Below are 281,775 nucleotides of genomic sequence, written 5' to 3' on the forward strand. Positions count from 1 at the left end.
CAACACAACCATCATCTCTGCTGAACTCAGCAGCTGGTCCCAGGCCAAATTATTATAACAAGTTATTATTAGAAAAGGGTCTAAAGAAGCTTTTCAGGTGGTCTTTGGGACCCCAGCAGTCCAAGAAGTATCTTTCTTGCAGGCAGAAATTGTTCCGTCCCTGGAGACTCTGTGCTGAAAGCCAGCGCATGTTTGTAATTGCACGAAGGTGAAAGCGAGTTTTCTCCAGCCTGTGTACAGGCTTTCCTGTTTCCCCAGCGTAGGAGTGTCAGAGCTGAAGCCTTCACCTGACGAACTTCCCATCTGGGGATCTCACAGTCTTAGGACCTGATGTCTGACCAGACAGTATTGTACCAGCAAATCACCGCTGGCAAGGGGACATAGCTGCAGCAGCCTGGGGCCCAGCAGCTCTGCCGCAATGTTACAGCTGCACGTTTATCCCATAGGAGCACTCGCCTGCCCCACCAAAGCCTCTGCTCTGCCAGATGCTGTGCAAAAAAAAAAGTTACAGGGGTGTCCTTACTAAAAGGACATGGGAGCTTAGTTTTCCTGCAGCTCCTGTCTCTTCAGAAGGGGTGGTGCTCTGTCATTCACAAATCATTGATGCTGGCACACAGGCAAATACATGTGTCTTTCTTATATATTTTTGCATCTAGGAAATAGATTGCAGCATCCAAAAAGACTTCAGAGATGCCAACTTTTAGAGACAATCAGCAATATGAGAACATGGAGAAAACTAGAGCCTCGTATGGGGACCCAGCAGCCCAAAGAAAAGTAGGGAGCAGCATTGAGGAGCAGCAGGGAATCCTTCCTGTAGTCCTGCTTCCTTGACTACAGCAACCAGCTAAACACAGTCTTTTCTTCCCCCAGTGGTACTTAACCATCTGCAGTTAGCAAGTCATCTCCCATGCAAGCAGCGTTCAATCCCTTTGCTGTGACTCCTCTGTAAGGCAGGATGTTGCATTCAACAGGACATAGCACGGCCTCATCCAAGAAAGCTCCAGGCTGGGACTCCAGAGACATGCACTTAATTTCTCAACTTTGCCACCACTATGCTTGCTGGGGACTGTGGCATTTTGTGGCTCAGCTTCCCTCCCAAAGGCAGTAACAACCTCTCTTCACACTGCTTTCCTAACCTTTTATCAGTAACAAGTTTTTAAGTATCTAGGGGAGCCTGACTGCTAAAGGAAGCACCTAGCTGAAAGTTGCTAATCTGCACGTCTCCTGTGCTGTATCTCAAACAAAGCACACTTCTGGTCAAGATCCCAGACGCAGGAGATGCCAGGAGCTCTCAACAGGTACATGCCAGCATTCAGAGAGGCACATATCATACACACAAGGCCCTGTTCCATTTACTGTAGTTTGGCTCCATCTGAGCTGTATTCTCCGGCTGATGTTGAAGGACCAGATGCCTCCCCTCCAGCCAGCATGCTGGAAACCACCTTTGTAAAGGAGCTAGTGTTAGAAACTGAAACTCTCTGCTTTCTAGCCAACAGTACAAAGAGCTTTCAAACATGAACAAATTATATTTCGATCTTCCTTGCAAAGAAAGCATTTGCTCCATTTGGCATGGTTTCTCACCAGCTTTGTCAGCAATAGGATCATATAACAGAGTTAGAAGATCCTGAGCTCTTCCTTCCATCTAGAGGTAAGAGAACCACACAGCCCGAATAAAGCACCCATCACTTTAAAGAGTTCTGCATTTACTAACCAGATTCTTACTGATCTCATCTACCCATCACTCCACCTTTGCTGTCTTGTTTCACTTTTGAAGACACCATTTTTCATTTCGGACTAGGTCTGACATCTTACCTAGAGTGCATAGCACCTACTTCCATGAGTATGCCCTAACACTATGAGCAAAGAGGCTCTAAGACAACCTTTTGTGTCCACACTGCCCTGTTCTGGGGTCATCCAGCCTTTCTGTTCGGGAAGACACGTAGTCTACTTACAGAAAGAAACCATCGTGAAAGCCAGGCACTTCCCAGCAAGCTAACTATGCTCCAGCCACTTGAGACCAATGGTGGTCTGGGCAGGGTTTCATTCCCTACACACTGCTGTAATTAAACAGAGGAGCTGCTCCCTCCCCAAGAATATCAGTCAAGTCCTACAGAATTATATAGCAACCTTTGTAATCTATAATTAAATATTAATAAATATTATAAGATATTTTAATTATAGCATCTATACATACTTAAATCCACTATTATTTATATCTACTTGTAATTGCTCATTAATCACACACCAAGTCAACCTAAAATCACCTGAAAAATTCCACTTAAGCTTTGTAAATTATCATCGGTCAAAGGAATGTAACCATCCAAAAGTGTGCCTTCAAGAAAAACACGCCACAGCATTTCTTAAGTTATTACCTAACACTATATACTTGCAAGAGCTGGAGAATCCATTTCCCTCCCACCAAACTAATCTGCCCCATGTTGCCAGGGAGGCTGGAGGGAAGGTCATTGGAGGCTGATTTTCTAGCTTGTGAAATTGCTCCCCGTGCTGTGGTATACAAGCTCTCTGGAATAAAGCAGTCAAAGCAAGAGAAGTTGTGCAAGAGGAGAACTGCGTACTCCACAGCTGCATGAACAATGCCTTTTCCACTTTGCCCTACAGCTGCTGCAAATGGTCCTTATCATGTTCTTAAAATTCAGTCTAATTGGGGCTTTAATACTCTGGTAGGTTTAGGAAAACATATTCCCAGTTGCGCTACTGAAAGACAAAACCACGACAACCTGTCTTTGGGGCTGGATGAGTTTTAATCCGCTCTCTCCCCTGCAAGGGTATAAATAGTACCTGAAAAGGTTCCATGATTTTCCACACGGTTTATAGGACTCTCTTCAAGGCTCCCTAGGATTTATTCTCCCCACTCTCCAACCTGTATGGCTTGTACTTTTGACTCCATTAGTGAGGGGTACGAATTTATGAAACTGATTTTGAAGGAACTTCTCATAATAGTTAAAAGTGCAAAGGACAGAAGGGAAGAACAGAAACCAACCAAACTAAAATTGGTATGAATTGAGCAAATAATTACCATCAAGAGAGATGCATCTAGCTGGTACCAAAAAGTATCAGCAAGTGAACACCTTTTTTAAAAATGATTTCTACTTTCACAGTTCTGAGGCAGGGCCATCCCAGAACTGTTAGCCCCACAAAGACACAGAACTAGGGCACAGTTGTCTGAGCTCACTCTCTGAGGCCAAAGACTGCAGTTGGGGACAGACAACGAGACTGGCCAAAGAACGAGGAGCCCTGCTGGTTAGCACAAAAACACTGGACAGGTTTTCTGACCTTATGGCATAGGGGAGTTTGGAGGACAGAAGGGGAGGTGAGTGATGCACTGAAGTGACTTTGTAGAGGACTTTCTGGGGAGTCCATTGGAGCTGCAATGATCAGGAAGGCAGAAATGTCTCAGGTCGTTCTTCACAAGGAGGAATGCCATTGCCACTGTATATCCAGACAGATGGGAGATGATGGTGTGGACTTACACTTACCACCAGTATCACAGGAGGAAAGCTGTATCTTAAACTCTAGACCTGAGTGAGTTTAGTGCCTTTAATAACAAGCCAGGCGCTCGTACCTAGCCACCAACACAAACTTAATGCACACCAGTGAAATACGGTTTCAAGAACTGTCCAGAGCCGGCTCTTCCTCTCTCACTATAACTCTTTCCAGTCTTGTCTACCTGGACTTTTAAACAAATAAAAAAACCCAAACTAATGCAAATCACCCTTCAAAACAATGTGGAGCTCTCCTGCACACAACAGCTTTAAATATTCTCCATCAAGCTAACTACCTCAGTGGTTATAAACCTCAGGAGAGACAAGCACTTGGAAACAGGCTCACTCAGTGGGGAGTTGCAAAGCATGAGGGGCCAATGGGGGGTATTTTTTTTTTGGCTTCAGCTCCAAGGGCATAAAGATAGATTTCACTTGGCTAAGTTGCAGAATGCAATTAAGGACCATGCTGCCTTCCCTTACTAGTGGAAGAGAAAAGTTTCTTACTGGAGCCAAATAACTTCGACAAACTAAATAACTTGCACAGTGAAGATCTTCAAGCTTCTTGTTAGTGAACAAGAAAGGCAACAGCAAGCGCATGGAAAGGCAGGGCAGCAAATGTAATTCCTCTCTTAAAAAAATGCTTGGGGATTATAGGAAGTTGCAGTAATAAGGAAATTAGTGTCACGATAATTGAAAATAAAGAGAGAGGTCTGCTAGACCAAGGACTTGCAGTGACAAAGCTCCAGCTAATGTTACACACAAGCTATATCCAAGTGGTGCACACACAAAAAATCCATTAAGACAGGTTTGGCCAACCTTGTCTATCAGGACTCCCAAAAAAACTATTGCTAGAGAGCATCCTTGTTACCTTTACACTGCAAGTAAGTAATGCAAGTGTGGACTGTCCTCACCAGAGCCCAACTTAGCATGGTTACAGTACACATGCAAAGGACTTGATGGCATAGAAAAATGCAGCCAGAACTGACCCTGCCAGTGCATGCACTGAGCTGGCTATTCCAGAATTGTCCTAACCACTCTGTCTCAGCAAACTACAAGTGCAACACTTCGCTAACTTGATAGATGATTTCTGTATGGGAGCTGGCTTACATGCCAACTGCCAGACACATGGTGTCAGAGTGGAAATCTGTCTGCACTGGTCTGTTCAGACATGGTCAAAGGAATTTTTCTTAATTTGGGAGTTTTTCTTCATTTTAGGCTCCCCTTCTATACCAGGAAGACTCATGGTTATCTGCAAGTCTGAAGACTCCTTCCCTTTCTGTAGGAAAGCGTTAACACACAAACAGCTTTAATAAATGTAATTTAGAAGCATGTGTGCCCAGGTGTTTTGAGGAGGAATGCCCCAGTATCCTGCTAAGAACAGGTCAGTGTGGGAGAATTATGGATCTGTGGCACAGAGAGTTAGGTTGAGATTTAATCACCATATGCAAGTTGTACATCCTTTCAATGCCATGTATCCTTCCATCTAGTAAATAAAAAATCATGCTAAGACTACAGATCGAAACCATGCTATAATTCTTAGGGCAAGAGGGAGATGGAAGAGGAGTGTCAGCTTGATTTCTGTCAGTCTAAGGTGGAACTATCTGCATAACTCTTACCTTGTCTGAACTGAACCCAGCAAAAGGCCAGAGGGAAAAGCCACCCACGCTCCAGCATCACTGAACTGAAAGACAGAGGAGATAGGGCTTTCCTGATCCCCCTGACACAGGCTGACCACTCCTTCTTACCAGGGTGATAGTATCTCACTTTTTATTATGCGTTCAGTCATTGTTTCAGGGTGCTGCCTTGGAGGTGCAGGGGAACACTAGGGCTGCAGCCTCAGGATGCAGTGATACAGCACAGAAAGGCAGACAGGAAATTGGGGAGGTGGGAATTGCCAAAAACAGACCTGGGATGCCTTTGTCCTGATAACAGAGGATGCAGATAAACTCCACTGAAGTCAACAGGAGTTTTCTCATGGATTTTAGTGGAAGCAAGATTTCACTTTGGGATTCAATAAATGATCCTGTGGCTTACTCTTCCAAACTCCAGTCTTTCTTGAAGCAGATGGGCTGAAACACACTCCACACTCAGTACAGAAAATGAAAACATGACCTGGCAATCACTGGAAGGCTCCCACAACCTTGTCTTTTATGAACACCCACATGTCATTGCTGCACAAACAAGAGCTGCCAGTGTGGGAGACTTTGGGGCAATATTCCAGCAAGACAGCAGAAACAAATACCAAAACAAGAGAGCAACAGCATTTTAACAGCTTGCCTAGAAGAGTAAATATTGACTGGTTAACTGAAAAAAGCCAGCTCATCCTCCTTTTTGGAGAGGGCAGTTCTGGCACAGAGGAGGAGCCCGCACAAGTTAGCAAGCACACTAGGCTTACAAAACTCTACAAGGAAGTTTCTTAGCAAATAATTCTGGAAGGTGGTACTGGAAGGCTAATCTGCACAATGGCTCTGTTCGTGAACAAAGGAATCCCAGAGCCTGTCTGCAGCCTCTAGAGAGTAAGCTAAAAACATACAAGGAATTCACATGACACTAAGGGTAAGCAGGGCTGGGTTCTCTGCACACCTCTCAGTCCCAGCTGAGGAGGATGGCCACGGAGTTAGAACAGATTGCCAGAAACAGCAAGCGCTCCTGCAAAGCAGGAAACTAAACCCAGCTCCTCTTGGGGAGATGCTGGACACTGGTCTGCCCTCTTTTGTCAAGGAGTCCTTTCAAGAGGTTGAAAGACTCAGCCTTTGCCTGCAACAGCTTTCCAAGCACCATCAGCATTTCAGTCAGCTGTTGGAGAACTGGCCAAAGCTGTTTAGGGCATGAAGACCAAGCACGAAAGCACATCAACAATTTTCATCACCCCACTGTCAGGTACAAAGTCCACAGAAATGCATCTGTGAACTCACCAGCAAAAACCACTAAAATTCACAGTCCTCCTCACGCACAGTCCTTTACTAGTGTAATTGGAGTGCCCTATGTGGTGACTGCCAGACTCCGAAGTAAAAAGGCGGCTTTTGGGGGTTGTAACACAGCTCTAGAGTCATCTGACTCTCACAGACATCACAGCCACTCTCACAATGAAAGCTCAGACACACACACACTGCTATTCCTGTAAATCATTAATAGAGCGGGCATGTTAGACCATAACTGACATTTAAGAGGCAGTCCCATTAACCCTGAGTCTGTTAGTGAGCACCCTGTAATCTTTTCTTTCCCTGTGTTTAGGAGAAAATACCTCTTTGCCTGAATACCATGGAATATATGCTGTGGCCAAAATTCCAGGGAGTTTTTATGATGTCAAAAACAAAGAAAGGGTCCTACAGTTCACAATTCTGCCTCGTTCTCCACATTCTCATAAAATGTAGAAATCAAACCACCCATTTCTTCCCTGCCTAAGTGACTACTATGCCCTCTCACCTGTCTGTGGCCAAAAAAGTAAATGAGGATTGCATCTATTCCTTCACAATGACTCCCATCTCCAGGCCTGCTATTGCTGGGAAAGGCAAGTACAGCCTTGGATTCTGCACCAGCTCCCACATGAGCACAACGATTTGTTTTGGACTGCCAGAAGGATAATATATTTGTTAGCAAATTCTGCAATGTAGAGGACAGGGAGCCTAACTGAAAGGAAGCAATTAATTGTTAGTTTTCCTCACAGACATGGATTATTGGTCAATAAGTGTCAACTCTCTAGAGAAAATGAGATCCAGAAATAATCTGAATTAGGCAGGAAAGTGTTCTGGGTTGCTTTAAGAATGGGAGGGGACTTGCTTTGCCAGAAGGTCCTGGTTCAGCTTCTCATTTCTTGTGCACAGTAACAAAGGGACCATCAGCAATCCCTGACCAAGGGAGAAGGGAAACTCTTAGCATGGTAGGGTGGCATCAAGTTTTCTCACTCCCTGCCTGTTCAGAATCTCCATCTCCCACCCTGTCTGGTTGTACTATCAATAGTGTGTAGCTTTAAATGTCTGTAGAAATCTGGAAAGCACGCTACCTGCTCCACAGGCACTGCAGGGGGCTCTCCCCTAGCCAGGCAGCAGTCCAACTTGCACAGGGATTCAACACGCGCACACACATACACTCAAAACTTTTCCACCGACAGCCGGATTTCAGGCAGGGCTCTCTGCGCTCACTCAGTCCAGCACCCAGGATTTGAAGGTGAGAAGTCTGCAGCCCTCTAGCCTCCTGCACGCCAAGTGCTAACTTACCTAGAGAGACAGACACACACACAGACACACACACACAGACACACACTGTGTATTACAACCTGAGGGCCTGAAAGACAGGACCATGTCAAGGAAAGGACTTTACAGAAGCTACTGAAACAATGAGGAGGAACAGCATGTTCTGGAAAGCTGAAGCACTGTCCATAGTGCAGGAGACTACCCCGGTGTCACTTGCTGAGCATCCTGTCCCTTTAAAGACACTTAGCCATTGCCCTCTGCATCTGTTCCTGTGAAGCCTGTGAGTTGTTTGAACACTCCCCTGAGGAAGAAATATCTGCAGGCAAAGAAGCTACGTGGAAAGGGGGCGCAAGCAAACAGATGCGCAGGAGGCCAACTGGAGACGTGCAATATTGTCTCCTCGCTCTCACCTCCTCACTGCACTAGGGATGCAGCACCAGACCCTGATTCCAGCTGTTTGCACAGCAAGCCAGGGTGCGGAGAACATGGCAACATGGCAGGCACTGTGCTTGCACTGCAGAGCCTACTGCCGGAGCTGGTAGACATACCTGTTTTGCCAGGCTTAGCTAGAAGAAACAGAGGTAATGCAGGGTTGCAAGGCAGTCACCTAGAGAAAGAATGAGAAATGTTTTTGAGATTTTTAGCTCCCGCACCAGCCCTCCCCACACCCTTAACAACAACATCAACTGGAGGGGAGCTGGCCATTTCTTTAATCGTTTTAAAAATACCTCCTTTATCCCTTCTCCAAGCCTACAGCATGTCCTGGCTATTCTATGCCTGCCCCAGTTTATACAGAGAATGACACAGGGTGCGGTCTGAGCAGCTTTGGGGCTTTTATGTAGAGCAGAGCATTGTCTAACAGGTGTAGGTAAGAACAGGAGCCCCGGGTTCTGACAGAAAGCTGAACCCAGTTCCCTGGAGCAAATACTGAGTACACAAAATACAAAATCAGCTTTGCAAGGGAAGATAAAGCACCCTACGGCTAAAAGTACTCATGCCAAACAACCAAGAGAGGCAGAGAAAGAAGGAGCACAGGCAGGCAGGAAGGTCAGGAGAATCTGTGCTGGGTAGATTTGGCATGGGGAGAAGATTGTTATTTCATTTGGATGGGAAAGCTAACAGCCTTGAATGAGACAGCAGTCCTGTTAGGCCAGATGTATTCGCATGTTACGAGACAGCCTGTTGCAGTCCAGAGGCCTGCTGCAAAGCTCGTTGAAGTCAGCGTTTCCACTGACTTCTGGCGAGCCTTAGATCTGTCCCTTCTCAAACAAGGCAGAGAAAGGAGCGCTGTCATCCCTGTTTCATGACATATTAGGGCTTTCTCACAGTCATGCTGGGTGTTGTTGGAGCTGAGTAGGGAACTGGACGCAGTACTTCTGCTTCAGCCACCAAAGCAGCTGGTTTGCCTACCTACACACTGCGGTGACCGCAGCAAATGCTTTGCCCAGTTGCTTATTACTTGTGTTTTCCCGTCCCTTTCCAAAATAGCTAGCATTTGCCAGCCTGCTGACATTGGAGCGGATGTCTCCTTAGCACAGCTAGAACTTGAGAGGCTGGAAGAGCGAGGAGGATGAGCTCAGGTGGGAAGAAGCAACAACAACAGCAGGGGCAGGCAGATTCTGGAGAAGCAGAGATCCCTTTTTCTTGCCAGCTTCCCTAATGAAAAGCCAGAGAGAAAATAATGGATATTTATAAGCAAACCTGTCTCTAAGGCAGCAGTTTCCAAAGTCTAATAATAGGGTCTGGACTTGTTTATTGCATGATTCAGACGGCATTGCATAAAGCTGCTGAAAAGCTCCTGCCTGTCCCCAGAGCATATTCCCGAGAAGCTGTGAGTTAGAGAGGGGCCTGCGTCCAGCTGCAGTGGGTTCAAGCAGCAGGGTACCATCACGTTCTGTCTCTTCAGAGGTGCAGTCAGAGCCAGCAGAGATGCTGGAGCAAATAGGGCTCTGCAGAAGATGTATAAAAGCCTTCTCCCAGGGAAAGGAAACCACCCACTCCCTGTCTTGAAACGGCAAGGTAAGAAGCCAAGGAGCCTGATAATTGCACCTCTTGCTTTGACCCTGTTGTTTCTCACACCTGCAGCAGCACTGAGCAGAGTCCAGGAACTCATGGTGCAATGCACTGTGAAATGCAGGCAAGGACTGCACCTGCCTCAAGGATTCTGCAGCAGTGGAAAGAATGTCAGGGATATGGAAAGCTACCTGTCCCCTAAAGCAAGGTGAAAACCCAAGTCTGCAGACTGCTGCTACTATGCCTTGACCACTGGGCTGGTCTCAAACCAGACCTGGTAGCATGGGCAACTAACTGCTTATCAGTTCACCACAAAAACCACATCCAGTGGCCCTGTTGTTGTTTCTTGCTGACTCAGACATAATGTGTTGAAAGTGCAGCTTCCCCAGCCAAGCAGGAGGGGAGGATTAAAAACAGGAAAGGTCAAAGCAGCCTCCTTTTTGTATGAGGGAGAAAACAGGGCTGGGCTCTGCAGCATGGGGCAGCACCTGGACAGCATGTTCTGAGGCAGAATAATTGCAGCGATCAGCTCTCCACCCTGCTCTTCACTATAGGGTCTTTCCGACCAGCCCATTTCAACACAGAACTGAGGAAACTTCCCAGAGAATGCCTCTTTGCTCACTCCAGGCAGGACAAGTGCTACAACAATGTCATGCGGACTATTAGAAACCAGAGAAGGCCGGAGCAGCCTTCTCTGTGCTGGGTAGAACACAGAGAAGCTTGCCCTTTTCTAGAAAAAGTTGTTTGAAGGCTCTTTTGTCAATCACGTTTAAACGCTTACCCAGTAATTCACCTCCCAAACAGGATTCATGCAGTTACAAGAGAAGTGAGTGACAGTATTGCCTGAGAACCCAGGCTCCTGGCTTCCAGTCAGGCATCCAGCCACATGCACTTGTTTGGAGGAGACCAGGGAGTCTCTGCCTCTGCATCCAGCCTCAGACCCTGCCTCTTCACTGATCCTACAACAAAACACACCTCTGTCCAGTCCTGGTTGTGGTTCTCCAGTCTTGCACAGCAGTTGTTACCCTCTGGATGAAGAACTGGGCAGGAAGGCAGCAGAGGACTGCACTAATCAAGAGTCCTGCTAGGCTATGATGTGCTCTCACCCTGCACATCCATCCTGACCTTTTTTTGCTGCTCAGCAGACGCAGCTGGAGTTTGCAAAGCAGACAGATGGGGCCTCATTAGTACCTCTCCAGGCAAGCGGATAGAGACATGGGGACATGCGCTGAATCTCAGCAGGGCTGAGATAATGCTCAGGTTCTGACAGATGCTGGATGAGAAAGAATTCACAGCTCTTTCCTCCAGCAGTGCCTGGAGAGCTAGGAACTCAAAACCACAGAATTGCATTAGCAGGGCTTCTCTCCACTGCTACTTGGAGCCCTTCTTATGGCAACAAAATAAACACACAACCTTCTAACTCCATACCTTTTGTGGGATGTGAGGTGGACTGAAATACTAAGACAGTCCCTGCTTCTGAGGTTAGTACAAATAGCAAGGAAAGAGCTGTTACCAGCAAGGCCACAACTAAGAACAGTCTAAGAATTAGGCTCACTAGAGACAAGGCAGGGAAATAGGGGAGAGGAAACAGCAGCCGTTATTTGACACTGACCATCAATGTCCCAGGTACCAAACTTTGGTCCAGTCCCTTAAGTATTACTCAGAGGATGCACAGTCTGCTTTGGAAATAACGTCCCCCCACCAAGCTTTACAGAAATCTCCTGTATGTTGGCAATGCAACATGGCAAGTGAAAGTGCTTCCCCATTCCTATGGAGAGAAGAGTTGTCAAACAGCAGCTGCGCTCTGATATGACAGATCAGCTGCCAACACACCATAAATCTGTCCTAGAACAACCAGCTCCCGTGCAGAGCTGCCAGTCACACCTGAAAGCTGGCCTGTGGCATTCCCAGCTAAGCCAGCCTGAAGCCTTCCCAGCCTACATGCAGCCCTCAACATTTTATTCGCTGTTATTCATGTCCAAGGTATCTGCTCCACACACCTCAACTCCTTTGCCCCTACTTCACACACACACTCAGCTCCTGGCTTCTAAGAGAGTACATTATTTCAGATAAGTTTCCTACAGAAAGAACACAAAAAAACTTTGAACAGGAAAAAAACCTTGAGTCAAGGAAAGCTTAAGTATCACCTCTGTGGAGATGCAGTGTCCTTTTTATTTTCCTTTCAAAAAAGAGCAAATTTGCATTGAAGATCCTTGGAAACATACTCAAGTCCAGGAGCACCCTAGGTGGAGACAACCAGCTTACATATACGCCTGCCTTTGGAGCAGGTTGCAGCTGAACCCCAGGAACAGGCAGAAAAAGCAGGAGCAAAACTGAAATGGACCTTAAATCCTGCTGCAGCAGACAAGCAGGAGAAAATAGTTCTGTGCAAATCATGACTTCCCTCAGCCTATTTCTGAGAATGTCAATCTGTCTCATTGCTGGCACTTCCTCAGGGACTGTCCACCTTAGTGCTCCTTGTTGCAAAGCCTTGATGAGCTTCAGACAAGATGAAATTTACTGGGTCCCAGTATTTCACAGCAGCACTTGACCAACCTGCATTGTTCTCAGCCTCAGTTTAAAGGTGGAGAAAAGCTGCCAGCAAAGAGGAGGTTAGGAATACTGTAACCTCTGTGCATTCTCCAACCAACTGCGAGCGTCTCACGCCATCTCTCAGCTTCATGCGAGACACCTGATCTAGCCACAGTCATGACCACAAGGTTGTGCCCATCTACGGTTCTGTCAAGAAACCAGCTTCTGTCAGTGTGTCAGGTCAGACACTAGCTGCACTGTAGAAAGCCACCTAGATACCTTCTTTTCCAGAACCAGGCAGAATAATACGAAGAGCCCTTTCTCCAAAGACAGAAAGGAGACAAAGGTGGATTGCCTACACAATCCTGATGTGCTACCCAACAGGTTTGGTCATAACACCCCTCTCTGCTGGAGGCAACTCAAGGCAGGGAATCCAGCTGAGGCAGATTAATTTGTGGTTTGACCCTTTACCCACGAGCTCGCAAACCACAAGCCTTTATTTATTTTTTAATAGAGATCATAAATTAGCTGTCCCAAACCTGTCTCCTCTCAATGAGATCATACATTTGCTTTAATTAGGGTCAAAGCAAAAAGAAAAGAAAAAAAAAATCAGAAGCCCCTCCCTCAAGCTTGCTAACAAAACCAGAAAAGCAAACTACAAAATGCCTTTAAAAATATTTTGGTTCGGATGCAGCTCCACCTTTTGGTGCAAACATCTTTGCATCCACATCTGCATTCAAAAAGCAAGATCCTTCATCCAGCTAAACGTGAGCCAGGTAGGCAATTCTTGCATTCTCTTCCTCAGGCCCCAGTGCACATACTCCTTGGACTCGTACTGCTCACTCCATCAAGTCTGTTTATTTACTAGTAATCTTCTCGTTATTGATGGCTTTTTGCTTAATCGCAGTACTGCACAGAGTGCAACAGTCCTGACTTGTGAATTATGAAAAGATGAGGGGTCCCTTAGCATTTCTTATCAAAAATCTCACTTATGTCTCAGTCTTTATGATAGAAACACTGTTAGCAGCAACCCCACCTTCTCATTCTCAGTGGTCTCAGATGGGGTCGGTAGATTGCCTGTACGCTACATTCCGGCTGCCCGGTAGCATTACCCATGACAAAAATTATGCATTAACAGGGACTAAAGGAAGAGAGACTCTGGCTCCTTTACCTGCTGCCAGGAAGGCTGGTTCTGTGCCAAAGACACTAGATGAAACACAACTTGTAGGCAGACTCCATGTGTGACGACCTTAAAGAAGTAGTTGGGTCAAGACCTTTGCAGCAATAAGACTCCAAACTTCTCCCTGAAATCAGCATTAAAATGTGATCTACTCGTGTCATCGATGAAAGTAACAACCCTCCCTTTCTCTGCCTCAACTCTTTAGCCAGCAAATTCTCCAGGTGGCAGGACTGACTCCACCTGTTTGCATGGTAAGCAGCAAAATGGAGCCCCTGCCTTGATTTGAAACTCTGGAATGCAAAGCTGTCCAGCTGTCCACTACCTGTAGCAACACCCGCATTTACTACCAGGAACCAAACATTTCCTGCATTCCTCTAGAAAACATTGATAACTCCTACTTATTGTGAAGTTATCAGTCTCCCACCACGATGCCACCCCCCCAAAACAAGAATTGGAGAGGAAGGTGGAGCAGCCACAGTTACTTAAAATGGATATTGACTGTATTGTGTTTTCACGTTAAACATGAGGTTATGGGCTACGACAACACGGAACAGTCGCACAAACAGCACCAGAGAGAGGTGCAATTGGTTCTTTAACTCATTTGTTTCTTTATTTGATTTAAGGTCAGGGATTAGCAAAGGGAGAGGCAACAAGCAGGGCAAGAGTTTTGGTTTAGATTTACTGGCACAGTAGAGCCCTGTTCAACACATGTAAACTTTTATGAGGGACAGAGCTGGCTGGAGGTAGGTGGGGGAATACTATGAACACAGACGCTACAATGTTCATCTGCAATGTGACTCTGAACTTCCAGACCAACTCACCCAAGATATCAGTTGCTTGGCTGAAAACCTTGAAGCTACGTATTTGACTCTTACGAAGGGTGATATTTGCACAGGGTGAAATCCATCTCTCTGAAGAGAGCCAAGACTCAGACACCACAGATGGTTCCCTAAGCCTTCAAAGTTTGAATTTAGAGTCTCAGCTTCAAACTGCTCCTCCATGCAGTGGGGGTGCAATGGAAGAGAACTGCATTCTCCATGCTGTAACCATCCAGACAACGAAGCAGCACACTGTTTGCTCTTACCATGTTTTGCACTTTATAAGCTGTGTTTCCAATAGAGCACAATGCCGTTAAAAAATCTCTTCCTTAATGAATTGCAGGGGATACAGAGCACCTCTCCCTATGTTTCTAAAGTTGCTCTTATGATTCAGCCCATGCCTTGCTCCTCATCCAGCTCCTCCTGCTTTGTCCCAGTAGTATCATGTTAGATCACAGACCCATTGGTACAGCCTGCCCTTCCCATCCTGCTCAGCTGTTAACCTGCAGACTGGCCAAGAGACCTACGTAGCACTGCATTCTGCACCCGGACCAACACATGTATCTTCAGAGGCATGTACTTTTCTGTTTGGATCCCAACAGCTTCCAAACATACAAATCTGCTTCCTGATCCACCTGCTCTGGCACTCCATCACTGCACACACAGACCAATCTAATCACAGCCACAGTGGGGGACAGAGTTTGTGCAACCTTTTTGCAAAAGGAACTTCTTCTCTGCTCTATCTCATGCCATGCCATCCCATCCCCACAGAGTTCCAAGGATGTGAGTGAAAATAACTCCCTTCATCTAGCTTGTGATACTGCATGTTTTAAAAATGGAGATGTAATAAATACAGCATTGCTCTGAAGCATATCGGACAAATGTAACACATACTGTCTCTTCTGGGAAACAGAACTGCAAAAAAATAATTATTTCTTCTCCTCTCTAGGTGTTTCCAGAAATTTTAAGATGCTGTAGTCTAGAATTCAAAGGATGTTATAGGTATCTTTAAAAAATTATAAATATCAAACAAACCCTTGGTTTCATAGATAACAAAAACACTCTGATCCAAATAAAGCAGATAATTGGCTCAACTCATAAGTTTGGGGTTTTTTCTCCCCAAAGCACAGGTTTATCCTTGAAAGTGTCTCCTGGACAGAGCAACTTTAGGTTGTTTCTCTGTGCTGCGAGCAACTTCATTCCTTGAGATTCAGTGCATTTCAGTTAATTGTCTCTCAAGTGTTTTCCTCTTTTCCCCTTCCTTCTTCTTTAAAACAAACATTTTCTAAACATTGTTACCTGAAAAAATTTCCTAGAAGGCGGCGAGCACTACTTAAGCAGATGAGGACAGTGGAGAGGGGAGGGGGGGACAGAGAAAGAGAGAGGCTGAGCTGGATTTTCCTAGTGCCAGATTGCAACCTGGAGCAGAACCTCATACTGTCATTCTTTTTTATTTTCCATTTTTCTCTTTGCTGGTGTAATAGATAATAACACAGGGAACAGCAGGGATAATACGTTCGTAGGTGGATGCTGGATTTTCAAATGGTTTCTTACCAATATGTTCTGTGTAGGCAGAGTAGAGACCTGACACTGAGAACTGAAAGCAGATGAGGCACCCTTTTTACAGCTGGAAGCCTGCAGAGCGAAATCACTTCATGGGAAATCTTTATTAGTGAATCTTACAAGCGCAATCTTTCAAAAAGGGAACTGAAGATGGCTTAGGCAGCTGTCCAAGAGTGTCAGCAGATGCTTTTGGTTTTGTTGCCCAGGTGTGTTGCTAGGCTCCCATTTTTTTCCTGGTTTGCTTCAACCTCCGGGATTTCAGAATAGTATAGTTTGCATACCACGTGTACTGTTCTGAGAGGAGAGGGACGTAGAATGCACGCAGCAGCTTTGAGGACCTGAAACCAGAAAGGAAAAACAAATCATCCTTAAAGCACTCATTAGCCAGTATGCTCAAAATGACACAAATGAGGCTTCACAAAAGATTTGGGCTGGTGAGTCAGTGACATGAGGAATGCCAGTGGTTCAGGCATATGAAGTCCAGTCCAATTTTCTCCTTGTCAGTGGGACCAAAGCTGGTTTGTGCCAGCATCATCAGTTTAAGGGCAGCAGCCTGCTCAGTTCTTCAGCATGCCCACTATACATTCAAGTAGGATTAAGGGGGAGAGAGGGCAGGAAGGTGGTGTAATTATTGGAAGAAACTTAGATCCTGGCTGTTACTGCCCAAAAAGCAGACAGTACAGTCCTGTGGGCCTTTGGTATCATACAGACAGGCAGGCCTCCCGTTCCTTAGGGCATGCTATGAAGGTGAAAGATAGCAAGGCTGTATTTACCTCCTGGCATCTCTTTTTAATCCAATCTTTGTGGCTGCCTGTTCCTCCACACGTCTGAAGGGCAGACAAAAGCTTTGATGGGCACTGGCATTTTGAAATTTTCCTCTTGTACTGATCTTCTGTTGAGGGTATCGAATTAAAGAGGGATGGACTGTTCTACAGCCTGCAAGGCAGGTTGCTGCGGGCTGCCAGCATTCACTCCATGCCCTGCTAGTGCTGGGAGCTGGCATTTCACAGCACTTTGCAACGTTTGGACCAATGGAGTACTCAAGCATGGAGGGTTTAATGGATGCATCAAATTAGGACCTTTTGTGGGTTGCTAATTGCTGGAGCTGTGCCAGCTGAGTACATTTTAAATGCATGTATTCTCTTACTGAGCGCACTAATATTAAAATCCAGGTTTAAATGTGAAGCGGACAAATATAATGTCTTTCAGCAGCAGCACTGAACCTTGCCAGCAGCTTCAAAAATTTGAGCAACTTACTGAAATCAGGGCTGGGGCAGTCTTGCTTCCTCAGTGTTGAAGCTTATCTCTTTATCTCTTTAAGATCAACTTGTTGGTAAACTACGAACCCTTGACAGACATAAGTCTAACTCCATCCACATAAAGCTTGAAAAAGCAGCAGCAGCACTCAAATTTGATTGGCAGCATGCTAAGTGGTCAGGTATGGTACACAGATACAGCATGTACTTGCTGGTCGTCGCAATTCACACAGCTTTGCTGGTAATACAGTCAAGGTTCTGGACATCCAATTCAAGTCACTTTTTCAGAAGAAAGATGAATTGTGTTTTGTTTGCTTATTGTAAAGCAGCACTGGATATCTTTCAAAAATGCAGTCTGAAAAACAATGGCAGGAACTGCCACTGTGAACTACCTCTCCCTGGAGGCTCCCAGGGTTCTTAGACAGCCTTACAGTAATTCATCTGAGAACAAGCAGCTCCTGATCTCCTGCAACTTGGAGTAAAAGACTGTCCGGGGAAAAGACTGGTGATATCTACTTGCATTGGCATAGCACCACTCAGCAGCAGGGTCCTGTTAGATAAGAGGCCATACAAGCACAAAGCAAGACATTTTTCACTTGAAATGTTCCCTCTTAAGACAAAGTGACAGACAAAGCAGTATTCTTCCCACACTAGAGAGAGGAAACTGAGGCACAAATTATTGTCTACCCTCAGAGAGACTAAGCAAGTCTAAAATTTACAAGTCCCACTTGCAAATGTGAGACTCTACCTCCTTTCAACATCCAGCATCTTGTAAGCTTGCTTTTTGCCAACCGCTCAGCTTGTGTTTTAGGATGTAAAAATGCTGATTGCTTTCCTTCGAAGAACAAAAAGCTCAGTGATAATACTTAGGCCCTTTACAAATTGTAAAGCACCCAGCAAAGTTCCTAAATAAAAGCATCACTGGAAATGGTTGCTCTTTGTGAATTCCTGAGGTGCTGGAACAGGGCAGATGTTCAAAGCAGAATCTCTTAGTAGCAAATAACTAGGCAAAATAGGGTAATTTTGGTGTATTCTGAACAAGTAACATTTTTTGCAGCTGTCATTTCCTTGTGCCTGGAAATTGGAGGTCAGCCCTCCCTCTAGTCACTGGAAGCAAAAGCATCCCTTTGAAGACAAGCGCTTGATTTTCCTCCTCGATCTCTTGTGGCTAATGAACATCATGTCATTGCTGAACTTACTCTGGCATCTACTCCTCTGAGCCTGACAACCCACCATTGCTACCATGGCTACTCTCTGTGAACGGTGTGGTTTCACTTCAGTTCCCTTTATCAAAGACAAAGAAAGAAAAATAAGAAAAAGCAACTGTGTTCAAGCTGCTCGGGATGCTGTTTAAAACAAAGAAAATGAAATAAAGGTGGAGTACCAGCTTGCTGCTACATTGTAAGAAAGGGACAGAAACTAGCATGATGCCCCAGAGCTCAGGGTGTGTGCTCAGGTGAAGATGAAGTAATTTGTTGAATTAGCCTTGTGCGGTTTAGCTCAGGGACAGAGAGGAAGGCAGCACCTTCGGCTGATGGCTGAGGTCCTGAGTATACAGTCTATAGCACTGAAAATGCTTTCAGTCGCTCAGTCCAGACGTAGAGCTGACAACAGTCAGACAACAGCATCCACTTCACATCCTCCCCTTGACCTGGATGCATCTGCATGCTGACAGCCTGCCCAGGCCAGCACCGTTTGACACAGAGGGCACCCAGTAGTGGTGGGTCTGAGTGCTGGAGCAACAGAACCAAGCGCCTGTTTACCCTCACTGCTGGTGCCTCTCACAGCTCTGCAGAAACACTACTATCCTGTCTGTACTTCCTCTTCTTTATAGCTTTTGCGAGAAACATTCCCCATACCTTTTACCTGTTGGTATTCTGAAATATAGGCCCAATGCAGCTCACATGGGAGTGCTCACGTGGTCTATATAGCATACGTTCAGAATGTGCAGGATTCAGCTTTGCTTTCTAGAACAAAAGGATATTCCAGGGGCTGGTCATAGCAAAACTCTCCTCCCAGATAAGCCAGCTCAGTGTAACCATCCTGAGTTTGCAGACAGCCTGAAGCAACAACTCTGAGCAACGAAAGCTCTCCACGTGCTCTTAACTTTGCGGGCAACTCAGCCCTTATTAGCAGCAGTTTAAATGTCAGTGTTCACTGTTTCACAGTTTATATCAGCACTGAAACAGGAGAAAATACTGTTGGTAAAAAAGAAGATCAAAAAAGGAGAAGCAGGAATGACTGATGGAAAAAATACTGAGGGTGGAAAATGATGAGAAATGCAGAGCAGAAAGATAGCTACTCTTCCCACCAGTAGATGTCATACATAATGCCAAGGCACTCATGACAACAATACAGTGAATTGGTGTATAAAGGCCACAGCTGATCTACATTCCTGTACTCCTCCCCTAAAACAAGACGTACGTCCTCCGAGAATAGAGAGCTGTAAATCTCATTTAGCCAGAGGAGACCCTCAAAAGTGAAATTCACCCTGTTCTTCAGGGTGAAATGATGTATTATTCAAACTGTCAAGTCCATAAGGAGTCCTTGGTTTCCACCATATGTTAGCTAGTCAGGCTGCTGGTGCCATAGCAAAATGACTCTTCACTAACAAGACTTACAAAGGTGAAAAGGGAACAGTTTACATTGGTTCCAATTACCCAGTCTAAGGACACAGGTTAAAAAAAGGCAACAGAAAATAAAAGAGGCATCTTAAAAATAATAATGTTTATGTGCTCAGAGCATCACATGTCAGATAGAAAAACATCAACCCCTGAATATGGCATGGTAAATGGCAGCACCAACATATCTGCTCCAAAGCTATAAGATCAGCCTTTGTATTTGTTCAGCAGCAACTTTCTCACTGAAGAGAGACTCAGACTGGACACGAGGACAAGGCTGCTCTCTCTGCTGCTGGTAACTACACAGCAGCAAATCCCTGGATGTCTGCTCTCAGCAGCAGCCATAAGAGAACCATGGAAGCTCTCCTATCAGGAAGTCAGGACAGCACTTTAAATTCAAACAGGGATCCTTTACCTCCTGTCACCTCGCTTCGTCAGGCTCAGCAACCTCAGACAACAGATGGCACATGGAAGGGGTTGGGATGGCAGATGACAGCAAATATATATAATGTTCTATTTGCATTTGCTTCTAAAATTGTCCCCAGAGACTGTGAGTGTGTATAGCCTCAATCAGCATAGAGCTCCCAAGCAGCATGTTGGTAACAAGATCAAGGCCACAATCACTTCAAGCTGGGTAGCCAAGAGTCCAGTGCAATGCTACTGAAACACTGAGCCAGGCAACAGGCAAATTCTGACCAGCTCTTGCTGTGCTCCAGACATGGGAGGTATTCCACCATGCTAGTTTTGGCTGGGGAAGAGTTAATTTTCTTCATAGTAGCTAGTATGGGGCTATGTTTTGGATTTGTGCTGAGAACAGTGTTGATAACACAGGGGTGTTTTAGTTACTGCTGAGCAGTGCTTACACAGAGCCAAGGCCTTTTCTGCCTCTCACCCCACCAGCGAGGAGGCTGGGGGTGCACAAGGAGTTGGGAGGGGACACAACCGGGACAGCTGACCCCGACTGACCAAAGGGATATCCCATACCACCATATGATGTCATGCTCAGCATATAAGGGGCTTGGGGAAAGAAGAAGGAAGAGGGGGACATTTGGAGTGATGAAGTTTGTCTTCCCAAGTAACCGTTACTCGTGATGGAGCCCTGCTTTCCTGGAGATGGCTGAACACCTGCCCGCAATGGGAAGCGGTGAATGAATTCCTTGGTTTCCTCTGCTTGCGTGCGCAGCTTTTGCTTTATTTATTAAACTGGTTTATCTCAACCCACGACTTTTTTCATTTTTACTCTTCTGATTCTCTCCCCCATCCCACTGGGGGGAGTGAGCGAGTGGCTGTGTGGGGCTTAGTTGTTGGCTGGGGTTAAACCGTGACACCCACATTGCAGGGAGGGGTCTGAATTCCTTCTCCAGTTTTTTTGTTTTCTAGGGGTGTGACTGCTGCAGCACCCAGAGCAGCTCCCAGTTTGCACAGAGGTACACAGTTACCAGTAGGCCCAGCAAAGTTGGAACTACAGTGCTGTTTGGTGCTAAGCATATTTCTGTAAATTACCTACTGGACTTCAGGAGAAAGCAACTCAACAGTCCTGTTCTACTAATGCCAGTGGAGGCTCTTCTGAAATGGAAGCAAGGACTGCTAAGTGAAGATGTTCAAGTCCCCCCTCCCAGTCTCATAGACTGACATGGAATGGAAGCAGTTAGATACATGTTGTGGTGGGTGACTCTTCCTAACTGCATCATGTAACCTGACTTTCCTACCCCAGTGACAGAAGAATTCAGAAAGAAGCATGAGAAGGAAGAAGAGAAGGAGGAAGGAAAGAAAGAGGCAGGAGGAAGTTGAATCTCTGCCACATGGGCAGAACCTAGTACCTTCTAGCTACGGGCATACACAGGAGCTCATGATCAAAGCTCTCTGAAAACCCATTAACATTTGCACTTCCTCTAGGTGTTAAATTTTGTACCAAGCGTTCACCTAAGTAGTAATTTAGCCACTTGTAAAACAAAAGCACAGAAAACATTTCATGTAACACAGAGGAAAGCACCATTAAAGAGAATGAGACAGAGTCTCTTATCAAACCAGGGTAATGATATGCTAGAATAAGGTGACCAAATCATTAATTTTGCCCTAAGAATTTTTTTTTTTAACAGAAAACCCAAGCATTGGCAGCAAGCAGACAGCTCAGCCTAAAGAGCTGGAAAATATGTGCTCCTCAGTGGGGAGCTGTAATATATTTCCCCTTTTCTGTGCCAGATTCGGAATGCTCAGCCAATATAGAATTAAATGGACCTGGACAAAGCAGCTTCATGAGGAGCATAATTAGCTGGTGGCTTGGAGTACTCTCTAATTCAATTAGCAGAACCATTTATCAGAGCCAGCTGAGATTTACATTTGCACTTGCTGACGTCAATGTGAGACTCGCAGTGAGTCCCAGAAGCCTCCAGTTCAGCAGGAGTGAATTGAACTGCTGGGGTCATTTATTTTCAAAGAACAAGAGCTGGAGTTTGGTTTTAGGTGGGGAGGTGTTTCATGTTTTTTTTCCTCAAATGCTCCTTGCTCTGCAGCCAGAGCTGCAGACCTGAAATCTACACTGGCAGCTTCCCTCACAGCTCAGTTCAAAGTGAGACTTCTTCTGTTCCTCCTCCCCTTTTATAAAAAAAGCTGCATTTTCACACTGTTTTTACACTTACTTCATAGGTAGCGGGGGACATTTCCAAATCATTGTGTGGAAGTAGGTGCCAGATTTGAGAGATGCGCCATTGTGATGAACTGGGAAGGGGGGAAGGTACATGCTCAGGAATACGAGCAGCCTGGATCATTATAGGAATTCTTAATGCATCTTCACTGACTCTACCCAAAGACCTGTGTGTCTGACCCTGGAAAGAACTCTCCCCATAGATCTACTAACTCTGGGATCCTTTCAGCTTACCAATTTCTAGCACCTAACATGTTACAGCTGTGTTACTGCTGCTCCCCTGCAGCTAAACTCCCCAGAATGATAAATTTCTCAACTCTAAGAGAGACAGCACTGCCTGGATTGTTGTCTCAAATTAAAATGAAACAAAAACACAGAAGTGTTTTCACTGGGATTTCCATACCTTCTCTGCTATCAGGCCAGCCAACAATGTTCTGGACTACAGAAATACGTGTTGCATCCCTGGAACAGTCTGAGGGCATCACTGATGCCCTCAGAGAACCTTCCAGCTGGATGGAGTGGCAACTCTCAGTGTCCTGAGAGCCTCTGAGGCTCTGCAGTGCCCACTCTAGGAGGCTTGGTACTCTACAGACTGGGATAAGGACAGAAGCAAGCAAAGCAACGACTGACTAGCAGCAAGAGAGACTGCTGCAGCCACAGACAGAAAGATGTAGTGCTTGCCTTGCAAATGAGGTTTTCCAATCTCAACAGAAGGACAGTAGCTAATGCCTGAGTCTGCAGGGTGAGACAGACCCTCACATCTCATTCCATTGCTAGGCAGATCTGCAATTGCCACTAGCTAACTCATCTGCCAATCTACTGCAGAATTTGTGTCATGTCCCCTTTTGAGAATTGCTTGAGCCCCATTATTTTATGTAAGTTACAACTCAATCACACTCAGGGAAAAAAACCAAGGCAAACAATGCTGTCTTATTTTAGAAATGCTATGACGCATTCAGAGCAAGGAGCTCAACAGACCAATTAGGAACATTTGCCATGGGAAACCTTTATATGGACGTTGCAGCAAAATTCCAATACTCAGATTCAAAACAATGCAACCTCTATTATGAAGTTGAAGCTCCTCACTCTTTCATTCATTGCCAACAAACTCCTGGAGATAAGTGAGGAGCTAACAAACTTTTGGTCCAAATTGGAAACTGCAACACAGGGAGGGTTTAAGAGACCTGAACAGAGTCATGGGGGTACCAGGTTCCAGCTGAGTCCCTTAATCACTTATCCACCCTGCCTTTTCTTCAAGAGGCAAATTACAGAAAGAAATTTAAAATATATGACAAAAAATTATGAAGCAGGCAATCAAAAAAGAGCCTTTCTGAAATTTCTGTTGCTTATGCTCTTGTGGATGGGCTGGCAAAAGGGGCCTTGATCTTGCCTGTAGTATCCAATTTTAAATGTGATACCTTTAAATGAGACACTGGCTATCAACAGGGCAGGTCAGACCTTTCTTTCTGCTTTTCACTGTACCATGAGTTGTCTTGGGAAGCTGTGCCCACTGCTACACATTTGCCCTCCTAGGCAGGCTGTGGTTCCTGGCTTATTGCTCTTAGGGGGAACAGAGAATCTGTCAGACAAGCAGGACTGCTGGTTCTCTCTCATCCCTCAGCATCAGTGATACCCCCCAAGTCAGCACATGCCCTCCTAGTCCTTCACCAGCACTGTGCACTCGAGCTGCCCCACCTGCTGATTGCTGAAGGTCTGCTGAAGGGACAGAATCCTGCGCTCCAAGCTGCGGGAGCTCTGGAGATACTAACAGCAGGGATGGAAATCAGACCTGCTGCTATGGCAACCTGGCCTCCTCCACTGGTGAAGGCACCACACCTCCCCGCTGCTCCAGCTGTGAGGCGCTTATAAGGAACGGCACGGAGAATTTCCGTGCAGCACGAGAACAGGAGCGGAGGAGGCTGACAGGCGACACCAGCAGGGCTAAGGATCTGACTGCCTAATCTCCTCTTGGGACATGCTCTGCAAACCCTCTTCTATTCCAGTCTCCCACTAATGCAACAGCATCTTTTGTTAAGGAGGACACAGCAGCCAGAAAGATCCTCTTCCCTCCCCGCTACCTTTAGATGATCTGTTCTAAGGTCTTAGTGACTGCTTAGCCACAGAGTATGCTCCCCTTTCCCCACCTGCAGTATTCTGCCTTTACATCTCATCATTACCAGGGTTAGTAAGCTCTGAAGGATCTCTCTGTGACTCCCAGCTTCTCACAACAAGCTGCTGCTCCATGGAAAGATGCTACCTTTGCTACAACAAGCCCAGCCATTACTTCCAGTGCTAACAGCCACATGCACTTCCCTTCCCAAGCCAGACATGAAGGACCACACACAGAAATCAACATCCCTGTACCGAGTGGGTTACTGGAGTTTGGCTGCAGGCTTGCAGAGATGTGCTGCCAACAAGAATCATACAGCTTGGGAATCTAGCTGGAGCTGATATGACCTAAATGCAACACACAGTATCATATATCAAATCAAAATAATTGCACAGGTTTTCACTGCCAAACTTGGGAATAAGTTACCAGCCTCAGTCTGGCAGGAAGTACTTTGACAGCATTTCCCCTAGAAGCACAGAGCTGCAACACCACATCTACCTATGTATTCAGCCAAATTCCTGAGATGCCAGCCGGATATTTATGCTTGGCAAGGGTTTAGCTGTAAATAGGGAAATTCCTTAATGCTATCAATTTCCCCTAATAAGGAGGAGAGGAAAAAAGAAAGAAAGAAAAATGTCATAGAGTGACTCATACGTAAACAGCATTAAAGCAGTGAAGAGAGTGACAAGGACTCAACTCAGTTATGCATTTGGCTCTAGCTTAACTCCTTGCACTGATTCCAGTCAGCATCACAAGCCGCAGTAGCGTCAGGATTGAGATGGTATCAGATGTACATGCACCTTGCAGGAAAAATCCCCAGCCAAGTTAGGAATGAACAAAAAAGCCTGAGTGAAAGCAGAGGTTTTGAAACACTTGTGTCCATCCTGTGGTAAGGCCTACAGTTGCAGACTCAACTCTCTCCCCACAGAAGGAGCAGATACACTGTGCTGCTGCTTTCAGACAGATGCTGGTTTACATTCAAGGGGATATGAAATGGGTTCAGAAGAGAGAGCAGTAGTATGTCTCATGAGCTTTAATCAGAAGCTCAGAGGCTATGGGTGGGGGCTGAAAGTACAATAATCCAAAAAAACCCATGAGACAGACCAACTCCTTCTCTACCAAACATCAGCTAGGTACAGAGCAAATGAGCCAAAGTGGAAAGAAACCACAAAGAATCCAGGACTTTCTGGAGAAGTCTGTGAGATGTACAGCCATACCAGAATTACTTTACTTTGCTTTCATTAGGCAGGCTAGCATCTCTGTGGCAGACAGCCACTACCTCTGAAAGCACCCCCAGCAAATTACATCCCCATGGTTAACCCAAGGTGTCTTAAAGGCTCACTTGGACCTGACTCAGTGCCTCTGATTGACTTCAAAGGACTTTAGATCAGGTCCAAATAGTCAAAGCTTGGCTGTTCAGCAGAGGATATCAAGATAAACCAGCTTTAAAAATACATGAATGTGTCTTCAAAGCAGAAATGCACATTTAGGGGTATATGCTCTGCACAAGGAGTTCTTTTCAAAACTGTTATGCAGATGCTTCTATTGTCTCATTAATAAGACTCACTGGCCATCTCATTCTCCCTTCCTAAAGTCCTCCCTGAATGTAACAGCAGGTCTCTCAGAAAACAGTTCATGAAGAATCTTGTCCAGAAAACTTGTCTGTGTCAGCAAGCTGGGAACATTAGAGCACCCCTGTGAGTTGCTCTAACATTATCACTCTTTCTCACTGTTCAACTGCTTTTATCAGTCCCCCTCCCTGGAGGGTCCTATTACTAGGAAGTAATAAGGTCTCACACAGAAAATAGGAGGGCACTGAACTCTGTTAGTGTTTTAGAGAGATTTTTCTAGTCAGCCTCTCTGTCCTGTTATGACAGCTACATGACCAGAGCTTTAAATGCCTAAATAACCATTCCCTTACAGCTGAGGGTTTCTGTATTTGCAGGAATGTATTAACAACATTCCAAGTTTGACAACCCTGATTCCACCCCCTGTTAGCCTAGAGGACAGCAATTTCAATATCTGCATTTCACAGAAATTCCTGTTCAGACACACAAGTTGTTCAGTGAGCAGTAGAACTAATGAAGAATGGATTGTAACAGAGGTCTCTTCCATGGATCCTCTGATGCCTAATAAAGGTGTGACCTTGCTGACTTTTCACTTGATGAGACTGCCTCTTCTCTCTGTCTGCCAGCTTTCATAAAATTTCTAGGAGCTCATGCTCTTTGAGACTGACTTACACCTGTCTTGAATTTGGCTGAAACAAGACAGCAGATTTGAAAGTCTGTTGGGAGGAGATGACATACACCTCATTTCTTTAGAAAGCAAAACAAAAAACATTACTTCAGCAAGAAGTGCACAGGGAAGATTCTTTTTTAAAATAATCCTTCTTACCACCCTTCTCAGCTAGCTTCACCCTCTAAAGCAACCTAGGTCATAAATATTGCAAGTTGGACAAAGGTTCCACCATAGCCAGCAAGCTGCCTTCACTGGAAACTGGATTTCAAGCTGGCATCTGCCAATCTATTTTTCCTCCCAGTATAGAGCTACTTTTGCAAGTGGAACAGAATTAGTTCACAGGCCTGCCAGCCTTTCTCCCTCCCTCTCAAATGTGTAAAGCATACCTGGAAGCATCTAGGAATGGCTTGTAGGCAATGGTCACCCACTCTTCTTTGTTGGAGGAATACCTTGGCTCCCTTGGGGTTTCAGCTGCTGTATCCAAGTCCACCAGATAGTGGCATTTGGAAATGTCAATCTGCAGAAAGACAGACATTCTCGTGGTTTATTTCCTGTAGGCTTCTGGTTGTATGTGTTCATTTATATAGGCTGTTACTTATCAATGAGAAGAGGGTTAAATTTCTAGCAACAGGTAAAATGCTGCATGCAGGATAGATGGTAAAATAATTTGAATGTTTTCAGGTAAAACCTTGATGGGGGAATACAAGCTACCACTACTGGTAGCTCTGGTCATAGGAGGAGAGTCCTAGGGTCTCTCTCTGAGGAATTGTCAGGTCTCTTACTGAGGAATTGTCAAGCCACCGATAGGAAACTGAGGTGGCAGAACGAATTCTGTTGGTGTTTTTCGTGGTGGCTGTCTAACTAGCTATTAAAGACTTCTTACAATGCTGACTCCACGAGCTCCCCAGGAAAAAGACTTCGCTATCTTTATTGTTTGAAAAGTTTCCTGATGTCTACACTGAATCTTTATCTGTCTCAGTTCATGCCTGTTCCTACTTGTTTTACATCATGAACAAAGAAAGCATCATTTTCTTTGTGATAGTTTTTACATACTACAGTTCTGTTATCTGAAGATGGCTTTTGTCTTCTCTACAACCCTATTTTACTCTATACTCAGATAGACCTTTGCAGTTTCCAGTACATTCTCTCATTTTGAGTGATCTATGGATAACTACTCCTACCACTACTGTAACAGCAATTCATGAATTCAGCTCCAAAATGCATGCACAACAGTAAGCAGGGCACCTTATGTCAAGACACATCCAGAGGAATATTTCTGTAGACCAGAGGAATGCTAAACACGGATGCTGGGAAGTGTACCCACTCAGAACTCATTTGTCACAACCATGACCTGTTTGTAATGTATAAACATCTAAAGACACTGCCAATTATCACCTTGTGTAGGTCCTGGCCTGGCCCTAAAGAAGGTACAGTCAAGTTCACACAATAAACGCTTGACCCACTGCCCAAGAAAGTCAATGAAGGACATGCTAAGTCAGGCTGAGGGGAGCCAATGCCTCACGCTTCCCTCTTTATCCTCCTGTAGGAAACAGTGTATCTGCCAGCTTTCTGCAAAAGAAATCCCCTCACTCACCTAATTGTTCATGCCTTCTTTGGAAGTGCTTTTACAATCAGATGCACATAATTCCAGCACATTTGGCTCGCAACACATACAGACCAATAGGGGTTACCCACAACAATCACACAAGCTCCACAACCTGTTAACTCTGTGTGTTGGGTTTGCGTGGCAAGGTTTTGGTAGCGGGGGGGCTACAGGGGTGGCTTCTGTGAGAAGCTCCCCCTGTGTCTGACAGAGCCAATGCCAGCTGGCTCTAAGATGGGCCCGCCGCTGGCCAAGGCCAAGCCAATCAGCGCCTCTGTGATAACATATTTAAGAAGAAGAAAAAACAAGTTAGAGCGAGCTTTTGCAGCCGGAGAGAGGAGTGAGAAGATGTAAGAAACTCTGCAGACACCCAGGTCAGTGCAGATGGAGGGGCAGGAGGTGCTCCAGGCGCCGGAGCAGAGATCCCCCTGCAGCCCGTGGTGAAGGCCATGGTGAAGCAGGCTGTCCCCCTGCAGCCCATGGAGGAAGGATGAGGGGGTGTAGAGATTCCACCTGCAGCCCGTGGAGGACCCCACGCCGGAGCAGGTGGAGACACCTGAAGGAGGCTGCGGCCCGTGGGAAGCCCACGCTGGAGCAAGTTCCTGGCCGGACCGGTGGACCCGTGAAGAGGGGAGCCCACGCCAGGGCAGGTTTGCTGGCAGGACTTGTGACCCCGTGGGGGACCCCACGCTGGAGCAGTTTGCTCCTGAAGGTCTGCACCCCGTGAGAGGGACTCCATGCTGGAGCAGGGGAACAATGAGAGGAGTCCTCCCCCTGAGGATGAAGAAGCGGCAGAAACACCGTGAGATGAACTGACCGTAACCCCCATTCCCCGTCCCCCTGTGCCGCTGAGGGGGGGAAGGTTGAAGCCGGGAGTGAAGTTGAGCCCAGGAAGATGGGAGAGGTGGGGGGAGGTGTTTTAAGAGTTGATTTTATTTCTCCTTCCTCTGCTCTGTTTTGCCTAGTAATAAACTAGATGAATTTCCTCTCTAAGTTCAGTCTGTTTTGCTCGTGACAACAATTAGAGAGTGATCTCTCCCTGTCCTTATCTCGACCTACAAGCATTTCGTTACGCCTTTTCTCCCCTGTCTAGTGAATGAGGGGAGTGAGAGAGGGGCTCTGGTGGGCACCTGGCCTCTAGCCAGGGTCAACCCACCACACTCTGCAAGCCTCCTGGCACTGGTCTTGTCATCTTATGGCAGGGCTTAAGCAGAATAATGGAAAACCGTTAGTAGTTCCGGTAGAGTAAGCTTGTTTTCTGGCACAAATTATGGTGGGTTTGTGCATGAATATCCTGTCCCGTAGCACGGATGACCCTCACTGCCTCACCTGCAGCAGATGGACATCACATTGCACCTCTCAGACCATGTGGACTTGGTATCAGCAGAGTCATGCCTTTATCAGCTGCCTGTGACGCAAATAACTGCTCTGCCCTGACCAAAATGTTTGGCGACACCCTGCCAAATTATGAAAATGTATTCGAGGAAGCAACATCACAGAAATGAATTATGTGTGTGACCTCCCAGTTAAGCGAGCTGCAGGCAATGTCCTCAGGAGACTCATATTACACAACCTTCTCCTTCCTGCTGGGGAGAGTACTCTTGGTTACGAACAGGCTGTTCTATTCATTTATACAAATACCCTGTGTCCTTTCTGATTAACAGCCCCCACCTCCTGCCCTCTTCTCCCCGCTCCTCACAGGTACCCCTACAGACGTGCACTTGAGCTGCTAAGGAATAAAACCTCTGCCAAGACAAATGTGAACTGTCAGCTACAAAGATAACTTGAGTTCCTACCAGGACAAATTTCCTTTTAATAATAACCATCAGATGTGAGATAAGCTTCACAGAAGGTAGCCCAACAAGATGCTACATTTTGTAGAAACCTCTGCATTGAGCATAAGAGATCTAGAGGAGAGGACAGGTTCCAAATAAGGTCTGATGTCCTCCAGCTGAAGATCTAATTGGCTTGTGATCTGTCACATTTTCAAAAGTGCAATAATCCCAAGCCTAAGGCCATGTTTCAATTGTACTAGGGTAGCCATATCATTACAATACACCAGAAAAATAAGCCCCTCACAGATGCAGTGTACAGCACCAAGGCTGAGCTTTCGGTGGCATAATGATTTTCACCCACTGGAGCCAAGCAAATTCTACCAGTTATTGCCTCTGTACTTGGGTATTTTGCTGACAGTAGGTTTTGTCAGCCAGGGGTCACACTTTCTCGCATCTGGCATTGGCTGAGTTTTCTGGCAAAAGCTTGCAGTAGTGACCTGAGAGGCACTAGAAGTCAGCAGGACTGATGCTTGCCACAATCTTATGCTCTTGTGCCACTTCCAATCAGATTAATCTGAAAGTTCTGTCCCCAGTATTTCTTTCTGTGAACTCAGAATGCACAGAATTCTTGGATGCTTTCTCTGGCTCTGTTGGTCCACAAGCCTTCCTTGTGGCACTCCAGTACTTCCAGCTGCCGAAGGGGACTAACGATTTCCACTTCTGCCTCTGATATGTTATTAAGCATTGTACATTAAAATGTAGTACAGTATTTTGAAATTTCTGAGAAAAGACACCAGTGAAGTACAGCACAACCTAGTAATTATCAGTGGTTTCCTTCAATAATCTAGATATTTTGATTTGGGAGACATAAGGGAACTAGAATACCTGTATTTAGACATAAAAAAATTACATCACCAGAGTCTTTCCTTGGGTTAAGTGGAACAGAAGACAGGGCATAACTTCTGATCGATAAATATTTTTGCAAATTGTAATGAGTCTCATTAGTTGTGCAGATGTTTCACACAAGTGAAAGTGAGAAAGAGACTTAACACGGAAATTTAGGAAAAAAAACAAGTTTTCAACTGTGATATCTCAGTTTACAGCTGCCACCAATCCCTGCATCCTGCAGGACAGGGTTATCAAAGTGCGGGCCGCTTTGTGTCATCTAATCCCAGCCCTGTTAGATCAGTAAACACCAAGGAAACTGGCAAGGAAATAAAAGGTCCAGCAAACGTCCTGTCACTGCCAAGCCTGTGTTTGAACTCGCAACTGCGTGAACAGGAGGACAGATGCATGCTTCTAACATGCTTCCCTCCCACTCTCAGGTATAAACAAGGACACCTTCCACTGCACTTTCAGGAAAGAAATTCATGAGGAGGCTAAGTGACCTGGAAGGAAATTTTTGTGCTAGGCTAAGAATTTCCATCATGCGCCTCGGTGTAAACTGGTTACAAGTATTTTTCTGAAGACAGTAACAAAAACCAATCATTGTACTAAATTATTGTCTGGACACAGGCTCCACGGCCACAGCAACCATAATCAGATCCTGTCAACAGTACACATACAAAAAAATGGTCTCTCAGCTGGTGACAAACTCTTGGTCCTTGTTCATCCCTCAGGGGCTCTGAACAGAATGTAGATTGCAATCTCATCTTTTTCATGCATAAGTTTGTCAATGCACGGGCTACTGGGGAGATCTTGCAAGGTCAGATCATCACTGACCTTTGTAAAATGACAGATCCTCTGAGGTTTATTTCTTTTTTTTTCTTTTTTTTTTTCTTTTTTTTGCAATCAGGGCAACAGGGGCTGGAAGGGAAAGACTAAGGACCCTATCAGGAGGAGGACTCACATTATTAAGTTATGTGCCTGGTGGAAGAAACATGATCAAGTTTGAGGAGCAACAAGTCCTGGTCCACTTGGTTTCACTGACTTTTACACAGAGGGCCTGTGACCTTCATGAGAGATCTATATGCGCTGCTTAGGAGGCCAGCTCTCCCACATGGTAGTTTTCCCTTTAATTAACAATAGCAGAACACAACATACACAGCCATGTCTTGTTGATTGCAGAACAATGTGTACTTATCAAGTCAGAAAAAAAAAGGTAATGTGTGATGACTGGATGTTTCAATGAAGAAAAAAATTTCCTTAGAGTCAATGCCTAAGTTTGCCACATTGAAAAGGTGAAGAAAAAGGCAGGGCAGCTATAGCTGGATTAGTCAAATGAAAAGCCCCTTAAGCCAGGTTTGCAAAGGCCTCTACCCATGTTATCTTAAATGCAGGCAGATGAGATTCTCCAGGATGACTGTGTTTTTTTCTTACTCCCTCAAACTTCCTTGAGGTATCCCACATTTCAGTTTGCTCTCCCACAAAACTGTATCGCAAACTTCCCTGGATGTGCTTGAATTCACTTTTCTGAAGCACCTTTGGGGTTTATTGTAACAATTTAGGCTGAAAACAATTTAATTAGGGGGATGCCAGATGGCTCCGTGGCATCACAACTGAGTGGCAAATGAAATTACACCATGGGAAACTCAGCTGAGGAGAATGTTGAATCTACTTCTTGCACTGTATGAGAAGAACATTCCAGGCCCTGAGAAAGGTTCTGGTTCATTAGCAAAAAGACTCCCAAACCACTAACCAAGTTTTTCTGTAAGTGATGTAGAATCATTCACAGAAAGACAAGTTACTGCCTCAAGCACTAAGACTGATCTCACTTCTCTCATTCTAAATGCTCCCCTAAAAGGGCTAGCACTTCCAATGCACATGAATTATCTGCCAGATGAAAGACAGATTTCCCTTCTACCATTCCAAGTAGAGCACAGTGCATTCTTTCAAGTTACACTGAAGCCAAGGATAATATTTATCCTGGTCAGAGGGCTAACGCGGCACCTATGCATTTGGGGATTTACACAAGACTTTGCTTGTGTACAGATCTTGAAATGTTTCTTTGTAGAAAGAAGTGGGTCTTTGTGAACAGAGCTGCAAGGAATTTCTAAATTACATCCTATCCTGTTCTGTTCTCCTTTCTTTTTCCTCCTCCCACTCTTTTTCATTTGGTGCAACTGTTATGCTAAGTAGTGGAGAACTACATTTGATCATGTCCTGAATAACAGGAGTGGGCATGGTATAGTACAGGGATGGAGCTAAGGGCACAACCTCCTGCTGTACTGCTGCAGCCACATGTCTCTCCCTAGTGCCTGGATGGATGTTAGCCTGGCCACACAGAGCACAACTGGGGCTTGTCTGGTTTACCACAGATAAAGTTCAACTGTTTTGAGCAAAACCAGAGATGTCTTACTGATCACTCAAACACATATTTCAAAAATGAGACCAAGCTTCAGGTGGTTCCTATGGTTCAAAACAGAGCTAAAGGGAACTGGAAAAGTGGTGAAAATAAAGTGGTTAAAAAAACCTTCCTCTGAAGTCAGTAGTTTCAGCTTTTAGGCCTAATCTACTATTCCTGCTCGGATACATCTTTGTAAGAGATAATATTCCTTATCTCTTTCTTAACAGTTTCAGAGACAAATGCATCTCCCCAGTAGGGTAAGTACAAGTTAAGTGCTGTTCAACATGATTAAGGAAGGAAGAATTGCAAAACAAGAAGATCAAATCACTCTTTTCCCCAGTGTCTCATGGCAACAGAAACACTGAGATTTACTCTTCAATTTTCAAGCACAGCAGTAATAGATACTTACATTAGAAACAGAGAGATCAGTCCTATTTCTGCAGCCATTAATTGGTTTTAAGCTGTCCATGGCTTAGATAATCCTTTTGAACCATTTGCTTTCTCCCCTTTAAATGACCAACAGACTCATGCTATTTAGATTTCTTTGCTATGATGGTCCTTTACAGTGCTTGCTAACTTTTTTTTTTTTAATCTGGATATGCTTGCACTCGTAAGCTCTTCTCAAATTTGAGAAAAGATCTTGTTCTCTTGGTGTTATTAGCAGGTCAGAAGTTTTAAAACCCCATTTAAAATTCACATTTAGTAGCTAATTTCTAATGTCCTAGGTCCTTTTGCTTGCATGAGAAATAAAAAATTGTAGGGTGACATTAAGAAACAACCATGAATCAGAAGTGTGTTTTGCTCCATTAGTCACAGGCTGTGCACCAGCCAGCTGTCTATGCTAAAAATATGCCACAGTTAAAGATTTCGTAAATTAAATGCACTGCAGCAGACAGCTTCTCTCAGGTGGGAACACGCCTCCTTCCCATTTCCAGTAACTACATAATGAGGCTCAAAATAAGAAAGCTTTAACCCAGAAGACTGATCCCTGCTTTTTTCCACACAGTTGGCTCCTGTGTTGTAGTATGGCCTTCCATCCACTTCTGTGAGCAGAACGCAAGTGCTTGTACAATGTCTAATGGGCCTAATGCATGAGCCACATAAACGAGCATATGTCTACTGCCTTCAGCCAGGATAGACCCACGCATGTAAACCAAAGACCTGGTGCATTACACGTGAGTGCTTCCTATATACTGATGGACATACCAAAGTATCCTCCAAGGTGCTAAGAGAGAATGAAGAAAAGACTCTGCATTTCTTGGCAGTTCCTCTCATTCAACCCTTAGGACAAAAAAGAAAGGATGACTAAATATCTAGTGCACTGCAAAGAATATTTAGTGCACTGCTAAGATTTAACCTGCTAAATAATTTTTTAAAATAATTTAAAAATTTATATTTAAAAATTTTAAATAATTTTGGATGGAGCACCTCTCCTATGAGGACAGGCTGAGAGAGTTGGGGCTGTTCAGCGTGGAGAAAAGGCGGCTCCGGGGAGATCTAATTGCGGCCTTCCAGTACCTGAAGGGGCCTACAGGGAAGATGGTGAGGGACTGTTTATCAGGGAGTGGAGTGACAGGACAAGGGGGAATGGGTTTAAGCTGAAGGAGGGTCGATTTAGATTAGATGTTAGAAAGAAATTCTTCCCTGTGAGGGTGGTGAGGCCCTGGCACAGGTTGCCCAGAGAGGCTGTGGAGGCCCCATCCCTGGCAGTGTTCCAGGCCAGGCTGGATGAGGCTTTGGGCAACCTGGGCTAGTGGAGGGTGTCCCTGCCCGCAGCAGGGGGTTGGAACTAGATGATCTTTAAGGTCCCTTCCAACCCAAACCATTCTATGATTCTATGAAAAGTTAGCTGACAATAATTTTAAATATTCATATGCGTGCACTGTTTTTGCTTAGCTAACACAATGCAACCAGGAAAAGTAACAAATTAATAATACCAGTATACATTATCTTCACAGATTCCCACTGAAATCACTGATGCAATTGTTTCAGTGAAGTTCCAAATTAAGTTCCTCCTTCTCAGTTGCAAATATGATGAATACATTTATATTTAAAAATAAAAGGAAGTACAAAGGAAAATTTAAATCTCTGCTCAGTGACAAACATTTTCTATGGGGGATTTCAAACTACTCATTCAGTTCACTTTCCTGTGATCACAGTAACACATTATACTAAACCCAAAATTGCAATAACTAGGAATTATTACTTCTTCTGTTTCATTATTATTATTACTGTGCCTTTAAACAAAAAATAGGCAGATGAAATGCAAACAGAAACCACTCACATAAATGGTGAAATTTCCAAGTGCTGCAGAGATCCCATTTTTGTTCTGCAACTTGTGTGGTCCCCAGGGAACAAAATGGTGAGACCCAATCATAAGCATTATATTAATACAAATTATACAGTAAGGTAAGGAAAAGAAAGCAGGAATATAATCCTTACATATCGAGATGGCTCTTCCTTGTTTTGGTCGTTCATGTCAGTGGGAATGATCCGTGTGGCCATTGGTCCCTTGGCAAATGGTTTTGGTAACTGGCCCCTGAATTCTGACAGGATGAACTGGAGCTGCCAGCTGCAGAGAACAGTGTCAGAAAGCCCAGCAGGAAAATGCACGACCTAGTAACATTTTGTGTGGAGAAAACCAAAAGCATAACCAAGGACATTTCATTCCTGAGGGTAGATAGCCCTGCTAGAGAAGCAGTCACACTACAAATTTTCAGTAGCTTGTGGCCAACGTAATCCGCTAACAACAAACTTCAGAATCCTTTGTTTTGGATATGCTGGTGTCAACAGAGATACAAGGTTTTGAAGGTTACTCTCGTAAATACTTCTTATGAGAAGTGCCCCTCCTTATGAATCTCACCAAATTATACCTTTTACATTAAACAACTTACTTATCTGGCAGGAGAAAGCTGCTTGGAAATCTGTGCCACTCCTTTCCCACACAGACATTAACTGGTCTCCCCTCTGGCACAGTATGAATACTTGGGTCAGTAGCAATCCTGTGAAATTCTGGGTACAGGTCCAGGGGCCCATGGTAGCCTATGGAAGGCAGAAAGTTGTAAGTAAGGCTAAAGAAATAGGTGATATTTACATGGCTACTTTTGAAAGACTATGAAATTGTTCATACATAAGTTTTTAACTGATAACTTCTTGAATAAATGAATTGCTAAAGTGGCTGGATTCCAAAGCTCCTCCTCCTTTTAGAAGTGCTTGTACCCTACGTACCACCTTCATTCACAGTCTCTTGTCCTGACTGTCAATGGCCACCATCAGGCAAAAAAAATATAGATGAGGTGGGAAGGTCCACTACATGGCTTGGATTCAAGAAAGTCCTTAAGGACTGTATCTAATCCATCTCCATTAAGGACATGTGCACCTAATTACAAGTTTTACATGGGAAAATGCTTTTTCAAGTGGGATCATATGTTTGAAAAGTATCTGCTTAATACTAGTCTGGGTACAGGTTTTATATCAGTGTAGTTGTACTGGCTGAAGGTGAAGGGCAGCAGATTTTTAACTGATAATAGTTCTAGTGATACATTTATACATACATATGTTCATACATACATATATGAATGTGCATATACATACACACACATATACACATATAATCTTTCATTAATGGTGACCATTAGAATTTATTCCTTTCCCTGCAACAATGACATCCAATATTCTGAGGTTCTTTATTCCTACTGTGCTGCTATAGTCAAAGCAGCACAACTTCAACAGGCCTTAAGACTTGCCAAGATCAATACCCAGGAAAGAACAGAACAAGTCCAAAATACCAACCTCTGAATAAGGCAACAGAGCGTGACAATGACAAAAGGCCAAAGAGAAAGACAGTCCCCAGCGCCAGCCAGTTGGAGGAGACTGTGTAGTGTTCGAGGCGGTAGCGCTGGAATATGAAGTGGTAACATTTCTAAGGAAAGATTAAAAAATATATATATATAAAATTAGTCAAGTTCTGATATGTTTACCAAAATTCTATTTTTCATAAGGACCTTACAGCAGTGCCTGCATCTCCCACTAGATCTTTTGTCTTCATTTTTTCATTCAGACCCATAAAAAATGCACAGAAACTCACACGGTTCAGTCACATTTCTTAATTGATCATCTAGGGTATTTGAAGACGTTTTCAGCTCTTTTGCCTAGGAAGGCCTCTAGTCAAGCTGTGAAGTGCTCTCTGCCAGGTCTCCAGCTTGGTTGTTCCCCGGTGAACCAGCAGCAAGTGGCCCTTTCAGACACTTCTGTAGAACTTCCCTACACAGACAGACCTCATCGATGCTGGACTGACTTCCTCTCTAACAGAAGTTCCACACCCCAAATTTACTGAGTGACCTGTGGTTGTTTACCTGGTCTGCACAAACTACAGCTTTGAAGTGGATAAAAGAACACGCAGCACATTCTGCATCCACTTTTAAACAAAAGCCACTCTGAAATTGTTAAAAGAAAAGCCCTTTATGTTTTTCTAGTTTAAAAGTTTTTCTAGGAATACCCAGGAGGAACGACATCCAGTACTTGGTTCAGTCCCTCCCTCCTGCTTTGCCTTTCTGCAGGAGTCATTATTCACTTCCTATCCTAATCTGGTTTCTGTTCCTCTTGTCTTGTTTGCATTTTTCTTGTAACAGCCGGATCCACGTGGTTTGGAGGAGTAGACTCTGACAAGCTTGTACTACTAGTGGGCAATCAGTTCTAAATTCTCAGCTGGATACTGAATACTGGACAAAATGTCATCAAACAGTGTTTAAAATATGCAGGACAGAAATATACACTAGATTTTCCTAAAGCTGTATTTGGCAAAGGTCCTAAACCATTGCCCTCTGATGAATGTTCTGACAGCACGTAGCAATTCTCAGTCAGAGCCATAAGACTGCTGACGTTACAGAGCTTGATCCTGTATGAATGCAAGGGCTTAGCACTGCAAAGCATCAGCAGTGATGGGAGATCAACAGTCAGAATAGCAACTGACCAGGGGACGAGTGAGAGCGATTTGGGGGTGCAGGCAATGCTGGTGGGGAGCCCAGGACAGGAACAGCCAGCAGTGGTGCATAGAGGACAGAGGAGTAATAGCAGAACGAGGCTAAACAGCTGGAACAGGCTCCAACAGGGACTAGTGACTGCATTCCTGCGCCTCTTTAACAGGAAAGATGAATCATTCTGAGCTTTGGGAAGGTTTATATCAACCTATATTAGTGCTTTAAGAAATATTTCAAGTGATATTTACTAAACATCCAATTTTTGGCTCTTCCAGATGTCCAATGCAATTTCCCAATGCCTAACCAAGATCACTTTTCCTGTTTCAAATAGTGAAGGATTCCTACTAGGATACAACAAAATGCATTTCCTACACACACACATTCCTGTCCCTTAAAGATTGCTTAACAGCAGACAAAGGAGGCACAATGCTATGAGCACATTACTAATCCTCATGACATCTCTTGGATGTTGCGTTGTATTGGCACTACAACATCACCACTGCTCCTCACCAGAAATTCCCACTTGGGATGGGAGAACAACTCAAAGTCATCATGAAATAATTAGTGGCAAGGAAATATTCTCAACCATTTATCACTTCACACAATCCCAGACAAGCTCCTAATGTTATAAAGCCATGAAATTTGATCTTTTTTTGCTGGGCTGTTAAGTAGTCTGCACTGAAGTCCAAGATTGTTAGATGAGCTCATTCTGTATGACACTCAGGAGGGAGATCCCAAATATTTTTGCTTTTACATCACATCCCAATCACAAATACAGGCTGGGCAGAGAATGGATTGAGAGCAGCCCTGAGGAGAAGGACTTGGGGGTCTTGGTGGACAAGAAGCTCAACATGACCCAGCAATGTGCACTTGCAGCCCAGAAAGCCAACCGTATCCTGGGCTGCAACAAAAGAAGCATGACCAGAAAGTCAAGGGAGGTGATTCTCCCCCTCTACTCCACTCTGGTGAGACCCCACCTGCAGTACTGCATCCAGCTCTGGGGTCCCCAGTACAGGAGAGACATGGACCTATTGGAGCAATTCCAGAGGAGGCCACAAAGACAATCCGAGGGCTGGAGCACCTCTGCTATGAAGACAGGCTGAGAGAGTTGGGGTTGTTCTGCTTGGAGAAGGCTCCGGGGAGACCTCATAGCAGCCTTCCAGACCTAAAGGGGGCCTACAGAAAAGCTGGAGAGAGACTGTTTACAAGGGCAGGGAGTGATAGGACAAGGGGGAATGGCCTTAAGCTGAAGGAGGGGAAATTTAGATTAGATATTTATTAGGAGATTCTTCCCTGTGAGGGTGCTGAGGCCCTGGCACAGGTTGCCCAGAGAAGCTGTGGCTGCCCCTGGCTCCCTGGCAGGGTTCAAGGCCAGGTTGGATGGGGCTTTGGGCAACCTGGGCTACTGGAGGGTGTCCCTGCCCATGGCAGGGGGTTGGAACTAGATGGTCTTTAAGGTCCCTTCCAACCCAAACCAGTCTATGATTCTATGATTTTCTGATCTTACAGAGGGCTAATAGTTTTCCACATACTCTCAATCAACCTGTACAGGAAGATTATGGTTTAACTTATAAAATTAACAACAGACACACACTTCAGTATTAGAATGGCTGTGCATTTTGCTTCCAGAGTCTCAACACCTATCCATGAAACATGGTTCAAAAATTAAAACCACACCAGCTGAGATTAAAGATGATGAACAAAAGTTATGCGTAGGACAGTCCTGAACTGTGTAATCACTGTATATTGTGTCACAGACACACATATTCTACAAATGTTCCCAAAATTTGGGAAGCAATGTAAAAGAAGTCAGCTAGCAGTTATGCTTCCTAAAGATACGAGCTCATTGTCAAACCATGTTTCACTAAAACTTACCTGAAGAGCAGACAGAGCCACAGCACTGCAGAGGCAGATGAGGGGATAAATGGGAAAGAGAAACCTCTCTTCTTTGTGGGGCTGACTGAAGAAAATCATGATCCAAATGTACATGGGAGCTAGCGTCAGCCAGTAGGGACGGCCTAGATTCTGAACTGAAAGAAACAAACATTCAGCAAAGCAGTAATGTAAGAATGAGGGGTTTATCTGTTCCCCCTCTTGCATAATCATGTCTCACATTCAAAAGCCCATTCTTCAGACCTAAACCATTGCCTGCAGACACAAACACACCATGTTCTGAGCAGCCGTGTTGCTAAAATCCAGGTAACGTGTCCAAACAGTCACTATAGAATTTTGATCAGAGAATTTTTGTAGGTTCCTACAATACTAACAATTTCAACAGACTTTAGAAGACCAAAACTAGAAAAAAAAGGGACTGCATTACTGAATCCAAGCAAGAGACAAAACCCATCAAGAATTGACATGTCTAAACAGGTAGTCATAAGTACTAGATTTCCTGCTGTGTATTATGCTATACATACAAAGATCAGAAAGGATCTCCTCTGGGCCTACCCTTCCACTTACAAATGGTTGTTTAGTGACTGAAGTTTCCACAACCTTCATTGCTTAATTACAGAAATAACAGCGTGAGAGGTCTCTCAGGCACCTTTTGCTTAACGGAGGAAATAACTGATTCAAAAATAACAACAATTACCCTGAATTTTAGTCACACTGAGGAGGGTTCTACAGTGCCTGACAATTTTCAGTCCCTTTTCTGCCCCTGTGCCACTCCCAACAGCAGAGTTAAGCAATTAAGCTAACGGCATTTCACAGACAATAAGAACAAAGCACTTGGCAGAATTGGTCCTGCTGTTAAGTACAAGAACACCAAGTGAACAGCAGGAAATCTTGCATTTACAGGATCTCCTACTGAGCTTTTACTGGTTTCTGACAGTATGTCAGTCATATCCAAGGAACAGATATAAGCAAATACCCATTAACACACATTTTCAGCAAGGATTATGATGTTATTCTTTCTTGTATTCAGTAAAAAAATCAGAAAGCGAAGCACTAACTGGACTGATGAATCTGGAAACTGCTGCTGACACTTAATGAATCTTCTTTAGGAAAATGGCAGAGAAGAATTCTCACTTCCTCAACACCTTTTGCCTCTGTAGAGTCACTTGCCAAATGTCATTTTTAAACTGGTGTCATTTTATTTAAGAGAAAGTCCAACATGAAGTAGGGAATATTCTGGTTCCTCCTTTCTTTACTCTCAGTATATCCACACCTATGGAGACTTCCCAAAGCATGGGGTAGCAAGACTGTCCTGCCAGGGCTCAGTCTTGCAAGGTGAAGAGTGCCTTTCACAGCGCACAGAAGAGTCCAGGTTCAATCCCAACACGGGCGGCAGCAGCAGAGACTGGAGGATGCCTATTTGTAGGCTCATCCCCAACAATCAAAAAGGAAATAATAACTCTGCTTTCTCAAGCTGCTACAGAACACATTCTGGCAGTGGTATAACAAAGTAACAATGGAAGAGCCAGCGAAAGGTTCCCCAAGTAACTCTAAAGGTTACCACTTCCAGCTGCAGATAAGATGGAAACAACAATGGGTACATATTTTATTTTCCCCTTAAGATTTCTGACAGGGCTATTTCTAATGCATTTGCATATCTGGCTGAAAGTTATGTACCATACAACTTGTTAAGCTTATTCTGGGTATGGATAGCTCAGCCTTGACAACGCATTGCTCTTCTTGAGGTGGAGGCAGGGAACACAGGAATCATCCTTAAAGAGAAAAACATGGTTCTGCCCTTTTGCAGAAAGCACGTAAGCAGATGCATCTCACTACATGTTCTTTCTACACAGCAACTCCATTGTGGGGTCACTACTGAACTGAGTAATGAGCTCTAGGAACTCTCCTATTATTCCAAAGACTTTCTCTGAACCTAATTTCATTTCCAATAAAGGAAAACTGTTCTTTACCAGGCAAGCTCTCCCTTTAGTAACAAGCTTGAGATCCTGGCTGTCTGTGCTTGCCTCTCACAGCTGCCTTGCACTCACCATGAAATTTCTGAAGCAGACGCTCCATGAGATAAGTCAGTGGCAGCACAAGCAGCGCCAAAATAAATGCCACATTGAAATTCAGAAAGCCATTGATGAAATAGAAGGACCAGGGTTCTGTACCTAGAGGATAAGAAAAGGAAACAAAAGTTTTAAAATACAAGCATGTGTAAGATCTAGATGTAACAGCAGCTTCAATCCTTCTCTGCCTGACACAGAGTGAGACAATCAGCAGCAGACAGCAATTCTCCCCATTGAAAGTATACTGGGACCAAAGAATGGAAAGGATGTGGACAGAAAATCTTGCAGCTGGACAGAGGATGCAGCCCCATGGAATGAGCCTGAGCCATCTCAAAGCAGTTTCATGGTTCTGCCCCTTACCCATAAAACTGCCATAAGAGTGGCATGAGAGTTAGTCAATAGCCATACAAAGGCACCAGAGTATCTCACAATCATGTCTGCCCAAGAAACTTCATTGTCTTCCTTTTCAGAAATTATTTTTCTTCTTCCTTTCTCTCTGCATCATAGTCAATACCACATCTGCTGCTCATGAATCACAGGCCACTCTCACTGTCAGCTTTGCCCAGCAGAGTTCTGTGACACAGAAGTAACCCTTACATTAAGAAGGCAAGAAAGTAGAGACGGAGACTTGTAAAACTATTTTACTCCAAATTCATTCTTTCTAATTGCAGAGAAGTAACAGAGGAATAACACAATGTTACTCCTCTTATTAATCTCTTCTTAACACACAATGTTAAGAAGAGATCATTATAATTCTGGAGTGATGACGTATACTTCATGTCGACAGAAACAGAAAATGTACTAAAAAGGAACAAGAAAAAGAGTTCACATTCATACTTCACCCCACCAAAGACTCTGACACTGAAGTTCATCCAGATGCTAGTTTTGGTACCTCCTTAGAGTCAACACTATTTAAAATGTCCCTACTGCTCTTACAGTGTAGCTTCAAACAGCAGCAAGCCAACTCTGCCTTCTGACATGACGTACTTGGGTACTGGTTGCAAGCTTCGAAGGATGTAAATTGAAAGAAATTCCAGTCCAACTGTCATTTATTTGGACTCCTAATTCAGGATGCTTAAAATTCTGAACAATAAGGAATGCCAGTTCCTCTCCACACATTTGCCACTCTCTCGGTGTGATTAGCTCAATCAGTCAGTAAATGACACGCGGGGGCTTTAATCACTGCACTGTTGTGACATGTGTCACATGCCGCAGCAATTTCCTGCAATCAGAGCCACTTAAATAGGGTCCATGTTGAAATTAATCAGACAACTGAAAAGCAGCAAGGAAAACCCGAAACTGCTGCAGCTTCTACAGCTAAATATGATTAGGAGCTGCACTAGTAATGTCAGAAACATGTTGCTGGAGTTACTAAGGCCAAGTCCAAGCAACAGAGGTTAATTTAGGAAACCTTTAGCTATTAGCACTGAAAGCAAATAGCAATTACAGATTTGGATTTGAGGGAGTAGGGGGCTTTAAGGGATGAATTATTAGAAATTGACCCTCTCTCTCCCTTCAACTACCTCATAATTCTTGCAAGTCCCATATGAACACAATCCTCAACCTGTGAAAGGCTGAATTTGGGATATGGTAGATTGAAAGATCATGTCAACTGATGGACATTGCAGAGTTATCTGTATGGCAACATTGCAATAATGCCAATGTCCCTTTCTCCTCCTCTAGACTTGGCTGGTGACTCTCCATATTTAAGGAATGTAATTCTAAATAATCACTGTGACAGATCTTGAACACGTGCAGAAAGCAGATCATTTGGCGACTGAAGCATACTATCCTTCCTAGAAATCAGGGTTGCTGACTGGGATATGTCTGTGAGGGAAAACCTGTGGCAGTCTGGGGTATCACACTGTAAATCTTCCAGTGGACATGTAGAAAAAGTGTGTGTAAAGTGGGCTCTAGTTTCTTCCCAGCCCTGCTGCCTCTAGATTCTCTTCTGTGGCAATAGTACAGGTTTCTAAAGACTTACAGCAGGGTTAACGCTGGTTAGGCCATTCTAGTAACTACTTCTGTGGCCCCTCCTTATATAAAAAGGGACTGGAACTGGGTTCTGTAGCCTGCTTCCCCACTCCCACTGCTATAAACAACAGACATTTTATCATAGAAGGTGGCAGGATGAGATATAAAGCGTCTTAAACTGATATAAACTGTTACTTTGCAGTGTTTTCTGGCTACAATTAAGCTGCATGGCACAGCCAAGTCCCAAATTTTTAAAGGATAGTACCAGGGACCATACTGTCACTCTTCTACCTGCCCTGACTGTTATGAAAAGTAAAGGAAATTAACTATGGTGCTCTCTACTCTGGTCTCTGATTTTTTAGCCCGGGACTCAGGAACGAAGAACTCCTCATGAAGCACACCTCCTTCACAATCCAGATACAGCCTTAAAGGCCCAAAGGTGTCCTGAGGGACTCTGCTGATAAAGAGGTCAGCTGGTCTGAAGCACAGCTTTAACAAAAGGCTACTTTCTCCGATTTTTCTGCAGTCTGACTGAATTGCCCTTAAGAACTAAGCACTGGAGCCTCCCCTCCTTCTCCAGTGAGGGCTTTTCTTCTCTGGGTAAGGAGAAAAAGAAAAAAAAAGGAAAAAAATATGAGAGGAGAATAGTGCATTACACAGGCAAGTTAAATAATTCACAGACACCAGGCAAAAAGCAAAAAGGCTTGGTCACTGTGATGACTCACCCATTCAGAGGCATTCAGTCTCAATGCCTCCCAGGGCAAAATGCTTTTTGTTATCCATTATGACTGAAGGTGATCTGAGAAAGAACTGCAATATAAAAAAAAAGAACAACTCCATTGCATACAAGAAGTCTTAGACCAGAACAATGTCTTTCAAGCAGGGAGGGACACTAAAGAACTCTCCATGCAGAGTACTAATGGGAACATGCTTCCATAGCATTACCTTCAGACCATGACAGAAGATTTAACTTCCTGGAAATATCCCACATGCTAGAGCTGAGCAGATGTGGGCTATAGGAGAGAGACTGATGAAAACAGTGGGAAGCACACTGTGGTCCAGGTAGTTCATGGCACTATGGTTCCATGGGGATAAGCAACTGGAAGCACTGTCAGACAATGAGTCAGAAACTGAACTTTTGAACTTGACAGGCTTAGGGAGAAATTCTAGAAATCAAACTCACACACCAGTTAATAGAACTTAACACGCTACCATGCTGCAGCTTGACCACAGCAATGGTGAGGGCAGCTCAGGACAAAGCAGAGGAGTTGTAAAATAGGCTTAAGCTAAGGTGCCCAACCCTATGTTTGTTAAAAGCTGAAAGCCTGCATGCAGGCAGGAACTGTAGCTCAGCTGCTAAGCAGTAACTAAGCCACAATAATTTGATCGTGAGTCACAGCCCTCATTCTAAGCAAGTCTGATTCAGTGCTAGTATAATAAACAGTCTGCTTTCTGCATTTAATTTATTTTCACTCTATTTGAGAACCAGGACTCAACAGAGCAAGGTGTCATATAAACAGCTCCAGCACATTCCGCCCAAGTGAAGAAAGCTGAACAAAGTGCCATCGCACTGCAAGTCACAGCCAAGGCTCTGATCACAGGAAGCGGGAGAAAACTTTTGCCACAAATTGTGCATTCTTAGAATGTATGTACACAAAAACATCCCAAAGCCTCAGAATCAGGCTTAGAGATATATGCTTAGAAGCTACTTTCCCTTGGCTGTAGAAACCTAATCACCCCAGGGAAATATTCATTGCACAGACTGTATTTATCCAGAAGGAGTGTATTGCTAAAGAGGAAAAAAAAAAAAAAAATTCAAACCTCATCTCCAAAACTCCAGTCTGCAGGCCAAAAGGCAAAAGGAAAAATACTGTGGTCCTTATATTGAAGATGATACGTGTTAATGACTGCAACCTCCAGCAGTTTCTGTTCCCATCATGTGAAAGTTGGAAAATCCCAGCTCCAAAGCCAAAAGGGACTGGCCAGCCTTTCATCTCCCCTGGTAGTGCTATTTTTCCCAAGTGTTTTGAAGCTCTCTAAACACACAGCATTGTCCTGGCCACACTGCATTAAAGAGCAATTTCAAGCAGGCTCTTTTACTAGCCTGAGGATGTTACATGAATGTCACTGTGAATAAACCACTTCAGAATAGATTGGTCCCTGGAGACTTCTGGAAACAACTCATGCACCAGTATGGAAAAGGTAAGGCACAAGCCCATGCCAAAACCTGTCAGAGACAGAGCCTGGAGTTTCCTTACAGAAAATTCACAGCAACAGACTTCAAAGCCTTCCTGCAGAGATGAAGAACTGTGGCAAAGCAGCCATTGCCTTGCTGTGCCACAGCACAAGTAACAAATCATCACTCAGCACCACCCAAACCAGGCCTTCAAATGAACCAACAAATATGGCCTGCTGGGCACTTCCAGAGAAAGCCTTGCTGCTAACCACTGCTGAATCCCTCCTAGAATATCTAGACTGGGCTTAAACAGATGACAGAGGAGACGCAGGGACCCTGCACCCTAAGCTCCCTGAAGTCTCTGCCAGCCTCTCTGAAGCCCCACTAGAAATCCAGTATTTTTCTACTCTTCAGCTCTAGAAGTACACGACATGAACAACTTAGTACAGTGGCAGCTCCCAAACAAGCAACACAGCATTGCCATCAAGGTTCAGACCTGAGATTTGGGTCACACAGTATCCTAAACGGCCAGTACAGGGAACCCCTCGTGGGCAGATGATTAGCCTGCAGATTTGATGCTTTTATGGTAACCTCAGATTCTGCTTGCCAGCAAAGCCCAGGTCATACACTGCCAATAAACAAGGAGATTCCCAAGGCACAGCATAGACTGAGAAACTCTGCAGAGACCCAATGTGAACTGAAAGAACTATGGATTTTGCACTGTTACCAACTTTCCCAAGGTTCTGCACTCCGACTGTGAGGAACAACAGCCAAGAACTCTATTAAAACAGACAACGTATCACTTGTGTGTACACATGATCACTTGTGCCCACTGCACTCGCATAGCATCCAGACACGTTTGCTACTAGCAGTTCTCTTCTGTGACGCTGAGACATCTCACGACGGTTTACAGAACTTCAAAGTGAACAACAGCAGCTTAACTAACAGCACGGGGAAATCCAACGATGGCTTGCACATTCCCAGCTCGAGAGAGACATCATGTGGCAAAAAGCAGGAACTGCAGCCTTTTGGAGCTTGCAGACTGCTTTTGCTTTAGAGTACGTCAGAAAAAGGATTGGCAATCAAGATCTGCTGGGTCACGGTAGCAAGCCAGCAGAAGAAAACCGCTGACTCCCTCCTTGTCTTGTTATCTTAAACTCACCATAGAGATCAGGTCCATGAGAGGTGAAGACATTGTATAAAACAATGTTGAGAGGTGCAACTACCAGCTTCCCATAGTAATAGCTGTCCACAACTACCAAGGGCACCTGGAAGAAAGCATCTATTATTTAAAGTGCCAGAAGCTTTTGGCTAGACTGCCCAAATGCTCCATGTGATGTTCTTAATGGAACCCGCCCCTTCTATTGCAAGCCCCTCTGTGTGTTCTTACAGGCACTTACCAAAAACAGGACCAATGACACCACACACCAGTTTAGGAAACTCTTCCACCTCTGCTTCAGTATCAACAAGTCAAAGGCAATAGGAAGCCTGAAAGATGGACCAGGTATCAATTAGAGACTTTGTCTTTCCCCACTGCAGGTTTTCCTGCCCCTCCAAAGCAAGCGGGGCAGTAGCTGGCAGAGAACCATCACTTCCCTGAGCTCTGCTTCTACTCTGTATTCCAGTCATCCAACTCAGGTCTTACTCTCAGTGTATTAGGGTCAGGAAATCTTCCCAACCAAAGTTCTTCAAAAGCAAAGAAATCAGGCTATGGAAGCCTGTAGCAATGATCCTGGACTAGGCTGGCAGCTCAGTTCCTGCTAGTTTCTTCCTGTAGTTCTCCAGCCCCTACATTCTCCCCAACCAGGCAAGAAACATTTGACAAAGTGCAAAACTCCTGAGCCCTCCTCTCCTTACCCAAGGGCTGCACTGAAGGGCCAGCCCAGAAGGGCTCCAGCGGCCACCCCCAGCACTGCAACAGAGGTCTTGTCCATATACCAGCCAGTCACGGCAATCACCGTGGTGTACATGCAGAAACTGCTTGGGAGGAAAGCTGCAACACAAAGAAAGAAAGGGGTGAGCAGAGCTTTCCCACAGTGGAAAAACTGCATGAGGCCAAGATAAGGCTAATCATCTCTCATTCATTCCATTGGAGCTGGGATGCTATACTGGACACTCTCATTTCAGCAAAAGCACAAAAAAAGAAGAAAAAAAAAGAAGAAAAAAAAAAAAAAGAAGAGGATTCTTTTTCTTGTTCTGCCAAGACCAGAAATACTTAAGTATGAAGACCTCTTTCCTCAGTGGCACTCAGCAGTGGTAATCAGTTGACACATCCACAGTTACCACTTGTAATACTTGCTGCACCCTCTATATTCTGCTAGGTTGAAAAAAAATGAAACAAACCTCCTCAAGTGGCACCAGAAAACGGGAGCTGACTAGGTACAGTCTCTGAATCAATTGGGCAGGGACTGGTGGGAATTAAGTGAAGAATGAGGAGATCTATGACACTGCAAAAACAATGAAAGGAAAGTCCTTTCTTCACTCACCATAAACAAAAAAAAAAGGGTGAAATAGGAAATCTCAGTATTCGTAAGTTGTGGTATTTCCCTTTAAGTTTCTGTATGCATACAATACTGAAAACCTTTGCTCAAAGTCTCTCTTTGCACTTTACTCAATACCTACAGCAGGTGTTTTGTAAGTCTTACAGTAGTTGACTAGGCAAGAGGGGACAGGACACAAAGGCAAATGACAATGCCAAAATATGGCCCTCCTTCCTTGGATTAAAATATGTTCAAGGAAGGTAGGTCAAGACCTTGTTTAAAAGGCATGGCCCATTGCAGAGAGACTGGAGGCAGCAACAGAAACAAACATGCCCTGGAAATGGAAAGATACAAGAGAGTGATGCAGGGAACACAATTTAAATCAACACATTCTGTCATCACACCTACCATGAGAAATACCTGCAACAGAATACAACAAATGATTGCTAGAGAGATATTTTAGTGCTGTGGATTTTCTTCTCTCTGGACCTGTCTTTGGTTTCTATGGACAAAGTAATTGTTAGTGTCATTGCTAAACAAACTTACCTGCAGATGAGCAAAACATCCCAGTGCTGAGTACTAAGAAGGCCAACATCAGCCGGCTCACATGTAGCCCAAACTTCTTGCATACGGCCCTAAGGAAGCAAAAGAGAATTAAGAGACCACAAAAATATCCTCAGTACATAAAGGAACAGTACCCAACGCATGAAGAACTGCAAACAATCCATGAAGCATCATGAGAGCTTTAAGGTGGGTGATTCTCATTACTCAGTCACTGAAGGCAACCTGAAGAGCAGCATGACTGCCTCTGGCCTGGGATTTCAGATCCACGTTAAGTTACACTACAGCAAAACTCTAGAAGAGACTTGGCTTCTACCAGTGTCAATTGCGCTTGTGCAAATCTCAGGAACTTAGGGAGTCTGCACTGCTGTAGCAACATCAATCTAGATTTTCACCCCTCACAAAATCCCATCATGCAAAAAGCCACAGCTCACATTCTTAAAACCAGACTATTGCCAATAGAAAAGTCATGCAAGGGAATAGTTTGAAAGCCACAAATGAAGAGGCAGCAGGTAAAAACAAAAATCCAGCTTCAACAAGATAATTGTATGTCCAGGCTACTGCTTTTAGTGTATGTAAACACCATTGGAAGATACATTACAGACAGCAATAATCAATGTATTCCACTAAAATTCACTATGATAAGCAAACACATCACCAGTCTCTCCTCCAGCAGAGCTCATTTTACAACACTCCCACCTTGCTTGCTGGTATCAGTGAAAAAAATAAGTGTAGTCAACAAAATGCTGGAGTGGAGGTGTGGGTGGCAGATCTGAGAATACAATTTTGTCCTAACAGTGGAACTCTGAACAATATTTCATTAAGTTATCATGAGAATACATATTTTCAAGGTTCACTGTGAAGTAGCCCAATTTACCAGACACATCTACACATGAGCTTCAGATTGTGTTTCCTGTGGCAATAACTGAATATGTTACTCACATTGCCCCAAACCATTCACTGCAGGCAGCTTCTAATACTCACTTGTAGAAGTAGAGTTCACAAATGCAGCTCAGGAAGGCCAGGCAGCATCGGAGGAAATAGAAGATAAGAACCTAGGAGACATACTTAGAATCTGAACAAGGTTTGCAATGAAGCTTATGCACCTGTTACAAACAAGTCGGTCCCAAGAATAAAAGTTCTGAACAGGATGGAGCAAGTTTGGCAGTGGTGAATGAGCCTATTCTTGTAGGCCCAGATCCCACACCAAGGGATGCTGAAGATCCCAGCAGCTCAAGGCCTAGCCCTCTAACACTGAAGTCCTTTACAACACAGAAAGTTTTGTTTTCTGTTGTGCAGAAACATGCCAAGTATGGCAATGGATACCCAAGCAGAATGCACATTCAGTGCTTTCTTTTATGTTTCTGTGAGTTCAGTTTGCAATATCCCTTGCAAAATACTAATTTATTTTTTATAGTTTATTGAAAAAACCCACCAAAACATTCATTAATAGCTGGCATAGAAAACAATACAGGCTTCTAAAGCACCAGGGTGAAACTCACAGGGGTGAATGAGAGCCCGTGGTTGCGAGGTAACTATCCCCAGGCCTGCACACACTTACAAGGCCAAGGAGCTACCAGCTGCTCTGGGACAGCTTCTCAATCGAACTGGAACCTGACCGCATTTCCCTGCAACTTCCCAATCACTTTTCTTCTGATGCCCTAGAGCCAGCTCACAAACCCTTGCAAATCCTTACAGGGAGGTTAGTGTTTGTAAACAAACTATTTGTAAACACTAATTCTCTCACCTCTGACAACAAACAAAGCAGCTGTTTAACACAGACTAAAGGCATGTTTATTCATCACAAAAGAAGCTTTCACACATCTGATTTACCTTGTTAGTTTGTAGAACTCTAGCATGGAACAAGGCTGGTAAGGCATGAAGCCACAGGTAAGCATAGGAGCGGATGGCATAGGCTGGAGAGTATTCCCATGTCTGAAATCCCTTTCCATAAACGAGGTAGTGTGTCTACAATGGAGATTGAATAAATAAATAAATAAGCACGCATCACACAGAGTAGACAGTTTTACATTTCCCACGTCTGAAATCTTGCATAATAAAAATTCTCTTTGAAACACAGAGATTAGCACAACGTTCTAGATAAATCTGCATCTGCACAAGCCAACTACAAATTCCCAAGTTATCTCCAAGGAGAAAAAGCCACTTACCGGTTCCCAATAGTTAAATGTCTCATCACAATCAGAGATGTTGCTTAAGAGAGCTGCACAGAACCTGGCTGAGATGAGACACTTGAAAGCCGTTGATCCTTCAGGGGCCCAAACTTGTCCTGCTTTGCTCCCAGATGACCTAGTGCAAACACAAATATGCATCAAGAAGACTCAGCAACAAGATCAAGACTAGCAATGTGACACTAGGCAAGGAATCGACACGCAAATTTGCATCTCTGTCATTTAAGCACTGCATACATACAGATGAATCTTTCATTCACTGCCTTCTTTGGGGGACGCCGGTCCCCCGCCAAGGCAGCACCATCTTCCCCCCCTCACCATACCGGAGCGAAGGCCCTGAGTGCTTAATCTACCGCTGCAAGACAGCCCCCCCCGGCCCCGCCCCTCCTCCCCCCCAAACAGCAGAGAGCAAGGCCATGCAGCGGCTACCGCAGGTCCAGGAGGAACTCCGCCGAAGGGAGACCGGGCAAACCCGTTTCCACAATACGCGCCAACCCGGCTGGGCACCCACCACGGCCACCCGATGCGGGCCTCACTCGGGACTGTCGGCGCGTTTGAGACGTAAACCCCAGCACCGAGGAAATACCTGGGCGGGTGCTCGCAACTGGCGCCGTCCCGTCGGCCTTGCGGCTGCTGGGCCCCGAAACGCTGCTGCGACCCCGCCCGAGTGACGGCTGCAGAACCCGCCCCCGCGAGAGGGCCGCGCGCCGCCCGGGGAAAGGGGCACGCGCCTGGCACCCACTGCAGCCCGGGCCCGGCTGCCCGCGACCCCGCCGCCCGCTCCGACACCTACTCCAGGCGGGCCTCCTCCGCGCCCGCCGTCTCCGACCGCGGCCGGGCCGACTCTCCGCCACCTCCAGCCCGCGGCCGCTGCCGGGCTCCCTTGGCGGCCATGCCGAGTACGGGAAGCCGAGCGTCCGCTCGCTGCTGCCAGCGGACGAAACAAGAGGGCTGCCGAAGCCGCCGGCCGCCATGCCGGGTGTGGGCACGGGTGCGCGCCTCGGCGCCGCGTGCGCGTGCGGCCGTAAACGCGCTCTTCTCGAGGAAAGCGCGCGTCCCGCGCCGCCGACAACGGCGCGCCGGCCGCGGCCCCGGGCAGGCGCTGTGCAGTGACACTGCTGCATAGGACACCAGGCCCAGAACAAAGTTCCCTCGCCCACCCGCGACCGCAGGACTTCTCGCGAGGCGAACGCTCTCCCCTTCACACTCGTGCGTGACCGTTGCAGCCCCACGGCGGCTGTTGCTCCTTCCCCCGCCCGCGCCCCCTTCCCTGCCCCTGCCCAGGCAGACCTGGGCAGGAAAGTAGCTAATGGGGAACACGCAGTAGGAGAAAGCATTTTATTGAGTATCCCCAGCAGTGAATAGCTGGGGAAAGGGCAGCAACAGAAGCTGTTTCAGGACAGAGAGGAGAAACATGTTCTTCCAGAGGCTGAGGCCCACCGGCTTCCTCCCCTGTGCAAGTGCTGAAAGAGAAACGTTCAGACCGGGAGCTTCAAAAAGTCTTGGGAACTGCAATGAGCCAAGTAGCTGCTCCAGAGGCACAGAAAACACCCCCAAGGGGCACAGACGCCTTAGGCGACCGCAGCTCCGAAGACAGGGAGATCCCCTTCCCAGGAGGGCCTGTCTCTTGCCCCTTCTTCAGCCCGTTGCCGCTCCTCCTCTCGCTCGCTCTTGTCCACACACGACAGATGCCTCTTCTTCCTTCTCCACCAGCAGCTGCTGCAAAGGCAGGAGGACGCGGTCCGGACCGAGAAGCCCCCTCTCCTCCTCCGCCTGGAGGACAGACGGACGCCGGGCGGGCCCCCGGAGGGAGCTCTCCGCAGCATCACCCGACTCCCGGCCGTCTTCCCACACGTAGCCCCTCCCACACCTACCTCTACACACACACCACCACCCCCCCCCCCCCCCCGGAAAAACCTCGCAGATCGGCTTTTCTCACCGAATTGGCGCTCCGGTGCTCCCTCGGGCGCCACCGCTGCCGCCTGCGGAGTTCCAGCCGGTGCTGGAGCCGGGCTCGGAGGCGGGCACCCTGGGCAAACGAAGCTGGGCATGCAAAGCAGCGGCCAACGAGGCTCCGCGTCCCTGCTTACAGGGGGCTCGAGCCGCTGCCTGGACCGCAAAGCGCCCGGGACTGCAGGGCACTGGCCGGGCCCTGACTTACAGGGCAGCCCTGGTCCCAAAGGCCCACGGAGGCTCCTTCTCTCCGATTCAGGGGCACCCCGACCCGCACCCCGCTAACGGGGTAGTCACCCCACACATGCTGCCAGCTAAGCACTATCAAGAGTGCTGAGCACTTTCTGCCCTGGAGGCAGGTGAGTCGGCAGCGGTGGCAGGTGACTTTGGCAAGGGCTTTTCCCAGGAGGTTTTGGGGGCTTGGGCAGAAGAACTTCCTGAGGTGGGTTCCTCATCACTTGGGAGAAGCTGCCGCTTCAATGCGGAGCAGGTGGTTGGGAGTGGCTGTTATTTGGGGCCTGCAAGTGCTGTTTGCCCCTTTAAATCTGCTGCCCTGCCCTGCCCTGCCCTGGTCCTGTTTCCCTCTGGGAAACGCGGGAGGCTGGGAGGAAGGGGCCCATTCTGGGCATCGAGGGCATGCCAGGATGTGCAAGCAGGGCCCAGGTCCTGCCTGGGCAGCCCTGGCACTGGGAAGCCCTTTTATTGCCTTGACCTAGGCCACCGCCCTGGAAGCAGAGCTGGGGCCTCCGCTCTTTAAGCCTCCAGGCTGCTGGGCACCATGGCAGTGAGAAAAGTGCGTCTAAGATGTCTGAGCCTGGGGGGGTGGGGGGTGGAGGGGGGAAGGATAGCCAAGGACCAGGGTGCGCTGCGGGGAGGTCCCTCCAGGGGCTGGCACCCCTTTCTCCTCCAAGCGGAGGAGTTGGTGCTTGACCACGCCCTCCTTCCTTGGCAGCAGCTCCCGGAGAAGAAAGCAAGCAAGCAAGAAGAGGCATCTGTCATGTGTGGAACTGAGAGGCAGGAGCAAGCGAGAGGAGGAGTGGCAGGCTGAGGAAGGGGAAAGAGAAAGGCTCTCTGGGCAAAGGGACCTCCCTGTCACCAGGTCTGTAGTCACAGAAGAGCATCCTTGGGGCTTTTTGGATGGTTTTTATGTCTCTAGGGGAGGTACTTGGCTCAGCGCTGTTCCCTAGATTTTTAGAAGCCATTCCAATTCTGTTTTAAGAAGACACAACTTCCAAATTTTTGCCCCTGAAAGGCCGGGGCCAGGAGATACCCACCTGATTACAGGGGGTCCCTCCAAGCACCTCCCGCCGAGCGCGGGGGACACGCACAGCCCTGCTTACAGGGCGGCCCCCCTCGGCTCGGCTCTCCCAACAAGCCCCGCGGAGCCCGAGGCTCCCACCTGCGCCCGACTTACGGGCCGGCCGGCCTGGCTGCAGCACAACGCCACGTCTTCAGGAGCCCAGGGAGCGACCTCGACCCCAACCGCGGGGAGGTCGCCCCAGCCAAAAGCAGCGCCAAAGGCGGGACTGCGCCCTCCGGCGCAGCGCTTCCTCAACCTGCGCCCGCTAAAGGGCGAGGGAGGGCTCGTTCCTGTGGGCTGGCTAGAGCGGCCCCCCCAGCCCCGCTTAAGGGGAGGTCGGGCTGCTCCTGGGGACAAGAGGGCTCCACGGCTCGTGACACACGCCCCGAGTACAGGGCTGTCACGCCGAGCAGGCCACCAGCAGGACAGGCGGCCACGCAGGCAGAGAGACCCAGGCCCTGACTACAGGCAGGTCGCGTTGCCCGCTCTACCGCTAAGCGGCTTCGCTCCGTCCTTATAGAAAGGAGGGGCAAGCCCGGACTCTCCCTCCGCTCGCGGGCTCAGAGGGGACCCCCCTGTTGCTGCACAGAGCCCCTCTTTCCCTCCTGGGAAGCTTAAGCTAAGTACGCTGCAGCAATATTAACAGGGGCCTAAACAAGAAGCTCATTCGCTCGCTCGCTCACGCGGACACGGACACAGACACAGGCACAGACATGGACACACACAAACAGGGAAAAACAGAACTTCCCAGAAGGGTGAGCAAGCCCTGTGCAGCCAATGTCTGGGGCGCCATCCCTACCGCCGAGCAGGAGAGGAGAGCCTCAGACCCGCCCCCCGGGCTGCATGGAGGCCAGAGGGGCCTCAACATGCCAAGGGGCTTCCACAGGTGGCCAAGGGGCAAAGACTGTGACGCGCCCTGACTCCAGGGGGTCACGCTGGGCAGGCCGCCGGCAGGCAGAAAGCCACCGGGGCCAGAGGAGGGGGCCAGGGAAACGGCCCTCCCCTGCTTACAGGGTGGGCTCGGGGTCCAGAGAGCTCCCTTTCCCCCATCGGGTGCGGAGATGGCGGCTCTCACCCTCCTTACAGGGTTGCCACTCTCTCGAGCCCTGGTTACAGGGAGGTCACCCAGAGCAATGCTGGCAATGCTGTTGTGTGACCACAGCCCCAGTGACAGGGATGCCCCTTTGCCCAGAACATCTCCCTCTCCTCAGCCCGCCACTCCTCCTCTCCCTCGCTCCTGCCTCGCAGTTCCATATGATGCCTTGTATTTATTCTCCGGGAGCTGCTGCCAAGGAAGGAAGGCGCAGTCAGGCAGAGGCAGGGATGCCAGCCCCTGGAGGGAGGTCCCCACAGCGCTCCCCGACCCCTGGCCACCCTTCCCCCCTCCTACCCTCTACCCCCCCGGGCTCAGCTCGCCACTGAGATGGTGCCCAGCGACCCGGAGGGAAGCAAAAAAGCAGAGGCCTCAGCCCTGCTTCCAGGGCAGAGGCCCAGGTCAAGAACTTTCATTAAAGGGCTTCCCAATGCCAGGGCTGCCCAGGCAGGACCTGGGCCCCGCTTGCAGGCACGACCCAATACCCGGAGAGGGTCCCTTCTTCCCAGCCTCCCACCTTCCCCCACAGTTCTCTTTCTGGCTGGGGCCAGGGACACCCACTTGCTTACAGGGGGTCCCTCCAAGCACCTCCCACTGAGTGCAGGGGACACACACTGCCCTACTTACAGGGCGGCCCCCCTCGACTCAGCACTCCCAACAAGCCCCACTGAGCCTGAAGCTCTGACCCACACCCAATTTATGGGCTGGCCGGCCTGGCTAGCGGCTCTCACCCTCCTTACAAGGTTGTCCCTCTCTCTGGGCAGCCTAACCATGGGGCAACGTGGCAAAAGGCCAACAAAAGCAAAGACCCGAGCCCTGGTTACAGGGAGGTCGCCCAGGGCAAAGCCAGCCAGGGCACCAAAGGTGCTGGCGACGCCCTTGTGTGACCCCAGCCCGGTGACATGGAGGTCCCTTTGCCCAGAGTGCCTTTCTCTTTCCTCCACTTCAGTCTCCCGGGCTTCCTCCGCTCCTCTTCTCGCTCACTCTTGCCTCGCAGTGCCACACGATGGATGCCTCCTCTGCCTGCTCCACCAGCTGCTGCAAAGGCAGGAGGACGCGGTCGGGACCGAGAGGGACGCCGGCCCCCGGAAGGAGCTCTCCACAGCACCACCCGACCCCCGGAGGGAGCTCTCCACAGCACCACCCGACGCCCCTACCCCCTATGCCCTACCCCCTACCCCCCGGAAATAAAAATTGGAAATAGGCTTTTCTCACCAACTTGATGCTCCGGTGCTCCCTGCAGGGACGAGTGCGTAGGTCCCTCTGCCGCTCCGGGCTCCTGGCCGCTCCCGGCGGGGGCTGGACCTTCCGCACCCCCTGCGGCCACGGCTGACCGCACCTCTCCGGGACGGCGCCTGAGCCCCAGCCCTCCCCACGGCGCTCGCAGACCCCCCCCCGAAGGCGATCGCGGACCCTCCCCACGAAGGCGACGGCCGACCCCCGCCCGCCCCGAAGGCGATCGCGGACCCTCCCCACGAAGGCGACGGCCGACCCCCGCCCGCCCCGAGACGATCGCGGACCCTCCCCACGAAGGCGACGGCCGACCCCCGCCCGCCCCGAGGCGATCGCGGACCCTCCCCAGGCGGCGCCGACCCCCGCCCGCCCACCCGCCCCTTCCCCAGGCGGGTCCCGCTCCCCTTCCCCTCAGGCGGCCGCTCTCCCCCTCACACACGCGCACGACCGTTGGTCGCCCCAGCGCGCGACGGCTGCTCCCGCCCGCCCCCCGCCCGCGCCCCGGGCCCCGCGCGCCGCCCGCGCGCCGCCCGGGGGACGGAGCACGCGCCCCGCGCCCGCCGCAGCCCCCGCGCCTCGTTGCCCGCCCCGCAGCGGGGACCGTCTGCACGGCGCCGGCCCGCGGCGGAGCTCCGGTGGCTCCCGCCGGCGTCGGACCCGCTCCCCGCGATGCGGCGGGCTCCGACGGCGGCGGCGGCCACGGCCACCCGGCTCCGCTGGGACGCAGCGCTCGGCGGCAGAGGCGACAGAGTCTGTCGGCAACTGACGGCATGGGTCCGTATCTGACAGACCCCCCCTTCGGCTCCACCAGACTCTTGCACTTACTGCTAGGAGGTTTTCATTTCATTCCCGAAGATTCGGGGGGGGGTGTGTGTGTGTGTGTGTGTCCATTGTGAGAATTCAGGAGCAGATTTTCCAGCTGCAGAATTACTTACAAGAGTCTAACAGAACTATCTGGCAGTACTCCTTAGTGTCCGCGGCAGCCGTGAATTACCTAGGGCCATCTGGGAGTCGCTACAGCGTCAGCAATGACCTCAGGTCTTAGAGTCTTTAACATTTGTTAAAAGAAAGACCTATTGCTATCCACCATGCTACTGATGCCTTTCCAGAGCATAATCCTACAAATTCCAGTAACTCGGTCTGTTTCCGGAGTTCTCCGTCAGCAGTTACATCTGCTGAAGCTATTAACGCACTACCGGTGGCACAGCTAGCTTTTAGGACCAGTTAGTGGCCTTTGGAATCTAGTAATGGAAGTACCACTTGTGATTACTGTCTGTATTAGCTACTCAGGAAAGAGTCTGCTGGCACACGCGGCCGGGGCCCCACCGGGTGCACCCCTGGCACTGGCAGCCCGACACACACCACCCTCCCATAGCGACTGAGCACCTGCGCAGAGGGTTTTCAGTGCTCAAACTGTACACGACCCTTTGGAAACAGTTCAGTTCCTCCCTCTTCCAGTGTACTTGATACAGTCGGCACCGGTACCAGGTGCTGGGCAAAGACAAGCAAGAGTAGGAAAATTGAATCGGCATCAGTAAGGAGATCAAGTCCGGTCTCACAGGACCCTAGCAAAGAAAGGCTCCAGTTTTTAAAATGAGGTTTCATTACCCAGGCGCAGAACAGGAAGGTGCTTGGTCTTCATTAACAGGGATTTCTGCATTTAGAATGTGTGCAGGTACTTGAAGTCCACACCACGTTTGTAAGAGGCACTGCGGTAATACACGGTGTTAGGTCCAACGAGAGGTAGGCCACATTTTCCAGATTGGCAACAAGTGCAGACGCTGCTCGAGCACCTCAGAACAACATACAATGCTCTACCGAAGAGTTACATGCAAGCGTTGTTTTATTTCCTTACGAAAGAGCAGCTGCATCTCTGCCACATCCTGGCGGCTCAGTGCCTTGTCACAGGACTGAAAGGTCAGCCTGTAGCAGAGGCTCATCCGTCCAGTCTCTGACTGCTGAAAACTGTCGATTAACTGGATGGATATGACCATTTCACCTGACACCCACCTAGCAATGGTGTGAAAAGCAAGTTCATCAAATTGTTCCCCATCAGGAACCCAAAAGCTGACATCATGCACATAGGAAGGTGGATAGAGAGAAAAACTCTTGAAAAGCCTTAACTCTCCTCTAGGAAATTGACAGAGGAATCGTGTGTCTGATGTCCAGAGCATTCGCCAGTCAGGTATTCCACAGATCAGCATGGCTAGGAGGTCAAGATTCAATGAAGCAAAGACAAAAACCAACTCACTGCTTACTAGTTCATAATGAGCTGTCCTTACAATTCCCACACAGGCGCCTTTCTCACAGAAGCCTGAAGCATCTATCTCCATACAGATGAAGTATTGAATTTTACTAAGCTGAGATTCAAAAGCAGCAAAGTCATTTAACTCAGTTGTTTCAAAGCTCGTTGCTTCCTGCAGATTGATATTCAGTTTAAAGCCAGAAACAGTCTGGTGAAGAGAATGTATGCTGTTTTCAATGTTATTCACCATCCTCTGGATACAGCTGTTTTCTGTACCTCTGTTAACTGCACATACAAAAACCATCTCATGAAAAACAGGCATGCAATAAGGAGCGATAAGACACTTCCTGAAAACTGGGCCAGAAAGAATATGAAGTGTCCCCGGGACAAAAGTTCCTCTTTGTATTATTGCCTGAGCATAAGGTAGAAGGGAAGGTCTAAGATAATACTCTTTTGACATGTGGCATCCCTCTTGCACATTCGGGCAGCCATTCCTATCTATGTCCCTGCAAAAATCAACATGGGAAAATAAAACTGCATTTGCTAGTCCATTAGACATTTCTTCAGTGCTTGGAGCATCCTCTGGGCTCAGAATGGTCCAAAAGATATTTGAGTGACAAATCCCATTGAGGTGACCTCGGTGGAGCAGAGAAAGGCAGTAGTCAATGTTTTGTAACGGAAAGGCTTGGCTGAGCTCTGCAGTGAGCGTCTTCTTTACTGTCCGTACTGGGTGATTTGAATTTAGTTCTAGGAAACCCCTGTGAAAAATAAAAATGAAAATTACAGACACCACTAAACAGATTTCCTCAAAATGCCTTCCTGTGATCATAATTTGAGTGCAGCAATTACCCAAAACAATCTCAGATATTATGCTGGTTTCCAGTAACTACCTGAACAAGCCGTCTTTCACCAAAGGTGCTGTAATGACTAACATGTTTTCAGGACAGTGGTGTTTATCTCCAGGTTGCAATCAAGAATTAATGCACTTTTGCTGGTAAAAAAGGAATGAGAGTTAACAGTCAGCATCACCATTTCCGCTCAGCACAGGTGGAAATGAATCAAATTATGCTAGCCTGGGATAGTCTTTGAAGTACGTAGCAGTTCGCCTAAGAGGTTAGCATTTTTTATCCTAGCTAGCCTTAGTATTGTGGTATTAGCAGACACCAAGTCAGGTCCTGAATTTCTTCCACAGTAAAGTAAAACGGATTAAAGTTTTCATCTTTATTTGTGCATTCAAGTATACAGCAGCTTGGCCTCAGCCATAAAGGTTCTTTTTGTTCCGTAGACTTGCTTTTAAGTAGGCCATAAACACAAGCCAACATGAAGCAGACTTGAAGAAGAAATTCAACAGGAAATTCTGTAAAGGAGGGAAAGTGAAGCAATTCCATTTTATATGACACCGATGCTGGTCACTCCCACTAAAACCAGGAGTATATGTTATTGCCAAACAGAAACTAATTATAAAACTTACCTATTAATTTTATCCACAAGTACTTCTGGTACTTGAAAATAAACTTTTTGGCTTTCCAGTTCTATCTTGCAGATCATGGGTTTGAAATACAGAAGTGGCATGCTTCGTGTGAAAATGTGGTTTAAAGCACCCTCTACACAGAAAGATTTATCTTGACTCCTGACAATATACAAAAGTAGAGCAAAGTTATCAGTTCCTATATTTAATCTTTCACAAGTAAGCATAACAGATAATTTTGTGGAACACTAACACAGTTCTTGTTGAATCCCAGCTCTTGTTACAAGGTGACAAAAAATGCAACACTACCGTATTTTCACTGGGCAGGTGGTCCAACATTGGAACAAGTTGCAAGAAAGGTTGTGCAGTCTCCATCCCCGGAGACTGAATGTGGCTCTGGGTGACTTGCTCTAGCTGGCTCTGCTTTGAGCTGTGGGGTAGGGATAGATGATTGCTGGAGGTCCCTGCCAAAGTCAACCATGCTGTGATTCTGTGGTTGCTGAACAGATACACATACCACAGTCCTCCTGCTGTCTTTAGGCTGAGATTGATATTTGTTCTGAAATAGACCATTTTAACCTTTAAAATCCTAAGATAATCTTATTTTTTTAGAGGGTAGTTTGGCAAGAAGCTTGCATTTTTATCTTGGCTATTCCGCTCAGAGGCAAAAAAGAACCGTAGCTATTTTAGGGAAAATTAAAGGGAGTTCCTCTCTCCAGCAAACAAGACACTAAAAGAACATCTAGTGCTAGGCATTATTAGAGCACAAATATCATCTTTTCAGTTTTGCCACGTGATGGTTACCTGTAGCCTGTACACTTATATCCATGGATAGTCTCTGCTTTAAAAGGATGAACATCACTCAAGATAAACCCAGCTCCTGCTGCCACAGCCACTATTTGCCAGCTGTTGTGCCATTCTCTCCTCGGTTGATCAGCAGGTGTCCCACCCTGTCCGTTGCAAAGAGCCACATGGACCTCTCCCTTCTCTGTCAGCACTTCTGCAGAGCTGAAAGAAAAGCCAGGCAACATCAAAAATCCTGCTAGCACACCCAGAAAGTTTATAGTGCCAGAAAAAAGACCCATAACACAGCTAGAAATCTGTATCACACCAGTCAATTAGCATAGAACTACTTCTGGTTTACTCACCTACGGAAAAAGTGGGCAAGAAGCTCTCTGTTCTTCACTACCCCAGCCTTTCTCCCGCAGTGAGGGAAGTTGAAATAAATACAATCAAATTCTCTTTTTTCTGGGAAAAAATAGTCCTTCAGCTTGGTGCAGTCCACGGAAAACATAACTTCAGCTCCTTCAAAAGTAAATAAAAAACAAGACTCTGATGTTTATTATTAGAGAAAATTTTAAAGAAAGGTAGCAGTTAAAGTTCTCCAGTCCATTTTTAAGCATACCAGAGTAGCAGCTGCCCGGTATCTTGTCACTCACGTGCATTAGTAAAACCAGAAAGCCTGGGCTTCCTTTGCTCTCTTGCAGAGACTTCCGCTAAGTGGCTACTCGTTTCAGCACTATTTCAATCGGATTAGATTTTAGGATATTCGATTTAGCCTCTTGGACAATTCCAATTCCTCGTGGCAAAAGTGGGCTTCTGAGATGCCTGGCGTGGCGAAGGGCTATGGAGTGACCGGACAGCTCCTACGCGGGCACCGCAGCGCGAGGTCCCTGATGTAAGGCGGGCAAGCCTTGCTTCGACCGCTACGCGAAGAGCGGTTGCAGCTAACGGCCGAGTACTAGCAACGCCGTTTCTCTCCCCGTCCCGGCCTCCTACGTCGCTTTGCCCGAGGGCCCCCACTACCATCCTCCCTCCTCACCGGACGGCCGAGCCCCGCCGGCGCCGACCCACCTCTCTCCCGCAGCCGCCGGATGCTCTCCGCGGCTCGCCCCCGCCCGGACACCTCCTCTTCGCTCTCGTAGCAAGTGGCCACGACGTAGGTCCCCGCGGCCCCGCACAGGGAGGCCGCGAAGGAGAAGTTGCCCTCCCCCAGCAGCAGGACGCGGCGCACCGCCTCCATCTCCGCAGCCAGCCCGGAGGCCGGCGCTCGCGGGCTGCCGGCGCTCCCTCATGACGTTTCTGCCGGCCAGCGGGCCGCTGGTGCGCTCATCGCCTGTTGGTGGCGCCAGGCCACGCTGCTCCCGCCTCCTGTGAGGCCCCGGGCGGACGGCCGTGGGGCGGCGAGCTGCGCCTCGCCGCGGCCTTGGGCCTCCGCGCCTCCCCGGGGCCTGCTGTGGAAGCGGCTTCTCCCCTCGGGCGCGCCCTGGGTCCCTGCGGGCTTCCCCGGTGCTTTGTCGGCAGCCGCTCCCCTTCACGGACCCTCTGCGCAGGGCCCAAATAGCTGCCGGCGGCAGTAGTTGGCAGGTCGCTGCAGTCCCAGTACTGCAAGTTATGGCTTGAGAGAGAATAGCCATTCTTTAGTGTCACCTGTTCTATTTGTCAACTCTCAGCTGCTGCACAGGACAAGGACAGTGTTTCAGGAGTCACATGCGTAATGACAGCGGAAGGCTTAACATTGGCAAAGGCAAGCTCCAACAGAGACCTACCACTTGCAGTTTATGAGCTCCGGTCCTGGTTCAGGACTCTGTGGCCTTCGGTAAGTTCGTCATCTGTTTCAAAGGGTGGGTAAGTTCAGTAACATCGAGCTGAGAAATGCAGTATCATAGTTTAGGAAAATACCATACCCCCCCCCAAAAAAAAAAAAACCCCAAACCACAAACAAACCCACCCCCCAAAAAAACCCAAAGCTTTTTGGCATCAGGAAGGAACACAGTTCTTCTGTGATGCCCTCTGTCACACGTGGAAAGTATAGGAGGCCCCTCTCCAGTCACCAAGATCCAAGCTGATCCTAGGGAGTTGTTGATTTCTATTGGCAGATCATGTTCAAGATGTTTATACAACTCCCTCCGTGGCTCCTTAATGCATGCTACTGACCATGGGGAACTGCGGATGGACTGGAACAGCACTTCTGAGTTTTCTCAGTATGGCTGGAGGTGCACCACCAATGAAAATGATTACTCATTGAAAACCCTTATGGGGAACTGGAATGAAGAACGATACGATATCCAGACAATTGTGCAGCCCAAGCCATTTCCCTCCCAGCTGTGTCCTTGTGCTTTTCCTTATTGTGGATATAGCAAATCTCAGTTGAGATGATCACTGGTCACTTAATTTGTCATGGACACAGGGCATTATCCTTTCCATCCCTAGCTATGAATACATCAGAGGTAAGCCTCCCATGAGTAGCTTCCCTTTCTGCAGCCCTGCTCATAGTCTTTTCTATTGTTTTTTTAAAAATGCAGAAAGGCAACAGCACCCTTTTCTCTGATGAGTGCCCTACAACAGTCCCACTACAGGAGTAAAGATGAGAGGAATGTTTTTCTGTTTAAACTCAGTCTTACTCACTGTAACAGTGGCCCCAGCCCAGCTCTCTTTCCTTTGCTATTCAGATGGTGAATCAAAAGTCATCACCAAAGCTTTGTGATCTTAGGTTAGATTGATTTGAAAGTAGTAGTGCAATTGCAGATACTTTGGTATTCCTGTAAGATATAAAATATTAAAGTTTTTTACTTATGTTTAGCCATGCTAAATGTGAGTTTTTCTTTTCAGTATACTCACTGCTCTGAAACAACATATTCTTCAGATTACAAGGGAATAAAAAATACATCAGAGAATAAAAGTATGTGCACAGAACTGAAATATAGTCTGTGGGATCTGTAGAGTAGCTAAAGAGGAGCTTCTGAATTACATTTGTGCTTAGAGATGACAGAATGTTGAGTTGTGCTCCTGTGCCACCACAGAACAGGTATTTCGAGTCATTCAGGAAGTGGTATTTGCATTTCAAGTGTTCTTGTCTAGCTAACCTCATCACATTTATCCCCAAGGAGCTTTCACTCAAAATTCCCATTTCTTGCTCCTGAGTTTGAGCCTAACAAAACTCTGCTCTATAGAAAAAATTTCCCTCAGTTGCACTTTCTGAATATATTCTTACTATTTTGCACTTACTTCCTCAAGTTTTTTTGTGTTTATTCTTTTAGGATTTAAATGAAAACCTCATTGGTTTCTGGGCCACTACTCTGAATTGGAAGCTCCTTCATTCAACCCAACTGCTCAGCTCTGCTCCACATTAGACTACAGGCCTCCATATGGCAGCATTTTCTTTGCTTGTGTCCAACACTCAGAGAAGGAACAAGAAGGATGCAGGAAAAGCAACAGAGATGGAGAGAATCTGCAGGCTATGTCTTCAGAAAAACAGGAGGCCTGTCCGCTAGCAGTGCTACAAGGATATCCTTCAAGCAAAAAGACCTGTCGTGCATTAAAGCTACATGTAGCATCATGTGAAAACCGTTCTTCCTACTTTCTAAGCTGTATTGTTTGTAACCTACGTGTGTTTCTGTTGTTTATTTTGTGTGCAGAGGTGACTGCAAGTCACCAGTCACCCTGCACCTTGTCAGTCAAGCCCAACTAACACCTTAACTCAAAGAGCTTGTTAGAACCAGCTGATAGGAAACACTAGACCTTGGCAATTAGGTGGGATTTGGGCCATTTGACAATGACCCCACATCACTGAGTGCTCATTTTATTTTTCTCACTTAAAGCCATGGAAGAAGGATCCCCTCTCAGTTCATCTGAGATTTAAACTGATTCCTTCTAATATAACTGTTATCTTAGCAAGTATAAGGAACATAGAAAATAGCTCAGGTCATAACTAAGTCTGTGTGACAGATCTATGGCATTCTGTCCTTTTTTGAGATGTATTTTAGAAATTCAATTACAGTAATACAGACTTTCCTTTAAGCTCATATCCCTTTGAAGAGAGGTGCTAAGCAGATGATGATACCTGAAAAGGACTTAGTAGTGTTTTGTACCACTCAACAATGTTAGCATAAATCAGATTAGTACTGTAGACAACAGATCCTGGTCATTGTTTGAAGGGCACTGACAACATAGTTTCAAAGTGATGTGATTTGCACCATGGAAGCGGGACGTTTTTCTCCTCTCTGGATATATCTGTGTTTACTGCAGCTATGCAATTTTCATCTGCAGCTTCTCTGAATTGGTTGCAGCACTTGAATGCTTCCCCATAACATGAGTCATTCTAGAGATTTAAGATACAGTTGTCTTCCATTCAGTTGTTATCTAACACCCACACTTTGAATGGGTTTCGATTGTCATGAAGTTGTTTTACCAGTCTAATCTCCACTGGAGAAACTTTTCTGTTGCTTGTGAAACACTCGGAAATTCTCTGGCAACATTGAAGGAAAAGGCTCATGCAATTAGATGTTTGCAAAACATTAGAGTACACAAAGTGAAACTAGCAGAGTGTTTCTGAACACCAAGACAAGCTCTCCTGGACACACCTGCCTCTCAGGCTGTAAGGAAGAATGATGTTAGGTATGTTTCCCTGCACAGCAACCTTACACGGCTTTCTTGACCCAACACTTCCCTTGTCCTCGGTACTCAAAACAAAATAATACAAACTGCTTATTCATGTTTTATTTGTTAGTAAACTTATTCAGCATAAATAATAAGAGTAGTTGGCATCTGATGAAAAGTGGTCTTGAATGGCCCCCCGGGGTGACTTGAAATAGCAGCCTACTTCCTTTGGGCTCCTGCAATGGCAGGCTTCTCTTCACGGGTGATAGGGATAGTGCGCTCAGGGACATCACTTTGTTTCCTCGGTGCGCTCACAGTCAGGACACCATCCAGAGAGAGTGACGAGGTTATGGTCAGAGGGTCCACATCATCTGGAATCCTGTATTTCCTGTTGAACTCCCTGGCAATAAAGCCATGCTCATCCTTCAAAAGGAGAAGAGAAGGAACAGCCCTCATTAGAAATGTTCACTCAGTTCCACCTAAACCATGGGCCCTTTGCATAAAGTCTGAGATCAGGAAGCTCCAGCTCTCAAAGGAAAACTTTTCAGAAAGTTAAAAGAGTCTTTATTATGAGATGCCCTTTTTAAAGAGCCACGACTGGGCAAAGTGAGACACTGCCCTGCCTAGGCTGCAGGTGCCTGCAGGTATACTGTTTACAAGAGGAGGTTTTATGTTCCAGTTTTGTGCCAAAGACTGGCTTCATTTCACAGTGGTGTGCTGCGATTCCTAAGATGCAGCAGCTAGACCTACATGCAGTGCCAACTACGCCTGTTCCTGAGGGTCTCCAGAGCTCTTGTAATACACAGCTTTCTAGTGAGCTGATCTCTGCTATAGTGCTTATTTTCTTAGCCAAAAAAATTTGCAGAAGCTGTGTCAGGATTACAGGCTTTCACCAGCTACAAGTAATGCTGTATTTCCTGACTGACAGATCTGTGCTTCCAGAAGCTCTTAGAGCTGACAATTCCAGTGACATAGCTACTTTATCACGTGTACTCATTTCCTTCTGGCAAGCAGGTGGGGATGGGGGGTGGGAGGGAGACAGAGACTGGCAAACCCTGTTACATACAGCTTTGGACATGGTGTTTGACTTCTATCTGCCCAGTTGCCACACAAGTCTCCAGAGCAAGCAGTGGGATGACTGACAGCAGAACACAACCTTTAAGGATTACAAACTGACAGATGAGCCTTTTTCAGGAAGAGGTAGCCTTGTGGTAACAGAACAGGGCAATGCACTGATTAGTTATGTGGTTTAATTATTGCAGTTCGTTGTTAGCTTATTGAATGCTTCCCTGTGTTCCTGGCCATTTCAAAGATGATTTTCCACTTCAGTTTGCAGTTCATGTAACATCAGCAATAAATCTCCACCCTGTTGCTGCCCAGTCTGGGATTAGTGGGGGGGGGGGGGGGCAGGCACGGGGAGGATTGCACGGAGCATCTTCTATTAGGATTTGTTGATCAAAACATTAGAAGTATTTGAGATGAGCACAGGAGAGGATTGTTTTGGAGTCTCCTTGTTTAACCATAGATGAGGAAGTTCACACTGACTCTATCAGTTGCACAGTTAAAGTAGAAGTACCTGGCGCTCCTCATGTTTCCCATGAATTTCTATCATGTCACCAAGCACCTTCACTTTTAGCTCCTCAGGGGAGAAATGCTTCACATCAAGATTTACAGAAAATTTGTCCTTCTCCAGTCGCATCTGCAAAACAAGGAGGTGACTTCAGAAAAGAGCAGGTGAGGATTTCTGCTTAAAAAGGCTCTCAGAATATAGAATATCCCTGCATCGTCACTCTTTCCCTGCATCCTCACTGTCAAGCAGTACTCCCTCACTGCTCACGTCTGTTATCTGAGCAGCAGAGCTTCTGCTGAAACACTGAGTCACCTGCTGCTAATCTCACCTTCTTCCCTTCCCTTTTGCACTTTATCGCCTCTAACAAATAATGCTTTTTGCTGCTTCCTGAGCTTGAATTTGCATTTTCTGCCTGTCTTGGACACATTTGTGGGACTTTGCTGTATCAGCTGGCTGTTTCTGCCTTCCTGCTGCAGTCCTGGTCAGGGAGCGTGCAAGCCTCCTGGAGCTCTGCTCTGGGATGTGGAGGCAGCCTCTGTGCCAGCTCTAGGCTTACTGGACTCCACAGTTTGACCTGGGAGCCTAAGTGCTTCCTCCTCCTTCTAGATTATTTGTGGAGATTTCTCCACTGAGATAGTCAGACATTGTTATCTGTGGTGCCTATTATGGCTGCGTCAGCGGACAGCCAGATCCAGGTCACTAAATCAAGGGAAACATTATGCAAAGAATAAAAAAATACTTTCCTCTCACTCCTTTGACTTAGAATAGCTCTACAAGTTACTCATAAATAAGACAGTGGACTCACAGAACAGGCAAGGTTGTTTGAACTGCGTGCCTCTTGGCTCAGCCCCTGAAGCAAGCAGATGGTTGCTTCACGATCCTTTGGGTCCTGTATCTTACTTAAAATGCTGCTCTTCTCAGCAGTGATTCTTTAAAATAGACCCCTTTTTCCTCAGCAACCATGAGCTCCCACACTGCCTGGGCATGAGGATCCCACTACCCCTGCCCACTACCCCTGTGCTGTTTGCTTTTCAGGAGGGAGTGAGATTTAATGTTTTGCACAGCAGACAGGGAAATTGGGCTTCCTCCTTTCTTCCATCAGCTCTTACAGTCATTTGCCGCACACACTCAGCTCAGTTTGCTTCTATTCCCAATACTATGGCAATACTTAATCTCAGTCACAAATTATTAGCAGAGCATGCAGAGGTTCTTGCCTAATGCAGAGAAGCACAAACACAGCACCCTTTTCCCCAGCCTTTTCCTAATAACCACCTACAAGCAGCTTCCAAGCTCTCAGCTCTCATGGGTCTTCAGCTCCAGACACATCAGGATGTGCACACAGCAATAACAAAGAGCATTAAGAAGGGAAGATTACCTCAGAGAGTCCTGTCTCTAGCCAACTGGGCATCCGAAGAATGGGGGATCTCATCAGGAAGGGACTGAGGCTGGGGGAAGCAGGGAGCAGCTCTGACTCCTGCAAGTGCTCTCCGAAAATCTGGTCAAAGATACGACTCGGTGCCAACCAAGATAACAGGGGTCTGCGGATCAGGGGGTTATGAATGGTGATATCCATTGCAGTATGCTGGAGGAGCCTGGCAAACAACTGTGCTGCAGTGCTGTGCCAGGAGCATGGGACAGCTTTATACCCGTGCAGCTGGCCTGGCCTTCCCCCCCTCCCCGAGGCCTCTTGAACAGTGGTGTCAGGGATTTTATTGTCCCATTCCTGGGCTGGTCCCTTCAGCAGTGCCCAGTAGCTGTCTGGGGGATTTGAACACACTGCTGAGGAGGAGGGGGAAGGGGAGAAGAAAAGGAGCTTAATGGGGCAGCAAGAAGCCAAACTGCCAAGCCGCCTGCCCTGCTCCCCACGTGCTGTTTATCTGCAGAGTCCCAGGCAGGCTTGGCGGATGTTCCCAGCTGCTTTGGATGCCAGCAGGATCAATGCAGCTCCTATCTTTGGCTCACAGGGAAAATGACAAGGGGCCGTTGTTCCCATTGCCAGCACTGAGACTTCAGCTCCCCACATCCTCCACCAGTCTAGGAAGAGCTCTGCCTCTCCTTAAGACAGAGGAAGCTGCAGGCCTGCTTTAGCCAGAGGGCAGGAAAGATCTCAGGAGGTCTTTGCTGAGATACCCCTGGCAGCGTGGCTCTCTGCAGCCCAGTAAGCCCTGCTGCCTTAGTGCACGCCCATCGGTGTGAGTGCAAATGAAGGATGGCTTTCTCCGCAGTGCTTCAGCCCAACACCTCATTTTTTGCCCACTGCAGAAAACACTTTGCTGGAGAGAGCAGAAGACCCTGACACTCTGTGACCTCAGAGCACTCTGGAGGGCTGTGAGCAGAGATAAACAGGGCATGCCAACGGCCTCCATGGTGCTGCACGGTGACATGCCTTCTCAGGGATGCAAGCTACCTCTGTCTGCCTGTGTCCCTGCAGTAAGGTGATTTCCTGTAATTATGCTCATAATACATCTCAATTCACACATTTATTTTAATTCCTGCCTTGTCTGTGAACCTAAATCATGGCAATGGGTTCAGCCTAGCAACTGTCCTTAAAGGGCAAGAGCTATTCTCTGCCTCTGAGAGCTCGCAACTTAAATACAATTACTGGCTCAGAGGCACATCATTCTTACTGCTAGCACCACCAGTCCTTTGCAAAAGGGTCTGACCTTCTTCCTCTCAGCTTGCCTGCAGGAACAGGGGGCAGAATTTGCTCTGTGCAACAGCTCAGGCCATAAATACCTTCTCCAATTCCCCATTACATCAACAGCAGTGCACCTGCTCTCTCATACTGCAGGGACATGGACTCAAGAAAATCTCTGGTTTCAGGGTACAAGGAGCTTAACTGGGCCCTACTCCCCCCTGTGCCCCCCTCTCCCCCCAGTTCAATAAAACTGAATCTATGCCAGCTTCAGATCCCTGGTTAACTCGTGATCTCTGGCACAAGCATTTCTCTGGGTCTCAGTACACTGTGCCAAAGCCCTGGCCAGAGAACAGCCTGGACAGCCATCTTGCAGTCGCACAGTTCAGGATGTGGAGGTGTCAGTAGTGGGTCTGGATCCTGTCTAGCCCTGTTTAACCACCTGCAGCATTTCACCACTTACAGGAACAAAAGGCTTGAGCTGTCCGCTCACCTTCTGCAAAAATCAGACAGGAGGGTCTGATTTGGGCTCTAAGCTCACAGTGGGGTGATGGGTGTGATAGCGACTTCACGTAACCTTGCATGACCTGATCAAGCACCAGCCAGCATTAGCTACTGCCTCGTCCCCACAGGGTGCTTCAGGGCCGTGAGGACCAGTGTCAAGGACTTCTTGAATCTGCTTACAATGAGCTTTCTTGCTGGCCCTCACCTTTGGGAGCACCACAGGCAGCAGAGCCTGGGGTCTGTCCTGCTTTCTCCCACTTCAGCCTCCCTCAGCTCACCTCTGTGCCTCCCTGCTGTACTTGGCTGCCCATTTGCCTCCTGCACCTCCTGCTCGAGGAAGGGATCTCAGAGGCTGTGAGGAGGTGTGGGATTTTCCCGAGGCGTCCCCGGCTGCAGGCAGCGCCTGCACTCCCTGCTGGAATGCAGTGAGAAGCTTCCCTCGTCACCCTGGCGAGGCATCCTGGGGCCTGTGCGCGTGGCTATTTTGGTCCATCTTTTTATCACACACTCCTCCCTGTGGAATTCGCCCAATTAAAACCTTGCAATCTGCAGCCTTCACTCTCAGAGGCAGTGAGTGCTTGGAAGGTCCCCTTCCCAGACACGCCATGGCTGCACGGACTGTCCCCCATGCCTACCCCATGAGTTCGGAGTACGAGTTTGCCAACCCTAGCAAGATCTACGACCAGAACTTTGGAGAAGGTAAGACAGGAGATGAGATTCCCCTGGCACCTTTCTCTCCTTTGGTGCAGGAGAGCTGGTGGAGTCCCCCTGGGGAGACTGAGCTCCAGAGCAGGCTAGGGAAGTTGGAGCCAAGGAATTCTGAGCATAAGAACCCAGGTCAAATCAGGGGGGGATATCCAGGGAATAGCTAGGGTCTCTCTCTACAGGTCCACTTCCTCCATCCATGCCTACTGCTGTCTCTCCTGTCCCTGCCTTATGCTCCCAGTGGTCTGGGATTCATGCATATGCTGTGCAAGCATGGAGCAAAATGCTCGGTGGGGGGGCATGGTGTAGTTTTTGCAGCCGGGGGCTGTGGAGAAAAGCTGAGCTGGGGTGTTCAGCACAAAGCCAGGCAGTGGCTGGCGGAGGGGAAGGAATGTGGGCAGCAGCAGAACCATTCAGCACCAGCACAACAGCATGAAAAGGCAAAAAGCTCCAAGGAAAGCCCCCTGGACTATGACATACAAAAGGCCTTCAGTTCTTCAGGGCAGTTTCTTCACCATCAGCATTTTCAATGCCCATCCCTGCCTGTGGGCTTTGCACTACAGAGCACTCAGTGCACCTACCAGTCCCTCCGGGTCCACCCAGCAGACATGCAAAAGCTGGATGCCAGCCCTTGGCTTGCTGGCAGCTGCCAGCTGTGTGGTGGGAGGCAGTGGCTGCCAAGCGTCTGGCTCTGTGTGTGTTTTAGAGACAGAAGGGTAGGAACCGCAGGAGACTCCATCCCTATTGTGCTGATGTGGTGGTAAAACCAAGGTGTTTGCCAGGTCCCAGCCTCCTCCTGTCAACTTCCCCTATCTGCTGCTAACCATCCTTCTCCAACCCCTTCCCCTAGAAACCCCACACTCCTCACTGAGTCTCATTTTCAGGTGTGTCCTCATGTGAGATTTTAGCCCCTGCCCTGTACCATGGCTACTACATCAGGCCTCGGATCAATAAGCAGCTGGATCGAGGCACCTCTGAGATCAGCCTCAATGAGCACAAATTCCAGGTGTTCCTGGATGTCTGTCACTTCCTGCCAGATGAGCTCACTGTCCGCACCGTAGACAACCTGCTGGAGGTGATGGGGCAACACCCACAGAAGGCTGACCGCCATGGCTTCATCTCCCGAGAGTTCACCAGGACCTACATCCTTCCTCTGGATGTTGACCCCTTGCTGGTGAGAGCCACGTTGTCCCATGATGGCATCTTAAGCATTGTGGCTCCCCGGACAGGGAAGGAGGTGAAGGCCAGAGTCAACGAGGTGAAGATAACCCAACAGGAGCAGCCAGTGGGGAAAGAAGAACAGTCTGAGGAAGGAAAAGGGAAGGAAGAATCCTAAAGGCTCCAGATCTGGGCTTACACGGGGGGGGGGGGGGGGGCGGGGGGGGCGGGGGGGGAACGACACGACAGGGATGGGGAATCCACAGTGCCAGACCTCTATTTCTCACCATCAGTGTTTAGCAGGGCTGTGAGGCAGCCATATATATGCCAGACTTCTGCTTCTTCAGGCTGATGGCTGGAAAAAGGGACTTGGAACTGAAAAAAGAGGGGGGCTAAAGTGTCAGTATGTGGGACTGTAATGCAAGTTTTCTCCGAGGTCGAGTGTTCATCTTCTCTCAACCCAGATGGCAAGGGCCACTCTTACCCTAAACTGTGAGGCTGTGTTCTAGCCCAGAAGGGTACTGGGAAGAGGGAAGAGATGATCCCAGTGCCTCGCTTCTGAGCTGATGTCTGACCTTTGTGGAGATGGAAGGTGTTTGTTGGTCTGTAAAAGTGCCTGCAGCTCTCAGGAGGAAAGAGGAATAAATCTGCCTCTGATCTTCTCTTGTTTGCCTTGGATTCGTGTTGGCTTCTGGCCAAGCTACTCTGTAGCAGGAAGGATGGACAGTGCCTTAGTTGCTCCAGATGCAGGCAGCAGAGAAGCAGAGAGTTCACCTGAGCTCATCTGTGGAAATGGCATCAGTGGGGACTTGGAGAGACTCTGTCCATGGAGCAGCCAGAGGGACCTCTGTGACTGGTTGTCCTGGCTCAGGTGCAGCTGGACTTTCTTGCTGTTGCAGGGAGCCCACAGCGGGCAGTAGCCTCGAGGAGAAAAGATGTAGAGTGGTGGGCTCTTGGAGGCTCACTGTGCATTTCCAGACCTGCAGCTGGAGTTTGCCCAAGTAAACAAATGCCAAGCTACAGTCTGCTTGCTTCAGCTCTCTAGGGGATATAAGGCTTGTTCACACATAGACCTTTTCAGCCCTTGTGAGGGGAGTGAACCCCAAAACGCTGAAGGGAAAGGCTCTGCTCAGCGCCTTGCTGGCACCTCAGCACCCTCTGTAGAGTCACACAGGGGATGAATTTGGCCCCTTTTGCAGACACTGTGATGCTACCAGCTACATGAGAAATGTCTCCGTAGTCTTGTGATGTTGGGCCAGGGATCGTGTGCGCTGCTGTTGGTGGCAGCTGCTGCCTCGGATGGCCCTGAGGGCTCAGCAGGTGCAAGTTGCAATCCTTGTCTTGTCAGAGCCAGTTAAAGCAGCCAAAATGCTGTGTCACTGGCCAAATATGGGGCACCCTGGCATTACCTAGTGCAGCCCTCCCATAGAGGAGAGAGGAGGTTCCAAGGTCCCTTGCAGACAGAGCTTCTCACTCTTCCTGCTGGGATGTGACCTGCAGGCTCCTGCACTCTGCCTCCATGAATACAAAGGGCCAGAAATGCCCTGCTCAGGGGTCTGTCCCATGCAGCATACCTCCTCGGTTGCTGAAACAGTTATAAGGCTGCTCTTTCACCTCTGCCAGGCAAAGTGGGATCCAGGCCAGAGTGAATCACTGTGCAGCTATTTTCTACTTTTCAGGGCCCTTGCCAGCAATGAGGATCAGAGTCAAATTAAGGGCAGCCATACCTGTCAGCCTCATGAGAGCAAGTGGGAGGATGGCTAAGCCTCCATCCCCCCTTGGTGCAGATCAGATACCCACACTCAGAAAGTCTGTACTGCTGAGGGATGCCCTTACTCATGAAGTAGGACCAGATAAACTGCTGCCAGTAAGTATTTCAGACACTGTCAAAATAAAAATCACCTTTACAAACAGGCTTTGTCCAAGTCATTAATAATACTTGCAGAGATAATTCTGGGCTAGTGACTTTCAATCACCTGAAGCAGCTGCTTGTAAGGGCAGGAACAGCCCAGTCCTTAACTGCTCCCCTGCCTACAAGCCTCTCTCTGCTCCTCAGTGCATGCCCCACCAGCCTCATGCACTGCACCAGATACATACAGCACCTATTTGCAGCAGCATCCACCCGAGTCCTGAGTCCCAGGAGGGCTGAGCTCTGGAGCCCGTATCCCTGTGTCTGTGTGTGGGCTCAGGCATGGCCATAATTTCCTTAGTCCCTTGCCACAAAAGGATTCCTGAAACTCACAGCCACTTCAGAGCAGCAGCTATAAAAGGCTTTTCTTTGTCTCTGATTTGGCATCTTCTGTGCTGGTAAGAAGGACTGATGGTCCCCTTGCTCACTGCAGGCCTCCTGTCACTAGGATAAACATCTTCACTGGATAGGGAGGATAGACAACCTGTAAGATGGGCAAAGGGTGCCTGGTTGAAGGAGCGCACGTACACGCAATGCAGATATGGCACACGCTAGAGCATGAAATGCCAACTGGCCCTGCTCTGACTCTGCAGCACAAGGGCTGTGGGATGCTGAACGACTCGGGGCTGAAAACAGCATGTGGCCAGAGACGGGGCTGCACAGGGAGTGGATGCTAAAACAAAAGTGACCAAAACAGTTCAGAGCTCTCTCTCTCCATTTTTTATAGACAATGCCTGCTTTTTGTGTGCCTGTACCACACCTATCACAGTGTGGTCCCAGTGCCTCAGTGTCTGAGGTACCTTAACACTATTGCAATAGAAATGCACAGCATTAGTAGTCATGACACAGTTCTGTTCCCCCTCTGGCTTTTATTAGTCCTCTTTTTGATCTCCAGCAAGTTCATTCCCTATTGCTGGGCGCTTGCAGGCTCGTCCTGTGCCAGTTGCACAGCTTGTTACCCAGGCGATGTCCCTGAGTGCATGAAGACAGCTGCCCAAAGCAGTGATGCCGTGAGAGGGGCTGGCACTGCCTGGTGTCAGCCACTGGGCTGCTCCCCTGCTCCCTGGCAGGCTTTGCACAAAATAGCCTGGTTGGTTTGCTGGGCAGGAGTGCTAGAAGCCATGCTCTCTTTCATCCCTGCAGACACAGACTGAGGAGGGAATGCAGAGTGGCAGCCAAATGCTCTCCAGCTCTGCCAATGTTTTTGATGCCTTTCTGTTTCTCTGGTGGAGCTCAAACCAGCAGCTCCAGTACTTGTGAAAGGGGCTGATGGGAACAAGCTCCCAGCCTTTTTTTTGTTTTCTTCTCCACAAAGCAACAAAGCCCAAGTTATCCTAGAAATCAAAACAGACACTGGCTTACTAAATCAACAGTGTCTGTGGCAAACCCAGAGACACATAGTCTGCATCTTCCCAAGCAGGGACAGACTCCTGAGACCACCCGGTCTTTGCAGGACCCTGAGGACATGGTCCTGTTGGGACCAGGACTGAATCTCATCTGTCTGCATAAATCCAATCCTAAATTCTCCCCAGGGTGCTGTGGTGCAGGCTGAGCTGTGCAATTCCTCCAGCCACATGCTGAGGAGCAGTTTCAGAGCAAGACTCAGACTCTGGAGGTCACGATGCAGCTCATCCAGGATTCAGCTAAGAGAGCAGCTGTGCCCTGTGGTCCTTCCAAAGCAGAACCCTTCTCCTCCTGCCACTTCTGGACAGGTACAAGCTTTGCTCTGCACTTGGGCAGATGATAAATGATGCTGTCAGCCTGGCTGGGAGCATGGGTCCAGCTGGAGTAGGGGACTAGGGCCAGTTCCTGAGATAGCCCACCAGAAGGGTGAATTAAAACTTACTCACTTGTCAGCATATCCCATGAGGCATTCAGGCCTGCACAGAACTGGGGCTGACTGCCAAATCAAAGCTGTGAAGCACAGTTTCTGCTCAAGGACTACATTAACATGGCATCTTTCAGTATTGAGTACCAGCTCTCTTAGAGTTGGCAGAGAGCAGCTACCTGTTGTTCAGTCCAGGAATGACCAGCCATGGTCTGAAGGGCTCTCAACAGGGATAGAGAGGTAAAATGCATGTTAGTGTTCCTATTTGATATGCTGAGGGGTGAGCCTAAGAGCTGTATTGCAGGTTCCTAATGATGCAAGGTCCCTCATGGGATTCTGTGATTCTCAAAAGCACAAATCCGTACACTTTCACCTAGGTAGCTTTAAAAAAAAAAAGGATTCCTAGTAATGTCCCCGAGGTTGCATATGGCTTTCTGCCTGCAGCAGAAGCAGCAACAGTACAGCTCAGATGAGACTAGACCTGCAAGACTGCTCTCACCTTTGCTGGGGCATCACCTCCCTCCCAAGAAGATACTCTCTCTTTCCCAGATGATGCCAGTCCGTGCCACACATTTTTCTGACATCCTACTTGAGATGCAATGATGAACAGCAGGAACAGCACTGAGAGCTCCCACCCTGGTGTTTCTCCTTTTGTTCAGGAACATTTGAAGTCCCTCCTCCATCCTCTTTTGCATCACTGCTGGCATCAGCAGGATGGCACTGGTGGGAGAGAGGGAGAGCAGAGGGACATCCACTGTACGAATCATAAAGCAGAATTTTAGCCCCAGGCCTGAGATCTGGAGACATGCTGCTACCTTGCCCTCTCCTCCCTGGGTAGCAAGAGGTGAGCGCAGGCCCTGGGGGCACGGCAGCCCAGGGCAAGCCCTCCGGTAGATGGCACGCACGGGCCTAGCAAAGCATCACTGCAGCGATGGAGAGAAATCTGACACTGCCAGACACTCCCTTGGAATAGCCAGGGGCCGAGCAGGAACCAGGAAATACAAGCTCTCCCTGTCCAGAAAACACTTCTGCTTCATGGAGGAAGGAGCAACATGGGCAATCTCTGCAGCTGCGGGCAACCATGGTGAGTACGGCATCCGCCAGCTATGGGGATGGCAGACAAAGCTCTGGGCAGCCTGAGCACAAGTTTGGGTGGACTTTGCAAGCTTTGCTTCCCTGGGATGAGTTTGCCAGGGCTCCTGCCTGGCTCTCAGCCCTGCACCTTGCCAGCTCACACAGAAATTGAGAGCAAGTGAGCAGGGGCATTGGGTCACTGCTGTGCAGGTGCCAGGGCAGGGCCCGGAGGCTGGGGCAGCCCCTGTCTGCCAAAGGCAGGATAGGGGGAGGCGAAGGGGCTTTGTTGCTCGCATCTCTCAGCCCAGACAGTCTGTGGCACCTCCTGGGACTCGCAGCTTGGGTTCCTGCAGCCATGCCAGCTGCTGAGAATAGCGCAGTTCTAGGAAGGATCTAGTTAAAATCCCTGTCCTTGCCCCAGTGGTCTCCAGCCAGGTAGACACTGTAAGGTGTCCCCTTGGCACACTGCAGGGAGGGGCCCCCAGCGCAGTGCTGGCGCTAAGGTCTTGTGGGTCAGCTACCCCATTCTGCTCTCGGCTCCTCCAGCCGCTCTCCCTGCCTGCGTCTGTCTGGGCTTTATTTGCGCTTGGGAAATCCTGGCCACGTTTTTCAGAAGATGTTGCTCTTTCTCCCTGGGAGGAAGGATGACAGTTTAATCCCTCCTGGCTCATGTTGTGCCCTGGACCTCCTGCTTACAGAAAAAGGGCACAGTGGACCATCATTTGGTGCCAAGTGGAAATATTTTCAGCTCTGAGAGTAGCACAAGGGGGAGAGCCATGAATGTCATCCTCTCCAACATTGCATTTGTTAAAAGTATTAGAAATTCATCAGTGCTTTTTAATAATTACAAGAGGCACAGCATCACCTAGTGGCTGGAGCAGAGGAGGAGGTTCAGAACACCGAGGTCCTTCCAACCTGAGCCCTGAGCTGAAGGACAGAGGAGTTTGGGATTTAGGAATAGGAACTACAGGTGGGAGGTGGAAGGCTAGTTCTTGACATGTCCCCCACCAAAAATCCCATTTTCTACTTCCTCTACCCGTGGCAGAGGGTAAATGAGGCACCCAGGGCATTGGCTTCATTACTGCAGGGGACAAGGGCCTGATCAGGGAACGCTTGGGGCACAGGCTGGTTGCCCCGAGCAGAGCTGCAGTTGCCAGGCACACTGTTAATGCTGTGTGGCGGGAGAGCCATGCCACAGCACCGACTGGCAAAGCCAGAGACTCCTGGGGAGTACAAATAACGCTGTTACAGTGTATGCTGCGGTGACACTTTAACGTCCAGGCAGTGCCAGGCCATGCACAAACACTTCTGCCTCCAAAAGGGTGTATAAGCCACGATCTGAAGGTCACTCATCACCTACTCCAGACAGGACAGCAGCCTTCTGTTCCATTTGGGGAGCAGCATGGTGGCAGGCTGGGTCTTCTGGGGCAACGCCAAATTCTGCTCCCCCAAGGCTACTGGACCAGAACTCCTGTGTCCTACTTGATTTTTTCCCAGAGACTGCATGGCAAGTAAGAATCTGGGATGGTATTTCTGCTGGTGGTGTTGCTACTACCTTCTGGCAGATTCCTGCAGCAGAGGGCAAAGCTCTGGCCAAAGACCCTTTTGACCCCAGCACCCCTGTAGGACTCAAGTGCTTAGCATCTGCCTTATAGACTCTGCAGCAAGGAGAAAGCAGAACTCTCTCCCCAGGAGCAGCATGGAAACACATAGGTGAAGAAGTGCCTCAGGCTCCCAGGTTGCCCTTGTGCTGCACAGGCTATTCAAATGGGCTCCAAGCAAGGAGAGAGGAAGGCAAATGGGAACGTGCTGTTGGTAACGTGGGCTTGGGAGACACCTACAGAGGACCACAATCGAGAGTGGACTGGTGCACTGAAGCCCCTCTGCAGAAGTTTGCATGATTCATAGCTTGGCCTTCATGACAGAGTGAAAATAAATGGTATTTAATTTTAGTTCAGGTGTTCCCAGGCATCTATACTGCTTTTATGTTTGGATATTTGTTCAGCACCACAGCTGTGTCAGCAAAGAGCTGGGCTTCCTAAATAAAGCTGATACTTACAAAAGAGCTCAGGGGAAGTAGGTACCCACCTTCTCCCGGATGGAAGATCCTTGTCACGATCACTACCAAAGCATGGGCCCTAGGGGAGACAGAGCAAGGAGCAAGAGACTGAGGAGGTTCCTGAAGTCTTAAAGAAAAGCCATTACAGCAAATTTATTCACAGAAGAAAGTTACTGATGAAGGAAAGTGTGCCCTCAGGTCTGGGTACCTCTGCAAATACGGCTTTGTGGAAGGCAAGCCCCAGGTATTCTCAGCACCTGATTTAGTACTCAGGGCCTCCGGCATGCATAGACAGTAAAGATGCTAAAATTCAGGACCTGCTGTGAAGCAGGCTTGTGTAGGGCAGAAATCAGGTTGGCATTGACATGGGGAAAGGGGAAGAAGCAATATAGGAGCAGGGACACGTGTGCTGTCATGCAGACTACAATGTGCTTCTAGGAGGCTGTGCATTAGTTACAGTATGTTTGACCTGGTTTTGAGAAGAGGGGAGAGATTTGCCCTGCTCGTTTCCCTTGCCACATCCGTTCTAATTACCGCAGATCTGGGGCTGGGATGTGCTGTCTCGTGCCTGGCTGTGATTAGCCAGCAGACAGCCTCAGAATAGCTTCAGCCTACACACTGGCTGCTAATGCTCTCCCTGCAAAGGAAGGCAACCAAACCAAGCAAGAGCAGCTTGGAAAGCTGATACTGCAAATTACTCCCAGAAAAGGGATAGGGACCCTGCTTATTTTGCTTCAGATGGTGCAATTTTAATTACATTGCATAACATGCCAGAATGCTGTAAAGAAGCAAAGTGCTTTAGCACACAAGCGTTGGCAAGGAGGGCCCTGGAGACCCCGCAAGCTCATAGAGACAGTGGAGGTGGGAGCTGCAAGAGCCAAGTGAGAAACACAGCAAGATAAAGCAATGCTGCCTTGAGCTAGACCCCTAACTCCTGGAGGCAGCCCCCCAGATTTTGTATGCCAAGGACTGGAGGGCCGTTGGTGCCTCTGTGGGGCAGCACACAGTAGAGACATGAGAAGCAGTGTTAGATCCTTTTGCGCAGGTGCATGGCCACCCTGCCTGCCCTAAAGCTGCCTTTGACTTCCCAGATCTAGCAAGTCTGGTTAATCATTACTGACCATTTCGAAGGTCTCCAAGTTCTTTGCCTGCATTCATGCTTTTTTTTGTTTTGCCATTAGAGTGCCAAAGGCATTACTACACACACTGTCCTACTCACCCAGCCACTGAAACTGCCTCTAAAACCCGGCAAAGGCAGAGCTCTGCCTCAGGCACTGCATTGTTTCCGCCTGTGGCAGGACTGTCTGGCAAATGCACATGCTGTGGGACATATAATGCGTCTTGGTAACCATCTGATAACTCTGTAGCCCATTAAAAGCGCTAGCTGCCCACTTTCAGCTGCCGCCCGTGCTGCAGCGGAGATGCAGACCCATGTGCGACCCTCAGCTGCACGCTATGTTGGTAGTCGGCCAGCACCAGATGGACATGCATACACAGGAGAGTCATACAAGGGCTGGCACGGGCTCTCCTCCGGCCCTCCGAGTGTGATGCAACGATAACATTTCCTTCATGCATCTGGCCTAGAATGTGACACATCTCTGCTCTGCCAGACAGCCTGCACTTCCCTGCCAGCACCAGCCTGCAGGAGCTCAGCTCCTGGCTCTGTTGTTACAGCTGCAATGAATTTGGCTCCTGTTCATACCATGGCTGGAACATAGCTTTATTTGGCTTGTCTCTTTCTGGTCACACAGGTACAGCTGAGATTAGGGTTTGGTTTGGCTTATATTAAGTGCATAGCTTGTTTGGTTTGGTTGTGTTTTAAGTGGAAAAACTGAGAACAGGAAAACTCTCTGAAACATTAAATTAGCGCAAGGTCTGTGCACAGCTGCTCCTTGGGAAAGGGAGCCAAAGCGCAGGGTATGGGGCTGTCAGAGCATCTGGCCCCAAGAGTGGGGTTTTGTGCCAATTGAGAACATGCTCTGTACCCTGCGTCTTTGATCATACAGCTGTGGAAATGTAGGTGCAAAACTACAGTGAAATCTGTTCTCATTCACTCTGATGCACATGCATATTGAACAGCCAGGCAGGGCTGAAAGGCAAGGAGACTTGGGGGTGTCTGTGGGGTATGGTAGATGTGTCACAGAAGCAGGAAACACATTGCTACATCTCCCCTTTGGACCTTCTCCCTGCAAGAGTCACTCAGGTTCTGGCTTGGCTCAATCGCTCTTCTCTGAGACACTTCTTGTGCCTTTCTTGATACCCACAAATGTGGTACCCTGGGGTGGCGCATTTGGGTTTGCATGCTGTGAGAGCAAAGGCTGGGGCTTCTCAGGGCTGACATCTCTCTCTGATTTCAGGAACTGTCCTTCGCCTTTTAAAAGAAAGAAAGAAAAGCAAGGTAAGGATTTGTGAAAATGCTTTAGAGGACAAGAAGAGATGGAGTGATTTAGCCCCTGGTTAGCTGACATTAGTGCTGACTGTGAATTGGATCCCTGAGGCTGAGGTCCCCTCTCGTACTCTTTTGTACTTAACCTTCTTCAAGAGAAGTTTGGTAGAAGCAAGAGGCAAGATTTCTTTCAAACTTAAAGCAAGGGATGTGATGTGCCATGGGACTTGGCAAGGGGGAGGGAAGGGACTTCAGCAGTATCCTTAAAATACCAGAGTCTCACATTAAAACACACGTGAGTATTCTCAACTGGCAGCATAGCAGAGGCTGCATCAAACTCCTGTAAAAGCTGCAAACATCCGTCCGACATCAGTCCCCCAGAATAAAACACATTCACTGAGTAGCCCAGTTCTGTCCTGTGGCCTTTGGACCATGCTGGGCAAAATATGTTTGCCAGGCAGCAAAGGAAATAACAAAGTTAAAACTGGCTCTGACTTCTCAAAGGGCCTGACAAGGAAGCTCTCTGTGCTGTGTCTGTCCTCCTAGGTTCTGCCAAGAACATTGCGGTCCACAGCATGTTGTCATCCTGGGAAACCTTATTTTTTCCAAAGAAACAAGCCCAGCTTTCTTCTTGGACGCGGGCCTCAGAGACAGCGTTAGGGCTGAGGGTGTCAGATGAGGTGGAAATTTGATTTGTGTCCAGTGGGGAGAGCCCACAGGCCAGATGCTACATTTCTGCATTCAAAGATGGAACAATAAACAACCTGATCTGCTGGTATTTCTTTTTCAGGAACTAATGCGAGACATGAGACCCAACAGCATCAGCCTGGCAGGAAGGTAAACAAATTATTTTTCCTGAAATTATTTTCCTAACTGTATATTGAGAAGACAGAGCTGACCACCGCTTCCTAGACTAGATGGGTTGGGAGGACATGGGGCAGCTTATTCAGAGATGTGAGTTGTCTCATCCTGTATAGGCTGAAATGGCTGTGGGAACAATGTGCATTGCTGCACAGTGATGAGGGCCCATTTTTTTCCACCTAAAGTGCAGTGGAAACAGTAGGATGGAATGTCTCTCTGAGCCTGAGGTGTCAGAGGGCTGGATGGTGCTGGGGGCAGTGTGCAGGGTGTCTCTGCCTGATCTGGGGAAGGCAGGTGTAGCAGCAGTCCAGGGAGCTGACCTTCCAGAGCTTTTTCTCCCCAAAGGCTCCGACCTATGAAGATGTCCCAGAGTATCCTGTCTATGCCACTGTGAGTAAACCCAAGAGTATGAAGCAGGATGACAGCATTCATTACGCAGACATCCAAGTGTTCACTAAGGTCCGGGAACGCTCTGCAGCAGAGGTGAAGAACTTACAAATGCAGAATGCCACAGAGTATGCCACCCTCAACTTCCCCCGCCCCAGGCTGAAATATGACAGTAAGAATGGGACCCTGGTATAAAAGGCTTGATGGCCCCCTCCTCCTTCAGCAGCAAAAGGATTTCACAGACTTAGAGATACTGTAGATGCAAGCTAACCTCATGGACACATCAAGTCTCCCTGAGAAAATGCAGAGAGGTTGTGTCTTCTACCTGCATTTCTCTTCAGAGGACACAGCCATATTTATTCTTACATGATGAGTAGTTTCCTATCTGATTCTGCTGACAAAAAACACCTCTTTCCCTTGGAAGAGTGCCTCTGAAGCTGGCAACTCATCTTCTGTCAGCACTGTGAGAAGACAGAGCTGCTCCTTGGCTGATGAAGGCTAAAACCACAGCCCAGAGCTCCAGTGAGAAAGTTCCTGCTATGGCACAGGACCAGTTAGCTGAGTGCTGCTCTGCAGATGGATTTGGGAACATGGCACACAAGATTCAATACTGGGACAAGGCAGATGTTGCCATAGGATTTTATGTCAATGTTAAGAAAATTCTGCAATGTGCAGAATGACATGTGGATGATACTGTGAAGAAATGGCATGAAACCTTTAACAGTATCTACTGCAATGTTTTCCTCCAACACCTGCCTCTGTAACCACAGTCATGCATTATGTGCATCCCCTTTTCTCAAAAAGCAGTGTTTAACCGTGCATAGCACAGTAAAACCAAGGCCAGAAATGCAGAATTAACGGAGAGGTATAGAACAATTTATTTCGCTGAAGGGCTGTACAGATAGGCATCCTTACCCCAATGTGCACAAAACTGAGTAGTGAGCTCTTAGCTCTGACTGAAGTTTCCTTGAAATGAAACAAGGAAAATTCACAATTTAACTGTGAGGCAGCCATTTAAAAGCCACTGCCTATATTTAGGGCAGTTATCCAGTCCTTAGAGTACAGCAGCTGTCTGCATGCATGAGATACTGGGAATGAATCCAAGTCAACTTTAGAGAGGGCTTTGGACTTTCCCCCCATTTTTTTTTTATTTCGTACTGTCAGCCTTAGTTATAAAACCCAGTACCACAGAGCACACACCATGTGGTGTTTTCTGCTAACCCTCACAGATACACCTTTGAGAATGTGTTTATGGATTTAAAATAGTCTTAGTAATGCAGTATAGCAATCATCCAAAAGGCTTCTGCCACTGGACTGAATCTGGCAGTTGCAGCATTGGCAGTTGAACAGGGCTCCCAAGCAGTTATCTTCAGGCACTAAATCAATATTTGGCACATTCTGTTCCTAAATAATGGTCTGCATAGCTAAATACAGACTGTGGAACAACCTGTTTGTTGCCAGTGTTCAAAAATGGACATCCTGGTATGTTTTATAAACATATATAATTGTGTATATTATGGCTCAGCTAAATGTAAAAAGCATGAAGGAGTTCCTGCTCATTACAAACAATAAAGCTGGCATGGGCAGTGTTTGCTAAGACAGAAGTGTGAGGACCAGTCCTACAATTTTTCTACCTTTTTGCCCATGCTATCCAGTAGACCTCAGCAGGGCTATTGTAAGGGCAGAGTAATGTTTCCAGGAGAAGGCCCCTTTTTTATAATGGACACAGTATATTTTTCTACCTGAAAAGGTTTTTTTTGCCCATGCTATCCAGCTGACCCCAGTGGGGCTATTGTAAGGTGTGCAGTAGAAGGCCCTTCATTTAAAATGGATACAGGATTATGTTACTGGAAGGGATAGTTCTTCTGAACGCCAAGGATTCCTCTTTCTGCTCCTCCAAGTTCCTTTGTATACTCCATGCCCAGCGTGAAAACCTGTCCTTTGGACTGAGGAAGGCTGAATGGGCACAGGATTTAGTTACGAGAGTGTATCAGGGAAGCATGGGACGCTCTAGCACTCAGTCCTGCTAGCCCAGCTGTCAGAGGGGCAGCCAGGGACACAGATCCAGATCTGGTTCATGCTGGGCATGGAGCTGCTGGGCACTGAATTGCTGGTGCAAGTGCTAGAAAGGGACACTGGCTTCAGTTCTAGTCAAGCCCTCCGCATCATAGGAAGAAACTGGATTTTTCAGAAACATTATTAAGTATGGACTGTAGTTCAGGAGACAGGAGGTTTTCTAGAAGGTGCAGACTCCAACAAGTCATTTTTAAAAACAATTTAAGTGAAACAGCCCGTTATTGCCGTGGCGCACACAGCATGTGGTACTGAAGTTTTTCCTCACCCAGCAGGAGAGCTGGGGCCAGGGACAGCAAGCTGCACAGACACTGAGGTCGAGCTCCTGGGTCCAGAGTGGTGTACATTTGCACATCCATCAAGTTAAACCAGTTTTGCCATGCACATAAGTAGGACTCAGAGGAACTTGCTTTCACATAGTCACATCACTTAGTTGTGTTGATCTGTGGATCAGCCCTGTTGTATTCTTAAAGAATGGGAGCAACAGTAGAAACTATCTTTTAAGGAGTGCCTCAAAGCCTGGAATGGTAGTTTATCTCCTGCTCCCTATGGAGCTCTAGTTCCCATACGTAGCTAGTACTTGGTGGTGTTCCTGGAAGCACAGTGTATCTTAGAGCGATAATCAAATGCTCTGCATAGGAACAGGAGTAGTACGGTAATTTTGCCTGTTTACCAGGCCTTGAATAGACAAAATGTGAAAGCCACATGTTCTGCAATAAGAATTTTTCCTTAAGATTTGCACTGAATATTAAAAGCTTCCAACAGCACATCTCCTGTGTTTCCCAAGGTTGTTATGTTTAGGTGTTAAATGAGTGTTAACGTATCAAATGCTCCTTGAACATTAAAGATGTAATTTTTAGTTTTAACTAACAAATTTGCACTTTTTGGCGAGACCGTTGCCCGCTTGCTGCACCGGGGCTCTGGGGGCGCACACGCGGCCCCGGGTGAGCGCCTGCAGAGCGGGGGCCTGGGGCCCACCCAACCGGAGGGTTCCTCGCAGTTCTCCCGCCCGCTGCGGAGGGACGGAGGGACGTGCCGCCGCTGCCGACAAACGCGTTGGAGCAGAGCGGCACCGCAGGTGCTGAGCACCGCCTCCCTCCGCACGCTCCCGGGCCCTGAGCCCCGGCGCCCCCGCCCCGGCTGCAGGCGGGCCCGATCCGGCCGGGCGGGGCCTGCGCGGGGCCGCCCCGTCCCGCCCCCGTCCCCATGGTAAGCGGCGACGCGCCGCGGCCGGGCCCGGGCAGGGCCTGTAGCCTCCCGCCCGCGCCGGGCGCAGGTAGGGCTGCAGGGCGCGGGGTCCTGGCGGCGCGGTCCCGGCACCCCACCCCACGGGGACCCTGGGTTTCCCTGTGCCACCCCTTCCGCAGGGACTGCTTAGCCCCCAGGACAGCCCTGCTCCTGGGGATTGCGGCCTGTCCCGATACCCCCAGTCCCCCACCCCGGGCCTAACATTCCCCATACCCTGGTCTCCCCCAGCCAGCCCTGCTCCTGGGGAACCCCCTGCTCCAATCCCCCTGGATCGACCCTGCTTCCAGAGACACCTGGGGCCACACAGCCCCTCCGAGGCCTCAGATCCTTGCCCCACAGCTCGTGGCCTCCCTGCTCATTTGCTCTCAGCCCTGCTTTGCAGAATGGGCCCCAAAATACCTCCACCCCTGAGTAGATTCAGCAACCTGCCTTGGCTCTGCCTCTGTTACCTGTCCTGTCCTATCCCTGACCTTTTGTCCTTAGAGATGTACCAGGAGGACACAAACAAGATAATAGTGACCATCTGGCTAAGGGTTACACTCCTGCCCACTTTTAATGATTCCTAAAAACAGTGATTCCTACTGTCATTCAGTCTTTCTCAAGGAATCTTACCATTATCCATTCTGTTAACTCTTCCAAACTCCCCCGCCTTCCCTTCCCCAGACTTCCCTCTGGACTTCTAAAAGGAAGACCAAGCAAAGAAAATATAGATTACCAGAAATTTCCTAAATATAAATGTCAGTATGTGGAATTGTTTCCCAAAATCTTTGCTGTCTGGACTAAATGCACTGAATGAACTAATACCCTGAATATTTGACACTAGGCACCAGTACAGCTTTGGCTAGCATATTTGACTTCTGTTGAATTTGGATTCCACCTCCACAAACGAGAAAGGATAATTAGATCCAATGTGCAGTGTCAGCCAATGTAGTCAGGAATCTACACATCTACATGTGTTTCAGGGGAATTCTGTCCATCATATATACTTTACATGTGGAAGAAAATACAAAAATGTGTAAATTTCCCTAAGACTGTAGACCTTAAATATATTTTCTGCAGGCAATGAAAGAAGGTGGCAACTTTTCTCCTTTGTTTTGGTTATATTCAGACATTTCATTGGTAAGGCTGTTCTCCCTCTAAGAAAATTCTTTCCTTTGTACTTAATACATTTGCTTCTCCCCCTCAGGCTTCAAGGGGGAAGGAGTGCTGATACGTTCCCCTTGGCACTGAGCTGAGCTGTAGCATCCAGCATGGGAACTCTGGTGGACATGGTGCCCCGACACACATCACAGCCTGCTGCATCCTCAGTGAGTTTCCAGGAGTCCTTTTTGTGTCTGACCTATTTTAGATGCTTGACGGGGAGGTTGGGAGGGGACACTCAGTGACACAAAGGCATTAGTTGCATTAGGCAGCTCTTTTTTGCTATTACTGCAGTCATGGCGTCACAAGCCTGACAGCCTTTGTTTCTGAATCAGCCTCACTTGCTTTTATTTCCCAAACCAAAATTTTATTAGCAAGAGCTGAACTGTGGCCGTTGATCTTTCGCTCTTTCTCAAGGGCTGATAAGAGAAACAATCACAGAATGTTGATAAAGTGCCTTAAAATCCTTGAATGGAAAGTCTTGAAGGAAGGCTTATGTGTTGATACTGGTAGTGCTGCTGTGACACGATGACAGCCTCGTCACAAGAATAGGAAATAGAGCAGTTAACAGGCCTTTGTCATGCACCTTGTCCAGAATTCAACCGGGGCAAGTACAAGGGTTAGGGTTATGCTGAAACTGGCCAGGAGGGGGCGATGCCACCAACCAAACTGCCATCCTACATGTTTGTTTTGAAGGTCATTTACACCATCAACAGCTGATGTGGACATCCTTTTGATATCATTGCCCCGTGCCTTTCATTTTGGAATCATCTTCAGGGAGAATTATGAAGCATTAGTTTTAGTGAGAGGCTGCTTAGTTTGCTTCTTGCAAAGATAACATTCAAAGGCATCTACTATGATGTTATAGAACTGAAAGAAAAATATGGTTCCTGCTACAAGAAGCTTGAAATTTAAGAGTGAGACACAAATATGGGAGAATTAGTGTTTAATTTTTAAAAGGTATTTTCAGCACACATACACCCAAGATGCATTTGTGTTACCACAGTAAACAGAAGAATGGTTCAGCACACTCTGCTTCTCAGTCTAGCCATCAGAAATGGTCTAGTTTCTATTCTCTGACATATTGTCAGACATATTCTATTCTCTGACATATTGTCAAAGCGAGGCAGTTCTGATTCAAAGATAAGAAACCCCATGTAGAAGGAAATCTTTGATTGCAAAATCTCTGATGGAAAACATACCATGGGCAGGCCTGACCCTAAACCTGGCACATACAATGAGAACACTGCCTTTCACTGTATTGGTGTTCCAGTAGGTAGAAGCTCTGTTACTGGCATATGGGACTGAAAGGGACCACCTGAATTTCAGATTTCAGTTCCAGCTTTTCTTGCTAATCCAAAAAGACAGGCAGGGTAGACCTTCTGGCTTGAATAGTCTCTCCAATCCAAACCAACTTCTTCACAGTTCCCCCAAAATGTTCAGCTGAGATAGTATTTCTGTATTTCTGAGGCGTGGCACTACTGTACTATGGGTGACGCATCTGGCTTTAGGTCCTCTGATTTGTAGGCTATAGGGAGTGAGAGAAATGCTTCTTGGTACTAATAACTACATGGGGGCTTTTTGGTCATTTGCTGTATTTGGTTGGCCTAGGAGAAATTGCCCTTCTCTAGACCACATTAGACTATTTTATCTGTTATACATATATAGAACCATCACTATGTTTCTGAAAGGAACTCTCTGTGTGGTTTATATGCAAAGCCAGTTAGTTGCTCCATCCATGTGGCTGACATCCCCTCACCATCACACTGTGTAATACGTCCTGCTATGCAATGGCATGGGGAGCACATGGTGATTGCAGGATGTGTTATGTATCACGTATGACCGCTAAGCTGTAGGTGGGGGCGGTGCCACAGACAATTTGTGCAGGGACCTTGGAACTGGTGTGAGTTTAGATGATCAAATAGCTGTGTCCCACTTCTGAACAAAGACACTCTGCATCCCTGACAAACTAGAGACGCCTGCCAAGCCTGAACATACCAACTCTACGGACAAATGCACGTTGTACTGCAAGCAGTGACTTAATGGCAGTCTCTACATCCTGCTGTTGCCCAAATGTATTGTAGTCCTTACAGGGTGGAAGCCAAGTGTTACAAGTGCTTCATTGTTGCCTATCACTAATACAACAGGACACCTACTAAATGCCACTGATGTGGACCATGATAAACGAACCCGTGTTCTCAGTGTATCATCTTATCATGATTTAAACAGTACATTTTACATTTAAATCTTGTTTGTGCTTTGCCTTTCTATACTGTTTGAACAGATTATCTCTTTATTCTTATTTTTGTTTATCTTTTTAATCCTGTAAATTTGGATTATGTCTCTAGTGTAAAGTCTGTGTCTTGGGGCTGCCTGCCTTCGGCTTCTCTGCTCCTCAAAGGACAAGGGTAAATATCTAGAGTTTGCAGGGAACATAAAATATTTAATCTGCTATCAAATTCATAAAACAAATTATAAAATCAATCAAAGAACACCTAACAGCCATCTGCAAACTCTCTGTGCATTCAGAGCGCATTTGATTTTACTTCAGTACATCTGGAGTTAATTGTTTTTGTTCCAGAAATTGAAGTGGTATAGAGAAGGGATGAGCTCAGCATCTGTACCTGTTAATATTAGAAATCTTCTATGAATGTATATTTACTATGTAGCACTGAAAAACAGATAATTAATATAACTTTTTCTTTGAGATTATTAGTCAAGAATAGTATTATAAAGTCCATAGAAAAGGCTCAGAGTGTGTTTTGTGGTTGATGGGGTTTGTTCTGTTTTTTAAAATTAGGTCACTTTCTATCTGATGAGGAAACCACTTAGTTTATGAGATTTTATTGAAATTGTAAAGGCATAAGCTACTTGGTTTCATCACAAAAAATAAATATTTATTGCTATCTATTTAATGGCATTTTGAGTCTTAAAAGTAAACTGGATCAAGGTACTAACCACCAGCATTGCCAGTTTGCAAGACTTTATGCAAGACTTTATGCAAAGTCTCCCAGTACGCTGTTGTTTTGCTTAACAGATGTGATATTCTAATCAATGAAAACATTAAAATCTCAATTCCCATTAAATTATGAAAAGTAGGGAAGGCAAACATGAATAAATAATTTAAAACTTATGTCATGGAGGCGTGGGGGCTGACTCCTTTTTGAATGACTTGGGTTGGTTACAGAGGGAAATTACCTGTTGCTTGTCTTTCTGTATTTTAGCTGCATCTCCATATGTGACAGGGTAAAATGGTAAAATTATGCAATTGCTTTTTCCTCCAAATGCTTCAACACATAGGCAGAAAAACATGTTTGTTTTTAAATGTGTGTCTCACAAATGCTTGGCCAGATATTTTGAAATCTGAAGGTACAGTCTGATGTCACTGAGCAGTACTTGCAGTTTTACTGGTTTGCTCTGTGGACTGGCAGCCAGAGCCCCTGGAAGAAGCCGTCTTTATCCACTCTGAGAGGTTTTTCTTTCTTTTTTTTTCTTTCTTTTTTTTTCTTTCTTTTTTTTTCTTTCTTTTTTTTTCTTTCTTTTTTTTTCTTTCTTTTTTTTTCTTTCTTTTTTTTTTCTTTTTTTTTTTTTTTTCCCTGGACATTTCCTGTAAAGTGAGATGAAGTTGAGAGATTGTCTGGAGATATTTGATACTTGTTTCTGGAATGAATGCAGTTATTACTGATTTAGAAAATTTGCCGGGATTGTATTTGATTCTAGTTTGAAAGTTTTCTTTTTTCTTCTTTCGACTTCATTGCCAGGGCAGGTAGAGCAGGGCTGAGTATTGTGCAAATGTTACTAGTTGTGTTGCGGTTTGCAGCTTCCTGTGTCTACCAGGTTGCTGACAACGCCGCTGTTTCTTCAGGGCTGCAGAACGATTGCTGAGAGTTAAAGCTGGCAGCTCTTACAATCTTCCGTTTTGCTTTTCTAGCTAAGCAAGGCATCTGCTATTTGTCGTTCTTTGACTCTTGCCCTGCCCCCATGCCATACAGGGCTTGCTGTGTTTGGTGGGTTTGAAAGTCTCTTTTACGCAGCAGGTTTTGTATGAGTACGACTGCTGGAAATAGGTTTCAGATGTTTCCGCAAGTCAGTCCTGGGCCTGCATCTTGTAAGCTGAAGCGTTTCTATAGGAACCGTATGACATCTCTCCCACAGCTCCCCCAGCAGCTCCCTCTCGAGCATGCCCAGTACAAGCCTTGACTCTGGCTTAACTGTGTGCAGTAACGGGCTGCACATATGGGACCATGAATGCGGTTCCTAATGAGCTCCAACTCTTTGTCTTTGGGAGGAGGAAGAGGTCGTGCCCAGAGCTGGAGGATCTACCCTGTGTGCTCTGAGACCTTCGTCCGTTGGTGGGCTCGTGGAGAATGCTCGCTTGTTTGGCCAGGGGGAATTTACTCGATATTCTTCAGGAGGGCTTCACGGAGGTAAATGCATGTCCGAAAGTCTCACACAGACCTTTCCAGGGCAAGGCAGCATGCTTTTGTGCAGCATCTCTCAGGAACTGTTATGTCTCCCAGTGCTTGGAGTGCTTTGAGGAACAGAGAAGGAGAAAAATTAGCAAGATTTCAGGGCAGGAGAGCTGCTTACTAACAGAAGGGCATACTGGGCAGCTCAGCCTGGGGTCTGCAAATGAGCAATAGCTTTTTGACGAGTTTGTGGCTGTTTTACAGATGGTGTTTTTAGCTTAGAGTTTTTATTCTCTTCGCAGCGCTTTACTGTTGTACCAGTAAATAGTATAAACTGCAGCAAGGTTATGTAGCACAGTTTATTTTCTAGAATCGACTCCTCTCCTGAGTATATGAAGTCTCTATGTCTGAAGGCTGTTAGAAAGCCTGTAAATCTGCCTCGTGGACACACATTTCTTAGGAGAGGCTGACAAAGAGCAGACTGCTGTTTTTTTCTTCATCTTGTTGGCAGAATCTCTAGGGGACTAACATTCATCTCAGTCAGGAAAATATAATTTTAAAAGTGTTTATTATTTGCTTATTCTGCTGTTCAGAAGACTAATAAATCTTAAAATAAGGAGTGGGAAGTACCAAGAAATTCCAGAGATGGGAATCCTGTAACTGCATGGGGAGTGCAAATTGCTGTCGGCTTCCCAAAACAAAAAAATAGTGCGCAAAAAATTAGTTCCATTGGACTCTCTATGGACTAAGTACAAAATGCCAGGGCAGCCACTGCCTGGCTGTGCATCGTGCAGACTATGCTGGAGGATGATTTCCTGTCTGTAAGCTGAAAAGGAAGGAAGATTGTGGGGTCTCGTGCTGAAACCAAACAGTGGCTGCAATATGCTTTCAGGGATAGTATCTTGGTGTGTTTTATTCTTTCTTAGAATGTATAGCTTATTTTTTTGTGTGTCAGTGATTGCAAAGCTCAGCCCCCACCTGCCTCTTCTGTCCCCATACTCCATTCCTCACAGAAAATGAACATCCCTCCTGGACTTAACAGCACCAGTCATTCCAAGGAGAACAAACTAGGCATGAAACTTTAGCCGCACAGCTTCACGCCAGTCACGGCTCTCCGTTAATTGCTCTGCGTAACTGTGTAAATACTCCATCCCGTCCTCCACAGAGTATCTCAGTCTCATTTTTAGCTAGCAAAGGTATTGCTTTAGCTCAGGCTTACACTTCTGTGCTTGAGGGTAGCAGATCCTTCTGGCATAAGCTAATTGTAACCTGTATATTATTAACATAATTAATAATGGGAGCAAAGAACTGTTTTACATTCAGTGCTAGCTCTACCCTGACTGGCTTTACCCACAGACTGCTCAGCTGTGGGAAAAAAGTCCCTCTCCCAACATAAGAACAGATTTGCTCTCATGTCTCCCACTTGGGATCTCTCTGCCACACCACACACTTCACAGTACAAAACTAAAATTAAAATCAATTTTGCACGTGCAGAACCTATGGTATAGAGAGGTTAAGTGAGTTGCCAAGGTCATGCATCACATCAGACACAGTTGGAAATGAGCAAGAAACCCTGTAATTCCGTGTCTCCTTTTTTGATCCACCAACTGTACTTCCTCCCCTATCTCTTTGTACCTTATGTGCTTATTTATAGAAGTCCCTGAATATGAACGAGTGTCCCAAGACGTCTGATCCCAACACAGCACTCTGATGTTTAGAAGGCTGGAAGTGAGTGGCTACTAAACCTAATGTATAAAACCAGATTCAAGATAAAAAGTCAGACTTATTTTAACACGAGCAGTGAATTGGAGTATTGAGGAATTGCGTTGCTGATTCAGTGTCTGTTCTTTTGCTAGACCATCTTTTCTGGCCAGGTGGTTCTTTTGGTGACTAGCTATCTTGAAATACAAGGATGTACTTTCCAAATCTGTGCATTAACATACACAAGTAAGTTGCTAGCAAGCTCCTAGGCGTCTGTGCAGAGCTCAGGTGCAACCCTACACATGCTTGGGACCTAGAGGCCAGGTATAGTTCCAGTAGGGATATTGTGTATCTCTGTCTTGCACCTTTGGTCAATAATCCATGCCTGGAAAGTTACCCAACACAGCCAATATGCTACAGGCAAGTTTCTTTTGTTCCTTTGCATTCTTTTCCCTCTCTGTCTTCTCCCTCTGTGGCCGAGAGCCACCACATCAGCCTCATTATCTCGTGAGCGGGGATGGAGAATGCAGCATAGTTGTCCCTTCTGCAGCTAATGCCTGTTCAGCTTCACCAATCATGTGTTTGACTGATGTTTTCTCCATGATGAACTGAAGGACAGATTACTAAGGCGCCCCTGTAAGTTGCAAGTTCAGCCCAGTGTATTCCTTTTCCCTTTCAGAGTGCCTGGCCAAAATAGGTTGTGAACAGCATCACTTGCAGACATCTAAAGCAAGACGGCTTTTTTTAATGTTGAAATGCAGCAAACTCCCATGTGGGCATCCACACAGCTCCTGTCCCTCTCTCATTAATGGACTACCCTGCCTTGAAGGTGTTTCCTTGCTGTTTCTTGAGACTTACCCTGCTCTGAGGCAGTTAAATAATTCAATCCCACAGCTGCATGGTGGCATGGGAATGTATGGCTGCTAAAAGCAGTAGTTTATAATGCAACGAAACCATAGAGAGCAGGGTCTCCTCTGCGGTGACTCTGTCAACGTGGCCTCAGCTTGTTCTCCCTTCTTGAGGAAATGCGGTTTATCTGAGATATGCGCTCACACTTCTGTCTGTTCTTTAAAACAGGTGGGGCACACAGAAATGAGTCAGAAATGGGCCTGACAGCTCCAAGACACTAATGTGTCTGTATTTTAACAATAATATACCTTCTCTTTTTCAAGTTAGAAGATCATTTCCTCTGGCAATCTTAATTACATAGTTGTTTGTGTGCAGTAAGTCATTTGAAATAGCTATTTTTTGTCTCTGAGATTATGTTGAACAACAGGCCTGGGATTGTCTCCTCTCCAGAGAGTGAAATGGCAGTGAATTTTTAAGAGCCCAAGCGAGGTTGTTTTGAAATCAGGGCCTCCCAACAGCAGCAAAGTGAAATGCAAGGTTACCACATAAGGCTCTGTCTATATGGGGAAATAACTACACATTTTGCTATGTGAGAATTGCTACTCCCCACAGGAATGCACACAGGAAGTGGTGCAGTGCAGGTAGGGCTCTGTGTTCTCTCCCTAGTAGGCTGCTCATCGCCTGCCCCCTCACCAAGTGCTTTGTGTAGTATTTTCTCTCGAGTAGTGGGTTCTTAGCTGAGTGGCACCTGCAGTAGGTGTTTCCGGGATTTCCCACCCATATAGTCTCTCTCCCTCACTCTTCAAGGTTTGCTGTATCTGTTGGTGGACTTGAGGTGACTAGATGGCATGCCATCTGTGAGATCCGAATCCTTGCTGTGGGAAATGATCTGGGTTTGATTTTGGTTTGCTTTTCTGGTTGAAGTAATTTTCTGGCAGTAAGACTTGCTACTGTTTATTCTGGCAGCCATTCTGTTCCCCTTGGGGTAACACACATAATCAGTGATAAAAATGTCTCTGCTACTGCGATCTTAGCAGAAGAAGCTTGCACTTACCCTCTCCTTGCAACGAGTGCTATTTATAGCAAATAGGATTCACTATGAAGAGAGCTGTTTTGCCTCCTGTATCCCTCGTCTAGTTCAACCCATTAGGACCAGCCCATAACTAAATGCTCCCTGTAGTACCGAATCCCGCAGAGCCTGGGTTTCACTAAATACATGAAGCTCTTTAGAGATGCTGCTGTTTTCCACATAGTAGGGCCAAGTCTCATTTAACATCAGCTTTTTCCTTCATCCGCTCTACACTGTTAAAGCCACGGGATGGTCAGACACACTTGTTTAAGGCTTGGCCAGAGTAAGAAAGGCTGGCATATGAAGAACCACCTGAAACTTGCCAGATTGCCTGTCTGGTCTGCAAAAGACTGGGCAGCTGCTGCATTGTAATTCTGCTAAGCCTCAAGTACAGACATCAGAAAACACAGCTGGGGCTTCCCACACCTGGATTTACATGGGGATGTACTTTGGCAGACTGTTGCTTGCTCTGGCAGGAATTCTTATCAATTTTGCTCAAAGCCTTTCTGCCTGGCCAGCAATTGGACTATCAGCAAGGGAAGGATGCATTTGCTGTTATATAGGATATGGGGTTGAGCAGTTAGGATTCGATCCCTGACTGAATTTTACTGTATGTCTAAGCCAGGCTATTACTTGGTTGCATAGCAGTGGCTGTCCTTTGGCAGCGTGTATTACAGTGCATTTGCACAGTAACAGTCAAAAGATTTATTGTTATTAAGGCATTTTACTAGGAACAAAAATTTGTACAGCTGCTTTATAGCTGGAAACTGAGGCACACAGAGCTAAAATGTGCTGCCAAATTCACAGCAAGTCATTGGTGGAGTGAGGAACAAAGTCGGTGTCCTAAATGTGCCTTTAGTGCCCTTCATCCTGGACCAGGCAACCTTACTGGATGTCCCTTCCCCTTTTCTTCATATGAAAGATTCTTGCCTGCAAAAAGCACCGTTCAGTTCTCTTCACGAAGCCTCTTTTTCCTGTCTGTATGGGGCTAGTGACTGCATTCTGCTAAATAAGGAACAATGCTCCTTTTCTTTCCTGAAGCATCAAGGAATGTCTCAGTGCAACTTGTTTTGACAGACCTTAGACTTTGGGTGGAGTGGAACCATTTGATAATTAAGGGTGAATCGTGCTCCAAAGTACTGGCAGTTTACAGTAACAGATCTCTTATGGCTCAGCTTTTTGCCTGTATGCCTGCGTAGAAACACTGCCTGTGTGAGAAAAGGGCCTCAAAATACCAGATTGGGGAACATGCAGAGGCATTAACACATCTTGCAAAAGTGCCAGAAATTATCCCTAAAGCAGCAACCTGGCTTCGAATGGCAGTGGCATCTTGGGGCGTGGATGTCTGACTGTTGATTCAAAGGAATACATCCTAGCAAGACTCATTTTACATTGCTTTCTATCTGGTAGACTTCTGGAGTAGTTGCTGCCTGCAATGATAGTGAATATGTTTAAGGAATGGATACCATCTTCAGATTTCTGAACACAAAAAGGGTGCATGGAACTGCCACTGTGGATGTGGAAGGTATAGTGAGTAATCCTGGGATTTTTACAAGCAGGAGATTGCAGTTAAAGGAGGTATAGGTAGAAAACAGACTAATTGCAGGGAGAATCCTTGTGTGTGGTGTTGTGAAAGTGACAGGCAAAATTACCGTTTGAAGAAAGCACACTTAGATGCCACCCACAAAAATACCCCTATCTGGCAGATGCGTGGCACAAGTAAGATCACTGTCTGACAGCAAGGCTATGTCTTGGCAAAAAATTGATAGAAGGAAAAGGTTTATTATATTAAAAGGGGAAATAGAATCATCAGGCTTTTGTTCTCCACAAATTAAATAACTCTTTGGTTCTACAGATATAAAAAGCTGTCAGACATACATTTCTTGCCATTTGCCCACCTAGGCCCAGTTTCTTGGGAGGAGACTCGAGTTTAGTTATTATTAGGCTGCAACAAACTACTGAGCGTAACTGTCTTTCAGATGTGAGTGTTGCTGCTGGCTTCATGAGCTGTTTAAAGAGATCTTCCATTTCCATCTACTTAGCTCTTCCAAGTGGATTCTAAAATGCAACACTAAATGGATAGAATGCCAGTATATATAGGCACAGTTAAGAATTACTTCATCCTGTACTGAAAGTTGTATGTCTCTGGAATGGAGCATGACAGCTCTTGGCTGTGCAACAAGAAGTAAAAGTCAAAATGGCAGAAACCATTTAGGGAGTTTGAATGGAATTGGGCCTTGCTGTTTAACACTTAAGCTCTTCCTGTTAATGGGTAAAGGACTGTGAAAGATGTGGAAAATTTTGCAGTCAAAAATTACGTGTCCTGCTGGATAGCTGGGCACTCTGGAAATTCTTGCTATTGTTTGCGTTCAGGCAACATGTGAAATACAGCTCTAAATTTCATCCTTCACAGACCTTCCAGCATGTGAGCTGGCATCTGAAAGTCTGCCAGTGAGCTGCTCTCTTAGGAGATCAGACACTTGTTCCCCTCCCAGTAACAAGTGGTCATTTAGCCAGGATACCACAGGCAGCTGTCATTTCAACCCAGCAGTACTGCCAGGACTTGAGCAAAACTGCTGCTCTCCCTCTGGAGACGAAGACAGTGTTTTCCCCATCCTGACATTCTGAATGAAGGGCAGAATCAGTTCCTGTGTGAGATCTACGTTAGGAAGCTGCATACAGAGATGAGGATTTAATTCTTTATGTTTGTTCTGAACACCCAGGATGACAGGAATGTCTCTACAGTATTTCTAAATATCTGGCCAAAGCCTTCTAAAGTTCCAGGCACTTGCTTTCTAAAATCTTTGCACAAACCTGAACAGTCGATGAATGGTAGTCTGACTCAGTGATTGCAAAAATGTTGACTGGACTGAAAAATCAGAAAGCAGAAGACTGGCCTTTATATTCTTGAATGGGGCTAGAGAAACAAGAGGCTACTGCTTGAAGGTGAATTCACTGAACTGAAGAAATGGCTTATATTAAGACGAGGAAAATCCAACTGAGTATACCCAGAAGGCACAGGTTAATGACATCGTAGGGCTGCTCCTCCTACAGGTTTATGCTGCTTGAGTCTTTGAAATTGACCTTAGAAGTTATAGAAAACATATGCTGCCTAGAATTTCATCGAGACTTCAGGGTAATCCTTCTTTCTGGGTCTTAGCAAATCAGTGAAAAATCCTTGTCCAGACATGTTAGGGTGTTGGAAATGTCCATGTTTTCACTGGAGTATGGGTGAGGGGTTAAGGAGTGCCTGGTCTTTTGCAGCTCACACACTATTTCTGTCTTCTGATGTGCACCAGAGTGCATGGATGCCTCCTTTTCCAGACTGTGTCACTGTATTGAGGCATCTTCTGTGCTTGAGACAGGCTGTTTATAGAAGATTTGGAAAATACGCATCAGACCAAAAGTTATTTTGAATGAAATTACACCTCCTGCTTGAAAGTAAGAGTTTTATGAAAGAGGAGTCCTGTGGGTGCATATGATCATTCTGGCATCGCTCTGGTCATAATTGGGTGGTTTTCAGTGTTGGATGCATCAGGAGCTATCTCAATACATGAAACAGCCTGAATCACATTTAAGCAACAATATTGAGAAAAAAAATTTTCTGCTGGCTCTGAAAGCAGAGAGAAACATTTTCTTTGCTTGTCAGTTTTTATTTTCTGCTTCTACAAAGGCCTTCTCAAACAAAAACAATTGAACTGGAGGAACACTGGATGTAAAATTACAGTTCCCATCTGATTAAGGTAATGTCATAAAGCTTAGAAATCATACAAGGCCTTAAACATTACATCCTGATGCAATTAGGCTAGCATTTGAGCTTTGCTGTTGCAGACATTTGGTTCAGTGCTGTGAACAGACAGGACACTTAACTGCCTTTCGTACTGGGACCAACCTCATAGCATGAGGGCTATTATTATTGACCTTGTTAGACCTGGTGCTTGGGGAGTGTCCATAAGGTATAAAGGAAAAGCAGAGTAAAGATTATGAGAAACATTATTAATCCAGGCTGATTCCCTAAATCCAACAATAACAATAGCTTCAAATTCATCAAATGAACGCAGAAAAATCATCTCTTCCTAGAAGCAGAGAGTGTCATGGGAGTCTACTGTAACATGACAGCAAGGAGGTCAGGCCCTCTGAAGGCATCTGCCTGCAAAAGAATGATTTTGTCCAACTTCAAAATGTGCAATACCCTAATCTCAGAGGAGATGAAAATTAACCTTATAGACTGTAATGTAGATGGCACTGATAACAAAGGACAGAGTAGTATATCGAGGCATTGTGATCTACCTATATTTACTGCCAGGCCGACTGGACTGACTGATGGTTCAGAAGGGAGAAACATGAGCCCTAAGTAGCAGGTGGTGCATTGCACTGGTTAAACGACAATAGCAAGGACACTTAAAATTGGCAGATTTGCAATAGAGCTGCTGCTTTTCTTCCACCTGTGGAAAATATTAGATAATGGCACTTAATTGTAATTATCAGTAAGGGATTACAGCTGCTGAGAAAAATGTGCTGACCCTGGAAGGGCATTTCCTCCTGCGTAGCATTGGCTGTCAGTTGAAAGCACAAAGATACACGTTCTTGACCTCTACAGCTGTTTTCCTATAGCTAGGAGGTCTGAGGCACTTCTTCAGGGTGTGTGCTGAATAAGTGATCCAAAGGAAAATCCTGCTCTAAGATGTGTTGTGCTTACTGAAGTGCTAACCTGTAATTTGCCAGCAGGAGTGCCTGCAAGTTGGGAAATTCCTTACAACTGCAGGTGGCCCCTAGTACCTTGCTTTAAAAATCTCTTCCTGCCCTGCAAAGTCTTTTAAGGCTTCCAGAGTGACTTGGATATAAACACCCCACAATGATCTGCCTAGGAGCTGAAGCTATTTGGGCTCCAACTTCCTTCAGGTAAGGGAGCTACTCTTCCCATTGCAAGGTATGGGTAAACCTGACCTTTTTTTGGAACACAAAGCTGTGTTAACATAAATAGGATTAAGCTTAACTCCACCATAATCCTAATAACATATGCTCTGCGTAGTAAATCTTAGACTAGGCTGATATGTTTTTCTTCTGAAAATCCTGGTTTTGAAAGAAATATATTAGTGTAGGAGTAGAACAGTGTGAGCCCCATCAAGTCTAAGATTGGGCTGAACAGAAGCTGAAACCAAAATGCAGGGAGAAGCTGAAAACTCTTGAGTGGTCAATGGTTGAAGGAAGAATTATTCAGTGAATTATTCAATTACTATGAAGGAAGAGAATGAGCTAGGTAGAACAACAGCTATTCCTTCTGTCAGCCATACCAGGTTATGAACCAACAAGGGGAAACTAGGGATTTGTTCAATCCTGTGAAGTTTGGAGATTGTGTAGGAAGCTGCGGTAGCATAATTACAGTATCACAGGAATTGGTGTAATAGGTCCCACAGGATCTCTTCCCTCAACTACAAAGACAAAAGTTAAATAAGAGGAGCGCTAAGAATTTGAGCAGCTGTCAGCGCAGGGGACCTGAGCAGGTTTGGGGGCTACTGGGTCCAGCCTCCAAGGCACAAAGGTTCGCTCTGCATCCTTTATTCAGTCTGGGATGGGTTCTCCTGTTTGCTCTCCCTCTGGGGTTAGTGCCTCTTTTTGCTAATTATTTAAAAGGCACAAAATGTAATGTCCCGCTCTGTTGTCAGGAAGCAGTGTGAAAGCACAGGGAGTACAGCCTTGGAAAAGGAAAGGAGGAGTACTTTAGAGTGTGTCATCTACCTCCTTGTTTGTTCCCAACCTCCTTTTTCTCCTCCTTGGAGTCTTGTTGACTAAGAGGAGCTGAGACCTGTGTGAGACTGGATGGGACACATGTATTGTTTGAACTGGGATGCCTGCAACCACAAATGGTGATGGAGCATGTGCTTTTGGTGAGAGCATTTCTGTGGACAAGTGACAAGCACAGGCTAGGGAGTGCCATGAATGATGTCCATCCAAGTAGCAGATTATATTGCTGTGGTAGTAGTTAGGGCTTTTCTGTTGTGAATTGAGATAGGTGTCTTGGGTTTTGAAATGGAATTCAGAGGCAGTGAAACAAGTGTTTTACTTTTTTATGGGTCTGATTCATTAAACTGAATCTACGGCTGTGGATCAAGATCTTGTGCTTGCATTGGAGATACAGGGCTTTAAGGTATGGTCCACAATGTCCTTGTTATTGCCCAGTTCATTTCAGCTGATGGGGAAGCCACAGAGACTTGTGAAGCAAAACATTTTTCACTCACTAGCTTAAAAATTGCTATTGGAATTTCTGCTGAGCAGCTTGGGGGCTTTGTCCCTTCATACATTTAACACCACTTTGCCATTTTTAGGTCACTAAACTTTTATATCTGTTACTTTCTTGGTAAGTTCAGTCAACTCGTCACCACAGCTGCCAGAAGTGACAGCTTACTCCCTGGGTTCTTAGCTTTGTAGCAATCCAAGTCTCTTGCTAAAGTCATTAGATCTTCTAGTTTTTTGGATAAAAAATCAGGAAATACAGATTAGTCCAACTGTCTGAACTTCTGCAGGAGAATCTTATGCTTTGTGGGGGAAGCAAAAGCAACCAACCAAATAACAAAGTCTGCCTGCTAATTAAATGTAAGTCTGTGGTATTACTGCAGCTATTGGCATGGAATTACTTTAATGGTGACACCCATATTCCATTGTCTCAAAATCCTACTTTTAATAATCATTGTTTAAAGTGTAAATGCACTGGGATTTAGGAGTGACTTTTTTTTCCCCTAATACTAACAATGCCAACCTTCTCATGCTTGTAAGAGAGAGCGTTTCCGGCAAACTTTTAGTCTCTTTCTTATGAATGCATGAAGAATGTTCAGAGAAAAGAAATAAGAAACAAACTGTTCAGTGAAAGGGTCTATTTTTCCTTTGAGTGAGTGAAAACAGAAGTGTCTGAAGGAAAGAGCCATATAGACTCCTATAAAAACTGCAAATTTTGTGTAGGCTAGAAGGGGCTGTGCCCTTGTGAAATTAGTACAATGTAACAGTTTAGAATTTTGTCATTGTTCAAGCCGTTTAACAACAAGGTAGTAAACACAACTGCGATAAGATTATTTCCTTAAATTACATAGACTTCAGATGCAGTTTTCATGCTGCAACTCTATCCAGTACATCTTTAGTTATGAATCTAGATATTTCTATAATGATGCTGTATTACTATAAACAAACCTACCTCTTTTCTCTGGTACTTATTTGAATAAATTAAAACTTTATTGAATCTGTGTAATATAAAGCTTGTGGTCTCTCTGGCTCTGGCATTAGACTCTTGTGAGACTGAACCTCAGTGCCCACATATCAGTTAAAATACAGCTGCAAGAAGTGGGGGTGCTTTTTGCAGCTGGCAAGAGTTACCACTGCCGTTCTGAAAATTAGCACAGGATCATCAACTTGTGCAAGAGAGAGAAAGTCAAGGCTTGTTGATTTTTTTCCACAGTGCCTGGTCACATTAAGTAGAAAATAAAGACCTCTGAAACTGGGTGGGCAAAACTGACATGTATAGTTGCCATTACAGCCAAAGAAGAGCATGCAGATCCAATCCACATGACAAGCCAAGTCTGCTCCAGCAAGCATGCATCAGATCTGCCACTTCTGCTTCCTTTCAAAATCCATCAGGCAGTCCTCCAAGCTCATCTCCTCTGTTCTGCTCTCCAGCTCTCTGCTGAGTGAGTGGAACTGATTGAATACAGGTCCAGTCACTTTTCTGAACCAGCAGACCGAACCATGGTGTGATTGCAGTTGGATTTCCTATGTCAGGATAATTAAGAATGAAGCTGTGATCAGATTGTGATTTTGATGGGCTGTAAAAGCATAAACTCTGACTAACCTTGCTGAGATAATATGGAATGGAGACTTAAAACCTGCTGGATCTGCAGAATAATGGGAAGCTTAGTGAAAAGGGGGCTAATCCCATAAATGGATCAGTTTGTTTACCCTCCATGTACCACACTAGCCCTGCTGAAAGGGATTTCAGTGTTACCGGCGTTCCTACTAACCATGGAAGCACTGCTGAGAGGGGGATGGAAAGGGAAAGGTCATGTGAACATGCTCTTTGCCTTTCAGTTACTTAATCTAGATGGGTCCTCACACTGACCAGAAGTCTGAGTTTCAGTTTCCCTGGTCTTCCCCTTGTGGCAACACACACGCAACTATATGAAGCAGCATCTAGTAGGACTTGCTGGAAATGCAGTGCTCCTTGCTCTCAGGTCTTGCAGGTGTTAAGTGCTGTGGCAAGCTGACTTCCACATGTACAGAAATAGAAACTGGGCTGTTAGAAATGCTGATGCAGCTCCAAGGGAATGGAGGAAGGGGGCTGTACAACAGGGTGTCTCTTCCCTGTTGCATGAACTGTTACAAATGAGCTGTGCTGGGAGTGTTAAGGAGGGATGTTGTTGTCTTTTCCAGGAAATCTGTTCTGGTTGTTTCTTTTTTTAGATGACATAGTGTAATGGGAAATAACACAGGGTTTCTTGGTTCTGTATTGTGGGTTTTATACTTTCTTGATATGTGGAGAAATAGGGTGGATGGGACACTAGATGCTGTGAGTGAACCAATTCTGGCACCAAAACTGAGGTGATGACAGCATTGATTTGGCACCAACCTAGATTAATTGTAATGTAAAGCTCTCTGCTCAGCTGTGCTTAGATCATGAGTCTTGTCCTGCTGCCTGCTTGCTCTTCCTGTCTGGGTGTGGAGTGAGCTGCACCACAGGGTGCAGTGATGTCAGTTAGTGCTCAGCAGGCTTTGGGATGAGACCATTGGTGTTTGTTTTCAAGGGCAAAAGACAATGAGATCTGTGAAAGTTAAAGAGAAAAGTGAGACCTATGCAACTTCCCCCTGAAATGGCAATGACGTGCAAACATTTTGTTTTTATTTTCAGCAACAACTACAGGCATATGTGGCCTGGGTGAATTCCCAGCTGAAGAAGAAGCCAACAATAAAGCCAGTCCAAGACCTGAGACAAGATCTCCGAGATGGAGTTATTCTTGCTTTGCTCATTGAGATTGTAGGTCAGTAATGCCATATGGCATTATTTTTCATTTTGCAGTTTTCGATCTTGTGTAGAAGAGGTTGGCCTTGGCTCTGACATCTGCCAGGCATACTGGCAGATGTTAATGATGGTATCAGAGCTTGCAGGATGGGGAGAAAGGAGTGACTTTAAAAGAAAACAATCATAAAGCAAATCACAAATGCAATTCTATTAAAGTCCTTATGTTTTAGCAGACAATTACAACAGATGTGCTAAAACCTGTCAGGGACCATATTAACTTCCACAAGGCTACAATGGAGTTATGAAAGGATTTCCCTTGTAGAGGAATGGTGTTCATGTGGCATTTTTGGAAGAGTGACCTGCTTGCTGAGATAGTCCCTTCTTCCTGGGCTCAACTTTACTCCTGAATTCTCTCCCTATCCGCCTGCACTGCTCAGGGAAGGGAGGTAATGGGGGTTGCAGTCAGTTCGTTATACGTTGTCTCTGCTGCTCCTTGCTCCTCACGTTATTCCCCTGCTCCAGTGGGGTCCCACGCATGGGATAGAGTCCTCCACAAACTCCTCCAATGTGAGCCCTTCCCATGGGCTGCAGTTCGTCACGAACTGATCCAGCATCGGTCCTTTCCATGGGGTGCACTCCTTCAGGAACACACTGCTCCAGCATGGGTCCCCTGCGGGGTCACAGGTCCAGCTAGCAGACCTGCTCCAGTGTGGGCTTCTCTCCACAGGGCCACAGGTCCTGCCAGGAGCCTGCTGCAGTGTGGAGTCTCCACAGGGTCACAGCCTCCTTTGGAGCACGTCCACCTGCTGTGGTGTGGGGTCCTCCACAGGCTGCAGGGTGGATATCTGCTCCACCATGGCCATCTGTGGGCTGCAGGGGGACAACCTGCTTCAGCATGGTTTTTACCACAGGCTGCAAGGGAATATCTGCTCTGGTGCCTGGAGCACCTTCTCCCCTTCCTTCTTTAATGACCTTGGTGTCTGCATAGTTGTTTCTCTTGCATAGTCTCACTCATCTCACCTGGCTGCAGTTTTTACCCCTTCTTAAATATGTTATCACAGAAGCACTACCACCATCACTGATTGGCTCAGCCTTGGCCAGTTGTTGGTCTGTCTTGGAGCCAGCTGGAACTGGCTTTGTTGGACATGGGGGAAGCTTCTAGCATCTCTTCACAGAAGCCACCCTTGTAGCTCCCCCACTGCCACCCAACCTTGCCACATAACCCAATTATAGTCTCCAACCTAGTTATTCCTGCTACTGGATACCTTATAAGCAGGACAAGAAGCCATGCGTGCCTCTTGCAGTACCCAAACAAGAGATAAGATCAGGGCCTACACCTATAGCAATTCCTGTGACAGCACCAAGCAGTTCAGTTCTTCTCTAATAAAGTTTTTTCACTCCTTTAGCTGGTGAGAAGCTGAATGACATTCAGGTCAACCCCACCAGCCAGCAGGAGATGAGGGAAAATGTGGATAAAGTCTTACAGTTTGTGGCATCAAAAAAGATCCGCATGCATCAGACATCAGCAAAAGGTATGTGCCACTGACAGTCGTCACAGATTATTCTATTTGTTAAAGGCCTGTTTCTGTCTTTGTTTCCTATCAAACAGATAATGTATTGGTTCATGGGGGAGTTTGGTTTTTTTTTTTTTCTTCCTCCTGTGGTTTAGTAACAGGTTTTGGGTTGAATGATACTGCATTCATACTTGCTTTTGGTAGTAGCACAGTGCACAGAAACATAAGTGCCTTTTCTCTTACTACTGAGCAGTCAGATCGAGTAATGGTGTAATGAGGAATACAGACTCAGAATCTTTCACTAAATGGACATGTAAACCAGCTACTGTGAAATGAAACATGGGAAAAATATTTCTGGTCCACTGGAAGACTATGATACTGTTTTGCATGGCTTGTAAACAGGGAGGAGACACAATATGCAAAATCACATGCCTATGACATGGTTTATTTGGATATCACAAGGATTGCTGGTGTGTGTGTAGATCTGTGGGGTAGAAGAAAGGCCCTGATGCTTACTGTTTCCTGACTGTACTGGGAGGGGATACAATTCTGATTGTCTGTGGCCCTTCAGATGAGAAAGAGGGGGAAAATGCTGAAAGGGACTACATGGAGTGCATCTTAGCAGAAGAGTACAAGCTGTTGGTTTATAGGCCTTGGTAGGAGGCTTAGCATTTAAATATGGAGCAATGCGTAGTGTTCCCACAGTACTGCTACTGGCAGATTGGAGGCTGTACTGTTTCTTTCAGTAATATTGCAAGTTGTCTTATGAGCTCATGACTATAGAAATGATAGCAATATTGGTAAAAGTCTTACAGAAGCAAAGGTATCAACCTGGATATGCAATGAAATGATGTCATGTGGTCATAGGCTAGGATACAGACATGAGACTCTGGGTCACACGCTCCAGAGTTCCAGTCATAGTTCTGACATTGACTCATTCTAGGACTTCAGATGATTCATATAAACTTTTGGCTTCATGTTTTCCATGAATGATGTGGAGGTAACAGTCACTGTGACTTGTTTTGGCTATTTCTAATTTTTTGGATACTAAAGCAAGTCATAACCAGTCTTCATGCCTCCAGCACTTAGGATTTTTTGTTTTTAGGCTACCTCTGATATTTAGAAACCCTATTCCTATTGTTTTAATGGACTATGAATATCTTGTTTGACTAAATTCCTTTGAGAAATCCTAGTCTGAAAGAATGACTGATATTTGCAGTGATCTTGAGATCAACGTGTTTGAGCTAGTTTATATGCTGGGGGAAATGCTGAGTCTGATATTATTAAAACTGGCTCATTAACATTTGCAAGGTGCTACAAACAGTTTATGGTATACTATTGCTAAAGGAATACATTGCTGTTCTCTGGTCTTTAGTATTAAAAAAAAGGCAAATTCCATGTGCTAATTGAAGTGACTGCTACCACAGTGGTAGTCTGTAGTAACTGCTGTACTTTTCCAGTGAGCATTCAGTAATTATCATGTGCTGTCATGTAATCTACTGGATTGTTAGCTGGAAATGGCCACAGAGGGAAGGCTCAGGTCTGTTCAAAACATTTAAACTTGTGATCTGTAGGTGGCAGTCAGTTTGCTGCTCTGTACAAAACAAGCAGAGGTAAGCATCAGTGCTGTAATGCAATCCTTTTTGCGTAGTCCTTGTTTACTGGCATGGTCCCATTGGGTTTAATTATATTCATGCTTCTTGGTCAGATACAGCTCTGGTGGGACTTCATGTTAATGGCATTTTCCTTGGCTTTATTTGCATTTTGCAGATATTGTTGATGGGAACTTGAAATCTACCATGAGGCTGATCCTGGCCTTAGCTGCTCATTTCAAACCAGGCTCCGGGAGAGCAATGAATCATAGCCCTGCTGGCATGGTGGGGAAGAGCTTGTCAGCATCATCTGCTAGTCACAGGCCTCGCTCAGCTGCTGCAGTGGCCCAAGGGGCGGTGGCTGCTCTGGCAGATGTTCGTCAAGATGTCTTGCAATCTGGCCGGGATGTTTTCCGGCACAGACAGAGGTAATGAGTTTTCCCTGGTTATGTGAGGTCATGTCACATTAGCAGATGGACACAATTTATTTTAAAATAGATTCTTTATCCTAATGATACCTGGTGTAAGGTAGCTCTCCTATTGTGCAAGCAGATAGAGACGAACTGCTGCTGTCTCGCTGAAACCTAAATAGATAGTGGCCTAACAAAGGGGAGTACAGACCTAGTCTGGCTGCTTCATGATGAAGACTGCAGGTATCCCAGATTCTTTTCAGGTTTTGCAGCAAAATAACTGCTGGATCTCTGTTATCTCACTGGGCGGGGTGGGGGGAAGTTCTTTATGGCCAAGCCAAGGGGAATTCTGCTGCCTCATTTTCCCCATTTCATGCTGAGCATAGTACCCTTTCTTGCTGCTGTCTACTTGGAGACATTCTCATTTCAAGTGAAACAAAAGTAAGGTCTTAACTACAGGTATTGGTTACAGATCTGGGAGCAGTTGCTTCCAGAATTGAGGCATCGAGCCTGTTGTACAAGACCATTCTGTCTTTTGCATTGTTGTTCACCCCATTATATGCTTACTGCTATATAGGCAGATGCAAAGCGTTGTGTGCTGTTAATCAGCTGATGCAGCCTGCCATGTAAGCAGAGGAGTTCTGGTGATAAAGAAGGGAAATGATCCATGTACAGAAGGAATGTGTAATTCTGAAAAGCACATTTAACACTTGCAAAAGGTGCTATGTGGATTATAATAATAACAGTAATGACATTTAAATGCAAGCCAGATGGTGGTCTGTTGAGGGTTTAATTTACACAGATGAAGGTCACTTGCCCATATTATATTGACTCAAGGGAGTATCCATGAAGCAGTTTGGAAATGAGGTTGACATGGTATATTTGTTGAAAAATTAAATATTAAAGGTTTCTCTTGCAAAGGCCGTGGGCCAGGAGTTCTTCAGAAAAGCCAGTCCTTGTGCTGTTTGCAAATTCTGTTCTTTTCGTTGTCTTCCCAGAGCTTTTGTAGTTTTCTAGTTGCAGAATTAGTCTAGTCCCATCCTTCTTAACCTTCCTTTCATTAGCTTTCCTACCCTCCTTCTTGGAGACAAGAAGAATTTCTGCTCCTATCACTTGAGGCTTCCCTCATTCTATGATTATTGTCTCCAGAAAGAGTAGCATGGATGAGGAGATTGAAAACCCTTACTGGAGTGTCCGAGCACTGGTGCAGCAGTATGAAGGGCAGCAGAACATGCCATTGGAGTCCCACTCTTCCAGGTAAGGAACTTTATTGCCAAGATGTGTCCCTTCGTGGTCCTTTGACATTCCCTGAAGTGCCCTTTCTTATCACTGTGATCTGGTTAGCTCTGATAGAAAAGAGGAATCCCAGCATATACTTTCCTGCCTGATGTGGAGAATGAAGCCTCAGGAACCAACATGGAGCAGTGGTTTACTGCCATTACTCCCACAGATAAAATTGATCTCATTCATGATGTGATCACATAGATAAGAGCTGGTAACTTCTGAGTTACAATTGTCTAAAGCTCTGCAGCATCCCTCAGTGACATTGGGGGGAATAGGATTAGGAAAGACACAGCTAAAGATTTTACTGAGAACCTGGATGTACAGGTGGAGCCTTTTGAGGGAGTGCTGACATAAGGGATGCTGAAATGGAGTTTGTGGCCTACTTCACAGAAAGGAAGGGGCAGAGTAGCTAGGGTGCAAGGGATGAATATTTCAGAGCTGGTGGAAAAGATGTGGAGGAAAGGAACTTAAACCAACAAACCTCATGCCCTGCAGAGAGATGGAGATGAAGGGGGGGGCATGTGGATTTGAACAGCAGTTACAGGAATGCTTCAGTCTTTAATCCAGATATATGGTCCCAGGAGGGAACTGCAGCTTTGTCTTCACTGCCATCATGCCCTCATCCATCACCTTTAACTGTCTCTAGATTGAAGGTGAAAGTCTAGGGCATGGAAGGGTAAATTAGATAACTGTAAATCTAAAGTGCAGAATTTAATTATTTTACTGAAAAATCTTCTGAGTACTGCTGTGAAGCCTGAAAATCAGACTTCAATATGGTTTCCATTGGAGGTGACTTTCCCCTTTGAAGTAGGACTTGGATCCTGAGAAGTATGTGCTTGTGCTATAAACAGCCTGTAGCCTTGACTGAGGTTCTTGACTGCATAAGTTAAGCAAGGTCAAGCTGGCGTTAGTGGAGGCTTTCTAAGGAAATGGAACCTGTAGAAGACAGGATTGGTTAGAATGGCAGCATATAATACATTTCCAATAGGAGGTGCCACAACTTGCGGCTGTGAACCTGAGCAGCGTGTGCCAGTTACAGCACGTTACACTGGTGCCTTACAAGCTCTTCTTACTACCCTTTGCTTTCAGGCAGAAGTCAAAACTCTTGCCCCAATTTGCTTGAGCAGTGGAGGGGAGAGGGAAGACACATGGCTGTGTTATTTGTTTTCATGGACATAGGAGAGACAGTGTAGCTGAAGGGGCTTTTGAAGAAAAACTGTACTATGGTGGGAGAGCTGATCCAGCTTCATAGTAAAGGACAGCCTTTCCCTTTTTCCTCAGAGAACAAGAAACTAGCTTGAAGACAAAGGACTGTGTAACTGAACATATTAGATCTCCCTCTGGATATGATGCTTTGCTCCATTTGATCTCTTCTAGAATGGACTAAGAGGGCAGAGCTGCATGGGCAGAGCTGCAGCTCTCTCTGATTCATTTTCCTGTCCCCAGTGTAAGCCCCGACTCTGCTTTGTTGTCTTCTTGTCCTGCCTGGGCTGGTCCTTGAGAGTGCCTCAACCAGCACACACACACCCCCACCCCAATTTTTGCAGGAGTGAGTAGGTTCATTTTCCTAGGACAGATTGCCACTGACAGTTTCTCAGCAGTCAGGATGTTTTCACAGGATTTCTCAGGCTGCTTTTGATGCTCCATACTACAGAGAGGCCACCGTGTACCTGAGAATTAAGGTTGCTTGGCCCAACAGAGGAGAAAAAAATACAGTAGTACTTATCCCCGAAATTCGCTGTGTATCATTGTGAGGTCGTGTTTATAAATGCAGATGTACACATCTGGAAGATTGTGGGAACTCCATGTGAGCCAGTCTTGGACCACTGCCTCCACATGATGTCAGCAGAGAGTGTACTTTTGAAGTTGTCATTCCAGGGAACATGTGAAAATTCTGGTCTTGGCAACAGGGTTTCATGGCTAATGTCACAGGATTTTGGTGTTGACTCTTGAACTGTGATCTCAGTAGGACAGTGAGTGAATCGTGCTACTCCCGCCGTTCATTCTTCATTTTAAGGTAGCTGTGGTATTTTATGTGTATTCTTGACCCTATAATGGATGGTCAGACAACTGCTGTTTGCTCATATGTGGCTGTCTATTTTGGTGGTGAGTGAAAATTTCTCTGCACATCCTGAATCACTGTTGTATTTTTTTATTTTTTTTGTTTTTTCTCCATAATGTCATGAGTTCTCTTACCATATGGTAATAGTGATATTATTGCTGATAGGAAATAGTATGGTGAGAATCTTTATGTAAGTGATCAGTGATTTACTCAAATACTCAAAGAAATTGGGAACGATCTGACTTCCAGCTCCTGGGGATGTCCTCTGCTGACACAAGGCTTCATGATGAAAATAAGATGCTTGTTTCTCTTTCCTTCCTGAGAGAAATGTACTAGCTTAGCTATGAGAACTGGTTTAAAGAAACAAGCCACTCTTTTTTTTTTTTTTTTTTTTTTTTAATTAGAGAGAGATGTGGTTACTAACTGCAGCCATCCCCCTCCATCTAATTGTGTCTGTCCCAGAGCAGCATCCCCTGCCTAGCATCAGCTTATTTCTGCATTAACTCTTCAGTAAGAGAGCTCGCAGCCTGAATAACAGAATTCCCAGAGACAAAAGCTCTAATAAGCAAAGGCAATTGAAATGATTCATGGAGAATTTGCCAAAATCAGATGGATTCCCAGGCCACTGAGCCCCTCACCCATCCATCTCCCTTTCCCCTCCCCTTCCACCAGCCTTCCCTCCCCCACTGTGAGCCAGGCATCTCAGAGAAAAGGCTCTGCCTTGCACAGCCTGTGTGACAGCAGGAGGGAGAGGGAGCTGGAGATAGCAAGGAAGAGGAAGCCGTGCACAGGGCTGGGAAGTGCTGCATGCCGTCTTCCGAGACCACATCCAAGCCTGGAGAGCAGGGAACTGACTGCTTGCAGGAGCACCTTCTCTTGGCTGTTTGTTGGCATCTGCATCAGGTGCTTGGAGTCTAAAGAGGGCAGAATGGGATGAGAAACACCACTGGCAATCCAGGATCGCAGTCCTTGTGATGAAAACAACTGGGTGTGCAGCTGACCAAAATGCAGCAGCAAGAGACAAATAACCTAAGAGGAAAACCAGCAAAAGCAAAACTCAGACTGCAGACAGGATTCCCTGACTCTGGAATCAAATACATGTGTGGGGGCTGCTGATCTGCCATCTGATGGTTTCTGGCAAGACCCTGAGTTGTGCTTTTTTTATTTGTTGGTTTGTTTTTTTTTCTTTTCTGTGTCTGCTGTGAATTTTTCAGCTAATGTGAAGCGGTCTGGCTTGCAAATATTTCTCCAGTAGTTTGACAGGAGCCGGCATCTTCTGCACTGAATTCTGAGCATGTGAAGGGACAAGGCATGTCTGTAGCCAGAATCCTGAGGCTTCCCGGGAAACGGATTCTGTGAGGCGAAAGGTTAAAGTGGGATCATGGGAGGGAAGCAGGTCAAATGGTGAGCGATTGTTGCCATTGTCATTTGAAACAGCAGGGATGGGGTGTTTATTAAAATTATGAGAATTCAGACTTATCACTGGGGCTGTTGCCCTACAGCCTTGACTGTGCAGACACTGGCAACTCTGGGACTCAGTGGAGAAAGGATATGGGTTAAGAAACCAACTGGTAGAAGGAATAAAGTGAAACAGTTTGCATTGTAAATCTGTCTTAAATAGCTTTAATTTCCCAGCGCTTATTTTGGCATGCATTAATCACAAATTGTTACGTACTTTAAAGAACAAATTGCATCAGTGGACATTTCATACTCTAATGGGTTTGGTGACTGATACAAAAACCGTAGAAATGTTTCCAGTATTAACTTGATGGTATAATATATGAGGCAACCTGGCCTGTGCTACTGCTTCATCTGAGTGCATCGCAGTGGCGCTTTCACTGTTTGGTATGGTTTGAGAGGTTGTCACTGATGCCACGTGAACCCACTGGCCTTTTAAAATGGAGAAACTGCCTGTAAAGGGGACTGTGGACATAGGAATGCCTAGGCAATTATCTATAAAACTGTCTATCTGGAGACCTGTAGCGACCATTTAACCCCCCCACTCCAGACGGGATCCTTTATATTTGCTTTGGGTTGTGGATCCAGTGCTGAGAAGAGCATACTTTGGAAGAGGGGAATGTTGTTTCTAAGCTCTGTATCCCCTTGGTGGTTTTTGTTTTTTTTTTTTTTGGCCTGCTCATTCTTTTTTCCAGTTCCCTCCTCTTGCCAATCCCTCAGTTTCACCACCTTCTCACCCAACAGTTGCTAATATTGTTTTTCTGGGACAGCTATGATTCTTTCATCTTTTGCATGGATGAGAACCAGCAATGCAATTCTCAGTGGCATTATCAGGATGACAGCACATTCAGAGAATCAGCTGAGGATATGTGGGGGGAATATCAAGATCTGTTCCTAGAAGGAAGTAAAATTCCTCTCAGAGTTACTGGACTTGTTAGATCAGCTGGGCTTCCTGTTTGTACCTGTGCTGTTTGAAAGTTTCATGCTTTCCTCTGACCCTTATTATATAATGCAAACCCAATAGAACTGTCTGGGCTCCAAAACAATTATTTTAGTTTTATGCTGTGCACCCATTCAATGACAAGCAGGAGCAGGGGGCTGGTTACAGTTGTTGTATACAAAATGTGCCTAATCAGTGACTGCTGTAATGGAGTTAGCCTTCCTGAAGGTAAATCCTTGAGCAAAGCCAGGTGGCCTGGACCTCTTTAACAATCATGCACACCCTGTTTGAGCAGGAAAGAACAGGTACTGTAGCTCATAGAGTTCCCCATTAGAAGATGGTTATTCTTTCACTTAGTAAGTTGCATTCATCTTTCCTTTTAAGAGGGTGAAAGTCCATTTAGTCTGGACATTTAAAAGTAGATGGGTTGAAGGTCTGTAATATAAATGAGAAGTAGGCCACTACTGCCTGTGGGAGTGGACTAGAAGGGAGCTGCTAGCAAGTCATTTCCATCTCTATTGCAAGGTTTATCTGATTCTGTGAGAGCTGTGGAATATGTAGCAGCAGTGCTGGGAAGATGCGGAAGGCGAGCTGTCAAAGCGTCTTATTTTTCTAAACCTATTATATTATTTCCACACTGTTTCTTTTTGTTCTCTGTCCTCTGTTTCTGTGTTGAGGAGAATGGAAAAATTAACTCCTGCTCATGCTTGCACGGATTAGTTCCTGTGACTTTAGAGGCACATTGAATGGGTCAGTGAGCTTCAGCCACCTTTTGAAGTTGTATGTGTGATGCATTTAGGAAGAATTTCTGAAAAAAAAAAAAAAAATGCTTGAACCTCACAGTCAGCTGATATAGCTCCGAGGAAAATATGCGGGTACTTTCAAGAAGTTTTAACCTAAGCACATGAGTGAGTGGTATCTGACTTTAAAAATATTTTGCCTTTGGGATTTCAAGTTAGTGAAGTGGTGCTGTTGAAAGCCGGAGCAAGAGATGAAGCAAGCCTGGGTGGCTTTTTGTTCAGCTTGCAGTATGAACACAAGGCTCGTGGTAAATTGTTTCTGAGCAGGCCTTCAGTAGATTGTGGTCTTACCCCTGCGTGAGTATATATGAATTCTGTGTTGCCAGTCTCAAACTTGCATTCTGTTAAGGAAACTGGAGAGACATTGTGCTACTTATCAGTTGGCCTGCTACACTGATGTAGAGTAATGGAAAAGTTACATGCCCAGTTTGGTTCATTAATGGCTTCTTTAGTATGCAGATAATTCTTAGTTTCAACAAGCCTGTCTGCATATTTACTTTTATCTTAGATGAGGAGGATGTCAATCAGCACTAAAGTGACTGTTTCTTCTTTCCTCTGCAGTCTTACATCGCCTAGTCCTATCCATAGTGCGAAGAGTGAATCCACCGTAGCCCCATCAGAGGAGAAGGAAAGACTTGTGATCATCCCCACTGAAGAAACAGAAACTAAACCAAGTACCTTGCAGATAATGCTTTACAGCTTGCACTTTCTTTGGGATTTGTTTATGATATAAACTTTGCTGAAAAGTTCCCCAGTGACTGAAACGAATGTAGAGAATGTGATGCTAAGTATCTGTTCACATAAAACTAAATCCCAAAACTTTTAACACTACAGTAATGCCATAATATAGCAACGTTTGTGAGGCTTGCAATATAATGCTTAGGAAATCAAAAGCTCTGGAGAAGAATTAAAGGTCATATATAACTTGCACTGTAGGGTGAATGCTTTCATCACAGCCTCATTAGACCATGTTTGGAAAAAAAAAAAAAATTTAAATTCCCTTAAAGAAAGAGTCCATGTGAGCTTGTCAAGCCCATGATGCATAACTTGACTTTGTGTAAGGGTCTGTGTTTATAGCACATCTGTACATAGGTCGAGTGGCTCTTCCAAGGAATTGAACAGTTGTAGTATTGTGGTGGTGTTTGCATTGAGAAGTCATTGCTGTATTGCCACAAATGCCCTCTGATTTGGTCAGTTTACACTTAAAATTTTCATGCAGATTGAAGGAAAGGTTTTAAAAGAAGTTCCTGAAGTGATTTATTTTTTTGTTGGTTTCTTTTCCTTCTCAGGAATGTGGCCTAATAACTCTTTCCAGTTAGCATCCATCCCAAGAGCAAACAAAAGAGAAGCTCTCCTAAGAAATGCCTTGCTGCCTCAGCCAATGTAGTTCTGCTTCAGTGCTCCTTCAAAAGTATTTGACAGACTATCTCAGTGGCTGAAGTAGCTGGCAGGCTGTGGCTCTTCCTTAAATTCTTAGCAGTACTATGTCTGCTTCCTGCCTGTACAGTAGGATATTGCAGATGCATGTCTACAGATGCACAGCAGCTTGCATTGGCCAGTTTCACTTCTGGTCACTGCTATGATTATTCCTCATCAAACCTCATCCCTTCTTAAGGAAGAAAAAAAAAATCTATATTCCTGGGCCAGCCAGTGGATGATAGTTAACCAGTGATCCAACTTACGCTATGGGGATCAGAAAAGACATGCAAGGCTATTAAGAGAAAAGTCTTTTTCAGAATTAGGTGTGTTGTCCACCTTGAGAAAGCCGTGTTACTTGACAAGTAGAAATAGTGTTTAATGTTACCTTCAGTGGATCCTTGGTGCACCCTCTAACACTAAGACATGCTCTTCAAATCCCACAGTGGCTTTTCTCCCTTTAGGTGTTTTTTAGCACACATGGTGTGGTACATTGTCCTCTGTGATGTGCTTTGAAATGTCCAGTACTGAGGAATCAGATGCAGGGCAGGATTAATGAAGGGCAAGGATGCTTGTCTTTAATATATGTGTATGCAGGAAAGTTTCCTTTGCATAAGGAACGAGGCATGAATCCTTGAGATTAGACAAGGTGTCATACCTGTAGCAACTTCCTTGATACCGACTAGAAGACATGCTGGTTTGTTAGTGATAGCTAGTGTGGACAACAGGCAATTATTATGTGGTACAAGTCTTTTCTGGACTCCTCTGTCTGTCATGACCACATTCAGCTGCTCTCTCTTCCAGAAGAGACAGAATCTCGTTTCCAGCCTGAGTGGCAAGCAGGGAACCCTGGGTCATATTTTGAGAATTCATGGGAGGAGCAGCTTTTGGAACAACAGGACCATTTGGAAAAGGAAATGGAGGAAGCAAAGAAGATGATTTCAGGTTTGCAGGTAATAGATTTTCTTCTCAGCTGGGTTCCCTTCCACATGCATTTCTCTTCCCACCAGCTGTAGCTGGAAGACAGGTTATCTTGTAGCTGAGGTGCTGGTCTGGAACTTGAGAGAGTTGAATAAGAGTCCTGGTACAGTGAGGTCTCTTGGGTCACCTTGGTTAAATAGGGACAGTGGCTCTTCCCTGTGTCTTACCCTGTGGGATGAATCCCTTCAGGGAAGAGTTCCTCAGGAATGAGGAATTATTTCTGATATTGTGGATAGTGTATATTGGCTGCAGCCAGCAGAGACCTTATCCAGCAACAGAATGCTACTGACTAAGCACTCTGACATCTTCCTTTCTTGCAATGTTTAGTCTCTCTTGACTCCTGCAATTGTGATTTGGTGCTGATCACTTTTTCCAGAATGGAGAATGCCAAAACCCTCCTTGCCAATGTCCCAGAGGCAATGTAGAAGACAGCTGGATCCAGCCACAGTCTTGCTTGAGGCAGGGTGTGCCTGTCCTCCATCATTGTGTAGCATACTTAACCAAGAGAGCCCAGGGAAGGAGGAAAGATGTTTGCAACTTCCCTAGCCCTAGTATATTCCCCAAGTTTTCAGAGAAAAGATTTTAACTAACATCAGTCTGCAATTCGGACACAACCTTTTCTTTTTCTTAGCTCAGGCTTGTCCAAAACTTGGTGCTGACATGATTTGAGGCCCTTATTTAGTAAGAAGGGACAGAGAAGGGAGTGGAGAGAGAGTAGAATTATATTGCTATGGAGACTGAAGATCAGTGATATTCACTGATAGTAATTTAGGTGGACTGTGAGAGGGCAAAGGGCACACTGAATGCAGGTAAGAATGGAACCACTGTAGAGCGTCTAAAACAAAGCCTGTGTTTAGAAGGTGATTATGTCTGTGTTGCCTTTTGGTTGGAGTCCAGATCCTAGCTGGTTTCATTGGCTTGGTGCCCTGTCCTGTGAGGCTGCATTAACTGTACGTGCTGTCACTGTGCAAAGCACGTATGTTACTGTGCAGAATGGTAAGGATGCAGCAGTATTTTCCCATATGCTGCGACTGGCACTCCCCTTATTCACCAGGGCATTTAACAGCCTGCAAGTTTTGTTAGCAGCCTGAGAGAATAGAGCAGTCTTTCTGTGATTTGTGATTGGAAGTAATGCAGAGAGACAAGGAATGTCAGGAAATCAATCAAGATTCACAGAGCTGATCCGGGGTCACACAGGTTTGCATCAGTCTTTCAGTGAGCTAGGCTGAACTATAATATTTGGGATGCTCTCTATGCAACTATTTATTTGCGATACCTTTTCCTTGCTGCCCTGTTGTAGTCCCTCCCTGACCAAATGACCCTCAGCCCAATGTGTTTGACTCTACATGGGGAATAGAGCCCCTGATCCATATGGTAAAGACCCTGAACTCTCTCAGGAATATTCCTTTCTGTTTGTGCTGGGAACCATACTGTCTTTGAATTGTAAATATTTATGTGCCAGTAAACAAAGCAGAGATTGTGTGAGAACCATAGGCAGCGGAGGCAGAGGGTGGGGGTGGGGGGGTGGGCACTTTCCCTGTGGACAATGGGTAGGAAACAAAAGACTCAAAAAAAAAAAAAGTTTGCTTGGTTTACTGGTAAAATCCAGTTGCATTATGTGCCCACTGGGAGCAGGGTGAGGGGGCACTGGAGGGACTGGCAAGTCCTATTCCTCCAACCGTGGCTCCATGTTTCAGAAGTGAGGGTGAGCAGCTGATATTGCTGCCCCATCATCTCCTGGGAGTAGGAAGAGGCAGCCGATGTTGCTAGCCAAGAAATTGGATTTGATTAATTGATTTTCCCCCTCTTGCTCAATACTTAAAAGCCTCAAGTTCATGAGAGTTTGGCTGAAATATCAGGGACTCGATGTACATATACCCCATAAGGTGCTAAAACCATGGCAGCTTTTTATGTTCCTGTGTGATTCCTGCTTGAGTGTTCTGCTGGGAAGACTTTGGGATGCACTCAGAAAACAGTTTTCCAAAGAGCTTTTGCATTAACTGAATACAGATTGTTATTTGCTATTCGGCAGCAGTTGCAACTCTTCGGTGGAAGATTGCGTCAGCAGGCAGAACCTGACCTGTCAGCCTTGAAGACTTTTGGGGCTGAGCTGGAGTATTACTGCAAACAGGATATTTTTTTTTCTAGCCATGGAGTTCGAACAGAAATAAACTGGAAAGCTAACTGAGAGGGGCATGACTCCTTCCAATGTGTCCAGTTGTATGCAGCATCCTGGCATGTACCAGGTGCCCTGAGTCCTGGAAGTTAGAAAAGTCAATGTAAAAGCCATCAGCTAGAGAAAACCAGTATGGTATACCCTGCTGGAGATCTGGCCTGGTCCTGCTAGTCACAGTTCTTACAGTGCACTATTTTCCTTCCTTCAGGCTGGATTCAGTCTACTGTGGGAATTCTGGCATCTTCCTGCAGACATCTGGGCTACCTTGGAGCTGCTGAGGGGGTTAATGCTGTGCTCCTAGCAGCCTTCCTCAAGCACAGGACATAGCTTAAGATTTTCACTGTCTGTGTGGGTGAGGGCTCTTCCCTCACCTGGACAATAGTTCTGAATGTGTCTCGGTCTTGTCCAGTGTAGAACAGAATTAGGCTTCCCTGAACATCCTGTTTCCGTAGTCTTTTGTAGATATGTGGTTAGGAAAATGGCTTCTTTCAGCGGGAGACACTTCAGTCTTATTCCAGAAGAGAATCCTTACAACATAAACCTGGTTCAGTCTCCACTTTAGACTTCAAATCTGTTATTTTAGTGAAGGCTACCCTTAAACTGAAGCATGAGACAGACTTCATTCCCTGAAAATTTGAGGAGTCTTTTGGTGTCTTTCTATGGGGAAGAGTATTGGCTGACAGATATCTGGGAGAGCTTTTTCAGGAGATAAATCTTCTTGTTCATTCCTGAAAAATTCTACTCATTTTTGAGGGGAATAAGTCAGCAGAAATGGAAAATAAAACTGTTTAGAAACTGTTAAAATGAATGACTGTTAGCCAGAGCTGCAGCTAGCCTATTTTCCTGTGAAACCCCTGAAGAGGAGGTTTTTTTTCCTTCATCTAACCAGGCTTTGTTGCTCAATGGGTCTTTACCTGAGGATGAGCAGGAAGGGTCCTTTGAACTTTGTGAACGTGGAGCCTGCCCCGAAGAGCAGCTGGTGAGCACATTGCTGTACCTACAGTTCTCTGATCAAGCTACCCTTTGCACTGTTCTGCCACAGGCAGGTGTCTTGCACAATAATAACCATGGTATTTTATATTCAGATCATAATCCAAAGTCGCCTGGACCAGAGTGTGGAAGAAAATCAAGACCTAAAGGTTAGAGGGGAACAGGTGAAGGGGAAAGAGATCTTTGCTGACTCTGTCCTACTTGATTTTTTCTTTTTTTTGTGTGTGAGTGTGTAGGAGTGGGGCAGGGACAGGAGGGGTGGACAACACAATGGATGACATGGGGGTTATAATGTGTTAGGGTACCAACTCTGTTCCCATAGTCTGCTGTATGGGATCTCCATCCCTTCAGGAGCATAGATATCTGCTTCCCTGAGACCATAATTAATTGACCTGGAGAGCACTCACAACACTTGGCTGGGAAGTGTTTATTGTGTCCATATTAGCAGTTAATATAAAAGTTTTTGGGATAGCACCAGAAAAATATATGCTGCCTCCCCACTTTGCCTCAAGCCAATGCTGGTAAAACAAATATCTGTGTATTACTGGAGTTTAAATGAGCCCTGAAATAGATTTTTCCTGCATGTTCTTAATGCTGGAGAGATCCAGGTTTTACTAGCTTCTCAAAACTTTATTCAGGACAGCTGTTAAGTTTCTAGCCATGTCTGAATAAAATGATCTTTCAAGTACGAAATAAATGCAGCTAAGAACCTGTCCTGTCAAGCCTGCCTTAGTTCAGCTTTCTGCTAATGCTAGCTCTGGGACCAGTTCTGATGCTAGGAGAGAAGTATTTGACGTTTCCTTGAAGGACAGATTTGGGGAACTAGGCAATCTTTTTCTCTCATGTCTTTAATAGCAGGGGGTTAGGGAGCTGCTCAACTGTTTCATCATGTTTGTAACTCATTAAAATGCTCTTTCATCTGTGGGAAAAGGTGGGATGTGCTTTCTTCTGAAGGAGGTGTCTGAGGACAGAGAACACTTTGGTTGATCCTGAAGGGGTGACAAGATGCCATTTAATCAAATTGTGTTGCATTTACAGAAGGAGCTATTGAAATACAAACAAGAAGCTCGAAACCTCCAGGGAATAAAGGTGAGGAAAGGGACACTTCATCAAATATAAATAGTAAAGCTTTAGAGTCTGCTGCAGCCCATGAGTAGGGCGAGCAGCAACCATACACCTCTGAGGAATCTCAGATTGTGGAGGGAGTTGTATTAGGGGACTGGGAGATGGGGGATCCTATGGTCTGTTTCTCATTTCAGGGAGAGACTGCAGTTAAGGCAGGCACAAGGAGTTAGATCTCCTGGGTTCTATTTCTGTCTGTAAGATTGTGGTCAAATGTCCCCTCTTTTGTCTGTTTCCCCTAAACCAAATATGAGGCATAGGATGCCTGCTTGGTTCTCATGGCTTCCCCCCCACCTCGCCTCTGTCTTGGGGTACGCACAATAGGATTGGCCCAGTGAACTCACTCTTGTCAGTAGGCGAAAAAGAGCATGGGGGTATCCTTGTCCTCTTCAGCTGCAACATTTGCACAATTTGGCTCCTGTTTGCTCCGTTTCTCCGTCTGGAGTTCTGAACACTAATAATCTACTCTTGAGCAGAGGTATTTTTAGAGCTGCCTGACAGGCTTCTGGGAAGGAAGCAAACAGCAGTAGCTGTCCAAGGCAGACCTCTTGGCTTCTGGATAACGCTGAGTGAAAGGTGCAAAATTTGTTCTGACTTTGGCCTCTTCAGAGGGGACTTCATTGCATGACTAGGTCACACTGAGAGCTTAAGTTTCTTTGTGTGCTTGGCTGATGTTGGCCTCTCTCTGCCCTCTGGATGATGCAGATGCCTGGCTGGAGACACTAGCTGTAGGCCACTGAAAAGACCCTCCAAAGTCATTGCTGTTTTCTTCCATAAGAGCAAACTGCCAGGCCATGTCTGGAGCCGGAACTTCAGGTAGAAGCACAGAAATGCCTCTGTCCCATATGGCTAGAATGCTGGTAGGGAAATCACTTTTCGGTAAGAGAAAGGCGGAAGACCTGAGAGCCTGTTGGGCAGATGTCTGTCTACCTCCTGGTTGTTTGGGCCCTTGGCAACACTTCAGCCTTGTGAGTGGCCCCGCTGTGTTATGGCCACTAGTGTAGGTCAGTCACTTCCCAGGGAAGGGCTTCTGCCTCTGTCTTGCACCTTTCTACAGATAACATCTCTCCTAGGATGCTTTACAGCAAAGGCTGATTCAACAGGATGCTTCAGTTCTTCAGCTAAAGCAGGAACTTCTGAGAGCAAACATGGACAAGGAGGAATTGCACAACCAGAACGTGAGTCACTGTGCTGCTGAGGGTTAGATTATGTTAGGAGGTTGGTGGCCCTGAGGGCTCCAGCAGTGGAGTTGATGGTTGCAGTATAGTTCTTGAGGTCATGGGATAGTGAATGACCAGTGAAAAGTCTCTGCATATTAAAAACTGCAAAGTTTACTAGCCAGCTGTGAGACTCACTGGAGTCTCCTGTTCTTCACTCCTACTTCCGGTCCTCCAAGACCTTCAGCTGAAACAGGGAAGGGCTTTCCATGATGTTTTCAGTACAGTTGCATTTTTCCTTCCTTGCTGTGCTCCCCGGGTTAGCAAGTTGCTCTTTGGCAGGTGAGGCTGCCATGTATAGTGTCTCTCTGGAGAGAGAAGGGCAAGGAAGGAAGTGTCCTCTCCAAAAGGTTGATATACTTAGACACTAGGATGTGTCTAAGATGTGTCTTAGACGCTAAGATGTGTCACACTCCCTTGAACTCTGCGGGTATTTGGTCTCAGGTCACCCTTTAGCACAAGGGGCAAAGAGGTTGTTATTAACTCTCTAAGAATACCTACCTCACACCTATGTGTTATTTGTGCAGGTTGACCTTCAGAGGAAGATTGAAGAGAGAAACCGGCTACTGGCAGAATACAAAGTAATGGAACCTCTCTTCACTGGAGGCTTTGCTGGGGCAGCATCTAGTGGCTTTTTAGTTTTGTGAATGTGACTGCTGTCTCCCTGGCACTCGGTCACCTCTGGGAATGGCACTGTGGATAGTGAATAAGTTGCAATAGCCATGGATGTTTGTAATGAGATGGAGGGATCAGATGTTGTGTTCTGCCCACAGCTTTTTATAGCAGATCTTTTATTGTCATGGTTTTTCTGTGATGGCTTGCTGAGTATCTAACACTTGTGCAGAAGCCTATTGGATTAGGTTGGGTCACCTGATTATCCACTGATCTCTCAGGAATCTGTTTTCTCTGGGACAGTTGCCTGGCCTCAGTAGTGGATCTTTGCTGGGCAAGGGGACTCCAGGCAACAACAACCTGAGCAATCTTTTAAAAAAAAAACCAAACTTTGACACTCAGTTTTAACATCTAGCTAGAAGTACACACATTGTGTAAGTCAGCCCGATCCTGGCAGACGACATAAACTTCCCTGCCATGGGAAGATGATTGTGAGCCTTACTCACTGTCCTGTTGATTCTCTTGATTACTGTGTGGCAGAAAGAACTGTGCCAGAAGGATCGGCATTTACAGCAGCATCAGACCAAACTGGATGAAATGCTTAGGCAGCTTTCTGAGGCCAGCTACCAACAGGTATGGGGCAAGTGGGCTGCACCGATGCCCTGAGAGCTGGCACTTGGTGACTCAGTTTGTGCTTACTCCTCTACTGCCCTCACAGGTGGATTTGGAGTGGGAGCTGGAGCATAAAGAGGCCCTGCTAGCTCACTGCATGAAGAGAGAAGCTGAAGAGGTATGGGAAGCCTTGGTCTAAACATCAGGCTGTTGGAGTGATGTTTCTGTCCAGCACCCTCTAGTTAACTATCTCCAGAAATCATCCACTTCATCCCAGAGAGGCCTGGCTCTGCAATCTCATTGTCAGTACCCTAACCAAGGCAGCCAGATTCCACAAAGCATCTGACTTACCAAAGCTCTCAGCAGTGAGCACTCTGGCTTAGCCTCTTGTGTCAAAATCCTAAGGGATGAAACAGTGAGGGGAGCACAGGGGTGAGTGGAAGCCAGAGAATCTTGGCTTCTAGCTTCAGCTCTGGCATTGGCTAATGGTTAGAGCAGGGTTTAGTTTCTTATCTCCTCCTTGTCCTGTTTACTCTGGTATTGAGGACTTGGAACTGTCTCAGTGGAAAGAGTGCCAGCCCCAATATCTGTCCTTGAACAGTGCCACTTGAACATTGATTGTGTTCCCTAGAGCTTGCAGAGCCCTGTGGTGTAGCAGCTGTCTCTGCCTCTTTTTCTCTACCTGTATGTCAGGAATCATGTTTCTGCTCTAATCTATAGGACTGCCTGCACGCTCCTTACTGAGTGTATTTACCTGTTAGAAGATGGGAGTTATATCGCTGATGTGGAAAGTTTTCATGCCCTCTCATCACTTTGAAGTTCACAAATTGGGATCTTTGGGGAAGTCCTAACCCTTACATTTCTAGTGGCATACCCATCTTCCCCTGAACAGGTGATGGCTTACAGTGGTCATAGTGCTCAGAGCAATGGCTTCCTCCAGACAGCAGGGAAAGGAGCTGTTCCCACAGCCCACCAAGTGGTAAGTGCACATAAGGGATCTGCAGATGAGGGCTCCAGATATCCTGGAATCAATTACAGTCTTAAGAGACATTTCCCCTAAGACCTATGGCTTCAGAAGGGAAGAAAGCAGCCTGGAGTTAGTCTGACTGACTTGTGGTCTCTTGGGCAGACAAATGACTTGCAGCTGGTTCGTGATGCCCTTCGCAGCCTCAGGAATAGTTTCAGTGGCCACGATCCACAGCACCACACTATTGATAGCCTGGAGCAGGGCATCTCCAGCCTAATGGAACGGCTGTACCGTGTGGAAACACAGAAGAGGCAAGAGAGAAGGGTAAAGGCTTCCTAGGGCACTTAGCTCTTAACTTTTGCCCCTCACACAATCCAGAGCAATGAGAGCTCCAACTGGGAATCGATACTTTGTTCTCACTCTTTTGGCTTTGCACCCTAGATCCGGGGGAAATCACCAGCAAGCAGAGCAACAAATGAGTGTAGAGACTCCTGGCCTCCTAAATCCAGTAAGTGCCTTTCAGCTCCTGCCCTCCCACTGCTAAATTCATTGCTCAGGTTTCCTGGCCAGAGTCCAGGGTGTAGCATCCCCTTGGGAATCTGTTTGTAAAGCACCATCACAGTGGGAGTCTGTCTGGGCCACTTTGGTAGTACTGCAGTATAAATAACTATGACAAACAATTACCCTTGGGATGAGTGGGAAATGTGATGTTATTTCAGCTTTCCTGCTGGTTTGCACCATCTAGTGGAAACAGATAACTGTACAGTTGCCTCTTCCTCTGTTCCCATCTCAGTGTCTAGCTCCTTTCATGTATGCATAACAGCACAGCCCTTTGTGACACCATGTTTCCTGGCTCCGGCTGCAGCAGCTCCATGTTTGATTTTCATCATGAAGGCTTTTTCCAGTGTTGGTTGTAAATGACACCTAGAAAGTGTATGAGTTTGTAGAGGACTGTAGGTATTAGGGAAAGGCAGAGGCCCCCACCTTTCACCTGCATTGTATCCAGCAGCAGGGTAGCCTGGAGGTACAAAATGTGGAGGAAGGTAGGAGAGGAACTCAGAAGCCTGAAGTGGGTTGTGGGGAGAATTTTCTGGCTTCTCCCTCCTCTCACATAAACTACAGTTTTCAGAGCAGCCACCAGCCATGTGTTCTCTGCATGCAAACTGTACCTCTTGCTTTTTGCAGATTCCATCCTTCTCCACTGCAGCAGGAAAATTGAGTTGTGCAGCCGCAGATGTAGAATGCCTTGGGTGTAAAGAGCTCTAAGAGGTGTCTCCAAAGACTTGTTAAATTAGAAAGCCTTTGAATGGGTGTCCATAATGTTTTCTGCCTGCTAGGAATTTTTAAAACTGCAGAGTCACTCAGTGTGAACCTTCCTCTGCTTCAGCTTTTGGCATAGCACATTGCAGGGAAGCAGGAAACAAGGCAATAGCCAGAGAAAGAGAGAACACAAATGAGCAAATTCAAATCCATGCACAAACACCCATCCTGGCCAACTAGAATGGGAACATGGGGAGAAGACAGATAACCTTTTGCCTTGATGATCAGTCAATTCATCCTGCCCTACCCATCTGCAAGTGAAGGCAAGTGATAATGTAGCTATACTGGACAGGGTACTGTTCAGTCATTTTTCTCTTCCAGAAAGTTTTCCCTGCCAGTGCTGAGGTAGTAAATAGAATGTCTGTGAAGCAGATGGTGGCAGCGAGCACCTCTGTGGATGGGACAGTAATCCTGTAGGACAGTGCTAGGCAAATCTTTCACTCTAATAACATAGTTGGATCGTGACCCTACCTTAAAATGCAAACTTTTCCAGCAAGCAGGGGCATACCTGGCCCTTTCCAACAGGGGTGATTAGCCACCCTCCTAAGAATCTCTTCCCATCACCAGTTTCTCTGCTGTGATGGCAAATTTGCTGAGACCACCCATTTTATCTCCTGTTGTGGCAGGAGACAGACTGTTCCGCAATGATTGTGCTCTTTTCTTTGCAGAACTGCCTCATTCTCACAGCACACCTGTGATGAGCACCAGTGCCTGCACCAAAGTGTTGTACTTCACTGACCGTTCCCTCACACCTTTCATGGTCAACATACCAAAGAGGTGAGGTCTGGCTTTGCCTTGCTGACGCTGATGTGGGAGGCGCTTGTTTCCGTTAAAGCATTTGTTTAATCTCTTCTGAGTATGGTCACAACTAGCACAGGTTTGCTGTGCATTAACTTGGGCACTGGATTTCATACCATTGTCTGGGAAAAATTGCCTATAGCACAGTCCTCTAGCTGATGAAGTTGTTTTAGGGCCCAAGAGATTAATCTCTGGGTTTTTTATTAACTTCCAAGAGCAAGAGAAGGCAGCCAGACTGTTCTATTGTGGCATGTAGTGCAGGATGCTCCCATCAAAACAACTATGGTTGTCAATGCAAAAGAGAAAGTGAAACAGGCTGTTTTGAGGTGGCTCTTAATAAATCAGAAGGTAATTCTTCCTCTGAAGAAAATCTTGAGGTTGACAGGTGTGTTTTTGGAGGGGCACACTCTTCACAACCCTGTGGCCACGGTGCCATATGCCTAGCTAGACTTGGGCTGTGGCTCTGCATGCCATGTAGTAACACTTGAGCTAAATCTAGTAACGGTGTACCATGGGATAGTGCCAAACTCTTCCCTTGCAGGTTAGGGGAAGTGACTCTGAAGGATTTTAAGGTAGCTATTGATCGTGAAGGAACTCACCGGTACCACTTCAAAGCCCTGGATCCAGAGTTTGGCACAGTCAAGGAGGAGGTAAGTGTGGAATTTAGCTATCAGCCACTTTGCGTTCAGTGTTACCACACAACCCTGGAGAGCGTGGTCACCTCACTTCTAAGCTAATGAAATCTTTGAACTTTCCCCCTGAACTTCACAACTGTAGATTAAGCTCCTTTTGAAGATGCTAAAATGGGATGTTTTTATCCTCAGCCAGAGTAGTTAGATGAATGTGATTGCAATGGCCTGGGGCTTGCCGAGCCCCTTGGGCAAAGAGCTGGCTATTTTCAAAGACAGTCAGTGACACAGCATTGCTCAGGGGAGGCTGGGCAAAACCCTGGACTATACTGCTAGCCCTTCAAGTGGCTTTATAAAACCTGTTGCAATGAGAGATGCTTCAGGCAAACGTGGTTTATTCAAAAAACGTTTTCCTATTTTTAAAGGCTTTTCAGAGGTAACTGTGTGTGTGGCATCTTTTCCTGTGTGTACTGCATTACAGCCCTGTGTATGCTCAGGCTGCTGTTGGTGTGGATTGGCTTCATTAAAGTTTATTGGGATAGTTCCTGTTTCACAAATTGATTAAGACAAGTTCCAAGGGTTACCCTCTCTGGGAACAGTCAGCTGACTGGGTAGCCATTCTGAAGAAACAGCTAGAGATTGTGGTCTGGATCAGAAAAGTCATGTTTCCTGTCTTTATTTTACCTTTCCTATCAAAAACCATGCCAATAATAATCTTGATGGTTACTCATTAAAGAAGGGGCCTAATCTGTTTTATACCAAAAACCTGAAAAGATTACTCAGACATGTGAACAATGGATGAGGTACATGTTCTGTGGGCTGTGTAGTGAAATCTGAGCTAGGATCTTTGGCTTGATGCCTGCCTCTTATGCTATTCACACTGTAGAGAAGTGGTGTGCACACTCCAGATATGACTGGACTCTTTTTTTTTTTTTTTTTTTGGTAGGTATTCCATGATGATGACATCATTCCTGGTTGGGAGGGGAAAATTGTGGCCTGGGTGGAAGAAGACCATGGGGAGAATTAATCAAGCTTTTAAGTCTCGTCACTATGGAAACCTGTAACTGGCTGCTGAGCTCAAAGAATGACCAAAAAGCATGTGTGCTGGAAGGAGTCCAATTCAAGCTGCCAAAAAAAGAGGGCTTCTCTGCAAACAACGAGTAATGCATGTTGTGTGCATGGACGCCTGGCATCTGACTTTCTATAGCCAAATGCAGACAGTGTTCTGAGGCTGAAATGACAGGACCATGGGAAAGAAACACCTTGCTTTGTCATGTCAACTAAACCCTGAAGGCTTTAATGATGCATTGCTCCCTTCCTCTGCTTCTCCATTCCTGCAATATGTGCTGCAGACTGTGATCTGTGCATTTCAAGTCTGGTTTCTTGTATGTGGTATTACCGAAGTTTGCACTGATAGCAGCTTTGCCTTCATGAGTCAGAAGCAGCCGCTAGATTATGTGAGCTGAAGGTTTGACCAACTTTGGTCCTGGACTTGCATGTGCTGCAGGAGCAGAGTGACCTTTCTGGACGTTCCAGACTGACAGGGTGGAAGTCTAACCTGAGGAGGGAAAACAGTCCTCTGGAGGTTTTACGCATGGTCTAAAGCAAAGATCATCAGCTTGGCAAAGCCCCCTTTCTCCCAAACTCAGGCTGCCATTTCCTAGCCCTGCTTTTCCCATCTGCTCTCCAAAGCTGTACTCACTTCCGAGGCACTCTGGGTTTGCTTTGTTGCCATGGAGACTGTGGGAGCTTGGTGCTGGCTTATTTGCTGAAGGATTTCATTTGTTGGGGAGCTGAAATCAGCTGCTTCCCTGAGGTACTTATAACCCCTCTTCTTGTTGAGCCTCTTGCCCTGCACTCCTGCCCTCTCCTCTCTCAGCAAGGCAGACAGTTTGTCACTTCTGTGCACAGGCATCACTGTAGGCTGCTGTCCACTCATTGCTAAGGCCACCAAGCATTTATCCACACCAGTACCATAAACCCTGTAAGTCAGACCACCAGTTCCCTGGTCTGCCTGCTCCTAGGATGCATGATCAGGAAATAAATGACTGCTTGGGAGAGAACTAAGCCCTAAAATCCCTCAGGGTGGGTTTTTCTTTTTGGTTTTGTGGGTTGGTTGGTTTGTTTCTGCATTGCCTGTCTCTGCCTTTCTGCTGCTAGTCAGCTGTACTTTGAGTGCTGGCTGTGATGTGCAGCAGACACTGTTGACTTAGAAGGTCAAATAGCAAGTCAAGGCTTTGCTCATTCTTAGTACATGTGGCCCTTCCGTGGACTACCTGTGTATCTGTGCTGTGCATGAGGCTGGGAGATGGTGAACCTGGTTTTACTGTTTTATATTAACATGTCCTTTTGTAAACATGTTCCTGTTCTTGGAATTATTTTGTACCAGTTTACATTTGTCTGAGGACTGTGGATATTTTTATAATAGTGCAAGTGCTTTCTGTATATTTCTGCACGCATTATACTGTGTTCTACTCATTTTCTAGTGGATGCTGAGATGTTTTGTATCATCTCCTGTTAACGCAACACTGGGCTCATAACTTTATTTTACTATGGAAATCAACTAGTTCCTACTGGGTTTTATATTTTTTGCCAGCTTTAATAGGCAGCAACAATGCTATTTATTTTCTCACTGCTTCATTGTCCAGGAAGTAGCTCAAGGCTTTTATGTATCTCTGTGCCACATTGGCACAATGCCACATGCCTCCTGTTCTGGACAATTTGTTATGGTGACTTTCTCGTTACAGACAGCAGTAGGAAAGTTCGTCAATGAAGACGTTCATCAATGGGCTGCAGGGGGGAATACATCTCTTTTGGAAAAGAAACAAAGATTTTTCTGCTTCCCTGGAAATAGTTTCTCTGTTGCATGATCTCTAGTGAGTTGGTAAAGAAAGCATGAGGTTGTTATACTGAAATCAATTGTATTTGACTTGCAAATTTTTCTCAAGTGTTTCTTTCTTCAGGTTTTACTCATCAATTTTATTTCAGCAAGAGCCACACACCCAGGCTAGAATTTTAAGGAGAAAATTATGACAGTGTTCAAGGTCTGTAGTTGCCAGTTGCATATCCCTCTCTGCTACTCAAAGATGAGCAGTTTTGGTTTTGGAGCACTGAAGACACAGGAGGCTGTTAACATGATCAGAGCTTCTAATGGATAAGTCTTCAATCCAGCCTTGCCCATGGCTATCCAGTTTTCCCATGAAGAAAATAGTTGTTAGCCGATACAGGAGACAGCCTGTTCTTGTTCTTAGATCAGTTCAGATAACTAACCACGGTTACATTTAATATGTTTACTGCTACCAGAGTGCCAAGGACTAAGCCCTAGATGGAAACACATGCTCTCCAGAGCAACAATGGGCTATATTTGACAAGGAGCAAGACTGGACAAAAGGCTTGCTTTCTGGGGCTGGCAGTCATGTATCTTTCATCCATGCTAACATCACATGTAAGGTAGGACAAAAGAAGACAACCCCTGAGACAACTGATAGCAATGCTCTGTTCTTGGGTTCCTATATGCAGCTCCCCTCTGTGATAGCGAAGGTAGAATTGCTATCATTGCTGCTCTGATAGGCTGTATCCCATACCCACTTTGGGTTCAGCTTTATTTCTGTATTGACACTGTGGCCTTCTTCAGACTTTTTACCTTTTGCATGATTGACAGAAAGGGGTCTGGAGGAGTTAAGGAATATTAGGCATGGGGATAAGAGGTATCAGCTGGAAAAGCTGTTGGCCAGATGTTTCTCTCTGACAAAGATGTTGCTTTTAAATCAGTTTGGCTCTGCTCTAACACTGACTTCAGTGGATTTATTCTGGGGATGCGCTCTTGGTATCATACCCAGGACATGTATTTTTCACTGGTTTGAATCTGTTTCTGTCCAAGTTTATTCAAAGTTACTTTCCTATACCTATACTTGTAACTTGCTTATGTAACATACCCACTATGTGTAAAATTATATTTTCATAGAAACTCTGATGTTTGCATTCATCACTTAGGGCAGTTATTCTAAAGCCTGTTCTCTAGGAAAGTGAAGCTTTATTTGTACACCTAAACCATAAGCCTTGGATTAGTGGACCAAGCAGTTCTCAATAAATTGGGGCTGGCAAACTGAGTTTGTTCAGTGCTTGTGAAGGGGAAGATGGCTTTGAAATTAGGGATAACAGTGCATGAATCACTTGGGGTGCTTGAGGTTAGCCTCCCATGGGTCCTGGAGAAAACCTTTTCTATTAGTTCTCTCCAATGTTTTAGGAAAGGATGTATTAGCTGAGACTTGTGAGATTAGCAGACTTACAATCACACGCCTTGAAGAGCAGGTGGAGAGTCTTAGTAAAATTTACATTTACTTTTAAAACTGGCCTGAACAATACAAAATTGAAAGACAAGGTCTGCTCAGCTGCCTCGGCCACAGCAAGTTTCGCTGCTTCTACACAGCCTTGGTGGTAAACTGCTGCAACTGGCTGAGCTCAGCCAAGGCAAGTCGTGCCCAAATCATTTAGTATGGCTAAAACAGCAGCAATCCATGTAATGGGATTTTATTGCATGTGGTGTTAGTTAGCCAAGCGCTGTGCCCTCGTGCTTTCCAAGCCTTTGCAAAAACGCTGTTGCTTTCAAAGCGCAGGCGAAGTCTTTGGTTGTGGGACCCTGCGCTGCCGAATCCTGGGCAAGAAGCTGTCCTCACAGCCACTGCAGGGAATAGCTTCTGGATTTGTGGATCCCCATACAGAACTGAGATCTTGCTGAAATCTGGGCCATGGGATAGCGACACAAATCCAAGAGGGTCTGTTGCAATTTTGGGTGGGTATTGCACGAAGATACGCTTTGGCTTCAGCCCCATTTTCTTGCTGCTGGACAGGCTCCAGTCACTGATGTGACCTACAAGGCTGCACCCTCTACCAACCAGGCTTCTCACCCCGCTTCTGGTGCTGTGAGGCTGCGGAAGCGCTGGGCCGTGCCCGCGTACAGCACTACGAGTGGGCAGGGACGCGCGTGTCACCCGAGTGTCCCAAAGAGCCTCCGGCAGCTCCGCCCTCCCCGCGGGCACACCGGGCCCGGTACGCGCTACGGCCTTGGACCAGACAGCGGGAGCCGCCTCCCCCGCCTGGGCCGGACCGTTGCAGCCCCCGCGCAACCGCCCCGCCCCGCGCACCGCCGGGCCGTCCCGCTGCTGCGCAGTGCGGCCTCGCAGTCCCCGCGATGCCATCACACGGCGATCCCGCCCTGCCGTCCGTCCGCCGCGCTTTACGGCAGCGCGGCAGTGTCGCACGGGGCGGTGTGGCGCCGTGCCCGGACGGAGGAGGTCACCGAGTGGCGGCGGCGGCGGCGCCGCAGCTCCGGCTCCGACTCCAGCATGTGGCGGGTGTTTGCGCGACGCGTAGCCCGGGGCGCGGCGGGAGCTCCTGTTCCGGTGCGGAGCTGCCGAGCGCTCAGTACCGCTGGGGCCGGCCGCGGCGCGGCGGTGGGGGTCGGGGCTGGGCCGCTGGGCCGCGGCCCAGCGTGGGGCAGCCCCGTGCACTGCTCTGGCGCGCTCCTGCTGCCTCCTGCCTGGCCCCGGCTCGTCCCGTGCCGCTGCTGCAGTCTCCCGGCACACCAGAAGGTGAGAGGCTCTCCCCCGCCATCCCAGGCGGTCTGGGTGCCCCCCGTACCCCCTCATGGTCCTGCCCCTATAAGCACTGGGGTCCCCCAGAGGACAGGCTGGTGTCGCCGCCCCCCCTGCCTCGGGGGCAGCCCCTTCACTTCCTCTCTTTGGGTCTTGCTTCTCCTCGCTGGGCAGCTCAGTTTGCCCTGGGGAACTGCAGTTCCCTCTCCAAATCTGCGGTTCTCATATCCTTGCTGCCACCGTGCCCCAAATCCCTGTACCGTCGTCAGGTCCGACCTCCTTCACCGCTAGTCCTTTTTCTCTGTACCTCTCTTGGTTCCCTGGCATAGCTTCTCCCTTTGTTGGTCAGCCTCATCTCAGCACCCCAATATTGGTTTGCTCTGCGGTCTTACCAGCAGGTTGGAGGCAGTCCTGACCTGCTAGGGATTTGCAGACAGGCTGTCCTTTGTTGCCCCGTGTCCCAGCCTGTGTGGAGGATCCGTTTCTGCCCTGTGTGTGGGGTTCCTGCTGTCAGGGCTGTCTGGGTTGTAACACTTCCCTGTTCCTCACAGGTGACCTTGCCAGCTCTGTCCCCCACCATGCAGATGGGCACCATTGCACGCTGGGAAAAGAAAGAAGGTGACAAGATCAGTGAAGGGGAGCTCATAGCAGAGGTATCTTGGGGGCACAGGCTGTGTTGCATTTCTCGTGAGCTGCATGTGCATCCTGGGTTCTGTTTGTGGTTTTCCTCACTTGAATGCAGATCCTGGGTTCAAGATCACAGATCCCAACGGATGCTGTTGGGAACAAGTGGCTAACAGCCTTTCAAAGCTCGTTGCTGCTTTTCCCCTTTCTGAGCAGGAGCAGCACTTAACCTGTTTGAGAGTATACTTTCCTAGAGCTGGTGCCACAGAACTGTGTGTGTCGTGACCCTACGCTATCAGACTGGAAGGCTCTGAGCTCACTGGTTATTTCCATTGCTGTGATGATATCCTGTTCTCTCTCAAAGGTGGAGACAGACAAAGCAACCGTTGGCTTTGAGAGTCTGGAGGAATGCTACTTGGCCAAGATCCTGGTGCCAGAAGGAACAAGAGATGTTCCTATTGGGGCCATAATATGTATCACAGTAGAAAAGTATGTATTTTGCTAACCCTTGAGTTGAATTTCCTCTCTTGGGGCTTCTTGGGTGCCTTGTGTGAAAGGCTTAGAGACAGTCATCTGACTGGTTTTGTGGTTCGGTGTTTTCTTCTAGGCCTGAATATGTTGATGCCTTTAAAAATTATACTCTGGATTCTGCAGCGTCTGTCCCCCCTGCAGCCTCAGTGCCTCCCCCTCAAGCTGCAGCTCCCTCACCACCAACTCAGCCTTCTCCTCAGGCTCCTGGCAGCTCTTACCCTCCTCATATGCAGGTAGGAGAGCATTGCTGATAATTTAAGGCTTGTTGCGCTCTTCTTCTGTCTTTGGCGTTACTAGCTTCAGGGCATTTTGTCATAAATACTATCTGGAGTGCGTAGTTATTAGCTGTAATTGCAGGAGTGTATGCCACTTCAATTGTTGCATGCTTAAAGCGGGTGTTTGGGGAGGTCCCAGAAAGTTTTTTTCAGAAAATTGTTTTAGCATCCCTGCTGCTAGTAGAGAAGAGACTTGTCTCTCCAGGATTGTTTTGCAGTCTAGAAAAAAACTGCTACATATGCATTATTTGGACAGCTCTAGTATAAAAAGACCTTGTGCTAAATGTGAATAAGCTCTGAAGGTCCTGCTTGCATCTGAGAGCAGAACTTAAGACTGTAATACTCTGATGAACACACCAAATGTGTTTGTGGGTGACTAATAATGAGGTGTATTTGTGGATAATCTTTTTACCTTGCTTAGATATTGAAGCATCTACCCACTGTTGTTGTATTTGAGTGCTTTGTAGCAGGGTATTTCTGTGATGTTCCTTTAAAAAGAAAATGTGAAATATTAAACATCATTCCACAGATGATACGTATGGGAACTGATTTGTCTGACATGTTAGGCAAAGTTGGTAATTGAACAAAGAATTTATTAAAGGTTTCTTAATCTGACTTGTGTTTTAGCTACTAAACTTGCTTACTTCCCACTGCTTGCCTTATCTGTCCAGTTTTGCTCTGAAGCTGTACTCATACATGCTGTAATTGTTGCACAGCAATAAGCGTGTGCAAACCTACAGCATCTTTGAGTGCTTATTGGAAGACAAATCTGTATAGCTTTTAAAGGGGCCAAACCTGTTAGTCACAGGCAAAGTGACTTGCTTCAGTCTTCCTTTTAGCCTTGCAGACAGCAGCTGCAAGACACTCCCAATGTGATGGTGGTAATAATTATTTTGATACATAGATTTCTTGCTCTTTGCTTTTGCTTGTTTTCTTCCTTAGGCCTTTAATAAAAGAAGCCAAACTAGCAATATGGGACAGCGCTGTGCTTTGCTGTAATGGAGCCAGATCTAAGAGTGCATTAAAGGCTGGCTACTTCTTTAGGTTGGCATTATCTAGTCAGGAGTTAAAACTGTGTTCCTGTTCCTTTTGGATTACCAGAATCTGATTCTCTTGTATTCTCTGGCTTCACAGGTCACTCTCCCTGCCCTGTCACCTACCATGACAATGGGCACAGTGCAGAGATGGGAGAAGAAAGTCGGGGAGAAACTGAATGAGGGAGACTTACTGGCAGAAATTGAGACAGATAAAGCCACAATAGGTGAGTCACCTCCAAAGCCAAGAATGGATGAACTGCTCTTAGAAGGGGAGGATCCAGAGTAGCCTCTGTTCCAGCTGTTCTCCTAGCTGCTCAGGACATGAAGCTGTGGGGCAACTAAACCAGGTTTTGGTAACTTTTCATTCCATGGGGGAGCTAAACATCGGAGCTCCTAAAACCACTTCTATTTCTTCATCAATCCTTTTTAGCAGTGTACAGTGCATGGAGACGTTTCCCTACTAGTTGCACTGAAAATTATTCTTTTGCCTACTACATATAGGACAGGGCTTTAGCTACCTAAGTCTTTAGAAGCAACATTTAGAGGAACTCTTCAGCTGCATCAGGAACCAAAACAGTTTTGGTTTTTTCCCTTACAGGCTTTGAAGTGCAGGAAGAAGGCTACTTGGCAAAAATCTTGGTGCCTGAAGGAACAAGAGATGTGCCATTAGGAACAGCTCTCTGCATCATTGTGGAGAAAGAGTCTGATATCCCAGCCTTTGCTGACTACGAAGACACTGCGGTAGCTGACATGAAGGCACAAGCTGCTGCTCCTCCTCCTCCTCCACCAGTAAGGACCATTCTTAGCATGTGAGAGAAGTTATGGGGACCATTAAGAGGCCTGATCTGAACTGTTCTGCTGGTTTGACAGTGTGAAGCCCTGGCTGCAACAATAACGTTTATGATTCTGGGAATGCAAGGCTAACACGTGTTGGTGATTGGTGACCTAAGAAGTGATCATTAGTTTGCCCTCCAAAAACTGGAGCAGATAGTCATTCATTATGATCTCTTCTCCAGCCTGTTTCTTGTGCCAGTTCTAATGCCTCATCCATGAAAACTGGGAGAATAAGTTATTTATTTCACCTTTTTTTGGTGTATAGTTCAGCAGCTTAGTTGGCCTCCTTCCCAGTAAGTTTCTGATTTAGTTTCTGGCACTGGGAAACTTCTCTGAATCTGAAAATTCTTTCAGATTAGTGACTATTTTTGCGGTTCTCTTGACTGGTAATCAGATGGTCCTGTTATCTTACTGTACCTTCAAAGCTTTTGCTGAATGATCCTGAAGCTCATGGCTTTGATTCTTCTGTTAAGGTGGTGGCTACTCCTGCTGCCGCTCCTCCTCCCCAGCCTGCTGTTCCTTCCACTCCAGCAGTCTCCGCAGCTGGGCCACCTCCCTCGAAAGGAAGGGTCCTGGTTAGTCCCCTGGCAAAGAAAATAGCGGCAGAAAAAGGAATCGATCTTGCCCAAGTGAAAGGTATGTTGCCCTTCCACTTCCTTGCTCTCACTATCAAGTGTCCCTCTAGGGACATACTTTCCTATTCTTTTCTTTCCTCCCCATCAGGAACATCCTGACTATGCAGCTGTCCTCACCAGAGGCTGTGTTAAGTGACTTCTGTGGAATAAAACTGGTACCTTTAGAAACAATGCCTTGTTGCAAATAATTGAAATTGTCTTATGTTTTTCTTTGACCCTTTTAGGTACTGGACCAGATGGTAGAATCACAAAGAAAGATGTGGAGTCATTTGTGCCACCAAAGGTTGCTCCAGTGAGTAGGCTTGAGAATGGATATTTTATTATAGTGATGGAAATGTTCTGTAGAAATGCAATTACTAGATGGAACTGTTACTGCTGGATTGGTTTGGTTATGATGCTGTATGGGCTATGGTGGCTATTAGGTTGTAAAGCTTAACCTGTCAGAAACACAGATGAAACTTTCTTCCTTTATATGTCCCTTTGGTATTTCACTGAGGGGGGAAAAAAAAAGTGCGGTCCCAACCCTTCGTTTGGTTGCTACGTTGTTGTGCATTGAGGTAAGCCCAGTCCCAACTGATCTAACGTTTCTGAAAAGAGGCAATTAGAATGAAAGTCAGACTTATGAACCAACAGCCTGCTGTCATTGTTGCCACAAATCTGTTCTTTACTGTTGCTTGTCTTTTATATGAGATGATGGAAGTGTTGCTTTGTGTACTGCTGGAAGGGATGTGGCTGAGTGCAGTTTGAGAGTGCCCTCTAGCATACCTCTCTGCTGTAAGACAACCATTTAGCAGGACTTACTATTCTGGGAGCTTCATCGCAGTGTATATCAGTGTTGCATTTCTGTGTTCTACTACTACGTTTAACAATCGAATACAGGACTTACAAAGAACCTAGTGGGTACTGGAGGGGTGAGGCTAGAGAGTAGAAATATCTGCTGCTCTTAAGCAAGAGGCAACTTAGCCTCAGCATTTGTCCCACATACTGAGTTACTCTGTACAATCGATAATTGTGAATTATGCTGGCTTTTTCTGATTGCAGGCTCCAGCACCAGAGGCAGTTCCTGCAGCTGCTGCAGTTGCAGCAGCACCAGTGGGAACCTTCACAGATATCCCTATCAGCAACATTCGGAGGGTAAGAATATTTTATTCCTTTCCAAGATCATTATTTACAGTCATGAATTTTCCAAATTGATTTATTTTCATTGCTTCTGTTGTATATCTGCAGGTCATTGCTCAGCGGTTGATGCAGTCTAAACAAACAATACCTCACTACTACCTTTCTGTTGATATAAACATGGGAGAAGTACTGGTGCTAAGGAAAGAACTCAATCAGGTAAAGCATTTAGGCATGGTGAGAGTCGGGGGGGGGGGAAGCTGCATTCTCTCGCAGGTTTGCCCACCCTGCTTTTTGGTGATATGCTATTTTGGTTTGGAAAAAATAGTTTTTTCAGTGCCTTTTCTACCTGTTGTGGATTGGTTTTGGACTGTCTGTGACAGAATGAGACTTTGTATCCAGGTACCGTGCACTGATTTCTGACTTCCCTAAGAGGGCCACTTTGTACTCTGCTTGGTGTTGTTCAATTCTTCCAGCTGGAAAGTAGGGTAAAATGGTCTCTAAGAGTAAAAAAGGTAGAAAATGTAAGCAAAATAATAATTCAAAGCCAAGCTTGGGGAAAAACAGGCATTAAAAAAAGATTGTACCTTCTTAAATTTTAAAGGAGATGTATTTACCTCCTAAATTATCTTGGCACTTCAAATATTAATGCTTACAAGTAGCGTGATTGTTTTCTAACACTTTAAACAAGGCCGCATGGCAGTGACTATCCAAGCTAATTGAGGTCATGTGTAAGAGACAAACTGATGCCTCAAATCTCTTTATTTACAGGAGGTCTCGGATAACGTTAAGCTTTCTGTCAATGACTTCATAATTAAAGCTTCTGCTTTGGCATGCTTGAAGGTCCCTGAGGCAAATTCTTCATGGATGGACACAGTTATTAGGCAGTAAGTTTATGGTACGGTCGAAGCCAGAAACTTTATTTGTTCAGTAGAGAGTTCATGCCAAAGTAGCAGACCTTCTCCTGGGATTTTTGAGGAGGGAGGGGAACAGGTATAATGCAAAGGTTGAGGGACTTTTGTTAAAGTGCTAAGAAACTTGTGTCTAAGGCCAGTGTGTAAAGTGTAATAATTGTTGCAAAAATAATATTAATTCAGAGTTGTCTGAACAGTTCTGATTTTTTTTTTTATTGTTATCTTGCTAGAGTAACTGGCATCTCCTTTGTGTCTTGCAGAAATCACGTAGTGGATGTTAGTGTTGCAGTTAGTACTCCTGCAGGGCTTATAACCCCTATTGTGTTTAATGCACATATAAAGGGCCTGGCTTCCATTAGTAAGGATGTGGTTTCTTTGGCAACTAAAGCCCGAGAAGGTAAACTTCAGCCTCATGAATTCCAGGTGAGAAACTCAGATTGCTGTTAAACATTGCTGCCCTTGATTTCTGTTCGGAAGCCCTGTTCAGAATAAGCAAAGCCTATTTTGTGATGTTCCAGCCACGTTCATTAATATTCCACATGAAACAGCTTTTGTGAATTTGACTATGAATGTGTTTTTCTTGTAGGGCGGTACTTTCACAATTTCCAATTTAGGAATGTATGGGATTAAGAATTTCTCCGCCATAATCAATCCACCTCAAGCCTGCATCCTTGCAGTTGGTTCGTCAGAGAAAAGGCTAGTGCCGGCTGATAATGAGAAAGGGTAAGCATTCATCTGATTCTGTAGATACTGAGCTTCTGAATTCAAACTTTGAAATAATGGCTAGTTTTGTAACACTTCCACTAGGTTATAGTTTAAAAAAAAAATTAATTGTTGACATACTGTTTTCAGTATCTTCAGAAGAAGTACAGTGAGATCTTGTATAAAAGGGTCATGCAGGTGTTAGAGAAAAACAGTGACTGATGAATGATCTGCTGTACGTTTATTCTTGCTGCTTCTTTAGAAGTTAAGGAAAGGCTGTTTCTTTCTTTGAGGGGTAGGGTTAAGCTGTGGAAAAGAGTCTGGGATCCACAACAGTTTAGGCACCTCTTCCTCTTTAACAACTTGCTTGAATTTGCATTTAAGGAACACCTAAGGGATGGACTGTAATTCAAGTGTCCCGTATATAATATTGCCTGGCTCGGAGCTTGAACTACCATAGACCCAGGGGAACGTTTAGAGTTATTTGAACTTGTTAACAGTCCTAGGTATCTATCACTGGCACATGGGGAAACTGGAGGTTACTGAGTAAAATGGCTCTTTTTCCCCGTGTGTGGGGGGCTGTTCTCGTGATACAAAGAAAGATGAGCTTCCTGTCCTAAAGGCAACATGCAAATGGGTTTCTTAATTGTAGAAAAGAAATTAATATGATCTGCTCTCCAATTATCCTTTTTTTAGAAGTCCACAAGGAGAAATATCTGTTACCAAGCACCAACTGCTATTGCTGGTTCTCCGATAAAAGCTTTTTTGCTTTGTTAGCAGCACTGACTTGCAGTGATTTGTGTTAACCTTTTTTTTTTTTCCTTCTCTTTTTTTCTTTCAGATTTGATGTGGCCAATGTGATGTCCGTTACGCTTAGCTGTGACCATCGCGTTGTAGATGGAGCAGTTGGAGCACAATGGCTTGCTGAATTCAAGAATTTCCTTGAAAAGCCAGTAACCATGCTGCTATAATTTAACAATGCAAGCAAAATTTTCCTGGGTCACACTATTTTGTTTTAAACAAGCTATTTAGACTTTAGTGTTCAGACTTATTAAAAGAGTTCCTTTTTTATTTTAAATATGTATTATATTGTCTGGTAATGTTATTACCGGTCTGTACAGAAAAAGTTTGCAAAAGTGCTTTTCAGAGCAATATTACAGCTATACTGTATTTTTATACAGTTAGTTAACTTGCAAACACTTCCAAAACAGAGCCAAGCATCCCAGATGTAAAAATGATCCAGGCAGTATGCGTATCGCCATCTGCTTCTAAACTAGGGTGAACAGGGGGGTGCATACCAAGCAATTTCATGACCTCAGTGTTCTCAGAAATTTGAATTATAAACATCTCTTCACAGGAGTTCAGATGAGATGGTAACTGAAATGTATAAGTTAGTAGAAGGTGAATTCCCTTATTATCCCTTTCTCCTGCTGGGGTGGGTATGACAGATGCACTAAGGGACTGAAGCACCTGGGAATAGTTTCTCAAAGGCCAAGTGCTAGCATTCCAAATCTCTCCTGGAATTTGGCACCAGTCTGGACCTTCTCAGCTATGTGATCCCTTTTCAGCACTTTAAGGTGAAAGAGCACTGATATCTGTAGGGTCGCAGCTCTCGCATAACCACAGGGAATGTGCTGTCTTCTCGTCGACTTTCGCTTACGTGTGCTTTTTGTATGAAAACTCTTTAATTGCTCTTCCTCTTGCTAAGTTAGTATCAGACTATGATGCCATGGAAGTAACAGTTTTGCAGAACGTCCAAGAGAATCTGTGTGTTGGAACCCAATATAGGCAAATCATACACGCTAATAATCCCATCGGTTGATATTAATCATGTGGTGACTCGAATGTTTGGATATTTTCTTTCAGGCATTCTAACACAGGAAGCTCTGGGTTAGTCACTGGTGCTGTGGTTCTTCCCTGAATTGTCTGTGTTGTCCCAGCCTCAGTAAGCTGCAGAATGTGCTATCCATGTATATATTGTATGTAAAATGCTTCAATAGTTTGTTGGACTTGAGTCCAGTTAACCCCAGTCGTCGTATCCTGAAAGGGGTGCGGTGCTGAACATTCTTAAATTCTACTTTACACATGGAAATGTTAATGTAAAAAGGACGACTGTGTAGTAATTACAAAGTGACCAGGAAAATTAAATATAGGGGGAGAAGTTTGAAAAAAAGAAAGAAAAAGTTAAAGCTGATCTGTTATTCTGTATATTGCATTAAGTACTGTCTCCTGTAAAGTGCTACAAAATTCACTAAAGATACTGAAAGAAAATACTGTGGAAATTAAATATTTTTGTGGGAACTATTTAATGTCTGGTTGCTGTGATACCTGGTTTTCATGCCTGGCTTAAGCAAAAAAAGTTCATTAAGGTTTTGATTTTTTCTTTAATGATTTAAAATACCTTGGTTCCAGACTTGCTCTAGTGGACCTACATTCTATTAAATGTTTGGAATTGACAACTACTAAAACATGTTCCAGTGCTTTTCTATTCAGTCGTGTGTGGCTTACTCTACTGCTATAGCAGTAATCAGAGCTGTTTAGCCTTTCAGTCCGATAGTGAAACTCACCCTATTAACCTTAAATTGTAATCACAAATGTTCCAAAATAATACATGCTTTATTACTGTGATGCAGCAGTGAACGTTAATCTTCCTGGCTTCGCTGCTGCAGTGTTCACCAGAATCTCAGATTCTGGCTACGGAGACCTTTCACTTTCTTCCTGCAGTAAGAACACCGAATAGTTTATCCTATGGAAACGTTCTGTGAATGACTATCAGACTCTGGAACACTTGCAGCTCAAAAAATCCTATCCAGTGCGTATGCTTGGGAGTGCTGATAGTGACTTCTGGTACTGCTTGCATCCTCTAACAGGTCAGCTCAGCTTGTGCAGCGATAGAATTTCAGCCTGAACTTGCAAGTATAACGTGTGAACAGTATTTCAATACAGCCTTCTAGGTTGCTTTGAAACAAAGAAAGGGGAAGGCTAGGAGTTACTGCTGTTTTGTAAGCCTGTATTTTAAAGTTGCAGCTCAAAACCAGTTTGCCTATTTCCATTTCTGATCTGATGAATACTGGTACAGAAACATGGTTGTAGTGTAAATGTGTCATTGAAGCCGTAAGAATAACATACTACTAAATCAATCCTGAAACTAAGATCACTTAAACTCTTGTTTGTCCCTTTCCCAATTAATTCTAGAAATGCTTAGTAATCCTTGAAGTTGTTTTGTGTTGCTTTATAATACTTTGTATTTTGTGTATTAGTGTAAACTAATGCAGATAGTAATCTGAGTTGAAGTGCTCTGAGATTGTTTTTGGTTCACACTAAGGATTTTGAGCTTTGAATCTCTATATGCTGTTTCGAATAGTCCACAATAGGTCTGTTTTATGGTCTCATTCAGAGATTACCAGAAGTGAAGTCAAGCATATTCAGTGACTGAAAAGACTACAAAGCCTATTCCAGTTAAGATCAGCCAGGATTGTCCTAAAAAGAACAGCAACAGCATGCAGGGCAACTTGTAGAACTGCGTATGACACACCTCTGCTGGTTGTTCCAGCGTTATATACATGTGAGAACTGCTCTAACCATGTGAATCCAGTAATCAATTTATTTAGCAAAAAACCTTCACAACTGTTACTGCTATGCCTTAAGGCAAAATGAATGATGTAGTAAAGCATGTATGCATTTATGGTTCTTTACTACAGCTGATAACATATTCAAGTACTCCTTGAATATTTACAATCTTTACTTATTTTTTTCCTAAGTTTGGTGGTGCTAGTATCCCTGCAGAGTTCCTTTTCTACAGGGATCTTCTAAAGGCATTTGAGGTATTCACCCCTGAAGATTAGAGGGTCAGTAAAAAAAAACCCTTCATCACCATCTAAAAGTTAGGATTCTCATTCTGGGCTTTCATTTTGTTCTGTCATCTGTGAACATAAACTAGACAATGCAGTCTTTAAGGATCTGTCTTGGTAACTGGCACTGTGATAAACAATACTTGTTTTCCTTTGTTAAATACTGCTGTAGTTGTTTCTTCATCCACTAATTCTGGCAGATCTAGCTGTAATTTGTATTTTTCCGGGACTTCAAGGATTATGTCATCCTAAACCAAGAAAATTGAAATACTTGATTAACAATTTGACACCAAATTAGCAGTGAGCTTTTCTAGGAATTGGATACTAGAGAGAAAACACAAGGTTATTCTTTCTGCTATCTTACCTTTGAAATTCTCAGGTCACACTCAGAAACAGAGCTAACCTTAGGCAATTCAATTTTGAGTTCAATTTTGAGTGGTTTCTTGTTTGCATCCCTCATGGTGATCATTTCATAGACAGGGGTACTTAGCTTGTGTGGCATTTCAGTACTGGCAATTTCCTTTATCAGATGCACTTTAGACTGTGTCACACGTTCTTCCTTCAGCAGCACAGGAGCATTGCTGCAGTCCTCAGCTTCCATAGCGAGCAGCAGCTGATCGAGTGTCAGTTCTTTCAAGAAAAAGAAGTTTTTCACATATATCACTCAGTTACTAAGAACTGTAATGTTCTGCCACTTGACAAATGTATCACAAAAGTTTCAACTGTAGTTAATTGTAATTAGCAATTTTGTTAGCTGAAGACTGTTACTGGCTATTTCTCCTTTGCCCATGACTTGGTTTTATTGCCAACGGGTTAAAAATTGTTGTTTTCAGACTAATAGTTACAGCAGCAACCCCTTTTACTCAGCTTAAAGCAAAAGAAAATTAGCACCTCAAAGGATCAAACCCTAGCAGAGTTCGCATGTCTAGCTGATAGAGGAGAAAGGGAATTTGCTTTTCCGGTGTCACTAGTTTCTCCATTGTAAAACACCAGAAATGAATGCAGATAGGCCAGCAGGGTTAAACTAATGTCTAGTATGAATGCTACTGCCTTACTCTGAATTCTTGGAGAGAAGCGTTTGGTTTATGCTTACAGCAAGAATTGGGGTTAGAGAGATGAGGCTTGAGTAAATTTGTGGAAGAATCTGACAGGTCCTCAAAGAGAAGTGACAGCAGATCTCTACATACCCTTCTTTGTGTCCTGACTGAGGTGCGGAGTTGGCATCTGCCTTCCTTTCAGACGTTGCTGCATCGTTTCCAGGCTTCCTTTCAATTTGAATGGTTCAATGGTGTACAACTTAGAAAGAATAAGGTTGCATCGTTCCTCAACGAATTTAAGTGTCAAATGGATCAAGTGGTCCATTTTTTCTGGGTTTTCTTCTCCCCTCTGAAGAACATCTGGGTTATATGCAATATCTATAATGCTGTACAGGTCTATAAAAAAAGTTATGTGTCAGAATTATTGCTATGGGACCACCTGCCAGTGTTCTTTATAATCGCTTGATTTAAAAGCGAAGGAAATGAATTTGTGGCTTACGGGTAGAGAGCTAATTCTATCAACCTCGTTTAGAAATGACACCTCTCCACGCGCTGGTCCTGCAGCGTGTGTTCAAGAAGAAGCATGGGAACGTGATCCAACTCAATGCGTGTATTTGTGGTCAAAGAGATTCCTAGCGCATAAGTACTTTTCAGGATTTAAAGGCGTGCAATTTTTGTGATTCTTCAGCTTTTTTCAAAAATGAAGGACCCTTAAGGAGTCCCGGTTGAGGTACACCTGTCGCGTTCTTGCCTTGCCACCCCCTCCCCGAGCCAAGAGCTGGCCCCGGCACAGCACCACCCTCCGTTACAGCGAGAATCTGCGTGTAATTGCCACGCAATGCACTGCTGCAGGAAGAAATGCATCCGAGGCGAGGCGCAGCTCTCTTGGGACGTACCTCCTTCGCCAGACACCACTTCCAGCGGCCCCGCACTAACAGGTGTGGGATCAGTGGGGGCCTCGGGCGCCGGCACCCTTGTCCAGCTGCAGACGTTGATGAACAGCGGCCCCCCGGCAATGCCCTGCAAGAGACCGAGCCGCGGCTGAGCGACCCGTCCCCCTCTGGCCCCGCAGTCGCCCTCGTGCCCCCTCCCAGCACTCGGGCGGGAGGCCGAGCCCCAAACCCCGCGCACCCACCGCGGGACGGGCCCGCAGGCACAGGTGAGGCTCCGGCGGGGCACAGAGCCGCTCAGCCTCGGCGCGCTGCTGCCGCAGGAGCCGGCGGTAGGCCTGGGGATCGTTCTCCGCCATCTCATCCAGCAGCGACCAGAGCTGCGCGGCTAGCGCCGCGCCCGCCATGGGTGCCGCCATGGGTGCCGCCGTCGCGTAGCGACGGCAACCGGAAGGGCTGCGCTCTGCGGGTCCGCCCGCCTTCCCCGTCCTCCTGGTTCCGCGCATGCCGGCCCCGCGGCGGAGCTGGACGCTGCCTGCCTGTCCCCGGAGCCGCCGCCGAACTGCCCCGCCCCGCCCTGTCCCGTCCCGTCCCGTCCCGTGGTGTCCCGTGGTGTCCGGGGTCGGGGACGGCGGCGGCTCAGCGCCCCGGCGTCTGCTGCCAGGAGGAGGCACTTCGCGGGGACCACTTCCGGTCGGGAGCCGAGAGCAGGCCCGGCCTCTCCCGTCCCTTGCTGCCCGCGGCTGCGGGGCCGCCCCGGTGAGCGGCCCCCGCCCGGCCCCGGTGTGGCGTGCCCGGTGGGGCCGGCGTCCGCGGGGCCGTGTAGGGCGAGAGGATGTCCCGAGTGCCGGTAGGGAAGGTGCTGCTGCGGAACGTCATCCGGCACACGGGCGCGCACAACAAGGTATGGCCGGGGCCGGTGGGGCTGCCGACCTCGGCGGTCCCTTGTCCTCCCTCTCTGCGGTGGCTCTTCCAACAGGCTTTGCCCCGTGCCCGCTTGTGCAGGCCGCTGTTGTCCGCGGGTCCGACTGGAGACGCCCTGGGCATCACCTGGGCGTTGCCGTGCGCCGTATGCCGGGCCCGGGACTGCTGGTACCTCCCCGGTGGTGCGGAGCCGCCGCCGGCGGAGCGGGGCGGGCGGAATGCCCGAGTTGTCATCTGGCATTCCCAGCGGGGATGGGGGGGGCGGGTGTGTTTTTCAGAGAGGAAAGGGGCTCGTTGAAATCAGCTACGTGAACATTGTTAGTCTCACTTTCGGTTTTTCTTGAGTTCCCATCCTGGCGAGGGAATGCGTACGTATATTTACCTATAAAATTCGCCCTATGGAAAACTTACTCTCTCAGGACTTTAGTGAAAATTATGGTTTGCCTTTTTAAAAGCAGCAAACCCTTTTTTTTTTTTTTTTTTCGTACTGTGTAGGTACTTTTAATTGCATCAAAGTATTTGAACTTTGTGTAAGTGTGCACAGGCAGTATTTTAGTGCAAGATTAAGAAACCCTGATAACTTTAGCAAACTATTTAAAATAAATTTCTGACATAAATTAGTCGAATCTGCTGAATTATTTCATATGTTTATAAAATCACTCATGTAGAGTCAGTGTCCATAAACACAAATCTGTGCCAGACCACTCAGTATTTGCATGCTGTGTCTTTTCAGTGTAGCGTAACTTCTCATTTTGGCTTGGTCCTTCCAGATTATATTTATATACTGATGACAAGGCAGGGTAGCCAGAACAGCTGATATAGCAAAATCAGGCAAACCCGCCATTTCTGATGCCGTTATCCTTATGTGCTTTGTTGGAGTATTACCATCAAGAGATTCTCCTTTTGGTTACCTTGGTTATGGCTAGAAATAATAATCTGTTTCAGTATGGTAGGAAAGCTTGCTGTGAATTTCATTAGCAGGACTGTTGAGCTAGGAGCTGATGCTACATGTCTGTAAAGTTTCCCTGATGTTACACTTGTTTCCTTTCTGTGACTTTCAGATTCAGGAAGAGACAGAAATGTGGAAAATAAGGGAGTGGGAGAAACAGACAGAAGAGACTTACTGGAAAAGGCAAAGCAGAATGCTGTCGGACACCTCCAGGTGGGTTTTGGTTGTGTGGAGGACATAATTGTCTTGACTTAGTTTCTGAAGCCTTTTGTGCTCTAATACTTTAAGAACATTCTGTGATGACTATGTGTTTACAATATATGAAGACTACATAGACTACAGATATATTTCTTCTCTCCCTAATAAGTCTTTTGAAAGATGTCAGACCTTTGTGTAAGTCTGACCTTTTATCTCTTCATTTAGACGTGTAGTCTTCAAAATACAACATTAAGTAGGCCGAGCTCTCTGAAGCAGTGGGGCTAGGAAGTGCTTAAGTAATATGTCAGACTGTTGTGAGGAAAGTCTAATGTATTGCCATTTAGGTTAGCAGTAAACAAAACTGTTGTGGTGTGGGGTTCTGTACTATTATAACACACCAGTATTGACTGCTGCTTGTGTGGTATCTGTTAAATCACTCTGACATGCCCGAGTGTCTCACAAGCTACATGAAAACAAGCTGGGTTTAGGGTGAGGGTTTTGCAGGGGAGAGGCAGGGCTTACTACCCTGCCTTCTGAAGACTTCTCAGAACTGTGAATATTGCAGGAAGTGGTTTTAGTATCTCAGGGGAGAACACCTTTTAGACTTACCTAAGTCCATGGTTGCTGCTTGGCTCAGGAAGTGCAGCGATTCAAGTGAGAAACAAAACTAGAGTCATAAGCATGTGAGATCATTCAAAACTGTTGATGCTTTCTGTGGATTTGGGGTCTTAGTCTTGGTACCTGATCAAGTTGCAATTCTAGTAAGTCAGTTCTACTTCTTCAGTTTCCCCTTTGCTACTTCTACTAGCCTGTGTCTCACTGCATAGTGTTAGTCTGTTCCTGCAGAGTATTCTGGAAGAAAACTGCATTTGTTGTGACAGGCAAGATGACCCCTTCCTCTAATTTTGCATTGTGAGCATCTCTGCCAAGAACTTTGCTGTGCATAGAGGGCTGTAGGAGATTTTGAAAACCAGTGTTAGCTACTGAACTGGTTTTGTGAGAGCTGTTAATGGTGACTGTTAAAATGATAGCTGGTCTTCTTGCATAGATGGACATCCAAGACTTGCTGGATTTTTGCTCTACTCGCTGGACTAACCCCTTGCTCAGAAAATTTCTCCATCAGAGCTGACAGCTGAAGGACAACTGTTCTCTTTCTGCAGCAGTCGGATGCGCAGTGATGGCTTTGATGAGGAGGGCCACAGGGCTGACTGGAAAACAAAGAACTCACAATTTCTTGACCCAGTCGAAGATGGTCTCCTTAGGGCCCGATCCTGGAATAAAAAGCTGTATGAATGTGAAGCCAACATGCCAGACAGGTCTGTGGGGGAATTAAATGTTCTGTGATTGTAACTGTAATTAAAACACCTTTCTGGAGTTCATCTATAGAGTTCAGTAAGCAGCAAAAGCTCAGCCCTAAGCTTAGCAACTAAGCTTAGTATTTATTACTTTACCTAAGGGACTTAAATCTCGAGAAATGCAAGTTAGTGCTCTCCAGGGTTACTTTAAAGAAATTTGAGTTGTAGTTTTCCCTAATTAGAAATGGAAAAGAGACTGAAAATATAAGGTGTATTTAAATAGTACCAACCAAATCAGTCATATTTCCTTCCTTCTTTGTTGGGAAGGTTCTGATATCCCTCCTTTGCTATTTAAGCTCATGTTCGTTCTATGGCTCTGTCTTTTCAGAATTACATTTTTTGCTTTAACAACTTGTCTGTTTTTAACAGATGGTTCTGCTTTCTTACAGATGGGGTCACAGTGGCTATAAAGAGTTGTACCCTGAAGAATTTGATACAGATAGGTGAGGCAAGCAGACTTACTAACATATCCAGAATCTTACTTCTGTCAAGTTATGCAGGGAATTTTACAACTGAGTTTTAAGTTTTGAATATAGATCAGCCTTGAATGTAAAGCAGCACTGTTTAGTTAACAGACACTCACTGAAAAAAATCTAATTCATTAATGTGGTTTCCCCTTGTTTGAGTCTTAGGAGGGGATTGCATCTTTTATAGTAATTAGATATTCAGCTTTAGCTTGAGTTACTAAAATGCTGTGAATCTGGAAGGTCTGTCTGGGCCAACCGATAGCCAGAGTAGTAGGCTAAATCCAAATCAGCTCACTATAACCCTCACACATATCAGCTTCAGGTTCTCCTTTCCATTATAGTGTACCTGTATTTTCTGTGTTTCTCGTTATTTGAAGAATATAAATTCATGCAGTATCCTGGAGAGTGGAGACTTAACTGTAAAGTAAGATCTTAGACAGAATTAATTATTTTTAAACTGCACCTAAGAGATTCATCAAGTACAATATTTGTCAGGCTTACAGATTTGAAGTAACCCCCTATAAATGAGTTTTCATCACTCAGTGGCTTTCAGTACACATTCTCCTTGGTTCTGGCTCAAATATCTTAAATGGAGGTATTAGAAAGATGTGGACCCAAGCTGTTAACAAGCACTTGAAACAAAATGCAGCTACCACATCTGTCAAATATCTGCTTCCCTGCTCTAGCTAAATGAATTGATGAGCTTGCTTAAGTCTTTGAGACAGAAAAGGCTCAACTGCTATGTGCCTTCCTGTCTGCTTCCTTTTGGTCATCCTTTGTTCTTTTTACAGTGACCAGCAAGAAGGAGATGAACAAAATACTATCAATGGGAAGAAGAAATCTCATGTGGGAAAGCAAACTGCCCGTGAGTCACACAAACGGAAAAAAACAAATAAATCACACAAGAAGAAGCAAAAAAAGCGATCACACAAAAAGCGAAAGAAAAAGAAAAAGGAGCAGGGAAGAACATCATCAGATTCTTCCCAGGAGAGCGAGTGCTCAGAAGAGGAGACTTCAAGCACCCGGAAAGGGAAACACAAGCGCAAGAAAAAGACCAGGAAAGTGCCTGCCAGGGAACCTACCTCTTCTTCTGGGCAGGAAAGTGACTTTTCTCATGCAAGCAGCTCAACCACCAGCAGCTCTGAGGACAGTGAATCTCAGGAGAAAAAAGAGAAACGGCCCCCAAAAAAGAGAAAGAAACGTCACAGTTCTGTGCCAGAGAGGCACAATGAAGTACCAGAGAAGAGAAGCAAGAGGAAGAACTGGAAAGTGGCCACTGATGAAAAATCAGAGGATAGCTCAGATGAGGACTGATGACTCTAGGCTGCAGCTCAAACAATAAGGTAGAGGACAGAGGCAGGTATTTCTCTTTCAGCACTGCCCCATGGTACAACTTGTTTCAGCACTGTGGTTTATATACATCCTGCCAGCTGACGGGGGAGAAAATGAGCCTTGGCAGCCTGCAGTAGGTGCCCCCTTGCTTTTCATTGACTTGACATTCAGAAAACCAGGGGAGCAGTTGCCTGTCTCACAGGTTGGCTAGTCCTGCCAACTTCAGAGTCTTTCTGTGACAAGGTTGACTTCTCACGCACAAAAATGTTACAGGCTGTCTGCAAGGGGAAACCAGGCATGTTTGCACCATTTTTATTTTTTTTAATTAAGTCTTAACAGATTGCTTTTTTGGGTTACCAAATCAATGACCACGACTTGCAATAGGAGAAGGGAGAGACAAAAAGTCTGATAACAGAGGAAATGTCACTGGATTTAACCCTGCGGTAGCTTTGTCTTCCCATCCTCCAGCAGAAGCAGACCTGTGTGGCGACATGCACGCGGTCAGCTGGACACAGAAGGGAGCATGAAGGAATACTCTCATTCCAGCTGAAGGTGCAGTGACTCCTTCCATGATGGTGAAGAAAAGACACCAGTGCGTCTTGCTTGTTTTAGACTTGTCTCCAAGTCATGTCACGGGCTGGCCATTGTGTCTACCTTTCCTTCATTCTCTCTAGGGGGATGCTGAAACCATTTGTGCTTGAGAGAGAAGCCTTGGTGGGTGTTGTGTTCTGTCTCTGGTCTGCCCAATGTATTACTGGAGAAATTGGTACTGGGCCGTTCTTCCTGCAGTTGAACAGCCAAGCCTTTTAACAAAATAAATAAATCCAGACATATTTGATGCTTTTGTCATTGTTTTGGAGTGAAGCCCAGGGACAGAGCACAGGCCTGAGAAGTCTAGGTGGTCCTTGTGTTCTCCCTGTGCCACGTGTTTCTGCCTGATCAGACCAGGTGGCTGTGGAGGGCTCAGAGGAGATGAAGCAAGGGAGGCTGGAGTGGAACGTAGCCATCAGGGAAACGCACTGCGCTGAGGTGAATGTTGGGCGTCGGTGACGGAGCACAGCTCCAGCTTTAGTCTACGCACGAACAGGTACAAAACAGTGCCAATGCCCCTAGGTCCTCATTCCAAGTCCTGCCTACTGGCGCTCTTTCACTTCAAGTGAAAAGACATTCTCTGCATGCCGTTATCTGCAGGCTAATGCAGAAGACTTGGAGAAGGCAGTGCTGCAGACTTGGCTTGCTTTCAGCTGCTCGCTCTTGTATCGCAGCCACTTCTCTGCTGGTCAGTCGTGCAGTAACAATGCAACTGCTTTGTGCGCATCATGGGAAACATTCGAGGTGTTTATTTTGCGTAGCTTCCCTCATACAAAGATTTTTTCCATCAGCAAACGTGCAGGTAAGGAGCGCCTGGATCCGCTGTGGCCCTTGTTGTGGATTGTAAGGTATGACCGAGCATCTCCTCCGAAGCAGCGCTGCCGCTGTGCTGAGCGGCTTTTCCGCAGCCGTTGCTGGGTCGGGGGCGGCCCGGAGGTCGCAGGCGCGACTCGTCTCAGCCTCCCGCGGCTCCGGGAAAAGCCGCGGTTCCGCCCCGCCCTCCCACCTCCACCGCGGCAGAGCCGGGCGGGGCGCGTCGCCGTTGCCACCGCCCCCTAGCGCGGAAGCGGAAGGGCTGCGGCGGCTTCCAGCTCCGGTGCGAGGTGCCCTTGGGCTGGCTGGGGACGATGGCGGCGTTGGTGCTGCTGCGGGCGGGGCTGGCACGGCCCCGCGGCGCGCAGATGGGTGAGTGCCCACCGGCCCCGCGCCCTGCCGCCCCGGCGCCCTGGCCTGCCCTGACACTTCGTCCCGGTTCTCTCCGCAGCTCTCCTCGGGAGGACCCTTCGCCACCGCCCCGCGGTCCTGGCGGCCGTCGCTGACCGGAGCGCTCCGTCCCGGCAAAGCCACAGCCCCCCCCAGCAGGGCCATGGTACGTTTTCGCGCCCCAGGGCAGCCCCCGTCGCGTGCGGGTGTGCGTGTGCGTGGGGTGTCCTCCCCCGTGTTTGTCAGCCGGCGCTGAGCCGTATTTCCCCGTCCTCGAAACAATTGCTCCAGTCCAGCCAAGCGGCGTGCTCTTCGTGTGCCCGTCACACCCGCGTCTGGTCAAGGTTGCCGATTTTTTGAGCCAGGAACGGCAGGTGTAAGTGACCAAGGGCAGAACAAATTCACGCACGGCACAGTAATTTTTCTTGGGCTCTTCTTGAGTGGGGTGGCGTTACTGGTATTACCAGAATGCCTTACCATCACCTGCGACAGTACCATTTTCAGTTGATAGCACGGTTGTTGATTGGCACTCTGCCCGGGTCTGATTTAAAACACGGTATATGTGGCTTTACGCTACTTGAATTTGAAACTGACGTTTGCAATGCCAGTATCAAGTTTGTGAATGCTGCAGGTTTTTAAATAGGAGAGAGTAACTGAATGTTCAGAAAGTAAATTTCGGCTTATTAACAAAGGTAGTAGTTTTTTCAAGTGTGGAGAAAAGGTTGAAAGATTTTAAATGAGAAGGAAAGTTTAACGTTTCTTATGGTTCACTAGCAGTAATAATATGAAAACATTGCATTTGTGACATCTTTCTTGAACAGTAGAGCTTCTGATTAACGGAGGTTAATCTGAGAAGTCCGATCTGCAGGCAGAGAGCATTTCTTAGATTGTTTTTTCCTTTCTCCGTGTGGTAAGACTACGTAGAGGTGATGAAAGATAATCATGCCAAGACCAAGTTCTCGTCTGTCAGTTGCACAGTCAACTATGAGAAATGTTGTGACTGGAGATTAAGGATGTTTTGTAGCCATTACAATGCAACTTAGAAGTGGAAAGGATGGTGAAACACTTGTAAAAGAAATTGGCTTAAACACAGCAAAGCCGCTTCCTTCCTTTCTAGTCTGGACTTCATCTTAACAACAAAATTCATGCACATGCTGTGAAGCATTCTTGGCCATGGAGTTCTACAGGGACAGCTTATTAGTCCACAGCCTAGGTCCCTTTCATGTTTTACTTCAGGTCCTTTGCTTTCCTTACCTTGTCACTTTTCTAAACTTCTTTCCCCTTGCAAAAATGAAGCAAAACGTTTGCATTTTGGTTTAGATGGATGGATAATATCTGTGTGTTAGGTAAGCATTTTGGGGGTATTGTATTATAAAGGTAATTTCACAGAGTCAATTCTTGATGGTTTTAGCCTGGGCCGATGCTGACATTCTGCTTCAAAGTACTGCTTGTGGTGTTAGGGTTTTGGTTTGCTGCAGAACCTTCTAGATTTTTTTTCCCCCCCTCCCTAATAGTATTTGCATGCTTCTAAAAAGTAAGAGTCGGTTAAAGAGCTCCCTAACTGGTATTTCTATTTCTAGTGTCATCTGTTATGTGGTTCAAATTGTATCCAGCTGAGTATCAATGGAGGACTGAAATCCTTTGGTCTTCAGGCTACTTCTAGGTCATACATCACTGTGATGGTCCCAGAAGTTTAATCTGCTGTTTACAGTTAAAAATAGCAATACTGGCTTCTGGGCAGAACTGTGCACAGTTATCATGATGTCCCATTCACTAGAACTTGTAGTTGTGTCCATCCATCTCAAAGCCGTTCCTCAAAAGGCGGCAGTAGTAAATAGTACGTAACAGTCAGGTAATTCACTGGATAAAAAGGCTTTGCCTTTGGAGATACTTCTTGCCTGTGATGGTTGACTTGGACCTTTTTCCTGAACCGCAGGTGTTGAAAGTAGGACTGGTGTTTGTTTTGACTTTACCTGTTGAGCTTCTGTTCTTTTGTAGTAAAAGAAACTTCTCTTTCTTAGCAGCAGCAGAGAGAGGAGAATTTAAAATTAACGTTTTAGACATTCTGTAGCAGTAATTCAAAGGTGTCTAGGTTTTACTTGAGTGAAAGCTTTAGTAATCAAGTCAGAGAAAACATGTAATTGTGTGGTGCTGATCAGGATGAGGTATGTTTTTAAGGTTACAGCACTTTGAACAGGAACTTTGCACTGAAAAATACTTCTCCTTACAGGCAGTTCCAGGGCTGCATCTTTGCACTGGACAGGTGAGCGAGCTGTCAGTGTCCTCTTGCTTGGTCTCCTTCCTGCTGCCTACCTGTATCCTGGACCAGCCATGGACTATTCACTGGCTGCAGCCCTCACTCTCCATGGCCACTGGTAAGCACAATACGTCCCTCAGAATTAAGAGTAAAGTCTGGTGGTCAGGATGGCTCCAAGCCTTAGGCCTTAAATCTGTGTATGGCAGTAAGTCTACTGACTTATTTCCTGATCTAGTATAAAACATCTGGAAAGAGATGCAAACAAAGTCGTTGCTCTCCAAGTTCTGTGACAGTCGAGATCTTTGACAAGACTAGTTGTACCTTGGTCTTCCTTTGTCACTGTTCTCTCAGTCAGAAGACAGGATACGTATTGCTATTAAGGAATCCATAAACATTTTCTAGTGTTGTTCTACACAGTGTCTTACTTTAGGACGTCTTCCTTGCCACTGGCTATGTAGAATCTTGGACATTTTTATCTTACAGAAGAATCAATGTTGCACGAACAGCGGGAACAGAAACAGGACAGATCTATATAAAACAAGTCGTTCTTCAAAGGTTCTGTGCTGTGGGTTGGCTTTGTTCATCTCAGTGGTGATGAGATTCTGCGTAATAAAGAGTTCATAGTAAATAATCCACTAAAGAAGCTGAGACCTTGATCATTATTTTCTTGATTCCTGGGAAATGGATGCTTGCTCGTGTTCTTAAGTGTAGTTCTACTGTGATCTTTAATACGAGTAGGCTAGACCAGTCTTGTTAGGAGTGGATCCAGCTGCATGGTTGGCCTAACTGGCAGCATTTATATTCTCGAGGTGATACTGGTCTGTAGTTCCTTGTCACAGGGATAATGCAGATGAGCAACTTCACGGTACTTTGGGATGCCAGGTTTTTTTAAATCTCACTTTTGCCCTTATGAAGTTTTACCAGGGATTCTTGCACTTATCTCACTGTGACTGGGAGCTTCTTCCTGAAGCCCTCAAATCTAGTACAGAATTCATCTGAAATGTGGCTATCCTTGAACATATTCAGCAGAGCTCTTTCAAATATAAAATATATAAAGCTACGCTTGCTTGCCTTTGGAACATTTCTTCACTTGTTCAGTATGTGCACGTTGGTGCCATACTGGATGCGACCATGTGGGGAAATTCCAGGCAATGGAACAGGTTGTTGCAGGTTGATGTGTTGAAATGAGTTCTCTGGATGACATTTTGTGTCAATGCGTGTACATTTGATTCTTTAGTGAGTATCTCTTGCTGACAAAAGTGTCAGGATTGTTCATACTAGAAATCCCTTTTCCATAAACAGCGTGGGGACTTCCCCCTTGAGAAAAATGTCTTGTTGCTTGTGTGCAGCTCTGCTGGTAGCTTTCATCAGAGTGAATTCCTCCACCACTTGGGTGGGTGTTTTGTTCTCTTTTTAAGCTGGAAAGTTTCTCCAGTATTAAAGTCTTATTTTTGCAAAATACTGTCTTAAAAATCTAAAGGTGTTCCTATGTAGGAAAATTCCTGTCTTGTACTTTCATAGGTATTCAGTGCTAGAATATCGTTAAAGGAAAAAAGATTTGCTTGCCCTAAAAGATAATTTGATCACCATAACAGATCAGATAATCCCTCTAGTAGCTGACCAGGAACTGCAGAGGAGTATTGCATATATTTTTGAGGGACTTTCTTTCACCTTTCACTATGTTTTTCCTTAGGAAATCTTGTCCTAAAATATGTTGACTTACTCAAGATACCTGAAGCCATGTTTATCTTGTACCATTTTTGCTGGCAGGTAATAAAGATTTCTCTGCCCAGTGAAGCTGCTGTGTTGTGATCTAGATTGTGTGTCTACCACACATCCACTATTTCTCACTAATTCCCTTCCTTGTTCTCAGGGCCACTGGTCTTTTCCCATGAGGACTTTGTGTGAATCAGTTAGTGTGCTGTGAAGTAACACACCAGTTTTTCTGAGAGGTCTTAGCGTGGCTTGGTCTTATTGTGCAATGCAAAGAAAACATCTTAGGAAAATCCTTTATCAACACTACAGTTGAAGGACAGCCTGTGAATCCCAAGTTGGCTATGCCTTATTTATCTGCTCTTTGGAAGGCTCAATGTGTGGGTAAGTGCTGCTTGCACTCCTGATCTTATTCCACTGTCCAGTTGTAAAAAATAGCTTGACAGTAGTTGCCTTTCAGACTGCTTCCACTTTTTGCTTCTCTTCTGTGTATCCAGGGGTTCCTTGCTCCCCTCTTCTCACTTTTTTACATCTTTATGGTATTAGAACCCCCATCTAAGTGAAACTGAGCTCAGTGTTCATTTGTAGTGGCATCTGCTGCAGGACTTTGAACCTTGCTAGGTCACTAGTACGTCTTAAGTTGTGGGACATGGGTCCTTCAGCTTCAGGCTAGACCAAGGCAAAATCCTATGAAGAAAATTTCTGCATTAAATACAATGCTCTTGTTTTACCAAGTTGACATCTGTCATTGCAGAAAGCATATATTGTACTTTTGGGAAGAGAACTACCACATCAGTTTAGTAGCATCCTCTGTCTTCCTGTTGCTGGAGAGTTCAAAGCCGGACAATAGTTAACTTCCAGTCTGACAGATCTAGAAAAAAAAATGGAGTATGCTAATTTTTTTGGTTGCCGCTATTTTCTAATCTAATTACACATCCTGGAGTCTGTTGTGCCTTTATGACAATGGCTGGCCCCGGAGCCACACCTTGCTGTTCAAGCAAAAGGTATTTCCTTTGGTTGCCTTTCTTCAGTCCTTGGAAGTCAGATAAGCTGCCCACTGTTTCTTGGAGGCAGATTCTACAGATTCTATTGTCTGAAAGAGCTGTGCTCAACACCTTGTTTCCTCAGTACTATTAAGAAAACTTTGAGCCAATATGTATATACTTTTTAATAGAATATTAATGGAATGTTGTTCTGTTTTTTAAATAGATGCAGCTTCTTTTTGAGTGGGAACTGGGTGTTCTTTAGGAAAGGTTGATGATAGCAGGTGAAAAAAATTATGTGTTGGAGCCATCTTTGTAGAATGCTTACATAAACTGGGTGGATTTCAGTGAAGAATGCTCTGTCCTGACTTCGGCTTTTTTCTCCCTCTTATTCTGTAGGGGTCTTGGACAGGTTATAACTGACTACGTCCATGGAGATATACCCATTAAACTGGCCAATACAGGTCTGTACGTACTGTCGGCCGTTACCTTCACTGGCCTCTGCTACTTTAACTATTCCGATGTTGGTATCTGCAAGGCTGTTGCCATGCTGTGGAGCCTCTAAGATGCAACTGAGTCCCTGACAAACACGATTGTTTGCTGCTGCCTCTGCTTCATCATATTTTTACCAGCATGTTTAATCCAAAAGTGATAACCAAGAGTCCATAGTACATACGTACTGCAGCAAGTTCAGAGCTAGTCTTTTAGAAACAAATATCCATACTTTTTTGATTTATTGCAACAGCAGCAAAAATGTTAGAAAAGAAAAAGTAGATTTAAAGTGGATAATGTCCAGGTGAGAGTGAGTTGATTTAAGCTGCACTGTAAATTGGGAGGAGTTAATTACATCAATGACAGACTTATATAGCTGAAGGTAACTTTCCTTGTAATGGCAGCTTTAATGAGTGTTTTTCAAAAATAACTGTTATTTGGTTTCCTATTTTGTAAAACAAACTTGACTTGCGGAAAGTCGAACTGTTATTTCTGACAACACAACAACTGAATTGTATGTAAGGCACACCCTGTAACTCTTTGGACCCTGAGAGTTGATGTAGAAAAGGGAGTGCTTTTTTCTTAATCCATATAATAAAGAATTTGCAGAAATTGTGTGTGTGTGCTTCTGAATGATTCTTACTACTTTTAGGTTACTTAAAATGTTTTCTCTGCAAATAGTTTTGGGGTTTTTTTCTCTAAAATCAAGTTCAAATACTATTTCATACTGCTGTGTTACTGTTCATACTGTTACTCTGCGTTACTTCATTTAGATGTTAGAAAACAAAATATTTTTACGAATATGTATTGTAGCTAATACTTAGGGCTGACTTAGACTTGACTTAATACAAGAGTAACGCGTATTAGAAAATACAGCAATAATTGACTTAGAAGACTTTTGCAGGTTAATTTTAGGAGCCATAAATAGCGTATGGCTTTCATAGTTTCCCTGGAACCTGTATGTTCATCTGCAACATTTTTGGGGGTTTGTTTTCTAAATAAACACTGATACACATTTTCCTGTGTGACTGAAAAGACAACAAACATACCCTTTCTGTCATAGCTTGACATAAGACTGAGACAGTGTTCTTTTCTATGTCTTTGTTTTAGAGTGGAAAAATGAGATTGTTTTTTAACTTTCTTCTCTTTTCTGACTTTCATAGTAGTAACGAGTGGTTAAATGTTTCCACATTCTAATGGTACTTCTGTGGTACTATTAATAGTACGAGGAAGAGAATTGTGTGTTACCATCAGTCTGATTATGCAAAAAAGCAGAATGAATAAGTTGCTGTTTGAAGTCTTCAAGACTTTCTGATGTGATTTCTTTTTTCTTTTTTTTTTAAATCTGCATGGGATTATTTATTTACTTACTTATTCATGTAACCATGGAAATACCATTTAGCTGGCCACTTTTGTGAATCTTGCAGTCAGAATTGAGACGGGTTGCTTCTGTCTGATGTGGTCTGATACAGATAGCAATGTAACATTCATTATTTTGTCATAATGAGGAAAATGCATGTGTATGAGTCATTGGTAAGTACACATGTACGATCTGAGCATGCTTTATAGAAAGTGTTAGACATTTCCTCTTTTGAGACTAAACACAAGACGCATCTGAATGTGGTGTTTGTTTAAGATACCGTGTGGGAAATGAGTTATGTAAGAGCTCTGGGAGTGTGGTCATCTGGACCTACGATGTTGGGGGCTAGCAACTCTGAGACCAGTTCATTGTGGGTTTGAGGCAAGAATTAGAAGGTAACGACCGTAGCTTTCTCAATGAATGGCATGTGTTCCTCAGTCCTGTTGAAACTGAATCAGTTCCCTGTAATTACCGCTAACTTTTGTTCTGAATTATTGTGATGGCTTTAACCATTTGGTCTAATCCCATTTTTGAACGTTCATCACGCATATAAAACTGGGACTCAGTCATACTGAGTATCCAGATGTGTTAAATACATTCTTGAGTTTAAGCCCCTCTGGTAAATTATTCCTAAGCAATAGTGCACTCAGTGGTGGCTGTACTGGATTTTAAATAATTGGTTTCTTATTGCCTCTAGGTGCTCCTGTAGCAGCTAGATAGGTGAAATGGCAGGGGCAGCATAACATGAAAAATTGAGACAGAGCTATCACAGCAGTTTCATGTTTCTCTGCTTTTTTAAAGCCTCTGAAATTATAGATTTGTTCTGGTTTTACAAAAACAAGTCTTGAGACTTGTCTTATCTATTCGGCAAGTTTGAGGATTTTCCTCCCTTTCATGACAGATAGAGGCCTTCCTGTTTTCTCTGATTACTTCTGCCTGTATGGGGTATCACAATTGCACCAGCTCTTCTGCATGGCAAGTTGAAGACCCAGGACCCTAGCTGCAACCAATGTTCAGGTTATGACTACCTGGAGTTGGAATAGAAGAGGAAGACCAATGTTTATATGTGGAAGAAAAGAATAATATATGCCATATCAATTTCTTCAAGATGAAACAGTCAGAATGTATTACATTAATTTTGGTTTTGGTGAAATCTAGTGCTTGCTCAGCTCTGACTGGGAAATGGAGTTCACAGCTTGACCCTAATGTATGCTCTGTTGTCACATACACAGAATAAGATAGGGTCCTCATGGCAGCCAGCCATATCTACATTTGTTCCATATTGTTAGAAGGACAAATGTCTGTTTCATTTCATCACTGATCTACCATTTACTTTACATAAAAGCATGATTCTTTTTTTTTCTTGGGCCTTTTGAGGACAAACAGCTTTATTAGAACTTGAATTGTTCAGGTAAATTGGCAGTTTTCTAAGCAAAGATTTCCAGTAAGTTAAAAATTGTCTGTTGTTCCTACTTCAGTTGAAGGTGAGAACATCACTGTGTTACTGAGATTGATGAAGATGCTCAAGAAATAATCTTGATGCAAAAAAGTAATCTCAAAGTGCTTATTGGCCAGGTGCATGGTGTGCTTATGAAATCTGTTATTTTAGGCAGTTTTTTCTCCCTCCCCAAAATAGGTGTCTCATAGATGAAGTAGACCTAATTCAAAAGCTGTTTGATCAACAGGCAGTAAAGATTTTAGGGGTCAAACTATACATAACTATATAGGCATGCATATTCTTGTTTCTTCATTGTGTAATTCTCTTTCCTTCTATCTGAGCAGAAGACGTTCTGCTGCTGCTTTTTGCCAAGAATTTGAATTTATTTTCCTTTGTAAGAAGCTCATTTTTGTACTGACTAAGGGTAGCTAAAAACAAAACTGGCTTGCCTCAGATGAAGAAAGGGTAAGATTTCTTTTATAGAAAGCCAAAATATATTTTAAGACTGTTAAAAGTATGTCATAGGCTGTGACTTTCATTCTGACTTTAGTTAGAAACTTATCTTCATGGTTTCATCCACTTCATCTTCTTTTGACAGTTTCTTTAGAATTAGTTTTCTTAAGCAGCCTTCTTCCTCAAAGGCCAAGAACATTCCTTGTTCTAGTGAGTATTCAAACTTAAATGCTCTGGTGCTACAAGATGTAAATGTCTTTTTGAAAAAAATTACATTACTTTCACCAGGAATTTCTTTGGGAACTTCTCCTTCCTGAGGAAGAAAAAGGGAATGGGTTAGTCTCAGCACGAGACCAGAGCAGTTTTGTTTCTGCTCACACGTTTGAATTCTTAATTTTGTCTACAACATATATACATAAAGTATGGAAAGCAGATACTTACCCTAAATCGAACTATCATTTTTCCACATTCTTTCTCACAACACATGTAGTAAGTTTTATCCTCTACCTGGACACTGAACGCGACAGGCATCCCTGCCGAAGGTGTGGTAGTTTTGTAATAGTGAACGTTGAAGTGCATTCCATTGCCTAAATATAAATTGTTTATTATTAATAGTCTGGTCAGGTGAGAGCTGCAACAACTTAACTGTATTATGTCTTACCATTCCACTGGTAACTGCTGTCTTCCCAGGATACTCTTCCTGACAGGAGAGCCAGGACTTGAATTTTTGTGACCACTGGTAGCACATATTTGCAATCATTCAATAACCAAGATTTTGAATTTGCAAGAAAGCATATGAAGTTACCATGTAGCATGGGTAGGATGTTCAAATCCTTTTATGTGCATGCATAAAGAGAGAATTGGATTTGTAAATAGTCATCTGTAAAGCAAATTTTATCTGTATATATGCGATCTGTGAATAAGTATGTTCAACACATACAGTTCTGAATAAATTCCTGAGCCCCCCCCCAAATCAAAGCCAAACCCACAAGTACATTGGTAACTACTGCTGTTAGAAAAAAGTAAGAGCTTTTAGTGCTAAATACATTGTCTGTTTAAACCTAAAAATGATTTTTTTTGTAATAAAAAAATAAGGCAGGGGGATTAAGAACTTACATTGTGATCAGAGCTAATCAAAAATCTTAGCAGCCCTTTTCTGCATGGAACATCCTGGAGGCCTCAGTCTAATCCAGGAAACTAATCCATTACCAATGCACAAGACATAATTTCAGCTCTTTTAGCTTTATTCTTACAGATGAAGTTTAAGTCTTTACTCTCATTCTTATCATTTAGAGCCAGTGATTACAAAGAACAAAAGCACATCTAAAATAAACAGTGCAATGGTTATAGTATATCTTTGAAAAATGGTATACCAGATTTAATCTCCTGATCTGTCACATCTTCAAAAGCTGCCATGTTTAAATCTGGTCGAACCACAAGCAGCTGGCTATTTACATTTCGAAGGACTCGGTGGAGACTTTTTTCCTTGCAAAAGGCATCACATTCCAGCCCTGTAGAAATATTAAGCAAAGAGGGTCAAATATTTTAGCTGTGATCTCAGATCTTAAAAGATCTCTATAGGCATGATCTTGTCATTAAGGATACCATGTGAAATAAATTCTTAGAATGGCGATCCCACACAAAGTGGAGGCAATGATGTCGTTCTTTCCACCTCTGGCTTGTAGCAGCCCAGGCAGGACAGAAGGATCTCCCAGAATACAGCAGTCTGTGTATATAAGCAAGAGAAAACTACTGTATCTGCTAATGAAAGTTCAGAAGCAACGGTTCTCTCTTTTTGCCCAACAATTAGAATTGCATGAAAAAGGCCCTTCTGTTAGGGAAGCCTGTACCTTAGGAGGAAATAAAGCAACACCAACTTCAGAAGGAGAGAGTGAGGTGTAGCTCCCCTTTTTACACTAGCCATTACCAGTTTGAAAACTTCTTCTGTTAAGGTACATGGAGCATTTCTGGGTCAGAAGCGTAAGCAGGTTAGTTCAGGTAAAATTGAAAATGAAGTTAATAAATGATGAGCTTTCAGCTTACCATCATCGTCTTGGTTCCAAGTCAGCAATGGAAAAAAGGAAAGAAAAAACAACATTAAGTTCTGACCCCATAAAAGAAACCACTTTCTATCCAGTTTTGTTCTGTAAGATTGGCAGCCAGCCAGCCACCTACGCATTTCCAGTTGTACTCCCCAGTAGCACTAGCTCACCAAGCTGAACTGTTCTAACTACAGAGTGTGTGTTACTTGTGAGCATAACAAACTCGACAGAATGATGAAACCATCAGTCATTTGAGAACTGGAGTTACCACCAAACCAAGAGGCATGCAAAATATTTTAGGGTTACTTAAGGGTGAGCAGCTCAGGTCAGTTTAAGCCTATAACCAAGGGATAAACGGCATGCAAATTTTTGTTTTCATCAGCACCTTTATTCTAAGTGAGCAAGAAGACAAGAAACAGTCATTACAAATTGCTTCTAAAGAGGAGACTGTTTTCTGACTAACTTTATCCTCTAAGACTGGAAGTTATCCACTTATTCCAAGATCACCCCACAGTATTACAACCCTTCTGAGTGTCCTTTATTGGAATGTATTGTATGAAGCAACAAATATTTCACTGACCTAGACACTTGGCTAACAGTACTTCAGACTGAAGCTTATGGGAAAATTAGGTAAAATCAAACTGGTAAAGGAATTATTTTTAATCAGTATTCAAACAGAAAAAGTTACTAAATGCTTAAGGTATTTGGCAGTAATACGGTACTGACTTGTTAACGCACTGGGACAGCTGTCTCAAACTCAGATTCTTTTTGCAGTGAACAGCCTGGCTCCATAATCTAAGAACTATCATTCTTCTAAGTGGGTGAGGATTCTAACTGCTTTGAGGATTGCTCAGGTAACATGAGGGGAAAGAACAGGATTCCACAAAACTAGGGATGCCAGCCCAAGGAAAGGATTGAATTATATATCAGCTTTTGATCTCCTATGCTGAAAGAAGACACTGTGTCTCTTTCGGCGCTGGGTAGTAAGTACCTGCAAAATAGAGGCAGAAATTTTCTCCAAGTTGTACTGCACACACAAGAATCTCTTCATCAGTCATCTTCACTCTGCCAAAAACATATGGAGAGGATTCAGAGTTAAGAACAATGCTTCTTACTCTATAAGGCAAGGGAGTTCTTGGGCTAGTTCTGTTCTAGTGTACAATACTATAATAGGGCTGGCATGTTTCACTACCTGTTGAAAAATTGTAAAATAATTGGTCTCCTCTGTTGCCTTTTATCATTCTTCAGAACAACATAGAGCATCCCTCAAGTTCTATTATTTTACAAAACTTGTCATTCACTTACAGGATGTTACATGGGAATAAATAATAACTGATTACCATTTTTTCTTTCTATGAGAATGCTAATAAATAGTTCCATGAACATACGTCATCAAATTAGTTCTCTTCTCTTGGGCTTGCAAAAATTATCTTACTATCACATAGTCATTTGATTTTCTGTTTCTAATTTTCAAATAGGGAAGTGACTAAGACTGGATTAAGCACCCTGTTACTGGCCATTAAGCCATAAAAGTTATATTAAGTCTACGCAGACTTATCTTTCTAGTTTCCCTTTATAAAAGACAGAACTTTCAAAACATCCAAAATTTAGCCTGTACCTTTTGCATCTTGAGCTGGAATAGTGTAGGTTCCTAGAGAAATTGGGATGTAGTTTATTTTGTGGTAGCAGTGATTTGTTTATGGTGTTTTAACTTTATTTTAACTTGGTTTGAATTCTGAGCTTGATTCCACAGCTATTCTCTTTCAAGAGTGACACAGAGAAAAGTGAAGAAGACATATTTCCCTTGGGAATAACAACAGTCATTTAAAAAAAAACAAACAAACAAACCCAAAACCAAAAAACAAAACAAACCAAAACCACAAACTGAAGTAATCATTAAAGACCAGCAAGCTTTTGCACCTGAGATGTTCCAGCCCCTGTTCTACACACTTCAGCGTTAATTTAGAACTAGCCCAGGGCTGCACTCTGCCTCTGATGTCAATACACAACACCCTCCGAGAACTCCAGAATAATTGGTTTTAGCTTTTTTCATACCCTCAGCCTCACACAGTTAACAGCTAGACAGGTAAACTTCATATTCTTTAGCTTTCTGACACAGTGACTGAGAGTATGTCACACTCTCAGTCTGTTTAAAGGATAAAACAATGTATGTGTATAATGTATAAAACAAAAGAACAGTGATGGTCATAAATTTGCTGTACCCATTCCATTTACATATAAGTGCACCTATGCTTTTTCCTCTATCGTAAAGTTTCTGTTTATGTTGATGCCATGTTATGAGTACAAAAGCCCTCCTGTTGAGTCACAGGTTCAGAAAGGAACTCCTTGCTTCCTAAACTCCTTCTCAGAGAGGAGTCTAGGTGTGGCTAGGTCCCAGAGTTGGTCAACGGTTTATGTCTAAAGGATTATGGGTGTAGCCACTTAGCAGAGTCAACATTTGCCTGTTAGAGCCCTCTCAAGGACTTCACTGAGACAGTTTTGCAAAGTTGAAAAGATAGATGATTTATTAAGGTGACAGATATAACAAATTTGGAATTGCCATTGATAAATACACTTACTGCAAAAATCGAGCTCAAGTTAATAGTTCAGCGCTTTTGTTAACGATACTTTCCTGGGTAACATCCGCCATAGTTGGAGGCACAAAAGTCTTACCAAAGAGGCGTCCCTGCTTGGGGAGGAGAGAAGTCCAGGCATGTCAACCCATCCATGGAGGATTCTAAATGCCAGATTTATACTCTTGGCGGGTGGGACTGAGTCAACTAGCGTGTGGTGATTGGCTCTTAACAAGGCTTGCTGCATTGTTGATCAAAAGGGAGGAGTAGTGGGGTGGGGGTGTGTGTGTGTGTGTGTGTGTGGGGGGGGGGGTGTAAATGTGTTTGGTACAGAGGCACAGTGGTCTTTTCTGGTTTTACTGAAGCAACATCAGGCTGTGAGGCCTTCGTCTTGCCCCAGGCATCACGCAGTTAATTCGAGGGTTAGACCGCAAGCTGTGACGCCTGTCCGGTTCTTTGCAAGAAAAGCAAGTTGCTCAACTCTTGCCTTTGTTCTGGTCTGGTGCTTGTTGGTGCAAGATAAGCACATTGCTCAACCTGCGCTCTCGCTCAAGTCAGAGCCCGCTACTTTCTACTCAGTGACTGGTTTTGGCACCAACAAGCCTGGTTCTCCACTGCTGACAGAAAAGAGATATATCTGAATGGATTGTTTTGCTTTGCAGGCCACAAATGTCCCCACATCTTCAGTTCTGGCAGTGTGCCACGGAATTACAAAATAAAACAAAAGTTATGTGGAGTTACTTCTATTGACTAGGACTTGAACTGTAAAGTCTAGTATTTCATTAATTTTAGTGCTGTTGGGATGGTTGCCATTGGAAGGAATAATTCTAAGAAATAAGCACTAAAATATTTTTATTTTAAAACTGATGATGATACCGTCTTCAAAATTAAAATAGCATCTCCTACCTTTAAAGAAAAGTGAGAATGAGAATAAAGGGAATTATAATACGACAGAGGAAGGTGTGGTAAAGAATTTCATTCTTTCTCTCCTCGGGCAGTAAACAGTTCTAAAATGTCTTCTTCTATGCCACTAATTTTGTGAAATGCAGGTTGTCACTTTCCTTCCTGTTTCATTTTTGTCTGTATCTTAGTAAATTTTTTGTTCATTTTCCTAAAATTATTTCTGTCTATGAGTCTTCTTACTCAGTTTATCTACATTTTTAGAAATAAAGGCATTTACTTTCTGAAAATAACAACTAACACTATCTGCAAGATCTGATTTACTTGGCTTTGTGATTGGTGTAAAATTTTTGGCCAGATGCATAAAGTAACATGCACGCCAGCATTCACCATCACTGCATCTAACCTTTAGGAGCCCAGCATCTGTATGAAGTCTTCAGCCTGGAGTGGTGTGCCTAGTCTCTGTATACAATACATAGGAGGAGACAGTCGCAGCAGAATGCATGAAAATGTGTTGAGCAGACAGCATCAAATAAACAAAGCCAACAACAGTGATTGTAAAAACATTGAACTCACTTTTTAGAAGTAGTCTAGAATATGAAGTGTTTTATTCAAACCTGCCAACTCCTGTCAAGGCATTCTTTCCCCTATTCTGCTAGCCACAGAAATAATAAATGCAACAAATGTGTTAAAGCTAGGTAAACAAAAGGAAGAACTGGCTCTTGCACTGAGATTATATCATGCAGGCAAACATTTGGCTGACTGCCAAGGCTCTTTTTTCACCACTTGAAAAAGACTTATTATACCAAACAACTGAGCAATGCCACCTAAAGTAAATAATCACACATCAACCTTAGGGATTGGGATGGGGAAATCAGAGTCATTTTCTTGTCCCTCTAGTAAAGATTTTTGAAGAATGTATTTGAGAGGGATCTTTCTCATCCTATTTTTTATATGGTCTATAGTTCTAGCTGGTCTGTGCAGAAGAGACACCCAGGTTCATAGCAGAGGACTGTATCTTTGTTTCCAAACATGCATATCCAAGCCTGCAATACAAAATACCACAACACTAAACAGTGCACGCCTCGTAGGTAGTGAGGTAAACCGAGAAGTCAAGGACTACTCTGTTACTCTAAAGCAGAGGGGAAGGCATGGGCAGGACTTACTGATAAAGGATTAAAGGAAAAGGCGGCCCTTGGTTTAACGGGTAAAACACATAAAATGACTACATTTCTTCCTCTGATGTGCAGCGAAAGATTGTTAGATCTTTTACCAAGCACGTTCGAAAGGAACGGTAGAAGCTAAACGGAGTTTTTAGCTGACTGGTCGAGGTAGTGTGTAATGCTACCCCGCGGATAAACAGGGATGCAGGGAAGAGCACGGCCGCGCCCCGGCGAGTCATGCCCCGCTCGGCGCCTCTGCTGGAGCGGAGCCCGGGGCAGCGCGGGTACCACGGGGGCGCGGCGCGGAGCTGCCAGCGGACGGGCCGCTGCCCACAGCCTGCCTGCGGTCCGGCTCAGGGATGCCCTCCATCGCCAGCCCCGGCGGAGGGCAAGGCTCTGCAGCTTGCTGCAACCGCGAGAAACGGATAGCTGCCGGTCCCGCAGCGCGATGTCCGGCCCGCGTCGCAAATGCGCTAGGAGCGAGCGTCTCCGCCCCTCGCGGGGAACGGCGTAACCCCCGTGCCGGCTGGGCTGCTCAGCTCTGCCCCGGCACCGGCACCGGCCCCAGCTCCGCGCCGGGAGGCAGCGCTGCCGGGCCCTCCGCCTAATGCAGTCAATCCCGGGTACAGCGTGCTCCCCGGCCGGGCTGCTCTCGGAGTTTCCAACTGAGTGGTTGGTGAGGGCAGAGAGGCGGCGGTGATCCTACCTCGCTCCTCGGCGGGCTGCAGCCAAACGCTGCGAGCCGGAAGGGCGAGCGCAGCCGCCTGCTCCCGTAGCCGGAGCCCGCGCGTTCGGCCTCCACCCCCCCCGCCCCGGGACGCGACCCCGGCCCGGTCCCCGCCGCGCGCATGCACGTGTACCTCGGGCGACGGAGCTGAAATCCGTGCGGCTGCGGAGTCCCGTCTGCTAGGAGCGGTAGGGCTTTCCCGAGGCAGACGTCACTGCCGTGTCACCTTCATGCGTTCCTGACAACTGGGAGGAAAGCGATCTCTGCTGCAGTGGGTGGCGGCTGTTAGAGCGATCTAGGGAGGGGGATTTTGTAGCGGCTTGCATCACTATACGACAAAACACCGACTGAACAAACTGCAGAGGACTGTTTCCCAAGAAATCTGTCAACGTCTGCATTTATTCTGTGGCACTTCCCCTCCTCGGTGGAGGAAACAAATCATGCAAATCTGAGGTTACAAAGGAAGCTTTTTGCGACTCCATCTCACACAGATGTTGTCAGAGGACACATCTTGTTTCTACACCAGCATGTTGCAAGTCTGTTTGCTTGGTCCATAAAGTCTCAAGTGGCAGTTTTGAAAAAGGTACTAGCCATCAGTACATAGACTTCCCCTTCTCCACACACTTGCAAGTTGCCCGTAAACGTTGCGTCTGCCTTGAGGGAAGCCCGTTTAGGAGTGAAAACACATTGCATGTGTCTAGTTTTTTATACCAACAATGCCAAGGAATATATCACTGGTGTCTGGTGGGAAATCTTCAAATTATCTTCCATGCCTTTGTACATAAGTAGCTTCAGGAGAGGCATTTGGGCTCCTCTCAGGGAACCTGACAGAAACTGTGGCTAGTAGTTGAAGCCGGATTGATAGATAGCTCCTGGTTTACCAGCTGTCAGTTGTTTCCCAGGTCTGTGTTAATTGCAAATAAATAAAACAGCAATAACCATTACTCATGCCTAGCTGCTGCAGCCTGAAAGTGTGATGCTGTTTGGAATGCAAGTGCTGCCTTTGGTGGTTGTAGAATGCTTAATGTGACAAATGTTGTTGTAACTGCAATGGCAAACACTGTGTAGTGATGAGACATCTAAGGCCATAACAACCAGAAAAGCTAACTTGGGAATGAATAATTAGCCAATATTTTGTACAGTTTGTAGAACTTGGCAGTATTAACTGGAATCTCCATGCCTTGATTTTCTGTTTATAATGCTGACTAGCAAGGCATTAGGGCATTCAGTTGCGTAGCTCAGTGGGTAAATTGAAGAGGCTCAAGTTTTAGCACTGGACTGGAGCGGGGGGGGGGGGGGGGGGGGGGGATGGGACACGACGACTCCCCACCAATCCCCCAAAGAAACCCAGCCAAAACAAAACCTAAGACCCTAAGATGTGCTCTCACCTGTCCACATGCCTGTTACTGCTCCTGGAGGAGAACAAAACAAAGCGCAATACATGCCTGTAGGAAATGCTTTAATGTCTCTATCATAAAACTAGGGAGATAATTTTGAGGTCAAAGACACATCTTTCAACCTCATCTGAAATAATAATTCTAAAAATAAAAATACTGTCCATTTTACTAATAACTATGGATTTTGACTGTTCTACCCACAGGGAGCAGTGTATTTCACTGACATTTTAAGACAAACAAAAACTATATGTGCTACAGAGATTTCTCTTCTTTCTTTAAAGTTGTTGAAAGAAACTAATGAAATTGATTCAGAAGAATTTTAAAAAGCAGAATTCAGCAACAGAACAAAAGCTCCTGTTTCTGACACAAAGAAAAATACATTTTTGGCAGCTACTGCTTTCAGATAAGAAGTATATATCCCTGTTTACAGGCACTCATTTACACTGACTGAATTCCAACCAGACAGCAATATTATAACATTCTCTTTCAACTTCCTGTTTTGTTACATGGCATTCAGTATGTGTGTGGAGTTGCGTTTACCTAAATCTGTATACCAGAGAGATATCTAAATTTGATTTAAACTCCTAGATCTAGCTGATTTCTGTATACAACAGCTGTCATTCTACCATTCCTCTTGGTACTTTATTTGAATGGTTAGTTCTTACAGGGAAAAAAAACCCCAAAACTCTTTCTAAATTTAACTGACTTCTGGTTCTGGTCACCCATTCCTGTACATTTTCCTGATGGCCATTTCATAACAAATAGTTCTTTCCTGTGAAGTACCATCAAATTGCCTCTTGGTCTTTTTCAACTGAAATAAACAGCTTCAGCCCTTTCAGTTTCTACCTCTGAATAATTTTCTTCAGCTTCAAAATAATATTCATGTCTTTTCTTCACTCCAATTGACTTTTAACATTTTTTTTTAAATTTGGGCACCAGAGCTTTATTCAAGAGAGTTCCCCATTTGGGTGACAGTGCTTGCATTTCTTGTTCCCAGATACCTAATTTTTAATTTCACTTGAAAAAATATTCTTTAAAAAAATGAATGCTGTAATAATTATTTATCATTTAGCCATTTTTTTCTCATTAAGTTTAAATTTACATTCACATCACTAGTGAAACATTAAATCATATTGTACTTGGTACCAAAATTTGTGCAAAAGCACCAGAACCATTGCCAGTCAGCAAACATTGTTTACTTTGTATTAACTGCTGGCACTAATATTTTTGGCCTATTGACATTCTATACAAAACTATCAAGAAGGAGGATCTTGGTCTTTCTTATCAACCTTTGAGATCCTAAAAATTCAATTAGGTCATTTAGCACATTGAATTAAAGTTTTCTTATCTTAGTCTGTACATATGTGCATTTATAAGAACCAGGGTCTAACTCATAACAATAACTTCTATTGTAAGTTTTAAGCTTTCATTTCTCCTGGCATTTTAATATCTCCAATCAGTGCTAAAACAATTCTGCTCTTTCATTTATTTGAATTCAGGTGGTCTGTTAATAAAGATATCTTAACATGGTAATGGTAATTCAATTAGGTAAACACTTTAAGAATATTTTCATAGAATCCGAATGATTTGGGTTGGAAGGGACCTTAAAGATCATATAGTTCCACCCCCCCCGCCATGGGCTGGGACACCCTCCACCAGCCCAGGTTGCCCAAAGCCCCATCCAACCTGGCCTTGAACGCTGCCAGGGATGGGGCAGCCACAACCTCTCTGGGCAAGCTGTGCCAGGGCCTCAGCACCCTCACAGGGAAGAATTTCTTCCTCATATCTAATCTGAATCTCCCTTCCTTCAGCTTAAGGCCACCCCCCCTTGGCCTGTCACTCCGTATTCTTGTAAACAGTTCCTCTCCGCTTTCCTGTGGCCCGTTTAGGAACTGGAAGGCTGCTATGAGGTCTCCCCGGAGCCTTCTCTTCTCCAGGCTGAACGACCCCAACTCTCTCAGCCTTTCTCCATAGCAGAGGTGCTCCAGCCCTCGGATTGTCTTCGTGGCCTCCTCTGGAATTGCTCCAACAGGTCCATGTCTTTCTTGTACTGGGAACCCCAGAGCAGGACGCAGTACTGCAGGTGGGGTCTCACAAGAGTGGAGTAGAGGGGAAGAATCACCTCTCTTGACCTGCTGGTCACACTTCTTCTGATGCAGCCCAGGATACAGTTGTCATGCAGTTGGTTTTCCTAATGTATTCTTTCATATCTGTTCCTTAATGTTTAGATAGTATTGCTAATAACATAAAAATCTCTCACATTTTTTTTAGAATTTAAAGAAGTGGGCCATGGCAGCATATTGAATATTGTTTCTACTTTGGGGAAGTATTTAGTTCTTGTTCTTTCAGCAGTTTCATTTCTTGTCCTGAGTCTTGACTTTCAGAGCCTATTTGGATAACATATGTAAGGTTAAGATACTTTTTTCTCTTAAAAACAGAAATTAAAGATGCAAAAAACCCAAAAAAAACACCAACCCCAAGAAAAAAATCCCTTTACTCCAACATAACTTATGGAGAAAATTATGCTGGGAGTTATTGAAAAACACCTGAAGGACGATGCAGTCATTGGTCACAGCTAACATTGATTTGTGAGAGGAAGGGCCTGCTTGACAAACTTAGTTTCCTTTTATGACAAGGTCACCCATCTAGTTGACCAAGGGAAGCCAGTTGATGTCATTTTTTTTAGATTTCAGTGAAGCTTTCGATACTGTCTCTCACAGTATCCTTCTGGACAAAATGTCCAGCACACAGTTTGACAAAAACATAGTGTGATGGGTGAGCAACTGGCTGACGGGTCGGGCCCAAAGAGTTATGGTAAACGGCGTTACATCAGGCTGGTGGCCAGTCACTAGTGGGGTTCCCCAGGGCTCAATTTTAGGGCCAGTTCTTTTTAATGTTTTCATAAACGACTTGGATGTAGGACTAGAAGGTGTTGTGAGCAAGTTTGCAGATGACACCAAATTGGGAGGAGCTGTTGATTCTGTCGAGGGTGGAGAGGCCTTGAAGAGAGATCTGGATAGATTGGAGAACTGGGCAATCGCCAACTGCATGAGGTTTAACAAGGGCAAGTGCCCGATTCTGTACCTGGGAAGGGGCAACCCTGGCTATACATACAGACTGGGCGATGAGACGCTGGAGACCAGCCATGCTGAAAGTGACTTGGGGGTCTTGGTTGACAGCAAGTTGAACATGAGTCAACAGTGTGCCCAGGCTGCCAGGAAGGCCAACCATATCCTGGGGTGCATCAAGCACGGCATTGCTAGCCAGTGTAGGGAAGTGATTGTCCCACTCTACACTGCGCTGGTGCGGCCTCACCTCGAGTATTGTGTGCAGTTTTGGGCGCCACAGTACAAAAAGGACATAAAACTATTGGGGAGTGTCCAAAGGAGGGCAACAAAGATAGTGAAGGGTCTAGAGGGGAAGACATATGAGGAGAGGCTGAAGTCCCTTGGTTTGTTCAGCCTAGAGAAGAAGAGACCGAGGGGAGACCTCATCGCGGCCTACAGCTTCCTCAGTGAGGGGGAGCGAAGGGGCAGGCGCCGATCTCCTCCCTCTGGTGACCAGTGATAGAACCTGAGGGAACGGAATGAAGCTGCGACGGGGGAGGTTTAGGTTGGATATCAGGAAAAGGTTCTTCACTGAGAGGGTGGTCGGGCACTGGAACAGGCTCCCCAGGGAAGTGGTCACAGCACCGAGCTTGACTGAGTTCAGGAAGCGTCTGGACAACGCTCTCAGTCATATGCTCTGATTCAGCTGGTCCTGTGTGGAGCCAGGAGTTGGACTCGATGATCCTTATGGGTCCCTTCCAACTCAGGATATTCTATGATTCTATAACTTCAAATTTTGCAAATATTTTCTTCACTGTAGCTAATGAAGTCAGGATTTAGGAAAGTAGTATCTTGATACAGCACTTCATATTTTTGGCTAACAACATGAAGTGTAATACTAAAAGAACTCTCCTGAATCATTGTGTCTAGTTTCTCCCTGTTGTAAGCAAGCTACCTCATCGTGTAATCTCAGTCATTTCTTGATGAAACCAAATATAGCTTACTGCAAAAGTGAAGAACAATGTAAAGAAATGTTATGTTGTTAGGAAATTAAGCTGAAGGAGGGTAGATTTAGATTAGACGTTCGGAAAAATTCTTCTCTGTGAGGGTGGTGAGGCACTGGCACAGGTTCCAACCCAACCATTCTATGATTCCCTGATAATTCAATTTTATTTTCCATCGTTTAGGAAAAAAAGTTGGTCTCGGCAGTTGTCTAATTTTAGTGGCATTACTCATTTTAGTGACAGTAATCTCTCAGATTTTACTCATTCACAGCTTGTCTTTTGAAATGCATCCATCTAGCTTCATCAGGCATTTCATTGTCATCCCAAAACGTTCCAGTGATTCAAACTGGGACTGGACTCGTCGCAGATGCTTAGAAGACAAAATATGACCGGAATTGAGTGGACAGCACAACACTTTAAATAGCTACAGGTAGTCTCATCATGCTTTAACTCAAACATGTAAATGGGATGGATCGCTCAAACAGGAGACGTTTTAGCGCTAAGCCTTGCGGACGTTCTCCTTAGCTAGCCTTCCACAGGTGGGTCCTACTGTCAAAGCTTCTGCAGGAGCAGGCTGCGCGGCCCACTTCCCACCCTTCCCAGGAGCCGGCCCTCCTACAGCCGCCGCGTCCCGGGCAAAGCGAGGGCTGCAAGCGGCCGGGGCAGGGCTCCGGGGCGGGCTCCAGCCTGCCTTAGCTGCCGGCCGGGGCGGCGCTGCCGGGCGTGTGAGGAGCGGGGGTCGCCCCTCTCCCCGGCAGCTCCACCACAGCGGCCGCCCTCTCGCGCGCCGGCCGTTAACGGCTGCCAACGGCCACGAGGACCGTTAACCGTGCTGGGCCAGCGCTGCCTGAGGGGAGAGGTCCGGGCAGAGGGGACATCTCCTGGGCGGAGGGGGTGCCCCGACGTCCTTAGGGGTGAGGGGTACTGGAGAAGCATAGATAGAGCTGGGGAGGGCCAGATCCCTTTTGGACAAGGCAGAACCGGCCTCAGCAGCCTGAGGTCGACCTTACGCGCCCTTCGGCACCTCTGAGAGCACCTGGGCTGTTAGCCCTAGCCCTGCCCAGGCTGGCCCGGGACGGCCCGGGACTTGGTCCTGCTGTCTCCAGCCCGGATCGGTGCCCTCACCGTGCTTTGAGGCTCTGCCTCTCTCCAGTGAGGAGAGCTCCTTTGCAGAGGAGCTTACAGAGGTGCTGGTTACAGGTTTTACACATTTTTATATAGATATATTTCCCAGTTGCACAAGATAACCACTTATCAAATACAATGTTGTACTTTTTATCAGGCAATGATGACAAGCAACACACAGAAATCTGATGAAAATAGAAGTAAACGTAAAAAAGATATGGAGGTGAGCACTACTGTATGAGGAAGGGAGGGAGAACCTGGACCCTTCTTCTGGCCCCAGGGGAGTGGTGCAACCGCCTCACCCCCATGTCCTTCTCTGGCATTGCTATGGGTTCCTGTCAAGGAGAGAGGGCAGAGAGCTCCATGTCACTTTATGTAGGTTGGGGGGGAACACGTGTGACACTCTTGTATGAGGAGATTGTAAGATTTCTCTTAGTGTTTGAAGTCCAACAAAACTGGGTATGTACTGCAACACAGTTATGTAGGACTTCTCAAGAGTGAGCTTCTGAAGTACACCAGCTTTTATTGATATAAACAAAGATCTCAAGCTGGTAGTTCCCACCCACTCTCCCCTGTACCAAGATGCCGTGCCCGTTCAGTGTGGATGGTGTTGATGCTGTGAACACAACAATGCTTGCACTTTCTCTGAAAACAGTCTCTCAAGATCTTTTTAAAACTCTTCTTTTTTTTTTTTTTTTTCAATTAAACTCTATCTGTGCTAAGCTTGGTTTAAGTCCTAGAACCTGTATTTTTTCATGTGCTCTGTTATTAGAATGAAGCTTCAGAAAATCCTCAGTTGTCCTCCCTTGACAAAACAGATGTGGCTTTTTCTGAGGGCTCACAGTCCCTTTACAAACCTGAACCACTGGAAAAAGTTTTAAACGGTGATGTATTAAATAAACTGAAAGTAACCATGTAATTACCTAATTGGATGTTAAGATGAAAATTCATTCAAATGTTTAAATAAAATTACTTTTCTCTTTTAACAGAGATGAACAAAGAAATTATGAACTTGTTATCAAAATATGCTCACATTTTAAGGCAAGTGAACTTTGTCCTATTTGTACAGAACTTTTCTAATTTATCTAGATAAGATGTATTACTGTGGCTGCAGTTTAGAGAAATTAGCACAGAAAACTATTGAACACATCTTGAAATAAAAATGCTGTTGTCTTTTACAACAGAGAACTAGTTTGGTCAGAAACTGAGTATTGATAGACAACACAATTTTTAAGAACAGCATAAAACCAGTTCTAAGTAGTAAGCAAGTTAATGGCATTAGTATTGATTTTAACTACAGATTTTTTTTTCAATTAAGTGAGAGAGCAGCGATGGATGCTTCTTATGTCCAAGAACTTGATGGAATCTTAAAAGAAGCAAGGACCATAGAAAACCACTTAAAACTGAAAAGGGAGAGCCTGAAACAGAGATTCACTGTGATTGCAAATACTCTGCAAAGCTAAATGGGGTTTGTTAGATTGCAGAAATGCAGAACAAAACTTGTTGTATATTTTATGTATTAAAATATAAACTATGATGGGCGCTATGATGAATGTTTCATAAATGTCTTATGTAAATATTTCTAGCAGTTCAGGAAACTTTCAACAACTTAAGCAGCAACTTATTTTTTAAATAAGTAGATACAATAAATACATAGGGTAGCGGAAGTTAGGAAAAAACCAGTACTAAATATCCATTTAAAATCCCATGACTCCAAGAGATTCTACACATTAAAACATCTTTTTTCACTTGTTGACCCATTGCTTAGGCTGTCCCAGTGTTTCTATTCCTAGAAAAAAATTGGAAGCATTTGAAAAAGAAAGTAAAATCAATTTTGTATTGCTTGGCTTTGAGGCTATGCAAGTTCAATACAACTGAATTCAGAAGCAGCCATAGTATTTCTAATGTCACTGCTAAGAATGTTTTTCTCTTTTATTGTTACAACCAGTCTTTCGCTCTAGAACATAGTATAGAATAATTTCTGTGAAACATAGAATTTTGCAATGTAAGTGGAAAAGGATCTCAGATGATTTCATATTAACCATTTTCTATTTTTTTTTCTTTCTACTTTAGAAAATGTTTTGGTGCTAAAATCTTAGTAGAATGTACTTGCAATCTTATTTCCATTTTGTCTCAGAACACAAATAGATTGAAAAGATCAGCTTAGAAATAGGAGCGTTCTATTAAGAATACTACTTTGGGAAATGTATAAAGAAGTATAAAGTCTTAATTTGAAAATATATTTTAATACTTCTACAGCTTTTCAAATGAAACCAAGGCCATTTTGATACAAACATAAAAGCACATCCTCAAAACTTTGCTGGTAATGTCAGTAAATAACTAGATAATGTTAACATAATCTAGAATTACACTGCTCTTTTGTTAGTTAGATACATCAGTATTGTTTGCTGTATATGCAGTTTATTTAAGGAAACTTACAGATTTTTTTGAGCACTTTTTCTTTCTTGTCATTTGACTCTGCGCTGAAGATGAAACATAAAATGTACAAAACATCATTTGTACAAATTGTGAGGCTAATGTAATAAAGAAAAGTGCTAGATAGTCCTGTTGCTGGCATAAGATATATTTATATCTTTACCCCAGTACTGTGTATTAATTTTCTCTTTAAGTCCTTTCAGACTTAATCAATCCTCCTTTTCCCCTTTTATTAGATAAAAGTCTCAAACAAATGTGCTACCTGTCAAACTGAAACTATTTGAAACAAATAATGAGAGAAACTGGACATCTAGGGTGAGATTTTCCAAGGTATTTAGATACCTAAAGATGCAGATATGTACTTAGTAGGATTTTCAAAGTGCCTAAGCATGTAAGCGCCTTACATGCTTAAGAATTTTTGAAAATCCCATAAGGTGCCTATCTGCATCTTTAGCATCTAAAGTCTTTCAAAAATCTTGCTGCTAGTCTACGCCGTATTTTACCAGTCTCTTACTTTTCCCTAATAATCACATCTTGTTTTGTAAGTAGTCTTGGTAATATTGTGTAAACAGAAGAAAGTGGGAGAAAAAGAGAAGAAGATTTTGGAAGTTAAATTTTCTAGAATATTTTGCTGTTTCTAAAATCTACGATCATCTATAATGATGACAAAAAGCAGAGTTTTAAATTGTCATCTATGAAGTGTCTGAATTTAGAAAGTTACCTATAGTTATTCATGTAAGCCTTTAAAGAAAAATTACACAAAGTTCATTACTGTTAAATATCTGCCTGTTACCGAAGTCAAAAGTTTGCTGCAATTTTATCTGTTTGTGCTTGGGAAAATTATGCAATCTTTTTAGATCACCTGGATTTAGATCATCTAGATTTAGTTTATGTGGCTAATATATCCAAGCTGCAAACCTTCAGCCCTAGTATTAAGTATTATTAAGAAGCAGAACTTAGAAAACTATTGGATCACATAATCTAAGTTTCTTTCCTTAGGGGAGCAAGAGGACACAGACCCACAGCTTTGCAATTGCAGCAGTTTGCTCCATTTTAAAAATTTCATAAAGTCCAATAAAAATTAGTAAAACTATACTTCTTAGAAGAATGAAGAACTGCTTAGTCAGGCATTTGAGTGCAGTTAAATTCAAGACATACCTCTCTGAACGATGACTTGTTTTTCTGCAGTGATTTCTTACGCAGTTGGTTGTTATTACATGTTATCATTTAGAGTGGGATCTCTGTGGTAGTAAGGGGATTTTAGAATTTGAAGAGACGATGGAAGTAAAGTCAGTAACTATGGCCATAGTAACCTAGCTGAGATTATGAACATTGTACTTATGCTTATTAAAGGGAAGCAATTAAAAGCTTTGTAAGATTTTGAAAAAGGTGTTTTAAAAAATAATTTTTAAATTGCCAAGAGCAACACAGCTGCTGTTCTTGCTGCACGAATCTATGTTGAGGATATATATAAACACTAACCAAGTAAAATGAACAAAATAAGTAATTTTATAAAGTTTCAGCTTGAAATGGTAAGTTCAGAAAGTTTAAAACATCCATTGAAAATAAACTCTTCTCTTTTGAAGCTAAAAAATACATCAGCAATGGAAAAATACCCACTTACTGGTTGCTTTCATACATAAATCTCTTGCTGTTTAAAAGGGGACCTCCCATAATTACTTTGCTGGCTAAAAATATAGAGCGTTTTTCTGTTGGCTGCCCTTCAGTGTTCCACTCATTATCCATATATATGGGAATACTCATTCCATGATGTTTTTCTTCTAAACCATAAGAAAATAAATTTTTACTGTTTTCCTATTTGTCTACAATTTGTCTACCCTGCTAATGATGTATCTGCACTGATCGCCTCTCTCATGTGTATTGGTATTTATTGGGAGAAAGAAACCAATTTTTTTTATTCTCTCCTAACGTGAAACTAAAAGCTCATTCATTCTGTCTCTGAGGAATGAGCTACACATGAAATCCAACTGGCGTCCATCCCATCACTATCCGCTTTCCAGTCTTACTGAAGGAGGTTTGAACAGAAAATTAATTGGCTTTAAAGCTGCCAAATCTGATCAGCAAAGCTCAGCTGGTAACTACGTTTTCTTTAAGCTTCCCCTCCTGTTGTTTAAGTTGCAGTGCCTTAGTAAATTAACAAGAACGTCTAAGATGACAGATCAGTAACAGAATATAAGTGGATTTTTTAAAAAAATGTAGAAATGTCTTAGACAAAGTTTTGACCCTCTCGAAATCCAGGGGATTTTTGACAGTGAGTCTTTTGCATTTCTGGGCTCGCTGTGAGTACCTCCACAGTCTGGAAAGTGTAAGTGATGAAAAACTAGTATTTGGTTCCTCCCGTTGCTCTTCTGTTATCTAAAAGCTAAAAATGAAAAATAACAGATAATGCAGAGACAGCTTAAGTATTCAGCAAAGAGAATTTTTCCCTGAGAAAAGACTAATTGTGACTGTTGACTTAAAATAAAACTGCCTTTTAGCATAGATGTAGGAATGTGGATCATGACAGAAAAAGACCAGATTGAGTAGGTAATAGATGTGCTTAAGGCTCATGACATTCTGTCTAGAGCTCATCAGAATTCAGTTCTGCTAATTGTAGAATCTTTATGTTTTGTCTTTGAATTGTCTTTGAAAACCTGATGATGAAGGCGGCACTGGAAAAGAGCAGAGTGGGTGTTTTACATCATCAGGGTGAATAGCCAGAAAAAAAGGAAGGCAAAGAATCAATCAGCCTATCTCCCATCCTGTAGAGAGTCTGAAGGAAATTTCTTAACAATGACTTTATAAGCACCCAGGGAACAATAAATTAAAAAAAAAAAGTCCTTTATCAGAGTAGCTGACTGAATAGGGAAAAATGATAGATGGGGTATAGCTGATATAAGATAATTAACACCATCCTGTATGATACTATATAAAAATGAGAGCAATCAGGAAGTAGGGGCTACATGAATGAGTGAAAAAGTCAATGAAAGGAATACTCATTTCTTCTGAAAGGTCAGCCTAGGTGGCACCCCATGGTGATCTGCTTCAAGCCTCGCTTGAATAATTTAGAAGAAGGACATTAGAGAATACAAGTCATTTTTCAAATGGCAGCAAGCTAGGAGGAGTCACAAATGCTATCAATAACACACATTGAAAATTCACTATCATCTCAACAAGATGAAGGGCCAATCTGAAATCAAGATAAAATTCAAAAAAGACAAGGGAAAACCACTATGCTTAGCAAGAGGAATCAGATATATTACTTACAAACCAGAACAATAGCTGGAGTTGGTATGATGCTACTGGGTGGTGAAAAAAACAGAGCTGAGATGTGTTAGCTGTAGGATAGCAGATAAGACATAAAAACATAGTTGTTCTCCTTTACTCTGTCTAGTTTGGTCTTAGCTGGAAGATGGGTCTGCTTATTAAAAACAAAGTGGGCAGAACAGGAAACAGCAATAATAAAGGGTGAAGAAAACAGGATCCTTGAGGAAAGGTTGAAGCAGTTGAGTTTAGAGAAAACACAAATCAAGGGAAGGCATGATAACAGATAAGTTATAGAAAGGACAGTAGTCAGGTGTTCACTGTGTCTTGTAGAAAGGACAAGAAGAAATCAGCTTAATTTGCAGCAGCAGAATTAGGATGAGTAGTAATCTGTCCCATCTTAAGGACAGCGGAATGGGCTGCCTAGAGCACTGTCTATGCTGCCTCGCTCTCTCTCAAGGGACAGGGCAGCTTTTAGGAGCTGTTTAGTAACATGAAGCAAACATAGACATCACAGTGCATTTGCAAAGTGGTAGCAACTTCCTCTTGGTATGCTGATGGAAAGGGTCCATCTAAGGTCCTTCTTAGGTTAGAAACAGCAGAGCATGGCCTGGCACTGGTCCTTCCCTGATTTGATGGTCTAATCTGGCATGGCAACCAATATTCCTAAAGCCTTGACATTCTTTGAAGTACAAAATGGTTACTCAGATTTTGAAACAAAACAAAGAAAAAGTAGTTTTGATAGGTGAAAAAGACAAGACAAGGCGATCAGAATTTTTAAAAGAATTGCCTTGAAGCCTGGCTACCTCAGTACACGGGTATACCTCCTCTTCTCCCCTTTCTTCCAATTTCCCCAGCTACAACTGGCAAATAGTCATAAAACTTTTTTTTCCACCAGTGGTAACGTGTGCTTTAACTGGCTTGGCACTTCAGCAACTCACCTGGCCCAGCTGCCGAGAGGGTCTAAGGACTGCTGAGCTGCTTGGGCTGGAGGCAGGTCTCCTCCGCGCCCTGCAACTGCCTGGCCCAGCTGTACCGGTGGGGTGGCTGGAGTGAAGTGCAGGCTGGCAGACTGAACCACTCGCCCTGCCCTGCTAGGGCACACATTCCTGGCTTTTATTCTGAAGTGATGATGTCAGGCAGCTCTCTCCAACCGACCCATCAGTGCTGGCTGCACACTACCATCCTGGCGCCGGCACCTTTGCCTGACCATCTCCCATCTAATGCCTTCTTCCGAGCGGAATATGTTTTCCAAAATCCTTTTGTCTGCCATCAGCCTCCTGCTTGCTAATTTGCGGCATTTCCTCTGCTCTTTGATGCAATTCATTCCAGGTAAAATGCATAAACAAACAAATGCTTCTATTCCATCATCTTGAAAAGGGGTTTTCTGTTGCTGTTAAGAGCTGCTGCTGACACAGGTCAATAGAGCTATTTAATTTCTATTGATCAGAAATTAGGAACTAAGCAATTTGAAGTATTTGTTAGAAGCCAGAAATTCTCTGTTATTTATTGGAAAGATAATCAGGAGAGGCAAGTAGATTGCACAGATTCCCATGGATCTTTAGCAGACACTGATGGTTTAGAGCTGGAAAACCAGCAGGCAGCAGATTCTCTCTGCAAGGGAGCCTGCTGTGAGACCTGTAAGCAGACTGGAAGGGAGAGGATTGTTTAGAGCAGCGACATTACTGAAGCTTTGATATGAACATACAAGTGGGAAACTACCCTAAGGGATTTTGTATCACCACCGAACTCTGCAATTTGTGCCATCATTGTACAACTTGAGCTGCCTTTCTTTTCTTTTTTTTTTTGGTGTCTAAAAGTGAGATCTGTTATCACAAAATAAGAACCAATAAAGACCATGACTTAATTCATCAGAATATCTGCTTTTTGATGGTGGTGGTGGTGTTTTCCTCCCCTTTAGAATCAAAGGATTGCTTCTGGGATATCCAAAGATCTGAAAGGTTCTCAAACCTGCCTTCTTGTGCCACCAGAACACATCCATGGATACAGGAACAGTCCAGGAGGTTTCTTTTTCACTGCACGTGTTACTAAGTTGGTGTAAGGCATGTGTCAGCAGCTGTATCGGTGAGATGGAAGCTGGAAAATTCAGAGGCAGAGTAGTTAATGCAAACTAGATGACTAAATATTAAGTCTAGCATTGGGAATTTTATGTAAAACAGCCTACAGTATTAGCATTTCAGGGTGTGGGAAAGTACTTTCCTGCTGGGGAAAAAAGCTTATATACGTAAATTTATTGCAACAACTGTATAATCTTGCTTGAACTGAGGCTCTCTGCTGAATTTAAATTCTCTTGCACTCTACACCTTTCATTATGCTTTGAAGCTGAACTGCATAAAGAGCTGTGTTTCTTGTCTTGATTACCTGACTGACATGAAAAGTAAGCATTTCAACTGCAAGAGTATGCACAGTTCACAGTTGCTTTTCTTTCTTACCTCCCTTTGACAAGCCTTTCTCCACTCTTTTTCTCCATTTCTTATTCCCTGTGTTTTCTGTCACTTCTTTTATATTCTTCTTTGTTTCTTTACCTGTTAGCAAGGAAGTGGGTGGCTGAGTCCCTGACAATGGGAAATCAACCAGCTAGATGGAAGAAGGAGTCAAGTATGGGGACTTCCCAGCAGACACAAGGCAAGTGCAACAACTTCAGTTCAGAAATCAGTGTGGGACACTCAGGTGAGCTGAGGGGTTCAGCACTGGTGCTGGCAGAGGATGAAGGCTAGTCTGGATGACAGAAATCAATAGCTACAGCAACTTCAGTTTGGGGTGGGGGGATGGGAAAAGCTGGCTGGCTTGCCTTGTCGTTCCAGTCTGTGATTTACAGGGACCATAACGTGGCCTGTGTCTTGTGCCAGAGGATTTCCAAACCAGCTGTATGGTTATTCTGAATTTGCATGAATCCTCAGGGAAAACAGAATTCTTGCTTCACTCTCCCCACTTGAAGAACACCAACTGGGAGCATTCTGTTTACTAAGGCTGCCCTTAAATCTGGTCCTGGATGTCCTTCTGAGTCAAGAAATTAGATTCTGCAGTTGCATGTGGAGACAAATGGTGGTGATCCCTGTACCTTGGATTTTAATATGTAGATTAAAATTGAAGTGGATTTGCTATATCCAATGTGATTTAAAGTTCACAGCTAACAAATGGCTTCTGTTTCCTTCACCCATTGTTAAGATTTTCTGTCCCACCCATTGCTGTTTAAGTACAATTTAATGTCTGATTCATTGCTACCCAACCCAAAGCAGGTAAGGTAGCTTCTTCTCTTTTCTTCTTCTTCTTCTCTCTTCAATATCCTTGTCCTTGGTTCCACTGTTTCTGGATATCAATAATGCTAGGATGTCAGTTTGTGATAGGCAGAGAAATCATGGCACACCACTCTTTGAATGGAAACAGTATATGAACAAACAATGCCAGGCTATGATAATTCTGTAGTAATTGCTGATGATCTTTAGAAAAGATTTGAGGAAAAGTTACAGTGCTGTATTTGGCACTGCCTCTGCTCTGATGTGCCAAAGGAAGTTTAGATCTTAAGCCTATTTTTAAAGGTTTGAGGTAAAATGGAAATTACAGTCCAGAAATGAGATTTTTGAGATGGCAGGTTGTAATCTTGTGCTGATTTTCAGGTATTACGTTCAAGCAAATATGGTAAGCCCCATTGGGAGTGTAGTGCCTTTGATTTACTGCTTATTCAAGTTCTTCTGTCTTGGAGTGTAGCCAGAACAGTAGACCAGAGTCAGTATTCCATTTTATTTACATGTTGCTTAACATTAAAAACTAGTCTGTCTTTTGGAGAGGTTGATGTCTTCTAGGGTAACTAGATGTTACAGTAAGTTAACCTTTATGACTGAGCTCTTACCTGAAGGTGATATACCTTTGTTACAATTGCTTATGAACAGTGCATTAATTAGGAAGTGTTTGTGTTCCATCTACTCAGTGCATTTCAGAGTAGGTACAGATAAATGTAACAGTTTTTAGTATTAAACTATTATTAAATTTGGAGGGTAGACTATATTCAGATTCTGGTTTGTTTGGGGTTTTTTTAATAGGGAAGAAGCATAGGTTGTGCAGCTGTGGCGTTGGGTTTTTTTCTTTTTTCAAAAAACACAAATATAATCACTCACAGAATAGCAACAAAATGGTTTCCTTTGATGTGTTTATTCTGTATTGTACTGTCCTGCATATGTGTTGCAGCAGCTTGATTTTTTTGGAATGCATGCAAGCCTTCCCTGTGCTGACATGGAGTTGCCCTAGGCTCTTCTGGTCTTAGCTCCATGTGCTAATTAGCCTGTGTTTGCTGCTGCTGCTGCTACTGATCAAATCCCAGTATGTTGCACAGATAATTCCTTTTCACTTAAAAAAAGATAAAAAGGGCAGGTTTCATAAAGTCCCTGCAAACAACCTGTCTGACCACACCACCCACCTACCCACTCTTGCGTTGCTCAAATGCTGCATTGCTTTGTAGATGATGGTCACTAAAGAACTCCCTAACAACGTCTTGTTTTCAGATCAGACCAGTGATCTGCAATACTGAGGTGGTTTACATAATGCAAATAAAAGACACATTTTTGTGTGTTGTGCCAAGTTTAGAGGAGGTCATTGCTTATTTGTGTCTTCTGTTTCTTGTCCTGAATCTCTTCAGAACAAACTCACCAGAGCAAACCTGCTTTTGTTTTTTTTTTCCTTGCACCCCTCCCCTCTTCCTGGCTTTTCAAAATTGTCCTAGAATAACTTGTCATGTTTCTGAAAACTTCTGTTTTGACTTGATTATAGTTTGCATGCACTACTCTCAGGATCTTCAGCTCATTTCAGTGGTTCCCAGAAGGAAAGCTAGTACATTATCTTGCTATGCTTGTTTCTTTCTCTCTGGTCTGATAGGACAGCGTATTAACTTACACACTCTTGTTGTATATAGCCTGTTCTCAGACACTTTCTAGACTATGTCTTGAAATGACTTCAAATTAGATGAATTCTAACTAGATCAGATTTCAGGAAGGATTACTAAGATGATCATGTGAATGGCAAGGTGATCACAGGAGAAGGAAAACAAAAAGAACTTGGCTTGCTTAGCTTAGGAAGTGATATGATTGCTTACTCTAAATACAAGGTGTGGTAAACACAAGAGAGGGAGAACTACTAAAGCCACATAACAGTGCTGACAGAAGAACAAAAGGGACAAACTGTCCTATGAATAAAGCCCTTCTGTAAATTCAAAGGATTTTTCTAATTGTCTGGGCTATGAGCAGTCTTCCAAAGAGGGGATAAGTATCAGGAAACATAGTAACTTTTAAGATAGAGTTCATATATCCGACTTTCAGGGACAGCAGTTCAGAAGAGATGGACCCATGAGGTCTTTTCGAGTCCTCTTTAGGCTCTTTGGTGAAGTTTATCTTTCTAAATTCCCATATGGAATTACGCTGCTCTCCAGGAAGTTTTTATCTAGTGCCATCCTTGGTCATGCCACCTTTGTTTCTGCTTGCATGCAAAAATGTCTTCTTAGGGACATGTTGCTCTCAATCTTCTGCATATTTTACGTCTTTAAAAACTTTAGCTTGATCTACTAAAGTTGCATTTCTGCAAATACTGATGGCAGTCTCTAAACCTGCCAGGTGTTGCTTGATATGAAAAGCCTTTACTTCCTTATGTCGAAGGAAATACTTTGAAGTACTAGTGTTGGGATCAGATTGAGTGCTTCATATAGGATTTAATCAGAACTTAATTGAATTTTAAGAGGGAGACGATGTTGATGGTTTGAGGTTAATTGCTTTAGCCCTGCAGTCTGAATTCTTCATCTAGCTGACTTACCATATTAGAGATCTAAAGAAGGATTTGAGGATTAGCAAGCCAGAGAACTACATTGACGGGATCTTGCAATTTACCTTCCTGCATGCCTAACACCCACTCTGTCTGAGGCTGTTTTAAAGAAACAAGCTTAGAAAAATGCTGTCTGCCACCTCAGTTCTTGTGCAGATATTCTCCTATGTGAAATAGCAAATTTCCTTTATAGATGTGAACGCATGGTTTCAGAGGCTCACAGGTAAATTGGGCAGCAGCTTCACTTAATCACCTGGATTAAAGAATGTAGGCTAGAAGAAGCAGTGGTGAAAACGACTAGTACAACCAGAACAAATTACTACATCAAAAAAAAAAAAAAAAAAAAGAAGTTCAGTATCAGTCTGGACTCTATTTAGTGTGTGGTCTTGTCTAGACCTTTGTTCAGTAATAGATTTCTGTATGCCACACTGTCCTTTACTATCAGTGTTTCACTTACACCTAAATCTTCATCACTTCTAGTTTAGTTCAGGGCTCAATGGTCTTACGGTGAGGTTGGAGCAGTGTAGCAAAGCAACTCCACTGACCTGTCGACATGAAGCCTGTGATAAATGAGGAGGTGATAGCATTGGGAGGGAAGGCAACAGCCTGTGTACTTTCTAGGTAAATCCACCTCTGCAGCTAAACGGATTGCTAAAACAATCCTTGTATTGATGACGCTTTGCAAGCCAGGCTACTGGAGCCAATAATGAACTGTGTGCTGTTAGCACACAGCATTCCAATCAGTTCATGCTTTCTTGATGCTTTTGTCCTGTAACTATGCCTAATAAGGGGGATATTACATTCAAGCAAGATGCTCCATCAGAAATAATCCTTTTCTGCTATTGCTTATTTACTTACCTGTTTAATCTGTTTAATCTGTTTTGTCCTGTCCTGTAAATGTATTTCAGCTTGGTTTCACTTATGTTCTTCGTGACTTCCATTTTTTTTGTAGGGCACATTTTTTTTGTGGGTTGGGTTTGTTTGTTTGTTTGTTTTGTTTTGTGCAAAGGGAAAAGCCAATGAATGCTGGTTTGAGCTTCTGAAACCAGATAGTACCGGTGAGTTTGAGAATTGACCTGTATGCCTTTCATTAGCCCATGAGCTTCTGGTCTACTGCATTTCAAATAATGCCAAGTTTGCAGAGTCCTCCATGTGCAGTGTAGAGAAAACATGACAACCTATATTCCAAGACTTTGGGTTCTTTAACATCATGTTTATAACATTTGTTGTGTAACAAGCTATGGCTTGTCTGGATTTAGAGTAGTCTACTGGGACTTCTCTGGGTTGTTCTGTGGGATGTTCTTCCTAGTGATCTGCTTTTTTTTTTCCCCTCTTTTTCTAGAAAAACCTTTGTACTATGTGCAGAAAAACTCTTCTGGCTTTTTTTTATTCAGTAGAGGATGTTGTACAGTTTTGTTAAAATAGCGTGTTGTTTTGAAGGAACCTAATGCTGCAATACATCCCCTAAACTCCTAAGCTGGGAGATCCTGAATTTTGGCTGACTGTACAAGTTAAAAGGAATACCAGTAGCATAAAATGTCTTCACTGTGAAATGGTCAGCATTAGGAAAGCCATGCATTAGCTTTAGCTGCAAAAAATGCTGCTTCTTACTGTGAGCAACCCTATTGCACAATTTTTCAACACTGTTTCAGAAAGTCTTGGTTAAACCCAGCTCAGATTAAGTCCTAGCCAGTGGTGTCTGAGGCAGCATTGACCACGATTTGACCTGGGTACCGCTTCTCCTTAAATGGTATGTTGCTGCATTGGTGACTTCATCCACAAGCAGCAGTGACCATAAGCACAGTGAGGGTTGTAATGGCATAGCACAGGCTAGAGGCCATACACATTATTTTTAGGGCTCCCCCTCAACTTTACTCTGTATATCATCCCAGCTTGGAACAGATGTCTTTTTGCAACCTCATAAGTTCTTATAGTAAATATTGATATGTTACTTGATCTCAGTTACTTATTGAAATAAACTTCAACTGTAAGCTCCTTTAATTAAAAGGAAAGTTCTTTCCTATCATCATGTATTTTATCACCTCCTTTGGACTGCAGCACAGGTGCCTGTAATGGATTAACGGCAGTAGAGTTAAATCCACTGGATTTTCTGCTCCCTGTGGATGTGTGGGGTATTATGGGAACACAGATTTAGGTTGAATATCCACTACAGCTTGGCTGCTTGCAGAATGCTGAATGCTGTTCTCCTAAACATCCAAACTCAAGCTCTAGCAATTGTCTGTTTATTTAAGCAAAAATCTTAGTTACCTGCTTTTTGTTCTCACTGCTTTCTTTGCAGGTTTAAAGCATTTCCTGCCCAGCCCATCAAAAGAGCAAATCACCTTCCACAGCCACAAGGGTTTGCAATGCATCTCAACCTTAATGCAGACAGTAGAGGAGACCCCTGAGCCCATCCCAGCGAAGATCAAAGGAGATATTCCCAAATGGATTAATGGCAATCTCCTGAGGAATGGTCCTGGGAAGTTTGAGTTTGGTGAGGACAAGTAAGTTCAGGTTTGGTGAGTTTGTGAAGTGATTCTGGCCTGAGCCTGCCTAAATCTAAAGGGGACCTCCCCAAATGTCTCACCACCGTTTGGAGCACCTTGTAGTTTCTTTTTAAGTAAGACAAGGAAGAAATGGTTATGTTATCATTCTTTTAAGAACAGTTGCTCCCTCATGTGGAAATTCCCAGTGGGCTCTCTGAAAATAGGAGCATGGTTAACTTATTAAGGTTGGATAAGCTAAGTCACAGAGAGGCTGTGACCTACTCAGAATGATATAATGAGGGAACAGAGCTGGGGATTAAAACATCCACACTCCTAGTCCTTTGTCATTAACAAAAGTCCATCCCACGAGCACTCTGAAATCTGGGGCAGGATTTGTAAAGTTGATTGCACTAAATTGTGTGAGTTGCTTTAGAAGCAAATCCACCTCATTTTAAAAATAATATATTAAAATATTTCAAGAATGCAACTAATGCCTTTGGCTTGGAATCTGCAATTCTAGCTAATTGGGAAACCTAGCTCTTCCTCCACCAAAGCTGATGCAACAACTAGCCAAAGGTGATCATCTTATCATATTTCCAGAGATAGACCATAAGGTTTTCTCAAAGTCTCAGAGATTTCTTGTTTTGGAGAGAATAGCATCCTGCAAACAGCTGAAAGCTAAATGCTCCTTCTTGTGCAGTTGGGCTTTCAGTAATAATTTCTATGCTTGTACAGTAAAGCACAATTTCTATTCCCTATGCCGAAGTCTGCAGAGTGATTGGTTTACCAGTATAGATTATTTCCCACAGAAGCTTATACATAGCATTGTCAGAAGTCCCTGAGGTCTACTTTCCAAAGTAATACAGGGAGCCCAAATCCAACTGAAAGTCAGTGTCTTAACTTCAGGTCCCACAGCTGAAAATACACTTGATTCAAATGTTTTCCCAGACTCATCACAAGGCTATGCATGTTTAAGTGTTTGTGGGATCTGGGCATTAGCTTTTTACAAACAATAATAAACCTAAAGGGAAGAAGGAACAGTATAGCAGAACATCATATAGTGCCCAAATCTTATTCTCTTGTTTATCTCTTCTTGAAGATTTAACCATTGGTTTGATGGCATGGCCCTGTTGCATCAATTCCAGTTGGAGAATGGCACAGTGACATACCGGAGCAAGTTTCTGCAGAGCAGTTCCTACCTGACTAACAGCCAGCACAACCGCATCGTGGTCTCAGAATTTGGGACACTGGCAATGCCAGACCCATGCAAGAGTGTCTTTGGGCGCTTCATGTCACGATTTGAGATGCCACGTAAGAGAGTTTCTAAGAAATAAGAAATGGTCTGAGATTTTCTTGGGGAACTTGTGGTTAGGTTTAGAGGGAGATGTGAGGAAATCTGGTAGGCCTGTTCTGAGGCCATGTTTTTCTTAGATGGTAACCCCTTGGAACAACAACAGCAACAAAAATGCAAGTTGGTGTCAGACTTAGTTGGGAGAGGCACATTCAGTTGAATGTTTTAGTGCCACTTCAGCTCACTCGATTCCAGAGTTTGTTGCAAATTTCCAACAGAAATCTTTCCCCAAATAACACCCTGTGCAGTCCTGATAATGAGCATTACAATCTGTATTTCTACCTGAGACGTAGCTTTGCCCTTAAAACACCTTGCCTTGCTAAGCTTGTAGAGTAAGTGGGCTAATCCTTCCCTTCCTGTACTAAGCTGCAGGAGATGATATGAGTAGCGTGAGAGATGGTATTGCACAGGAATGGAAGTACCATTACCTATAGGATTCTGTGTCTGTCAGGGAAGAAATAGGCTTAAATGCAAGCAAAGTACTTTCCACTAAAACCAGAACAGACCTAAAGTTTGCAACTTGTTGCTCATGCGTTTGACCATCTCCTGCTTCTTATCTTCCCTGAGGAGATGGATCCTGTCCTGCCATGTCATCTGTTCTCTTCAAAGGTGCTCATACCTTCACTCATTGGTCTGCCTAGCTCCCCAACTACACCCCCACCCCAGCTATCTCAATAAATTTCAGAACTATCTACATCCCCCATCTTCTTTTCCAAGCTCCAGCAGGTTGTTCCTGCATACCCTTGCCTATTTGACTCTTTACACACATGTAGGCTATTCCTCACTACAAGCAGGCCTGTCCTCCGGGCTTTTCCTGTACCACCTTCAGGCTGTGTGTTCACTGCACATGCAATGTTCAGCTGGGAGAATTGCTTTTTCCTCAGCTCTTCTCAGTGACTTGGCTAGTGAGTCTCAGCTCCCATAGGAGTAGCAAGAACAGCTCTGGCTGTTGTGCGCATGTAGCTCTCTAAAGGAGTCTCTCCCTGACTCCGTTTTAAAGAGGAAGAGAACAGGGAAGAAGAAGCATTCCCTGTCCAAGCCCTGTCACACAAATAGCATCCCTGCCCTCCCCGCAGCCCAGGTTGTAGCTTCAAGTCTTGCCTCTCTTGCTTCCAATGCTGTAAATCAAACATGGCACTCTTCAGATGGCTGTCAGAGGAGAGGACTTTGGCTAAGGACGAAAGGGAGAGGGATATGAAGAGATACAAGGTAAGAAAAAAAGGGGATATGGAAGTATGAAGATTATCTTGGCTTCACTGCAGTGATTTCCACAAGAACCAGTCCCTGTTCTTTTATCCTGAACTCACCCGTGCAGACAGTTTCCTGAGTGCCTTTGTAGATTAGTGGGATATTTGTAATCAATCACAGAGGGATTACTGTCATTGCAAATGGGTTTATTTGTTTAAACATGTCTAACTTGCTATAATGTGATGCGCGCTTAAACAGAGCTGTGTACAACTGTGGGATTTCGTTTCAGAACCAAGTGACAATGCCAGCGTGAACTACGTTGTGTATAAAGGAGACTATTACGTCAGCAATGAGAACATCTTCATGTACAAAGTGGACCCAGAAACACTTGAAACAAAGGAAAAGGTGTGGGCAGGTTGGATAAGGGGGCTAGCTTATGGTACAGGAGGATCACTCCTTGCTGTTTCTAAGAGCAGCAAGTGGAAGCTCAAATTCCAAAATAAATTATCAGTGCAGCTCTGGACCATAGCCATAAGCATCTCTTCATGGTGTGCTCGAGTCCCTGAAAAATCCACTTAGTAATAAGGCAGCATTCATGACTGAAGATTCAGTCACTGCCCACTGTATAAGCAAGGAGAGAAACAGACATAGACTCATTTCCGTTTGGGTAAAGCTGGCATTCTTCCAGTGCACTTGCTACTTGCCTGGACTTGTCTGTTCCTGCTAGTGTGTAAAGAATAAAAGTGCATACAGGAAGAAGTTAACATCACCGATCTCAGATCTGTATTCTTGCTATCCGGTCCCTTTATCTCCTTCTTACACCCCCAGCTTTAAACACTCCAAAACCAGCCCTTTAAAGTCTTGACTTAAACCTCTGTTGCAAATGGGTGAAGTCAATGTGAAGTCAAGTCAAAGTTCAGTTGCCACTTTTTTTTTCTCCCATGCTAGCAGATGAACAAAAAGTTAGAGTAGAAGTCTTCCCGTATGTTCTGTGCATCGTCTCACAGGAGTGTGGCTATATTTGAGGGAAGCAGGACTTGTGAAATGACGGCATAAGCTATATGTCCCCCTGCCTGCACCCTTAGAGGGGACTTGAGTATTTGCTGGGCTGGACAACTGTGAGAAGGACTAAGGAAGGATTCTGCCATTCCTAAATCAGTATTAACTACTGTGCCTGTATGTTACCATAAACTATTTAATACCACAAAATACCCAGCTCAGTGCACCCTCAGATCTTGAGGGAGGCATTCCAGGAGTCCCTCCCTCCCTACAGGATCAGTAAGTCATGAAGAAACTCTGTTTATGCAGTGTAGCATGCTACTTGCATATCGAAATGGAGAGTTTGACAATTTGCTGTTTTATCTGTTTTGTAAGCTGTAATCCAATGATGAGAGGACACATGGATATTTTTAGTTTGAATGTTCAGCTCTGTTGAACCATCTTGTCATTAAAAAAAAATCCCCTTAAACTGCTTTTTAGATGCAGACTGGTATTTTTTGGCTAAGTGAAGAAATTGAAAGGATGATTTCACATTTAAACACTCTGATTTGAGATGCCTTAAAAGGACATGGTTTTCTATGCTTCTGGTGGTATGGTACTCTTTTCTACTGGGGCCTTCCAAAGGGTCTCAGGTTGAATAGTTTAGAGCCATTTTGTTAAACTTTTGGAAAAGAAGCGTATCTTTCATGCCTTAATGTTTCAATGCATGGATTGATCTTCCTCCAACTTTTTCCTTCAGAGTTTCTTCCCAGCACATCCCCTCCACTGCCTGAGCCCAAACTACACCCAAAACCAGGAGCCCAGAATACCTGTTAACAGTACTCACAATTGTACCTTTGCCCTAACTGTTCCTTCTTCATTGTCTAATGAAGCTAAACTGTTTTCTCTGTGAGGAGGGTAAACACTAACTGTCAATTAACTATGGGTGCTTTCAAAAACTTGGTGAGTGACTGCCTCTTCACGCATCTCTGTCTGTGGTTATTACATGGGGTCCTAGCTGAAATGCTCATATGGCCAGCATTCCCACTGTGCCACCACTTCCTGCCATGAGTCATGTTCATGTCTCCCAGAGAAATGGCTAGTGCTATTACTCCCATTTTACTGGTACCACTAGCACAGAGAGAGACATTGTTAATTTTCAAGGATTTCAGGAAGATTGCTGGCAAAATGAAGGCTGAAGTCTAGATCCCACATTAGAGCCATAATCATCAAGCTATTCTTCCTCAGGCTTTTACAAAACAGACATTTAGAAAGACTGTGGCTCGCTACAGAGCAACAGGAAACTTCTCTGCTGACTGGAAATCTTTGGCATTTTCAGGTAGACTGGAGCAAATTTGTTGCAGTGAATGGGGCCACTGCTCATCCTCATTATGAGTCTGATGGAACAACATACAACATGGGCAATTCCTATGGGAAACATGGTAAGACTGGGTATGACCAGGCCTGGCTTGTGGGCAGGATGTACTTGCTGCTTCTTGCTGCTGCTTCAAGAAGCAGTTGTTGAAGAAACTTCAGTGTCTAAAGAGACTGTGAAATTGCTGTTTCTCTTTGTGTCAAAATGATGGCAAACCAGATTAGTTCTTATTTCAGGGTCTCAGTCTGTCCCATAGAAGTGGCTTCTCTCAGCGATTAGTTTCAGATGCTTCTGACTTTGGCCTGTGAATATCCAACAGATTCCCCTCTTCCTCTCCCAAGCTTTGATGGAAAACAGGAGAATGATTTTTAAAGTCCCATCCAGCACTGCAGCCTCATCCGAAGAATTTCGACAATTAGTCACACGCTTTCCACTTACAATAATTGGCTTTTGATAAGGACCAGAAGGGTTTATACAGGAGAGAAGGTGCAATTTATTACAGTGACCTGGCTATCTTATGGCAAAGCTGAATTTTCTGGGATATTTTTCTTTTTCCCAAAACTATAAGCATTACAACTAGTTGTGATCTAGTTACATCGGCATGGCTGCTCAGAGCTAGCATTCACCATTAGTTACATGAAAGCCTTCTTTTTCAGGTGCCTGAGGCCTGTGAAAACAGCCAGTGCCCTTTATTATGATACCTCAGGCTGGTTCCAGTTCACTGAGCAGTTGCCCAGTTTTGATCATTTTTCGGTTTTGCTGTTTTCATTTCCTTTTGGTTTTAGCATTATCTAGCTCTGCAGCACATGCTGTTTTCAGCTGGAGAGATCAAACTATAGATTATTACTCAAATGTGCCATTCTTTCCTGCCCAGATGCTCAGATTTATTAAATGAGTGTCAGTCATCAGCAAGGCTCAAAGTTTTCATTTCCTTTGATACACAAGCTATGAACTTGGTTTTCTTTCTGATCCTGTTATTATAGGATACTTTAAGTTAACATAAGGAATGCATTGCAGACAGTAAAATTAGATGGCAGTCTACCAGACTGAGAAGATGCTTCTACTTCCATTCAAGCTTCTTTTTTTGCTAGGTAATCCTCTGTTGATTATTTTATTGATTTGATAACTGCCTTTTTGTTTTCTGCTCAGTTTAGTTGTGACTGTAGTTCCTAGTATTCTAGGGAAACAGAAAGGAACAGAGTCTGACTTTGGTTTCATGAATGTGGAGCGTCTCATATCTCAGTGATGTTGAACACCCTTTCTCCTTTCCAGGGTCTAGGTATAATATCATTCAGGTCCCTCCACAAAAGTCAAACTGTAGTGACACGTTAGAGGGAGCAAAAGTGCTGTGCTCCATTGCTCCAATGGATAAGTTGAAACCCTCCTACTATCACAGCTTTGGTAAGAATGCTTTCTATCTCAAACTCTCTGGATTTAGCCTACTGTGAGACAGAAAGGGCTGTTCACTGCCCTCTGCCCCCAAGATTTTTTATCATCTCATTTGCCTAATACTTGGATGATATCTCCTTCCTTCTCTTTCCAGGAATGAGTGAAAACTACATCATTTTCATTGAGCAACCCATCAAGCTGAATCTGTTGCAGATTATCACTTCCAAATTCCGTGGGAAACCCATTTCTGAAGGGATAAGCTGGGAGCCTCAGTACAATACTTGCTTCCATGTAGTGAATAAGCACACTGGGGAGGTAGGTGGATCTTTGGCCTTTCCAGCAACTGTGCAGCTGTAGCTGAAATCTTAGACCCAAGAGAAGAGTGCTGGGTAGCAGCCACAGATAGTTGTATGAATCAATCCAGAAGTTACAGCAATATAGGTTTTATAAGCATGAGTGTAGGTTTATTAGAAATGGGGTTACTTCATGCATTTTCCTCTTTATTGATTAATTTCTTTGCCAGCCCTAAAAGAACAGGCAGAAATCAGCAGTTTGGGGTTCCTGGGACTGCAGCATAGGGACCGAAATGCAGTTCCCAAGTACTACAGAGTATAAAAAGGTCCGTCATAGCCTGGGAATGATGCTATAGGGATGGAGTCATGACAGCAAGGGGCCTGTCCTGGGCTGCTTTACATTTTGGCTTTTATTCACCTGGTTTTGCCTACTTACTGGCTTAAAGCACCCCTTCTGTAGTAACACAAGGGCACAAGACAAATACTGAGGAATGAGTGGGGAATGAAATGGGGGAGAGAAGAGAAAACTCTTTGAGGTGTGGCTAGGAGCTTTGAGAAGAAATTTAGTCTCTCTTATGGTCACTACAGGTGCTGCCAGGGCAGTGGTACAGTAAGCCCTTTGCTACTTTCCATCAAATCAATGCTTTTGAAGATCATGACTGTGTGGTCCTTGATCTGTGCTGCCAGGATGATGGAACAACTCTGGCTACTTATAAACTTCAGAATCTGCGGAGGAGCGGGGAAGGTCTAGATCAGGTAAGACCTCTGCATTTGTGTTGCATAGGATCCGATGGGGCCCCATGTGGGTTGAGTTACTTTTCTGAAGTGAGGCTCAGGTTAGTAGAAAGGAGAACACTATGCGGGACCACAAGGCAGAGGATGTAAACTGGGGAAAGGAGCCACAACTATATTGAAAAACTAAAATGATGATCTATTGATATGTTGGTATTTTTCTTTCCTTTTAAATCTCTTAGCAGATATTCTCCATGGAGTGTTTCCTTGAAACTTTTAAAACTGGTGTGTGACACAGATCTCCATCAGCCTGACAGAATGTACTTCTGTTTTAAAATCTCATTTTTAATGATACTCATTTCCCATATCCCTGTGTAATAAAATTTTCCCCCCAAGAAAGTATGCAAAATATGGTTTTGCATTTCTTTTAAAGGGCAAAAGAAAAAAAGCCCACAACTCTTTTTAAAGGCATTACTTCAGAAAACTAGTCTTTATTATGTAAATCACAGAAACACAAACATCACAAACCCCCCTACATTGTTGCTCACATTCATCTCACAACAGCATGTAGTCATAAATCACCTATTATGTCCAACTCTGTGAAAAGCACCATTTAAAGCCATGTAAGAGGCACTATTTTGCATAGGTTGTACATTGGAAAAGTGGGGGTGCTTTCAATTTCTTGTATTGCAGATGTGCTTATTGGAAACCCACCATATTGTGGGTGAAGGGCAGGCATTTCTACAACATGTTCAGACAAATCTGAACTTCCTCTATGTCCTGAGCTGTCTAGAAGTCAGTCAGTTCTGGTCTGAAAAGTGTATAGCTGCGTCCACATAGGTTCATTTTGTTCTACTTTCCTTTGCTGGTTTTTGCAAAGATGTGGTCAATGTTAATTCAAATACAGCATAGTATTAATAGGACCATTTCCTTTGCAAACTGATTTTAGCTTTTGTTCAGCCTTCTCTGAGCACAAAAGAGCTATAATTTGGTCTGTCTGAAGATGTCCTTATGTCAACATTAGACATGTGTTTCCAACACCCACGTTCTTTAACTGACAAGTAGCATAGCCATTAAACTGTATACACACATGAGTGCCAGTCATTTCAGAACAGAATCTTAAATTTATGCTGCACCGCAAGACTAAGGCATGCCTGAGCATGATTTGTCTGTTTTCCCCAAATCATGCTTAGTGCTTTTGCTCGATGACTAAAGCATACTTTGTCTGGCAGTTCTTCAACCAATCAGTTTATTGTGGCTACATAAAACATAAAAGTTTTGAAAATAGGGTTTCAAGATTAACACATGATTAAAGTGAAGTTTCATGTTGAACTGGTGAGTTACAGATTGAAGTAACTGAAAAACACCAAAACAGGGTCCTTGCCACCTATTTTATTTAGAAGGCTTAACATTTGGAAGTATTATGGGTTTTAAACTTGACTTGAACAGAACTTCAGTGGCAATGGTGGAATTATTCCCCTCATGCAACCCGGTGAATGTCAGCCACACCGGGGGCTGCTAGTTTCCCCTTCCCTTTGCTCCCCAAGTAAATCCAGCACTACACTAGACTTCCCAAACATGAAGTCCATGTGTACCTGAGAATGGAAGAGGATAATCGTGCAGGCTAACTTCAGGCACTGAACTGAGGTACGGTAGTCTCCTTCTGCTCACTTTATCATACAGGGGAGAGGGAGGCTCTTCCAGAGACTGAGGTAGAGCATTTAGTCAGACATTGCCAGTCATCGTCTGGACAAGCCCCTCTTTCTATTAATTTCACAGAGAGCCAACATTTACGCTCCAAGATTAACAGCAAGCAGTACGGTCAGTGCCCGTATCATGCTGCCATCCCACAAAGATCTGAGACAGTCTACAATCAAGCAGTTCTTCTGAAGCTTTGTAACTGCACGCAGCTTATATACTTCTAAAGTTGTTCTCCCATGAATGGTTCATGTTATTTAAAATAACGTGGAAGTTTCTCAGTGCTTTGTTCAGCCCCAGGCTTCCAAAGTAGGACTGCCACTAATCACCAATAGGGCTGTAGAGGGTGGGTTTCCAGCAGGGGTATCCCCTCTGCTTGCTCAGTGCTATGGAGGTCTCATTTTCTGTAATCCCCCTATTAGCTCATGATCTTGGTTGTACAAGAAGGGCCTAAGTCACATAGTCAGTGTGGACAGGCTGTAAAAAGGATCAATGTAAGTCTGTTCTAACTAAATAAAATATAGTGCAGCATATGTCCCAATGCTGGATTTGGAGGATAACTGAGTGATTTGCCTACCTAATTCAGCATTAATTGCTGTGAAAGCAATGCTGACCCATTTAATTGGTTGTCTTTTTGTTTTCTACTGTAAAGTACTGGAGCAAGCAGAGCCCTTACCAGAACTTGGTAAAACACATAATAGAAAGAAGAAGATTTCAGGGGTGGAACGAATGTCTACAACTTCAGAATTGTTCCCCAAAAGGGCACTTAGCCCGAATTGCTACTCTCCTCTATCACCACACCTTTCTGTTTCTGTAATAGATTTATGACTCAATATCCCGAGCTTTCCCTCGTCGCTTTGTTCTCCCACTGAATGTGAATTCAGACACGCCTGTGGGAAAGAATCTGAACCCACTGCCTTATACATTGGCAAGGGCTGTGAAAGATGCAGATGGCAAGGTATGTATTACAGACTTACAGAACTGCATTTATGGCTGTGGTGAGATTGCCTGCAACAGTTATCATCCTGTGCTATTATCTTCTCAGATAGCAAGCAAACAAGGTTTTGTCATTACTAAGATGGGACTTTGTGTTTTAGTACAAAGACTGCCACATTGCCTTAAATGAGAGAGCAAAGATAGATTGTGATTTACCAAAAATGCCCAGGTGGATTATGAGCCTTTACAATAATTGGCCAAACTTCAGCTTCTTCATTGACAAAATCCTCCGTGCTTTCAACTGAGTACAGAACTGCTCTTTGCTTCCAGCTCTGAACAGCGCTACAGAGTGGCATTTGGTGGTATAGAACATGTGTTGTCCACTATGAGTGGAGTCACTTCTTTGTGTACTTTGTGTATCAAATTGCTGAGTGCTGGATCTGGAATTTTCTGAGCTAGCAGTGCAGGTATACATGGACTTGCTCCTGGTTTTCGCATTAGACTGATCCTTGAAATTTCCAAGGTCTGTGATGATGAGTCAGCTCTTTTGATGAAACAGATAAGGGAGACATAATTGGTGGTTCCACCTGCCTCAGTGCAATGTCAGGCTTATCTTTAAACATTTCGTCTCCACAATGATTGTGCAGTGCGTTGGTGGGACCAGTCAGGTCTTCTGCCCAGTTAAAGCTAAACTGACACTCCTGTAATGCATACTTCTTCTAGGTCTGGTGCACACATGAAAATCTCCATCCTGAGGGCTTTGAAAAGGTTGGGGGCTTGGAGTTCCCCCAGATCAACTACTCTCACTACAATGGTAGGAGGTATCGTTACTTCTATGGATGTGGTTTTCGGCATTTAGTTGGAGATTCATTGATCAAGGTTGATGTGGAGACCAAGAATTTCAAGGTGAGGTGAAAGTGAGATTATCTTTTCTTCAGCAATGGGAGTCATTCCACTGAACTGGCCTTGAAGATATGTCATTTCCTAGGCACTCTTTAGGGTTCTGCTTTCAAATGGGTCTGAGATGAGATTCCTAATTTCATCTCTCACCTAGCACCTTATGAATGTGGCACACTTTCCAAACAGGAGAGGCTATCACTCCAGGTTCCTAGATAGATGATGGAATAGAAAGCGTTGGATACAGTATGCCTGTGTCTTCCAGGCCAAAGAAGAGTCATCTCTTACCGGACAGTACAGAAAATATCCAAGTGGCATAGGCAGTTGGAGATACACTGCCAAAGTATTTATGACTTGGGCAGGAAACAAGGTTTAGGATATTTCCACCTGCAAACACAAGCTGGGATTTTTCCCGTGACTCGCTTAAGTAGGGAACTATGATCTCCAGAGTGTTAAATGCTTATTAATCAGAAACCTTTCTGGAGGCTAGAAAGACTTAGGAATCCTCAGAAAGAGATGCCCATTTTAATTGTTCTGCTCCGGATACTCATTTTGCACAGCTTTGAGGTGCTATGGCTCTGCCTGCAATAGAAGCAGCAGCTATGCCCTCAGGTGGTGATGGTGATACATCTCCTCTCTGCTGGCATGGCACCCCTCTCTCCACACTGCCTGGGCACAACACGGTCTGCACTAGGATGATGTGAGGGTGGGTGTACCAGCTAGAACGGTGGTGTTTTCTGAGCTTGTAGCTTATACCTGTGCCAGCACAAACTTTTGGATGAAATGAGTAAAAGGAACCCTTTTCACTGCCTGTTTGCACAATGCCTGGCACAATGACATGCTGTCACAACAATGGCACCATCATACTACTGGAATCAAAAGAATTAATTAAAAGGTTGAACTATACGTTTCTTGAAGCACAGGTTATGCCTGGGTATCTTTGTGGGGAGCACTCCGACTTGCAACTCTGCTAACTGTAGTAGACAAGTATTAATGAATTGTAACACATCCATATGTTACTGTGCTTGCTAGATTTGGCAGGAGGATGGATCCTACCCATCAGAACCTGTGTTTGTGCCAGTGCCTAATGCCACGGCAGAAGACAGTGGAGTTATCTTGTCTGTTGTGGTCTCCCCCACTGAGGTAACATTGCTACTAGTTAGTCAAAGTCACATAGTATTAGGTATACTTTCTAAACCACAAAACTGAATTTGAGGCTCTCTGGCAGGTAGTTCTAGCACCATGCTCCCCAAGGTGTGTGCCTCTGCAACTGCCAAGCACAGCCAGGCAAACTTCAAGTAGGAGTGTACCTCGGAATGTTAGTGTTTCTTGAGTGTCATCTGTGACTATCAGTACCCCTGACCAACTGTCTTACAGGTTAAGTCTGTATGGTCTGATTGTACCTTTGGGCTTGTCCTGGTTTTCAGTTGGGATAGAGTTAATTTTCACAAGAAGCTGGGAGGGGACACAGCCGGGACAGCTGACCCAAACTAGCTAAAGAGGTATTCCCTACCATATGATGTCATGCTCAGTATATAAAGGGGGCTGGTGGGGAGAAGGGGTCTCTGCTCCAGGACGGGCTGGACATCGGGCTCTGGGGCGATGAGCAAATTGCATTGTGTATCACTCGCTTTGTATATTCTTGTATAAGTAGTGTTGTTGTTATTTTGCCCTTCCTTTGCTGTTCTAGTAAACTGTCCTTATCTCAACCCACGAATTTTACCTTTTTTTCTGATTCTCCTCCCCATCCCACCGGGGGTGTGTGTGTGTGGTGTGGTGTTGTGTGGTGTGGTGAGTGAGTGAGTAAGTGAGTGAGCGGCTGCATGGTGCTTAGCTGCCAGCTGGGGCTAAACCACGACAGGCTCCCTTGTGTGTGACATGTAGTGGGTTGGACAGTGGAATAAAGCTCAGCATGGGCATTCATTCTGACTTTCTTTTCATCCTGCAGAACCAAAGTGCTTTCCTGCTTGTCTTGGATGCAGAGACCTTCAGAGAATTGGGACGAGCAGAAGTCGCAGTGCAAATGCCTTATGGATTCCATGGCATCTTTACTTCCCACTGACTGAAGACCTTGTCACCTCATGTAACTCAGGGCCAGGTCAGGCTCAGAAAGGAACCTCTGCTTTCTTTTACCTCCCACCTTTGCATTGTGCCCCAGATGAAGGAACTGCTTTTTCTCTCTCAGAACTTCTGAGTTACTGCTGTATCCTAACAATATGCAGCAGAGGGTCTGAGGAAGGCAGAAGCCCCTTCACTTAAACAGCCCACTGCTTTATCTTAATTTTATGACTATCTTGATAGATGACTTAGCAGCACTTCACAAAGGCTGGCATGCATAAGGCATGTAAGGGAGAAAACTGAAACTAAGATGACCGTTACCTTCCCTTGGTAGCAATGCATTCTGAAGGGAAGAGACTATCGATGCTTAGGGCAGTGACTTTGGCTGAAATGTGTAAAGCAGAACAGAAGAGTAAAACCAACCAGTAACACGTAGGCCCAATGAAGGGATGTAAGTTCACCCTCGCTGCATAAAGATTGCCTTTGGTGAATCCCAGAAAGTAGATGCTTTCTACACTCACAGAAGCTGTACTTGTAGTACTTTTCTCTGTACACTAACAGTGCCCTCAAATAAAACCTTGTGAAGTTTCTTCCTTTGTTTCCCTGTTCTCACCAGGCCCATGGCCAACATTGTGCTGTGCCATAAGCAGCAACAGCTGCAAGCCTGAAACACACCTTCTTATGTTACATGGTCTTGTAGACATGCATGACACGTCTCCACCATGCTTCTGTTTAAATAGCATAGCTGGATACAGCTCTGATGGCTAATATTTCCTGCCTTCCTCCTAATTCAATCGGTATGAAACATGTAGAACTCCATTGTGGCCTTGATGTCCCTTTGCTCTTAAGTTGAGCAGATCAAACTCAAACACCCCCTCATATGCTTGCTTCCTCATCCAGGCTCCTACAGTTCTTGAACTTTGAGGTGTAGGTGCACAGGTGTGTTGAGGGAAGCCCTCTATAGCAGTTCACTTACAGGCTCTGACTTTAAGCACTGTGAAAAGTGAAGGCTTCCAGGAGGACGGATTCCTGTCCTGGCTTGAGGACTTTCTATATTGCTTCATTGTGAGAAGCCTGGAGAATGTTTTGAACCACTTCCTTGAGCAAAAATGAGCCCTTGTGCCCTAGGGTTTGAAGGAAAACCCTTACTTCCTATCTGCAAACTTGCTTTTTTTTTTGACTCCTGGTGTTCTGGAGGTGAGCCCAGACAGAACCGAACCAAATCAGAGCTGACAACGAAACAACCCAGCTTTATCTCCTCTCTGGCCTTTCTTCACCTTCCTTACAGGTCTTGGGAAAAGACAAGGGAGAGAAAGACCAGGGAGAGAATCAAGGATTGTACACCAGTGCTGCAGCACTGTGAGAAGGCAGACAAGGCTGATCTCACAAAGCCACTAGATGGCAAACACCTCCCGTTGCTGGTGCTCCAGCCCTGCCAACCGGCTGCCTCTTCTACTGCAGCCGCCCCCCTGGCTGTAACTTGCCGTGGCAGCCAGTGGAATTGCCCTCCTGTGGCCTGTAACCCACAGGGAAGGAAACAACACCCAGCGAGGTCACGTCCCTGGGACTGGAAGCTGAATGATGCTAAGGAAGTACTTGATGACGGCGGGTAGAGTTCTGTCACCGTTGCTGCTCTTTTTCAAACTTTTTTTTCTTGGTGAGGTGAGAAGGGGAAGGCAGTGTCAGAGTGCAAACCTGTGTTACTTGCAACCAGCCAGAGTACCCAAGGCAGGGCAGTAGATCAGTAGTGCCTGGGAAGAAAGATGCCCTGCAGTGCAAAGTCCATGCTGTGTTTATAAAGCTATACTTTAACAGCATGCAGTCCTAGTCCCTGCCTGTGTTTGTGCACACGGGCTGTACTCCACTACCTTAAGAGCCGTTTTTCCTCCTGTTCCTGTAATACAGAACTCTAATGCAGAACTGTAATACAGAGATCCTGCCCTGACGCTTGGAGTTTTACCACTCTGACAAACTGGCAGATACAGTCTGTTATCTCTGGGGCACCAAGATTTTCCAGGAATTAAGGGAATAATCTGATGCAGTTACCTCCATTCAAACCCTTGCAGCACTGAGAAATCCAGGTTCCACTTCCTCTCCCAAAGTTTTCTGAAAATCACCACACTTTATGGATTCCTCTGCTTGAACTCCATGGACGTTATTACCTGAGTACACTCCTTCAAGTCCGTCGGGTTCATAATCATCCTAGAGGTCAAATTAGTTTGCCAGGAAAGAAAGGGAATCAACAGGCCTGGCAGCCCCTTCCTATGACTACTGCAGGGAAGGACTGCTATGTACACTTAATATAAACCATGTCAAATCAGGCACGTGACCAGGGAGCGGGGCATTCTCAAAGGTTTAACAATAGCTCCTCAGATACCACAGTGCCGGGGAGTCGACGCAGCTCAGTTTTTTTAGGTGGGTAGGAAATAAATCCATGAAGTTTTTGCAGTCCCTTCAGGTGAGTGTGGCTTTGTGAACTGCTTCTCTTTGGATTGCTGTGTAAACATCTTACATCTTGACCAGCAGGTCGAGGGAGATGATCCTGCCCCTCTACTCTGCTCTTGTGAGACCCCACCTGGAGTACTGCATCCAGCTCCAGGGGCCCCAGTACAGGAGAGACATGGTGCTGTTGGAGCGAGTCCAGAGGAGGCCACGAAGCTGATCAGAGGGATGGAGCACCTCTCCTATGAGGACAGGCTGAGAGAGTTGGGATTGTTCAGCGTGGAGAAAAGGCGGCTCTGGGGAGATCTAATTGCGGCCTTCCAGTACCTGAAGGGGCCTACAGGGAAGATGGTGAGGGACTGTTTATCAGGGAGTGGAGTGACAGGACAAGGGGTAATGGGTTTAAGCTGAACGAGGGTTGATTTAGATTAGATGTTAGAAAGCAATTCTTCCCTGTGAGGGTGGTGAGGCACTGGAACAGGTTGCCCAGAGAGGTTGTGGAGGCCCCATCCCTGGCAGTGTTCAAGGCCAGGTTGGATGAGGCTTTGGGCAACGTGGTCTAGTGGAGGGTGTCCCTGCCCGTAGCAGGGGGTTGGAACTAGATGGGCTTTAAGGTCCCTTCCAACCCAAACCATTCTATGATTCTATGATTCTATGATAAGTGCATTCAGAGCCTTCCAGCTTTCCTTTGGCAGACCCACCCCTGTGCACTGATGCATTTATAAACACACTTCTTGCAATTGTATATATATAAGTAAACAAAAGCAAGTCAAACTGTTGGCCGGCACACCAAATCATTGCTAACATTACCTCTATGGGATAAATGAGAGGATAAAACGCCTTGAAAGAGGAGCATCAATGAAAAGACAAAAGGCAGGATGGACAAATGTCAGGTCTCTGATCTGGTTCTGCAACAAACCCCAGTCCTGCCTAGTAGAAGGCTCCTCTGCTGTTTGAGCTTGTGTTGTTTCATTGATGCACTTTTTTCTGTGCATATCTCAACTCCTTTTGTTCCTGGGCTTCACATCCACCAGCCCAGCAGCCTAGATAATGCAAATGAGGAACTTTGATGTAGTCCAAGATAGTTTTTGTGTGTGTTCTCTGAAGCAGAATTTGAACTAAGCTGTAAGGTTAGCACATTGGTACTCAACAGCATCACTTCTCCCTATACCATCATACCAAGCCCACTTGGACACAGATGAACAACAGCAATTTGAACTGGAAAATGCAATGCATGTTTTTCAGTCTCACATTCCATCCTTCAGAACTGATCCTTCTCTCCCCTGGAAGCCCATGTAGAAATGTTTTAACAGCTGCTTCATGTCCTCATGGTGATTCTCGTGATTTTGATTGCTGTTCTCAGAGAGCTTCCAGTTTTCTGCATCACTCAATGCTTTAGTGAAAAGTGAGCTAGTAAAGAGCTGGTGCAGGAAAGCCTTTGCTACACCAGATGCCACCGACAGTCCACTGGAACTGTTATCATACCTCTGCATTTGGTGGGGCTGAGACGGTGGCTCTTTAACAGCCCTTTTTATTTTCTTTGTATCACTGGCTCATACAAGATTGCAGTGTATGTGCAGGAGACGTTAGCTGGGGACCAGGAGGAGCAGCCGAGCTGTGGCAACGCACAAAGCAGGCGTTTTGCCCGCTTCGCGCCGAGGCAAGGCGAGGGCAGCCCCCTGCGCCCGCACGCCCCTCTTCGAAGGGAGACCCCGCCGTACTGTACGAGGAGAACGGCCCGAGGAGCTGAGCCCAGCGCCCGAATGCGCGGGCGGGCGCCTCGGCTGGCACCGCGGGGACGGGGCACCCGCCGAAGCTTCGGCACCGCCGCCGCGGCCGGGCACGTATCCCGCTCGGCGGGCGGCTCCCGCGGGCGGCGCTGCCGAGCCGCCGCTCCGCCCCGGGGCCCGGATGGAGCCGGCCACGCCAGCGCGCAAGCACCGCCCGCCGCGGCCCTGGCATGGCACCGTCCGCAGCACGGCTGGCGCGGCTCTCCCGCACCGTGTCCTTCAGCGCCTGCCATCGGCTGCACAGGTGAGCGGCCCCGGCACGCTCGGCCCCGCCGCCCCGGGACGCGGGCACACCCGCTGGGCGGCTGCGACAGCCCGGCTCCGTCCCGCCGCCTGGCCCCGGGAGCCGTCCTCGGTGGAAGGGCACAAAGGCCTCGCAGAGCTGCGGGGCGTTCGCCTTAGTGCATTGCAAGTGACCTCTCCGGCGCAGGGCGGCGGGGGCCCAGCTCAGCCGGTGTGCGGGTGTGCGTGCCTGCTGTTAAGCGCTTCCCGGTTCTCCTTGGTTTAGCCCATTTTCTGCAGCCTGTGGTAGCCAATCCTGATTTTAGACATCAGCGCTTAACTAGGTTTAACGAGAACGGAAGTTTTGGTTTTAAAAGGGATGAATTGTGGTTGCAGTTTGTAAGCAACTCGCTGTCCCTCTAGTCTGTTGCCTTTTTCTCAAACTTCCTAAAGAATGTTCCTAAAAGATGTTCCTAATGAGTTCCAAATGTTCCTGAAGAGTGCTGTGACCTGAAATATTCCTCTGATTAGGCACTTGAATTTCTTGAAGGGAAAGCTTCAGAGGGGGAACTCACCCTTGATACTTATTGGAGAAACTCCCTAAGCTTTGTTAGTGAATAGTAAATAATGATATGCATCGTTTGCTCCAGGGACTTTCTCATAGGACCCCAAGTGATTTTGCCATATTCATATATGAATAGCTGTTAGTATTTATACAGCAGTGATATTAGGCAGTTTTTATGAAACCTGGGTATATAAATACAAAACCACAGCAAAAAACCCCTGCTGTCAACAGCATGTTTTCATGGGCCAAACACTCCTCTGGTTCTGTTTGTGCATCCTGAGTAGGAAAAGCTAGTGGCTTAAATTTGAGAAAGTGAATAGATAGAAGAGCTAGAAAGCGATCACAGCTGAAGTGAGGCCATGAACAACCATAATGGATCCTGAAATGCCATATCTGTATTGCTCACAGTAAATCACTGAGTGATGAAGAAAACCTAAAGCTGTTTGGGAAATGCAACAATCCGAATGGTCATGGACACAACTATAAAGGTAAGGAGTGGACTTCCGTGCTTACACGTGTAGTCATGGACAGAAGCTGCTCTCGCGTAGGCTGGTTTGAATGCAGAATAACCCATGGGAGAGCTGGGCCAGTCATGTGTCTCAGCAGTCTGGTATGGCTTCTAGTGGCTGTTTTTTGGGTTGTTTTAGAGTTAAAAGGAATCCTCAGCAGCAAGGGGGTTGAACCATGGCATGGATTTGCAAGCTGTTGAATTAAATACATAATAAATATTTATCTCAAAATGCCATTTCATGAATCGAATCTGTTGTTAATAATCTGCAAAATCATTGTGTTTTGAATGAAGATTTTTCTAAGCAAAAGACATGCAATTTAAACAGCTTGTAAACTTTATCTCAACGTTGTTTTCTCCAGTTCTTCTCCTACCATCTATGCCCTGTGTACATAGAATCAGACCTCTCCAGTTATTAGACTGGCTCACTGTTTAGCACTATGTATTGCAGGTACCCTGAAACCTCTGCTACAAGAGCTACTAGCTTTACCAGGGAAGGCAGACTGACAGATTGCTGGACTGAAGATAAGTTATAAAACTTATAAGCTGACCCCATATCTTATGATCTCCGGGGTCTGGTGATTGTATGAGCATCTAGGGTGTCTGCATTGTCTGGAAGACTTTGCTAATTGGAAGACTCTGATCTTGAGTGTGCAGGGCACAGGTTGTCATAGGGAGTAGGTACTTGGGAAGTCATCTTGTTTTCTCTCTGCCTGCAAGGGACACTTCAGGGATAGTGGTGTGTCTCTGGGCATCAGACCTTGGAGAATGACTTCTTCAGCAAGCTGGGTCATTACTCTTTATGGAGTGGATTCCTGTTTTATAAAAACAGTCCCACTTTTAGGTGCTGGGAAGCTTGCACCAGTCGTGTGGATTAGCGATGAATGGGTTGTCTGTCCCAATCAGTAGTGTACTTCGTTGTTAGGGTCGTGGTGTCGTCGTGACCTGGTATTTTCTTTTTTTTCAGTTATAGTCACGGTGCGTGGAGAGGTAAGTGTGATCAACACTTTTTTTTCCATTCCTTAGGGCGCAGGATAGATGGGTCCCTGTCTTTCATAGTACTGAAGTTCTAGCTTAATTGCTAAGTTTCCCAGGGTGTTTGTGGAAACTCTGAACACATCACTGTAGAAGAAGGATTTCTGTAATCACAGTCCTGTTTGTCTTGCATCTGACAAGGATTTGCGGGTGACCATATTTAAGTCCAAGGTTTGTAATCATCCTCTAGACATACAACTTAGTCTGCCAGAGCCTCATTGTAGAATGTATAGGCTCTGGTCAGATCTGTGGGGCGCCTTTGGATGCCTCCTCAGCCGCAGGGAGGCTTAGCACTTTCAGTAACCGATTCTCTCTGCTGTTTTATCAAGGTATTTTGCTGCAAATATAAAAGGAAATTCTGCTTTTGTAGTTGTTTTTCCCCCTTCATCCTGTCATTGTTTTGTATATTCTGCAGAGTTGTTTAAATAGCACTTTGGTTTTGATGTTTTCCAAACAACTTTTTGAAGATTTCCAGTTCATAGAAAAGGGAGTTTCTATTCAGATCTGAAACTACAATTTTAAAGCCTCTTCCTTCTACATTCCCCAAATGTTCTGTGAACTATACAACCTGATTTTGTTCCTGGAGCCATCCCTTCTCCAGATGGGAGGATGCCCTGAGGTCCCTGGTTGTTCAACCCAGCAGTTTAATGCCTGTTTTCCTGCTTATGGTCACGCTAGATTGTTGCTGGAAGACTGTTTCAGTGAGTTTTTCCTCCCTGGTTTCAGCTTTTATCAGAGAGTGGAACCACTGGAGTTGTTTATATGCTGTATCTAGCCTTTGGGAATATCACAGGAGTAGAGTTGGAACTCAGTGCCTGAAGGTGGAAGGATATTTTTCTTGTGGCTCAGATGTCCTGAGCACACAGATATTCACGGTCTGATTTGTACAGGCTCACGGCAGCCTTGGTAATAAGGACGTGTAGCTAGGCTACTAATCTCCCTTTTGTTTTCCCTGCAGATTGACCCAGTCTCAGGAATGGTTTTAAACCTGACAGAACTGAAAGAATATATGCAGGTAATAGCGCTGTTTTCCTACATGTCCCTGGGAGAATTGGTTAGACCTTAGCAATTAGTCTAGTACCAAGGTGGAGACATAGTGAGTTGATGATGGTAGGAAATAAAAAAGAAATCAAGGAATGATTTAATACTAAAATGCTTTAGCACTGTGATGTGAGGCAGTACCATGTCTCCAGCTAGGAAGTTAACAGGTTGACGTAGGGCTCTTATCCTTTTTTTACATACTGTTGCTTTGCTCCAGTCTTATTTGCATGGTAATTTGAACCCGAACTCCACTGGCCAACTGGGACAAGATTGTCACTGTTTTCTTTCTGCAGGAGGCAATCATGAAACCTCTTGACCACAAAAACTTGGATAAGGATGTGCCGTACTTTGCTGAGGTTGTGAGGTGGGTGTTGAGGACTCCTCATTGCATTGGTTGCAGGGTCAAGGAACAGTATTCAAGGCTTAATCCGACATCTGAAAGAGCAGCCTTGATACCAGTGTAACACACCTGTGCCACACACCTGTGCATGTCAGGTGCTGGGTGCTCTGCCTGCCTTCCAGCCCTGCTGCCACGCAGCCTGCCCTGCTGTGCTGGGCCAGGTGCAGGCCTGCTGGGGTGGCTGCCATCCCGCGTACGCAGGAAGGCGCCACTTGCTCGCACCTGAGGAGCCCTTTGCAGACTGGTGTTTGTCACATGAGCCTGCTCTGTGGACAGCTTGGGGAGACAGACAGAACCTGTTAATTAGACCTTGTTTCATCCATGTTTGCTGGCAATGCAAGCCCCACTTACATTCAGGGTATTACCATGCAAAAGCTGCCCGCATGGTTCCCTGTGGCCTTTAGCATCCCCCCTGGCCCATTCTGGGCACAGCCTCAAATGTCATTGCTGTCAGTTCTGAATCTGCTCATGTTTCACTCTTAGCACCACGGAGAACGTTGCGGTATTCATCTGGGAAAACCTCAAGAAGCTGCTGCCCATGGGAACTCTTTATAAAGTTAAAGTGTATGAAACGGACCAGAACATTGTTGTTTATAAAGGAGAAGAAACAATCTCTGAGAAGTGAAATGACATTAAGTTCAATTGATCAGAAACTCTGCCGCATAATCAGATCAGTGGATTGCTTCAACCCTGCTCACTGTATTTCCTCCACCTAGACATTGGTTATGTATTACATAAGGACAAATGCAGATGTTTCACAAGAATTCTGCAGCAATCTAGCAGTTCGGATTCTCAGAATTGGTTGTTTTGTCTGCTTTTTCTCAAGACATTCCTGTTTTGCAAACCCAAACCACCAAACTGGTGTGAAATTTACAATGATGCCATGTTAAATAAAGCAGCTTTCTAGGGAGGAGACTGCCTGGCACAATGTATGTCCTGTCCAGTCACAAAAGGCTTTGATTTTTCTCTAATTAAACATTGGATTCATTTATGATTTCTAATAACCTAGGCTTTGGTGTTGTTTTGTTTCTTGATCAAATAGAGAAACATTCTTGAGAATGAGAACTACAGGATTCTCTTCTTTTTTTTCTTTTTTTTTTCGTTTTTTTTTTTTCCTTTTTTTTTTTTTCTTTGCTACAAGTTCATTTCTTCCTGTGGCTAGCAGGTCTTTCTCCGTATAAGGAACTGGTATAATGAGTAATATAGTTGTTTACAAAGCAATTACCAATCCAAACTGCAGAGCTAAAGAGAACAGTATGTTGTTGAAAAGCAGCATGGAAAGCTGAGGACACTGCGAAGCTGGAACATCACAGCCCCACTGGTGTCAAGAGTGCCCTGATGCATGGGTGAAAGTGGAAGTAGGTGAGAACAAACCCCTAAATACTGGTTATCCAACTGGTGTCCCAAAGATGCCACTCTTGTGAAGTTTTGCCGAGAGAACGCTTTTCATCTTAGAAAATTCTAGCTGATTTTGTCTCATTGTATGCAAGTACTCTTTTAGATACCCTGTGGTGCTATGTCAGCTCAGGGCAAGTACAGACATGTAGACATAATCCTCACCTTGCTGAGGAGTCATCCCTGCTACAGGAGACTTTTCATTCTGCATCAGATCATGGGCAGCTGAAATAGTAAGGGAGGACCTGTGATACCTTGAGTCCATATCCACTGAAGCTCCCCGAAAGCTTGTTGGCACAAGCAGCCAGATCAAGTATGTTTTACTTAGGGAAGTTTTTGTGTTCTGTAGGAGCAGGATTAAACTCTCCTTTCATCCTTCTGGAGAAAGCAGTCAGCTTGTGTTCCTGCTGAGATGATCAACACTTACTTGGTATTTTCATCATCAGAATCCCTTGTCAGGAAGGCTTTGTAGACAAAAGAAGCACTTGGTATGCATCAGTCATCAGGGCTGCAGGTTCCTGCTGTCGCTTACAGATTAGGAGGTGGAACACTGTTCAGCATAGGTTGTTAGAGAAGGATGAGGCTGTGACATGAGCTTAAATGAACACTAACCAAATTATTCTGAAGATTCCTGAAATTGTAGGGATACTGTGAAAGCTAAGTGCTGGAAGAGGACTGCATGTAAAACTGGTTAGGGAGCAGTTATTGTACAATTCTTGTGGTTAAGAGCCATAAGATCAACCCGTCTGTCCAGAGTCAGAAGTGATAGTACTGTGCGTGGTTCTCTTTATCACATGAGCAATGTAATCAGAATCATAGAATGAATCATAGAATGGTTTGGGTTGGAAGGGACCTTAAAGCCCATCTAGTTCTGCGCCCCCCCCTGCCATGGGCAGGGACACCCTCCACTAGCCCAGGTTGCCCAAAGCCCCATCCAACCTGGCCTTGAACGCTGCCAGGGATGGGGCAGCCACAGCTTCTCTGGGCAACCTGTGCCAGGGCCTCACCACCCTCACAGGGAAGAATTTCTGCCTCAGATCTAATCTAAATCTCCCCTCCTTCAGCTTAAGGCCACCCCCCCTTGTCCTGTCACTCCGTATTCTTGTAAACAGTCCCTCTCCAGCTTTCCTGTGGCCCGTTTAGGTACTGGAAGGTTGCTATGAGGTCTCCCTGGAGCCTTCTCTTCTCCAGGCTGAACGACCCCAACTCTCTCAGCCTGTCTTTGTAGGAGGGGTGCTCCAGCCCTCTGATGATTTTCGTGTCCTGGTGGCAGGTAATGTGGCATGTTCTTGTCTTTTGGGACATTTAGCGCTGAATCAAAGGAGGGTCTTGCTTTGCTTGTGCTTCAGAGTTAGAAACTGAGGTGATGCTAGTTCTTTTCTTAGTGTTATTGCAGCTATTATGTTTGTGGTTTGGGTTTTTTGGTTGGTTGGTTTGGGTTTTTATTATTATCTACAGCAGTTTCACATGTTTTAGTCTCAGCAATGTCTTTCACCTGCTGATGTGAACTTATTGGGTGTTGCAGGCCTCACCATTGTTTCCCTTCCATATTTTGGGTTTAAATTCCCAGTTACAATGCAGTACCCTTTGCCCTCCTTTTCCTGGTTATGTTTGTGAAATAACTTTTACCAGGGAAATTAGGGATGTAAAAGGAAATGGTAGTATTTGCTGCTGAATAGTGTAAAAGTTAATGAGAATGCCACTGATGAGGCTTATCAATGGGACAAAGCTAGCAGGAGTTCACCTCTCTGGAAATGAACTGCATTGCTCTACATACCCTGTGCTCATAGATAATATGGTAAATGGGAGTTGGCACAATGATATTTAGAAGGAATTTAATTTGTATTATCCAAGGTAAAGAGCTGTAATCAGTCCCTGTCCCGGCAGCTGCCCTGGCATCTGCAAAGTGCTGAGAAAATGGGACAGTGCTAAAGAGAAGATCAGGTGCCCAAACCAGGTGGAGAAATTAGGGTCATGCAGTGGTTGTATTTAGCATTTCCAAATAAACTGCACCTCTCAGTTTATTATTTTTCTTCCTGGCTGAGAGGGTGCAGAGGATCAGGAAGAGAGCACAAGAGAGAGTCTCTCTGTCTGTGTATCTGTGTGTCTGATGCTGGGACCACAGTCTGTAGGGGCAGCCTGACCCTGAGCACTGGAGCTGCACCTCAGATGTTGTTCGGAGTTGGGCCTTACACCAGTACCTAATGGGAAGGACAGAAGCCAGTGTCTGAAGGACCTAACGGCTCTCCTCATCAGCACGGAAAATAACACACCTTTGAGTCCCTTCTCTTTCCTCCCTTTGAACTGTGTGTGTGTGGGAGGGGGATGCATTTCCCAGTATGATGAAATGCATGGGCAAATGCTCTTTGGAGGAAAAGGACTCTGAATGCAAACCCTGCAGCCTTGTCTATATGCTGGGTTGGTCCCTGTCATCCTCGCTGGGTACATATGCTTAATCTGGGCCCAGAGAATCTGAACATGGTGATAAAGCAGGAGCTTTCCTTTTAAAGCTTCCTGTCATTCCCATAAGCTTTAAAGGGTAGATAATCCCTTGGCCTGGAGCTGAGACCCCGGAAAGGCTTTGGCAGGACCACCACTGGCCTTCTTTTGCCCTCATAGCTGTCAGCTATGGTCAAGGGCTGTACAGCCAAAGCACAGCCCAGAGCAGGGCATACAGGCGCGTAGTACCTGCCCATCCTGTGGCCCTGGAGCACAAAGGGTGAGGTCAAAGCCAGCAGTGAGCCTGCATGTTTAACTTGCCCACTTGGTAAATGTAGAAATGGTAGAAAGTTTCACTTAAACTAGTAATATTATCAGAGAAAGCAGGAGTGAGATGAGAGATCCTTTTATCCCGTTTCCAGTGCTATTTGGAGAGAATGGGATGCCAAAAGAGCAGAGAAATTAAAAGTACAAGGATTGATACAGGGGAGCAGCCCTTGCACTGATGGCCCTGGGGGGTCTGATGCTGCTAGAGGAGGACAACAGGACATCTGTTGAAAAATTTGGGTAAGTGAAGCAAGACAGGCTTGTTGACATGGTTTGTAACAAATAAGAGCCAGGTATTAATCACAACTGTCCAGTTTTAGCTATTAATATTTCAGACAATTCTGTAGGAGGCAAAAAAAAAATCCCTCTTAAACCACATCTGATGTCTGAATGCCTGAGAAATACAGATAGTTGGGGACAATTTTTTCCTGTTATACGCAGCTCCTGTGTTAAGTTCTCAGGAATATGAAGGCTCCTCTACTGTCAGGCTCTCAGTGCTCTGAAGTAAACCTTTCATCGCTTGGTAGTGAGAATTTATTCAACAGAAATAAGGGCTAATTGTAGGGACATCCCAAACTCTGGGCTAGTAAGGCCAGGTTAAAGCCAGATCTCTGATCCATGACCATTGAAATACTGTTATTATCTGGGCCTCAGTCTTCTGAAGAGGAAATAGCAAGAGGATTAGTGGGGCAGCAATGCCTTTCTGACGCTACCCTCCAAAATGCCTTCTGGCTCACCCTGTACAGGATTGCAGTGTACAGGCGTCACCTTTATTTGTGTCTTTATATGCTCATCTGTGGGGTCAAAGCCAAATATTTCACAGTATTCAGAATCGCTTCAACCGCCCTGCCACATCACAGTGAAGCCAGGAAATAATGATAGGTGCAAGAGCCAACTTTCATTCCTTAATTTATTTAGATTAGTTTAAGAAAAAATTACATTCCAGAAATTTGAAAATTCCTAAATAAACACTATCCATATAAAAATACAAACAATAATAATACGATCAAGACATTCAATGGCCCATACAATCTTGCCATCCAGCAAAATCAGCTGTTGATTAAAAACCAAGAATAAACGATCCCCACCCCACCATTCCAGAAAGCCAGAAGAAAACCAGAGAAGCTTTATAAGGCATCCACAGACATAACAAAATTTAGAGAATGCTGGAGCAAATAACAATATGGAGCATAAAGTCCCAAGGCCTGGGCCTTTATGGAGGATACCCTGCCAGCAGGATGTCCAGCTTGTCCTGGCAAGAGGGTCACCTCCTCAGGTGGAGAGTTGGTGGCTGCACTTACTTTCTCTGGAGGTTTTAAACTGGCTGAGGCTTGAGAATCCTAAACCAATAATTTCCTCTCCTAGTCTCAATTCTGCTTCCAGCAATTTTGGTGAATATACTGTGGGGGACTGTGCCAGACTGTCACTGAGGCACATATGCACACACATACATGCATGCATGCATGCATGCTAAGGCAGGTCCCAGACTGCACAGCCAAAAGCAGATCTCTACCGGAGCTTCTCAGCAGGTCCTGCTACCCTGATGAGAAGAGGGCCTTAAGCATTTTAATGCTTTTTTGCACTTCACAGAACCCCAGGTGATGAGGAAGGAATTAATTCATGCAGTATTCCTTTGTTAGATGGGGTCTGCTCTTGACCATGTTATGCTTTTCTAGCTGAAAAGCTAGAACAGAGTGGTCTCTGACTTGCTATGAAACATTTCATCTTGCTGAGATTGCTGGCCCTGGGCGAGGGGATTAAGGGGAAGATCAGCTCTGTGGTCAAATAGACCTTTATAATTTAATGTCTAAGTGCAGTTATCATCCTAATATACAGAAGAAGTGGATGGTTTTCCTGAGTAGATCAGCTGCCTGCTCCCCCATGCATACCTCAAGCAAGGAGGAAAGGTGCAGCACAGCTGGGTCATCTTCTCTTCCTGACTTCTAGGAGAGCAGTTTGCTTGTGACAAGGAGCAGCGGCAACTGAATGACAGCTATGAAGAAGGAGCTGCTCTGAACCATGGAGATGGAGTTGGGGGTGGTGGTTGGTGGTGCTGTGGTTGTTTCTGATTCTGAAATGGAAGGAAACCCTCAGGGTTGATTAGAAGTCCAGAGGACCAGCTGAGCTACAGACCTACTCCAAGAGGTTTACACATTTAACTGTGATTTCTCAGAAATGAGGGGTCAAACCCATGGTAGGAGAGTGGGATGTCTGAATATACCCACTGACATCAATGGAACATCATCAGTATAGGCTTGAGGCTCCTGGGTGGTAAAGGACTCTCTGGAGTACCAGAAACATTACCAGTTATGGCAAGGCCACTATTTCCGCTTTGTATCTGCGTGGCTGAATAGAGAGATGAAGCCTGTGCCAATACCTGCAGAAGTAAATAACCCTGTCCTCTTGTTTGTAGCTGTTTAATGTCCCTTAATGCAAAAAGGAAGCTTGAAAAGGTTTTAAGCTCAAAAGTACAGCCTGAAAAGCCTCTAGCTTGCTCTAGCACTCTAGCGTCTTTGCCTTGTCTCCTGACTATCGGAGAGATAAGATATTCTTCAGTTGGAGGTATGCTGAGTCCATCTTTCCCCTCTCCCAAAATACCAGAGCACAAATGAAGGCCTTGCTTGGTGTGTCATTCACCCTGCTGTTTGAACTGCCCAACTGAAGCTTATTTACCTTTCTTCAGAGTCACAGTCTTGAACTTGGCAGATTTATCAGTGAAGATGATATATGCCCTGTGGAAGGAGGCAAGAGAGAGGAAAACAAATTCAAAGAAGAGAAGCTGAGTGTCTCATGTAGACCCATGTAGGGATATAAAGGGGACATTAAAAGCAGATGAAGAGAAGGAACTATGAAGTCATCCTGAGCTCACTTATATTGCCCTCCAGCCATACTGCACTTTTTAAAAAATTTTTTTAAACATCTGGAACATTGTTTCTTCATCGCACTTTGGCTGCTTTACTACTCTTGTTTGGACAGGATAGGAATGCCTTGTAACAAGGTGGTAATATATTGTGACCATATGCTCCTTGTAATTAGAATCACTATTGTCATAAACTATTGCATTCTTCCTTCCCGCAGATAAGGCCAATCAGGCTAATGGCTATGGTTTCCTTTGACAAATATTTCCCACTGATGCAACTCCATTAGTGTTAATGGCAACAAAAAGGGTGTTCCATCCATTCATTTCCACAGAACTAATCTACACCCCTAGTAATGTGAGCAAACCTCGAAACTACGAGACCATCCGTGGGGTGACCTCTAGATATGGCTTTGCAGAAAATGTTTCCTCGGTATTTCGAAGATAATATCTGGAGAAGGCTTGAGAGGTTTGTTTCAACCCCTGCTCTAAAGAAGGTCTAGGTCTTGATTCTGGGTGTTGCCAAGAGCTTACACAGAGGGGTACTGTCCCAACTGAATACTTAAAGGTGGAATGTAGTCTTACCTTATTTCCACGGAAGATATGTTACTGTCTGGAGATGTCCAGTTTGCTGCTTTCTGAGTGGCATTTAATATTGCTGTGTCAGTAGAACTGCAGTTGCCCCTGTCTGCCACCTTCCATTCTCCCATGGAGACATTTTGTGGGGATAAGGCTTGCAGTAAATACTTGGTCACATTGTTGCTGTCAGTGAGGTTTCTGTTGTCACTTATTTTAACTGGAAACAGAGCAAGTTAGACAAAGTAAGTTGTCTGTTCGTAAGACAGCCATCTCCAGACTCTGTGCCTTCAGGGTTTTCAGCCAAGGAAGTATTTGCTAGCACAGTGTTCTCTATGTGACGTGAGTGCACCAGAAGCCTGCAAAGAGAAGGTGATGTTCTATAGTCCTCCCGCAACCAAAGGAAGAAGAACCCCCTTATCTGCCCCTTCCCCAGTTCGGGAATAGACTAGGAGGAACTCCTCAGTCACCAGATTCAGCCCCTGCTGTTGTGGGTACCATATCTGTAAGCGAAACCAGAGATCCTTGTGAGTAAATCTCTCCTGGATCCCATGCAAATGGCAGGGGTGGAAAAGCTAAAGGGACCACCTTTTGGGCAGTCAGTGCCTCCCTTCAGCCCATAGCTGAGTGTGCCAGACCCCACCCTTTCTTTGCCACATCTCTGCTCTGGGTTGCTGTTTCACAACTGTGACTAGTCTGCACAGCGCTGCTGTGTATCATGCTTTTGTTGCAAGCACAAGTTGGACAATAAGCAAATGAAGCAAGAGGCTCTGCTTGCCAGGAACAAGTGACTCGCCAGCTGTGCCTCCCAGCCCAGGTTGCTGTGTGTGCTGTACTGCCATGGCCCTCTTGGCCCTTAGCACCCTTCAGGTCAGGAATGTTTCAAATGAAAGCTGCCAAGACTCTCAGAAGTTCCAGGAACTGATGTGAGACAGTAGCTAGCATCAAACTTTAATCCTCTGCTCAAAAAATGAAGTGACAGCAGTGAACAAAACACCCCTCTATTAAAAAACCCAGCCAACTGCAGTGGATGCTCCTTGGGTGAGATCTGAAGGAATCTGTGCCAATTTGCACCAGCAGACTAGTTCCCTCCTTGCAGGAAGGGATCAGGATGTCTCTTCTCCGCTATTTTCTTAGCATTTAGGTTTTGCTGAACCTCAAGGCAAAGAGAGATTTGTTGTCAGTTCTGGGAAGCAGGGTCAGGCTGCCATTTACTCCGCGGCTACGTTCTTTGTGGTATTAAAAGCCATTTTCTAGGATTGATGCTGAATATCTGTCAGCATCAAAGTAACCTTTCCACCTTTCTCTTTACAGCCATTGCCACTGAGAAGGGCAAATTCTTAGGAAGAAGGGAAGGGAACAAAATCACAAAACAACTTCCCCCAAATTCTGTGTTTTCAAGAGCATTCAAGTCCTTCTATGCAAGTTTAGTCAAAAAGATTACGGGACAAAAAAGCACCCTAAGGAAGGAAAGAGAATTTGGGACTGACCCTGTAGACATGAAGATGAAATAGGAGCAAACGGGTAACAACTAGTGCCGTTTACCTATCTCCTGCCTGAAATTTAAAAGCAAGCAAACAAACAAATGACCTCACATGTTTTAAACGCATCTAAGAACACCACAAGACTCAAGAAACCAGCTGGGTTAGGGGCAGAGGAGATGCATTTCTGTGCAGTGTGAAAACTCTGAGAGCTAGACAGAGATGGCTTACCTAGGTAGGTTGTGTTTGCCTGGTATGCCTCTGGTGTCACGGTTACAGTGAAATTCCCTGCAGTTGCGTTCAGGAGCAAATTACATCTTTCTATCTGTGTATATGCTGGGACGATTAGTGTCCCAATGAAGAGGAGTTGCACCAAGAAGAGGAAAGTTGCCATGATCCACTTCGATGTCTCTGCTTCATGCATCTGCACCTGGGAACTGAGAAAGCCTCACACTTTCCAGCCTATTTATACTCTGTTTTTGATGAGGTAAATGCAAATATTTCTGCTGCCCCACCCAGCTCACATCTACGCATCCCCTATGGGAGGTTTCACTCAGGGTTTTAGAGATTACTTCCTTCTACCTGCTTAGCCTCTGAGTGAACTGATTAAAATAAAGGGTTGACCAGCTGAGAGGGATTACAATGGACAGTGTGCATGTCACTGAGGAATGCACGGGCTGGAAATCAAATCTCTGCATCCATCCCTTGAGCTGCCTTTGCATGGTGAACACTGTGTTGTGTGCTTGCATGCTTATAGTCCCTGTAACCTCTTGCAGAAGCCTACATTCTGGAAATGTGGAGGAGCATCTGCACTCCTGTTTCCAGCCCTGGTTCAGGCCTTTCTTAAAGACCAAACAACTCCAGAAAGAGTGGAAAACCCAGCAGGGATACATTCTTGTAGAGATGTTCAAATAAAACCTCAACTCCTGCTTGGAGAAAGCTGAGTAGTGAAGGGCCAAGAGCCTGTGAAAGGATGGTCTCTCTAACCCTGGACCATAACACCCTTTCACAGCACTTCACTGATGAAGACAGCATGTTATTGTTAGGGGGCAGATCACTTATGTGATTCTTCTTGAACAGTACCATGACAAGTCATTTTGGCTGTACCCCTCAAATAATATTATATGAAAAAGAGATCGAATTTCTCTTTTCACCCCTTCCTCTTGCCTGGATTTCCTCATTCTCCCCTGCAGACCATTGGCTTGGGTTTTCCGAAGCTGATTTTGTAAGTGCTCTTTGAGGGCAGTGCTGATGTGCAGTGAGTTACATCAGCACTGGTGAGAAAGGGAGCACTGCCCTATTTCTGCAAGCACTAAGGGTTCCTCCAGCATGCCTTCCATCTTGTTGGGAAAGGAGCAGCAGGTACAGTCCAGAGCGAAACCCAGAGTGTGTGACACCCAGTAATTAGAGATGGTAAATCAGTTCCAGAACCTGTTCCCAGTGCTAATTCTGCTGAGGGCAGTTATTTCCAGCAGTCAGAATGGGCCATATGCTGAATGCATAGGTACTCCAGATGAGCTGGATCCTCATAAAGGAGAAGGGTATGCCCTTTCTTTCCCCCTATCCGCCTTACACTTGCAGAGGTATCATTGGCAACCCATAGGAAGCTCCTGGAGGCATTTTTCATGCCCTCATGCTGTAGTTTTGTCAAGCCCACCTCCTCCGCTTCGTCTCAGGCTCTGCTGAGTCACCCGTGTGGCTGGGTGAGTGGGAAGTCTGGATTTCCCTCCTCATGCTCATCTTCCCTTTTTCCAGCCCCAAAGCACCTTGCCCATGTGGGCCTCACCACCCCGCAGGTTTAGAAAGAAGCTATTGTGTTAAGTGTTTCAAATAAAAGTTGAACAGAAGTGGGAGAAAAAGGGCAAGTGCAAGAAAAAGAATAGGTGAGTTCAGGACAAGCAGAGTACAAGGAGAGTAGCAGCGAGAAAGAGGCCGGAGAAAGAGAGGATGAGTTGGAAGAGCTGATACGTGTTCAGTGATGCTAACATTGGTCGGAGGTACATTTGACCCGAACGCGGAGAGTGTGGAGGAAGTGAGAAACTGAGCTTTTCTGGCTTAAGTTCACAGAATCAAATACTCCTGCAGGGTCTCATTTCCTTGTGGGTTTCTTCCTTGCCTTCTGCCCTGCTGGGAGCTTTTCTGGCAGTGTCTGTGGCTCCATTGATGCCCAGCGTCAGTGGGCAAGCCCAGGGCTGAGTTCAGAAATGCTCTGCCCCCCAGTGCAGAGAAGCGGGAGAGAGTGCTCCAAAGGGACTGCAGGGCTGCAAGTCCCCTGGAAATAAGAACTGTTCTCCCCCACTTGTTGCATAACCTTCTCTGCAAGCGCCTTAAGGAACACGGAAAGTAAGTCAGCAAAATGAGAGCAACGGAATGGGGAAAAAGCAAATAAAAATGGAAGCAGAGGATTTTGCAAGCACAACTTAATTTCTGATGCTATTTGCCCTTGGCAGTTTCATCTGAAATCTCCTTGCAAAAGCTCTGTGCCATCTTTCAGTCAGTGAGGATGACTCAGTATCACGTCACTGGAACAAACAGGGTTGAAAATAGATATGTTTGCCTCTTGGAGAGAATTAATTTTGGAATAGAAAAGGCAGCATGGGATCGTGTCATATATATAAAGGAAGACTCTGCTACAAAAAATCATCCAGGGCAAAAGATATCTTTGTAAGTGATGATGGAACTGGCAATGTTTATTACATGATGTACACTCCATGGGGCTTTTCATTTTTTTTTCCTCATTGGTTCTTGAAGAGGTTGAATTTGCCATGGGAAAGCGGGAGCTGAGGCCTGCCTTTGGGAGAGGATATAGCCAGAAAGCTCTGTCAGGAGGAGATGTCTGGAAAACAATGAAATTAATATTTTTAGCCCAAAAAGTGACTTTGTAGTCATTAATTTAGCCAGGGATAAGCCCATGTAATGAAGCAAATCAAATGGTGTGGAGTCCAGTGGAGGAAGGGCAGGGAGTAGAAATTAGTCTGGGAGACTCACATGTGTGTTACAAAGAGGCATTTGAATCACAGGACTCATAAGGAGTCTGAGCTTCCAAAGTACCCAAAATATTTGGACAGAGCAGTAGGACGGATGGAGCGGAAGCTGGCAGGGCCTAGACTGCTCAGCTGTGCTCACAGCAGCATTGAAAAACACCCCCAAGGAGCTGAAGGACCCTGACCAGGGCCAGCAGGAGCCTAGCACATCTCATGGCTCCTCTGGCTGTAACAGAAACAGACCGGGGGGGGGGGGGGGGGAAGCAGGAGCTGACCCCTTCTGGGCTGACAGCTCAAAAGACTGGTTTTCAGATCCCAAAATGAATACAGCCTCTGGGTAACAAGCAACCACTGGGCTCCCCAGCCACAGTTCTAATCCGTGGATCCTCAGTAAACTCAAGGATGGTTTGGAAATGATTTAAGGGTGTTTCCCTGTCTCCCACCCACAGTACAGGTGTTATGCCATATGGAATGACTTGAGGTTTATTCCCTCTTGGGAAGCAGACAGAAGTTATTCTCTTGTCTGACTTTCTCCTTGCTGGCCCAAGTGGTGTGGTTCCTTCCCTGTCCTGTCTTTTTGTGTATTTGTGGGCAAAACTTAAACTAGAGCTATAATTTCCACAAGCTTCTTTCAAGGTCAAGTCATGGCCATTTCTGAGAAAACTTGCACCGTTCTCTCCTTCCTTGCAACAGGTGGTTTCTGCCTCTCAGAACTGGCAGGAACAGCCATTTGGAGCAGGGCCCTTTGCCTTGTTTTTGTGGGGAGGCTCCACTCTGCCCTGTGCATTCCTGTTGATGCCGTGGAGGGGGAGGGGGAGGTGGACAGGAGCAGCAAGGAGTCCTTGGGCTACAGTACTCCCTGCCACCACTCATGTGCTGAGGGAGCAAGTATGAGCACAGAAGACTCAGACTCCACATTGCATTTCTCTGTATTCTCTAGGGGAGTGACCCAGGGAGTAACTCAGAAGTTGGAGCTCCCATGGCTCATGTCTTCCAGGGGCTTCCTGAAGGCCTGAGACGGCGATCTGGCTCCTAGGAGTTGGAAGGGAGGTGTCTCAGCAACTCCCTTGCCATGTACAACCAGACTTCTGGGGCTGCTGGTCCCTGAGGGATGTCCACACAGCTCTCTGAGCTTCTCAAAGGGCTCCATCTCTACAGATCAGGACATCCTGGAAGCCTGTTGCTATCTTACTCAAACAGTGGAGCCTCATGGTGCTGAGCATCACTGGGCATGGGAATGGAGGCATTGCAGCTTGGCTCAGCTGAGACCCTTCTGTACTGACTGGTGTAGAGGGTGTCTGGTCCTTGCTCCCTTTCCCTGCAGCAAATCCACTCCTTTTTGTCTTCCCCAAAGTGAAATGAATCTTCCTTTTTGTGAGTGGAGGACCAGAGTCCCCAGGCAAACAGCAGCGCTTTGAATTTATGGCTTTGCTTCAAGTATGGAGGTGAATCCCTTCCGTGTATTGGCTGAGAGTTAATGGTCTGGGGAAGACCAGAAGCCAGAGAAGCAAAACCTTCTCCTCCCACATGCAACCCAGTAGGAGGAGATGACAAATGAGGGGGTGTCTTTTTTGCAAAACTGCAGCAGTCTTGCAGAGAATGAACAATTGCATGCAACCACCTGCTTTGGAGCATGGAAACATGAGTCACAGCTAAACGGGATCAGGCTGTCTCTCTGGCACTGTTTTTGCAGCAAGCAAAACCGTCTGAGTCGAGCAGAGGCTAAGCTAGGGCCAGGGCAGCGTGCTGAGGAAAGAAAGGAACGGAGGCAGCAAACACAGAGAGTACTGTATATACCTTGTCCTAGTGCTGGATGAGGCAGTTTGGTCTGTGCTGAGGTTACCCTGTACAACAGGGCAGCACAGCCTTGGCCCCAGCACAACACTCCTTCCCGCAACTTGGGCATCCTCTCCACCTGGCTGCTGGCCCTGGCTTGATGGCAAGAAGGGGACACTGCCCAGCTCAGAGCAAGGAGATGTATGTTTGCTCTGAGCTCCTCTACATGGGTTTATTGGACTATTTGCTCTGGGTGAAGGACTCAAGGCAGTTGAGATTTACTGGCCTGTTTTGCAAACAGTGTGTTTTGTAAATGTAGGATGGCTTTTTACTGCTTGGACTGCTGAGCTGGCTTTAAAGGATTCCTTGTCCTGCTCGTGGTGTGGGGTGACTTACCACTGCTGGGATGGACTCTACACCCCTGGTCTGTCCAGGGGTGTTGGAGCCACGAGTGTCACAGCGGTTCTCTGCAGCTTCCAGGGAGCAGATGGAGGGCCCTGCCGCACACCATCTCCTGCCTCCCTACAGGAAAGGACAGAAAAACAGAGAGGGAGGGAGTACGGCAGGCAGGGCCTTGTGGCTTGTTGGGCAGGCAGGGCCTTGTGGCTTGTTGGAGTTGCAGATTGGATGAGGAATGCACATTGCAGCAGGAGGGAGTTGGGAGGCTGCCAGTCCCACCACGTGTCCCAGGTTTGCTGCAGGGAAACACCTCAGTCCTTGTCTTCTGCCAGCTAGGCTCTTAGGGTGTCCCTGGCATGGGATTTCCCACAGAGAAACAGGAGAAGGAGCCTTCAGTTTTAAGGCACTTGTCATGGTTTAACCCAGCAGGCGGCTAAACCAACCACACCGCCGTTCGCTCTCTCCCCCCTGCCAGTGGGATGGGTGACAGAATCAAAAAGAAAAGGGTAAAACTCATGAGTTGAGATAAAGACAGTTTAATAGGACAGAAAAAGAAGATAACAACAACAACAACAACAACAAAAATAAAAATACACAGAACAAGTGATGCACAGCACAACTGCTCACCACCTGGAGCTGATGCTCAGCTAGTTTGTGAGCCACGCTGCCTTCCAGCCAACCCGAAGGTATATACTGAGCATGATGTCATATGGTATGGAATATCCCTTTGGCCAGTTTGGGTCAGCTGTCCTGGCTGTGTCCCCTACCGACTTCTTGGATGCCCCCCACCTTCTTGTTGGCAGGCCAGTATGAGAAGCTGAAAAGTCTTTGACTGCTTCGCAACAACTAAAATATTAGTGTGTTACCAACATTATTCTCATTCTAAATCCAAAACGTAGCATTATAGCAGCTGCTAGGAAGAAAATTAACTCTATCCTAGCTGAAACCAGGGTAGCACTTTATCCTAGTCTGTTAGCCCTGAAGGAGCTTTATCCAGCCTTGAATAAGAAAAGGTGTATGGTTCTCTGCATTTGCCTCTGAGGCATAAGGTCCTAAAAGGCTCCTTATTATCTGCATCAGAAGGGCTGTCCACTGCAGGGGGAGAGAGGGCAGGTTTGCTCTGGCAGTTTGCAAGGGAGAAGTCCGGTTTGAAGGAGGGCAGGTTTGCTCTGGCAGTTTGCAAGGGAGAAGTCCGGTTTGAAGGACAAATATTTTGAAAAGGGCACTTCCCTAAAGTGAGCAGTTTAACAAGGGAATTTTCCTGCTTGGCCTCCATTGCTTCTTTGTACTTCCTCATGTAAACTTCTAGCCATTTGGCCCCTCCTCCAGTGGGTTTTACAGGTATAGCTTCCCATCACGTTGACCTTCTGCCAGCCTGGCCACCTCCTCAGCCAGCTCCCCCTGCTCCCTGAACCCACAAGAAGCTTCCTTTGAGAGGCTGGGAGGCGATGCAGTGTGGGATTGCTGGGGGAGGCAGGGAAAGGTAGGCAGACTTTAGTATGTCTTGACCTATGAGACAAAACATGCATGAAGTTACATCTCATCGTGCTGGAAGGCAAGGCCTGTTGCTGAAGGGCATGTGTAGCATTTCAGTAAATGGAGCCTTGTCAATCTGGAGCAATAGGCTTGTCACATCCTCATGCAAATAGACGCTGTTTGCTCGTGCAAACCTGCCTAAGGCAGAAAGGTGAGACAGCCCAGGTGCACGAGCTCTCTTGGCAGGTATGCAGAGGTCACTGCAAATCTCTTGTTTTGCATTGTGGACAGCCCAAGAAGTTTGGTCCTCAAACAATCCTTGATCACAAGAGATAGGAGAAATAGCAGCCAGCAGTTTGGTCTCTTTGGGACTTGAAGGTCTACAGAACAGTGACTGGGTTTACTTGCCTCCTTTACTTCCTCTCTCCCCGAAATGGAGACAAAGTCTCTGCAACTCCCCCCCACCCAGACCATAGTAATTCCTCTCCTCTTTTCATGTCTGCTGAGCCTTTCCAGAAAGAAAGCTTTGTTGGCTGTCCCAGTGCCACTACTGCAGTCCTTCCCATTTCAGCAATTCGATGGCTTCCTGGGGTTTTCACTACAGTCTCATCCGTCCTCAAACCTGTCCGTGGGAAAGGGAGAGAAACCTGTCCAGAGCAACGCAGGTGTTTCAGTGCTGTCTCTAGCAGGTCTGGTGTAAGGACAGGCATCAGCACTGGGGTCCAAGTACTTGTGACACCTTCTTGGGGAACAGAGTTTGCCTGGGTGGGATCTCAGCCCTGCACATCCAAACAGAGCATAGCAGGAGCTCAGCTGGCACCCTGTCATCGTGACACATGATTTATTTGCCTTTGGAAGGAAGCGTGTTTTTACAGAAGCATTATCATGCAATGCAGAGGGTACTGCCCTGTTTGCAGGGGTGGTGGCTTCTGCCTCGGTGTGACAGGCACAGGCAGCTGTCAGAGGCTCCTGTGCTGCAGTGAGGGGGGCTGCAGAGGAACTAGGGCTGTAGTCCCAGGGGTAGGGGTTTGGGACAGGAGGGAGCAATGGCCCTTGGGAAAAGCAGCTGATGGGAACAGGGTGCCAGATGGAGACCAGCTGCCCAGGAGATGGCAGCAGCTTTCCACCAGCTGTGCCGGGGTTTGCTGTCCTGGTTCTGGTGTGTGCTGGCACAGGGCCAAGAAGAAGGGCAGGTAAAAACCTGCCCTCCCTCTGCCTGCCCCACTGCAGAGGGGCTCAGCAACCACACCAGCTAGGCTCAGCACACCTGGGAACGTGGGCCACTCTGTCCTGTGGAGAATCAGGTGGGTGCTGTCCCACTACCTTCCTTTTCTTGGTGGCTGCGTGGGAACCCACGCAATTTGTAAGTCAAATGCTAACCCCAACAGTGAGGCTGAACCTACCAGCCCCGAGGTTTCCCCTCACACAGTCTGCTGCCTCTCTGTCCCGTGGCAGGAGGAGTTGGGGAGCTGGCAGGGAGTGGGGAGCAGGGCAAACTGCAGGGAACTTGGGTGCCAAGTTGCACCATGGCTCTGATCTAGCCCCCCTGCCTCCTGGAAAGCCACTTTCACCTGTGGCCTGATTTACATTTTGCATACACCCTGTCATGCAGTGGCAGGAGAAGGCAGCATCAGGCTGGAGGAGGCAGGGATTCTGATAAGCCAAGCCATGAAGTGCACACAAACAACCCTCAGAAAGGAGCAAGGCAGAAAGAGAGGATGTCTCTTCAGCCAGCTCTGCTTCTTGTGCACTGTCCTCCTCATTTGGGCAGTCCACAGCCCTCATGTCATCCGTCTCCACGTTTCCAATGATGGCCAAATGCCTGGGATGCTGAGTGGGGTGCAGGGTGTAGTTGGGAAGGGGGATTTCTATTTCATATTCATTGCAGACTCTGAAGGGTGCTGTGGTTGGGTGAGGGGCTGAAAGGGTTAAGAGGGCTGAGGCTGAACTTCACAGGTGTGAGTGCTGCTGAGAGTATAAGTGGGGCTGGGGCAGAGCTGTACTGTTCCTACCCCTGTGGCAGTGGGAGAGCTAGAAGTACTGTTTCCTGTGTTGTCATAGTAAAGGTATGGGGGAAGTCTGGTCAGAAGGAAGAGGGAGGAAGAAAGAAGGGTTTTAAATGAGTGGATGTGGCCGTGGTGGTCTGGGGACTGCAGTCTTATGTGGGAACTTGCCTGCCTTGCTCCCTCACTCCTGCTATAACCAGCTTTGCCTTTAAGGGCTGGGGAGGAGAGTATCTCTGCTAGTCACTGTGGTCCCTTCCTGTCTTCCAGGGGTGCATCTGCAACTTTATTAACTTCCCTGATGCTCAAACTTCAGGTGGAGGAAGCAAAGAAGGGTATCTGCAGGGAGACACAATGGTGTGGGAAGCTGTGTTCATCTGGCATTTTTCTGTTGAAAGAGGCTATTTCTGGAGGTGGTAAGGAGATGTCAGAACGTGCTGGAGATGGCTCAGGCCACGGTGGCCAGTTGTGGAGATGCTATAGGTCCCAGGAGTTGGCAGGACTGAAGATTGGTCCAAGGGCTTGCAGGCTCTGCTTGGGAGGCTGCTTTGAGTCTTGAATTTAGCAGCACAATTGCACTGATGGCTTCAACTAGTCAGCAGTGACCTCTTGTGAGAGCTGTGAGGATTACAATCCACCCCGTCAGGTTCCTAGGGTTGCTCTTTCCAGCATGGGAGCTGGTGGCTGGATGGAGAGCCTTCCTCCAGTGGCTGGTGCTCCTTGGCTGCCAGAGGGCAAAGGCTTTGCCAAGCTGGACAGCAGGCTGCAGCCTGTGGAAATGCCATGATTGCTAGCACAGGGAGATAGGGAGGACCGCAGGAGTCTGGGGAGAGTGTCTGGATCCAAGGAAGCTCTGTTGCTGAGAGCATTGCTCAGCCTTGTGGTTTTGGTCCTGATTCCCTGTTTAGGAGGGGAGCAAGTTAAGTAGCTCCAGTACAAACCACTTATCCTGCTTGCATCTGCCCTTAGGAAGAGCTGTGTGAGCAAGCACGAGTCCCTGATTTGGTTGTGCTCTACCTTCCCTTCTAACAGTGAGCTCTCGGGGCAGGAATTATCCTCGCAAACGTGAGCCTTAACTCTGAGCCCATTCACAGCTCCAGATTTGCCCTCTGTGGGCACAGATGTTTTAAGAACCTGTGAGGTTTTCCTGCCTCGTTACCTTTCCTGGCAGCACTTGATAGGGCAGATGGGACGTATCAAAAGCTGATGATCCTGAGACAGGAGACAGCACCTAGAAGAATGGCTGATGCTACTGATACAGCCACCAAATTGAAGGCGGGCAATGAGCAATTTTCCCGGCTTCAGATCAACTCCAGCCTTTATGTGGGGTCCTGGATAAGTTATCTGCAACTTTATCCCAAGAAGGTGGTTTCTAGCTCTCTGGTGAGACTATATTTATTTATCACTGCTGCCTACTATTATATGTTTGTCCTTCTGAATTTTATCAACAGGAAAGTGACTTACAGCGAGACTGGAGAGGAGAGAGGATGTGTGCAATCAGTGGTACATGTTTAATCATCACTTTCTAATGGTATTTGGGGATTTCCTATTTAATCAGTAATTAATGGTGCTAGCAATTAATTCTGCAGGACTCTTGGTGCCCTGAGTACTGCAGAGTGCATTCTGAGCAGACCTTTCTTAGTTTTCGGAAATTCTAAGGAGTAATGAAATTGCTGTAATGAATTGCAAAAGATATCAATTTCTTTCCTGGTTCCCTTTGACAAGAATGAATCCTTATTTTGTAAACCAGGACATGTCTGTTTCACCTTTTTGGTAGGCAAGCTGTAAACGGCCAGCCACTGCAAAGGAAGGAAGGGAAAGAGAGGCTCTTGCATTAGGAGAAGCTGCTATGAGTGGATTTTGTCTTGCATCTCTCAGCCATGACGCTCCCACATCCTTGAGGCACTTCAGGAGGAGATCTTCCCCTATTTTCTCACCCTAAGCCCCTGTAAGTAATGCAATGTGTGGCCTGTGCCTGGCTGCATGAGGGTTGGCCACCTGGGCCACACTCTGACGTTGGAAGTGCTGAGGTTGGCGTGTTCCTGGATAGTGACTAATGAGCAATCTGATCGGCAGTTTTAGCTGCTAGGAGCCTTACTGAACTAAGTAGTAAGTATGTAGGTTAACAGGCACTGAGAAGAGGGCTGTGTAATGTCTACTGAGAAAAGTACACATGTGCAAAAAAGCGTACTGCAGAACTTGGCTGTTTTATTCATGCTTTGATAAAATGCTTCCCTCTGTCTCAGAGCACCTTGACCCGAGTCATTTGTGTTTGTGGCTGGCAAACTTGCACTGACTGGGGAGAAGAAAACATAGAGGAGGAAAACATATTAAAAATGCTTCACTTGTGTTGGAGATTCAGCACTGGCTTGGCTTACTGCTGGCTTCAAACACAGCAGCAGAACCTCTTGTGTTTAGCCCCAAAGGAGTCCCTCATTAGTGGAGAAACTGCAAAGCTCTGAACATATTTGGGAATGCTTTAGTGCAGTGGCCCCCTGAGGTTCATTAAACAAATGAATTCAAAGCAGTCAAATAGCTAGGATCTTCAAAGTAACAAGGACCTCAGTCTCAGAGAAAGCAGCACAGACGTGAAAGCAAGCTGGCATTACAAATAAAATGTTTTCTAAAATGGATGGAGTAAAGGCACCCAGATTTCTGCAGCATGCCTAGGACTCTGACCCCCAGGCTTACCATGCTGCTCAACATGAGAATATACATCAAAAGCCCGCTCAAAAGATCACTGTTCAATCTTAGCTGCTTCTCCTCCATCCCTCCTCCCCACAGTCCTGCAGACTGCCTGGCCATGAAGCTGTTTGTGTTTAGGTACAAATATGCTCTGGCAACAGAACTGATCCAGAGGTGGGTGAGGGCATATTTGGATGCAGATTATGCTTACACACATGTACTGATACATAGACACACATCTGCCTAGGCACTAGAGAGCAGCAAGGTTGGGGCTGGCTGTAAGGGGAAGCATAGTCACTGCTAATCTATTCTAGCAAGAGTGGTAAAATGCTTATTGTCAGCAGGAGCCATGGTCTGTGCAGACTGGCACAAGCAGCCTGATTCTCTGTGTGTGCAGTGGGATGGGCTCTGGTAGGTCTCAAGGACCGTCACCTGTTCCACAGAGGTGCCCTGACCTTGAGACTCCAAAAAATGATGAGGAGCTGGGGCTCAGTGAGGTGGATGTCTCAGCTGACCTCGGCATGGGCAATCAAGCTGAGGGAACAGAAATGTGGGGATGCTGCTTCAGCTGCAAGGAATGCAGCACTCACCTCAGTGCTGGTCTTTGTTAGGAACACTTAAAGAAGCTTAATCCTCATTTAATTTGCTTAATTGGTGTAGTAAAATTGTTCAGCACTGCAATGATACTTTTCATCTGTACAGTTTGAGGTGATTTACAACGCAGTGAGTATGGCTTTTCCCTCTTTACAGCTGGTGAAGCAGAGGCAGAGAGACACCCAGCACTTGAGACAGCAGAAATCCCTATAAGGCATGTGTTGTTCACTGGTCCATATGATCATATAGGCATTGGTGATTTATTCTGATGTAACCAGATGGATTTTTAAATGACTGAAACTCTTCAATCCAGAAGGCTGAGGTGGGTTGACTGCATGCAGTCTGGTCAGCCTTTCCCATCTCAGCCTGTCTGATGGCACTAGGGTCCAGGGCAGGCTCTCCCTTACCAGGGTCCAAGTGCCTGGAGTGTGCACGAATGATGTGGATGACTGCAGAACGGGCTAACAGCATAGGCAGATCTGCTGAGCTGTTCAGTGATGGATGCGGGCCTAGGATGGGAGAGACACTCATGGGAAGAAATCCCTCAGCAGGGGGAAATCAGAGAGCTGCTCTTGCCTTCAGTAAATCTCTATTGATCAACACCAGACTAGTCAATATGAGATGTCTTTGACCACCCCCCTACCCCCGCCCCGGGATGTGTCTGTTCCCACAGCTGCTGTCCCAGAAGTCTTTTAGGTCATGATTTAGAGATGTGTTTACTCTCTTCAGAAAAAATGCAGCAGGTTCATATCCTGGCTTACCTCTGCCTCCCTTTGACACAGGATTTCCCAGCATCTCTATGTGAAAAATATCCCTTCATATAAAAAAAGTGCCATTTTTCCACTAGGAAAGTAGGAAGCAAAGTGCAGATTACAATACCTGATGATGTTTTGGAGGAATGCTAGCATGTTCCTCTCACCATGTGACAGGGTTATCACTGGAGCATGGAAAGGATGAGAAATTGGATTTCTGCAGGGAGCAGGCACATGGGCAAACTTACCCCGTCTGCTGCAGGGCATCCTGGAGGGGTGCTGGCACTGGGGGGAGCTGGCTCATCACAGAAATTCCCTCAGTGGTACAACACAGAGAAAGACCTCTGCTCTTTGCTTCTAGCACCCAGAGCTCTGAGGTGTGCAGAGGGTTGAGAGGAGCCCTGGGTCGAATTTGGGGCTAGAGAGGAAAGGCAGGACATAGCCGAGTCGGCGAAGGTAAATGCTGTATGGACTATCCACTCCACCTTTGTTACTCTTTGGCCTTCTAAGGTGGCTCTGGTACAGGGCTAGAGAGTCCCAAAACAACTGTACTGATTACTCAAAATATATTAAGAGTACCCAAATTATAAAGATATAGATGGGGTTCACTTTTTCATAGTATATAACAGCATAAACCTCTCAGGATATATAAGAGGTAGCTTTAACCTGATTAGCTCAATCCCTGGCAGCGTTAGCAAGGCCTAGTCTACCTTCCTGAAAATTCATAGGCTGTCTCTGGGTTGAATGCAGTGCAAGATGGAATATGAGTTGTAATGATGTATCTTCTTTTATGGTTTGGCTAAACACATTTCAGTACAGTTGTTTCTTTAAGTTGTAGTTTAACCATGAGTAGCAAATCAATCTTCCATAATGGAAAGTACAGCGCGGGGGACCAATATCACTGCAGTATTTCTCAACTCTCCTGTCTTCCGTGAGTCTCTTCTGTTTCCTGCCTGGGTACTGCAGAGCCTTTGACAATATTGATTCAGTAAATTGTTGGAGCAGAACAATGCGTGCTCCCTTTTCCAACTAGAGAACACGTCTGCTCATTGTTGATAAATTGCATGTAAATTACCTGCTATTTCTTAGGTGCTAACATTAAAAAAGGTGCAAAAATACTTTACCACCCTGTGATATCAGTAAGATGCTCTGTTTTCACTGGCTTTAAACAATGATGTTTGATGAAAGCTCATTTGAGAGAGATGCTGTGTTCCAGATATATTTTCAAAGTTACAGGAATGCAGTAAGGGCAGGATAAAACCCTTATTGTCCCTCTCCTATTATTTTGCTTGCTATGTTTACTTAAATTAGGCACCTGGGGTGGTGAGGAGCAGTTTTGTTGGCTATTGGTACAGTACAAAGCTCTTGTCAGTACTAATCCCTGTGCTCTGTGCCTCTGGCTCGATTCAGCCGGCTGTTGACCAACACCCCAGGTCCTTTTCCGCCGGGCAGCTTTCCAGCCACTCTTCCCCCAGCCCGTAGCGTTGCCTGGGGTTGTTGTGACCCAAGTGCAGGACCCGGTTCTTAGCCTTATTGAATCTCGTATCGTTGGCCTCAGCCCATTGATCCAGCCTGTCCAGATCCCTCTGTAGAGCCCTCCTACCCTCGAGCAGATCAATTTGGTGTCATCTGCAAACCTACTGGGGGTGCACTCAATCCCCTCGTCCAGATCACTGATTAAGATATTAAAGAGAACTGGCCCCAGTACTGAGCCCTGGGGAACACCACTCGTGACCATCCACCGACTGGATTTAATTCCATTCACCAATTGTAGTAATGAAATTTACTGGAGTGGAGGATGTAAGGGGGGGTGTGTAGAGCATGCTTGTCACCACGTGACAGGAAAGCACTGTGGGCATCTTGCTCGATTCATGTTTCAGCTTCCTACTGTGAACAAGAATTTTATCTGTTTGCATATTTCCTTCTGGGTTGATGTGATTCAAAGTGAGGACAGGATCCTAGACCTTTATGGAGATCAGAACTCCTAAAATATCCTGGCTCTACTTGCAACCAATGCACAGCATGAAACTGACCCTTATTAAGCGAACCACTTGGACGTTTTGCAGCGTTGTGCTTTGAGTGCAGCACTTCAAAAGACCCTAACTTGTGATTTAGGTTTAACACTTAATTTTAATGTTCCTTAAAATGGCATGTACTCTGATAAGCAGGCTTTGTGGATTCTGTGAATGTCTACTCTGTCATGGAGAAACTAATGCTTTTATGCAAGAACCCCTACCAGATCAATGTATTCTGCTCTGTGAGCTCTGCAAATGCCCAGAGTTGTGCCAATGTCAGCTTACAAATTGAGGAAATAAACAGAACACAGCTGCCTTGTCCTGATCAGGGAAAATGAAGTTACTTGGTTTGCCCTTTATCATCACCTACTTTTATTATTATGGTAAACATGAAAAGTCTCTCCTAAAGTCATTGTGTTAGTTGCTGTCCTGAGAGAAATAAGCCTTGTATTTTCCTTTAAGTGCTTCCATCTGAATATGAGGGATACAAAGGAGGAGAAAATTTCTATTCTCACTTTCTTTTGCTGAGGTGGAAGCATGGGGCAGATGAATTAAGTGATGTGCCATGGCCATAAAGAGGGTCTACAGCAGAGCCAAGAATTGCTTCCGAATTCCTGGTCCTGTACTTTAACTGCACAGCTAACTTTCAGCTGAGCTCTGAGCAACTTTAAGCACACCAAAGGCAGCTGGCAGTTACCCTTCGATGGTAACAACCATGAATAAAAGGGAGATCTGGCTCAGGAAGAACAACAGAGAGCATAAACCAAATAAACAAATACCTCCGTGTTTTGCACAAGAGAAGGACCTGAGCTGACCGCACATGGAAAGGATGCTTTTGCCACTTCAAAGCCTGGTGAATAATTATGGGAGGGACTCCTGCCTTTCACTGATCTGGGGGGGCTGTGGGATTCCCCGGCTTAGAGACTTGACCTCGTCTTGCTCCTGCTGTTTGCCTGGCACAGTGTGATCAGTTTGTTTGCTCTGGTTCGGCAGCTCTAGCCAGTCAGAGCTGGCTGTGGCCGATCCTTCTGCCTGTGGGTAAGATTTAGCATTTCCTCTGAAATAGCCGCATCCAGGAATGCCAAACTAATGAATGGTGCTATTTGGAGAGCGCATGTGGGCACCAGTGTTTAATTTCTCAAAGGTGAAGAGAGACTGGAGTTAATTATATATCAAGAATTATATTAATATAACATGAAAGGCTTTAGTGAAGCCTCTCACAGCCTGGTTGTTCAGTGCACGGGTACTGGATCCTGTTAGTTCTCTGGGATGCAAATCTTTCTGACTTGCTGTCATGCCCTAGAGGAAAGTAAAGAGCTTGCCTTGTCCCACGTTTGCTTTTCTGTTTGCTTTGGCCCAGGGATTTGCACATAAATACATTCTATCGTACTAGACATGCTTATTTGAACTCTTGCTATTTCTTAATGTTTCAGTCATCGTTACTAAGCTGCTGCTAGATGCAAGTTTGTTTCTTGGGAGTTTTGTTTAAGTGCAACTTTTGTGCTGAATGCTCTGTGACTTTTTCTCTGTCCTTAGAGGCAACTTGTCTCTACTGCCTGAACTGGCCTGGCCTATCCTGGCACGTGCACTGACCCTTTACTGAGGATAGTGGGTTTGTTTGAGCGAGACTGTTCAGTGTTGTCTGCTGGAGCTTATCACCCCATGGCTGAAGTCACACCCCAGGGTGAGCTCTCTGTCAAAATACTAAATTTAAATACAAATTTACTGTGCCTTGCTGTTTCTGTACAGCTCTAATAAGGGATACTGTAAGATTTCTGCTGAAGAATTTGGGGAGGAAGGTTACCTCAGAGGGCAATGATTTCCCCAGATGAGAGTCTTTCAGAGGCAAGGCTGGGGGACAGAGCCAGAGATGTTCAGCTGAGTGGAAACCTAGGTGTCATCCTACATAAATCACTCTCATATTCTTACTCTAAATATACACAGTACTTAAGTATTGCAAATCCCTGACAATCATTCAATTTTATAAACTCTGTGGATTGATTTTTCCAATGAAATCCTCCCACTGCAAGATCCAGGTTCCTTTATATGAATTATACAGTGATTTATTTAATGACCTACTCTGAGTGCTATAAATTCCACAACATCGATGCAATTATTCTTTAAATGCCATATAAATCTTGCAGGACAGAGAAGGGGGAGAATGTGCATGGAAGAAAATAGCTGATGTGATGCCTGACCAGGAGGAAAACAAGGCATGGAGTCAAAGTGGTGCATGTGTGGTGAAGTGCTCTGCGATTTGCATAAATATGGCTGGTCCCACTCAAATGCTTGTGAGTTGGCCATCTGGGCTGAAATGGAGATGATACTCATCACATGTAACCCAACTCTACTTGCCGTGCCTTCTGTAGAGGTTTTCAGTATAGGCTCTGTGTTGTATTTGTGTGCCTTTCCCTTTCTCGAAAAAACTCTTAATTTTCAAGCCACTCAGTTTGCTCATCCATCCCATTTCTCCTGCCATGATCCCTCATCTATTGTCCATAAAGCTTCCCTTACTACCCGGATGATTTCTTATACCTATACATTATCCCAGACTATCTGCTAAGCTACGCAGGCCCTGACATAGCTTCTGTTATCTGCAATGGTTGGAAGACTTATCCTAATGCTGTCTGGCAAGAACAGACACTAAATTTATCTGGATCATATCTAAGGTTTCTAAGGCAAGCTTCCTCCTCTCAAGTCCTTTGCAAATCCAGTGACTCCTTTCTCCTCACTTCTTGCACTTCAAGGCAGGCTGAAAGCAGAGGTAGTCTCCTGCCAGGTGCTCTGGCTAGGAGATGCCACTGCAGATTCAGTGCCAAGTTAGGTATTCTCAGGAGCTACCAGAGGAGAGAAGTGGGGCTTTTCCTGTGTGCAGAAGGCCATGATGAAAGCATAAAACTGTTGATAGCCTCTTTGTGGTAAGCACAGAAGAAGAGAAGTATGAGGAGAGCTTGTGTGTGGAGGGTCTGTGCACAGAGGAAGATGCTGCTGGAATGTAAATCTTTTTTTGATTGGCTCAAGACTCTTTGCTAATGCAGGAAAGAGCTGAAATCAGCATGTTTCTGCACTTTTACTGACATGTGAATCAACCCCTATTCCCACAAAACAGCCTGGCTTAGCTCCTGGTTTTTGGAACAGCTTCAAGAGGAATTGTTTGGGAGATTTCTTCAGCTAAAGACATTGCGGAGGCATTGATTCACTCTAAAAAAAAAAAAAAAACCCAAAAAAACCCAAAAAACCACCCCCCCCCCCCCCCAAAAAAAAAAACCAAACAAAAAAACCTTAAAAACCTTAATGGTTAGTCAGTGACCGTGGAGCACTAGAGAGGAGCCCACAGGAAAACATCAAAAGGCAGTGTGTGGTATCATCTCAGCTGTATCTAAACCTGTTTGCCACCTTCCTTCTTTCTCTCTTCCAAAATGAGAAGAAGGTGGGAACACATTCACATGCATATAGATCAAATGAAAGAGCTGCTTTCAGAGACATCTCGTGTTAGCAGTTGTGTGCTGGAGGAATGACCTCCATCTAAAGATGCTCTAAATTAAACAAAGGTTTCAACAGTGTTAATTAGTTAATGGTTGTAAAGAGCTCAGAAAATGCAAAGACCTCCATAAATGATAATAATTATTGTTGTTATTAAGCCTACAGCAGTGAAGCACATATAATTGATGGTTAAGCTCCCCAGACACAGACTAATCCAAAGGCACAGCACTGCTCCTACCACTAAGTGGTATAATCAGGATCAGTTCAGCTCAGCTTCTGGGAACAGTGGGAAGGTTGAAGCATGGCGATGTCAAAACACTGATGCTCTATCAGGTCCCTTTGGTACGTGGGACCAGACTTCATGCTCTTTTGTGGTACCACCTTCTTTCTTCAGGAACATTAACTTTACTGTTATTAGTTGAGATCTCCTTTTCTGTAGCAGGTCAAGAAAGGTGTCACCTCAATTTTTTTCATTCATGCCTAAACTCATCATAGGAGGAATTTTATGCCCTGGAGACCTTGTGGTCTCAGTGGAAAAAATGAGTGGAAGAGGACTGGAATCCAATAACGAATGACAGCCTGAACACAACCTCCTAGTGGAAAAGCCAGGAGCAAATGTCCTCTGTGAGGCCAGTGGATGTTTTCATACTGTCCCAAAACTCCATCTGGAGTCAGCTGTCCATGTGTCTATTAACAAGCCTATCTGTCTCTTGCCTGGGCTGCTGTGATGAGTTTCCCTTCATGCCAGTTGACTGCTAGTGCCTCAGTGCAGGGATGCTTGGCTGCTTCTGTTGTGGTGGATGGTAGAATGTGCTTCAGATGCTGGAAATTATTAGGCATTTGTCATTGAAATAAATTACATCATTTAAAAATGAGTACATTGCTGGTAACCACTGTCCCTATCAAGCAGTGCAGCCCCATTCATCTGCCCAGATGCAGCTTGAAGCAGTGTATATCTGAATGAGAACCTAAGGGAGTGGATGTTGGCAAAAGCCCATTTCATTACAGAGACCTCATATTTGGTAATGTCTCAACAAGCTTTTGTGTTGCTCCTTGGCATGCATTTCTTTCTTATCAGCTCACAAAGGATTTAATGGCATGGGGAACAATCTTTGTGCTGACTAATTGTGTGCCTTGTAATCCTGCCAAATACAAGGCACAGTCTGTGTGTTCGCATATTTCTGTGATGTGAAGACACATTAACCCTGTTCTCAGGTAAGTAGGTTGCTGATAAATGTTTTCATCACACTTGTCAAACATACCTTTTTTTTGTTCTTCTAAAGACAAAACAAACATCCCTTCAACCAAGTCTTCTCTGTGGTAACTTTATACAGTAACTTCATCAAGAGATCAGGTAGGTAGGAAGACCTGTGCTTACAACCACCAGAGAGGAGCCAGAAGCATTTGAGGTTTTTTCAGCCCTAATTGAGTTTTTTGTTGGTAAACATCAATTTGTTATGCTAAAGATTTTCCTGGAAATGTGTCTATTGTAATAACTTCCATCAAGAGGGTTTCTCAAGTCCCTTAAGGAAAATGAGCAAATGGTTGTGTATACGTGCCCAAATTCAGGATCTGGGCTGTGCCATGCTCCATTCATGTTGGGCCAGTGGCTTACGCTCGGTTATGTGCATTGCAGTGTCTCCTACCCTGGAGCAGCAGTTGTATGAGTGATTGCATCTTGTGGAATGCTGCTCTTCACTGACAGGGGGTTGCTCCTGCCACCTTCCCAAAACCTAGCTAGATGTACAAAGATCAGATATCCTTAGCCTGGGTGTGCCATGGGAATGTGAAAAGGGAGCCATGTGCTGCTGAAACCTGGAAGTTAATTCCCCACCTGAAAGAGAGACCAATAAACACAAGAGGGTGTTCACAGCTGTGCTGCTGGTAATCTTTGAGCACAACCTGAGGAATGGGCATGAGCCTTTCTTCCTTGGGCCTTTACTTAGGAGAAGTAATCATTGATTTCTATCAGCAAGTTCTTCAGATATGAAACCAAGCTCTGAAGTGTTCCCCCTGCAGCCATTCATTTTGGGGAACGGACTGGTGGAGTGATGTGAAGGAAAGGCTTGTTATCTTAATGCTGGCATGGCCCAAAGGCAGACTGATGCTTTTCCATCATGTTGTGGTTTAACCCCAGCAGGTAACTAAACGCCATGCAGCTGCTCACTCCCCACCACACCTCTCCTCCCACTCCCCCAAGGGGATGGGGAGGAGAATGGAGAAAAAACAAACTTGTGGGTTGAGATAAAGACAGGTTAAGAGGATAACAAAGGAAGAGAATAACAATAATAATACAAATGATGCACAAACACAATTGCTCACTGCATGCTGAAAAAACCCCAACCAGTTGCCCAGTCTGTTTCCGAGCAGCAAGTCTGCCTCCTGGCTAGCTTTTCCAGTTATATAGAGAGCATGATGTTACATAGTATGGAATATCCCTTTGGCCAGTCTGAGTCAGCTGTCCTGGCTGTGCTCTCCCAGTTTCTTGTACAGCTGGCAGGGCGTGAGAAGCTGAAAAGTCCTTGACTTAGTGTAGACTCTACAACTACCTAGCAACGACAAAAAACATCAGTGTGTTATCAACATTACTCTCATACTAAATCCAAAACACAGCACTATATCAGCTACTAGAAAGAAAATTAACTCTATCTCAGCTGAAACCAGGACACATCAGCAACATAGGCTTTATGCAACAGGTGCCACCTCCCCCAGTCATCTTCCTTCTGCCTTGGCATGGAAGGCCTTTAAGCAATTACTGGACTTCAACCTCTCCCACCTTGCCATGAGCAAAACCATCTGCACAAAATGGGCAGCAGGAGGTAATTTCACAGTTGGACAGCCATGGCTCAGAAGACCCCTGTGTCCTCCAGCTGAAGTCAGGATGATACCCTTCCCTTCTCTGAGGGAAGCAAGAAAGCTTCAATGCTCTTTTTTTATTTTACAATTTGGTCTTTTTTCCTTTCCCCATTCTAATGATATCTGCTGCGTGGAATCAGGTTGTTCTTCGTGACTGTTCCATAAAGCAGTCTGATGTCAGCAGAGGTCTGTATCTTCCCCTCTGCACCCTCCACTCCCGCTTGCACCCGTGTCTGATTTAGACATAAAAGACAGTAAAGGTTCACTCTAGGCAAGAGCATGTTCAGACCTGGAAGACTAAATCAGGGTATTTTTCTCCTTAGTAGCACATAATGGAGCTAGCTGGTTTCTTGCAGCATTTAGCCTAGCTTTGCAGGAGAGAAGGCCCTTAAATTAACATCTATATAATTTTGCACCTTAGCTAGTTCCACTCTGTCTCTCCAGACCTTTTCAGGCTACACAACATAGAGTTTGTTTCCCTTTGTAGATAGGGGTAGTGTTGTTGGGTGGTGTACGATGGCTTGGCACAGATTGGGAAATCAGAGCCCATGAAGCTGAAGTGACAAGCCAGCAAAGCTGACACTGGCATGTCAGTGTATTGCAGCAGAGACCCAGGGTGTTGGTGTCAGCTCTTTAGTGGCTAATAATTTAGGTCTGCACTGGGGCAAAACCAGTGAAGATGCATGCTTGGAAGCTACTTGCACCAGATGAGGTGCTGGCCCAGCTCATCACCCATGTTATGAATTTCACCAGCCACTTTGATTCTTAAAGCTGAAATTAGAGGAAAATAGTCTGAAAATGTGATAGCGAATGGTAAGGACTTTTGGTCTGGCATGAAGCACAGAAGGTTGCGTTCCTACCAGAGTAAATATATATTTAAGCCCACCCACTGATTTACTTTTCAGACAGCACAGTTAATGCCAGAAGGGACTGCTCTGCTGCTGAAGATGACCTGCTACAGAAACAGGTGGGAGAATCTCTGCCATGAGGTCTGCCTGCCACTTGCAAGGTGAATAGCTTTGCTTATTCCTAATTATGGTATGTGTCATATAACAGCTGGCTTGCCTGTGTTTAATTGCAGTATACCTAACAGCCTTGCTCCTTCTGCAAAGGGGAAAGAAAATACGAAACAAGTACAAGTGAGTAAATGTCCAGTTACGTTGTCAGAGGTCCAGGGATGAAGGATTTCTGCCTCCATAATAATTGCATTGCATGGAGCTGATGTCCTGTTGCAGAGCTGGAAGTGGTGTCAGAGCCAAGATGGGGAGAAGGTACAGAGGAGATTCCCTGTTTTCTGGAGTGAGTGGCTGTGAGTGCACACCAGCTCAGCAGAAGGACCGTTACCCCATGAAGGTAATTTCCCATTGCTACGCTGCCTATTTTGCACGTGAGTTCCTTGGCTGTCACTGTCTGTGACTAAGCAGATAATTCTGCAGATAACAGAGTCTGTCTTTTCAGCCCTTTATACACTTGCACATATTTGATTACGTAATAAAACTGTACCTCTTTATTTGGGGTACCTTTCTCAGAGAGGAAGGGGTAATCCCACTTTGCTGGCTGTCATCCTTCCAGTGAGTTGCAGTGGCAGAGGCTGCTAGTACACTTCAGCCAGGCCCTGGGGATGAGCCACGGCACAGCTTCCGTGTTGCTTCTATGAAACCCTGAGCGAGGCGGGAGCCATGTCTGTTTCCCTGCATGTCTGTGTCAGTAATCTCCTGGGATAGGTGTTATCTGCCTGCCTTAGTGGTGTCTGATCCCCCAGTTCTCAGTGAGGAGAAAAGAAATGCAAAATCATTTGGCCATTGTCATTACACTCCCAGATAATAATTTGAAAGAGGCTTAGGTTGCTGCCTGGCAGAGGGATGGCCCTTTCTTTTTCAAATGTGGAAAAGGTGTATATATAGATCTTGGCTGTTGTCAGAGCTGTTCCAGCATTCCAGACACGGGCAGATAGCTTACCAACACCTCATGATTTTCTTTCAAGCCTTGCAATATTTGTGTGTTTGTATCTCTTGCTTCCCAAGTCAAGTTGTTGCTGAAAATACAGGGGTTTAATTTAAAGGAAAGGTTTCTAGCCCTTATGACAATATAGAGAGCAGAGAATGAGTTTTGAATGCAACTTACAGGATTGGAAACCAAAAAACAATTAACTCAAACTTATAAAGTATTTTTTCTAAAATCTCCTGGTGTGACTCATGATTTTTGAACTCTTTGGGATTAGTGATGTTTCCAAGAACAAACAGAAATTTTCAGGGAGATGATATTTATCTTTGGTTAAGGGAATACCACAGTAAGGAAGGAAAAAAAAAAATAAAGGTACAGAAAACATGCAAGACAGGCTGTCTCTCTCCTTCCTGGCTGATGGCAGGTCTGAGAACAAAAGACCTGGTGAAATGAACACAGGTGAACTTAGTGCTTCAAAGGAATAATGTTGAGATCCCCTGAATATACGGAGCACAAGTTTGGCTATTCAGCAGTTGTTTCAGACAAAGTATTTATTGGAGATATGCAAAATCCTAGTGTGATAATGCAGCCATCACATTTCAGCAGTAAAAATATAACCTGGCTTCACCATGATTGTTAAACACTCTTATTTGGCCGTTTGTTGTTTGCCTAAGGCTGTTACTGAGATTAAAGGCATGCTGTATTATTGCTGTCCCTGTGTGCACACATGATGTACCCTGATGGAAGGAATAGAGCATCGTTGCTGCTGTTTTACTCTGAAGAAACAGGAGAAAGGCTTTGAGCTCCTCTAGTCGTCAGAGGGTTTAACAAACAGCTCAGGCTCCTACCTAGGCACTAAAATCCTTGTGCAGATTTTTAAAACAGTCTGGGCATGTCTGAATATCTAGCCCTAAGGAAGCTCTGAGCACTGGACCATTTCTGAAGCCTGATTGAGAGTGCAGAGCACTGGCTCTGCACTTGAAAAAGGACAGATGAATTGCAGAGGTGCCATAACCAGTCTCTTCTTCCTTATGCCTATTTGGGAACAGCAACTTTCATTTATCTTTTACAGATGCCCCACCAGGATGAGGAGATTTCTGACCTCCCTTCCTGTCTTCACCAGTGACCATTTACAGATTTTTCTTACAACTCAGAAAGGCACTTTTTTTTTTCCCCCTGCATACTCCCCTGGGGCATTTCAGTCCTGCTCAAAACTTCCTTGTTCTAAGGTTTGTCCTTTTAATGCATTCAGCTGGAGGAGCATTGTTCTTCTGTACAACAGTGTGAATGCATCATTCAGTTTAACCCCTTAAGGACTGTTGTTACTTCAATCTTTCTGTCCTTTGTTCCTCATCTTGTCGATTTGTCTCTCAGCTCCCTCTTCTGCTTCCCTCCCTACCCCTGAATCCAGAAATGATCTTAGGCTAATGATTGTGGTCACAAGCTGCCTTAGAAGTTGGGGCCTGGAAACAAAGATGGTACTGAAGGAACATGCTAAATCAAAACCTGGAAAGGAGATATTTTTATTTTCACTTTACAAAGAGGAAACAGGCCCTTCTCATCCCTCTCCACTCCCCTAAAGAGCATTGTTGTTTTGTGCTCCATATTTAATCAATGGAGAGAGAGGATTTTTTGGATCTTCAGTGAAGTCAGTTACCCCCATGGAAACATATTTCTAGCATTGACTAAGCCTACCCTGCTTGCCTTGCTTAGGGGTCTAAAGTTAGTAGGAGAAATAGGAATATAAAGGATTAGGTAACATGACCAAGGCCATCCTGAGAGCCTTTAGCAGAAATGAGAACAGCTCCCTCCAGTCCCTCTTAATCGTCTATACTCAAAGGACACAAGGATTTTTTTGTTTTCCTCAGCTGGCATCATAGTTTTTAGTTGTATTTCTGCACTTTTGAAGACTGTTAATTAGCTCCTTCCAGAGCTTTGCTCATCACACATGGATTTTCCCATTTTAGCACACTGATTATTATTTCAGGCTGCAGTAATGAGCAGAAGGAAGAAGATGTCATTTTAATGTAGGTTAAATATTACAATGTCAATAGGGGTTTTTTTTTTGTAATTATGGAATATAAAGAGGACAAATGGCTAATTGCAGAACATTGAGAGGACAAATGAGTCAAAATAGCTGAAGTTTTTGATGACCTATATGAACCTTATTTTATTTTTTTAAATAGAAAGTTACTTTCCTGAGGAAGCTTTTGGCACAAAGAATGTTCTCCTGTGACTACTGTACCAGTGGGCAGAGTCAGTGCAACAGCCACAGATTTGGTTACTCCACGTCATTTTTTTTATCACTGCAATGAATGGAGGAATTAAGCCCCAGTGAGCAAGAAACTACAGTTTGAAGTGAGTGATGGCGAAGGATACAGATGATCTTTGTGACAACACTGAAGAAAAAACAATGGATGAGATCAAAGAAAAACGGGAGGAAGGATTCAATGCAAATGTAGACCACAGTTCCAGAAAATTTACAAATCACCAGGAAAAACCTGCAAGCAACTGATCCAGATTTCAGGCATCACAAAACTCCTTGGGCATGGGAATAGATACATACTTAGTGAAATCAAGCAAACAAAGGAAGAAAAAACCCCAGAACTTTTTCCAAAGCAAGGCTTTGTGTGTTGGTTGGGGGTTTTTTGTTTGGTTGGTTTTTAACCTTAAAGCAATTAAAGTTTTACCAGAGATAATTGTATTTTCAGGAAAATGGTTAATGAACTGGTCTTCACCTGCAGCTGCTTCACCTGAGAGACTGACACTGAGACACAGGTCCTGTCTCATACCAGCTGGGATGAATTAGATTTTAAGATACCAGACAGGGTTTCTTTAAGGGCAGCTTCATGCCCACCTCATGGAAAGCATGTTTGGTGCAGAGATAGAACGGGAAATAGAAAGAGAAGACCACACAAATGAGAGGATACATCTGCACTGGCTTCCATGTAGCTTTGGTGCAAAAAAGCATGTCTTTCAGAAATGACTGATGGGTGAGCATCACACATGAACTTGCCGTTCAACCCCTCTCTGTGCAAGATGCAGCTGGAACTGCACCATGTGTGGCTCAGGTGGCAGGCCATTATTTTTGATAATGGAGTGGAAATCACTTTCCTAAATGGACCATGATAAGAAGTTCTTTCGTGATTCTCTTTTCCGTCTGCATAGTCTCATAATGCAGCAGCAAAGTCTATTGCAGCTCGGGGTCAGTTCTTGCTGAAAAAAATGCCTCTGGATGCCTGTTTGCTGTAATGAGGAGACATGTGGGCAGACAGGAGAGAGACGACTGATATGTAGGCAGATGACATGACATCGCATGGAACTTTGCTTCAGGATCTCTAGCCAAAGGGAGTTTTCTTTTAATTCTCTTAAACTGTGGAGGAGAAGGAATTGCGGTGTGGAGACTGACAGACTTCAGGGATTGCCAGTGGGGGGAGCTACCAGCAAAACTGACCTGCAGAGTCCCAAGCTCATGGAAGACTGCTGGGCTGATCTTTTCTCCAGACCCACTGAGCATCCACTGTCAACATCCCAATTAGTGCTCCCCACTGTGCTCTCCTTGGCTTCATGGCCAGAAGGAAGAGGGGACAAAACTCCTTGCTCTTCCCTGGCTGAGTGTGTCAACTTCTATTGTTAAAGGAAACGACCAATATAAAATCCAAGGTGTTAGAAAAAAGAAGTGATTTTTAAGCAGCAGTCTTCAATACAGGGGGAGAAACAAATTCTGTTATCTGCTATGTCTGTGATGGATGGGTGAGAGTGGGTCTGGTCCATCTTTTGCCCCAGTCACGGGCTGGCAGGCTCAACTTCTCCTGCACCTGGCTCAGCTCTTTTTTTCTCTTTTCCTTTTTCCTTTTTCCTTTCCCTTTCCCTTTCCTTTCCTTTCCTTTCTCCCCTCCCCCCCCCCCCTTTTTTTTTTCTTTCTTTTTAGCTCTAGAAATGCCTGGCTCAGCCTGAGGTGTGTTTTATGGGAGGTCAGCTGATGCACCTTCCACTTGGTCCAAGCTGTTTTCTGATGGAAATTATACAACACAGAGAAAGCTTTTGACTTGAAAGTTGTTTCCTCAGAACTGTGTGGTAAACACCCTGATGGTTTTATTGATGTTCATTCCTGGACACAGGAAGTGGGTTGTCAGCTCCAGTCTGATGTAAATTTTCAAGACTGCCCTAAACTACAAGAGTCAGGGTTTCATCTTGGGAAGAGAGAGATGGTTTCTAACTGTGGCTGCTCCTGTCTGCAACCTGGAAGAGACAGACAGCCTTGCATAAACCTATGTGATAAAACCTTTCACCTCCTGACTCCCCAACTCTGTCCAGAGTGTCTGATTTCAGACAGAGATCACTGAGGGATGGACGTGGCCACATTATGTTCTTTTTTTTCTTGCTGCTCATCTCTCACACAAAACACATTAAGTTTCAGGCTCTAGGTTTAATAACTGGTCCAAGAGTTTTGGAAGCTAAACTGTCAGACTATGACTAGGGTAGTGCCCAGTGGTCTGATGTTTGGCTTCACTATACTAGATAGACAGGCTTAACTTTAGGCAATCGTTTCAACTCAGAGATTAGAAGCTGCTCAGAATCAGTATTCTGTGTGGAGCTGTTACTACCTTTCCACAGACACAGTAACAAATAAGTCGCTGCATTTCCTGGCGTGGCCCGGCCTGATTAATAGGATTATAAACAGTCTTGTCAATGACAATGGGAACAAGCCACCTGATAAAGCCAGGGTAGGCACTGCCTGCAATCTGGGCCTTGGTTGAAATTCTGAAAGGAGGGGGTATTTTTGTAGAGATGGAGGAAGGGGTAAGGAATTGTTTTAAGAAAATAAAAGCAAAGCAGACATTAGTGGGGTTTTTTTGGTTTGGGGTATTTTGTTGTCTTTGTTTTTTTTCCAGCTAACTGTACGCCTCTTGCTAGAAGAATTTGATTTTTGTGACTTATCTTTCTGCTGTAAAGGGAGGGGAGATCTTGGTTTTCAGAAATAACAGCCAAATCTCAGTTTATTTCTATTTCCCAGTGGACGTTTTCACCCCTCAAACTCCCCTGAGAAACTGCCCTTCCCTTTTTTTGGTAGAACTAATTTAGGATTTTTCTATTTGCTTCATTTGGGACAAGACAAATGCTGCCAACCACAGGCTTTCAGTGCCCTGTGACTTATGGTTTGCTCATATGATACCAATCGATCAGAAATGTAGCTCCTTGGCCTCTTGCTAGTATTGAGGTATTTCATCTCCATTAACCACATTAGTACGGGCCTGCTCTACAGTGGATGCTGCTACTGAAATACTTAAAGCATGGGGCCGTTACAGGCACAGGCAATACCAGTCCTCATTTTCTCATGCTTTTCGCTAATTTAATCTCCTTCCTACAGCTCCCTCCACAGGGATCTCCATTTTTCGGTAACGTCTTTGGAGTGAGGAGAAGGAACTAGTTCTGCTTTAAATGGAAAAACCACCATCCCCTCTGGGAAAGCTGCACCTATCTTCCTTCAGGAGAAAATACGGACCGAACGGAAGCATGCAGCTATGCATCCCAAGGGAGGTGCATCACTAACTTCTCATTTTTTAAAAGCACTTGACAGTTGATGCAGGACTCAGACTAGTTCATGCCTCTCTAATGCTACGGGCTGATCAGACATCACAGAAGAAATAGTATCTGTCTCAAACGTGCAGGAAAGCTGAATGCTGGAACCTGAAAGCTGGCTAGAAATTACTGCCTTCTTCCTGTACAGCTAGGCCTAGGTATTTCTAGTTATTTATACCAGCTCTCTGAAAGGCCAGGCTCTGAAGCCCATATTCATTATGGATTGTGCTCCACAAAGGCTGTACTGAGTTCCACAGAACTGTTTTTGGACAGAGCTATGTATGCTGCAGCACAAGGTTATGGGAACCAGGCTGAAATTCTGGCTCATTGGAGTCGATGGGATTTTTGCCATTGATTTAATTGGAGCCAGAATTTCCTGTCACTAACAGTGTTAAAAGCAGGCACTAATCCAAGAGCATTAAAGCAGGGGTTTGCTAAAGCATTTATTTTAGCAGCATGGCCCAGGTTTGCTGCTGCAGGAGTGTGCTTGGTGTTGGTGTAACTTCCCAGGGCTAGATGGGATGGCAGTGGCATAAGCCAGTGTTTCCTGTCCACAGAGGACAGCTGGCAGCTCTGTTTGCGAAGTTCTCTTCACGCTTGGATTTTCAGCTGGAGACTCTGTTTGCAGTGGAGCTTTCTGCCATGTCTGGGGAGAGAGAACAACAGCGTGTGTAGTGTGCTCCTGACACCCTTTACAGAGAAATCATATTAGCTACAAATCTGCCCGTGCTATGTTTGTTCAGGTTAATAAATTAAGCTGGAGAATAAATAGATGCTAAATTACATCCTGGCCTGGCCAGAACTTTTATCTTGCCTGTCAGGACTGTATAATATTAATTATAGCCTGCCTCAGATGCCCTCAGGGAGAGCTGGCAAATGGCTGCAGCAGTCATCTGTGACTCTCCTAGCTCTTACTTGATTTTTCATTTAATCAATGCCCAATAAATCTGTAATCTCCTGAATCTGGACATCTGTGTTTAATGTATCCAAGGAGTGACCTAATTAAATTCCAGTTTAAACCATCCTATGACGGGAGCAGACACTTGGATTTCTGCTTTTGTGACTTCACAGTAGTGGCAAAATATCCCCATGCTTGTCAGTGACCTTCGTGAAGCCCAGGGAGGCCCTAAGAAGAGGATTTGGGGAATAAAGCAGGACAAAGGTTTTTAATAGTGTTGCAGAGGTTGTTTGCTGCCCGCTGTACACTCAAGGCTCTTTGCTTGCCAGGCACAGCTGCAAAAACATGTCCACTGGAAAGCACTCCAAAGAAGAGCTGCTATTCAGCTGAGCACATCCTATACTGCAGTGTAAAGTACAGCCCTTTTCTGCGAAGCATCTATCCCACTGGCTCGTCAGGGGCTGTGGATTTTATAGCCACCACATTTGTGTAGTTGTGTTGGGTTTGTGTGGCAAGGTTTTGGTAGTGTGTGTGTGTGTGGGGGGGCTACAGGGGTGGCTTCTGTGAGAAGCTGCTAGAAGCTCCCCCTGTGTCTGATAGAGCCAATGCCAGCCAGCTCTAAGACGGGCCCGCCGCTGGCCAAGGCCAAGCCAATCAGCACCTGTGATAACATATTTAAGAAGAAAAACACTTAGAGAGAGAGAGCTTTTGCAGCCGGAGAGAGGAGTGAGAAGATGTAAGAAACTCTGCAGACACCAAGGTCAGTGCAGATGGAGGGGGAGGAGGTGCTCCAGGCACCGGAGCAGAGATCCCCCTGCAGCCCGTGGTGAAGACCATGGTGAAGCAGGCTGTCCCCCTGCAGCCCATGGAGGAAGGATGAGGGGGTGTAGAGATTTCACCTGCAGCCCGTGGAGGACCCCACGCCGGAGCAGGTGGAGGCACCTGAAGGAGGCTGCGGCCCGTGGGAAGCCCACGCTGGAGCAAGTTCCTGGCCGGACCGGTGGACCCGTGCAGAGGGGAGCCCACGCCAGGGCAGGTTTGCTGGCAGGACTTGTGACCCCGTGGGGGACCCCACGCTGGAGCAGTTTGCTCCTGAAGGTCTGCACCCCGTGAGAGGGACTCCATGCTGGAGCAGGGGAACGATGAGAGGAGTCCTCCCCCTGAGGATGAAGAAGCGGCAGAAACACCATGAGATGAACTGACCGTAACCCCCACTCCCCGTCCCCCTGTGCCGCTGAGGGGGGGAAGGTTGAAGCCGGGAGTGAAGTTGAGCCCGGGAAGATGGGAGGGGTGGGGGGAAGTGTTTTAAGAGTTGATTTTATTTTCTCATTCCTCTACTCTGTTTTGCTTAGTAATAAATTAGATGAATTTCCTCTCTAAGTTCAGTCTGTTTTGCTCATGACGACAACTAGTGAGTGATCTATCCCTGTCTTTATCTCAACCCATAAGCTTTTCGTTGTACTTTTTCTCCCCTGTCTAGTGAATGAGGGGAGTGAGAGAGCGGCTCTGGTGGGTACCTGGCCCCCAGCCAGGGTCAACCCACCACAGGAGTGCAGTGAAGATGAGCCATTCCAGCTCTGGTTTTGGGTTGAAGCGTTGCGCTAGGTTTGATGGTCATGTAATGATCCCTGCAGAGCAGGTCTGACTGCTGGACCTTCTCTTTGCACAGATCAATAGCATGTTTAAGCAGGAGCCATTCTAAGTGCTTGCAGCATGAGGAGGCTGCTAATCCCTTTGAGGTGCCCCACTAAAAGTGAGCATGACACACACTTCATTATCACAGCTCATGCAAAGAAATGATGCTGTTAAACTCAACATAAAGACAGCAGGATGGATAGACAATGCTTAGAATTACTGTACTGGGTCTCGCACCCTGTTTTTGGCAATAGCTGTAGTGAATATTTAGAGATGAATGCAAAAGCATAGAGTATATGCAGTCTTGCTGTCAGACTTTCCTGTGCTGGAGGGCACCTCTAGACCATTGCCTTTAATAGTTACTGATGACTCATAGAATGACAGATAGATTTCCTGCTCTTTGGTAACGCTTTATCAATCCTGAGCACAGTGATCTTTGCTTATGGCCACAAACCAAGGCATTTTATCTGCAACTAACTTACTCCTCTTAATCTGCAGAAACGCTTGCTCTGGATGAAATGGATTAACAGGCCATAGTTTTAATTTCACATGAACAGGTGATAAATTGTTATGCTGAGGAATGAGATTTGCTGTTTGTACATGGTTGGTAATACAGTGTAACCTTCCTGTGGACTATTTTTTCCACTGAGCGTTATCTGCATTAGAAAGAACAGCTTTCACTATTTTATGGGTAAGAATCTGATTTGTTTGCTTTGTGCTTCTTTCAATACACTTCATTTAATAAATGCTAATTGTTCTTAATGCCTTAAATTAATTACAGTCATTTTCACTGCCCCTCTGTATCTGTGCCGCATTGCCAAAGGATCACCATGGCAACTTGCTCACCAGGGTGAACATGCACATTCATTGTTTCCTTGGGCCCGATGGTTCACAGCCAGCTCTGGGCCTGGAAACAGGACAGGCTGTTCCCTGCCCTCTCAGCTGATGGTTTGCAGCGTGAAGAGCCCAGAGAGGCTCAGAGCAGTGGGGGATGAGGGGGTCTTGGTGTTAGGATACAAGCTGGGAGCAGCCCCAAGGTCCACCCCAACCGGCCAGCAAAGCAATGTACCTCACTCGGAGACTCAGTTTCCCCTTTTGTAAAACAGAGATGAACCCCGCTCCCTCAGACATCTCCAATGCTTTGGTATCCGCTGATAGAAAGGAAAGTTGGTTTACATCTTTCCCTCTACTTTTGTGGATGGGATTGATTCTGCATGAGCTCAGGGCCCTCCAATTTCCCCTATTGAAGAAAGCACAGACATCCCAGGTCCTAAGAGTTTGCTTGTATCACCAAAGGCTCTCATGTACAGAGGCCTTGGGCTTCCGGTTGGCACTGCGTGGCCGTGGAAGTGCAGCAATGTTGCTGGAGGGAGGAAAACAAGAGGAAGCTGCTAAAGCAAAGGAGAAGTTTGTGTGCCTGAACTTTCTTGAAGCTTGAAGGAGGAGCAGGGAGCTGGAGCGTGCAGGCTGGGGACAGAGCCTCTTGAGGGGAAGGAGCTGCACGGACTTCAGTTGAAGACAAAGCATCCCACCTGACCTGGGGGAAAGTGATGAACAGCTACTGCATTTACATTTCTTAGGCACGCTGCATCAAAGGAACCACAGAAACCTAACCCTGGACTTTGGCTGAAAGGCAGTGCACATTTCCACCTTGACTTGCAATCTGCTATGTTTCCGCTTAAATGACAGCTGCACTTGGTCAGCTCTTTGATCTTTCCTCTTTGGAGTGTGCACTATTAATTACTGCCTGCACCAATTGTCCTAGGGACACCTGGCAAATGGCTAGCACCAGGTAAATAAAAAAAAGATAGTAATTTTTTTTTTCCCCCAGGCACAGCAGTGGGGTGCCTGGGAGTGCTGCCTGAGGGCTGGTGGAGCCTGGAAAGCTCGAGGCCATCCCAGCACTTTGCTGAGGCCTCCGTTTTTGGAGGTTGGACTAGATGATCTTTGAAGATCACTATCAACTCAAACCATTGAATGATTCTATGAGCTCTCCCCCATCCATGGCTCTGCTTCCAGGGCAGGGTGTGTTCTCTTGCTGGTCCAAGAAGAGGATGGTGGTAGGGCTACAGGCTTTCCTCTCAGTGCTAGCAGATGGAAATCCTTGACCAAGCAGTGCGTGGCCACACTTGGAGCTGGAGAAGGAAGCCCGGCCCCGAGGCTGCCTGCGTGATGCGTGGCAGCCCCTCCAGGCCGGACCCTGAGGCCGTGCACCATGCGCATGTGGAGGGGTAGAGAGCCAGCAGCTCCCCAGTGTGCAGGGAAGGTGGACGAGTGCGGCTTTGCAGCAGCCAAAATCGGGTGAGACCCTGCTCAGACTCGCTGGATCTAGATCAGCCCAGGAAATGGTGTGTTTTGCCAGCTGCTGGCCAGGAGTTTAGGCATCCTTACAGTGATGTCTGAAGCAAGCCCCATTCTTGCTCCGTTTGGGGTATTGATCAGAGGAAAGCCTACATTGCACTTTCTTATCTCAGCCAAGGGGAACGCAGCCCTTCTCCCTTCCACCCTCTTCCCTGTCTCCCCCGCTGTGGAGCTCCTGAGAATGAGAGAGTGTTCCTCGCAGTGCATCTGTAAATCCACTCCCCCCTCCTCCCACATCCCCTCCAGCATATGACAACCCAGATCCAACAGCTGGAGCTTCTAGTGGCTCCTAAGCAAAGGATTTGGTGGGTCCCAAATAGTGGGAAGGAGATGAGAAAGAGGGGGCTCTGAGAGATGCATGGGATGCTTTTTTGTGTGATTGTACCTGCAGAAGCAAGCAGGCAGGACTACTGAAGAGCAGTGGCAAAGCCATACGCCCCCGCCTCCTCCTGCTCCGATTGGGGCTGGGCTGCAAGGGTTGTCCGTCATGCATAATTTACAGCTTTGCTGCAGTTATTCTAAGACAGTTGGCTTTGAAACATTAATATGAAGGGAAGAAATGCTGTCATTTTTTCCTCTTCTCATCTGCTTTGGGCAGGAACCTTAAAGGGACAGAATTGAGATTAATAAATTGGAAAGAAGGAAAATAAAGTGACAGGTTGTCTGCAGATGTTTGAGCAAACTTTCAGCATATAATTCACCTGTAGGGAAAAGAACAGCCTCGGTACAGGCAGTCAGGAAGGAGGGGATTTCCAGTACGATGGGGAATGTGCTAATGTGGGACCATTACTTCAGTTCCTTGCTCTGACACAGACTTCCTGTATGAACTTGGTCGAATCCCTTAGCCTTTGTCTGCCTCCATTTTCTGGCTGCGGGGGAGGCAGAGGCCCTGCCCGTTTGGAGGGCACTGTGCTAAGGAGTGCTGCCTGAGTCTGCTGTGGGTTCCACATGAACAGCAACTGTGGCCAAAAGCAGGAGTGCTTTTGAAGTGGGCATTTTAGGTGGGTATGAAGAGGCAAGGATGGGGCTGCTCAGTGATGTTAGTGATTAGACCATGTCCGTTCTTACACTGTCCCTCATTTACCTTCCACAGCATGAGTTTCTCAGTTCAGTAGCTCCACTAGCTGGGGGAATAAATTCTGCTTCTCTTCCTTACTATTTGGTATTTCTTCATGGACCAGTGACTCTGATATTCAGTGCTGCTGTTGCTGGGAAAACTAAATGAAAACATAGGGCAACAAATCAAGGAGCACTTGCTTCAGTGGCTTTTGATGAACTCTTTGCAGCTGAGCGTGATTTTTTCCCAATGACTAGCATGCACATGCATTTTCCCATGGCATTTGTTGCAAGAGGTACAAAGTCCTAAGTCTTGCAATTATTTTGTCTCTGAAAATCTTACTTGAAACAGAGTGGGTGTCTTCCTTCTCCTGACAGCCAGTCTGAATTTGTTGACACACATGTGGGCCTGGGAGCCCAGCTATCCACATGCACAGCTTTGGTATTTCAGGGCTATCCCAAAAATGGCCAGAGCATTGTCTCTGCCGTTGCTCCTCATGAATGCATCAGCAAAGGCAGACTCTGCAGCTTTTCTGCCAGGGAAACTCACTCACCCAAGAGCCTTGATGCTCTTTCAGGGGCACATAGGAGACTCCAATTTCTTTAAAAAAATTTGTATTGGTGGTGTGTGCTTGTGCGCTCAGCAGGAGTTTGAGATTGCTGGAGGTTACCCTTCAGGTACAAGAGAAGCAGCACTAACTGCCTTTTAAAGCAGCATTTGTACTGACGGGAACATGGCCTAGAAATCTAATTGAGTCCAATGTTTTGTGTTTTCTTAGCTTCACAAGTGGGATGAATTGTGCCCTTTTTTGTATGAGCATTTTCAGTTCTGGCTTATCTGGTTTCCACGGTCCTGTTTAAAATGGCGTCCATCACAGAGAGCGAGTCTTTGCTGCAGATTCCATGCCCGGAACTCTTTTCTTGCTATGAAAAGCAGTATATTTTTCAATTGACTTACAAGCCATTGGACTTCTTTATTTTTGCTCAGCCTGTGCCTCAAAAATACTCATTAATTTTACAGTAACATCTTGAAATATTTCTTGTCTCATTACATTAAAAACATTTTCCAGAGAATGTACAGGCTGTACATCAACCATTTCTGGTACCATTATAATTTAAAAGCAAATAGATATTGTATAATTGCAAATGTCTTGGATAACTTCCTTCTGACAAGAATCTTCTAAAGGCTTGTCTGTCCAGGTTTGGACTAGCAGGATGGGATTTTTCTTTTGCCAAGTTTCTCTTGCAAAACATTTTCACTAGCATTTTGCATCTCGGTCCTTCTGGTTTTAATACTGTGGCTAAAATCTCCTGGGGTTTTATTAGGACTTGTGTGCCAGACATTTGAGTCAGACTTTGATCACTCTGCATGGAAGAGGTAGAGAAGTGGAATCTTTTTTAACATGTGGCAGAAGGATAGGAAAGGCACTCAGCTATCTTTCAAGTACTCTGGAAGAAGAGAGTGCAGGCAGGTCTCTACAGAAGGAACTGGTAGCAGCAAAAAGGGAAAAGTAGGAAATCTACAATGCCGTCAGTGATTCTGCAACAGATATGAGTTCAGATCCTTAGAGGTAAAGACGCATCTCGGTAGCTGGCAGGAAAGTCCACTCTAGCAAGTCACCTGCATTGGATGTGCATTTCCTCAGCTAAGCAGCATGCAAAGCTCTCTCGTCAATACATCCGCATTCAAAATATGTGTATAGCTTGGCGTCCTGAGAGCTCACTTAACGTGACATCTAAAAAACCCACAAACCTTCCTTTTTTTTTTTTTTTCCTGGTGAAACAAGCATGGGAAGGGGTTTTTTTTGGTTGGTTGGTTGGTTGGTTTTTGGTTTTGTTTTAAATTAGTGTCCTGAAAACAGCTGAAATCCTTCATCATCAAAAGCAATCCTTGCCTCAGCTGGAAGTGATCAGTATCTGCATTTATTGCTAGGGAGGCACTGGCCTGGTTTTTCTTGGGAAAACTGACTGTTGGAGCTGAGTGCCAGGATCATCCCTTGTATGCAGCGCAGACATGGGTGGCGAGTGGATGGTTTAGGGTTTTAATGCTGTCAGTAAGGCTTCACTCATCAGTCAGGATAATGAGCAGGTTAGTATTATTTATCAGCACGTAATTCTATCTAAAGAACAGGCAAATAAAAATAATAAAATCACAGAATCAAAAAGCTAAAAAATGAGCACATCTGAGGGACAAGAAGTACTTGATTGCATCCCTGTAAAGCTACTTTTGCCTTGCTGTTTGAGACATGTTTGACGAGGCTTTTCAGAGCTACCTGACCTTTAAATCAGCTCAGGAAGAAACTGATGCCAAGACTGACCTGCGCTTTGGGGAGACTTCACTGTCAGTCCCACAGAAGCCATGTCTGTACCTTTTCTTCTCTGTCAAAAGTTGGGATGGACTCCTGTGGTTAATGCATATGCTCTGGTGATGTCAGTCCTCCTTCAATACAATTTGCTTACAGGCTGTGAGTTTGATTATGTAAATTTCTTGTAAGTAACCAGTGCAATTAAAACAGCAAAGTAAATCAGAATTTTTATTAAAAATATCTTAGTCATTAAAGTTGCTTGCAATTTCCTCCGTGATCCACAGCTTTGGAAAGCTTTTTTACCCCCTCAGTCCTACCAGGTAAAAGAGAGCATTTTCTGCTTTGAGCCTGAGAAATGATCAGCAGAAGGAAATTGCTACTCTTAAGAGCCTTACTGGTTATTAATGGAGGTAATTAAATGGATCTAACTAAGCTGAGGATAGCATGAAGCCTAACAGTGCATGTATACATATTCCCTGGTCTGAATACTACACTGAAATGAATAAAAGAATTGATGTAGACAATGGCTAATGTCTGGGAATTGCTCTTGAGGCTGTAGTGAAGACAGTTGCCTCCTTTAAACTTCCTTTCACTATAATATAGCTAAAAATAGCCCAGGTCGACACTTGCCATAGAGCAGCTGTTGTGCAACAGCACTAGATGCCACAGAAGCACCAAAAATGGATTATGGAGTGGAGGACCCAGGCTGTTATGCTGCTCCTGACTTAGCCGAGGGAAAGCAAATAGCTGGAGCCGAGCAAGGAGCCGAGTTTTGCAGTGGTGGAAAGAAAGAGTTAACTGCATGGAGGTGTTAGCACTGTAGGGTTCTGTATCCCCAGCACCTTGGATTATGAGCTGCTCTGGGACGCTGCAGTCACCAAGTGGGGTTTTTAGAATTCTGGAATGAAGTATCTCCCTTGTCCTCCTGTCTGGCTAATGTGAGCGCTTGTTGGGCTTGGGAATGTGAGGCTGGGAACATAAGACAGGACCAAATCAAGCTAACAGTGAGTATTGTTTTCTCTCTTGTCCCTGCTAAACCTGAATGAAGCCCAGTTCCCCTAGGTCTGAGGAGCAGGAAAGGATTTGAACAGAAATATGAGAGAGTTTGCTTGAGTCATATCTCTGTAAATAACAAGAATATGAAGCATAAATGTCATATTAGTGCCATTTCTCATGAAAGTCTCCAGGTTTTCCAACTTGTTATAGAACAAAATGGCTTGGTGTTTGCACAGCAGTCCCAGGATGCAGCCCAGGCCTGCCTCCCTCCTGCAGTGCGTGCAGCAGAGCTGTGCCACTGCTGTAGCAGCTGCATCCTGAAAGATGGACCAATCTGGCCTGGCTCCCCGGGAGGGTCTCCAGAGGTAGGTGTGGAGGGGTGTCAGAGGTATGGAAGATCAACGCTCAGTCAGTAACAGCTAAGCTGGCCCCAAACCCTGATTTCTTTCTGCATTGCTGAACTTCTGCAAGGCGAATGGGGCCCATCTTATTAGTGTGATGAATTACAAATTCGAGTCAATCAGTTCTGAATAAAAAAACCTGAAGGAACTAGGCCCTTATTATAGCTGCTTGTTCTTAAAAGCCTAGTTCACCGAAGTCACTAACTTCATTATTACTGGTACTGCAGGTATACCCAAAGCCATGTCCGAGATGATCAGGAGTTCATTTGTGGAGTTATTGTATGGACATCTAATGAAGAACAATCCCTGCTCAGTGGAGGGTATTTACTAAATGTACTAGATGTGCAGGGGACTGGGAAAAGGGAATAGTGCTATGATCTCTGACAAGCTGTATAGAGAGAAATAAAGGAAGCCTGTAGCAAAAGTTAGAAACTGAGCAAAACTGCTTCAGTACCACTGCGTTATTTTAGTGGATTAATCACAAGACAATCGTTTCTCCTTTAAAGTGCATCCTGCGTTAGCAGAGTATCAGGCTGAGGTAGAAAATGCAGCCACTGCTGAGCTAGAGCATCCTAAGGTGTTTAACAGCTACACAGCAATGCTTCCTTATTGGCAGTACAGTGGCAAGCGAAGGGTGAAAGAAAATGAAACCGTTGACATATTTACACTGCACATCCTTTACGCTGAGAAGCTGCTGTGCTGCTTAATGCTATGTGCTGATGTATTCATATTTAACTCTTATACAGTCATAGGAGAGAAAGGCCTATTTGAAATTTAACCTGCAAAATACAACTGTGAATCAGAATTGCAATGTTTTGTGCCTAATCTCATCAAAGTTGGAATGGTCCTGAGACTGGGGTAGAAGAAAACCAGAACGGAATGAACAATTGTTTTTCAGAATATCATGCACTCTTCTCTATGATACAGTGTTAGGTCTTTAAACTTGCTGAGCTATTGGAACGCGTTGCTTAAAATGAGATAAGACATAAGCAGGAACTTAATAGTAAAATGTGGATAGATGTATACAGAATATTTTGGCTTTCTGCCGTTAAGTGGAATATAAATTTTGAGTTCTGGATATGTGCATTAAATATGCTCCAAATTTTGCTGCACCTCAATAGTAATGTTGACGTGAGTTTGCTGACTAGTAATGGTCATAGCAATGAGAACTCAATGATCTACTGAGCTTGCACAGCTTTACCTTCTGGGTTTTTATGCCTACTAGACACAAAGAATAGTTAACGAAATCCATTGAGGCTGATGGAAGATGAGTAAGTACTTGGGAAAGAGTGTTTCCGTGAGGGTAAACACCTGTAAGAGCTTTTGAAGGGAAGAGAAACTGCTGTTGATAAAAACGAAGGAATTAGCCAAGTGCTCCAGTAATCTCTAACACATTTACCTAGCAATTATTTGTCTTACTCCAATGACCTGCTTAATCGATTTTCTCATGTTGTAATGTTGCCTGGTAGTGGAACTGGTCACTGGATAAACTTTATTGCTTTGCTATTCACCACCAGTAATCAACAATGGAAACGAACCAACCAAAAACTTGCACAGTATCCTAATAATGTGATGAAGTGAGGAGCTGTAAGAATTAAAATGGTTTTTAGCAGCGTTGGCATTCAGTGACAGCTTATGACTAGAAGGTACTACATGCAGGCTAAGAAATAAGGCCAAGCTTTTCTTTGTCAGCAATTATGTAGGTTCCCTCAAGAAGTCCTGCTTTGCTCTTGAATAAGGTTCACTACGAAGTGTAAAGGTTTTTCCAGTCAGGCATACACTGGCTGCCTGCGTTTTCTTTCCCACTGGCTGGCAAAAAAGTAGGACCTTTGCTCTTAGCTGATCCTTCCTTGTAGCTGCATTAGATTTTGCTGCCTTAGGTCGAATATGGTAATAGAAAAGTCTCTCTTTAAAAGCCTGAATGCAACAACATTTGAGCTAAAGGAGCCCATCTCATTTTAACCAGAGGCTCCCAGGATTGTTTGGAATCTTGTCCCGCATTTCTGAAATCAAGGAGAGCTTTGCAGGTGATTAATAATGGGAGCAAGACCAAAGCATGCTAGAGCTGTGCATTATAAAGCTCCTTCCTTTGGAAATACTTTTTAATAGGTATATATGAATGTTTACAATAAATGTTTTAACATTCACTCTTTGTGCAACAACTGGATGGGAGATCAGAACAATAATCCTGTGGTGGATTTATTGCTGCCCACCAATAATTTATGAAAGGCAAATGCTCAGTCCTGCTGCTTGGATGTATGCTTTAAGGCACATACTGAGTTAATGCACTGAGGTCAGGAACAGCAGCACATAAAACACCTTGTGGTAACACCCATCAGGTCGATGGACAATCCTCTGAGTAAAGTTTCTGATTTGCGAGAGAGGGAGAGAGAAGAGTTGCAGGACACAGAGCTTTTATCGCTACTTAGCATGAAATGGCCATAGAGGTCCTGCCTTGAAAGATGCTGTACCTGCAAGCAGACCAGTATGTGCTGCGAGGGAAGAAGTTGTGTGCTGTCACTGGTCCTATCTGCCCTCCCTAAAACTGGAGCAAACCAGCCCAACTGCAAGGTGATGTGCGAGTGTGGTACCAGAGACCTGGGATTCTGCCCTGCATATCTGATGGGGAGATAATGGATAGGTAACTACAGGCATGGGTTACATCTCAATCTAATTTCATCTTTTTCTGCAGAGCAGTGTAAGTATACATGTCAGAGCTGGGTGTTCTCTGCATTTGTTCATTGCCGAACTGAATTCATTATCTGAATTTAAGTGATGACAGACTCTTTTCTCTCCCAGAGGACTCACTGGCTCATCAGGCCTAGGAGGATCATTATCCAGGCTTATTTGGCTTGCATTTTGATGTCACATTCTCCGTTTGTTGATATGATGCAGGAGAAAGGAACCACTGAGGCAGGCTGCTGCTATCCAGGCATGCAATTACACTCTATAAATTTTGCCTCTTGGTGGGCAGCCTTAAGTGTATTAAAATGCTGATCTCCACTATGTGGAAAGAAGTGGAAAATCCAGCCAGAATAACTGTTTTGTAATGCTGAGCATGAAGTAGTGATTAAGGGTCTGATTTTTGTTTTGTTTTGTCTCTCCATTGCTTAATCCAGAGACAGCAGTGCCAGGCCAGGTAAAGCTGATCTGAAAACCTGTTCTGAGTACTCCTGGCACGAACAGGGGAGTGGCTGGCTCAGAGGAACAAGGTACAAAAGATCTCATCCCTTGGGGCTCAGCTTGGGCGCACAGAGATACGCATGTGTACCTCAAAGAAAGATTTATGAGTCTGCTCAGGAGTTAATTTTGCCAGCCGGGGACTTTCCTGCATTTTGCATTTCTGGGAGGGTGGATATGAGGAAGAGGAGCAGGGAGATGGATTCCTGGGAAAGAAAGGCGTTCAAAATGAGCCTTCTACAAAGGCTTGGATAGGGTGGTGGTGTGGAAAAAGTTTGGCAAAAGACATTAGGGGTCAGATACGTGGAAACATGGAGATCAGGGCAAGGAAACTCTCTCCGGTTTGACTATGTGTTCTGTGTTGGAAAAGAAGACTGCATTTAAGAAATCTGACTGCTGCCAATTCCTCCTCCTCCATGGAATACCATAAGAGACTCCAAATTTAAGCTAGTCATTTGGGTGACTTACATTTGAACTTAATTGGTATCAGTACACAACGGAGATATTCTTTTCCTTTCTAGATTTTTCTGACCTTGAAGAATGTCAGAAGGTGCCTTGTGGTCCCTCTGCCTTCTCCTGTTGAACTCTTAGGAAATTGGAGATTAAATTCAAGTTGAATTTGATAAAAAAAATTTTAATTAAAAAACCAAACACCAAAATCACCCCAAGCAGTTTCTCTGCAAAAGTCTATCCTGATTGAAGTAAATAACCAAGCATTACGTGGGAAATGACAGTTCCTGGCTCCTTTATCTGTTTCTGATTTAACTGGATATTAGACTCCTGAACTGTTTGGGGGGGGGGTCCCCCCCTCTCCAAAGCCCCTAATGCTCCTGAGCGGTGAGGTGGGGATACATCATAATACCAGAGCCACATGTGTGCCAGAAATCAGACAGAAGATCAAATGACTTCTTCCCCCTGGCCCCTAGAGATGATTGCTGTCCTGATGCTCCCCTATTGGGAGAAGGCTGTTGTGAACTGATTTTTTTATTTTTTTTTTTTAAACCAGGACAGAATGGCTCAGAAACCACGGCTGAGATGTGGGTCATCCCTGAGTGAGGCAGTGTAAATATACATATGAATGTGTGAGGTCAGTGGAGTAAGCGCTGCCTGAGCCTACCAGACAGAGCAGGGCTGGAAGGAGCAGTGGGCTGGGGGTGTTTGGATGTACGTGGCTTTCTTTAGGTCATGTGGGAGGCCCGGGGCAGAGGTAGGAAGTGAATCCAGTGCTCCTCACTCAACCATCAGATCTGTGGGGTGGGCATGCTTGGCCTTACTTGAACATTATTGCACCTACTGTAGTCTGAGCGCTTGTGTGAAGCTGCACTCACCCTCCCTCTGCAGAGGCAGAGGAAAGGAGCTGAATTTCAGTCTGCAGGAGAAGAGAAGCTGAGATGTAGTAGCTGGAACAGGAAGAGTCTAGGTTCATCTGCAGGGAGGTGGTACTGGGAACCTGGAGCAGCCAAGTACATTCCTGGGAAGGTCTGCAAGACAGGAGACCTCCCTCCCCATGGAGGTGGGGAAATCATAAAGCAAAAGACACTCTGGTTCACGAGAAAATTGTTTCGGGAGGATTTACTAATGGCTCATTCTCATGTATCAGTTACTGTTAGTTGCTGTAGTGTGTTAATTAAAGGTATACTTTGTGTACAGTTGTGTACATTATTAAGGAGCTGGAGCATGTGAATTTGCCAGAAAATGTCACCAGCTCTTTTGCATCTGTTTATTTTACTGCATCTTGGCGCTCAGCTCCTACGTGAATGCTTTGTCATTTGCTACCTGTATCAGTCCCTCCTTGTGGCACACTGGGAGCCCTGAGTGATGACGTGTACAAGGCCAGGAGAGCGTGGTCTCCAGCAAACACCGTGTTTGCTGAAGACAAATGCCTCTGTCCTCTCTGAGCCCTAGGGCTGGTTCTCTGAGCTCTAACTTAGCCAAGCCTTTGTCTAAAGTGTTTGTGGTCCAATACACAAGGCAGTGAAAACTGTGCCAATTGCTTGCTGGATAAGCACTGTCTATTAATGTGTGGAACCAAACAGAAACATTGCTCTTAACCGAGACTGAACACTCGCATCTCTTTTCTCATAATTTTGTACCATAATCCAGGAATGATTTTTGACCCTCTGAGTGCTGTAGTCTCTGTTGTAGTGACTGATGAGACATACGCTCTATGATGTGTTCTATAACAAACAATTCATTACTGCACAATGGACTTGCAATCATTGGCCCAGGAGCTCTGAGTTTAATGTGGCATTCTGCAGTCAAATCCCGCTCGACCGTGGGGATTACGTATCATGTTTTACATCAGTTGTGAAACCTGAACTTAAAGACAATGGGTATTTAACATGTTTAGCAATTTAGTTGACATTTACTTTTCCTGAATTAGTCCATTTTGGAGACAAACACTAAAGCACACAGGCTGACTATTAGAGATCAATGTAGAGAGCTGCACTGCCCAAGGAAATAATCTTCTTCCTGGATGCCTCTGCCCTCACATTCTTATTTGAAATGTCAACACCAGTATGTGGGGCTTGGGAAGGGGGTGTCTTTGACCTCTTGGCACCAGATCTGCCATCTTTGGTCAGACCATAGATCTTCTCAAAAGAGAAGGTAGCCAGCATTTGGAGGGAAAATGGTTGTCACTGGGCAGGACTCACTGGGGAGGAGGTGAGCAGATAAGGATGATTCTTGCTTTCTCATCCCTCTCCTGCCTTCCCCAGCCCCTTCTTTTCAGGAAGGTGACATGACAACTCCCAAACTGAGACTCGTTTCCACCACTTACCTCTGCTCACTCTGCATGTGGCAGTATCTTACTCTTCAAGCTAGAGATGTGCTCCCTTGCTGTAAGCACCCAAGGCAGTGCCTTAAAAATGAACTCTCCCCAAAGTCCCACTAATTGTGACTTAAGCGATGATTGTGCTGGGCTACTCAGACTGGAGTTTTACCACAACGGTCAGAAAAAGCTTGATTTTTTGCTCTTTTTTGCTTGCCCTTTTCTGCAGCTTGTGCAATCTGCTATAACTGAATTGCATGGTGGTTTGTTTGCTTCACTCAAGGGGCTCTGCTTGGCTGGAGCTTTGTGATAGCCCACTGAATCCAAGCACATCCAAGGGCTCTAATATAATCACAGAGCTTTGTGCATTGCTCAAAATCTCAACTACTCTGTGTCATCATGAGAGACAGACACTACTGATTTCTAGAGGCTATGATTTAATGTGAAGATGGGAGACTGGAAGCACTAAACAATAGCTGTAGTTTGGTATTAATGCAGCTTACTCCCTGTGAGGATGGAAAATTACAGATAAACTTCTCATATTGGCAAGAATAGCCCTAATCCCGGGAGATTTACTTAGTTACAAAGAAGTATTTAATCCAAGCTGTTTCCTTGCCACCTGTTTGTTGGCTTGTAACAATTTGTGGTGGTGGTGGTGGTGTTTTAAATATGGAAAATGATCTGTTAGAGGAAACACAATGCAGACACTCTTGTCTCAGGTGCTAAGTTATGGCTTGAAGTTCGGGGTGGTTCTATCTGTCCGGCAACGGAGGTGCTATTGGCATAGCAAAGAAGTTGGTGATTTGGGTGATCCTTGCACAGAGCTCCAGGGCTGCCAGAAACCGCTGCCAGAAACAACTGAATTCCCTCACCAAGAAGGGAATTTAGGATATCAAAGACTCACCTGCTAAGGGGAGGGTCATCTCTAAGTACTTTTGTCAGTGTTGTTTTGAGCATGTGAGAATTGTTACCACAGGTAAGTCTTCGCTATTGTTTAAATGAACACCCAAGCAAGATCACTGCTCAGTAAATGTTCAGGTGTCTTCCTTCCATGCTTGATTAGTTCCTATGTCCTTTCACTGCTTAAAAACAAATAGCAGCATTCAAAACCAGGTAACACCTCCACTGCGAGGAGAGGAGGCGCTGGCACAGCTGAGGTCTCACATGCTGGAGCAAGGCTTTCTTTGTGAAATTCTCCTAAGCCTGGTTTTTCTGTTTAGGACCTGTCCTGTTTTTCTGGTTTGGACCTGTACTTCATCAGGTATATAGTTGAGATCAGCTTTTGGAGATGATACAGATGAACTTGCTTTGTCCAGGTTATCCACCAAGATTTCTGACCTGGCCTACTCTTAGCAGAAGTGGGCCAGTCTGAGAGATTTTGTGATTGCTTGTAATGGGGCTGCGTCCTGGCTCGGTGTAAGAACAGATCCCCCTCTGGAGGTGCCTGTTCTTAGCCTGTGTGCCAAAATGCAGTGGGATACACTTGAGGTACCATGCGGCCTGCTCTCTGGAATGAGCTCTCGGCTTGCGATGGGGCAGCTGGGAGTCACATAGCCCAGTCCTTGCTCAAACAGATTTGTGATACCAGAATGGAGGCTCTTGGGAAATTCTCAGCTCCAGTAATTAGAAACACACTAGTTTCTAGCCTCAGTGGTCACAGCTTCTCAGCTAGTATAATAGGGAATTTCCTGGAGTCTTCATCCAGCTTCAGCAATGAAAAAGTCAAGGGAAGGAGCATGCAAGGGGATGGTATGACACAGGACACGGCACAGGTATGACACTCTTCTCTGTCCATGTCATGGCAAAGAGCCTGATCCTGTGCCAGCCATCAGGGCCAAAAAAAAAAAGGCATCGGGCTCCTCAAGTCCTAGGGGCTAGCAGGTAGGTGGCCTTTCTTGTGAGATACAAGTGCCAACTGTATTACAACAGCTCCCAGATAGTGACAAAAAGATCTCCAAGCCTCTGATGGTGGAACAAGTTGAATGGCAGCTGCAGACATGAAGTGCACTGCACAGATATAGCCGACATTGATGCCTCCCTATGTTATTAAACTCTCCTGACATGCTCCTTTTCTCTGGTGGGAAGCATTCAAACATGCTAATGACACTGTACTAAAACAGAGGGGGGAGCACATGCTGCAACTGGCACTGGCTCACCACCTGAGTCAAATCCTGGTGACTGTATTCATTAAGCAGTTCTTCCAGCCAGACGAGATTCCTTTCCTGTCTGCTAGGTCAGTGCAAGAGATACCAGATCTGTCAGGAGCTGTCACACAACAAAGGCAGGGACGGGGAATATATATTAAAAATAACACCAGAAGCAATGAACGTTGGGTACAATACAGCCATGCCTGCTGCATTAGCGCAGCTCATATTGTAATAATTGTATCCACTGCTCAGGCAGCAGGTTATGCTGCCAAGGATCCCATTGGGCTTTGCAAAGCAAATCAGGCTGGATTTTCCAAATTGCCTGTCCCCCATTGCAGAAATGCTAGTGAAATACATATGCAGGCTTGCAGTCGCAGCTTATTCTGCTGTTTGTAATTGCTTTAGTGTCACCTAGGATGCACTTACTCTGCTTATCTCTTCCACAGGGATTGTTGTTTGGCTGTGAGTTTGTACAGCATCTTGCACGGAGATTCTGATCTCTAAGGCACACTGTAGTCACAGCAATGGAGTAATGATGAGAAATAATCCAACTCATTTGAGTATTTGAATAATTCTAGGCACAGGGAAACTGATGATAGCAGCCATCACTGGTGTTTGTGGGCTTGTGAGCAGCCTGCCTAGGTTTGCAGTAGTTGATGGAGAAAGGTGTTGGTGTGAATGTTCGTCATTGCTGAAATACAATTGACTCTTTGGTGGTGCTTGGTGTGTTACCTACGTCTGGTTGTGAAGTCAGGGTGTAGTCTCTGAGGGTGAGTGAAAGACCTGACCTTACGCAAGACCTGAATCTTTCACTTCTAGAGCCATGAGTCCTTATCAAAAACTAACATTACCCTCAGTGGGATCCCTCAGTCTTCCTGCTCAGCCTGTTTTACCTCATTCCTTTTTGATACTTTCCTAACTCAAAACCTCTTTTGTAATTTTCGGTCAGCTGAACCCAAGGGCTTATGCAGCAGCCTTTCTGGTGTTTGTCTTTGCAGTACAGACCAGGAGTCTTGGCCCAGTGTGCTGAGTGCCCCTAGAACTCAAGTCTTCAACTTCCGTTGAAGATCCAGAGACGAGTGTGAGCTATCCAAAGTTCACAAGCTCCTTTAGGGACTTCTAGCCAGGCTGTTTGATACTAAAAGAAAGAGGGAAAAACATTTCTGCTCCACAGCTGAAGGTAAATCTGCAAGGGGACTTTTCTTTCTTGAATGACTTTGCAGAGGGGTTTTTTGTTGTGGGTGGTGGGTTCCCCCCCCCCCCCCCCCCCCATGCCTGACTGTTCAAGGACCTTGTAAGGTCAGGCAGATTTGTGCTGACAGTCTTTTGGTACCATGCACAGCCAGTATGCCTGCACAGATGTGTGCAGCAGCAGCCATGTGCCTCCCTGGGAGGGTGTGGTTTCTATCTGGACGTGAATCACGTAAAGAACAGGGGCCCAGAACTTCAGGCTCTACATGGACTCCTCAGACCAACAGCACATGAAGAACAACAGCTGATTCTCCATGTCAGGCTTTCAGAAGAAAGCCCTATCCTCCTTTTTTTCAGAGAACAGAAGGCAGATGGAAAGACTCAATATAGTAAACAGACAACATGGGGAAACTGGAGCTTAATGCTGGCTGAGGGTAGAAGGCTGGAGGTCAACAGAGGTGAGCTCTTGGATGGGAAATGAAATAATCTCTGTAAATGCTAGGCTCACCATTATTCTTGAGTTATATCTGGTTAAAAATCCCTCCCACAATAGCTTCCTGACTAAGATGATAAGTGACTGAGCTGGAATGTGCCTCTGTAGCGTGCTTCCAAAGTGTTTATGTCATCCTGGGAATGCCAGGGAGTTACGGTTGACAGCAGCCTTGCAGTGAAAGGCTACAGGAGGTTTGTACATGGATGAATAAATGCAGGCAGGAATGCATACGTGCTCGTGCATTGCAGGAGTGAAAATGTGCATACCATTACACTGATGGATGTACTGGAAGTGTTCGAGGACACATGAAGTAGCAAGAAGCATGGGACGGGGTGGCACATAGGTGTGGGGGTGGCTTGAACATGTGTGTCTAGCTGTGTGAATGTGTACGGATATCAGAGCAAGCAACAGTGTGAGCACAAGCCTTAGTGACAAAACAAATTTCTCCCCTGGCACAGTGAAGTCTGAACTGCATTTCTGAATGTCAGCCACACTTGCCAGTTACCTCCTGGACCGGAAGGAGAACGCATGTTTTCTTTTGCCAGAAATGGTAACGCTGAAAAGCTCTGCAGCCTGCAAGGGATAAGGGAAAAAAAGTAATTCTGGATTTGAAGGAAAGTGCTTTGGAGGTGTTGGGTGCCTTTTTGTGCTAGGGCTATTAGCATTGCTTCCATGGCTCTGTACAGGTTGTCCCTGGTGTCAGCAGGCTGCTGAAGTTGAGCAAGCCCCAGTGCCCTGCCTCAGGAAGTGCAGCAAGAACTGACTCCTAGGTATTTGCTTGGAGGTGTAGACATGGTTCCTCAGCTAGGACCTGGCTGTGTTACAGCCTGGTGTTGCACGGAGGATCTTCAATCTGTATTTGCAGAAGTATGGCTATCCCCATGAAATTACCCTAAGGCTGTGCCAGCTTCTCCCACAGGTACTTGCGGGCTGTACCTAGGCAGAGGCATCAGGCAGGGAGGCAACCCTGGTGCTTTTCCTGGTGCCTTGAGCACGCACCTTATTCTGTCACACTACTCATAGAGATGGTCTTACGACAAAATCAATAGGTAGATGTTACCTACTGTGTGTTTATGCTGGGGCTGGAGATAAATCTAACTCATTTGGCTGAATACCCAAGGGGAAGGAATTTAGAAAGGAAAAATGCCTTGGTGATGTTCAGCTTACTTTGTTGCTATGCAACATTGTGCTGTAACCATAGCAACTCCCAGAGAAGCACCTTGTACAGACCTTTTCTGATGCGGGCTGGAAAGAAAATGCAATAGAAATGCTGGGTGCTTCTCTACACTAGGGCAAGTATGGGCTCAGTAGCCCAAATCTGTTCCAGTATCCTGTGGGTTCACTTTTGCAGCTTGTCTTCTTAAGACTGGTTATATTCTGCAGTTATTGCTTCACAAAAGGGTTTGCTTTCACTGCTTTTCAGACCGGAAGCCTTTGCATTAAGGGGCCCTGGACAGAACAGCAATAAAACTGCTGGGAACCCAACCAGGCAGTACCTACAAGGAGCTATGTTGTCTTGTAAGCAAAATAGCAAATTTGTTCTATGTTACTATTCCTGGTAAAGGAGAGAAGCATGTCCTTACCTGAGACTGTAGCTGTTCCTGCAGGGTCAGAGCAATTGAAACTGTCAGAATTAAATACCCCCTAGTCTTACCAGTATCAGATTCTTACCAGTTCTAGGGAAATGGTCCCAAAGGCAAACTTCAAATGAAAGCAAGGAAAACAGTGGAAGATCAGAGATGGGAATGAGGTCAAAATGAGGTCTTCCTGAACCAGCACAAAATGTGAAGCCATGGGTGGCTGTCCCAGCAGCTCTTCATTTTCCTGGTCCCCAGTCTGCAAACTTGGCTGGGGTGGAGGTAGATTGCTAAGTCAGCTCTTCACATGATAGCTCCCTTACATACTTAGAATAGAGAAGTTTCCTTTGCATCTTTTTGAAATGTGGTACCTGCCAGAATGCAGCTTGAAGCACATTGTTTCTTAGAGGATGTCATAATTATCCTTTCTCACTGCACCAGGCAGGGGAGAGTTCTTGCTCCAAAGGTCTAATGCTTTTACTTGGAGGAATACACAATCCGCAGGATAACGTAACAGAAAGTACCAGCTGGAGATGCTACTGCGGAAGAGAGAATTAAAGAGATTTTAAAGAAAAAGCAGCTTTCAGGAAGAATTAACATGCACAGAAGTAGAAGACTTGGAGTAGACTATGATAAATGTTTGGGATTAAGCATTAAACCCAGAAGGGGAGAGTAATCTGGATCATTCCTGAGGAGCAGGAGTGAGTGACTGTCCATCTGGAGTGTTTCATGGGTATGTGGGTTAAGTGAGCACGTTTCTGTCGGTAGTACAGATGTGCTGATAAGCATGCTGCTGGCATGCTGAAAGAAGGATGTGCATCCTTCAGCCATGGCCTCTGAGGGGATCCCAAAACCTGTTGAAAGATAGGAACAGTGGTCAACAGGGTAGTTTAGCCAGATTTGCTGGCTAGGCTTATAGTAGCTCCTTATCTTATACTGCTTTGCTTTAAAAGTCATTGTGGGAAGGTTAGCTCTGTAGTTGAGAGCAGTAATTGCCCTCCAGGGAAAAGAAAAAACCTGAAACTGTTCTCCAGATGTGGAGCTGAGCAGGAGACAGTGATGAACAGCCTTGGCTGCTATCTAGCCATAGGAGCATAGTCTTTTGCTTCTGTGTGAACCCAGATTTGGGTAGTGGAGCTGTATGCTGGTCTCTGGGCTGCTTCACCTCTGACTGTGGAGCCTGAAGCCCGAGAGGGTAGAGCTGGTGCCCAAGCAGGACCACCACTGCATGGTCACTCCCTGCCGTTAGAAACCCTTTCAAGCTCAGCCTCATCAGAGGCTCAGAAACATCCTAATTAAATGAACTGCAGGTGCAGAGGTTGCTAAGCAACACCATTATCATGCAGCAGCCATTCTGTGCTCTCACCTGCTGGAGCTGCCTTCCCTCTCTCCAGAGGCAAAGTTTGCCCCCCCCCCCCCCCCCCCCCAGCTCGGCTGACACAGGGAAGTTTGCAGGGGCAGATTTGAAGCAGGAGCTGTTGCTTGTATATTGGCAGCTGAGCCCTGTTAGCTTCTGTCTCCCTGAGAAACCCCAAGCAGCGCAACTGCTCTGGGGCTGGGGTGGTTTGTAGGTGCTTAAGAACTAAGCAGGCAAGCACAGCGTCTGGGAGATAAGCAAAAGCTGCTGAGGTACAGCAGGGCAGTCACTATGAATGTGAGTACAAGATGCTGGCTAGAGGTAAGCCTGGGAAAGGCACCCGTTGATTTTCCTGGGCAAAGGCTAGGACAAATTCAGACAGCGTTTGGAAAGTAGTCCCCTTTGTCTTCCTCAATGAACTGCGCTCCAAGTTTATTAAATGCCTTCTCATCCATAAAACCTGTTAGTAGGACACTTGCAGTTCATCAAACCTGTAACAGGGAGGGCTAATATTTACCGGCTGTCGAGGCTAAGTGGGGGACAGGGTCCCACTCTCCTTTCTTCAACAAAAATGGTTAAGTTTGTGCCCTGTGTGCCACATGTAAGAAGAAGCTATGCTGCTGGGTGGCTCCTGCAGATGTGGGTGATTTCACCCCCAGCCAGGCCCTATGTTTCACCTATTAAGCAACCTCTGATGAGGTGCTTTGTCTTTCCGTGCCTTGTTCCCCCCATCTGAGGACTCAGGGTAGACATGCCAACCAAAACAGAAAAGTGCTTGGGGACGCTCAAGTTCAAGAGCTCAGTCTCCTGCTTATACATGACAAAATGTTGTCTGTCCTTTGAAGTGCTGTTGTGGTAGATGTGAGTTTTGAGTTTTCTTCCCCTAACCAGAGTTTTCCACCACTACTGCCATTTTTTTATGACAGATGATATTTAGCCATTAGATTTTATTACAATCATAGTTTTTTTTATTAACTTTGAGGGAAAACTGTTTCCCAGGTCATCATTCTTCCACAGAGTTCCAGACCAGCAGCCCACAGCCTCATTCACTAAATTGAACTTCCTTATGCCAGTATTTCACTGGCAGTAAATCCATCCATGCTACTTTGTCCTGCTTGTAAAAAGCCATGAAATTCCCATGCATTGTCAGTGAAATAACCACAGTAAAGAGATGTATTAAACAGAGACCGAAATTCAGTCTGAGACATTTGTGTTGCTTGGATCAAGATAATCAGTTATTGATACCAGAGGAATTTCACAACATTCAGTGAACAGTTGCTAGCTTAACTCTTACAGAGAAGAAGTTAGAAAAGAAGCGGGGTTTTTTCCTTTGGTATTTGCCTGCTATCTATAACATTAGTGAGTTTCTGCCAAGCTCAAGGACAGTGGCAGAAAATCTCTTCTTCACCAGTGCTCCAGACTTAGCTGTGGAGGATAGCAGCACCCAGGGACTCCGCTTGTGGTCTGATCTGCGGAATGTTGCAAACTGCTGTATTGACTGGCAGGCTCTGCTGCATCCAGGGGTCTACTTGAGAACTATTAGCAGAATATCTGAGTGCGCGCCAGCGGTGCATTGAACAACAGAATGATTGTCCCTTCCTCCTATCTTCCGTTCCCATAGGGGAGAAGACTGCAGCATGTTTGCTCGACTGTTTTGTTCACTGTTGTTTATTAGTGAAAGTGAGGTCAGAAGCTGTGTCCATTCTGCTCTTGCTGAAAGTTGTTGGTGTTTCTCAGCCATTATAATTGATCAGTAATGAGAAACAGTGCCTGTCCTCTAACTATAGGTGAGTGAGTTTGTTTCGGGGGGAGGGGAGAGAATGATACCCTTAAAAGAAAATTCTCAAAAGAAAGCAGACACAGAAAATTTTCCACGCAGTTAGAAAACCATTTTCTCAGTTTAAGCACCACAATAATAATAGCGATTGCAATAGTTGTTGAGCTGCCCCTGTTATCTGCATTATGGAATTATTTGTATTAGTGGGGAGTGCCATGCTGCAGAGGCATGCACGTTAGCATGAAAAGATCCGCTCAGTACACCCAAGATTCTACAGTCCCAACAGGCAGAGAGAGGAGGGAAAACAGTGATGCAGACAGGTTAACAGTCTCTACACTAGGCCAGCAGCAGAGCTGAGCACTGATTCTAGCTTTATTGCTATTTGAGGCTGGCAGCAGCACTCGACATCTACATTTCTTTTCTTTTTTTTTTTTTTTTTTTTTTTAATGCAAAGTTGTGAAGAGATTTGTGGGCTCTTGTTCATTGCCAGGTTAACAACTGGGTCCTTGCCTATATGTTTGTGCCTTACCAGAGCTCCCTGTTAATTTTGGCTTTTGTGCTGAATAAATACTGCCTGGGTATTTGATTTTTTTAAAACACACTTGTGAGGACCATAAATTAAATTGCTTTCTGATGTTTGACAAATGTAATTTTCAAGGTCTTTTTCTTACCCACAAAGAAAGATTGCAAGCTTAAAAAAACCACCCCAAACCAGGCATCAACTCCAGAAAGCAAGAAAGTACATGACAAAGTGCATTTTATCAACAGAATGAAATTAGATACCTGTCAAAATACATTTGTCCTCAAAATAAGTATTCAAACACTTCATTTTCCTGCATAAATAGATATTCATCTGCTCTTCTATCTGTCATTTGCTACTCAAAATCCAGCTCTGACTGTGGGAGGGAAATATTTAAAGACATTTCCAAAGCGATAGGCAGGCTGGGTTTATATCATTTCCTCTGGCTTTCTTAGCACCATTCACTTTATTACAAATGAGAAGGGAAACATCTATTTAAAATCAATCCAATAGTATTGCGTTCCAAAACATTAATTCCTAACTGCAAAACCGTGTTTGATTTCAAGCAAGCGCTCTGTCAAATGAACAACTCTTGTAATTTTGCTTTCCCAGGCAGGGCAGAGCTGCTTTTGGTGGTTAGGAGGACAGGGAGACCCAGGGGTGTTTTAGCTATGGCCCCTGGGGAAAGGACTGTTGGATGGGAGCAAGGGAGCATTTGAAGACTCTTTCCTAAAGGCGAGGTGCTCCCAGGTCTGTTACGCTTGATTTGTTTGGAGGGCCGAGTGCCTTTTGGTGAAAGACAGCCTGGGAGTGCTGGAGCCACGCACAGAGCTGGAAAATTAATCGGCCCTAGGGAGGCAGGCAGCCCTTGCTGTTCCATGGCTGAGTATAGACCTGAGCAGCCCCTGTGTGCTGGGATCTTGGCAATCTTGTCTTCGCCCAGGCTGAGGGGATGCACAATTGCTCAGCTGCAAGAGGCATGCCCAGAGCTTGTCCCTCGTACCAGTGCCAAGCAGGAAATTGAGTCTTAATGGGTCATCCATCCTCCTTCTGTGAGTACTGTACTTCCTTAAAACACTTGAGCAGTTTATAGGGTCACATTTTCACTGGAAACAATTTGGAAGGTATCTGCACCAGTGCAGCTGGATTTTGTGAGCTCTCTGATGAGATGGTAGGAAAATATCAAAAGCAAAGCTGCTGGCTTCTAGTGGTGTTTCTAGCTAGATCAAAACTATAACGATCCTGGGTATCCTATGGAAAAAACACTTTACAGCACAATCTTAGGGCCAGTGGGATCTTGAACTCAATGTGTGTTGGATCCAGCCTTTATGAAGCAATGTTTTAGATAAAAAATGGTTAAACTTCCATACCACGCTTCTGAGGTATGGTAGCTCTCCCTCTCCCCTACTTTGTATGACATAGGCAGCTACTCTCAAGCAGTCCTTGGAGGGAAAGAAGCAAATCAGGTTTTTCTGATGTATACTGACTGCTTTTTAATTTGGGAGTTGCAGCCCATCATGAGGGGCTGCTAATAAAATTTCATATCTTGTTAAATCTTCCAGTATGAGTAAAGTGCGTCTGAAAATTGTGCAGGTAAAAGAACATTTTGACCAAAAGGAAAAATATGTATTTGAAACACTGCAGAACCAACAACACTCATTAGCGTATGCTTTTCTTCTATATGGTTCTCAAGAGCAATGCAAACAGATGCAACACCGTGTATATCAAAGAAACTCACTAGAAGTTCAAGAAAAACATCACTCATGACAAAATCACAGTGTCACAGAACACCTGTTCTTGAAAGGTGGTAAGAGCATGTGTGTATGTGAGGCACGGCTCAGTGCTCTCCATCCAGATCTTGCTTTGTCATGTTCGGCTGGACAGGAGTACAAGTGAGGCTGCAAAGCAGGTCTGGGGAGCTGGATCCTTGGAGCACCAGGATTACTGTGGTTTTTCACCTTCTAGTAAGAGGCCAATCGGCTTGGTGTAGCTGGTTTTCTGCTGCTTGGCACCCCATGCTAGCATATGTCCACGTGCGGAGAATGCAAAATTGCTATGGGACTTCGGATGTCTGTGCTGGAGAGGTTTCAGGCTAGGGAAGGAAAGCACCAACGTGACACAGGTGCCAAAACAGTACAGCTCCTAGCAGCAGAGAGCTGAGCTCTGTCCTCCGGTAAACCCCTCCAAACTCTGCGCTGGGCTCCTTGCCTAAGAGGGGAGAGGGGCTCTATGCCAGATGGCCCTCTGCACTGACAAACAAGGAACCATCCGTCACTTTTAATAACTTCTATCCTTAGAAATATTTAGTCCAGGACCTCTAAAGTGTAAATTATTTTCTTAGAAATCTCAGAGACCTTAATGAGTTTGGAAATTGAGGAATTAATGAACTAATGTGGATAATGACTGCTGCCCATTAAAAAAACTCACATTCCCAGGCATTTCGTGTCCAAACTGAGGGATATACTGATCAATAGACTTTAACTTGGAATTTTTTAAAAAAAAGTTTACCTGGTTTGGGTTTTTTTCTGTGATTTTTGTTATGGGGGCCTCCAGGCCTGACAGTCTCTGGTGCAGCTCATCTGGCATTTGAGAAATTTGTTCTTTGAGACTGAGACAGTCAACAACAAGGCAACATTTACTAAACTCACTCCAGGCTTCATCCTTGACAATGGCTGTTCATATGCAAACAAAAACCTGTCTGAAGATGACAGGGAAATGTGGCAACTTTGTTTTCATAGGGAGGCTGCTCTGCTTCCCCATGCAGCACAGACTAATTAAAAATCAGTATAAAGTACAGGAAGCATGGATCTGAATCAAAACCACATGCTACTAATCCTAAAGGCAAAAGAATTTGTATCAAGGCACTCAGGGAGCTCTGAAGATGAAAAACCCTGGATTGATTTGTTTATAGACTTTCCTTTGTTCCTCACTACTCCAATATCTGAGTGTATAGGTAGTGATTTTTACAGTTATTTTATTTTTATCTATTGTTATTAGAAGCTTGACTACGAGCTTTGATTCCCATGTTCTGCTGCAAAATGCAAGACCGGTAATGATGGTGACGGGTAAAAAGAAAACCATCCTGTAAAATCACTTGGGACATTCTTCAGTGCATACAACCAGCCTTTCTGAAGACGGTCAGGCAATAAGGATGATGCAGTACTGGTGGAGGCAGTATACTCTGCTAACTCTAGAGATTTCATTTCTATACTTAAATATCAACTGAATTTGTTGGAAAATCAAAAGCCAACTGTAGATGCTGAGCTATTTGGAAGGTTTAGTCGTTGGGAGAACAGGGTCAATGAATTTAAAGGCTGTGCTACATACAAGGGTTGCATCTGTTTAAGCTGTCTTTGACCTGCATAGCACAGACACCATTATAGCAGTAGAAATTCAACCGTGTAAAGATAGCTATGCCTCTATGAAAAGATACATAAGATATACTACATCTATGTTTATATATATAGATGCCTATATGTAGGGCATCTTTATATTATTGTAGCGGTGACCACATGGTGGCATGTTCTGCTAAAGGTAAAATACTTTATCCCTAAACTACACAGTGGCAGGTGTACAAACCTGGGAATGGTTGAAACCTGGTTCAGAGCCTTCCAAATCACGCTTGCACTGGAGTACCTTTGCCTGTTTTCTGGGCTACAGTTCAAGGCCATCCCTGAGAGCCTCCTCTATCTCTGCAGCCTTGGCCAGCAGCCAACTCAGTGTCACCTGCCAGTTCCCAGAGAGCCTGCAGTGTCGGGATGGAGCATCTCGGCTGCATGCACAAGACCTTCAGGTACTGCCACTATTTTCCTAATAATTCAAGCAGTGATAAAGGAGGTCATCAGTCACTTTTACATTAAATTATTTTGGGAGGCCAGGAGAGGAAATAAAACACATAGCAGAGCCCATCCTGGGGCTTGTGTACATCCTTGCAAATAGGTTCTGCATCTGATGGAGGCAGATGAGCAATGCAGAAAGCTGAGGAGGGCAAGGAAAGGGGCCCCGCAAGCTCAGGCTCCAGAGTTTCTTTGATTCTCTGTAAGTCAGTCCTCCTAAACCCAGTAAGACTCAAGTGGACTAGAGACTCATCTAAGGGGGTGGCTGAGGTCTCAAGCTTTGGAGCAGGATTTGATTTGGGGAAGCATCAAACATGACAAACTGTATTTACTATCTCTGTCATGATAGCCTGAGCTGAGCTAGCATTTGGCAGAGGATCTGTCTCAAGAAGCTGACAGTCTCAACTGACTTTGAGGGGCAAGGAGAAAATGGCAAAAGGAAGAGATGGTTTTGCCTGCAAAGGTATTTAGGGTCTTGTATTTCCATGGGAGTGAACGAGGAATATAGATAGCAAGATGGGAATTTGGCACTTGCCTTTTTTGATTTCCCCAAGCTCACAGAGCAGCTCCACAGCAGAGCCGAGACTGAAGCATCTGTGCCAGGCAGGTGCCTTAACCATGGCCAGAAGCAACCCCCAAGGAGGACAACAAGAATGGTTCAGATATCAGAAAAGCACATGCCAAGGGATGGTTTGGGATCCTGGGGAGAGGCTGAACAACAGGCACCTGTGAGCAATGCAGACCCACTGGGCCAGGCTTCCCCTCCATTCTGGTGCCTGCCACTACCAGTTCCCATACAAAGCTAAAAAAGCAGCACAATTTTCGCATCACAGATAAAACACTCTCAAGTTTTACAAGCAGAGAAAGTATTTTATTGGCACAGACTCTTTTTTTACTAACCTGGCATAAAAGCTATCAAACTGTATAAATAAACCTGAGGAATTATCTCTTCCCTCAGCTAGGATTACTATCTAGAAAACTTTGTTATCCTGATATCTGTCAAAGCTTATCAATGTTATTTATTTATTAATTGTGGGGACTGTCGTTTTGCTTGTCTATTAACTGTTACCTCCGCCCACAGTGCTACATAAAATAATAAACAGGCAATTGTAGGGAAATTTAGCCTTTTTCCTCAATCTTTTTATAGCAGAAACTGCTGCTTTGGCCCTGGTTGGAGATTACCTCCTTCTTTACTGCTGCAGGCACTTCGGAGTTTCAGTCCTACCTAGCACTACTTTTGTATCTAATGGGCTGTCAGGTTTTCTCTTGTTATCTCTAGGTCCAGCCTGAATGGCTTGACCATAAACATTCCCCCTGGACTAAGGCTGTATCCAGCAGGAAATATAGAAGTGCTTCTCAGATTTCCCATAAGCATGTGAGCACAGCCTGAACTTTTAAGCTAAAAGATGCTGAACAGCAGAACATTTGTATTGCATTAGTCGGAGAAATAGTGTGAAGCAAAGGGTGGGAAGCTTCTGTACCTGCTGCTGTGATGCAGAGAGGGACAGTGGAGGTGCAGAGTGGTTAACATGGCATGGCCCAGGCCAGAATTCAGCTCATTTAGCCCCACTGAGAATCTGGCCTTGCTCTGTAGAGGTGGAGGAGCACTGCAGCAAAAGCATCGTTAAATACGTGATTTGGAGTTGAAATATCCTTTATCAGAAATTTATAACCCATTTTAAATGAATCCATTCAGGGGCCAGTGAGGATCCTAGCTGAGGGAAGAGATAATTCCTCAGGTTTATTTATACAGTTTGATAGCTTTTATGCCAGGTTAGTAAAAAAAGAGTCTGTGCCAATAAAATACTTTCTCTGCTTGTAAAACTTGAGAGTGTTTTATCTGTGATGCGAAAATTGTGCTGCTTTTTAAGCTTTGTATGGGAACTGGTAGTGGCAGGCACCAGAATGGAGGGGAAGCCTGGCCCAGTGGGTCTGCATTGCTCACAGGTGCCTGTTGTTCAGCCTCTCCCCAGGATCCCAAAGCATCCCTTGGCATGTGCTTTTCTGATATCTGAACCATTCTTGTTGTCCTCCTTGAGGGTTGCTTATGTGGGTGTAAAGAGTGCCTAGACATATTAATGGACGGAAAACCCATCAACATCTGATTATTTTCTGACTCATCAGAAATCCCTTCACCTGTCCAACACAAATATTTCACCTGGAAGGCAAGAAGGAAAGGAGATGAGGTGCTGGGCCCTGGGTAAAGTCTCACTCTGTTTTTGCCTGAGACCCTCTCTACAGAGGCAGGTATTCAGCTACAGGGACTGTTGGTCTGTACTGGTATGGCCTAGTTTTTATTCTTACATTCATCGACTCAACTGCACAGCTTGATGAAGCTCTGCAAAGTTTTGATACCAGCTAAGAGGTGACAAGCAGCAACAGCGGTTTCTTTCTACTTGTTAACAAAAAGAACAAAAAGAGGTGGGAGAGAAAGACCCTGAAATTCCAGCCCCCACAGGGCAGATTTAGTCTTGGCTTCTTATGCTAAGCTCTTCCCAGACTGAGTTTACTGCTTGTGTAATGAGCACAGCTTTATCACGTTAGTGATCATGGGATAATAACAGCTCTAATGATCGTGCTTCTATTGCAATACAATTTCTGCTGAAAAAATATTATTATGAAATTTACTGTGACTGCATTGTAGCTGGGGAAACATTGAATAATCCTCTGCAAAGTGAAGCAGCAGGACAAGACAACAGAGCTGTCTGCTGCTGCTCAGTTTTGTGACCACCCTATTGTGGGGGAACCAGAGACTCACAACTGACACATACTGCTGTGGCATTCAGGAATAGGGTTCTTCCCCTGCTGTTGCTCTGTCTTCACCTGTGCTGAAAACTCACATTCTCAGAAAGGATTAGGAAGATTTCCCCCCTGACTTCAAAAGAGGTTTTCACCTAGGATCTACTCCGCTCTTGTGAGACCCCACCTGGAGTATGGCGTCCAGCTCTGGGGTCCCCAGTACAAGACAGACATGGAGCTGTTGGAGTGAGTCCAGAGGAAAGCCATGAAGCTGATCAGAGGGCTGGAGCACCTCTGCTATGGAGACAGGCTGAGAGAGTTGGGGTTGTTCAGTGTGGAGAAGAGAAGGCTCCAGGGAGACCTTACAGCAGCCTTCCTGTCCCTAAAGGAAAGCTGGAGAGAGACTGTTTACAAGGGGAGGGAGTGACAGGACAAGGGGTGGGTGGCCTTAAGCTGAAGGAGGGGAGATTTAGATTAGATCTGAGGCAGAAATTCTTCCCTGTGAGGGTGCTGAGGCCCTGGCACAGGTTGCCCAGAGAAGCTGTGGCTGCCCCTGGCTCCCTGGCAGGGTTCAAGGCCAGGCTGGATGGGGCTTTGGGCAACCTGGGCTAGTGGAGGGTGTCCCTGCCCGTGGCGGGGGGGGTGGAACTAGATGGTCTTTGAGGTCCCTTCTAACCCAAACCATTCTGTCATTCTATGACAGGAGAGAATGGCCTGCTCAGCAGTTGCTTCTGCGTTTTCTGCTCCTGTTTCCAGCTGATGGACCTGCTCTGGAAGAGGGCTCAAAGGCTTAACATCAGGATTAGTAGATAAAGGAAGTAGATGTGTTAACAGTGACAGTATTCAAGAGAATGGGTTACAGGGAAATTTGTAATTTGACGTGCTGTTACGTGAGAAGTTTTACTCATGCTTCACCCAGATACACCACTGAAAACAGGTGGATTAATGGAAGCATTTATCATTTTTACAGAGAGAAATAAGGTGATCAAATGAGAATGAATTTTCCCTTCCTTAGAGATAGAGCAATTACAGGACAATGTAGTCTGTGGAGAACTGAGAGGGGCTATTGTATCCACACAATAGAGAGCAGAAAGAAAACTGTGGAGAAAGAAAAGAGCCTGAGGGGTAGACAGTGACAGAGAAAAAAACAGAAGAAACTATATTATCTGTGACAAGGACATAATGTAAACTTGCAACATCAAAGTGACAACAGAGGCTTGGCAGAGAGGGAATTTAAGTTGCAATACCTGCTGATAAGAGAGAAAAACACATGTGCTATGGGGCTGCAGGAGCCTGCACAGCACGTGGTCCATCCCTGCAAATGCAGTCACGGAGATGGAATTAATGCTGGCAAAGTGTTTGATCAGCTCCTGCGAGAGACTTGCAAAGGATGTTGGGTGTTAGTGAGGAGTGGTGAGGGGGCTGCCGCAGGGAGGAAGAGTAATGGGGAGCCTCTGGACTCTGGCAATACCAGCTTTTCGTGCATCCTCAAATCTCCTTGGGATCTTGGAGTACTCTTGACTGCTTGTATCTTAGGGGTGATATTTTCCTTGCAGAGACAGACAGCGTGAGGCCAAAGCTAAAACTGTATTGTGGAACCAAAAGGAATAAATCACCAGTGGCCACTTGTTTTGTCTACACTGTCAGAGTTTCCTACCTTTCATACGTTGTTTTTACACCCTGATTAAAATCCTTTTGCACCTGGCAAAGTCTGATGTAATTGAAGGCAAAAGTGAGATGTTCATGGCATTGGCTATCTGGCCACTGCTTAGGAGGACAGAATCTAGGGATACATGTTGCCTTTTCAAATGTGCAAGCATTTCTAACTTCTCACCTTTTCCCATTTGAGGCACCAAGTTTTCTTCTAAATCCTGGAAATGTAGTCTAGATGATTAAAGAAAAGAAACTCATAGGAAATACAAGCATTTTCTAAGGGGAGTGCAAGTTAAAACATAATGTGCCCCAAAACTGCTTTTTTGCTCTTTGTTCTGCAAGCACCATCCGTGCACCCCATGAAAGAACCCAGGAAAGAAGTACAGTGAATGTAACGAGCTACAATTTCTAACTGTGGAAAGCAGTCAACCACGAAGCAAAACCCAGTGATACTCTGTATTACTGCTATTTTGGTCAATGCTTGAACCCTTGAATTCTGTGCACAGCAGTCTGTGCTTCAGGCTAATAGCTGGATGCAAATGCACCAATCATTCCACTTTCAATACTCCCTAATTGTATTTAGACCTGTTTCTACAGACTTCAGCTACATTTAGAGAGAACAATGCAGGTTCGTTATGTCACAGTGAATGTACTGCTGGGCTGAGTTATCTGCTGGGTGTTGCTCATGTGGTTTAACAAAGCAACAAGTCTGGCATTACTTTTATTGCTTTTACTAAAAATGCAAGTTATTTTCACGACCTCAAATACAGACCTGTGTAATAAAAGCATGAGGGTAGTGCAAATATTCTGTTGACTTAAAA

At 45.3% G+C, this 281,775-nt stretch overlaps 14 protein-coding genes and 1 long non-coding RNA gene across 31 annotated transcripts; 9 read left to right on the forward strand and 6 right to left on the reverse strand.

The window, feature by feature from the left end:
* Nucleotides 1-15,887: 15,887 nt before the first annotated feature.
* Nucleotides 15,888-52,808, reverse strand: ALG9 (ALG9 alpha-1,2-mannosyltransferase; the record flags this gene model as incomplete). The annotated part of the gene is made up of 15 exons (XM_054802832.1): nt 15,888-16,140; nt 27,058-27,188; nt 35,778-35,907; nt 36,230-36,377; nt 37,128-37,257; nt 40,190-40,344; nt 42,256-42,378; nt 47,589-47,694; nt 47,827-47,914; nt 48,284-48,419; nt 49,453-49,541; nt 50,452-50,522; nt 51,301-51,435; nt 51,636-51,774; nt 52,450-52,808. Coding segments are annotated over 15 exons (2,064 nt in total), but the record flags the coding sequence as incomplete, so codon positions are not given.
* A 176-nt stretch (nt 52,809-52,984) lies between these two features.
* Nucleotides 52,985-55,230, reverse strand: LOC129196128 (uncharacterized). Its single transcript, XR_008574073.1, has 2 exons — nt 53,596-55,230; nt 52,985-53,375 (listed from the first exon to the last, which is right to left on the reverse strand). It is a non-coding gene; the product is annotated as an uncharacterized LOC129196128 (long non-coding RNA).
* A 3,022-nt stretch (nt 55,231-58,252) lies between these two features.
* Nucleotides 58,253-63,289, reverse strand: FDXACB1 (ferredoxin-fold anticodon binding domain containing 1). Of its 3 annotated transcripts, XM_054803266.1 has the most exons (6): nt 62,803-63,046; nt 62,097-62,253; nt 61,753-61,956; nt 60,952-61,110; nt 60,371-60,471; nt 60,102-60,238 (listed from the first exon to the last, which is right to left on the reverse strand). In XM_054803266.1, exons 1-5 carry the CDS (start codon nt 62,969-62,971, stop codon nt 60,408-60,410), a joined length of 753 nt encoding a protein of 250 aa, XP_054659241.1. In that variant the 5' UTR covers nt 62,972-63,046; the 3' UTR covers nt 60,102-60,238; nt 60,371-60,407. The 3 variants fall into 3 exon arrangements, with proteins under 3 accessions (XP_054659240.1, XP_054659241.1, XP_054659242.1); XM_054803265.1 differs by lacking the exon at nt 60,371-60,471 and having other exon boundaries at nt 58,253-60,238; nt 62,803-63,289; XM_054803267.1 differs by lacking the exon at nt 60,102-60,238 and having other exon boundaries at nt 60,289-60,837; nt 62,803-63,029.
* On the forward strand, nt 63,022-66,282 carry CFAP68 (cilia and flagella associated protein 68). Its single transcript, XM_054802833.1, is given in 4 exon segments — nt 63,022-63,101; nt 63,828-64,049; nt 64,162-64,178; nt 64,989-66,282. Coding segments are annotated over 4 exon segments (750 nt in total). The 3' UTR covers nt 65,420-66,282.
* A 156-nt stretch (nt 66,283-66,438) lies between these two features.
* CRYAB (crystallin alpha B) lies at nt 66,439-69,655 on the reverse strand. The gene is made up of 3 exons (XM_054803268.1): nt 69,273-69,655; nt 67,904-68,026; nt 66,439-66,750 (listed from the first exon to the last, which is right to left on the reverse strand). The coding sequence occupies exons 1-3, from the start codon at nt 69,468-69,470 to the stop codon at nt 66,547-66,549; spliced, it is 525 nt and encodes a 174-aa protein (XP_054659243.1). The 5' UTR covers nt 69,471-69,655; the 3' UTR covers nt 66,439-66,546.
* Nucleotides 69,656-71,602: 1,947 nt separating this feature from the next.
* On the forward strand, nt 71,603-73,098 carry HSPB2 (heat shock protein family B (small) member 2). Its single transcript, XM_054803160.1, has 2 exons — nt 71,603-71,735; nt 72,626-73,098. The coding sequence occupies exons 1-2, from the start codon at nt 71,642-71,644 to the stop codon at nt 73,075-73,077; spliced, it is 546 nt and encodes a 181-aa protein (XP_054659135.1). The 5' UTR covers nt 71,603-71,641; the 3' UTR covers nt 73,078-73,098.
* Nucleotides 73,099-77,377: 4,279 nt separating this feature from the next.
* On the forward strand, nt 77,378-86,350 carry C24H11orf52 (chromosome 24 C11orf52 homolog). Of its 2 annotated transcripts, XM_054803130.1 has the most exons (4): nt 77,378-77,720; nt 82,127-82,167; nt 82,946-82,992; nt 83,362-86,350. In XM_054803130.1, exons 1-4 carry the CDS (start codon nt 77,689-77,691, stop codon nt 83,596-83,598), a joined length of 357 nt encoding a protein of 118 aa, XP_054659105.1. In that variant the 5' UTR covers nt 77,378-77,688; the 3' UTR covers nt 83,599-86,350. The 2 variants fall into 2 exon arrangements, with proteins under 2 accessions (XP_054659105.1, XP_054659104.1); XM_054803129.1 differs by lacking the exon at nt 82,127-82,167.
* DIXDC1 (DIX domain containing 1) lies at nt 83,393-131,760 on the forward strand. Of its 6 annotated transcripts, none has more exons than XM_054803110.1 (22): nt 83,393-83,499; nt 87,911-88,031; nt 90,213-90,272; nt 104,783-104,912; nt 106,300-106,425; nt 108,178-108,427; nt 109,559-109,666; nt 115,515-115,627; nt 117,174-117,322; nt 120,416-120,505; nt 120,612-120,665; nt 121,555-121,605; nt 122,712-122,816; nt 123,383-123,436; nt 124,008-124,100; nt 124,186-124,257; nt 124,972-125,058; nt 125,209-125,370; nt 125,488-125,554; nt 127,035-127,143; nt 127,706-127,814; nt 128,740-131,760. In XM_054803110.1, exons 2-22 carry the CDS (start codon nt 87,975-87,977, stop codon nt 128,818-128,820), a joined length of 2,127 nt encoding a protein of 708 aa, XP_054659085.1. In that variant the 5' UTR covers nt 83,393-83,499; nt 87,911-87,974; the 3' UTR covers nt 128,821-131,760. The 6 variants fall into 6 exon arrangements, with proteins under 6 accessions (XP_054659085.1, XP_054659084.1, XP_054659087.1 ...); XM_054803109.1 differs by lacking the exon at nt 83,393-83,499 and adding an exon at nt 86,688-86,752; XM_054803112.1 differs by lacking the exons at nt 83,393-83,499; nt 90,213-90,272 and adding an exon at nt 86,688-86,752.
* A 1,217-nt stretch (nt 131,761-132,977) lies between these two features.
* DLAT (dihydrolipoamide S-acetyltransferase) lies at nt 132,978-142,359 on the forward strand. The gene is made up of 14 exons (XM_054803115.1): nt 132,978-133,384; nt 133,939-134,040; nt 134,376-134,500; nt 134,619-134,775; nt 135,952-136,078; nt 136,453-136,643; nt 137,162-137,324; nt 137,548-137,615; nt 138,365-138,457; nt 138,551-138,658; nt 139,211-139,326; nt 139,614-139,776; nt 139,940-140,076; nt 140,897-142,359. The coding sequence occupies exons 1-14, from the start codon at nt 133,139-133,141 to the stop codon at nt 141,024-141,026; spliced, it is 1,926 nt and encodes a 641-aa protein (XP_054659090.1). The 5' UTR covers nt 132,978-133,138; the 3' UTR covers nt 141,027-142,359.
* A 147-nt stretch (nt 142,360-142,506) lies between these two features.
* Nucleotides 142,507-146,499, reverse strand: PIH1D2 (PIH1 domain containing 2). 2 transcript variants are annotated; one of them, XM_054803123.1, is made up of 5 exons: nt 146,079-146,499; nt 145,840-145,963; nt 145,094-145,339; nt 144,271-144,536; nt 142,507-144,154 (listed from the first exon to the last, which is right to left on the reverse strand). In XM_054803123.1, the coding sequence occupies exons 1-5, from the start codon at nt 146,337-146,339 to the stop codon at nt 144,008-144,010; spliced, it is 1,044 nt and encodes a 347-aa protein (XP_054659098.1). In that variant the 5' UTR covers nt 146,340-146,499; the 3' UTR covers nt 142,507-144,007. The 2 variants fall into 2 exon arrangements, with proteins under 2 accessions (XP_054659098.1, XP_054659099.1); XM_054803124.1 differs by having other exon boundaries at nt 146,075-146,340.
* Nucleotides 146,500-146,515: 16 nt separating this feature from the next.
* On the forward strand, nt 146,516-151,891 carry NKAPD1 (NKAP domain containing 1). Of its 2 annotated transcripts, none has more exons than XM_054803125.1 (5): nt 146,516-146,737; nt 147,819-147,919; nt 149,065-149,220; nt 149,649-149,702; nt 150,518-151,891. In XM_054803125.1, the coding sequence occupies exons 1-5, from the start codon at nt 146,669-146,671 to the stop codon at nt 151,038-151,040; spliced, it is 903 nt and encodes a 300-aa protein (XP_054659100.1). In that variant the 5' UTR covers nt 146,516-146,668; the 3' UTR covers nt 151,041-151,891. The 2 variants fall into 2 exon arrangements, with proteins under 2 accessions (XP_054659100.1, XP_054659101.1); XM_054803126.1 differs by having other exon boundaries at nt 146,698-146,737; nt 148,953-149,220; nt 150,518-151,196.
* Nucleotides 151,364-203,023, forward strand: LOC129196145 (succinate dehydrogenase [ubiquinone] cytochrome b small subunit, mitochondrial-like). 6 transcript variants are annotated; one of them, XM_054803117.1, is made up of 13 exons: nt 152,700-152,834; nt 152,914-153,018; nt 189,352-189,556; nt 190,638-190,849; nt 192,367-192,482; nt 194,395-194,497; nt 195,703-195,831; nt 195,974-196,134; nt 196,701-196,868; nt 199,363-199,500; nt 200,202-200,384; nt 201,408-201,518; nt 202,324-203,023. In XM_054803117.1, exons 1-13 carry the CDS (start codon nt 152,777-152,779, stop codon nt 202,435-202,437), a joined length of 1,803 nt encoding a protein of 600 aa, XP_054659092.1. In that variant the 5' UTR covers nt 152,700-152,776; the 3' UTR covers nt 202,438-203,023. The 6 variants fall into 6 exon arrangements, with proteins under 6 accessions (XP_054659097.1, XP_054659092.1, XP_054659091.1 ...); XM_054803116.1 differs by lacking the exons at nt 152,700-152,834; nt 152,914-153,018 and adding exons at nt 182,413-182,558; nt 183,780-183,872; XM_054803119.1 differs by lacking the exons at nt 152,700-152,834; nt 152,914-153,018 and adding an exon at nt 182,432-182,558.
* IL18 (interleukin 18) lies at nt 159,848-169,326 on the reverse strand. 2 transcript variants are annotated; one of them, XM_054803127.1, is made up of 6 exons: nt 169,087-169,326; nt 164,582-164,655; nt 163,592-163,600; nt 162,922-163,059; nt 161,990-162,135; nt 159,848-161,861 (listed from the first exon to the last, which is right to left on the reverse strand). In XM_054803127.1, exons 2-6 carry the CDS (start codon nt 164,646-164,648, stop codon nt 161,646-161,648), a joined length of 576 nt encoding a protein of 191 aa, XP_054659102.1. In that variant the 5' UTR covers nt 164,649-164,655; nt 169,087-169,326; the 3' UTR covers nt 159,848-161,645. The 2 variants fall into 2 exon arrangements, with proteins under 2 accessions (XP_054659102.1, XP_054659103.1); XM_054803128.1 differs by lacking the exon at nt 163,592-163,600.
* On the forward strand, nt 175,690-178,749 carry TEX12 (testis expressed 12). Its single transcript, XM_054803131.1, has 4 exons — nt 175,690-175,749; nt 176,299-176,410; nt 176,516-176,567; nt 176,845-178,749. Exons 1-4 carry the CDS (start codon nt 175,690-175,692, stop codon nt 176,987-176,989), a joined length of 369 nt encoding a protein of 122 aa, XP_054659106.1. The 3' UTR covers nt 176,990-178,749.
* Nucleotides 203,024-206,761: 3,738 nt separating the features above from the next.
* On the forward strand, nt 206,762-212,209 carry PTS (6-pyruvoyltetrahydropterin synthase). Its single transcript, XM_054802819.1, has 6 exons — nt 206,762-206,909; nt 207,861-207,940; nt 208,928-208,950; nt 209,954-210,010; nt 210,330-210,400; nt 210,920-212,209. The coding sequence occupies exons 1-6, from the start codon at nt 206,836-206,838 to the stop codon at nt 211,059-211,061; spliced, it is 447 nt and encodes a 148-aa protein (XP_054658794.1). The 5' UTR covers nt 206,762-206,835; the 3' UTR covers nt 211,062-212,209.
* Nucleotides 212,210-281,775: the final 69,566 nt, after the last annotated feature.

This window comes from Grus americana, chromosome 24, assembly GCF_028858705.1.
Source record: "Grus americana isolate bGruAme1 chromosome 24, bGruAme1.mat, whole genome shotgun sequence".
NCBI classification, from domain to species: domain Eukaryota; kingdom Metazoa; phylum Chordata; class Aves; order Gruiformes; family Gruidae; genus Grus; species Grus americana.

Coding starts and splice junctions, on each gene's coding strand:
- HSPB2 (XM_054803160.1), top strand. CDS start 71,642: ATGGCTGCACGGACTGTCCCCCATGCCTACCCCATGAGTTCGGAGTAC. Junction 71,736..72,625: donor CGACCAGAACTTTGGAGAAG/GTAAGACAGGAG, acceptor TCTCATTTTCAG/GTGTGTCCTCATGTGAGATT.
- NKAPD1 (XM_054803125.1), top strand. CDS start 146,669: ATGTCCCGAGTGCCGGTAGGGAAGGTGCTGCTGCGGAACGTCATCCGG. Junction 149,221..149,648: donor GAAGCCAACATGCCAGACAG/GTCTGTGGGGGA, acceptor GCTTTCTTACAG/ATGGGGTCACAGTGGCTATA. Junction 149,703..150,517: donor GAAGAATTTGATACAGATAG/GTGAGGCAAGCA, acceptor TTCTTTTTACAG/TGACCAGCAAGAAGGAGATG.
- LOC129196145 (XM_054803116.1), top strand. CDS start 182,450: ATGCCTTCTTCCGAGCGGAATATGTTTTCCAAAATCCTTTTGTCTGCC. Junction 182,559..183,779: donor TTTGATGCAATTCATTCCAG/GTAAAATGCATA, acceptor TTTACCTGTTAG/CAAGGAAGTGGGTGGCTGAG. Junction 200,385..201,407: donor TGGAGACCAAGAATTTCAAG/GTGAGGTGAAAG, acceptor TGTGCTTGCTAG/ATTTGGCAGGAGGATGGATC.
- CRYAB (XM_054803268.1), bottom strand. CDS start 69,470: ATGGATATCACCATTCATAACCCCCTGATCCGCAGACCCCTGTTATCT. Junction 68,027..69,272: donor TAGAGACAGGACTCTCTGAG/GTAATCTTCCCT, acceptor CTTGTTTTGCAG/ATGCGACTGGAGAAGGACAA. Junction 66,751..67,903: donor GGAAACATGAGGAGCGCCAG/GTACTTCTACTT, acceptor CTCCTTTTGAAG/GATGAGCATGGCTTTATTGC.
- DLAT (XM_054803115.1), top strand. CDS start 133,139: ATGTGGCGGGTGTTTGCGCGACGCGTAGCCCGGGGCGCGGCGGGAGCT. Junction 134,776..135,951: donor CTTACCCTCCTCATATGCAG/GTAGGAGAGCAT, acceptor CTGGCTTCACAG/GTCACTCTCCCTGCCCTGTC. Junction 136,644..137,161: donor CTCCTCCTCCTCCTCCACCA/GTAAGGACCATT, acceptor TCTTCTGTTAAG/GTGGTGGCTACTCCTGCTGC.
- C24H11orf52 (XM_054803129.1), top strand. CDS start 77,531: ATGGCACGCACGGGCCTAGCAAAGCATCACTGCAGCGATGGAGAGAAA. Junction 77,721..82,945: donor TGCAGCTGCGGGCAACCATG/GTGAGTACGGCA, acceptor TTTCTTTTTCAG/GAACTAATGCGAGACATGAG. Junction 82,993..83,361: donor AGCATCAGCCTGGCAGGAAG/GTAAACAAATTA, acceptor TTCTCCCCAAAG/GCTCCGACCTATGAAGATGT.
- PIH1D2 (XM_054803123.1), bottom strand. CDS start 146,339: ATGCGCGGAACCAGGAGGACGGGGAAGGCGGGCGGACCCGCAGAGCGC. Junction 145,340..145,839: donor AGTGGTGTCTGGCGAAGGAG/GTACGTCCCAAG, acceptor CTTTTTTTATAG/ACCTGTACAGCATTATAGAT. Junction 144,537..145,093: donor CAGTCAGGACACAAAGAAGG/GTATGTAGAGAT, acceptor TTTTCTTGAAAG/AACTGACACTCGATCAGCTG.
- TEX12 (XM_054803131.1), top strand. CDS start 175,690: ATGACAAGCAACACACAGAAATCTGATGAAAATAGAAGTAAACGTAAA. Junction 175,750..176,298: donor AACGTAAAAAAGATATGGAG/GTGAGCACTACT, acceptor CTCTGTTATTAG/AATGAAGCTTCAGAAAATCC. Junction 176,411..176,515: donor ACTGGAAAAAGTTTTAAACG/GTGATGTATTAA, acceptor CTCTTTTAACAG/AGATGAACAAAGAAATTATG.
- PTS (XM_054802819.1), top strand. CDS start 206,836: ATGGCACCGTCCGCAGCACGGCTGGCGCGGCTCTCCCGCACCGTGTCC. Junction 206,910..207,860: donor GCCTGCCATCGGCTGCACAG/GTGAGCGGCCCC, acceptor TATTGCTCACAG/TAAATCACTGAGTGATGAAG. Junction 208,951..209,953: donor TAGTCACGGTGCGTGGAGAG/GTAAGTGTGATC, acceptor TTTTCCCTGCAG/ATTGACCCAGTCTCAGGAAT.
- FDXACB1 (XM_054803265.1), bottom strand. CDS start 62,971: ATGGAGGCGGTGCGCCGCGTCCTGCTGCTGGGGGAGGGCAACTTCTCC. Junction 62,254..62,802: donor CCGGCGGCTGCGGGAGAGAG/GTGGGTCGGCGC, acceptor TTACTTTTGAAG/GAGCTGAAGTTATGTTTTCC. Junction 61,957..62,096: donor CTTGCCCACTTTTTCCGTAG/GTGAGTAAACCA, acceptor CTTTTCTTTCAG/CTCTGCAGAAGTGCTGACAG.
- DIXDC1 (XM_054803110.1), top strand. CDS start 87,975: ATGGGAACTCTGGTGGACATGGTGCCCCGACACACATCACAGCCTGCT. Junction 120,506..120,611: donor CCTGCCCCGAAGAGCAGCTG/GTGAGCACATTG, acceptor TTTTATATTCAG/ATCATAATCCAAAGTCGCCT. Junction 121,606..122,711: donor GAAACCTCCAGGGAATAAAG/GTGAGGAAAGGG, acceptor CATCTCTCCTAG/GATGCTTTACAGCAAAGGCT.
- IL18 (XM_054803127.1), bottom strand. CDS start 164,648: ATGACTGATGAAGAGATTCTTGTGTGTGCAGTACAACTTGGAGAAAAT. Junction 162,136..162,921: donor AGATCAGGAGATTAAATCTG/GTATACCATTTT, acceptor ATTTATATTTAG/GCAATGGAATGCACTTCAAC. Junction 161,862..161,989: donor AAATGATAGTTCGATTTAGG/GTAAGTATCTGC, acceptor TTTCTTCCTCAG/GAAGGAGAAGTTCCCAAAGA.